Genomic DNA, 288,358 nt, shown 5'->3' with positions numbered 1-288,358 from the left:
AGTCAATCATAGATCTTAAGAGCTAAAATTATAAAACTTCTAGGAGAAAATATTTGTGATTTTAAGGCAGACAAAGACTTCCTACAACAATAAGAAAAAGTAATGAGAAGAAAAACAATGGGCTGGACTTCACCTAAGTTAAAAATCGTCGCTCTTCAAAACAAAAACAAAAAGTACTTTATGAAAAGAAATGGTGCACCACAAACTGGGAGAAAAATACAAATTTCTGGAATAGCTAAAGGACCCTTACAACTCAATGAGAAGACAAACAACTCTATTCTTTCTACCTAAGCAAAATATTGGAAAAGACATTTGGCAAAAGAAGATATATAAATGGCAAGAAAAACCCCACATGGCAAGATGTCTAATATCATTAATTAAGAAGGCAAATTAAACCACAAATGAGATACTAGTAGACACCTGTCAGAATAGCTAAAAAAAAATTTTTAACTGAAAATACCAGCTACTAAGAAGTACATGGAGCAAGTAGAACTCTCATACATTGCTCGTGGGAATGTAAAATGGTGCAAGTACTTTGGAAGACACTTTAGAGATCTCTCATAAAGTCAGTTATTATATGACCAGAAGAAGGAGCCAGGTTGAGGAGCGGGAAAACCCTATTCTGTGAGGAGTGCTTAGAGAGACTGGGATGGTTCAGCTTAAACCCAAAGCCTCAAGGAGTCTCAGTCACTGTCCCCATCTCTGCAGGGCTATCCCAGGGCTTGAGACTGTAAAAGAGAAGTTATAGACAGGTGTCAGCATCTTTTCATTATAAGAAGAAGTTTCTTATGCTGAAACCCCAAAACCATAGTAAGAAATCTCCACAGGGTTCTCCTGGGTGGCTCAGTTGGTTAAGCATCTGACTTTGGCTCAGGTTGTGATCTCGTGATTTATGGGATCGAGCCCCACATTGGTCCTCTTCTCTCTCCCTCCTCCACTCGTGCGCACACACACGCATTCTCTCTTTCTCTCAAAAATAAATAAACATAAAAAAAAAAGAAACTTCACATGGACTACTTTGTTTAAAGGCCAGTGTGGGGGCGCCTGGGTGGCGCAGTCGGTTAAGCGTCCGACTTCGGCCAGGTCACGATCTCGCGGTCCGTGAGTTCGAGCCCCGCGTCGGGCTCTGGGCTGATGGCTCAGAGCCTGGAGCCTGTTTCCGATTCTGTGTCTCCCTCTCTCTCTGCCCCTTGCCCGTTCATGCTCTGTCTCTCTCTGTCCCAAAAATAAATAAACGTTGAAAAAAAAAAAAGGCCAGTGTGGCCAGAGCTAGCACCAGCAAGGTATCTGCTCCATAAGATGGAAACACCCATTGAGAGTAATTCTGGTTTCTGCCAACATGGCAGACTGGCATGGACTACTGGACTACTGGCTACTTCCCTGTAAATCAACCCTGGAGAATTAGTAGCTGACATGATCAAGAAAATATGAGCTCAGAGGCCACAATAACTAAATATAGGAAGAATCATTTACTGAAAAAACAAGAGAACCTGAAGAAGAAGCAGTACCATTGGTAAGATCAGAAAAAACAAGCGCAATCAATATACTTAAGGAGACAAGAAATAGTTAAAATAAAAAACGCCACACATGAGATAAAACCTGAAGAACCATTTAATGGATTGGAAGATCAGAGTGTGGAGCTCTCCAAGAAAATATCAGAAAAGACTGACAGTACATAAAATAGATAAGAAACAGTGAAAGATGTGGAGGAAGGAAAGAAATACAACAACACCCAGACTGTAAGAGTCCCAGGAAGGACAGGAAATAAAAGTGGAGAGGGGGAACTACCTGAAGAAATAATAAAGATGAATGTGCCATAATTAAGAAAGATGAAAAACTTTAAGAATGAAATAAATCAGAGTGCCAAACAGGAGAGATAAGGAAAAACCCACACACAGAGTGAAATTTGAAAAAATCAAACAGAAAATTCTAAGAGACCAGATAGAGCAGACCACCTACAGAGGAGTAAGGATTAGAATAACATCAGATTTTTCACAGCAACACCAGATGCAAGAAGAATGAAGTAATCTTTAAAAAAAATTTTTTTAATGTTTATTTTATTATTGAGAGACAAAGAGAGACAGAGCATGAGCACGGAAGGAGCAGAGAGAGGAGGAGACACAGAATCCGAAGCAGGCTCCAGGCTCCGAGCTGTTAGTACAGAGCCCGACGCGGGGCTCAAACTCACAAACCGCGAGATCATGACCTGAGCCAAAGTTGGACACTTAACCAACTAAGCCACCCGGGCACCCCTGAAGTAATCTTTTTTAAGAATTGAAGGTAAAGTACTGTCAGTGTGGGGGTAGAGAAACTAAAGGGACATGACATTGTGGTAAGATATTTAGCTTCTAACAAGCTAGAGTAGATATTGATAAGGATAAGAATCAAGACAACAGGAAGAAGGCAGAGTAGGAAGCACCATTAATCTGTCTCCCCACCCGGACCTGATGGCTTCAGTGGTGAATTCTATCATTTAAATAACTAATGCCAATCTTTCTCAAACCTTCTAACTCATTCTATAAGGCCAGCATGACCCTAAGACCAAAGCCAGAGGAAAATACTACAAGAAAACTGCAGACTTATATTCCTTATGAACATTGACACCTGTCATCAACAAAATACTAGAAAACAGAATTCAGCAGCATATATAAACATTATATATCTTGACATCAAGTGGGATTTATTCCTGGAAAGCAAGATGGCTCAAAATACAAAACTCAATGTAATACACCACAGAATGAAGAGGGGGGAAAAAAAAAACCTATGATCATCTCAACTAGGGCAGAAAAATCAAGGAACAAGGAAAGGATGTCTGCTCTCACCACTTCTATTCAACATAGTACTGGAAGTTGTAGCCAGAGTAATTAGGCAAGAAAAAAAAAAGCATCTAAATTGGAAAGGAGGAGGTAAAATTGTCTCTCTTCGCAGATGATATGATCTTATATGTAGAAAACCCTAAAGATTCCACACGAAGCTTTTAGAATTAATAAATGATTTCATCAAAGTATCAGGATACAGTCAACACACAAAAATCAGTTGCTTTTCCATACACAATGAGCAATCTGAAAAGGAAATTATAAAAACAATTGCATTTACAATAGCAGCAAAAAGAGCAAAATACTTAGGAATTAACCAAGGGGGTGAAAGACTTGTACAAGGAAAACTACAAAACATTGCTGAAAGAAATTAAAGATATAGATACATGAAAATACATTTCACATTTATGGACTGGAAGATTTAATATTGCTAAGTTGTCAATACTACCCAAAGTGATCTAAGATTCAAATGTAATCCCTATCAAAATCCCAATCACTTTTTTTTTTTCAAAAATAGAAAAGTCCATCCCAAAATTCATATGGAATCTCAAGGGACCGCTGAATAGCCAAAACAATCTTGAAAAAGAACAGCATTGGAGGACTCACACATCTTGATTTCAAAACTTACTACACATCCACAGTAATCAAAGCAATGTGCTCTTGGCATAAGGACAGATATACAGATCAATGGAATAGAATAGAGATCCCAGAAATAAATGTTTGCATACATGATCAAGTGAGCTTTGACAAGGGTTGCCAAGACCATTCCATGGAGAAAGACAGTGTTTTCAACAAATCGTGCTGAAAACTGGATATCCACATGGAAAAGAATGGACTTGGATACCTAATACCTTATACAAAAATTAACACAAAATGGATGAAGGACCTAAACGTAAGACCTACAACAATAAAATCTTAGAAGAAAACATAGGAGAAAATCATGACAACATTTGATTTGGCAATGATTTCTTGGATGTGACACCAAAGGCACAGCAACAAAAGAAAAAGCAGACAGACTGGACTTCAAAAATTTTTAAAATTTGTGCATCAAAAGACGAGTAAAAAGGCAACCCACAGAATGGGAGAAAAATACTTGAAGATCATATATCTGATAAGGGGTTAATATCCAGAATATATAGAAAGCATCTAAACTTGATTCAGAGTTGGACAAAAGATTTAAATAGTCATTTTTCAAAAGAAGATATACAAATGGACCACACACACATGAAAAGATACTCAACATCACTTGTCATCAGGGAAATGCAAATCAAGACTATAATTAGATACCACCTCGCTCCCATTAGGATGGCTACTATCAACAAAACAAAACAACCTAGAAAGCAGCAAGTGTGGTGAGGATGTGGAAAAATTCAGACCCCCTGTATACTCATGGTGGGAATGTAAAATGGTACAGCTACTATGGAAAGCAGTATGGTGGGTCCTCAAAAAATTAAAAATTGAATTGCTCTATGACCCAGCAATTTCACTTCTAGGAATCTACCCAAAAGGATTGAAAGCAGGGTCTCTGAAAACACTTGTACACCCATGTTCATAGCAGTGTTATTAGCAATAGCTAACATATGAGAGCAGTCCCAAGTATCCATCGACAGATGAATGGACCATCAAAATCTGGTCTATGCATACCCTGGAACATTATTCAGCCTTAAAAAGGAAGAAAATTCTGCAATACACTGCAGCATGGGTAAACCTTGAGGACATCAAGCTGAGTGAAATAAGCCAGTCACAAAAAGACAAATACTGTACGATTCCAGTTTTGTGTGAGATCCCTAGAGAAGTTAAAATCTTAGAGACAGAAAGTAGAGTGATGGTTGCCAGAGGCTGGAAGGAATGGAGAACGGGAGTTACTGTTTAATGGGTAAGAGTTTTAATCTTACAAGATGAAAAGAGTTACAGGAATGGGTGGTGGTGGTGGTCGCACAGCAGTGTGAGTAGATTTAATACCACTGAACTGGACACTTGAAAATGCTTAAGAGAGCATATCTTATTTGTATTTTAGCTTTAAGAAATGTTTTAAAACCCTGCAGCAAACATTTTTCTTTCTTCTTTTTATTAAAAAAATTTTTAAGTGTATTTATTTATTTTGAGAGAGAGAGAGAGGAGGAGGAGCAAAGAGAGGAGAGAGAGAGAGAGAATGAATCACTAGCAGGCTGCACACTGGCAGCACAGAACCCGATGCGGAGCTGGAACTCACGAACAGCGAGATCAAGGCCTGAGCTGAAACCAAGAGTCGGACGCTTAACCAACTGAGCCACCCAGGCACCCCAGCAAATAGTTTTCTTAATGGAGACACTTCAAATGCATTCTCTGTAAAATTAGAAACAAGACAAGGGTACTACTGTCAACACCACTGTCTAAAAAATATTGGAAATTCTGAACACCATATGGAAAGAAATAGAAGTAGTTCCAGCTGCTCTTACAAAATACCAGAGCCTGGGTGGCTTAAGCAGCAAGCATTCATTTCTCACCGTCTGGAGCCTGGAAACAGAAGGCCAGGGGCCAGGATGGCCAGGTTCTTGGTGAGGGCCCTCTTCCCGGGCCTGGCCTTTCTTGGAGTGTGCTCACAGAGAGTGATCTCCTGTCTTTGCCTCTTCTTATAAGGACACCAGTCCCATCATGGGTGCCCCACACTCAGGACCCCACCTAAACCTGATTGCCTCCCAAAGGCCCCACCTCTAAGTACCATTCCACTGGGGCTTAAGATTTTGACTATAAGTTTAGTGGGGGACGGGGGGGTGCAGGGAGCAAACGCACAAATGTTCAGTCCACAGCAAAGAGCTAGAAGGATGTGAAAGGAAATTATAACGTTGTCACTATTTGCAGGTGGATTAATCATTTACATTGAGAAGCCACCCAAGAATCAATAGACAAACTGTTAAAACTAATACGGGTTCACTGAGGCGCTGGACACAAGACTAACGCATGCAGTCAGTTTCTCACGGTGAGAAGCAGTTGGCCAGCAGCTTGAGGGTCTTAAACACACAGCACAAGTGGATGAGAAACAGAATGAAATCTGTGCAAGTGACATTAGTGCCAGGGGTGAGCTGAGGCAGGAGAAAGCAAGAGTGCCTGCCCCAGAGAGGATGGTAATCCTCTGCTGATAGCCCGGAGCTCTGTAAGGCCAGGAAGATGACAGAATAAACTTGAGGCCTGTGGTTGCTGACCCGCTACGCCCCTCACCCAGAACCCTCAAGTATCTTCCCCTTCAAAAATCAAAGCTTGCGGGGCGCCTGGGTGGCGCAGTCGGTTAAGCGTCCGACTTCAGCCAGGTCACGATCTCGCGGTCCGTGAGTTCGAGCCCCGCGTCGGGCTCTGGGCTGATGGCTCAGAGCCTGGAGCCTGTTTCCGATTCTGTGTCTCCCTCTCTCTCTGCCCCCCCCCGTTCATGCTCTGTCTCTCTCTGTCCCAAAAATAAATAAACGTTGAAAAAGAAAAAAAAATTTTAAAAAAAAAAAAATCAAAGCTTGCTTCTCCGGTGTTCCCCTCTGGCTCATGCCTTGAGACTGTGGGCAAGCAACTTCGGTTTCTGGGTCTCTACTTCCTCATCTGTAAAGTGGGAATGATCACAGTAAGAACCTCCGGGATATGGGTGGATTAAATGTGATAATGCAGAAGAAGGACTTAGCTGGTACTTGGTAAACATGAGTGAGAATAAGTAATTATTAATAAAGCAATTAAAGAGCCCCCCCCCACCTCCAAACCCCCCAGCAAGGCCAGCGTGCTGGCTGCCTCCCAGCCCCCAGTTCCATTAAGGGTTAAGGAGTTTGGCTGCTTGCCTAGAAACAGGAATGAAGCACCAGCCCCAGCAGCTTCTCCCTATCTGAGAGCAATCTCCTCCCCGCCCCCTCCTCCAGCTCAGCCCTTCGGAAATGAAAGCCCCTCTAGGCTGAAACTCCTCCGCTGGCTGCATCATAATGACTTTCCCCTGGGCAGAGATGGGGGTGGGCTCTTCCCCCTCCAAGCTCTGCCTTGCTCCCCTGGATCTTGGGGCTACAGGGACCCCGGAGCTGTCAGCTCATATGTAGGAGAGAGATTGTCACTCCAGCTCCTGGCCCTGTGGGGTGCAGGAAAGAGAAATGGGGGCGGGGGTGTGTTGGAACAGGGTCCTGGAGCTGGGGGGGTGCCGAGAGTTTGGGGAGTACCCAGCTGCTGTGGCCAGGCACCCTGGGTCTCAGAGAACCAATCCATCCTGCCGTGGGTCTGCAGATTATGACCCATTAGTGAGCTGTGGAATCCATTTAGTGGGTTGTGATCTGCATTTTAAAAAAGAGAACTGGAATAGAAAATAGAGTGCATTGCATATAATAAATTTACAAGCTTTGTTTCCCTACCGTGAGGATAGTGGCTAAAAAACACAGACCCTGGAGCCCACCTGCCCAGCATGTGACCTCAGACATATTATTTAACCTTCCGGGCCTCAGTTTCCTTATCTGTCCCTGGGGAAAAGATCAGCACCCACCTGATGGGTTATTGTGAGGACCGAAGGAGTGATACAGGGAATGTCTGTGAGTGCTGGCTTTTTTCTTGTCCTCACCGGGAAACAGGGATTTCCTCCCTGGGAGTGTAGTCACAAAAGCCTCAGGGAAAGCCGCTGGATTTGAGGACTGGGTACAGGACCTGCTTACAGTGGGAATTCGAGGTGCAGTCTTGACGAGGGTGTTGCTGCTCTTAGCAAAACAGGAAAGAGAAGCCTGAGTTAAAAAAGGAAAAACCAGCCTCAGAGGCCAGTCTGTGTGTACTCAGCCCTCCACAGTTTATACCACCTGCTGGCCTCCCTTGCCCCACAGTGGACAAGTTGCTATGGCCGATGGGATCATTATGCCCATTTTGCAGATGAGAGTAGAGGCTCAGGGTGGAGAGCATTCTTCGCGTGGAGACTGGTGGCTGCAGGCCTCACTGCAGATACTGGACAGCACTGACCACTCAAGCCCAACCCATAACAGGGGTTATGGAAATGATAGAAATTCCCCTAATTTCCCGGCACATTCCATTCTCCAGCAGCAAGTCTGCCAGCACACCAGGGGTCCTACATTTCAGCTAGCACTGGCCTTTACCAGGAGCAGTGACATCTCAGAAATTGCACTAACCAGGCCTCTGGTGTGGTCAGGATGACAGGGTAGGGAGGAGGGGACCCTCATGGGGCTGAGCTTGTCCCAGGATCCCAGCGATGACACTCTTGAGTGGCTGTGATGGGCCCTGTGCTTGATCTGCATCTGTGCATCTAATCCTGCACACAGCTCTGTCATGTCCGTTTTTCAGGTGGGTAAGCGGAGGCTCAGAGGCCAAGGCGGCACCAGAACTCAGGCTCCAGATCCCGTGGGTGTAAGCACCGGGCTCCATGGCCTCATGTACACAGTGGATCTTCACAGGAATCTTGGACGGTAAGTGTTAAGAACCCCCTCCTGGTCAGCCATTCAACTGATTTTTAATGAGCAGCTACTATGTGCTGCACCTTGGCAATTTAATGGTGACAGGACAGGCAGGACTGACGGTCACTGAACTTACAAAGGAGGAAGTCATCTGTTCTTGTCTGTCCTGCTGCATGTCAGGTGCTGCACTTACCTGCGTTAGCTCATTTGATGCCCACCTCAGTGCCTCCCACACTCATCTCCCCATTTCCAATTGGGAGGTTGAAAGCTGGGAGTGGGATAGGGCCTGGCCGGTGACCCCACAGCCAGTCTGTGGTGGAGCAGGATCGGATCCAGGACTGCATGCCCTGGCGACTGTCCCACTGCCCTCAGAAATCCTCCCTGAGCTGGCAAAGCCCAGGCTGCTCTCTGTCCAGCTGAGCATATGAGAGCCCACCTTGCTCCCTCCTCCACTCCACACCCTCGCTCTTCTCTCGCCACTGTGGTTCCCCTCTTCTCTGTCCCTCAAGCACGCCACTACCTGTCTCACCTCAGGGCTTTTGCACGGCCATTCCCTCTTCCTGGAAGGCTCATCATTCCCTGGATCTTCAGGTGCTCGGCAACTTACTAAGGTCAGTCTCAACTGAGAGCCTCAGGAGAGGCTCCTGCCCTCCCAGCCCACTTTGTCCTCCGTCCCCACCGCCCAGGGCCTTGCCAGCACATCATCTGTTTTATTTCCCTTGTGGTGCCCATTACTACCTGGTTTGTATTCAGCTGTGTATTATCTATCTCCCTGATGGGGATGCCCGTTCATGGATGCGGGGTTCAGGTTCTAGTTCTATTCCTACAATGCAGGTCACTTCGGGTAAGTCACTTCTTTTCTTTCACTCTCTGTTTCCTCCTCTGTCAAATGGGATACCAGCACCTACCTCTCAGCATATTGGCAAGGGTGCAGTGTGACAATGGCGTGATGTTGGACACATTGTAGGTGCATATTGCGTGGTTGGTGGTGTAATAAAAGGGCACACCACAGGGGCGCCTGGGTGGCTCAGTCAGTGAAGCGTCTGACTTCGGCTCAGGTCATGCGTGAGTTCAGGCCCTGCCTTGGGCTCTGTGCTGACAGCTCAGAGCCTGGAGCCTGCTTCAGATTCTGTGTCTCCCTTTCTCTCTGCTCCTCCCTTGCCCGCATTATGTCTCTTTCTCTCTCCCTCAAAAAATAAACATTAAAAAAATAATAAAAATAAAAGTGCACACCACAAATAACTCAAATGGGCAAAGAGGCTGAATATACATCTCTGCAAAGAAGATATATGAGTGGCCACTAACCACATGAAAAGTTGCTCAATATCATTAGCCATAGGGAAACACAAATCAAAACCACAATGAGATACCACTCCACACCCACTAGGATGGCTCTAATAAAAAAGCAGACAATAACGAGTGTTGGTGGGGATGTGGAGAAATCTGAGTGGCTGGGGGGAGCGTAAAACAGTGCTGCCGACTCTGGAAAACTGCCTAGTGGTTCCTCAAACGGTGACACAGGGAGTTACCATGTGACCCAGCCACTCCCCTCCTAGGGAAATGAAAGCATCTCTCCACATGAAAAGCTGAAGACGAATGTTCAGAGCAGCTCTGTTCCTAAGAGTGGAAAATAGTCAAAAAGCGTAAGTCAAATGCACACCGACTGATGAATGGGTAAACAAAACGCGATGTATTCATATGGTGGACTAATACTCAGCCACGAAAAGGAGGGAAGTGTTGATAACACACGACAACATGGGCGAACCTTGAGAACATGTGTAGTAAAAGAAGCCAGACACAAAAGGCCACACACTGTACGATTCCATCTATATGAAACGGCCAGATAAGCAAACCCATAGGGACAGAGGGTAGCTGAGTGGTTGCCAGGGGCTGGGGGGTGGGGAGGGCATGGAGCATGACTGCTCATGAGTACAGGGTTTCTTTTGGGGGTGATGAAAACGTTCCGAAATCGATTCTGTGGATACACTGATAACCACCGACCCATACACTTTTCTCTTGTTTCTTTTTAACAAGTCTTGTTTCCTGGGGTGGGGAGGATATTGTGGGTGGATATTGTGTGCCGTGTTAAAATAACCCCACGAGGTACATTCTTTCTTTAGTAGCGTTTTACAGACAACTGAATTGGGCACAGAGAGGTAAATCAAGCTGCCCAAAATCATACAGTGGCAAGGCTGAGATTCGAAGACAGGCAGTCGGCCCCAGAGCCCAGGCTCTTGTGGCCACTGTTTTATTTGAATATAGTTGACCCACGCTGTTACATTGGCTTCAGGTGACAGAGCCATGTTCTTAGCTACTTTTATGTCTGCTACGTGGACAAATATTAGAACCCCTAGAATATATACCCTTGCAATCTGTAACGACCCAATATGAAGAACCACTATTTATTAGACAGACACCTGCCTCATCAGGCGCCGAGCAAAGTTCTTCCTCTGAGATTAGCCCATTTGATCACCCCCATCTGTCAGATGGGGGAACAGGGTCAGGGAGGCTCCAGCAACTTCCCCGAGGCCAGCTGACAGCGAGGCTTGGATGCGAATCCTCCCAGCTGACAGACAAACCATTGCTGTTCCTACGCCTTCCATCCACCTCCTGCCAAGTGCATGAAGGGGCCATGGAAACTGGCACTTCCTTTCCATGTGGGGAAATGGAGGCTCAGAGCTGGCAAGCACCCATCCACAGCCTGCCAGCCCTTGGGCTTTGGCTTTACTCCAAGAATGGAGGTAAGCTGGGATGGGGGATCGATCCCCAATTCCTTCTCTCCAAGATGTAGTGGTTCTGAATTGGGCGGGTTCTGATTCTTTCGTTCTAAATGCTCCCCTCCCCACCCCAGGAAACAAGACTTGTTAAAAAGAAACAGGAGAAAAGAAATAAAGCCGTGCCTTGGTTTTCAGTCTGTGGGTGTCACGGGAATGGCCAGTTACACTAACGAAGCAGGAGGCAACAGGACACAGGGCAGAGGTAAAATAAGAGGTGCCCCGGGCAGTGGGCAAAGCCTCTAAGTGAATTCTCAGACCAGATGGGCCAAATAGCTTTTCTTAGAGTGGGAAGGAGGAAGGAAGGAGAAGCAGTCTCAGCATCCCTGGGCCAACCCATCCTGAACACACCTATGAAGCTCTGGGACCCAGAGCAGACATATTTACAGCCACTTCCTTCTTTTAAATTAAAAAAAAAAAAGTAACATTTTTAATTTATTTTTGAGAGGCAGAGAGAGACCGAGCACGAGCAGGGGAGGGGCAGACAGAGAGGGAGACCCAGAATCCCTAGCAGGTTCCAGGCTCTGAGCTGTCAGCACAGAGCCCAAAGCGGGGCTCAAACTCACGGACCGTGAGATCATGACCTGAGATGGACACTTAACCGACTGAGGCACCTAGGTGCCCCCTTCTTTAATCCTTATAATAAATGATATTAGCTCTTCCTTCCACAGCTGGGGAAACTGAGGCTGGGGCCTCAAAGGCAAAAGGCAGAGACAAATACCCAGCTTGGCAGGAACCATGTCCCAGGTATGGCTGGGGAGCTGGTGAGGGGCCAACATGGGGGAGGATGAAGCCTTCAGGGGCTCCTTCCAGGGGCATCCCCCATTCACTGGGGGGTGGTGCTTACTCACCGGCAGTGGGGGGTGGGGCTCTGAGCTGAGAGGGAGGGAGGGGTTGAAGAACATGGACATCTCTCAGTCCTCTCTATCTCTGTCTCTCGCTTTCTCTGCATTTCCTTTTTAGCTCCCTCCCTCTTGTCTCTTCTAGGACAGAAATTCCTTGTAGACAAGCTACCCCCATCCCACCCCAAGTCCCTCCACTTCCAAAAGCAGGAAGGTCTCCATGGCTGGGGAGAGCAGTCAGCTTGCTAGGGACCTGGGAAGATCCCACAGATCTCCTCACCTCCTGGGACCAAAAGTGAGCTGGGTGATGTCCATAAGCCACATAGTCAGCACAGGCAGGAGACCGTGGCAACTATTATGTTTCTCTTTCCAGCAAGTTTTCCCATTCTCTTTCTCTTGGTAACAAACTCTGATTCCCCCACATGGTGGTGGACATGTGGCCCAGCCTGGCCAATCACAATTCTTTATCTCTGTAGCAACAGTGATAGGGCTAAGGAATAGCCAATCAGAATCCTTCCCTGAGATTGATGCTGGCAGCAATCCCCCCTTTCACTGCAGAAGCAAGCTGGGGTGGCTTCCTCATCTATTTAAAAAAGATATCAGAGGCAAAGGGAAGGGAAGAATCTCTAATGACTCCTCCTTCTTAAACCTGCAGAGTAGGCAAATGTGCCATATTGTTAGGATGACTTTGACCTGTCAGAAGGCCCTGCCCTGTGTTACCTTTGGTTTCCAAATTAATGAACTCTTCTTCCAGACTCTTCCCTAAGAGCTGTCTTCGTATGCTCTTGTTCGGCCCTGATATTAGCCCCAGGAGGAGGAGACTTTCCTTCTCTCCAATTTTTTGAAAATAGACTTTATTTTTTAGAGCAGTTTTAGGTTTATAGCAAAACTGAGCAGAAAGTGTAGAAGGTTTCCATATACTGCCTGCCCCCTACCCCAGACACCCAGGCAAGCATAGCCTTCCTCACTGTCTACGTCTCCCACCAGAGTGAGATATTTGTTATCATTCATGAACCTCCACTGACACATCATTGTCACCCAAATCCAAAGTTCACATTAGGGTTCACTCTTGGTGATGTACATTCTGTGGGTTTGGACAAATGTATAACGCCGTGTATCCACCATTATAGTGTTATACGGAGTAGTCTCACTGCCCTAAAAATCCTCTGTGCTCCTTCTACTCATCCTTCTCTCCCCAATACCCCTTTGGACCTACTGAAGGACATCTTGGTTGCTTCCAAGTTTTGGCAGTTATGAATAAAGCTGCTCTAAATATCCATGTGCAGATTTAGTATAGACATAAGTTTTCAATTCCTTTGTGTAAATACCAAGGAGCTTGCTTGCGGGATCATATGGTAAAAGTATGTTTATTTTTGCAAGAAGCCACCAAGCTGTCTCACAAAGCGACTGTATCATTTTGCATTCCTACCTGCAATGAGTGGAACTTCCTGTTGCTCCATATCCTTGCCAGCATTTGGCATTGTCAGTGTTTTAGATTTTGGTCATTCTGCTCTGTGTGCGGTGTTACCTCATTGTTGTTTCAATTTACACTTTCATAATGGCATGTGATTTTGAGCATCTTTTTTCACATGCATATTTGCCATCTGTATATCCTCTTGCTCAGGTATCTGTTCACGTCTTTCGCCCAATTTTTAACGGGCTTGTTCATTTCATTGCTGCATTTTATCAGATGTGTCTTTTACAAATGTTGTTTCCCACTCTGTGGCTTCTCGTTCTCTTGACTGTGCCTTTCACGGAGCAGAAGTTTTTAATCAAATTATTTCTCTCATTTATTTCTTTGGTGACACTGGCTATGAGCAACTTCTTTTAGGTGGAAGCAGACAGAACACAGAGTAAGAAAGGTAGTTCCCTCCCAGTCTCCTGTCATCCTCCCTCTACCTCAAGGAGAGTCTCAGGTGGGTGCTACCCCATACCGAACCCCTCTTTGACCCTCACTAATCTCCCTTAACCCACAGAGGAGCGAGCGGTTCTCAAGCTCAGGGCCCCTGCAAACAACCGTGTTTGGCTTGAATTTAACAAAGTAGCTTTATGTCCCATCTAGCTGTTTCCCAGTAAACGTTCATATAAGAGCAAATCATGACAGCGGTAGAAATTTCTTTTAAATATATCTAAGTTGAAGATGTGATTTCGTGAAATCACATTTAATGAAAGGTATTCCATAAATGAAAATGGCAAACATCATGGAGGTGATGCATAAACACCCACATACCAGCATTTGGGAAGCACTCCCTTAAGAAACATTTTTGTAGGATTGCAGTGAGGTTGGGCTTGCGTCTGCTGTGTTTGTCCCCCCTCTTTGATACTTGCTCCCCTCTTCTTTCTTGTCCCCTGGCCTTTTCCTCTAGGAAACAGGACCGGGTGGGGTGGGATCCAACCTTTGCCCCACCCACCCTGCCCGGGCTCTGGAATGTCTGAGAACCTCTTCCAGGTCAGCGTCCCTGTGGGTCCCCAGTCCACTGGGGGGCGTCCCCACACTGGCCAGATCTGCCCACACTTGCGCTGTTTGGATGCGCTGACCTCACACCTTCCACCCTGAGTCCTCAGGGCCCAGGACCAGCACCAAGTTTCGCTTTCTGTCTGCCAGGGCTTCCCACATCACGTCCTGTTCTCTGCGCACCATCTCCCCTACTCCCGACCTCCCAGCAGCCCTGTGACACGAGTACCAACCCCAAGAGGTGGTGAGGCTGGTGAGACCACCTGCAGGACAAGCCGCTGATCCAGGATGACGGCATGGTAGTGGCTGTTGGGCTATCCCCCTCCCACTGTGCTCCCTGAAGGAGCTGCCCAGGAATGAATGGGGGAGGGGCCTTAGCACAGCACCTCTTCCTTACACATGAGCTCAGCCAGAGGCCAGTGGCTGTCCTGCCACTCATCCAGCCTGCTAGCGACCAAGCCAGGTCCCCCAGACACTGGGAATTTATGACTCCCTTAGAGAGGCTGAAATCTGACCACCAGCGAGAGCAGTGCTTACCCCCAAAGGCTCCCATTTCTGACATATGAAAGGTGACATTCGGAGTCCCTCAATAATAATAGTAATCATAATAACATTTATCTTATTTATTCTCTCAGAACGCTTTACAGGCATTAACTTGCTTCCTTCCCTGAAAAGCCCTATAATGCCGGTGCTTTTATGATTCCTGTTGTGCACATGGGGACACTGAGGCACAGAGCCATGAAGAAGGCCCGTGGAAGTTCACACAGCAGGTCAGTGGCAGAGCCGGAAGTCCGGCCCGGAGAATTTGGTCCCACACTTGTCAAAAGTGAGCAGAGGGGGCGAGGCTGTGGTGTCTGTTCGTACTGAGCCTCCAAGCCTGCCTGCTGGTGCAGTGGGCCCAGCCCCTCCTCGCTGGCCTGGGTAGCGGCCAGAGCCACAGAAGGCTGGAAGGGCCCTTGGAACCTACCTCCCACTCAACAGGTCAGCCCTCGACAGCTTCCCTAGTATGTGGCCATGCCATCTCTGCTTGTACACCCCCGGTCACGAGGGGCTCACTCCTTCCCAGCCGCCTGTGTCCTTCCTGTTCCGTTCTGCCTGAGAGAAACCTGCTCTTCCTCACCCTGTGAATCCAGCACTCGGTGGGGTCTGATACTGCCCTGTGGATCCCCAGACCTGCCTCTTCCCCCTGCTTTGGGACAGCCCCAGGGCCTCTCTGACCCCTACGGACCCAGTAGGCTTTTCTGAACTTCAGAGTCTGTGACTGTGGGCCCAAGGGGCTTTAAGGGGGGGGTTGGGAAATTAAAGTGAAGACAGAACTACAGCCACCTGTGTGTGTGTGTGTGTGTGTGTGTGTGTGTCAGGGCTGGTGGGAAGGGGTGGTTTCAGGGCTCTGCTAACACCCAGCCTCCCCACCTTTGCCCTCATGGTGAGGCCAGCCCAGTGCACGGTTTCCAGGGTCTGGCCCTTTTAAATTTAGCTGCAGGAAAAAGCAGTTTGTGCAGGCCTGGAACGCAGAGACAATCAGCAACAGGAAAAAGTCATCCGAGGGGAGTTTTCAATGAATTATGGAGGCATTGTTCCTGCACCCAAGGAGCCAGGGCTGCTGCTGGTCCAGGCCTCACTGACCCAGCCCAGGCCTTTGGGGCCAAACATTGCCTGGAGCTGCGTCAGGACAACACAATGCGGGTGTCTGAAGGCCAAAAAAAAAAAAAAAAAAAAAGCAGAGGAAGAAAAATACTGGAAATTCCCTGTGTCCCAGCAATGGAAGAGCCCTTCTTGAAAATCAACAGCAAGAAAAAGGTTGCTGCCCGCCCAGGCAGGGGGCCTCAGGGAGCGGGAGGAAGTTGCAAGTGATATTTTGAGATATTTTCAGTCTGGTGTGATGCTGGCCGATTTTCCAAAACATGAGGACCTCATGCTGGGGGGAGACCTGAGGTTGGACAGGGCTGACCGGGGGGTGGGGCTGGGGCTCAGGATGGGCCAGGACAGGACATAAACAGAAACTGACCCAGTTGGAGCACTCTCGTGTCCCAGCTGGCTGACTCACAGGCCCCTTGAAGCCCAGGGGGTCTCCTGTTGATTCAAAGGCCCTTCCGGACCTCACCTTGATGAGAGGACTGCAAATGAACATTGGGATTCACCGCACAGAAAGTCTGCTTGGTGGCCAGGCAGATTCTGCTTCCTCACCTCTCCCAATGGGGACCTCACTACCTATTGCTCAGCCCATCCCCTTTCTGTACAGCTCGGACTGGGAAAAACAATAACAATGCCTCTGAGAGGGACAAATTAGTGACCAAAACAAAATCTCCTGTGCTCACGGAGCTGACATTCTGGTAGGGAGACCCAGACGGTGCACAAAATTAGTAACATTTATAGCATGTTAGAAGTTGTAAGCACTATTGAGAAGATAAAGCAGGGAAAAGAGTAGGAGGTGGTTGGGATACAATTCTAAAAATAAGGAGTTAAGGGAAAAACTTCTCTTCACTCTCAGCCAGGACCCAGCTTCCTGGGATCTCTCAGAGGCCCCTGCTCTGTCTACAGGGCCCATAGCCAGTCTGCTCCCTCTGTCCTGGAATAGCCCTGCTCTGTTCCAGGCTGAGTGGGGCAAGCTACTCATGGGAAAGGGGCCCCAGCCCCATCCTCACACATCTCCAGCAGCTCAGAGCTGAATGCCTTTCCCAGAAGCAGACAGAACATCTTAAACCCTCTGTCTCTATGAGAGCACCAAGGGTCCCAAATTAGCTGTTTTAGCAGCTGTGGCCCAGTCACCTCCTGCTGGGCTCACTGACCTCCACACCCTCGGTGGTCACCAGCCCTGCCTCTCCCCCCATCTAAGAGTAGTGTGGGCTCGCAGACCCAGGAACAAGAATTCTTATTTATTTATTTATTCCCAGTGTTGCATCTTATGGAATTCTGTCCAGGCAGCTTGCAGAGATCCTCCTGACACAGCAATGGACCACATAGGAGACAGACAAAGCGTTAATATCATCATACAAAAAGTGCCTAAGAGTCTCTAAGGAAAACACACAACAAAAATAAAGAAACACAGACAAAGAATGTGATCAGGCAATTCACGACAGAAATGCAAACAGCCAGTAAACAAATGAAAAGATGTACAGCCTCTCAGGCAGTTATGGAAATACAAGTTACAAGAACAAGGAGATGCTATTTTTCTCTCATCAGATTGGAAGAAAAAAATTAAATATTGATGACATCCAGTGCCAGCAAGGAGGAGGGCAGTCACGTAGTTTTGACACTGCTGATGGGAGCGTGCACTGCCACAGTCTTTTGGGACAATGATCTGCAGTGCCTATTAAAGTTTAAAATGTGTATGCCCTTTGATCCAGCAAATCCACTGTGGAGAATTTATCCTGCAAAGCCGTATAGACACATAAGGCAATACATACAAGGGTGTTTGTTGCAGTAAGAGAAAAAAAGAAAAAAAAGTGTTGATCACTTAGGACAATGATTGAATGAATTCTGGGACAGTCATTCTATAAAATATTAGGCAGCTGATAAAAATAATCAGATCTGTATGTATGTACATAGATGTGGATGGACCAGAAGTGCGTTTAGGATAGATTATTCGGCAAAAACCACAAGGTGCCTGGGTGGCTCAGTCGGCTGGTAAGCGTCAGACTCTTGATTTTGGTTCAGGTCATAATTTCACGGTTCATGGGATCGAGCCCTGTGTCAGGCTCTGCACTGACAGCATAAAGAAAAAAAAAATTTGCTGGGGCACCTGGGTGGCTTGGTCGGTTAAGCGTCCAACTTTGGCTCAGGTCGTGATCTCACGGTCCGTGAGTTCGAGCCCCGCGTTGGGCTCTGTGCTGACAGCTCGGAGCCTGGAGCCTGCTTCGGATTCTGTGTCTCCCTCTCTCTCTGACCCTCCCCCGTTCATGCTGTCTCTCCCTGTCTCAAAAATAAATAAACGTTAAAAAAAAAAAAGAAAAAGAAATTTGCAAAATCAGGTATATGTCTGAAGAAGTATGCCAGAAAGAAATATTCACCAAACTGCTAATATCAGTTACCATAAGGCAAGAGGATCGCTAGGGGCAAGATTATTATATTTTTTATGTCACTCCTGTATTGTTTGACTTTAACAGTAAGTTTTCATGGCTCTAATAATTTAAGCAGCAAATACTTTTTCTTCTTTTAAAGTTTATTTATATTGAGAGAGAGAGAGAGGGTGTGTGCAAGTGGAGGAGGGGCAGAGAGAGAGAGAGAGAGGGAGAGAGAGAGAGAATCCGAAGCAGGCTCCACACCGTCAGCACAAAGCCCAGAGTGGGGCTTCAACTCATGGACCTCAAGATCATGACCCGAGTCAAAATCGAGAGTTGGACACTTAACCAACTGAGCCGTCCAGGCGCCCCAGCAAACATGTTTTCTCAAAAGTCATTTCTAAGTGGTCCTTAATGGAGGACCTGTCATGTCATTGTCATGAACAAAGGGCAGTAGGGTGTCGTCTCCCTGCTGAGCTTGGGGACGTGGTTCTGGCTCACTGTGGGCCCCCTTCTCAGGCCTTCCAAAGGGTATTCAAGCACCTACTTCCCCTCTCACCCTCGGACCAGCAGCAACCCCATTGCTTACTGAGCCTCACGGTCTCCCCAGCCTCAGTTTCCCTTATCTGCTTCTCTTGTACCTCATCTTACCTTCCCTGTCCTGTGAGTGGCACTGATTCCAGAGACTGTGCAGAAGGGACTGAGCTGTTTCTCAACCTTGGTCAATGATTTGAGGGATACAGAGTCTAGGCCCAAGGCATAGTCTCCATCTTACATGCCAGCTCTGACCAGTGGCAGAGGCTGCTATGCAGAAAGGGAATCGGGGGCCATTTCTAGGCTCTATGGGTGAGAGTGTAATGATTGGTTAGGGACGTCTGCTCTCAGTGAGGGGCTGCGGACTGGGAGCCACCACAGTTACTGAACAGCCATGCTTGGTCTGGGCCAGTGATTCCCAGTCTGAAATATGCTCCCAAATTACCGGGTATCTGATTAACAGGCAAATTCAGGTCCCAGAAGTCTGGGGCAGGGATGAAAATTCTGCATTTCCAGCAGGCTGCCAGGGGATGTCCATGCTGTGGGTCTGAAGACCACCCTTTGAGAAGCATGGGGCAGAGATATTTGAGGTCTCCATTCATCTCTATCCCTGTTCTCCATCCATGTGTCACATACTTGCAGACAGAACTGATCAGCCCCTCCCCACCATCCAGCACTTTCTATACCCATCACAGCATTTGGTTCTTGGAGCAGCCTAAGTTCTCATTCTCTTCCTTGACAGATGAGGACCTGGAGGTCCGAGGGGAAAAGACTGGCCCTCAGACCCCCAGCTGCTGGTGGCAGAGGTCTACCTGGATGACAGATCCATCACCAACCTTCCTCATCCCCAACCATCTCTTCTCTGGAGCCAGAAAACAGCCAGAAAAACCCTGCTGTTCCAAGGCGCTGTGTTCACTGCCATAAATAAGGCCTCGGCCAGCCAGGCTCCTCCTCCTCCCTGGGCCACATCTCGCAGCAGGCCAGGTCTAGGGCGGCCGTGGAGGGAAGGGAGGCTCTCCGACAGTGTGAGTTATGGGCTCTGGGAAGCCCATTAGTCACCCAAGCGAGAGAAGTTAACTCCAGCTTATTAACTCTAAACGTTTATTATTCACATTGATCACTTCGCAGACAGCACCCACCACCCCACCCCCTTGGAGCCAGCCAGTGCATTCAGATCGCAGGATGGCGAGTGGGCTGAAGGCACTCACACATCGAGAATCCCCAGGGAATGCAGGCAGGGCACAGATGGCCCCAGCTGCCCCTTCCAAGAGGGCAAGGAGGGTCTCTCATCCGTGGCCCTGTCACTCATCCACTTCCCACTTATCTGTCAGCCTCTGTTCTGGGCCAACACTTGAACCAAGAGCAGGGGACCCCCAGGTGCACAGACACCGTCTCCATCGTCCAGGGGGTGGCCACGAGGTGAGGGACGTGGGGCAGATCGGTGGGGAGGAGCATAGCTTCAGGGTCTGCCTGGTTTGATTTCAGGTTCTGCCACTCAGTGGGTGCCCTTGTGTATAAACCCTGTGACTCTCAGAGACTCCATTTTGTCATCTATAAAATGGGGACACATTCATTCATTTGACAAATATATACTGAGCACCTACAGTAAAGAACAGAAAAGCTCCCTGCCCTCATGGAATTCTGGAAATAGAGACAGACATAAGGCAACTGAAAAAAATAGTGTAATTTCAGATGGCGGTGAGTGCAATGAAGAAAATAATCCTGAGTCGCGTGGAAGAGAGGGACTAGGGGCATTGGGGGGTATTACTGGGGGTGCTCAGGGATGGCCTCTCCAAGGATGTGGCTTTTGAACTGAGACCTGAATTATGGGGAGGGGCCAACAGGAGGAGACCTGGGCCAAGGGGAGTCCAGGCAGAGGGAGCAAATACCAAGGACAAAGGAAGATCGTGATTCCCGGCAAAGCTTGGCTGCAGGGCAACCAGAGAGGAGCCAGGGCGGCTGAGTTAAGTGAGATGAGGGAAGAGAGAAACGGGGGGTCAGCCATCTTTTTAAGAACTTCAGCTTTTGTTCTTGGTGCAGTCGGGAGCTGCTGGGTGGTTTTAGGTTGAAACGGTCATTAGGAACATAACCATACTTGACCTCCCTCCATAGTTATTATGAACTGTAGTGGACACTGGGGTCCCCGCTCTGCTCTGCATTACGGGACAGTGCTTCCTGTCCCCCAGGTGCAGTGAAGTTGGCTGCTAACGGCCAACAGCTGTCCCCTTCTCCTGAGCATTGCCCTTGGCTACCACTCTTCTCCAGCGTGGGCCCCCTGGCCTCTGACGGGGGCCAAATCTGTGGTGTGCTTTGCAAGCCAGGGCTCTCTGGTGTCGTGGTGGGGTCGGGTGAAGGCCAGTCTCCAGCAGGGACCATAGTTTCTGGCCTTGCCTGGTGCTTTGCTCCTGTGCTTCTTGCATCCCTCACTTCCTGCTGAGAGTGTGTCTTTGATATAATCCACGTGCACCTGGACCCCTGACTCAGGCTCTGCTGCGAGGGGTCCTCAACTTGAGACAAGGATTAGATCAAACAGTCACCATAAAGGCTGAACCCCGTGCCTGCCACACACAGCAGTGACTTAAGGCTGCCAACTTGTCCTGATTTGCCCAAGACATTTGTGGCTATAGCACTGAAGGTCCTGCATCCCAGGAAACCCCTCACTCCTGGGCAAAGCAGGACAGTTGGTCATTGGAGGTAACTGCTGACAGGCTTCATTCATTCATTCATTCATTCATCAAATACCTCCCGGGGTCTCTCAGTGCCAGGCTCTGTCAGTGGAGCCATGAGAGGGTCCCATCCTCACAGAGTTCACAGGAGGCAGGCAGTATCATCAGATGTTTGCTTGGGCCTGCAAGAAGTCAGGAGAGCTGTCCTGGGTGGTGAGGTGGAGGCTGTCCCTGAGGGCAAAGTTGCTGTCCAGTGAATGGGGGCGGGAGCTGGGGAGGTTGGGCAGAGCTCCCACCCTGGTGAGCCGATCAGGAAAGAAGCCCTGACCTTCAGATCTACAAATGCAGAGAGAGGCCATGAGCAGCAGGTTCTGGGGTCCCATCACCCCTGCCCTCAACTGCTCCAGGCCTCAGTTTCCCCATGTGAGAAGTTCCCTCCAGCCTCAGCAGGAAGCTGAGAATGTTTGCAAAGCAATGACTCCTTTGGGAGGAGTGCTCTGAGGCCACCGAGGCCCCTGGGCCATCAGTTCAGATGGTTAAGCCAGGACAGGGAGCCTCCCGAGCCAGCAGGCACTGTACTGGTCTCTGAAGCCCCGCAACAACCCTGTCAAACAGGCCTGTTCTTTCCATTTTACAGACAAGGAAACCGAGGCTTAAAGTGGAGCACTGACTTGCGCAGAGTCCTGCAGCCAGCGAGTGGTGGAGCCGGGGCAGGGTCCCGGGGCTCTCAGGCTCCACGGCCGCTGAGCCACTTGGGTAATTCAAGAAGATAAGGAAGGCATCATCAGCTCCACCTGATTCATTGCTTTACACACTCCCCTCTTCTCCACGCTTACAGAGGAGAGTGAATGAGAGCGCAGGTCCTGGTGCCACCCTGCCTGGGTCCGGGCCCCAGCTCCACCAACGCAGAAGCTGGGGGACCAAAGGTAAGCGACTTACCCCTTCTGTGCCCTGAGTTCCTCATCTCTCAAAGAGGAGAGATCTCAACAGCACCTCCTCCAGGGGTTGTTATGAAGATCAAAAGAGTTAATATATGGAAAGCACTCACAGCAGAGCCTGGCATATCGTCTCAGCTATTATTGCTTGTTTTATTACTATGACTCAGTACAATGCAAGTCATAATAATAAAACATTGGAAACAAACCGAATGTTCAGCAGTAGGGGAGTTATTAAACGACCATGATTTATCGATTTCAGTGGACACAACAGTAATTAAGACAGGTGGTCTTGGGGCGCCTGGGTGGCTCAGTCGGTTAAGCATCCGACTTCGCTCGGGTCATGATCTCACGGTTCATGGGTTTGAGCCCCGTGTCGGGCTCTGTGCTGAGAGCTCAGAGCCTGGAGCCTGCTTTGGATTCTGTGTCTCCCTCTCTCTCTGCCCCTCCCCTGCTTGCGCTCTGTCTCTCTCTCTCAAAAAATAAATAAACATTAAAAAAAAAAAAAAAAGACAGGTGGTCTTGGCACAAAGATGGACAGACAGACAAAGGGAACAGGATAGAAAGTCCAGAACTAGACCAACACGTGTAGAATCACCAGATTAATGACAACGGAGATGTTGCAGCACAGTAGAGAAAGATGATGCTTTAGGTCAGGGCCGCTGGATCGGTGGATATGCACGTGGGGGAGGAAAGAGTCTTGACCCCCACCTCACATATCTGACCCCCACCACACACCCATATCTGTTTCAGTGAACTCTAGGTAGCCATTCGCCTTGAGCAAAACATTGGCTATGTGTCTGTTTACCTCGTCCTGTGCTTTGAAAAAGGCGAACTTGTGTTAAGTCCACTTCGAACACAGGCACGGACTCTGGCGAGGAAGCCGAGGTGAATTTCAGTGGTGTCGAAGCCTTCGCGTGAATGGAAGTTTTGGTTTGGTGATTGTCCTTTCAGTGAAATGAAAGACATTCCTTTATTTTGGAGTGCAGTCACACAATGCACACAATCCAAGATAATCACAGGAGAAGGAAGATGACTTTTAGGCAACAAGTAGTCAATAAGAAAGTTCCGATTTCCTCTGGAGAAAAAGGAAAACATGTTTTGTTGTCCCCTGACAGCGAGGTGGAAAAAAAGAAAATAACCAAGGGAAAAGTCACCCCACGCTTTCCTCGTGGCCGTGGGCCCCCACCACTGTGGCGCCATGAGGAAGTGGAAGGTTGAGTGAGCAAAACATGTTTTCCTTCGGCAGGACGTCTGTAGGAACCGTTGGAATCAATTATTGGAAAACACAAAAATAAAGTAAACTTCAGCCGGTGGTAAACATTGCCCCTTCTTTCTGGAAGCAGGAAAACAAAGGCCAGGATTGGGGTCAGCGGGAACAGAGGGCAAGCATGCCAGGCCAAAGGCAGGGACCTGGGCTTTGGGTGAGACTGGGTGAGGCAAAGCCTTCCTGAGGCTCAGTTTACCCACCTGCAAATTCACAATCCTGTGCCCATCTCACAGACCTGGGGGTGAATGTGCCATTTCACTTAATAAATGTGTATTTAGCCCCTATTCTGTGCCAGGCTATGACCTGGGGGCTAGGCACCCCAAGATGCTTGCTGCTTTCCTAGCACTGGTGTGCACAGGGCCAGCTTCACAGCTATGCCAACAGTGTGGTCACCCAGGGACACACACACTAGGGAGGGTCCAGTGCTTGGGTTAAACCTCCATGTTCTGCTGTCACCGTCTTGAAATGCCCCATTTTTGAACAACAGGCACTGCATTCTCATTTTGCACTGGGCCCCACAAATTATGTAGCTGGTCCTGGGTATGAGGCAAGAATCAGTGATGCTTTTTGATTGCTCATGGAGTCTGTGTGACCCCTCTGGGTTCACTCCAAGACTTGGCACAAAGAAGGGGGCCAATAGTGGGGTTGAAATGGACGTGAGAGCAGAAGCCAGCAGTTACGGATACTGTGCTACTGTCTGCCCCCCGTGTGCCCTTGACACAGGAGCCCCCTCGAGTCCTCGTAGGTGCTATAACTGCCACTGTTTCAGAGAGAATTACCTCTGTTTTGGTTGAGTGCAGTAGGAAGGGTACTAGCTGTGTGGTTACGGCAGCCCTGGGGTCACAACCTTCCCCATCCTTGCTGGCTCTGGATCTCTGGGCAAGTCTCTGCGCCTCAGTGTCATCATCTGTAAGATGGGTATGATCACACATGACATACAGAGTGCTTGTGGAGGTTAAACGGATAATGCTTAAAGCACCATAGCTCTACTCGGAGGAGGTGCAAAGCCCACATCTACAGAGGTGGCAGGATCCCGAAGCGGGTATTTACATTGAGAGGCAAACCGTTCTCAGGCTTTAAAATGAAGAGTTTGGCTAGACCAGGGGACACTGTCCCTGGAGAGCAAAAGCCAGGTGCTGCAGCCTGTGCATAAGTAAAAGGCAAGCAAACTGTATTTATGAATAGTTAAAAATTAGGTAACCAAACTATCAAGTCAGTGAGAAATAACATGTGGATTAGACCTTCACAAAACCCTAGCAAATGTCTACCCGCTAAAAGGCATCAGATCTATTTGATTGCCTACTATGAACCAGCTACTTCGTTAATACTTAATAATGACGTCTAACATTTACTGGGCAGTTACTAGGTGTCAGGCACCCAGCAAAGCACTACTGTCTTCCTAACGGGCATGTGCAGTCAGTGCTAGAAATACCCCATTTTTCAGATGAGGAGAGCTACCCCCAAAAGAGACAGGGACTTGCCGGGGGCTCAGGGCTCGGAAGCGGTGGGGCTGGGGCTCAAACCACAGCGTGATGTCCACACCCTCATTCCAAACTCTGAGCTGTCAAAGCTCCGTCCCCAGCTCGCTGTGAGATCATCAGAAGGATTCACGCATGGCTCCCGCAGGCAGCTCTTAGGAGGTGCTGTCCTTCTTCCTTCTCATGCCGTTCTGTCCCCTCACTAGGGACTCCCCCCAAGCTGGAGAGGGTCAAACTCCAGCCTGCAGCCCCGCGGCTGGAAGGCAGCCTGGGAGCAGCTCCTGCAGGAACCCTGCACTTTAATGGTGTTCCTGGACTGGGTCTGATTAATTTCTCCTAAGTGTCTGGGTTTCAGGTGGGGGGAGGCTCATCCCAGCAATTGATGGTGTCCATGACAGGGGGTCACATTGCCTCCCAGGGCCCTCTCTGAGCACAATCACACGGGTGCACACATGCTTATTAAGCTAATTAATGTGGTCTTTCCAGAGCCGCTATCTCCCTCACCCTCTGCCAGAGCTGGCAGAGAAATGCAGTCTCCACTCTAGAGCTCCATGGGGAAAATAAATCAGGAGTCGGGCCTTGCAGCTCATCAAAATGCCTCTTTGTAAATCGCCACCATTCCTGGTACATCAGGGAAACTGACACGGCCACGCCCATTCCGCAAAGTATCCCACAAGGGAACGATGGCCTTGTGAGGGTATGAGCTCCCTGTCCCTGGAGGAACTCAAGCACAGGTGGCTGTCAAAGGTAGGAAGTTGGACTCAATTGCTTGGCAGGGGCTTCCTGGGACTGCCCTACTTCCCACCTCTGCACAACGGGATGAACATGTTCTTGCCCCTTTGGACATTAGTACACACTTGGTCAGGTTCTTGTCTGATGATCCATTTAAAACTTCAGGAGCTTTAGTAGAAAGTTGTCCTTGTGCTCTTCCCACAGGCCGTCGAACGGGGCCTATGGGGCACCTGGGTGGCTCAGTCGGTTGAGCTTCCGACTTCGGCTCAGGTCACGATCTCACCGTCTGTGAGTTCAAGCCTCGCGTAGGGCTCTGTGCTGACAGCTCAGAGCCTGGAGCCTGCTTCGGATTCTGTGTCTTCCTCTCTCCCTGCCCCTCCCCCACTAGCACTCTGTCTCTCTCTCAAAAATAAACATTTAAAAGCTATCTAAAGAAATAATAATAATAATAATAATTAATAATAATAAAAATGGGGCCTCCAAAGCCGTAAGCTCATGTTAGCCAAAATGAGGAATCTCAATCCAACCCCTGGGAGTCTTAACTCATGGGGCCTGTGATGGGACTTCAGAGTTCATATTTTAACCAGACCAGAAGATTCTTCAGATCAAGAGGCTAGGGTTCCCCTGTGTCAATCCAAAAACGTGGCTGGTGCCACTGGCCTTGACAAACCTTTGGAGGAGTTTTTTTTGTTTGTTTGTATGTTTTTCAGAAAGCCAATCACCTTTTCTCATTGTCTGTGTACAAGGCCCCTTTGGGCTTGGTGGGAGGGTAAGGAGAGAGCACAGGCTCTGAGAAGTCATTCCTGTTTCCCCTCAACCCCACCACTTCCCAGCTGTGTGGTCCTGGGCACCAGGCTTTCCTTCTCCAAGCCCTAGTGTCCTCATCTGAAAAATGGGGATAATGATGCATACCTGCCAGTGCTAATGCCCAACACAGTTCCTGGTGAACAAATGTTAGTTCCTCCATAGGGCAAGCATTTCATCCTTGCTCCTCTCATCTCCTGCTGACTCCTCTTGAGCGCCATCTTCCTGGAAGAAAGACTGCCAGTCCCTTCAGACTGTGCAGGTGAATGGAAGTTTGTTGCTACGCCCAGGAATGGGGGTCCCTGTTGCTATGCGTGCATTCGGTGTGTAACAGATACTACAGTGAGCGCTCACTGCATGCCAGGCTCTGTTCCAGGTGCCGGGGAGAGAGCAGCCAGCAGGAGAGACTCAGCCATGCCCTCCAAGAGCTGGCCTTCTAGGCGGGGAGACAGACACCACCCAGGTACACAGACAAATGGGAGGATCTCAGATATGGGTAAGTGCAAGTGAAGAAGACATGCTGAGTGTTGGGATGGTGAGGGACGGGGGTGGGCAGTGGTCAGGGCACCCCTGAGAAGAGGTGACACTTGCAGCCCAACTGATGAGGGAAGCAAGTCCTGCCATGTGAAAATTTGGGAAGGAGACAGAAATCCAACATGGCGGAGAAGTCGGGGACCCGAAGTTCCCTCGTCCCTCAAACACAGCAGCCTTGAGGCCAGAGGACTTTGAATTCCAAGAGTCCAGGCTGCAGAATGACAGAGATGTCTCTAGGGGCCCACGGGCCAACCTGGCAGGCCATAGGGCTACTTCAGTGAACAAATCAAAGCACACCTGGTGGAGGGTCCCAAACATCCCTGCAAGTAGAGAGATAAAGCAACCAGAGTCACAACAAGAGAGAGTACGTAACACTCTCCAAAAAACACCTCCTGAAGGGCCAGGCCCTGGGCAGTGTATGACCCCTCTTTAATACAGTAGTGCTCGCAGGTGCAGAACGCATACCAAGCTTTTAAAACACATAAGGGACAGAAAACTAGCCAAAATGACAAAAGAAATCCCAGGAAGAAACGACAGCTAAAGAATTGCTCAAAACAGATATAAACAATATATCTGATCAAGAATTTAGAATAATAGTCATAAGATTAATTGCTGGGCTTGAAAAAAGCATAGAAGACAGCAGAGAATCTATTGCTGCAGAGATCAAGGAACTAAAAAATAGACATGACGAATTGAGAAATGTTGTAAATGAGGTGCAAAATAAACTAGATGCTGTGACAGCTAGGGTTGAAGAGGCAGAGGGGAGAATAAGTGACATAGAAGATAAAATTATGGAAAAAGATGAAACTGAGAAAACGAGAGTTAAAAAAGTTCTAGACCATGAGGGGAGAATTAGAGAACTAAGTGATTCAATGAAACGTAATAATATCCGTATCATAGGAGTTCCAGAAGAAGAGAGAGAGAAAGGGGCTGAAGGTGTACTTGAACAAATCATAGCTGAGAACTTCCCCGATCTGGGGAAGGAAACGGACATTGAAATCCAGGTGGCACAGAGAACTCCCTTCAGACATAACTTGAATCAATCTTCTGCGTGACATATCATAGTCAAACTGGCAAAATAAACAAAGATAAAGAGAGAATTCTGAAAATTTGGGAAGGAGTTTTCTAGTGAGCAGAAATGGCAGGTGCAAAGTCCCTGGGGCTGCGGGGCACTTGCAGGGTCAGGGATGGAGAGGAAGGCCAGCTTGACTGGAGCTGAGGGTAAAGGGGAGGGTGGTGGGAGATGAGGCAGCATGCTGAGCTGGGGAAGTGTTAGGTATTGGAGGCCATGGTAAAGACAGCCTATATTACTCACTCCCAGAGCAGCTGCTGCATGAGCCACTATGCTGGGGGCTACTTCCATGGCCTCCTCACAGTGGCCCTTGGGCATCCAGAGAGAGCGGGGGAGGGATGTGTCTTGGTGCGCGGTCAAGGAAAAGGCCAGGTTCCTGGACACAGGCCACGGGGTCCCCGCCCTGCCCCGGCCCCGCAAACAACAACGGACTACTGCCTCTCCCCAGGACTCAGGGTTCCCAAGGGTCACAGCACAAGGTCCCCTAGAAAATATGCCTTTCAGAGTCCCAAGTCCCTGTCTCTCAGCTGCATCCCATGGGCGCCAAGAATCAGAGGGAATTGTACAAATGCAACTCAGAGCATGCTCCTGCCTGCCTTGCCCCTCAGCCACGCTGCCTTGCTCTGAGAACACAGCCCAAGGGCCGTGATGGCCAGCATCTCCTCCCTTCTCCCTTCCCTCCAACTCACTATTCCTCGGATGGCACAGGCCTTCCCTCCTCTGGGCCTTCCCTCTGTCTGAATGCTGTCCCCCCAAGTGCTGGGACAACAGGCGTGTCTCCCTCTCCCCGCGTCCCGGCCTTTCCTGGACCAGCAAGAGACCTCTCCACACTCCACTCCCCTCTCATTGCTTAGAGCACTGGTCACTCTCTGAAAGTCTCCCATTTGCACTGGCTTGTGGGCTTCCTTACTGCATCCCTAACTATGATACTCACCCCATGAGGCAGGATACTCACGCTCCATGAGTGTTGTCACTGCCGTATCCCAGGGGCCTGTGGCAGCTGGCACACCACGAGTGAATATGTGTTGGATGAATGAATGACCTCAGGGGATGCCTACAACAGTCCCATGGGGCAGGTGCTCTAATTGTTACATTTCACAGGTAGGGAAAATGAGGCTGGAGAAGGTTAAGCCGCTTACTCAAGGGACACAGCTAGCAAGGAGCCATGACGGAGGCAGATTGACTTCAGACCCCACACCTGTGCCCTACTGCACCTGACTTACTGTATGGCCAGGCCTTCATCCTGTGAGCCTCGACATTGTCATCCATCTAATGGGTATAGAATCCCAGCCCTGCTGTTTCTTCGGGCTAGTGCTGAGACTTTGAGGGTGTCACCAAAGCAGACCCTCCCTGTACCCTGTATGGTGCCACACCCACAAGGGATTGGTTAAGAAGGGGCTTTCAGCCAGGCCTGCCCTCGGAAGGGTTAACATAGCCTCTTTGTCCCATGGTTGCCATGGGGACAGTTCCTGTCCTTCAGGAAGCAGGGAGAGCAGTTTCCTGTTTTGAAGAAGGCTTGAGGGCTGTTTTCCTCCAATCAGCCTGCCCAAAGAGGGGCAGGAAGCCTAGGGCCGGGCCGCCCCTGCTGATGGGTGTGTGGTCGAGCCATACCCACGCCCAGCCAGCCAGGAGGGGCCCTTGTGGAAATGCAGCCTCGGGGAAAAAGCCAAACTGGCCAGCAGAAGGAAAAAAAAAATGGTTGGCCGGAAGAGGGTGGTCACTTCCTCCACAGACCTTGGATCCCACCCAGTGGTGATAAAAACTGCAAGCTGGCCCTGCCCAGCCCCAGACTCCCCTCCCCCAGAGCTCTGCCTTTCCTTGGGGAGCTGAAGGTCTTCTGGACAATGGCCTTTGGGGCCCCTACCTGTCCCTGTCACCTAAAGGCACTCCCTACCCTATATGCTACACGCTTCAGCCTAACTGAGCTACTGGCCCCCACTTCTCACCTCCAGCTTCTGCCTGCCACGTTCTGCCCTGCCTTGCTCCCTTTTGCTTGTATGACTCCTTCAGGGTGCAGAGCAAAGCTGTCCTCCTTCTGGAAGTCTTGCCAGCATGCATTTGAGCCCTCACAACTGTGGGTCAGGAACATTCATGACTTCAGGCCTAATCTCTCTTGGGGCCCCTGTCCCAGCTTCCTTGGGTCATCCCACCTCCAGGCTTGACCCTCTGACTCCTTTAGCACTCTGGCTACCAGCTTTTCTACCACCCAAGTCTGACCATGTCCCTCCCTCCCCTAGAAACACTTTGTGGCTCTCTATCCCCTACAGAGGGGAAAGTCCAATCTCTTTGGCCTGCCATCGGAGAGCTTCCCCGCCCCCACCCCAGCACCATCCTATGCTGTGACCACTTCCTACCTTGCCCCAACCTCTCCTTCCTCTTCCGTCCCCACAGACATTTGCTCAGGCTGTTTCCCTACCTGGAATGGAACCCTATTTTTCAACCTGGAAAATGCAACTTGACCTTTAAAGTTCAGCCCCATGTCGCCTCCTCTCCTCTAGCCCCTCAGCTGGACTCAATCCCCTGCTCTCACCCCCAGTTCCTTCCACTGTGTCACAGTTAGCTGACTCCCACACCCTTCCCTTGAACTGAATTCTGAGCTCATCAAGGACAGTAAAGTGGAGAGAGGGGGGAACCAACATTCCTTTAATCCTCACCCTGGCTCAAGAGAAAAGTCTCATTCCCCTTTTTAGAGGAGAAGATTGAGGTGCAGAGAGGTGAGATGTCTTGCCTGAGGCCACAAAGCCAGTAACTGGTAGAGCAAGGGGTCTTCAGGCCCCCAGGCTCCTCTCTCTCCTCATGCCTGGCCTGGGTGTGTGCAGTGGGGGCAGGGGTGGGAGATGCCTGAACCAAATTTATCTGCCGTATTCCCACCCACCCCCACCAATCTTTGGGGCACGGGAAGGGAAGGGAAGGGAAGGGTGGTCTTGCTAAAACCCATCCACCCCGGCAGGTGTCTGGCTCAGATTTGCCGCCCCTGGAGCCAGGAAGGCAACTCAATGCCTTTCCAGGGGAAGATAAGCCATAGAAGCTGATGATGTTGCAGCTGTGGCAGTGGGGGAGCAGTCCAAGGCTGCAGGGACCTGGGGGCCAACACCTGGGGAGGCTGCAGGGCTAGGGTCATTTCCATTTGAATAGCGCGCACTTTGTCCCTGTAGACAAAGGCATACCTGCTGCTGGTAGAAAATGGGAAACCCAGGCGGGACCTCCATAGAAGGGGGAGGAGAAGGTGTCCAGCATGGGTCCCAGCTTTATGGGAACAAAACCCTGGTTGTCACCCTCTCTGGCCTGGTGCAGGAAGCAGAACCCAGGCTGCCTCCACATGCCTCCATTGCCCCCTCTCACCAATCCCAATATAGCGGCTGTTCAATAAACGCCCTCACCTGTCTCTTCTGTTCTGATTGTGGGTTTTTCATGCCCACTTCCTGGTATACTTTATAAACATGGATTAAACATCAACTATGTACTAGACATTTATTTTTTTAAGTTTATTTATTTCGAGAGAGAGAGAACGTGTGCATATGCACGCATGAGCGAGAAAGGGGCAGAAGAAGAGGGAGAGAGAAGAGGGAGAGAGAGGGAGAGACAGAATCCCAAGCAGGCTCCACATTGTCATCACAGAGCCAGACGTGGGGCTGGAACTCATGAACTGAACAGTGAGATCATGAGCTGAAATCAAATCGAGAGTCAGCGCTTAACCAACTAACCAAGGGAATCACCAAGGCGCCCCGTTTACTAGACATTTAAATGATAATGACCATTTATTTAGATGAACTGTCTCATTTAATGAGCAGACAGTATTATCACATCCACTGGGGGTGGGAGGGGGGTGCTGTGTGCTGAAGAGGGTCATAAAGCCAGCTCCAGAGCCAGGGTAGGATCCCTATCACTTACTAGCTGAGCATCCCTGAGCAAGTGCCTCAGCCTCTCTGTGCCATGGTAGCCTCATCTGTGACACAGGACTAATTATACTGCCTACTTTATAGGTTTGTTGAGAGGATTAAATGAGTTAATAATATGTGCAGAACATTTACAGAGTACACGCGATAAGCACTCAGCAAATACTAATTATTATGATTTACCAATGGGGAAACGGAGGCCCGGACTTGCCCGCAGGTCAGTATGGTTACTGCCTGTCTGGGAGGCTGGGCCATGGCCGTCTCAGCATAAGCTCACAGGGTCGGGGCACTCTGTGTCTGAGAATGAGGCCACATCTAGTTTTGGTGCTGGCTGTGCACTTTGCAGGGGCTCTGGGCAGGCGGGAACAGGGACCCAGATTTCAGTGGTTTTGATCTGAAATTACCTAAGCTGTGCACAGGTAGGTTATTCACCCTGGATGGTTCAAGGATTTAAAAAAAAAGACAGGAGGCATTTGCTTACTTGGAGGATCCTGATCTTTCATGCTGTGTCGTGTGTGTGTGTGTGTGTGTGTGTGTGTGTGTGTGTGTGTGTGTGTGACATGTGAAGGAGGAAGCTTCAGTGGGGAGGGACCCAGGGGCCTTAAAAGGTCCATTGAGGGGTGACTTTAATTTCAGAAGCCCTGGGTAACTGGTCAGCCCCCACCAGGGTCTAAAGGCATCTGAGGGGACTCAGGAGGTCACTGTCTTCCCCATCAGTGCTCCTATCAAACTGGCAGATAATTTGCCACTGGTGCCCTGCTTCCTTGGCTGGTCTGGGGGCTCCAAAAGGCATAAAGGGAGTCTGGCCTGTTTATCCAGTACCCTGCTCAGTGCCTGGCACAGAGTAGGTACTCAGTGCACTTTTGTGGAGGGAAGGAAGGAAGAAAGGAAGGAAGGAAGGCCGGCTGGCCACCAGTCATTCTGTTTCTGATTCTGCCACCATGGTGTTAGACAAACATGATGTAATGTGACAGCCCCGGCCTTGAGGACAGAAAGACCTAGGTCTAGTCCCAACTCGACCACTAGCTCTGAGACTTGAGTAAGCCTCTTACCTCCCTGACCCTCAGTTTTCTTAACTGTAATTTGGAGATAATGATAGAATCACTCCACATGATCACAAGAAGCACGTAAAGAGAAAGTGCTCCGTAGACGTTAGCCATTCGCCCTCATTGTTAGTATTGCTTGTTCTCATTGCCACAGCCTCCTCGTCTGGCAACAGCCGGCCACGTCCCTTTCACCCTCAGGTGCTCAGGCTCTGAGGCTCCCACCTAGCTGTTCCTTGGACGTATCAGAACCACAGTGTTGGTTCCCTGGAACACCCCTCCCAACACTCCTGCAGATATGGGCTGGGCCATCGATGTGGAGCTGGGAGCTGCTGGCCATTCGGACCATCCACAACAGACAGAAAGACAGGAGGAGGAGAATAAAGGACAGAGAAGGCAGGCCTGGTCAGGGAGGCCTGACTGCTGCCATGGGTCAAGCATGTGACGCCCCTGTCCTGTCTGGCTCCTGTCCTCAAAAGGCAAAGGCAGCGACTGCAGCAGCACTGGAGGAAGAGGTGTGTGGTTTCAGGCTTCATGTGGTTCTGGCCTGGGCCTGGATGATGGGACGTGTGGATTCCAGCCCTGGCTGCTCCCCCCCTGCTTGCTGTATGATCCAAGGCCAACAATTTCCCCCTCTGGGCCTCAGTTGCCCAGTCTGTCGTGTGGGTATAATACCTACCCTGGGTGGCTCACGGTCTGCTGAGGGGGATTGAGACAGTAGTCATGATTTGGAAAACGTGGAAATCTAGGCAAACTTCCTGCCCATCAGAGAGAGAACAGTGTAGGCTGGTGGTTAAGTGCTCAGACATGTTCTTGGAGTGAACGGTTGAGCCTTGCCTGGGCTATAGGACAGGGCACTTCCATCTGGGCCTCAGTTTTCCCTTTGTGAAATGGGGATATAATAATCCCTTTATAGGATTCTTGGGAAGAATCCATGAGTGAAGGGCTCATTACCCCATACGGCCATGCCCTTTGTGGGTGTTTGCAGCCAGCCCCCGAGCTCAGTGTGTGGTTATGGCTCAGCTCCATTAGGACTAAGCAAGTCCAACCACCAGTATGAGCGCCGGATGTTTGTAAAGCCTTATGGTCTTTCACATCCATCTTCTCTTATTAGGAAAAGCAAACACAGGAACAAGCATTTCCACTTCATAGTCCATCACTCCACACCAACAAGTGGCTTCAGCTAAACGAGTTTAGACCTGTGCTTTTTCCCAACTGTCACTGGTGCTATGATCTTTTTAAGTAGACTTGGCTTAGCCTCAAATCCTAAATTCAACAGTCGTGGAAAGGGCTTAGCAAAGCATGAGGTCTCTTCCTGCCTTCCCTTCTTTTCACAGGCCCTACAGCGAGGGGTGAGGTTGGCTGTTGACTGAATTCTCTGAGCCTCCCTCTCCTGCTCCTACCCTGAGGTCTTAGGTTATTTGGGCTGTACTGCTAAGTCCAAGAAACAACCTCAACTTTTAAACACATCTCTTTATCTGCTCCATCATGTCCGTCACCTTGACCAACTCCACCACTACCCCCATCACCTCCTCCAAGTCTTCACCTCCGCATCTGTCAGTTTCACTCCATCTCCTCCGCCATCGCCAACTGCACCACATCTTCTGTTTTCACCATCACTTTCACAGCTACTTCTGTCACCTCACCACCTTCACCTCCTTTGCCTCCAATATCACCTCTCCCACCTCCACCATCACCATCTCCATCACCTTCTCCTCCCCTTCCTTGCAGGGATCCATAAAGTTTATTAAGAGCTTGTCCAGAGAACACAAATTCCGCGGTAGATTTTCTACTCCAGAGGCACAAGTGCTTCTCTACAAAAGGCTGGAGGCTTGAGGACTCTGGTGGCAGTTCAGAGAAGAAAAGGTCCTCTAAAGGATCAAATTCCATTCCCAATTTAGAAAAACTGAGGTACACCTTGCGCCCTTGCCTAAATGTGTGGATAATCGAATTCTATATTGTGGCGTTTAGACGATACAAATAAACTGAAACAAAATCAGCAAACCTGGTTAAGTGTATGAAAGTTCTTGGTGAGTGAGAAGACACTACATAAGATTTTTCATAATGATAGGAAAAAAAAGAATTTAACCTCTTCAGAGCCTTTCCACATTACCTCACTGAAATTCATTCATTCCTGTCTTTGGTCTGTGTGCACCAAACACCTTCTGTGTGCCAGGCACCATCTGGGTCAGGTAACAATTTAAATCAGACCTTCACTCATATAGTTTTAATATATTTTGAGTGAGCACTGGGAGTTCTACTGGGTGCAGACCCCTAGATATCCGGAAGCCTACCAACTTTCCAATAACGTATTAATAAGGAGACAGAGGTCAGGGGATTAAGTTCTCATCCCAGTGAGAACCTGGGAAAACCGTGATGTCTTTTCTCTACTCCTGTGGGCCCCGGAAGCACATCTGGCCAAAAAGAAATGGGGTGGGTTATCTATGGCAACGTTTCTCCAACTGTACTGTGTGTATGGATCATCTGGAGATCTTGTTAAAATGTAGATTCTGGTTCAGGAGGTCTGGGGTGGAACCTGAGGCTCTGCCTTTTTACAAAGCACCCGAGTGCTGCTCCATGGACCACGCTTATAGCAGTAAGGTGTTTCATCTATGCAATAAAAAGATCCAGTTACCTGGGACTGCTGGACCAAAGGCTGGACCGCAGGTATCCAGGTTCAGGAAGACAGAGCCAAAGTTGTAAAATGCCTTGTGTCCATTTGGAATTCTGCCTCCTTGCAAGGTCCCAACACAGCTGGCCAAAATCACAAAAATTCTAGCCTCCGCCATCTTTGATCCCAGAAAACCAAACTGATCCTGAACAACAGTAGGAACCTCTGTCTTGGGCCCTATTCTTGTGGACAGTAGATATTTTTTTGAAGACCTACTAAGTGGTGGGCTCTATGTTAGATGTCAGGGTTGCAGTGGTGAGCAGGTGAGCACATCCCTGCCCTGGAGCCATCATCCTGGCAAGGGGTCATGTCTGGGCCTTTCTCTCCTATTTGATGGACAGGAAGGAATGATGGTACTAATGGGAAAGGGGTACGTTCCATGTTCCTCCTCCAATTTCCACATAGTAGATACTTTGGCTCAATTGCCGAAATGAATTGAGACACACACTCCCCCCTCCCCCAGCACATACGCCTCCTGCTGCCCTTCCCAAAGGACACTGGAATTGCTGGGGGCCCACACCCTGGGCTTAGTAGACTCACATAGTAGTAGATTCACAACCAAACTATTAAATGACCAAGACACACTTTGAGGCGGGGGTTCTGGAGATGCAGATGAGGAACAGCAAGGGCAAGAACAGAGGCAGGAAATCTCATTTTAGCAATTTACTCAGTTTCTTCAAACGTAAAATGGGAAGAATTTTGAATTTTTTTAATGTTTATTTTTGAGGAGGGGGGAGGGACAGGGACGGAGGGAGACACAGAATCTGAAGCAGGTTCCAGGCTCTGAGCTGTCAGCACAGAGCCCAACGCGAGGCTCAAACTCACAGTGAGATCATGACCTGAGCCAAAGTTGGACACTTAACCAACTGAGCCAGCCAGGTGCCCCATGGGAAGAATTTTGATACCAGCTTCACAAGGTTGCAATGAAGCTTAAATGAGTAAACATGCATGTACAGAGCTTAGCACTATGCCAGGCACACAGTAGGTGCTCCATAAATGTAAACAGCCAGTTATATATGGAAGCCATGTTCCTTGCCCTCAGCTTTCAATGGCTGATGTAATGAAGCCCTTAGTATGGTTTTCAAGCACTTCTGGGGCACCTGGCTGGCTCAGTCAGTGGAGTATGTGACTCCTGATCTCAGGGACATGAGTTCCAGCCCCATGTTGTGCATAGAGATTACCTTAAAAAAAAAAAAAAAAAAAAGGAGGCACCTCTTACTTTGGCCTTTCTGTACCTCCTATTGGGACACTTTTTTTTTTTCCTTTTTTAAAAGAGAGAGAATTTTTTTTAAGTTTATTTATTTATTTTGAGAGAAAGAGAGAAAACCAGTAGGGGAGAGGCAGAAGGGAGAGGGGGACAGAAGATCGGAAGGGGGCTCTGTGTTGGGCTCAAACCCATGAACAGGGAGATCATGACCTGAGCCACCCAGGCGCCCCTGGGACACATCTACACCATCTATTTTCCTGCCAAGCCGACCCCTGTTGGCTCCTCCAACAGGGCATGCCTTTTCACACCTCTAAGTCTTTGCTCAAGCCATTTCCTCTACCTGAAAGGCCTTTCCTCTGCTTGAATCCTCTCCACTCCCAGGGATACCTCTGAGTTCCCACAAGCCCTTGTGCGCTCCTGTCATATCCTAGCAGTTGTGCTGGGAAGCAGAGCTATCTGCTTATGTTTGCATGACCAGTCAGACCAGGACCTCAAGGGCGAAGGCTTGGTACAAGTCATCCATCGGTGCCAGGGAGGTGCTGGCAGGTGTGCGCTAAGTGAACACAGAAAGGCTCATCGCAACCAGGTCTTTCTTTCAATGTCAGCAACTCAGGGAGGCTTCTCTTCATCACCCGTACTCTACACAAGTGGTTCTCAAACTTCAGGTTGCATCAGAAAAACCTGAAGCGTTTATTAAACACAGGATTTCTGATTCAGTAAGCTCCGGGAGCAGAGGTGGGGGGGCGGTCCTGAGAATTTGCCTTTCTAACAATTCCGAAGCTGACCCACACACTTTTGAGAGTCAGTGCTCTGCCCCATTACCCTGGTTTATCTCCCTCTAGGCAGTTATCACTCTCTGAAACGATATTTATTGCTCATTTGTCTTGTGTCTCCACTGTCCTCCCATCTAAGCTCCACGAGGGTAAGAACTGGGAGCTGTCTTGTGTGATCTCAGCATAGCACTTGACACAGGACTGAATGCATACCCGAGGTTGAAAAGAAAGACATGGATGGTCCGTTGGACGAGAGGACTAGGAGATCCCAAGAACCGCACTCGCCGGCTCCCCCACCCCACCGCAACTGATCCTTGTCCCTTGAACCTCGCGCAGCTCCCCGAGTCGCCACTGCCCCTTTAAATGTGCGCGGGGACGCCTCGCCCCTCGTCTCCTTCGATCCCTGACCGTGCAGAAAGGGGAGGAAAAAAAAAAAAAAAGCCTTCCTCTTGGAGAGCGGGAGGAAACGTCTAGGAGGGGGCGGAGGCGCGGCGGCAGCAGAGGCGCGGCGGCCAGAGCGCAGCGCGTCGGGTGCGGAGCCGGACCCGGAGCGGACGCGACGCCGCGCGCTGCCCCGGCCGCCGCCCCATGCGCGGCGCACTCGCGCCCCCTCCTCTCTCCCACCCCCGGCCAGCGCGGCCCCGCCCCCGGAGGCTCGCGCCCCGCGCCCCCTCTTGCCCTGCGCTCCGCGCGGAATCTCGAGTGAACGCGACGCCGCGCGCCGTCCCGGCCGCCGCCCCGCGCGCCCCGTGCTCGTGCCCCCTCTCCTCCCCACTCCGCCCCTGTCCGCCCCGCCCAGCCCGGAGGCTCGCGCCCCGCGCCCCCACTTGCCCTGCGCGCCGCGCGGAGTCCGGCGCGCGCCGGGGGGGAAGGGGGGGCGGGGCGGGCGCCTGGGAGTGCGGGCCCCGCGGGGCGGCCATGGAGTGAGGCGGCGCGCGGACTCGCGCTGGGACTGACCGACTGACTGACCGACGGGCGGCCCCGGGCTGCGCGTGCTGGAAGATGAACAGAGCAGGTAGGAGGCCCGCTCGACCTCGGGCGCCGAGGGACGCGCGCGAGGGGACCGCGCCAGGCGCTCCAAGTTGGAGCCCACGGGGCGCCGGGAGCGAGCCGCCGAAAATCCCCCGACCTTCCCGCCCTGCTCGGCCGCCGCTGAGATATGGGCGGGTCCGGAGTCCCCTCGCCGAGGAGGCTGAGGATCATCGGGGGCCCCCGTCCGAGACGCCCCGCCTCAGGGACGCTCCCTCCGTCTCCGCGAGGCCGCACCCTGGCGGTGTACTCCGTCATCCCGCTCCCACGGCCACCCCGGCGTGGGGGACCGCTTGGCAAGCGAGGAAGGCTCCCTTCGCGAAGGCGACTTGATCGCGCCCCTGAATCCTCGCTCCGACCCCTCTGGGTCCCTGCCAGATCCTCGCTGGCCCCTCGGAGGTCCCTCCAGGGCCCCGGGATCCTCCCGCAGCTCTTCGCCACCCCGGGGTCTATTCCTGGTCCGTCAGTACCTGGCGGCGCACTCTTAAGATGATTCCTGCTCCCTCCTCTCTCTTAGACCCCGAGACTTAGAGCTCACTCTGAGGATCAGACTAGAAAGCTCTAAATTATTGTCCCCCACAGCGTACCCTTCCCTCGCCGCGCCCTGGCCCGGGGCCTTCTTTGTGCCTCCCCCAGGGGACCACATGCCAAGGGGACGCTCCTCGCCGCTGAGGCTGAGCCCCACTCCAGACGTTTCCCTCCGTCCCTCGAGTCCGACTCTGCCAGTTCAGGGATTCCGGGAAATCCAGAATGCGTTTGATAGTAAATATTAGCAATCCCTTCCGAGGAGTGCCATTTAACAGATTTAGTAACTGAGACTCCCATGGGCGATGCCTGGAACCGGTCTCAGGATTTCTGACTCCATCCACCCGGAGGGCAGAAAGTTCCCTGAAGAGGCGAGCTTGCAAGCCAGCAATCTCAGCTAACTTCATTTCCCTGCCAAGGAGGGATAGTCACTCTTTTTTTTCTTTTTCTCTTAAAATTTAGCAGAAGGCAGCCCTCTCTCTGACCAACACCCTCGTCCGAAGCCATACTCCAAAACACACATCCCTAAAGAAACAGGAAGCCACCATTTTGGCTGTCTTAGAACCATATCCTGCTGCCTTGTATGTGTGTGTTGTGGCTTTTTCTTTTTAAAGACTTTTTAATGAAAAAAGTCATTGTCTTAGGAGGTGCAGAAGGGAGACATTTGGCTGGACTGATTTGACAAAGGAGACACTCGGGGACTTGGGAGTGTGGTAGCTGCCTTCATGTGGCCAGGCACTGTTGTTGCTGGGCATGTGGATGCATGGACAGTGAGGGAGTGGGTCAGAATGGGGGTGGGGTGGGAGTAGGGGTGCCACTTTGGGAGTGGAAGAGGCTGGAGTGGGGTCCCAGTGTTTAGTTAGCCACTCCTTGGAGGAAGAAGGTGGCCTCCAGCCTGTTTCTGGCACAGCCTGAACAGAGCCGGACAGGCTAGCTTTTTCCTACACTCCTAATAAAACCCACTTTAAAACAATGGTGAGAGCAGTTCCAGTTTTCCCACGTTTCCCTGCTTGAGGCTTGGTCAAGCCCTCCCCTCCCTGAGAATATGGGGGATGAAGTGAGCAGGAATAAACTTGGAGGCAGGCTTGGACCCAGGAAATCTTAGCAGTTGCTGCTCTTGGGTTTAGTGGTCCTAGAACTTGCCTCTAGCATAAACCTGGTTACTTTTTCAGTGTGATAGCAATGATGGAAACCTCACATAATGATTTCTTTGTGCCATGCTCTGAATTTCCTGATCATGTAACATAGTGGTCCACAGACTCCGTGGGAATGAATTTCAGAACCACCATATACTTAGTTAGGTGACCTTGAGGAGGTTACTTAACCTCGGTGCCTCAGTTTCCTCATCTGAAAAATGGAGATGGTATGATCTTTGTCATCGAGTTCGATTACATAAAGCTCATAAGGTATCTGGAACAGTGTCTGTCATAAGCCACTAATGAATACTGGTTAACATTTATTGGTCACTTATTATGAACTAGGTGTGGCTTTTAAGTGTTTTACTTGTATCAGTTCAGTTTTCACAGTAACCTTATGAGGTGAGTACTCTTGCTATCCCCATTTTATAGGTTGGAAAACTGAGCTGCAGGGATTTTATGGTCACTGAGCCGAGATAGGATTGAAATACAGACTGTCCAGCTTGAGAGCCTACTTTTTTATGCAGTGCTGAACACATAGTAGATGCACAAGAAATGATGGCCAATTGAGTTTCTGTTGGCCTCTAATTGAGGTGTCTTCTATTATTTCTTTCGAACTTCTCAACAGCCTTATAGAAAAAGGAGGTATTTATTTCATTTTGCCAAGAAAGAAACTCAGGTTCAGAGAGGCAAAGTGACATGCCCGAGATGGCACAGTTGATATGTACCAGTGCTGGGATTGGAGCCCAGGTCTGTCTGAGCCTGGGGCCCATGCTTTTTCAACTTCGTCCCATGCAGTCTGCCCAGTATGTGCCCTGTTGTGGATCACTGGACTAGCTTAACAGCAGCCTAATTAGAAATCGTCAAGCTTGGCTTGGACATTCCAGCAGGCACCCAGGAATGAAAGTTAAATTAAGATGCGATTGGGAGGTGAAATTGGAAGATAATTACTCTTGGAACATATGGCTATGAGAGTTCCAGGGGGAATATAGTGAACTGCTGTTGAAACAGACTCAGGGATTGAAGAAGGGGATATCAGGAGACATCAGAAGAAGAGCCATGCATTTAATACTCTGTAGTTGGCCAGAGCAGAAGGCACTTTCCTAACTGGTGCAGTGCTCTTACTCTACAGATGGAGAAACTGAGGCCCAGCGAGGGGAAGGGACTTACCCAAGGTCACACCTCCAGTTAATGGCAGAGCCAGGAGTGGAGATCAGAGCTCCTGACTCCTAGTCCAGTGCTCCTCCCAATACCCCCTCTCATTTAACCTCTTTATAGCTGACATGGGAGCAGCAGCATGAATGTGTGAGTGACAGATTTAATTAAAATAGAGAGAGAAAATACAAACTAGTAATGGGGGCTGGCTAGGGATGATTTCTATCACCAGAAACTGTTAAAAATCTCCTCTTCCTGTCACTGTGGTTCCCCACCGTCAGTTTAACTCTTGGCATCTTGGCTCAAAGGCTATTCTGCATTTGAGTTATGCTCATGCATAGCAAATTGCCAAGAGGTCCTGGGCAGAGAGGGTATTACCCTGGGCTTTGTGATACTGAGAAAGGGAAGGTTCACACAGCAGCCACAGGGACTCATGAGGCAGCAGAGGGTCCACACCAGCTGCACCCATGCTGGGTTCTAGTTAGAAAGAGAAACTTAACCCGGAGGAGGAACCCCCAGGTCTGATTTATCCTGTAATTCTGCATCCCTGCCAGACTGGACTCTTGACCATACTCCCAAAGGGCTTGCGTCTAACCACCTCTGGGCCTCTGCATATTCTGTTCCCTCTGCCTGGCATACCCAGCGTCTCCTTTGATTAAGAAAATCCTGCCTGTCCTTCCACATGTGCCCCAATGCTGCCTCTTCTGCGGGTCTTCTCTAGGCAGGATTGGTCTAGGACCCAGATAACCTTGTACAGAGGGCAGGCACTCTATCAGGTTCCTTTCTGTGAGGAAGGAGGGAAGGGAGCCGAGCTAAAGCTCTCACACAGCCTTCATTTTCTTTCCTTCCTCCCCAGTGTCTTTCCCAGGCTCCTCCTCATGCCAGGGCTCCCTCCTTGGCCCTGCTCTTTTCTTTGTTCACACTCATTCTCTTGGTGATCTCACCAGGCCCATGCCTTAAATCCCATCCCTGTGATGGATACCTCCAGCCAGACCTCTCCCTGGAACCCAGACTGGTCTACCTAGGAGTCCACTTGATGTCTGTCTCCACCTAGGTGTGTGTGCTAGGTAACTCAGATTTAACACGTGCAAACTAAAATTCTGGCTTTCCCTCCCTAGCACGTACAGCCTCCCCCAATTCAGTTGGTGGCAACTTCATTTTTCCAGTCCTCTGACTCAAAACCTCGGTGTTGTCCTTGACCTTGCTCCTTCCCTTACACCCCGTATCCAACCTGTCAGCAAATCCTGCCAGCTCTACCTTCATATTTGGAATCTGACTCTTTACTACTCCCACTGCTGCCAACCTGGTCCAAGCCTCCACCGTCTCATCTCCTGCCTGGATGTCCCTGGATCCGTCATCACCACTTCTGCTTATTTCAGCACATTAACCAGAGTATGTGCGTCCCTCTTCTGCTTGGGGGGCCTGCATAATCTGTCCCCTTCCTGTGACCCCTCTGACCTCATCTCCTGCTTCTCCCCGTTGCTTGCTCGCTCGTCCCTCCCTTCTGGCCACTCTGGCCCTCCTTGAACATACCAACTGAGTCCTGGCTTCCCTCACATCTCTCTAATCTTTGCTCTAGCGTCCTTTCCATAAGGCCTACCCCAGTAACTCTTTAAAATTGAAAAAACAAACAAAACTCCACCTAACTCCTAATCTTTGTCTGTAGGGTTTATGATCATCTAATATACAATAAGGTCATATACATCTCCTTTTTATTCCTTATCTCCTCCACTAGAATATAAAGGTTCATGAGGGACAGGGTCTTTGTTTTGTTTATTGATGTGTCCAAAGATTCTAGATGGGTGCCCAGCACATAGTAGGTGGTCAATAAATGTCTGTTCAATGGAATTGGATTAATGGAAATTGGATGAGAACAAACCTTATGACCAGTCAGTACTTCTGAGTTCTGAACTCAGCCTTTTGTAAAGTTCATACCTGGTTAGTTGTCTCTGGTCTCTCTGGCCTCAGGTTTTCTGAATTTTACCTTTCTCTGCCTCACTAGAAGCTGGGAGCCCTGAGTCTCCACTGTAGAAGAAAGCTCAGTAGCAAAAGGGTGAAGTCAGAGGTTCTAGCGACTGGACCAGGAGGCAGGAAACCCACATTCTCCCTGGGCCCTGCTCCGGGCTTGCTGAGAACAGTATGCGTCACCTCTGTGTGCCTCAGTTACCCTATCTTTTACTGAGGGGTCAGACGAAGCCTTTCTGATTCTGGCATCCTTTGATTTCAGAGGGGGTTCAGGTGAAACACCTTGAACCTCAGAACTGGAAGCAGAACATGAACACTAGATACTTGTCATTCCTAGGGGATCCTGTGGGGAAGGCATTTTCTTGCAGGATCACGCCTCAGACACCCACTGTGACCTTTCTCGAGGAGACGGCGCCCACAGATCAATAGCTTGATTGGATGAAGGATGGCGTGGGGGTGGGGGCGATGCAACCAAGGTGATGGTCGTTTTTCATGGCCCATCTGTCCCTCTGTCAAGTCTCACGGTGCTCATGTGAAATACCACCTGTTAAGGATGAGGAATGAGAGTCCCCACCCCCAAAGAGTAATTTCATGCCAATGCCTGACACCTGATGTTGGGAACTTGAAGCTAGTATTATACATCAGTGTAGAGCAAGGCTTATACCAGGGGAAGATGTGTGGTAGACAAAGACTGACATTGTTAGAATAACAATTGCTACTATTTATTGGCTAGTCCTACTTGAAGGCCCACTGCTGGGCACTTTTAATAAATTATATATATTTTAATATTCATAACCTCTTGAGAGTAGGTGTTACTGTTGAACCCATTTTACAGATGAGGAAACTGGAGCTCACTTTTATAGGTTGTAAGTGGCAAAGCCAGGATTTGAATCCAGATGAGCCAGGCTCCAAAGGCTATTACTTCACAGTTACAGGTTAGCTAAAGCTTAGCTGTTTATTTTTTTTTTTAATTTTTTTTTCAACGTTTATTTATTTTTTGGACAGAGAGAGACAGAGCATGAACGGGGGAGGGGCAGAGAGAGAGGGAGACACAGAATCAGAAACAGGCTCCGAGCCATCAGCCCAGAGCCTGACGCGGGGCTCGAACTCACGGAGTGCGAGATCGTGACCTGGCTGAAGTCGGACACTTAACCGACTGTGCCACCCAGGCGCCCCCTTTTTTTTTTTAAGCTTAGCTGTTTAAAATCCACATAGTTGGGTGGGTTTTGTGGGTGCTTGTGGTGGTGGTGGTGGTGGCAGTGGTGGTGTGTGTGTGTGTGTGTGTGTGTGTGTGTGTGTGTTTTAACTAATTTGGACAGATAATTTTCTAAATTAGGACGTATTTGCTTATGGCAACAAGGAGTTGGAGGGCCACTTATGTCTTGAACACTCTGGGTTGTTATCTGGATGCCCGTGTCTAGCCTCGGTGTTGATGTGGATGAATATAGGTGTGGGTTAGGGCGTTGGTGTAGTGGGTGCTTTAGCCTTTAGGGTCTCGACAGCTGAGTCTCTTCTCTCCCTTTCTTGCTCGCAGCTGCCACATCTTACACCTGGCAGGGTTCCTGTTCTAACTGCCAGTCCCTTCCCCTCCTAATTAGCTGTACACTGGGAAACCAGACCACTGAGTTCCTTAGATTTATGTGCAAAGTACAACTAAAGAGACTGAAATCAGGCCCTTTCAGGAGCACGGTTCCTGGGCACCTATATTCTTGCTGCCCCAGGCCTTTTTAATTTCCTTTGGGGCCTCCTCAGTTAAATTTTACATGGTTCTGTGAGTTTAGGGGAGATACTGACTTTGGCTTGAGGTGCCAATGGAACAGTCCCACGGAGATGGGTTACAACGAGCTAGTGCTGTGCTGGCCAGCACCATAGCCACCACCCACATGTTGCTACTGAGCAGTTGAAATGTGGCTAATGTGAATTGTGATGTGCTGAAAAGTGTAAAATACACATTTGATTTCAAGGACTTAGTACAAAAAAGAATGTCAAATATTTCCTTAATAAATTTTGTATATTGATGACATGATCCAAATATGACTTATTGGTGATATCCAAAATGATAATATATCAAATATATTGAGTTGAAAAAGTATTGTTAAAATTAATTTCACCATTTCTTTTTTACTTTTTTAAGGATATATATGTATATCCTTAAAGTATACATATATATATATATATATATATATATATACACACACACTTTGATCTATCAAATCTATCAAAGTGTGCATGCACGCAAGACAGAGGGAGAGGGAGAGAGAAAATCTTAACCAGGCTCCACACCCAATGCAGAGCTAACGTGGGGCTCCATCCCACAACCGTGAGATTGTAACCTGACCCCAAATTGAGTAAGACACTAAACTGACTGAGCCACCCAGGTGTCCCAGATCTCTCTCTCTCTCTCTTTTTTTTTTTAAGTAGGCTTCATGTCCAGCACAGAGCCCACTGTGCTCTCACTACCCTGAGATCAAGACCTGAGCTGAAATCAAGACTTGGAAGTTGGGGCGACTGGATGGCTCAGTCTGTTAAGCATCCAACTCTTGGTCTCAGTTCAGGTCATGATCTCATGGTTCATGAGTATGAGCCCCACATGGGGCTCTGTGCTGACAGTGTGGAGCCTGTATGGGATTCTCTGTCTTCCTTTCTCTCTCTCTCTCTCTCTCTCTCTCTCCCTCCTTCTTCCCCTTTCCTGCTTGCTTTCTCTTTCTCAAAAAAATAAAATAAAATAAACTGAAAAAAAAAGAGTTGGATGCTTAACTGAGCCACCCAGGTGCCCCCTCGTTTTTACTTTTTAATGTGGCTGTGAGAAAAATAAAAATTACATATGTGATGATAAACGTGGCTCATGTTGCATCTCTGCCAGCTACCCCTGGACTACAGATGACAGGGTAACGGTGCTGCAAGGGTTTAACTGGAAGTCAAATGCATGGGGAGAAGAGTTTGCTGACAGACCTTTAGGAGCTCTGCTTCATCTCCCTTCTGTCATGAGCCAGGCTGGCATTCTGAAGTTGCTCTGCATCAAACCCAGGCCTTAGTGGGGATGGCACTGGGCGGCGGGGCGAGGCTTGAGGGGAGACTTGTGTGTCTTCATCTATGGGCAGTGGGGAGCCAGGCAGTGTGTTTGAAGCTGAGATGTCAGGATGGAGTTGCCTTCCTGGAAATCTTCATTGCTCACTCTGCCCACAGTGCGGCCAGGGGCTTGGAGGCATTGAAGCAGTCTTGTGGCAGGACGGATGAACTTGGAAGTGGGCAGCTACACCCTTGACCTTTGCATTTGTCCAGGCCTCTCTCATTCTGCAAAATACAGCTTAAATTTCACTTACCGCAGGAGGGTCTTCCTTCATCATGGTAACTCTTGCTTCTCTGACTCCTGTTGGATGTACAGTTTGTACCCACATCCTTTATTCTGACATGGTCAGATAGATCCCCCAAATCCACAAGGGAAGAGAGTTTTTGCAGATATACATGTTGGAAAATATCATGTAGCTTCTCCCATGAAGTTTGGATGCCCATGAAATTTAGACACAGGGCAGTTAGCTAGACACCAGTCTTGAAGCATGTAGAATTCAGAGGTGACCCTTAGAGGAGGAATCATGCATCACTGTCACAGACCTTTGGTGTATCATTCTTGAAGGAATGAGATAATGGCTATTCAGTCATAATATTCCAAAGGTCTGCAGCTCTGTCCTCCAGTTGTTCTGTTCGTTTTATCTCCCTGACTCAATGGCAAGTACTCAGCAGAGGTATTCTTTTCGTCTTGATTCTAGAAGACCTTCCTATGTATGGTGCTATGCGTATAGATAGTAGGTATCCAATGAATTAAGTGTAGGGTGAATGTAGGCTCCGTGTGGGTGGCAGAGATGATGACCGTCAAGTTCAGCATTGTCTCATGAGTGCCTGGCACCTAGAAAGAATTTTTTTTAATGTTTGTTTATTTTTGAGAGAGAGAGAGAGAGTGCGAGTAAGGGAGGGGCAGAGACAGGGACAGAGGATCCAAAGTGGGCTCTGTGCTGACAGCAGAGAGCCCAATGCAGGGCTCACAGTCACAAACTCTGAGATCCTGACCTGAGCTGAAGTTGGATGCTCAAATGACTGAGCCACCCAGGCGCCCCTAGAAAGCTTGTAATACGTAGTTGTTGGATGAATGATTACAATGATCTGGATACCTGTATTTGAGGAGTATTTCATTGAGTTCATTGAGTAGCTGGACTATATATAGAAGAAAGATCTATTTACTTTGTTTACAGGATGAATTATCAGTGGAGGTCAAGGGGTCTGAAAGATGATGGTGGAGGGCATAAACCTAACACAGAATATAGCAGATTGGGTTCACATAGGTTGGGAAACTATCTTCAGTGTTCTCTTCAAAATGGTAAGTTGGAGACTCTGAATGGAAATAAGGGTTAACTGTACTTTTTCTCCTTCTTTTTCTCTATTTTTATCCTTTAGATTCACCAAAACCACCAGTTGCTCCCAAGCCAAAGACTGCCAGTCCCCTCACACCAGTGACAGCACCCAAATTTCCTTCATCACCCCGGCCCGATAGCCTTCCCAGTCCCAACTCCATGTCTAGGGGGCCGAAACCCCCCATTGCCCCTAAGCCCAGGCTGGCGACCCCCAGTGAGTGGAGAGCCAGCGTGTACGTGATCAACAGCTTGAACAAATGCAGCAACGGGAAGGTGCTCTGTGTTGACAGGGGGCCTTACGAAGAGCGCCAGTCCAACTTGGAGTGCTCGGAGTCTGAGGCTGACGAGGATTACATTGTGGTCCCCAGGGCTCCACCGAAAGAGGACGAACCCAGGGACAGCAGCTGCTCTGCAGAGAGTGCTGCCATGGCCCCTCCAGATGCCACGGGGGAAGAGGAGTGCAGGGAGGAAGGCGAGGAGAGTGACCCAGAGGGGCTGGGAGCTGCTCCAGCTGAAGTGGTGCTGAGTAGAGAGGCTGACGGAGGCGGGGCCCCCACTCCTGAGAACGTGGAGGCAGAGGATGGTGCCTGTGACCCTGGGGCAGAGGAGCAGACATTGACAAGTGAGGAGGAAGAGAAGCGAGTGGAAGAGCACAACGTATACAACCTGGAGGACAGGGGACCTTGGGATGGAGAGGCAGTCCTCCCAAGCAATGACGTCATTCTCACTCACGTTGATTTAGAGGGTCCGGAAACTCCCAGCGAGGAGCCTGGGTCCCCTGGGACACCCAGGGAGGCAGAGGAGGGTGGTGGGGAAGGCTCCACCAACACAGAACCAGGGGCTCCAGAAGAATGTGTGGATTCCGACAGGCCCTCTGACGGGGACGCTGACGATGCCAGCAAGGAACCCACAGAGAATGAGGACTTGGCCGTGGGTGTCCAGGAGGCGGAGACAACCACTGATAGCCCTGAAATCTCTGAGGAGTGTGAGTGTGAAGATGACCATGATGACCAGGATGAACCACAGGACCAAAATGAGAAAACTGGCCAAGAAGAAATGGCAGCCGTCACCCAGGAGGTGGGAGAAGACCCCCGAGAAGGCAGAGACCTGGTGCAGGACGAACCTGCCGAGGAGAGCTGCCAGATCATTCCTTTCGAGAGTGACAGTGTGGATGACTTTGTGACGTCACTCTCGGGAAGTCCCTACGAGTTCTTTCCGACCGAGAGCACCTCTTTCTGTAGCGAGAGCTGCTCTTCTTTTTCCAACTCAGCAAAAGGCTTAGAGTCCGAGCAGGAACCACAGTCAGAAGAATGTGCAGAGCAGGGCCCCGTTGTTGGAGCTTCCTGTGTCTCTGGGGAGGGCCCCTCTGTCCCTGAGGTAGTGGTTATGCCAGAGGATGAGGACGCCGGGGACGATGCACTCACCAACCCCTATGAGATGGGAGTTGACCTGGAGCATGAGGCTGACCCTGGGGAAGGAGAGAAGCCGGAGACACAGGCTGCATGTGACACGCTGAGTGGTTATGGCATGAAAGAAGAAATGAACTCCGATGCTGAGGGAGGCCTGGTCCCCCTCGACAGGAAGAACATCATCACGAGGGCCAGGCCCCACTCTGGGAAGGTGGCCGGCTATGTCCCAGAAACCGTCCCAGAAGAAACCGGACCAGAAGCTGGCTCATCAGCCATTGGCATTAGAGGTGCCACCAAGGAGGCGAGAAAGACAGTTCTGTCGTTGGAGGGGAAACCACTGGAAGCCAGCAGGGCCTTGCCAGCAAAGCCCAGAGCCTTCACTTTGTACCCCCGATCGTTCTCCGTGGAAGGCCGAGAGATTCCGGTCTCCTTGTACCGGGAGTCGGAGGCATCTGGCTTGGACGACCATAGGATCAAAAGGAAAGATGACAACCTTTCTCTGCCCTGTGTGATCGGCTCCTCTGGGAGCTTCTCCCAGAGGAACCATCTCCCATCCAGTGGCACCTCAACACCCTCTTCTGTGGTTGACATCCCGCCCCCTTTCGACCTGGCCTGCATCACCAAAAAGCCCATCACAAAGAGCTCTCCCTCCCTGCTGATCGAGAGTGAGCCCCCGGACAAGTATACCAAGAAGAAGAAGTCATCCTTCAAGCGGTTCCTGGCGCTTACGTTTAAAAAGAAGTCCGAGAACAAAGTGCACGTGGATGTCAATGTGTCGTCTTCCAGGTCCTCTTCAGAATCCAGCTACCATGGGCCTGCCAGGCTTCTGGAAATCGACCGCAGGAGCCTCAGCAACTCCCCGCAGCTTAAGGCTCGGACTGGCAAGCTCCGGGCTTCCGAATCGCCCTCCTCCCTCATCTTCTACAGGGATGGCAAGAGGAAAGGTGTCCCCTTCAGCAGGACCGTGTCGAGAGTGGAGTCCTTCGAAGACCGCTCTCGGCCCCCCTTTCTGCCCTTGCCCCTGACCAAGCCGCGGTCCATCTCGTTCCCTAACGCCGACACTTCAGACTATGAGAACATTCCAGCCATGAACTCGGACTATGAAAATATCCAGATTCCGCCCCGGAGGCCTGCGAGGGCTGGGACATTTACGAAGCTGTTTGAAGATCAGAGCAGAGCCCTGTCCACAGCAAACGAAAACGACGGCTACGTGGACATGAGCAGCTTCAACGCCTTTGAGAGCAAACAGCAGAGTGCAGACCAAGATGCAGAAAGGTACTGTGAAGTTACATTTTCTTTGTTGTTGGGTGAGCCAGGAGGCAGGCGCTTAGGTTTAGGGGACGGGATGGACTTGCTTTTTAGCCTCAGGCTCTATTTATTTCTAGCCGTGTGAATTGGGGTGAGTGGCTTTACCTCTCTGAGCCTCAGTTAACTGGCTGCGAAATGGGGTTCATGCTACCTTGCGGCAGAGTGTTTGAGAGGATCAGAGTTGATCATCTGTGTGAAAGTATTGTCTAAAATGCCAAATACAGTGTAAATGTCAGCATTTGTGTTTCCATTATTTGAGAGACATTTCTCATGTAGATGGGAATGATGGGTTTGCTGGTCCCCTCCAGGAAAGTCACCAAGAGAGAAGGTTCTGGAATCTTGCCAAACTAAATATCTTTCACCATCAGGAAAATACCCTGAATTGAGATTGATACCCTTTTACTGTGTAAATATACACTCTATTCAAGGGAACTAGAAAAGACAATCTATTTAAATTGTTTAAAGAGCTAAGGGCGCCCTGAGCTAAATTTCTGAATAGAAGCCTTTTAAGAGGTATATCCAAGCTGATTTTTTTTTTTTTTTTGGACTCATTCACCTTGGAAGTAAAAGTGAAACACTGAAATTATTGACAACAGTGGGCATTTTCTGACCCCACCTTTCCAAGACTGACTGAATGCCCTTATTGAACATCCCACGTGGATAACTGCCAAATCTTGCTGTTCCGTGTACCTTGTGGACGCAACTTAAAGGCAATGCAATTCAGCTTCAACCATTTACTCTCTTTGGAAGTGCCTGATCGGAATTAATAAAAGCGAAAATGGCGGTGATTTTAAAGGACATCCTGATTCTGACCCCTCGTGTGCAGTGACTTCACCCAGTCCCACACAGCTGCTGCTGCTGCTGCTAGGAGTTCCCAGGGCGCCTGCAGTAATGAATAGATAAGATGATTTGCAATTAGCCTGAGCTGTCGCTGGAGTGTAGATGCTAGCAGTGTTTGTATGGTTTATTCTCCTGAGTTTTTTACATGGTTCCCCCACCCTGGCTCCATCTTCTCTCTCCCCCAAGTCTGGGTGAGGCTGTTAATTAGTTCTTTCCAGAATGAAAAGGTTTGTTTGCTGGGGCAAGGGTAAACACTAAGACTGCTGGAGGGACTGAGTTTAATTTGGAGAGTGTGGACGTGTGCAAACTCTAAGAGGGTGAGAGCTACACAGCCGACCAGTTCATTGCATTAATAGTTATCAGCAGGGTTTGAGAAGATCCAGACCTAGCTGAGTGCCTCCTAGCGTTAATGAAAATAGAACCAAGCTCTGAAACCAAAATCTCCCTGCTAGAAAGGACCTCAAAGGGCAGATGGTCAAGGCTCCCACTCTAGCAGGCCTTGCTCTGACCCAGTCTGTACTTGAATTCCTCAAGCCACAGGAAACTCACCACCTCACAGGGTTGCCTCATCTGTTGCTAGGTATCCTGATTAAATTTTCCTTTCTGACTGAGGCAAAAGCTGTCTCCTAATATCCCTACCCCACTCATGCTGGCTTTCCCCTCTCAAACTAGGCAAGTGAGTTCATTTCCTCTTTTGTATGACATCCCTTCAGAAATCGAAATCTGCTTCTGTAGAATCACTGAATTTTACAGCTGGGAGGGAACTTCAGACAACATTTGGTCCTGTTAACAGAGGAAGAAACTGAGGCACAGAGAGGGAAAGGGATTTACCTAAGATAAGATAGCTCAGCAATTTAGTGGAAAAATCAGTGCTAGGACTCAGATGTCCTGACACCTGGTTCGGACATTCTTAGTGAATTACAACTAAGGGATGCCAGATCTGATTGTGCAGGCTGTGCACTGCACCGCTCCAGGGCCACATTCACATCCTACTCCCCCAGGGTTGCCCAGTGCACAGTTTGCTTGGCCATATGCAGAGTCCCTGTTGCCTTGATCTGTACTTTGTCCAGAAACCAAAAAAGGTCCCTTCACCCAAGTTAACACGACAATAAGGGAAAAATACCCAAGAAAATGTCAGTGCTACCTTATCTTCTGATGCTATTTCACTGAAGGCCAAACTGACCAGGATAAATCTCCCATGCAGGAACCACATCCTCTTGGACATCAATCAGTGAGCAAAGCTTTCTTCTATTTTCCTTCATGAAACATATAGAAGCAAGGGGGAGAAAAATCCTCGCTTTGAGCTGGTACAGGTCTGGGCAAGGGATGTTTCAGACACCTCAAGTCGAGAGGCACGGGGGACTGCCATGGGGGTGGGGTCCTAGTGCGTCTTTGCCTGAACAGGGGCTTTGAGAATTGAGTGGCTGGAGTGTTGCTATCTGAGAAGCATGCCCAGGGGTGTGCTTCAGGTTGAGCAGGACAGGAAGGGGTGAGAAGGTGGGGAGGCAGTTCCTCCTCCTTCCGCTCCTTGTCTTGCCCCACACCTTGCTTCAGTGCGAGGATCAGGGGGAGAAGCCAAAATAAATATCAACAGCCCTGAAAGGGTGCAGGGCAGTCCGTTGGGAGATGTGAGTTCAAAGCCTGCTCGGTCACTGACTTGCTGTGGGGTCTTGGAGAAGGCTAGGCCACAGTTTGCTCATCTGTAAAATGGTAAGATTGGAGCAGGTCTGTGTTTCTCAACTGTTTGCCTTTCCTGTGCCACTTCTACTATTTCTGTTACACCACCTATGCTATCACTTACTGTTTTTCTTTCAATCAGTCTTTTTTACTTTAAAATATTTAGAAAGGAAATTTTATGTCACGGTTGGGAAATGGAAAAACACTATTGGCTGCCATAAATAGAAGGCAATTGTACAAATAAGATACTAAGGAAAGGAAATTAACGGGTAAATTGTAGCTTGAGGTTGTTACTTGCCAAGGCTGGAGCTGGAAGCCTGGTCCCTTTGTTAAACAGGGAGAGGTGTTAAAGACATCCTGGCACCACACAGAGACTTTCTCCTTGGCATAGTCAGAAGGATTCAGAAGGACTGAAAAGGGAATAACTCTGTCTCTCTCATGGTGTGATTCACTGTTATTTAAATCCAAGTCCTTTTTCCGCTAAAAGTACCTCCCTTCAAGAAACATGTAGAGTATATAATAGAATTCAGAAGGCCCTTAGAGAACCCTAAACCAGAGTAGCAGCTCAGGGTCTAATGGATGATTGTAAAGTTTCTTCTATGTGGTAACTTCCACTGAGATTTATATACCCAGATAATAACGTTTTAGGAGCCACAATAATCTTATTAGCAGTTTTCTGTCTTGTAAAATAAAACTGTATACATTGTTACTTATGTACATTTTCCCCATGGTGTACAACATTTCCATCATCTTTTAGTTTAAAGTGTATCCCCAGAACATTCTTTTTTTTGTCCCCCCCCCCAAATTGACCCTTGTGAAAAAGAAAAAATGGACCAGAGATCTAGTCCAGAAAAGTCCTACTTTCCAAATAGGCTGTTCTATGTCTTCAGTCAGTGCTCTTTGATGGGGGAGCCTCGTCTTTACTTCTGAGTATTCCATGGCCCCTCAGTACGTTGGTTCTGTGCTAGGAGCTTAATAAATGCATGTTTAAAAAAACCAAACAAACAAAATAAGTAAATGTATGTTGATGATGAGGGGTTTTATAATTCCATGCGAGTTGGTGATTTTGAGCTTCACAAGGATCAAAGAATTATCATTTATTAAGCACCTATCTTCAGCAACACAGTGCTAAGTGCTTTGTATACACTTAATAAATACCCATTTGGTGCAAAATACTACATAGACTGGTTTGTCTTAAGTGCCTCACTTTTATTTTATTTTATTTTATTTTATTTTATTTTATTTTATTTTATTTTATTTTAGAGAGTGCAAGTGTGAGCTGAGGGAGAGGGGCAGAGGGAGAGAGAGATAGAATCTTAAGCAGGCTCCATGCCCAAGGCAGAGCTTGACGCAGGGCTCAATCCCACAGCTCTGGAATCATGACCTGAGCTGAAATCAAGAGTCGGACGTGTCACCTCTGAGCCACTCAGGCACCCCCTAAGTGTCTCATTTATTTTTTTTTTAATTTTTTAATGTTTACTTATTTTTGAGAAAGAGAGAGAGAGAGAGAGAGAGAGAGAGAGAGAGAAACATGAGTGGGGAAGGGGCAGAGAGAGAGGGAAACACAGAATCTGAAGCAGGCTCCAGGCTCTGAGCTGTCAGCACAGAGCCGGAAGCGGGGCTCGAACTCACAGACCGTGAGATCATGACCTGAGCCGAAGTCGGATGCTCAGCCAACTGAGCCACCCAGGCGCCCCCTTAGTGTCTCATTTAAATTCCCATAATTGTACATTTGTTTTTTGCATGATGATGAATCTATTTTAATCATTCAGCACTGTACGTCAGCATGGATCCCTGATGCTCCTTTTCCCCATTTCATTATTAACATTTTCAAACTTACAGAAGAATTGAAAGAGTTTCTACAGTGAATGTTTGTTTTCCCACCACCTAGATTTACCATTAATGTGTTGCCACACTGGCTTTTTTTCATCTTTTTCTTTCTCTGTTCTCTCTAGCTGTTGTGATCAGTCCACATATTGTTCTTGATGCATTTATGGTGGCTTTTTATGTTTACAGATGACGACCCTGGACCCCAGGGAGAGCACAGTGGCTAAGCATGTGGACTTTAGGCAGGCTGCCTGGAGTTTCAGTCAGTACTCCACCCCTTACTGTCTGTGTGACCTGGGACAAGGTACTCACCTCTCTGCACCTTGGTTTGTCTGTAATAGGCAATGAGAATAGTCCCTGCCTTATAACATTGTTAAGCCTGAATGAGTTAATGTTGTACATAGTGAAATGATAAGTAAATATTAGTTGTTATTCAGTGACATGGTCAGGGTCACATAGTGGTCGATGCAGGATTTGAATTTGATTCTAGAGGTGTGGGTAGCGAATCCGGTCCCTTTCACTGTGGGGATGTCTCTGTCCCTGTCTCCCATATGGAGGTTCTTCTGCATGAGTTTGACTCAGTGTTCAGGACACCACTTGCGAGCTTCAGCTGTGGGGTGTGGTGTCAGCATTACCTCTGACTTCCTCTTGGGCTGGGGTCAGGGCTACAGACAACAGCCCAAGCGATAATGGTTTGGAGTCATTAGCAGCCTCTTACACCAAGGACGGCAGGACCAGAATTTTTATAATTCCGTGCTCATAGTAGAAATGCCTATCTCTGTGACTCTGACTTAGCTGTTATTTCACTTATAATTCACAATTAGTTAGGTACATTCATCTCCAGGTGAGAAAACTGAGGCCCACTGAAGTGCTATAAACTATCCCCTGTTGCACAGGTAGTAAGTGGCCAAACTAAAATCTGAACCCAAGTCTCTCTTTTTTTTTTTTTTTTAATTTAATGTTTATTTATTATTGAGAGACAGAGAGAGACAGAGCATGAGCATGGGAGGGGCAGAGAGACAGGGAGACACAGAATCCGAAGCAGGCTCCAGGCTCTGAGCTGTCAGCACAGAGCCCGATGCGGGGCTTGAACTCACAAACCGTGAGATCATGACCTGAGCCGAAGTCGGATGCTCAACCGACTGAGCCACCCAGGTGCCCCCCAAGTCTCTTTTTTTTATTTTTTTGATGTATATTTATTTTTGAGAAACAGAGAGACAGAGGGGCAGAGAGAGAGGGAGACACAGAATCCCAAGCAGATTCCAGGCTCTGAGTTGTCAGCACAGAGCATGACACAGGGCTCAAACCCACAAACTGCGAGATCATGACCTAAGTCGGACGTTTAACCAACTGAGCCACCCAGGCGCCACATGTCTTTCTGAATCCAGTACTCTTTCCACTACCTCTTGTTTCCTGTAGTGAAAAAATGCCACGTTTTCTAGTTGTCTTTATCCGACAGCTGTAGTGTCTCCTTTGCAGAAGACAAGCTAGCACAGCCACCACCAAAATGTTGGCTTTGTTTATTGGTCTAAAGGGCTCGAGGAAAAGTGGAATGACACGTTCCTTTATTTTCTGATGGGTGGTGAGTTTGCTGCTCTGTTGGGAGCTCATCAAGAAGGCTTACAAGCTTTCCTGGAACTTGCTAATGAGCTATTCAGACATCTTGCCCTCCCTCAGGGCCATAGTGGGAGACGCTTGCCCTTGTGTAGCTCACTGTGCCCCTAGAGCAACCAGGAACTCTGGGTGTGGAGCAGGCCATCTGTTTGGGTTGTACGGGTTGTTAGGGGGGCTTCGGATGATTCGGCCCACCTGGGAGCAGCAGCTCATGAGTGCTCATGCCTTCTAGGGAGAGTTCTGGAAGGTCTAAGGTCCAGCCTTTCAGGGCTCTCTTCTCCCAGCCTGGGGGTCCTTACAGAGCTGTTCATTGTTGGAATGCAGCTTGAATTGCATGTTCAAGGGTTTGTGGGTTAGCCATATTATACAACATTTGTGTGAGGACAAGGAGTGGGAGCATCCAGGTAATTCAGTATTTTGGCTGATGATGACCATTTGAGAAATGAGTGATTCTTGAGGAACTGTGCCAAGTGAAATATGGACAGAGATGGACCAGGTACCATCACTGGCCTCAGTGGACTTACAGTGAAGGGTAGCAAGAGGACTTACACCCAAGTCCCTGGAGTGCAAGGTAGAAAATGCTCAGGATCCAAAGGGTAGAAGTCCAGGGGAGGGCAGGATGGCTTCATGGACACTGATGGAAAGGTAGGGTCTTGACACATGGAGATAGGAGAGAGATGTGAGGACATGTGGAGAAACACAGGCCTGTGGTTTTAGCAGGTAAAGCTGCAATGAACATGGTTGAATCTTGGTTTAGGAGTGCTTTGATCTCTTTATTCTGGAAAACAGCTCACATCATCTGTAGGCATGGGGAATAATATATGGAGGAGATTGGGTTGAAAGACTAAGGATGAAGCTCGAACACTGTGTTTTTCTGATTTCTGGTTCTTGTAGTAGAATGTTGCCCCCAGCTTGGCCTGTTGATCAGTCCCTCTGCTAACATTCGTTCAGCATCTACTAAATGTCCGCTACTGTCTTAGGTACTAGAGGTTCCCACCACCACCTGGAGAGAGAGACTGATAGAGGCCATTAGAAACCATGTGATAAAGGTTTTGCTGGAAGCCCATCCTGTTCTGGAGGAGGGGTGTAGGAAGCCTGTACCATTTGGGAGAAACTTGAAGTGGGTATTGGCAGAGGAATAGGAGTTTGTGATGGAGACAAATAGTCCAGGAGGAACACAAGCATGTGCATGAGTCTGGGGGTTAGAAAGGACCATGAAGTGCTCAGATGGACCTCAGTGTACACATCTTTGTGATACAGTTGGGGAGGCAGTTGTGACCTAGTGAAAAAGTCCTTTGAATATCCACTTGATGAGTGAGTGCATTACCCATGAGCAGTAGGGCAACCGTGGCAGGTTTTCGGCAGGGCAGGGCCACAGTGGAGATGCCGCATTGGCACAGACGCTCTGTTGGCACGGTGAAGTGGAGGAGATGAAGAAAACGGAAACAGGGAGACTAGTCAAGAGGCCATTGCAGTGGTGCCCTCCAGAGAACATGAAGACCAGGCCAGAGCCGTAGCATCAGAAAAGCAGGGGGTGGGGTTCCACAGTGAACACAGCCACCCGCTTGTCCGGTGCTGACCAACTCCAGGGCTAGCTTGGGGCTGCCTTGGCTTTCCTCGTCCTTTTATTTGATTGTTACAGCCTGTCTGGGCCCAAATAAATTAAATATTTCCGGCAAAAGGCAAGCAAGAAGCAATAAGAATTCAGTCCTTAAAAGTTAAAGGATACAAGCTGAGTAATAAAGCTGGGAGAGGTAATTGTACAGGCAGTCCAGACCAAGGACAGCGACTGCAGCCAGAACGCTGAAACCCAGCACAAAATCTAGCATGAGAGCCCTCCCTCTCTCCTCCCCGGCTCCCAGTGCCTGTTCACCATCCTTAGAATGCAGTAAATATTTTGCAGAAGTGATTCCCTGAGAGAGTGAAACCTGACTTTTTATTTTTCACAACCATAGACAGTGCTGCAGCAGCAAATACACGCGTCATTGTGATACAAAGGTGATTTACAGACTCAACTGTAAATCCTCGGGTGGGTGCACTGCAGAACTGCATCTAAACCTCCCGCTGACTAATTCCATTGGTGCTGAGGGCTGCATGCCTGGGTTTTTGGCACATCCCAGCCGTGGTTCATGGGTATCTTTATATCTGCCTGTAAGCTGGGAGCCTTCCTATTATTATTATGTTTTTGACAAATGAACTCATGCAGAGCTTTCATTAAGTTTCATTGAAAGGACCTGGAAATGCCATAAAAATTATTATAATCTCAAAACCATCACATTCCGAATGCATGCGGCTGTGCTTCTTGTTGAAATTGACTGATGAGAATATTCAGTTTTTAATTTTCTGACTTAAAATAAGACCATCTGCAGCTGTTTCTTTTAGCAATAATTTTTAATTAAATGCAATAAAATTTACGGGTAAGGACCCTAATAAGAAAATCGTGTCAGAAACACACTTATTGTAACATTTACTAGCATGATATTAAGGCCCCCAACCATTTTTTTTCCCTAGCAGAGCTATAATACAGACGAAATCTTGATTAAGTGTTAATCACAATGTGGTTTTACCTTCATAAAATCAGGGTTTCCCCCCGTGGGAGGCGTGAAAATAATTCTCACTAATAGAAGACAGTCTCGTTGCACAAGTTCTTTGGTGACATGTCAGCAGCTGGTCTTCTTGACCAGCTGAGCCCCAGAAGAGGAGGGGAGTCTTTGTTCCAGCCTGAGTTTGGGTGGTGCTTGAGATGTTAGACCTTATTCTCCCCACCCCACCCCACCCCCACCGTGGTTGGGGGATGAGCTTATCACGCATTGGATGCAGCGGAAGAAGAAAATTATCTATGTATTTCATGCAGCTCCTCAGTAAGTGAAGAAATCAAGTGCCTACTACGTGCTAGGCTGTGCTCTATTTAGATAGAGTAGGGAGCAGACAGATAAGGTCCCTGCTCTGGCAGACTTGGTCTTCTATTAGGGAGAGGCAGACAGTGAACAGACTGAGAAGTAAACAAGATAATCATAGATAACTACATCATTCTTTCCTGATGAGATTTTGTGTGTGGTGGTGGTGGTGGGGGGGGGGGACAGTAATGTGACAGAAAGTGACTGGTGGAAGGGATGTTTTAGGATGGTCAAAGAAGGCCTCTCTGAGGAGGTGATATTTGAGTGAAACCTGAAATGATGGTCAAACCACCATGGGGGAAGGGCATTCCAGGCAGAGGAAACAGAAGAGACAATGGCCTTGAGGCTGGAGGACCCTTGTAGGGTTTGTGGTGAGGCCAGCATGTCTGGATTGCATAACAAAACAGGGGGAGTGTTGGGGGTGGGGTAGGCTGGGGCCTTTGTAAAAGACTTAGATTTTACTTTAATGAGACACCAGTGGAGAGAAATGTCAAGATCTAAAAATGTTTGAATTATCTGAACTCTTCAGACCATTTCATAGGATTTGGACATTTAGGGTCAGATCACTAAATAATTTGAAAATTATAGCAAAGAGTATTTGCTGTTCAGGATGGTTCTGAAAGTATAACACAGGTTTGAATTTAGGTCCCGGCTCTGCCCCCGGCTATGTGAATTTTGAGCATCTGTGTCTCAGATGTCTCTCCCACCTGTGACTGCTCTGAAACTACTCAGAACTAGCAGTTCTGAGTTCCCCATCTGAGTGTTCTTTACAGAAGACTGTGGTGGCCCAGGGAGCTGAGAGGGGGCTGGCCCAGCCACACGAGAGGAAGGGTACAGGTGATAAGGCTGGGGGAGGCGGTTCTTAAAAATGAATGTGCTGCATTTGGACTTGTCCTTCCTACGTGAAGATATAATGTGTGAGCCATACAGAGCTATTGAAGGTTTTAGAGCAAGAGAGTGACTTGATTAACTGTTGCTCTAGCACAGTGATTGTCAGATGTGTGGGGTAGAACAGAGAAAAAGAAGCCACCACAGTAAAGTATCTCAGGGTCAAGAGATTGAGGCATGGCAGAGGGACCTAGCTTCTTCAGCCTCTGTAGTGTGATGGCCTCTAAGTACAAATACTGCAGTCACTGAGAGAAAGATAAACCAGCGCTTCCACTGCTCTGCAACTCCCCAGCACAGGGTTTCTCAGGGTGGTTGATGGCAGTTAGGCAGCACAGATGACAGAACCACAAAGGCAGCGTGGCTTGTCAGGAAGACAGAATGAGTTCCGGTCTGCCTCTGTCCCTTACCTTGTCATCTGATCTGAGCCTCAGTTTCTTCACCTGTTCATGTGGTATGATGGTCCCTTCCTCTCTGAGTTATCCTGTGGCGTTAGGGCTGGTGCATGTACAAGGGCGTTGTCAGGTACTAAAAAAGGACGCTGTCAGTCTTGTGCTTTGCTGCTGGGAGCTGGAGTGGACATACGCTGCTGTGCCCACAGCACATGGGACTTTCCTGCATGTTCACTCTATGCCAGGCACTGTCTTAGACCCTTATGTACATCAACTCAGTTAATCCCAAACACCACCCTGCCACACAGGTACTTTAAAAAATATATATTCAGCAGATGAGACATCTAAGGTATAGTAAGTCAAGTGCCCAAGGTCACAGCAGAGCCAGAATTTTAACCTAGGCAGTTTGCAACCCCCACACTGTCACGTCTTCTGTGAGGTGCTTTCTCACTTTATGTGCATCACTTCATTTAATTTGCTGAATGTCCCTTTGTCAGGAGTTACCCAGGTTTACTTTTTTTAGTAGAAAAGGAAACTGAGGTTCAGGGTGGTGACATGATGAGTAAGCCAATTAAGTGACAGAGCTAGGACGGGAAGGAAGGTAGCTCTAGGTATGGCTTCTTCCCTCTTTCTGGTTCACCCCCATTGAGAATTTCCCAATTGGAGTTGGCCCTCCATCTGTCAAAGGTGAGGACACACAATGGAATATGAATCTTCAGAACGGAAATGTCCTTATTATAGGCATTCAAACTGGGCAGCTTATGATGACTGTCCACTTTCTTAGAGACACATGGCCAGGGGATGATGTAAAAACTATATATAGAGAGAACAGCACACACTAATATAGTAATAATCAAAGGGATGATATTATGCAGGAGGTTAACGCTTCCTTAGATCGCCTGGCAGAGCTCAGGAGGGCCCTTGGGGCATTTATCATCTGTGCTCACGGTACTCCAGGTCAACAGGACAAAAATCTCATAATAATTTCTGAGTGATGAATTAATGCATTTCATCTGGCTCCTTGAGACTGCCCCAAGATTGTCCAGCCTCCAAGAGGTGAAGGCAGCTGCTGAGCTGTGTGCTGGAGAATTCTGAACTTGCCCCTGAGAATTGTAGTGTTTCCCTGTCTTGGAGAAGCCTGTGTCTTTGGCTGTTTTCCTGCAAGATGAATGTCTCAGTGTTGAGATTGTTTTTGGGGATGATGTGGCTGGTCTCTATGTAAACAGACCCATTCTCTTTGTGCTTGAGTTTGGTCTGGAGTCCAAGAGAAGTTTCTCCAGGTCAAGGCATGACCCAAGAACTTGAAATTTCAGGCTCGCTTGCATGATTTTAATTAAGAAAATAAGACACACACACACACACACACACACACACACACACAGAGATACAAATCCTGCCTTACAGAGATCTTAAGTTCTGTTCTCTTGTATGATGACACTTTCTTACACTGAGAGATATGTGCAGTGGGGGTTTCTGTGAGGTAGTGAGTTCTCCATCATCATCTGTAATTAGCACAAGTGGAAAGGATAACAGAATCTGTCATGAGGTGGTTGTAATTCGTACAGGCCAGGAAATCTGAACTCTTGGGATTGTTTTTGGTTGGGCAGATTAGAGTTCTAAGGAAGCAGGTGGGCTGCTATAGGGACTGTCTAAGTAGCCTCTGAAAAGTATCCAGGTCCCCAGTTTGGAGAGGCCCCAGAATACTATAGAAGACTCAATATCAGCTCTGGAACCAATTCCAGAAGCGGTCTCCTGGTACAAGGAAACATGCTTTTCATGCCCCTTTCCCACCACATTTGAATCCTCTGAGGTACTGAAAGGCTCACCTGCCGAAAGGTGGCACGGGGAGATGCAGTAGCGCCTGGGCTCTGGCCTGCCTCGGGAGAGGGCAGAAGTCCTTCTCCCTGGAGCCAAGGGCCCAGCTGTAGTGAAGCGGATGGGAAGGTTGGTTATTCGGTGCTTCTTGGGGGTTCCCTGACACATTTAATCTCAGTGGTTTTCAAACTCTGTGTTGTAGCAGGATCCTTTTTCAGATGAAATCTTACTTGGAACTCCAACAAAGAAGGCAAGAGTTTGTTATTATAATTCTCTTTCATAAGTTCAAATTTTCAATACTTCATATGAAGCTAGTTAACGAGATCATCATGATAAAGAAACGTATTCGTGGACATCATGATGGAAGGGACATCTTCCAACTTGGAAGTTGGGAGTTATGGATTGCAGTGTTGCTCTTACAGACTAATGAGGGGTGATGATTATACAAAGGCGTGTATCATAGGGGTTGAGAGCCTGTGTTCTAGAGCAGATGGTTGGGTTCAGATCTCAGCTCTGCCAGTTTCTAACTGTGTGTCCTTAGACTAATTACTTAATCATTCTGTGCTTTACCCACCTTATCTGTGAAAACAGGGAAGATGACACTACCTACTATAAGAAATTGTTGTGGGGTTTGAATGAGTTAATACTTGCAAGGAATGTAGTCGGGGCCTGGGTGTCTTTTAGGTGCTCAAAACACTTTTAGCTGTTGTTGTTAACACTATCTGTATCAATATCTGTATCCATGAAATGGGAAGCAAACTTTTGTGAATCCTTGCCCACAGGAGTCCAGGATTTCTAAGGAATGCTTTGAAACCCCACCTCATCTCATATGATCTGGGCAGTCTTCTTTTAATAAGTGTGATCTGTTGGGTATACATATTTATAAGTCTTTTTCACCAATAATGTAGTCAGTGGTTTACAGAACCCTGTGCCAGACATATTAGGGGAGGTGGAAAAATGGTTTCTGCCCATCTTTCAAAAACAGGCCTTTTGTTTGGTTGAGGGGGAGAAGGTGTGGCAGGTTAAGAAGTAGTTTAGGGTAGGGCACCTGGGTGGCTCAGTCAGTGTTAAGCATCCAACTCTTGATTTCGGTTCAGGTCATGATCTCCTGGTTCTTGAGATGTGAGCCCTGAGCCCCACATCTGGCTCTGTGCTGACAGTGTGGAGCCTGCTTGGGATCTCTCACTTTCTCTCTCTCTCTCTCTCTCTCTCTCTCTCTCTCTCAGTCTCTCTCTCTTTCTCTCTGCCCCTCCCCTGCACATACACGTGCTCTCTCTTGCACTCTCTCAAAATACATAAAATAAATATTTTAAAAAAGCAGTAGTTTAGAGATACATAACTAGTGGATCTTAAATTCTTGGATTATAGTAACCTCACATTCTGTGTATAAGAATGGAAGTGAAATTAAAGATATGAATGGGGAAAAGAAGCAACACTCTGCAGATTCCACGGTCTACAAATATTTCATATGCATATGTGCACCCCACTACTTTATATGTGTTAGCTCGTTGATTATCAGCCCTATTTTACAGGTGAGAAAATTGAGGCTCCAAGACATCATGTGGCAGAGGACACAGACAGGGTCCGAGAACTTAGAGCACAGAGTCAGGACCCACGGTGGGGCACAAGGAGGCAGGTCCCAACCCCACTGAGCAGTGCCTGGTCTTGGCAGGAGTTGCCCCACCTTTGGAGGCAGGGAGTCACCCTGTCATGCGAAGGTGCAAAGGGGCTGGCCGAGCCCCCGTCAGAGAAGCTGTCCTGGAGATTCCTTTTGTGGGCCAGAAGCTGGGATAGAAAACCCAGGCAAGTTATGAAACCTTGATGTGGCCACCGCATAGCTGTTCACTGCACTTTACAGTTTACAAAGCTTTTCCATGCCTGTTAGCTCCATTGATTCTCCCAACAACCACCATGTGGAGTAGGCAAGCAAAGACCTGTAGGTAGCCAGGCAGAGTTACTTTCTTTGTGATGCCCTGGGTAAGCTGTTCTCCTTGGGTGTGTCTCAGTGTCCTTAACTGTAAAATGGGCATAAGATTGTGACGGGTGTCTAATGGGTAAGAGTAACCCATGCCAAGTTCTTGGTGCGGGGCTTGGCATGAAGGAGGTTCTTAATGGATGTAATTGTAGATATTATTATGATTGTACCTGCTATGAAGAGGGGATCTGAAGAAGGACAGGAGGACAGGCTCCCTCTAAGACTGAGGGTTTGGAAAATACCAAGGAAGGGGTGATAAAGAGCAAAACAGGAACTGGAGGCTCCAGGTTTTGTCCAAGCTCACATAGCCAGCTAGCAGGGTATCCACTACAGAGCTATGTGTTCCGTGAGGAATTGAGGTGAGCAAACCTGGGTCCCAGGAGTGACCTGGAGTCAGGATGTGGCAGGTTCCAGTCCACACCTGGAGCTGCTCTTGGGGTGATGTCATGCAGCTAGGGATTGTTCTGTGCCCTTGCTCCCCTTCCAGGATGCCCCTTGTAGATGCTGCATCTGGTTTTCAGGGAGGTCCCTGGTTCAAACCCAAGTTGCCTTCCTGGCCTGAGGTCAGAGGTCAAGGTGAGGTTCAGAGCCATGGAGTGAGTCTGTGGCTTAGAAGGGTCCACGGTTTAGGGTGCTGCTCAACCTCTGGGATGAGGAGGCCCTTCCCCTTTCACCTTCCTACTCCCTTCGCACCTTCCCTCTTCCCAAACCCAGTCTCAAACTCTGGGAGGCCCTGAGGTCTCCATCCAAGGCCAGCTAGCAGCACTGTAGTGAAGACATGTTTGTATGCTATAGCCTTTGTCCCAACTTCTGGTCTTTCTTTGACCCCGCCCTGTACCAGTGTTGAGGAGGGAGGTTCAAGACACCCCTGAGCCTATCATCTTTCAGAGGAGAAAACTGGACCCAGACAGGGGACTTGGTTCCTCATTTCCTCTTTCCACTACCTAAGCTGCCACCCTCATAAATGCATAGGGAAATGGTGAATAGGGAGGACATTGAGGGCAAAGGAGGAAGGGCATGCCATTGATGGAAGTTTAGATACTGTGTTAAATGTTTGGAAAAGTATTCTGGAAGAGAAAGTCTCCTTTGTGTTCTTCAGACCCCAGCAGGTAATTACCTTGCTGACCTCCTCACCCCACGATTGACTACTTTCTCCTTTGTACCTCTGTGTAGAATCTGCTCACCTGTGTTATTTGTGTAACTGTCTCCCTTACCCCACTGTGAACCCCTCCAGGGCTGCACACCTACAGCTCATCCGTGTGTCCCTGGCACTTGGCACAGGGCCTGATGCCCGGGTGATGCTAAACAGAAGTTTGTTTGTTTTTTTTTTTTAAATTTATGTTTATTTTTGAGAGACAGAGATAGAGCACAAGTGGGGGGAGGGTCAGAGAGAGAGGGAGACACAGAATCCGAAGCAGGCTCCAGCTCTGAGCTGACAGCACAGAGCCCAACTTGCAGACTCTGGGGACTCGTGGGGACTCAGGAACTGTGAGATCTTGACCTGAGCCAAAGTCAGACGCTTAACCGACTGAGCCACCCAGGTGCCCCTTAACAAAAGTTTGTTAAACAAGTGGATGTATTCTGGAGACTGAAAGACAATGTGTTATCTCAGGGGCACACCCCAACCAAATAGGACTTTGCACAGATTCTCCCCAAGCCCCATCAGTGCTCTGGGTCCTGGGACAACAGGACAGACAAGGCAGGTTGACATGAAATGCCTAATTGCATGGTCAGTTATTTAAATTCAACTGTGTGAGTGCTCTAAAGAAGTGCAGAGCTTCTAACAGGTGCTCTGACCTATCTGTGGCTGGAAAAGACCTCTAAGAAAATGGGACTCCCACTCAGTCCTGAAATACGATGAGGAGTCAACTGGATAGATGGGGAGGGTCAGGAAGGACCCTGTGGGAAAAGCACAGTCATCTTTCCAGATGCGGAAACCAGGGCTCAGAGCAGGTATTTGACTTGTCTGAGGCCACACAAGTATCAAGAGGAGAAGCTGGGATTTGCACTCAAGTCTCCAGAGCCCATACCTCTTCTACTGGCCCTGCCCTGGATGAGGCAGGAAGCCCAAGCTGGCCGTGGTGACCTCACAGTGTATTGGGCCAAAGCCCTTACTTCCCACTGGGAAGGCTGGACTCCACACACTCACTGCTTGACTCCCTCCACATACCTGGGGGCTCCCCCATTCCCAGTTCCTTCCTTCCCTCACTCACTCTGCATTTCATCTGTTTTGGTATCACATGTTACCCAGGCCTCTCTGTCCTTGGCTCTACAATGAGGGGGTCAGGCAACAGACTTTCTCAGGCTCCTGACAGTCTGGAATTTTACTGCATTCAGTTCTGACCTTGGGAAACATTTATGAGCCTCACATCAAGAAGGAAATATGCTAATCAATTTAAGGATCGTTCAGTGGGCATCTCCCAATGCCAGCCCCTATAGATCAGAAGCCAGGGACCACAAATGCAGCTCAGACTTCAGGTTTTGGGGGAAGGCAGATCCATAAGCAGCTGAATGGGTACAGTTACAAGTACAATAGGAAAATTAACAATATTCTGGTAGCAGAGAAGAAGTGGCCAAATCCATTGAAGAGAAGGCTTTCCTGAGAAGTTTGCAGGGCTCATATTGGACATTTGAACTGAAGGGTGGGTAAAAGTTTGCAAAGTGAACACGTGTGAGGAGGGCATTCAAACAGAAGGGATGGCATACACAAAGCCGCACAGTGTACAAAGACTGTGGACAGGTGCACGGTGGCCAGACTACATGTGGCAGGGAGTGACCAAAGGTGAGAGTTTTGAGCCACCAGCTTGAGATTCTGAAATATAGTGGCTAAGAGTGCAGGTCTGCGGTGGGATGGAGACTCCCAGGCTGGGGCTCTGCCTGTCCTTGCTGCCTTCAGTGGACCCTTCTCCCTGTCTTTTTCAGCCTCCATCAAAATTGTCTGGGATTATATGAGACTCCCCTCCCCCAGCTGGAGAAGGGGGAAGTGTGAATGTAACAATGTCTTTGAGGCCGGGGACTGGTCTGAGTCCCAATTATCCCTGGAGAGGCAACTACTCAGCTCACAGGGGCTTCATTCTCAAGTTGCTTCTAATCGATGGTGCCCTGGTGACAGGCATAAATTAATTTCCTTTGAATAGGCCAATTAGAGCTAATCACTGGGGGAAATGTATTTAGGTGGCCTTAGCTCTAGGCCTAGGCTTCTCTAGATGTGGCTTTTCAGAATCCTGGTCTTTGAGTTGTCATCCGCCCCATCCCATCCCTGTCTCTTTGGCCCAAGGAGTAGCTGGGTTTTATATAAATAAAGTCCACGCTGGGTAGACTGTCCACCCACAGAGGCAGAAGCAGGCTGAAAACTACTGAGGAGCATTCTATAACTCACCGTGTCTAAAGTGATTGGTTGTGGTCGTTCACAAAGGTGTTCATTGTGTTCCACAGTTTGGTTTTGGGCTTAGAGCTCTGAGTCTCCCTCTGAGAGCAAGGTCTGGCCCAGAACATCTGGGCTCTTTGGCTCTGTGTCTCTTGATTTGTGATCTTTTTGTGGTGTTCTACTTTCTGAGCCTTGCTTTCCCCATTTGCAAAATGCAGGGTCCAGGGAAGTGATTTCTGAGATGACATATTAGTTTTCTATTGCTGCCATAGCAGTATACCACGCACTTAATAAAACAACATCCTTTTTTTCCTATCTGACAGTTCCGTAGGTCACAAGTCCAGTGGGCTGTACTCTGCTTAGGGTCACACAAGGCCAAAGCCAGGGTATCCTCTGGCCTGGGCTTTTATTTGGAGGCTGAGGGGGAGGATACACTTCCAAATGCATTCAGGTTGTTGGCTGAGTTCAGTTCCATGTAGGACTCATATAATAGGATAGGGGATGTATCTCTGTTTCCCTGCTGGGGGACTGGTTTTTGCATCTCGAGGCTGCCTGCATTCTTTCTCATGCTTTCCATGGACCCCCCTGCAGCAATAAAGAAAAAGAAAGAATCTTTCTCACACTTTGCATTTCTGACTCCAGGCAGAGAAAGCTTTCTTTTTTAAGGACCAGTGTGATTAGATTGACTCACCCAGATAATCCTGATAATCTCTGGATTATAACATCTGTTAATTTTAAATACATCTGCAGTCTCTTTTGCCATATAAGGCAAAATATCCATAGGTCTCAGGATTAGGGTATGGACATTTTTTAAATTTTCTTTCAACATATATTCATTTTTTGAGAGACAGAGACAGTATGAGCAGAGGAAGGACAGAGAGAGAGGGAGACACAGAATCCGAAGCAGGCTTCAGGCTCTGAGCTATCAGCACAGAGCCTGACACGGGGCTTGATCTCACAAACCTCAAGATCATGACCTGAAGTCAGATGCTTAACCGACTGAGCCACCTAGGCACCCCTGAAGTATTTCTTTAAAAAAAATTTTTTTTTGTTTTAATATTTTTATTTATTTTTGAGAGAGACACAGAGTGTGAGTGGGGGGGAGGAGTGTGAGTGGGGGAGGAGCAGAGAGAGAGGGAGACACAGAATCCGAAGCAGGCTCCAGGCTCTGAGCTGTCAGCCCAGAGCCCGACGCGGGGCTTGAACCCACGAACAGTGAGATCATGACCTGAGACGAAGTCAGACGCCTAACCGACTGAGCCACCTAGGCAACCCAAGGTATGGACATTTTTGAGGGCCATTATTCTGCCCCCTCTTTGACACCCAAAGATTCATGTTCATCCCAAATGAGAATTCACTGCATCCCAAGGTCCCCAAAGATCTCATTTTGTGATAGCATCAGCTCAACAAGTTTCATGGGGATCTCATCAGCTCAGGAGTCCCAGGTCCCAGCATCTGAATTATCTAAGCAGCTCCATCCTAGGGTATAGTTCATCTCCATCTGTGAACCTGCGAAGCTAAAGAAACAAGTTATCTGCCCCCAAAATACAATGATGGAACTGGTTACAGGTGTTCGGGTTCAAACAGGGAGAAAAAGGAAAACAGAACCAGATGACATTTGGGCGCCCTCATACCCGTCTCCCAAAACCGTGGGGAAAAACAGACCAAACCCAGCCCCTCAGTCCCCTCCTCACCTTTGCAGGCAGTGACTGACTGTGTCTGTGATCTGAGCTCTGCTGTGCCCACCTGGGGAGGTCCCAGGAGGTTTGACTGCCATGGTACCTTCCCCTCCTCCTTTGGGATAACCCCCCTCCCCCCGCATGCTAATCTGATTAGCTGACAAGTGTTTAGAGGACAAGAGACACAGGATCACAGAGGTCACTACAATGGCCAGAATTCTGGCCACAGAGGAGGAAATCATGCTGTTGGGAGGAAATGATGTCTAGTAGGTAAGAATTAACCAGTCCATTTTGGTTCAAAACCCCTTTTTTAAACGTTTTGTAAAACGTAACATGCACTCCAGAAATTCATATCTGCAGTGAAAAATCAAATCTTACGCCCTGAATTTCTGTTCTCCAGCCCCCCACCAGATGTTTTATATGTGTGCGAATGTGCAAGGACATGCACACACACACACACACACACACACACACACACACACACTCCTCCCCTGACCCTTGACTTTTTCTAAACAGAAATGGAAGCATATTGAATACACTCTTCTGGACCTTGCTCTTGTCACTTCAGACATTGTTCCCTATCAAGGCATATAGATCTGCACCACTCTCTTTAATGACTGCAAGGAACTCCAATATCTAGTCACCTATTGATGGTATCTAGGTTGTTTCCAGTGTTATGCTCCTCTGAAAATGCTACAGTGAACAACTTGTGTACACATTTGCAGACATTTATGAACGTATCCGAAGGTGAAAAAAAGACAATCCCGCCATGTTAACATAATCACTGTTAGTTATATTTGTTCTTGTCTTGTGTGAATGTACCCAGGGTGTGTTAAATGTGGATATAATCATATTGTGCATAACATCTCTTATTTTGCTTATTTTATTTAACGGCATGTTGCATTTGTCTATATTATTAAATAACTTACTAAAGTAATAAAAATTACTATGAGACAGTCTGCCAGACTCTACAGATACAGCAGTACCAAGTGATTGCATATTCCATTTGAGTGGTTGTGCCCCAAATTAATGTACCCATTCCCTTGCCTTATGTAGTAAGGGTGTTTCTAACATTGTGCTGCATTGTAAAGAATGCTCAGGTGAACGTACTTGCAATTAAAGCATTTTCAGCATTTGGGTTTACTTCCATAAGAGAGTGGCATGGGAAAAGGGGGTGCTGTGTTGCCAACGGGCTCTCCAGAGGGTTGTGCCTGCTCGGTGGGTCCCATTAAGATGGGAGCTGTGGTATGGCGAAGGGACAGTGAGGAATAATTGTGGAGGTTGCTGGTAAGAGCACAGACAGTGGGAGTCACCGTGGCAAAGCACCGCCGTATGCAGAGTGCACGCTGCCTCTCTTCGGGCGAGGGTGTGCATACACTTGCAGAGCCCCGGAGCCCCCTGAGTTAAACACTGCTCTGTCCTGGTTGGTATCAAATTATGGAGGACTGACTAGCGGAGATGGGTCGGTGTGAATAATTCAGGAATCTCAGGCACAAAAAGGATTACTGGAGGCAGGAAGGAGATGAATAGGCTTAGTTAAGGAGAAGAGTTTTTTTTAAGGATAAGATTTCAGAAAAGATACAGGAAAAGTCAGACACCAGAGGGCACGGGTATAACTGACAATTGTCCTTTCTTCCTTATCTAGAGGGGACACAGGTGGGGGGGGGCGGGGTCCCAAGCCATCTCCCATGGATCTGGGGACAGAAGAAGGCACAGTCACCAGGCAGTGCTGACCTTACTGGTATGGTTGAAGGGTAGCTGCCCCCCAAACCTGCCTGCCTCCCACAGTTCCCAGTCACTTGAGAGTGCCTGTTCTGGGGCTTTAGAGGCACTCCCCCCACGAACATACCCCTACAGTGTGTCAGCGTTCCAGACCCTGGCTTTCTGCAGTGATTTTCCCCCAAAGAGGACTCAGGCAGTTGCTAAAATCAGGCGTTTGGCTTTCATTTCTGCCTGGCACAGTGCTCAGCCTGACAGTTAAGTTGGGTGTGCTTTTTTCCTGGAAAGGCATCCCGGCTTGGGCAACTGCAGTTTTCTGGGACTCGGAGAAATAGAACTACACGTCCCCATGTTGAAAATGCCAAGTTGTCCTCAAACCAACTAGCGGTGTTCCCAGCCAGGCCCCTCCACCATTTCCCTACAAGGAGTGTGAGGGGAGCTTCTCCATCAACCTCAGACCTCAGGACCACAGCCACCCCTTTCCCAGTCAGTCAGCGCTTGGGACCGGCTGCTGCCTGGGGGCTGGAAATAGCACCTCTAGGAGTGGACTCCTCCCTGATTACCAGAGCAGGTACGCAGGTCACAGAGGCCAGCCCACAGCACACCCACGTGGCTGGGAGGCTTGTGAAGCCCTCCTTCCCTTTCCTGCACCCTGGCTCTCCCTCACAGGGCCCCAGAGCCCCCTTCTAGCCTCACACACTTGTTGGGACCCTAGCATCTCTCTTGCCCCCCTCTCCATCGCTCGAGTGGAATTCTGTCTTGTCCTCTTACACATCCTGAGTGGTCTGACTTCCAAGCCTTTGCCCATGTGGTGCTTTCTGCCCAGCTGCTCTCTCACTCTCTGCAGGTTCAGATCCTTCCAGAGGTACAGGTTGGCCCCTTTTAAGTACCACCTTCTCCGTGAAGCCTCTGTTGTATCTTTCGGTAATTAATGGTATCTCTGTTGTCATCTGAACTTCCCTCACAGTTGATCCCTACGGTTCCTGGGTCTTCTGCCTTCCCTGTTTTGTGGCTGTGTGTGTGTCACTGTGTTGTTATTACTCACAAGACCACAAATCCCAAGTGAGCAGACACTTCTGAACCCTTCTCCTTCAGTGTCTAGCCAGAGTCTTGCATTTTCAGTACTGTGTGTGGATTTGAAGATGGATGGCTGGTGGGTGGGCAGACAGATGGGTAGGTAGTCGGACAGGAGGGTGGGTGTCAGACGCTGGTCCTGTTTTCTGTGGTGTCATCTTGCCCAAGACAGACTGCCCCGGTGACACCTCGGTGCTGCGCTTCCTCCCTACTGTCCTCTTCCCCGATATTAAAATAGAAAACAGAATTGTATGTTTAAGTGTTTGTTACATTTCTCGAGTGAAGTCATACGTTTCTTGTTCTTACGTTAAAAATCCTGAGAGTTGAATACTTGATATTTCTTCAAGAAAAAGAGAATCTAAATTGAGTTCCTTCTCTTTGTGTGTGACATTTTGCTTGATTTATTTTTTTCCTTTTTAGACTCTGGCTCTCCATGAAAGGAAGGGTCCTCATCCTGAACTTAGCATAGTACCTGGCACACCACAGGGTCTCTGTAAATGCTGAGCTGAACTGCACTATGCTCAACAGCCTGGGAACCCTTGGGGTCTCTGTATGCTTGGGGACTGTTCGCTATGTGTGCTAAAAGTGAGTCTTTAGCTTGGATGCAGACTGGGGCTGATGCGCTGTGCCAGATGTCCTCCCTGCTGTGGTCTTTTCCTTCTAGCCTTGAAATCTGGGATGGGGCTCCCCCTTCCCTCTATAGACACTCTCTTGGGGGCCGACACTGAGTCAGACCTGGTTGCAGACAGTCCTCCGCCCCAGGGCTCTGTACTAAGTCTCGTGCAGAGCGCCATCTGGATGCCATGCAGCTCACCCTGTCTTGAGGAGGGCTGTGGGGAGTCCCCCCTGCCCCCCTCCCCATCCCACTCCCTGTTGTTGAAGAAGTCATAGCCAGCCACTCCCTATCAGGGAGCCGTTTCCATGGACAAAGTACCAGTCTCATGGCTGGAAGGAACTTAGAACATTTGGAGTCTGGGGTCTACACCTGTGCATGCCCAGGGAGATTTTCTAACTTCCTAAAAAAAAATGTTTTAAGTATAGTTGACACACAGTGTTACCTTAGTTTCAGGTATACAGCATAATGATTCAATGTTTCTATATTATTATGCTATGCTCACCACAAACGTAGCTGCCATCTGTCACCACGCAACAGTATCACAATATTGTTGACTATATTTTCTATGCTGTGCCTTTTATTGCTGTGACTTATTCATTCCATAACTGGAAGCTTGTACTTCCCACTCCCCTTCACCCAGTTTGCCCATCCCCTATCCCTTTCCCCATGGTAGCCATCGTTTGTTCTCTGTATCAATAGGTCTGATTCTGCTTTTTGTTTGTTTATTCATTTGTTTTATTTTTTAGATTCCACATGTGAGTGAAATCATATGGTATTTATCTTTCTCAGTCTGACTTATTTCACTTAGCGTGAAATAAGGTTCATCTATGTTGCCACGAATAACAGCATCTCATCCTTTTTATGCCTGTGTAATATTCCATTGTGTGTGTATACACCACATTTGCTTTATCTATTCATCTGTTAATGGACACTTACGTTGCTTCCGTATCTTGACTAAATAGGTATGGTCACTGTGGAAAACAACATGGAGACTCCTCAAAAAATTAAAACTAGAAATACCATGTGGTTCAGTAATTCCACTACTGGGTATTTACCCAAAGAAAATAAAAACATTAATTTGAAAAGATATTTTCTAACTTCATTTGATCCTCATAGCAACTCTGACAGTTGGAGGGAAAGAATTTTCACCTGACAGATGGAGAAACTGAGGCTTGGGAAAAAGAAGTAGCTTGCTCAGAGTTGCACAGCTAGGGGAGCTGGGATTTGGATCCGGATCTTCTGACTCTCAGCTACTGTGTTTCTCAAATCTTAATATGCCTTAAAAAAAAAAAACTGTTAAAGATGCAGGTTTCCAGGCCCTGCACCCAGAGATTCTGATCCACAGGGTCTGGGATATGGCCCAGAAATGTGCATTTGTAACAGACTTCCCCAGGAATTAGAGAGGAACAATCCTTAGAGGAACAATCCCCTAACCATGTGGCTTCTTCGTAACTAGCTGCATGGGGAACCACCTCCCTCTGGATCCGGTCCATTGCAGAGGGGAGGCAGTCTTGGGACCTTGCAGATGCTCCTGTATTTGTGTAGAGGAAGAGATGTGGAAAGGGTCCCTTTAGACAGGTAGATATAAAAGCATTTTGCTTTTCAGTCAGACAGGCTCATTTTTAAACCCTGGTTTAACAGCTATGTGGTTTGGGCTTAGTTGTGTCATATCTCTGTGCCTCGATTTTGTCATCTGTGAAATGCAGCTAGTGAATCCTATCCTAGTGCATATAAAGAGCTGACATAGTGTCATGCTTGAATAAAAAAGAAACCCCAGTTTCTCTGCAATAGGCCACACACATACCTGTCTTCATGGCTTTGTTCATACTGTTCTTCCTTCCTGGAAAGTCTTTCCCTTATCTCCCCTCTTAACTAAATACTTCTGGTATTTAGTTATAGCAATAGCCCATGACTGGTGCCTCATTACCTTCTAAGGTGCTCAAGGAAGTCGCTACCCTGGGTTTCGGACAGGTGTCTATGTCATCTCAGGTGCCTCCTGGCATCTCAGGTGCCAACTTCTGTGCCTCCTGGAATTTGAGAGTTTTGAGAAGTTCTGCCTTAGCTTACTCAGAAATTCTGCCTAGCTTACTCTAGGGAGAGCTTCTAGATTTTGTTGTTTGGTTAGTTGGTTGGTCTTGGTTTTTCTCTTTTCTGTAAGCCCTGTCAAAAAATCCTTTGTGCCACCCCACCCCAGGTGATCTCCTTTGCAGGGTTTCTAAAGGCAGGTGGGGACTCTCTTGCTGTATCTTGTGGGTTGAGGTTTCCCAGGTATACAGCATAATATATATGGGAAAACCAGGAAATATTTCCATAATATATATGGAAACCAGGAAAGGTTTCCCCTAGCTGCACTCTGAAGTCATCCTCAACTTGCTGGCCTCATCAACTCATAACTTATTTTACTCTGGGAAGTTTGAATTACAGCTAATGAGGGTAGTCAGTTTGGGTTTGGAAAGGACTTTTGAGATGGGGACACCCAGTCCCCCACTGGACACTTCAGTTCTCAACAAGCCGGAGCTTGAGCACCTCTAGGGATGAGGGTCTCATCTCCCCCGGGAAAGCTATGACATTATCTCAGTCTTATCTGTTAGTTTTTCTTTCTGCTCTGGGAGGTTTGGGAAGTTTCTCTGATGAGCAGGTGATACAGGTAGGATAAATGTAGCTGGATGTGAGAGAGTTTATCAGGATAGGAACCCAGCCCTGGAGCAGGGTTACAAGGTGGCTTTATATCAGAAACAGCATCGTCCAGGTGAGCTCTGGAGCTGTGAGCACCCCAGCATGCTTTGTCTTGTTAGACTTTACAGTTGGAGAACTGCCTTAATACACTTTATGCTCGGATCCTGCATAACTGAGCAAAGTTCCCCCACCCTCCAACTAGTGGCATTCCCAGAATGTGGAGAGGGGCTAAGACTGAAGTTGGGGTCCTAGTGGTCCAGGGGTAAGAGGGGAAGGCTGAAGGGATGAGGAGCTGGGCGGCTCGGAGGCTGGATTTGGAGCTGGGTGTCAGTACAGAGGCAAGAGCTTGACCCAGCTGGCCCTGTGGTTTATTTCTGTAAAGATGATGTGCTCTTAGGAAATGCTTACCTAGTTGATATCCTTCCTTCCAGCTTGCTTCCCGTAAGACTCTTCTCCTGAATCACTAACTGGGGACAGACTCATTTAAATTGAACCTGGGTATACAGTCTGATCTTCAGGTGGAGGAAAATGCCCCGACCAGTTTAAGGGCTCAGGGGCTCCTCCCTGAAGGCACAGGGCCGGGGAGTTGAAGGATGGGATTTGTGAGGGCGGAGTTGAGGAGGGTGCCACACTGTCCTCAAGGGTTCTGTTTCCAGTTCACTGCCTCTTTTCCAGCACTTTCTTTCAGAAATGGAATTGGAAATGCTTACAGAATGGTGTGCAGTTTTCCAGGCTTCCATTGTTGTAGTCTCTGTCCTGGGCGTGTGGAAAGAAGGCTGTGCCAGCTGGCGCTGCAGCCCGGCCCTCTGAACCCATATTTCAAAGCAATTACTGGCCAAAAAAAAAAAAAAAAATTTCAGGCTTTCCTGCACAGCTCCTAAACACTTCCAGATACCCGACCCCCCCAAATGCTCATAGCGCCCGGGTCCTGACATGCCCCCATGCCAGCTCTGGAGTCAGGAACCACCATCCAGCATGCTCTGAGGTCCGTGCAGGAAACAAAGAGGTGTTGTCCTGCAAAGGGGAGAGTTCTAAGCATGGGGCTGGACACCCAGGTTCTGGCCCTCTATTTCTGCTCTCTCACTGTGGGCCCCTGGGCAGGCTGCTCTGCCTCTCCAGGTACTAGTGCCTGCCTTACAGGTTTGTGGGCAAAATCAACTGAGATGGAATATGCAGGTATATTTGTAGACTGTAGAGTGTGGTGCAGATCTTAGCCAAGGGGTGAGGGGATGGGGGAGTGGGTAAGAAAAGCCTGTACAGCCCACTCTTAGAGCCTAGGGTATTGCACTGAAGGAACCACTCCCCTAGAGGCAGCATACGTAGTCTCTTTGGAGGCAGAGAGATCTGTTCCAATTCATACTGCGGCCTGTTTCATCATCTGTGACATGGGATGATAATATGCCACTGTGTACCTGTCTCAAGGAGTAAATGAGACATCGCAGATAGGTGCTTACCTAGGGGCAAGTACACAGGAAGCACTCAGTGTAGCCATGAAATTAACACTATACCAAGAAAGACTTTCAGAGTTTATTGTTAGAGACTTAGGTTTGTGATGATTTATTTGGGAATGTTGGCTCCAACCTTAAATACTCATATGATCTCCCAACAACCCATGAGGTAGGCAGAGCAGGGATTTTGAACCCTGTTTAATAGCTGAGGACACTGAGGCACAGACAGAGGAGGGAAGTGATTTTGCTCAAGGTCACAGGGTGAGTCACTGGCAGAACAAAAGTCTCCTGACTCCCAGTACAGCCCTTCTAACTCTGAACTATTTTGAGGTTGGAAATCCAACCCCCAGATGCATCCCTGGTGGGCTGTAGCCTGGAGACCTGGGTCTGTACTGGATAGAGTTTTCAGTGGACATTTAAAAAGTGCGATAGGGGCGCCTGGGTGGCTCATTCAGTAGAGCATCTGACTCTTGATTTTGGCTTAGGTCATGATCCAGGGGTCATGGGATTGAGCCCCACATTGTGCTCTGTGTTCAATGTGGACCTGCTTGAGATTCTCTGTCTGTCTGTCTCTCTCTCTCCCTCTCTCTCTGCCCCTCTCCCCCTGCTTGTGCTTTCTCAATCTCTCTAAAAAATTAAATAAATAAATAAATAAATAAATAAATAAATAAATAAATATTAAAGATTAAAAACTGCAACAGTAACATGGTAACAGTGTTACAGCCATTACCCTAGATACTTTCTATGTATGGCAACTGACACAAAAACCCAGTGAGATTGGTATTATTATTTTCCCCATTTTACAGATGAGGAAAACGAGGCACAGAAAACTTGCCTAAGGTTACATAGCTGGTGAGCAGCAGAGAACCAGGTTTTGGAAAGCCAGGTGGCTGGCTCCAGAGTCTGCTCCTAAGTAGCATCTTCACTTCCTAGACTCTACATGTGGCAGGGGTATAGAGATGAGTGAGGTGTGACCTCACATTGTGCGGCAGACTTGCTGTGCAGCCTGGGTCAAACTTCTTCTCCCCACCCCACCCAGGCCTTACTTTGCCCACTTTTGCCATGGGAGCATTGGATTGGGGCAGCTCGAGCAAAGGGTGGCATTTCTCTGGGTCTTGGGGACGGCCTGGGGTGCAGAGTGGCCCAGCCATTGTGTGCTGGGCTAGCAGGCCAGCCGGGTGTGGCCCCAGCACTGCCAGGCCCTCCCGGGGGAGGAAGTGTCGGTATTTACAGGAAATGCAGGACAAGGCCTGGGAGGTGGGTGGAGGAGGGGCACAGCCTTTGGGAGCCCAGAAGATGTGTCTGGGCGCTGGTGGGAGGGCTGAGGGCGGGTGCCCCTCTTCCCACCCCAAGGACAGACTTTTTGTTGTTGTCAAGGGAAAGGTCCTGCTTCCCAGGCAGCCCTGCCCCTCCCCTTGCCTCTTCCCTCCAAGACTGCCACACCCAGCCTGCCTCCAAAACGCCAAGGCAGCTGACCCCTGCTCCCGAGGGAGGCTCCTGGGAGCAGTGGAAAGAGCATGGAGCTGGGTAACAGGAGATCTGCCTTTACTCCTTCCCACCCTGAAACTTGATTTCTCCACCTGTTAGATGGGCACTTGCTGCAGCCCTAACATACATACAGCAAGCTCACTGCCCCCATGTAGCCCACAGCCCAGCTGTGAGAAGCAAAACGGGGACAGAACATGCCAACTGCCTTCGGCCCTGTCACACAGGGAACATAGATTCCTTATGCCACAGTTTCACTTATGCCACAGAAGTGTTCCTTGAGAAGTGTGTGTAAATTGAAATTTTGTAAAAACAGGCCCTGTACTGATTATTCTGGGATGCAGGCTAATTTTTAAGGCCTGGATAAGAACTGGAAAGGAGGGGAAAGAATAGGAAAGGGAACTAATGTTCATTGAGTCCATGCAGGTGTCCAGGCACTGTCTTTACTGCTTTTATGCACCTGATTTCACACTTTAAGAAACAAAGGTTATATTTGGGGATGGGAGACCTGAATTTAATCTTGGAACTGCCACTTTCTGGCTGGGTCTCCCTGAGCAAATCTCCCAATACCTTGGAGTCTCCGTTTTCTCATCTGTGAAATGAGGATACTTGTGTGTTGTGTCCCATAGGCTTCCTTGAGCCCGTGCCTCACCAGCCCCCTCCCAGGCCCTTCCCAGCCTTCTCTGGGTTCCCAGCCTTTAGCATGTCTCCCACTGCTGTTCACAAGTGGCCGGAGGGAAAAACTCTCCAGGGAGCACAACTAGGCAGGTTCTTCCCCTGGCTAAAAGCCTTCCTCTGGCTACCCATTACCCCTGGGATACACAGTTCAGGTGCCTTAGCCCTGCATTTGAGACGCCAGGTGCCTTGCCAACCTCTTCTCCCAGCCCTCCTTGTGGAGCAGTATATGTTTCTGGTTCCCTGCACATGGGCCCCAACATTTCTCTCCGCAGTGCCTTTGCATGAACTTCCCTGGAATGTTCTCCCCTACTATTGTCTTTTCTTTGTCTCCTGCTCAACCTTCAGACTCAGCTCAGTCAGGCCTTACCCTGGGCTGGAACCCTTCTGTGATTCCCTCCTCACCACACACACCCACACAGGTTTAGGGGTACTTTACTGTGCTGCTTCCTCATAGCACACACTACCTCCTCTCCTGTCGGTCTGTTGGTTTTCCCACTAGGCTATGAGTGTGCCAAGGGCATATAAGGGGGATCCTTTTCACCTCTGTGTCCCCAGTGCCAGGCATGGGTTAGACCGTCAATATATGCAGATTGAGTGGGTGCTCCATCCATATGCATGGCTGTGCCTGTGCTGGGTAGGGCAGCTCTGATCTTGAAGTGTTCCAAGTCCACACCAGTTCAGGGATGCCAGGAGGGACCTGGCTGGAGGTGCTCTCTCCCATCCCCATGAACCAATTAAAGACAGTAGGTGTTAGTTGAGCACCTGTTATATGCAGCATTGAATACTCTTGGCTGGCAGGAAGGAGCTTACAGTTTGGTGAGGGAGAGAAAACATGTAAAAAGCAAGACCATTGGGGCGCCTGGGCGCAGTCGGTTAAGCGTCCGACTTCAGCCAGGTCACGTTCTCGTGGTCCGGGAGTTCGAGCCCCGCGTCAGGCTCTGGGCTGATGGCTCAGAGCCTGGAGCCTGTTTCTGATTCTGTGTCTCCCTCTTTCTCTGCCCCTCCCCCGTTCATGCTCTGTCTCTCTCTGTCCCAAAAATAAATAAACATTGAAAAAAAAAATTTTAAAAAAAGCAAGACCATAGCCAGGTGAGGGTACAGGGTATCCTCTGTGGGTACAAGGGCACATAGAGGGGATCAGGGCCTCTTCTGTAAGTAGGTGTGGCCACACAGGGGCAGGTTGTTAAGCTTATGCAATCTGTGGTGTCTCTTTAAGAAAAAAGAATATACAATGAAGAATACTAAATAACCTACAGAGACTTGAAAGGAACCCATGCAGGTGTGGGGGCCAAAAGCATAAGCCTCATTAGCTTCTCTGTAGCCCTGCCTCCTTGGTTGGGGAAGGCTTCCTGGAGTAGGAGGTGACGTTGGACCTGGGTCCAGAGAGGAGAATCTATCAGCCATGTACCCTAGGTCCTGACCAGTATGAGGGAGTCAGGTCAGCAGATGCTTCCCAGGCATCTGTTCTTGGCAGGCAGTCCCTGCCCTCGAGAAACAAGGTGGATTTATGGGATCTTAAAGGCTTTTGGCAAAGGGTAGCATTTCTCTGAAAATGCTTCGTCCCTATTGGGAACAAAAGAGGCAGATGTAGTTCAGCAAGACCACAAGATGGGTCATGTGACAAGAATGTGTGTGTGTGTGTGTGTGTGTGTGTGTGTGTGTGTGTGTGTGTCTGGGTCCAGGGGTGTTTCCCTTGCCTTTGTCACCTTCCCTGCTGGGTCTGAGCCTTAGTGTGTTTATTTCTGTCTGCCTCTGTATGATTGATTCCCTCTGTGTCCCCCATCCAGATGTCCCACTCTGGCCACACATGACTCGTGTGTTGATGTGTGTCTGGAAGGCCCTCGCCCTCTGCCCTTCTCGTGTGGTTGCACTGTGGACCCTGCCCTGTGTCCCGGCACCTCTTGTACATTCTCATGCCCATCTCCCAGCACAGACGAGGCAGCAGTGAACCAGAGGAATGAATGTGTCTCATGAGTGGGCCCAGCTGAGGGTCGTCTGTTTGTGGTTCTATCCAGGAGAAGTTGGTGGAAGAGGAATAGCACAGTAGGCCTTGGGAAAGTCGTTTAGCCCCACAGAGCCTCAGTTTCCCCAGGTGAAAAGCGAGGATGATAATGGTGCTTGCCTCACCAAGTAGTTGAAAGGATCTAGTGGAGTAATGGATGAGACGTGTTCAGCTCACCACTCACAGCAGTTAGCTGCTACTGCCGCTGCTGTATAGAAGCAGTATAGATTAGTTGCCCAAAGAACAGACTCTGAAGCCAGATTCCCTGTGTTCCTTTCCCAGCTCTGCACTTACCCTGTCAGCACTTGTTTCCCCATCTGTGAAATGGGCATGGTAACACCTACAGGATACAGTGGCTGGGAAACATTCGTAAAGTACCTGGCACGTAGTAAGCACCCCAGATCACTGGCTCTACTTCTACTATTGCGGCTGCTCCTGTGTCCTTTTGGAAGGGAGGGGTGGGAAAAGGGGACTGTTTTTCAGACCACCACACAAAGAAACCACAAATGACCCTTCTCCCGGCTCCTGGCAGCTTCAGATGTGTGCAGTTATAAAATTACAGTGTTCTTCATGAATCTCCAGCCACCACATCCTCTCCCGCTGCCTGAGGTGGCATCAACGGCCCCCCTCCCTTCCACCTCCCCTGTGGTCTTGCTTACTCTGAATCTCAGAGCAGTCAGGACAGGAGAAAGATGGGTCCAAGTTTCCTCCTGCTCTGGGCTGGGTACTTAGGACTGACAGCTGTGGAGCTTATCTCACAGATGAGGAAGCTGAGGCAATCCCAGTCACCAGTCTTTCAGCATCCACTGAGCCTATGGCTGAACCAGATGCACCCCACAGGGTGCCTCTCCCAACCCCCACCCACAGCCATTTTTGAAGTAATATCAAATAATGGTCTAATTAGTAAAAAGGAAGAAAGGAAGGAAGGAAGGAGGGAGGGAGGAAGGAAGAAAAGCCCATTTATCCATTAAGACTCAGCTAGCCACAGCATTCTCATGGCAGCACCTGCTGGTACCATTTTTACTAAAGGTGTTGAGCACCTGCTGTGGGCCAAGTACATACAGGAATAGGGAGGCCTTCACTGGTAGGCTAAGGGGAAGTCAGATAAATTAGCTGGGGTAGGACAGTCGTTCAGTGCATGTTTGTTGTGCACCTACTGTGCACCATTCATGAAACACACAGAAGTGCATAGCAAGCAAATGATCCCCTCCCTCGAAGAACTTGTGTCTAATAGGGGACCTAATACAGGAACAGAAATAACTGCAGTCACAAAATGTAAACTGTGGTGGGAGCCCCTTCCAGCAGGAGAGATGCAGAAGGCTTCCTACAAGAGCTGGCACGTGTGTAGCCCTTGGGGGGCAAGTGGAGGAAGGGGGTGGGCAGGAATTCTGGAATAGCCTTGGAGGAGGCACAGTGATGGGAAAGTGCAGAAGTGTGCGTGGGCCAGTGAGTCAGTGCTTTGGCTGCATGCGAAGGCCGATGAGGGCCGAGATGTGCAGGAATCACGAGGACAGAGTTCCTCGGCTTCATGGGGTGGCCCCTTTGGACGTAGAGTCACAGAGCTCCAAGTTGGGAAGGGCCTTCAGAGGTTCTCTGACTCCCTTATTCTACAGATGAGGAAGCTGAGGCCCAGAGAGAGGAAAGGGCCCACCCAGGGTCACACAGCAAGCTGGTGGCAGAGGTGGGGCTGGAACTCAGGTCTGTACTACATTGAGGAGCTCTGCCTGATTAATTCAGCCCTGGCCTTTAGCTCAGACTGATTGTAGCAAAGGCACTGCGCTGAGCAGTTCACCCACCTCATTCACAGACATCATCTTCTAGACTCTGGGAAGGTGAGGGCTGTTACCATCTTCATTTTACAAAGGAGGGAGCTGGCCAGGTTAAGTGACTGGCCTGGGGTCATTGGGCTGACAAGTGGCAGAACTGCCCTCAGGAGGTGAAATGTGTCCTTTAACATTGTCCTTTGCTGGGGCCCCAAAGGTGGCTGACGTGCGAGGGTCAGTGGTCAGAGCGAGGCCCGGCCTGTGGCCCAGCCGTGTGGCTGCTGCTATGGGCCAGGACTCTTCCTCTGCTGTCTTGACTGGCACCCCAAGTTGCAGGAGGGTTAGTGATTGTTTCCCAACACCAGAACCTGAGAGACAATTGCTCTGGTGAGTTTGGGGCTCTGGCTTATGATTTTTCTCTCATATGTTACCTCTTTATATTAGTCTATCATTTTATGAGGCTTCTGCTTGTCTTCCACAAGTATTAATGTTGCTCCCCTGGACTTCTGAACCCCGTGGGTTATCTAAAAAGAGCGCCTTCATAGGTATGGCTATGTTCCCCTTTGCCTAGGGGGAAAAAGAGATGTTTGTTTGGAGCAGGAGGAGGTGAACTAGAATCAAGAACAAAATTTTTTGAAAATCCCTATAAAACTGCTTCAAACCCAATTAAAAAGACAGACAATAACAAATATTGATGAGGATGTTGAGAAATTGGAACCCTCATCATTGCAGTGGAAATGTGAAATGGTGCGGCCAAAAACAGTCCAGCAGTTCCTCAAAATCTTAAACACAGAGTTACCATATGACCTAGCCGTTCTACACACACACACACACACACACACACACACACACACACATATATTTCTTTTTTCAAGAGAAATGAAAACATATGTCCACGCAAAAAACTTTTACCAGAGTGTTCACAGAGGCACTATTCATAATAGCCCAAAAGTGGAAGCAATCTAAATGTGTATCTACAGGTGAGGGGATAAACAGAATGTGGTATAGACTTACAGTGGAATATTACTTGGCCATAAAAAGGAATGAAATACTGATACATGCTAAAGCACGGATGAACCTTGAAAACATTGTACTAAAGGAGCCATAAACAAAAGGACAAATATTGTAGGATTCCATTTATATGAAATGTCCAGAAAAAGGTAAATCCATAGAAACAAAAAGTAAATTTAGTGGTTGCCTAGAATTAGGGGGCAGTCCTAGTGGTACAAGGTTTCTTTTGAGGTTGATGAAAATGTTCTAAAATTAAGTAGTGATGATGGTTGCAAGACTCTGTGGATACACTAAAAAGCACTGAATTATATACTTACTTAAAAGGGTAAATTTTATGATATGTGAATTATATCTCAATAAAGTTATTATAACAAGAAAACAAATTCCTATAAAACCATTGATGCTGTGTTTCAAGAAGAGGGGTGGGGATGTCATAGGACAGAGAGCAAGGATGTACTTCTGTTTTTACTTAGTGAAAAATGGAAATTGAATTTTTTAAAAAGCCTCTCCTTCAATCATGTTTCTGGGAACCATTACAAGCGCTATCCCTTGGCTGACCCTGGGTGTAAGATGCATTCCCTCCAAGAGGGAACAAAGCAGAGATTCACTCCAGGAGTGAGGAGACAGGCAGGCAGCTGCTTTCAGGCTGTGGGGTGCACACGGTCTGGTCTCAGCACACTTCACATGCCTGGGTGTTTTGTTCTCCACCTCCATTTTACAGGTGTGAAAACTGAGGCCCACCTTGACAGTCGTGTAGCCCAGATCATGCATTGGGTTAGTGGTGAATCCAGGACCCCTGGGGCTCTGACCCCCATCTTAAGCCATTTCCACCATATTCAGTCGAAGGTTCCCAGTTATAGTGCAGATGATGCCTGTGTCTGTGGAAGTCTCAGTGTCCCTTTGAGGAAGGGGGACATGGGAGGGGTCAGTTCTGAGTGACAAGGAAGTCTCAGAGCAGAAAGTAGCACCTGGGGAAGGTCTAGAGGGATTGTTTGAATGAACTGTGAAGGTGCCTGGGGGTGAGAGGGTGTAGAGAGTAGGCAGGGGGCAGGATTGAATGTCTGAGGGTTTGGAAATCCCTGGTTGTGCAGCCAGCCCTCCTCTCCCTCCACTTCCAAGCTATTCCAGCTGCTCTGCTAATTAGGGTAGTCATCCTGTCTCCTCTGTCTCCAACTTTCCAGCTCCCAGAGAGCAACCCTGAAGCCCCCTGCCCCTCCTGGCTGAGCTGGCGAACTTCAGAAAGGTCCCAGCCTATGTCACAGGAGCCAAAGGCTGTTACGTCTGCAGTCTGGCCTCCTTCACACATATCATTGCACCAACAAAGATGGAGTTTGGGGCCAGAGTGCCCACTGACCGATTCCCAGTGAGGCCAGCGTTCCTTTTTTATGAGTTATTAGGCCATTTTGGCTGTGCTTAGGGTTATGGTTCCCGGCGACTGTCACATAGAATGGGATTTAATGGGCAGCCCTGGGCTGGGTTACAAACTGTTCGTCCCCCCACGTGGATGCACATGTCCTTTTACGACTCTAGGCTGCTGGAAAGGACTGTGCTCATTTGGAGGGTCATTTAAGGTAATGAGCTCTGGGCAGCTTTAATTTATGTTCCCTTTAAAACACAAGTCGACTCAGAGGGAGGACACAGCTCTGTGGAGACTAGTCTGGGGGTTTAGAACTTGGCCCTTTTGCAGGCTGGCCAGAAAGGACCTACTGCGTGCCAGGCAGTGACCACTTTCTCCATTATGTTCTCATTTCATCCCACATGAACCTACATACTCATCCCCACATCACAGATGGGAAACAGAGAGATTGGGTGACTTGCCTAAAGTCACACAGTGACTCTCCTCTTATCTGATGCCAAAGTTCCAGGCCACTTGGTCTCTAAACTTACAGTCCTGACTGCCTGGCCCTTTTGCTGATTTTTCCGGGCATGTGTCATCTCCCTTGATTTACAGATTTAAAAACAAACACGCGAAAAGCTGAGGCATGGAAAGGTTAAGTAGCTTGTTTGAAGTGATAGAGCTGGGATTTAAACCAAGCAGCCTGACTTCTGAGCTCACCCTCTTAACTAGATATAGGCCAGAGATAGTACTTTAGTCATCTTTGAGTCCTCCCTGTGTTAGCTCCTTGAAGTACATGCTAATCCCTGTATGTTGAGTAAGTGAGTAAGGGATGATTGGATAGCTGGATAGAAGGATGGCCAGATGGGCGGGTGGAAAAATGGACACATGGATGGATGGCTAAGTGGGTAGGTAGTTGGATAGACGGATGGGTGGGTGGAGGGATGGATAGGTGAATGGGTGAGTAGATGAAAAAGTATATAGATGAGTGGGTGGTGGGTTAGAAGGCCTTCTCATATGTAATATATTGTTATGGTCAAATAAGCTATCTGGAGACAACATCTCAGTTATAATGGACATTTTCCATAGAACAAAGGCAATGTCTGTTCACCACTGTCCTACCAGTACCTACAGTTCAGAATCTGAAACACAGAGGATTCTTAATAGATTTTTTTTGAATGACTGAAAAACCAAAAAGACAGGAACCATGCAACTAAAAATACAGAGCCTTGCAGTGTTCCCTTCTATGCATAGGACCCATCTCTCGAGTTTATGTTGACAGACCGGGGAAATGAATGAGATGTGTCAGGGTTCCCAATCTGTTTCCCCAAGGAAAGAAGTGGTTACTCACACAGGACACAAGTTCTCCTAGAGCCTGGTGGAGCATTTGAGTGTAAGTTGTCGAAACATTTCTCAGAGCTGTTTTCTTCCCTGTATTTGAAGATCAGCCTGGTAGCAAATATGAAGGGTCTGTAGGGGCAGCTGTGTTGACACTTGTGGTCTTAGAATATTTTTATTTGCTTATTAAATGAATGACTTCTGTCCAAGATCAGGTCTGTCACTACAACTTTCATTAAATCTGCAAAGGCATTGGATTATACTTGTTCTTTTATGTTGTGAAAGTATATTTTTAATGGCAGTTCATCTCCATTCATTGCGCTCACAATCCCTAAATGAGACAGTGAAATAAACAAGCCAGAAATACCATTATAGAACCCAAACCTTTGTCTCCTGACTTCTGTTCTAGATCTTTCTTGAAAACAGAAGTCAGAAGAAGAAGTAGAATAAAAGATCATGGGCCACATTTCCAGCCAAAGCTTGAGGTTGGTTGCAGTTGGATGGTTGATGGGTCAAAGGTAACTGTGTTTATCAATGTGAGGCCTGTGGGTCTCTGATGGTGAGCAACATAATGTTAATCAAACTGTTATAGATTAATAATTGTATGGTTTATTTTAAAGTTAGAGGTGGCTCAGTCAGCTGAGTGTCCTACTCTTGATTTCAGTTCATTTCAGCTCAGGTCATGATCCCGGGATCATGGGATGGAACCCCCTGTGTCAGGCTCCGCCCTGGGCTTGGAGCCTGCTGGGATTTTCTCTCCCTCTGCCCCTACCCATGTGCGTGCTCTCTCTCTTTAAAATTTTTTTTTTTTTTTTTTTTTTTTTTTTTTTTTAGGAAAAAGAGGAGGGGTGCATGGGTGGCTCAGTCAGTTAAGTTAAGCATTCAGCTTCAGCTCAGGTCATGATCTCACAGTTCGTGGGTTCGAGCCCTACATCAGGCTCTGTGTTGACACCTCAGACCCTGGAGTCTGCTTCGGATTCTGTGTCTCCCTCTCTCTCTGTCCCTCTCCCACTTATACTCTGTCTCTCTTTCTCTCTCTCTCTCAAAAGTAAATCAACAGGGGCGCCTGGGTGGCGCAGTCGGTTAAGCGTCCGACTTCAGCCAGGTCACGATCTCGCGGTCCGGGAGTTCGAGCCCCGCGTCGGGCTCTGGGCTGATGGCTCAGAGCCTGGAGCCTGTTTCCGATTCTGTGTCTCCCTCTCTCTCTGCCCCTCCCCCGTTCATGCTCTGTCTCTCTCTGTCCCAAAAATAAATAAACGTTGAAAAAAAAATTAAAAAAAAAAAAGTAAATCAACATTAAAAAAAGAAGAAAAGAAAAGATTAGAGGAATGCACACTGTCATTTCATGGGTGTTATCACTTGAGATGAGGTCAGAGTGTTAGTAAATGTTAAAAATGAGTTGACTTAAAGACAACAGTAGGTAAATCATAGAATAACTGTATGCAGCTAGAGCTGAGCTGGTAATGGAGAGAGCTCCCGTTTAGTAAGTTATTATGTGTTGGGCATGGTTCTGATTGTTTTACATTATGTAACTCATTGAATCCTCCAGGCAGCTCAGTGAATTAGGCAACCCTGAGGCTTGGTGAAGTTATACAACAGCCGCTACGGGGCCAAGATGGAATTTGAACACAGGCAGTCTGACTCAAGAGTATGAGTTCTAATCTCTGCATGCTACCACCTCTCAAACAGAAAATAAAAGAATAGCACAGACAACAAAAACAAAGCCCCCTTTCACCCTGATAATCTGAGGCCCAGCTCCGTACATCAGTGCACTATGGAAACCCAACTAGGCCTCTGTTGTCACATCTCTAAAATGGGATCAAGCATAGGGACAGGCATCCTCGGAGGCAATGTGTATTGGCCTAGATTTGCCATGTGACCTTGAGTCAGTCTCTCCCTCTCTCTGGGGGTTTGACTTGCATGGCTGTCTCCCCAGCGTCACTCATGGCTCTGTCCTGTGGAATCCAACCCTCTGCTTGGCCTGAGGTAGTATCCAATGTTGGGAAGACTTCATGGCAGCATTAAGCCCCAAGGACACCCACTTTTTTTACATCCCAAATTGAGCAGAGCCTTGCCCGACAGCCTGAACAATTCGAGCGAGAGGGTGACATGATCAGATTGGGTTTTGAGGAGGCCCCTCTGGCTGCTGGGTAGGGAAGATTGAAGCCAGCCAGGGTGTAATGGGAGAGGGTAGGAAAGCAGTGGTCACTGGCGTCCAGGCAGGAGATGCTTGGTCCACAGAGCTATGACAGAGATGCCAGTGGAGTTGGGGAAGACTAACGGTAAATTCCAGGAGAGGTGTCGTGTTCAAATAGTGGCTGGCTATGTGATGAGATGCTGAGATTTCCAACTTGCTGCCTGGGACCATGATGGCACCCTTCATCCGTGGGAGGCGTGGCTGAGAATCCTTTCCTCCTTCACAGTGCATGAGGAAGTACGGTTCAGGGACACATTTAACTGGGTAACTGCTCCATCCCTCATCACTACTGGTTATCCTCCACAGAACATAATGGGCTCCTGCTGGGGCCTAATGTGGCTATCCTCTTATAGGGGTGCAAGGCTCCATTCCTTGTCTGAGGGTGCAAATTGACACAGGAGGCTCTGGGGTCAGGGAAAGGGAGCCAGGGCTCTAGGAGACTGGCCCATGCAGTCACTTTCCTGAAGGAGGTTCTGTGGTCTCTAAAGCAAGTGTGGTGTTCCTCTGACTCCTGGTGGCCTCTGGTGGTGTGGGAAGGGGCAGTGAAGAAGGTGTAGGGTGGTCTTAGGAAGGGAGGTGCTCACGTGCCTTTTTACACCTTGGCAGACTAGGACTTGTTGCAAAATCCATTGTTTGCTCCATTAGTTTGAAAGAAGAGGACAACAAAGTCAATTCTGAAAAAAGAAGAAAGAGGTCTGACCATAAGGGTAGCCAGTGGGACAGTAAGTAGAGTAAGTTATGACTCAGCCCCAGTCAGGACTTAGTTTGTGCATCTGTACACAAGGACACAGCTACAGATGGTGCCACACACACATTATGTCAGCAAAAGCCCAGGCAGGAACAGGCCACCTTGTCTCTGATCTCTCTGGCTTCATGGCTCCAGTGTGGACCAAGGGATGCCTATCTTGCTCTTGACAGAGCCCCTTGTTGCTTAGGCTCCAGGTATCCCTGGTTCTGGTTCCTGCAGTAGTGGAGAAAGAGCTCCAAAGATGGCCCCTAGTTGTACCATAGCCTAAGGCTCAGTTTCTCTTGTCCTGGCGTCCCCTACCCTGGCCATGCTTCTCCCTGCCTGGACGAGAGGTAGGAACAGTGTCCCTGACCACATGAAGCATGGGCTAGCCTTGGCCCAGCCACTCCAGCAAGTGGATACTTCCTCTTCTCTCCCAATTCATTCATCCATCCATCCATTGATCATTCTAGCACCTCATTGTGGCATTCCCAGAGAGCGGAAATAAAGATTTGATAAGAATTTAACAAGACCAAATAACCTGGATTTTGAGTATGAGGAGAAAATTCTTGAGAAGTTTTCTGGGACCTCATTGCCAGTGGCAGGAAAGAGCCATTGAAAGTTTTCAAGTAGGAGATGGACATGGCCCAATGTTGTACAGCAATCACTCTGCTGGGTGGAGAGGGAGGCCCAGAGCAGGGAGCAGAGCAAGGAGGTGGTTGTAATGGGGTTAGAGCCTCCTCTGTGGAGATAGTTTCAAAGTCAGAGAAAGGAAGGTTCTTCTACTCCAGGTTGGTTTGTGACAGGCCAAGCTCTTTGCTGCCTCAGTGCCTTTACACATGCTGCTTCTCCTGGAAACTTCCCTGTGCTCTCACAGAGCTCCTTTTTCTCTTACAGACTCAGAGCAGCCCTCCCTGACATATCTAAACAGTTCCTCCTTGTTACTCCCTATGAAAGCACCTCCTTCTTCTCCCTTCACTTACAATTTATGATTGTATATTCATTGTTCCTTTTTTGAGACAGAGACCATATCTGCTTTATTTACCACTGTTTTACTCACTGCCTAGCTCTGTGCCTGGCATAAAGCAGGCAGTCAAAAACATTTATTGAATAAATGTATTTAATCAATGGCAATGCCTATGTAATAGTCATAGTTACGTATATATGAGATTGTTAATCTCACTGGTGTAAGTTTACTAAGCATTGATCCTCATAGCATCAGCCAAGAAAATGAAATAGGAATCATTATCCCCCTAGGTGGAAACTGACTTGTGTGCTGTTCATGATCTAGCTGATGGCAACACAGGGACCAGAGTCCACAATACACATCCCAAACTGTATTGCATCACTTATTCAGGCCCAGAGGACATGACCACCTTGGGAATGGCCCCTGCTGCCTGACCATGCCTGTCCAGACTGCCGGTCCAATCAGATTAACATCTCTTGACATCATAGTAATTATTTGTACCCTCCTTCAGCCTGCCTTGTATCTAACAGAGAGACAAGTCTATCTTAGACATCATGTGTAGAGGCACTTAGGTAGCAAAAGAGTGTGGCATATTCAGGGAACTCCAAGGAGGCCAGGATGGCTGGAGTGGGAGCAGGTAGAGAGGTTTGTGCCTGTGTCTTATTCAGTTCTGGGTCCCCATGGAGGGCAGGCATGGAGCTTTGCACCCAGAGCACTTGTTAATGGCTTGTGGCATTACTAGGGCCTCGGGTGTGTTCACTTTGCCTGTGCTGGACAGGGAACTCTAACCCTCTCTCTCCTGTGCTCTGACCCCAGCGCCTACACAGAGCCCTATAAGGTCTGTCCCATCTCGGCAGCGGCCCCCAAAGAGGACCTCTCATCGGATGAAGAGCAGGGAAGCTCAGAGGAGGAGGACAGTGCTCCAAGAGACCCCAGCCTCACCCACAAGGTAGGGCGCCCTGCCCTGGACGAGGGGCAGATGGGTTGTGGGGGATCAGAGATGTGAAGGCTGAGAAAGTACGGTGAAGCATACACTGCACCCCCTCTTGGTGAGAAGGGAGCTGTTTGCAAGTCGCTGGCCCCAAGTTGGATACAGAGGAAGAGTCACTGCGCAGCTGGGGCTGCAGCTTTAAGACATGTGGCAGACATGGGGTTCTGCATTGGTGATGCCAGGGTGACAGCTCCCACGGGCTTCTTGGGTCTGAGGAATTTTGGGGTTCCAAGAGCCCTTGTGAATGAAGTGAAATAGAGCTGCATGATTGGAATCAAGACAGACCTGGATTCTAATGACCTCAGGCCTCTGGGCCTCAGTTTCCTCGCTGTGAAGTGGGAATCTTGAGGATGAGTTAAGGGAAGTGTGTGAGTTTCCTTAACTGAAGACAGTTTGGGACTGAAAGCTGGTTTCCCGTACTCTGCAGTGGTGCTTTGAGGGGATGGGGCTGAGAGAAGGGCTCTTGCTTGTCTGGACACAGACGGTGAGTTGAGGCCCTGCCTGGGACAAGAACCAAGTCAGAGTGGAGGTCCAGACCTCTTAGTGGGCATTGGGCATTGGTGGCTGGTGGTAATTATATGTGCTCGCCACAGGGTGCTCGGGTCCTGTGCTTCACTTCCATTCGCTGGCATGATGTCAGTCCTTCCACACAGCGCTTCTGGGAGCTAGGGTTTGCTTCCCGTGTTTTTTATTTGCAGAAACAGAGACGTGAAGAACTTGTCCGGGGTCACACGGCTGTTATTCCATGCCATCCAGGAAGTACCACACGGTGCTGGGGGCTGGGAATTCAGACCAAGAGAGACACCCACCCAGCTGCAGGGAGACAGGCGAGGAAGGTTGAGGCCAGCTTGACATTTCCCCCACTGCATCCCCCGGGCCCCGCTTGTCTGCAGAGGCGTAGCTGGGGAGGCTGAGGAGCACCACCTCCTGCCTCACAAGCCTCCTTCAGACACCTTGCCCCGTGCCTGTGTCCCTGTCTTTGTCAACCTCTCCTCCCACAGCCAGGGTAGGTGTATCACGTTGACTAAAGACTGCTCCCGTGGAAGTGCCCCCCAGAGTGCCTGGCGCTTACCAAGCCTTGTGTATAAATGGTCATGACTTCATTTTGTTTTCATCTCGTTGATTTCTTCTAACACCTCATTTATCTCTCTGCTCAGGGTTTTCATCAAGTTACCTTCCCAGGGCTGTGGGAGTGTTGAAGGGGGTTTTCCCACCTGGCTCTTCCTCAGTCCTTCCTGCTTTGGCTTCTGACCCTTCCTCCCCCTCTCTGGGTAGAGTGCACTGTCTGCTGCACTCCAGGCTTCTTTCACTCCTTTCTACAAATTCACCGTCAGTGCCATCACCCCCCCTGTGAAACAGAGGACACAAAGATTAAGTAACTTGCCCAAGGCTACTCTGCCAGCGATTGAAGGGGTTGGATTTAAAAGTTACAAGCCCAGTGTTTGTTTGTTTGTTTGTTTCCCCTACAGCCCTGAAAGCCTTCTCTTACCTCTCCACTTCTTCCCTTCTCCCCAGAAGGAACTGTTGGCTCCTTGAGGGCAAGGGAGGGAGCTTTAAGTTAGTGGAGCTATCTATCTATCTATCTATCTATCTATCTATCTATCTATCTATCTAAATATCTAGATATCTAGATATCTATCTATCTATTTATGCGAGAGAGTGAGTGAAGGGCAGAGAGAGAGAATCCCAGGAGGGGTGGGGAGCAGGGGGTGCAGAGAGAAAGAGAAAGAGAGAAGCAGGGCTCACCTGAAGCAGGACTTGACTGGAACTCATGAACAGTGAGATCATGACCTGAGCCAAAGTCAGATGCCTAATGACTAAGCCATCCAGGTGCCCCAGTAGTGCTATTTAAAGATGATTATGGCTTTTCTGCACTTTTCTGAGCATCCGGATCAGGGATTGTGGAACCTGGAAGCAGAAAAACGGTTGCTCTTTGGGATTTGGTCCCCACTCTGACACTGGGATTTGGGTCTGGGTACCAGGCCAGGAAGAGTTGAAGGGCTGACAAAGCAGTAGGGCACCCCCTGTGCAACTTTCTGTACCTCAGGGGGCCCCCCACCTAGTGATGGTTCCCCCCACAGTCCCCCAATTCTCTGTTAAATGTTCCTCTGGGACTACCTGCATCTCCTCCTCCAGCTGTGGTGCACACTTTGGTGTGTGTCTTTCCAGAACCTCTCCCTTGTATTCCCTTACATACGTTGTTTGTTATGAGTGGAAAGTGGATGGTATTGTTTGTGGAGTTGTTCTGATAGGTTGAGTCATGTCAAACTGTAAGAAACCTGGCCTAACTTGGTTGCATTCACACACACCTATCTTATAAGATTTTCACACATTGCTACAGCATTTTATTTATTTATTTATTTATTTATTTATTTATTTATTTATTTATTTATTTTACTGCTGCATGGTATTCCCATTTATGGATATGCTATCCTTTATTTGGCCATCCCACTGCTGAGGGACGTTTATAGTGTTTCTAATTTTTATGCTCTACTAACAGCTTTGCAGTACACTTGTTCACACACCTCCTTGTGTACGTGCTTTTCTCTAGCATAGATCCCAGAAAGAGATTGGTAGGTCACAGAGGGGCATTTTCAATCTTTGTACCTGCAGCCATAGTGACCCCTAGGAGGCTGTTGCAGTGCTCACCCTCCCGGCAGCCCTCAGTGGATGTGAAGGGGCATTTCTAGAGGGTGCAATCTTTCCTGGTTTTGGTGGGGGGGGGGGGGTGGAGAGAGGCAGCATTTGCTGTCATCTTTTTGTCTTCCACTGAAAGTTCTACTTCCCCAAAAGGCAAAGGCCTCCATCACATCAAGGGGGGAAAAAGAGCCAGATTTGCCATCTCCAGCCACCTCAGAGGAGCAGACCTAGGGAAGGTGTGAGTGAACCACCCCCCCCCCCCCGCCCCGGGAATTGCTTCCCTGGGGCCACAGGAGGTATGTTTGGGGTGAGCCCCACCCTTCCTAGAGTTTGATATGGGTTATGTAAAAATAAACAAAAGGGGGTGAGCTCCACTCTTCCAGATGCTTTGAGGTGGCCACATCAGGAGTGGAGAGCCTTCTGGAGCAGGACAGGAGGCCGAGCCCAGCCGTCCACCCACCTGTCTGACTTTGCCCTCTCTCCCACTCACGGACATTCAAGGGGTATGGGTTGAAGGGAAGAGGGGGCAGAAAAGGGAAAGCAAGAAAGACATAAAAATAAATCTAATGTGAGAGGAGACAAAGGCAACCTGGCATATCACTCCTCCCTGACAGCAAGCCTGATTTTCAGACTAACTGAGACTTTTCAAGCGAAATACCAGCTCCCCAGAGGTGAGCCCAGGAGTTGGTGGCCTCTCTGAGCCACCTCCTCCCTCCACCTCCTCCTCCCTCACCTGAGTCCTGTCGTCCCTGTGTTTCCCTGACAGGTCCACCCCTGAGCCCAGGCAGAAGTTTGCCCTGTCCTCTGGAACAGGCCTGCCCTGCTGTGACACCCTCCCTGGCTGTGCCCACGGTCCATGTGGCCTGGCCTGGGCCTCCTTGCTGGCCTCGTGCCCCCAGGCCTCTCACCTGTCACCTCTATCTGATCATCTCCTTGAACTCTAGTTATTTCCACTGGGCCAGTCCCCACCTGGGTTAAATTCTGCCATGTGGTTTCTCCGTGCCAGAGTCTTGTCAACCCATTGTGCAGCCCCACACCTTGGCTCCATGGCCTGTTCTCACTCCTTCTAGTCCCCAGGAAGCCCTCCTAATCCTGCAGCAGCTTCCTCAGGCTGCAGCCTGCTCCCCTTCCCAGAAAACATCCTCATCTCATCACAAGCATGAACTACCTCCCGTCTGCATCTCTTGTCTCTGTATCCTCACTCCATTTCTCCCCGTCCCTCCTCTTCAGCAGAAATGTATTTACTAAGTACTTACTGAGCACCTGCTATGTGCCAGGCATCCTTCCAACGGCTAAAGATACAGCAGCCACAAGACAGACTGGGTGCCTCCCTGCCTGGCTTCTAGAATAGAAGCTCCCCTAGAGAAGGAGATGAACAATCAGAAGGCCCCTGCGGTGGGTTTAGGCAGTGAAAGCGCTGTGCCATCAAAGAAACACAACAAACCTGGCAGGTGGGAGCTGGGTGCCAAGGGCGGGGTGAGGGGGGAAATTGAGGCAGTGAGGCTAGAGAAAGCTTTTTTTTTCCAATTAAAAAAATTGTGTTAAAATACACATAACATAAAATTCACCATCTTAACCATTTTACATGTACAGTCTGGTGGCATTAAGTACGTTCACACTATTGTACAACCATCCCCACCATCAATCCACAGAACTCTTCATCTCCCCAAACTGGAACTTTGTCCCCATTAAATGCTAACTCCCCAGCCCCTTCCCCAACCCCTGGCACCTCCCATGCTGCTCTCTGCTTCTCTGATTTTGACTATTCCGGGGACCTCATGTAAGTGGGATCATACAGTATTTGTCCTTTTGTGACTAATTTCACTGAGCACCGTGTCCTCAAGGTACATCCATGTTGTAGCCTGTGTTCCAGTCTCCTTCCTTTTTTAAGGCCGAATAATATTCCACTTGTATGTACATATCACAGCTTGTCAGTTTATCCATCAGTGGGTGTTTGGGCTGCTTCCACTTTTTGACTATTGTGAATAATACTACTATGAACATGATGTACAGATGTCTCTTTGAGACGTTGCTTCCAGTTCTTTCCCACGTGTCCCCAGAAGGAGAGTTGTTAGATCATACGAGAATCATGTCTCTAATTTTTTGAGGAATTGCCATCCCATTTTCCACGATGGCTGTCCCATTTTACATTCCCACCAGCAGTGCAGGAGAGTTCTGGTTTCTTAGAGGTCTTTAGGATGAGGAAGAAACCAGGGAGCTGAATAGAGTGAGCCAGCAAGAAATGGGAGGGTCCAGGGACAGAGCGTTCTGAGTGGAAGACAGCAGTGCAGAGGCAGAAAAGCGGGACTGAGCCTCGAGGGCTAGAAGACTAGGTCAGTAGACAGGAGCATAGGAGAGGGAGATGGGCTGCAGACATTCTTAAGGATTTCCCTCAGCCCACAGACGTATTCAGTCTTCCCCACTCCCCTACCTCCCTTACTGCTGTCATCCGCCCTGCACTGCCCTCCCCGCCTCCATGAGCCAGGCCTCCACGCTGTCCACTCAGACCCTGAGCCTCAGCTCTGGTGGTCTCTCACCTTGGGAGCTCCCTCTTCCCTTGCTTTCCACTGTCCAACTCTGTCTCTGCCTCCACACGAGACCTTTCTTTCCCAAGGCCCGAGCTCCTCCACCCCTGTCTCTCATCTGTGTTCTGCCCAGGCAGCCCATTCCAGGCCAGCGGCCAGCCCTCCTCAGCTGGCGTTCCCAGAGCTGAGCTGCTGGTCTGACCTCTCTCCGTGGCCCACACTCCAGCCTCCGAAAGCCCCACAGATACTGTCGTCCTCCCTTATTTGGGGTTTTGCTCCCTATAGTTCCAGTTACCCGTGATCAACTGTGATCTGGAAGCAAGGGGTCCTCCTCCTGACATATATGCAGAAGGCCAGTAGTAGCCTAACACGTCGCAGTGTCGACATCATTTATGTCACTTCATGTCACCACATGTGCGTTTTATCATCTCGCATCATCACAGGAACCAGGCTGAGTAGAGTACTCTAAGGTATTTTGAGAGAAAGACCACATTCACATAACTTTTCTTTCTTTTTTTAAAATTTTTTTAACATTTGTTTATTTTTGAGAGAAAGAGAGTGTGAGCAGGAGAGGGGCAGAGAGAGGGAGGGAGACATAGAATCAGAAGCAGGCAGGCTCTGAGCTGTCAGCACAGAGCCCGACCTGGGGCTCGAACTCACAAGCGGTGAGATCATGACCTGAGCCGAAGTCGGACGCCCAACTGACTGAGCCACCCAGGAGCCCCTCACAGAATTTTTCTTGCAATGTATTGTTGTAATTGTCCTATTTTATTACTAGTTATTGTTAATCCCTTACTGTGCCCAATTTATAAATTAAACTTTATCATAGGTATGTATGTCTAGGAGAAAACAGTGCATACAGGCATACCTTGTTTCATTGTGCACTTGGTTGCACTTCGCAGATACTACATTCTTTACAAATTGAAGGTTTGTGGCAACGCTGCCTGGATCAAGTCTGTCGACACCACGTTTCCAACAGCATTTACTCCCTTCAGTGTCTCTGTGTCACATTTTGGTCATTCTCACAGTGTTTCGATGTCGAACTTTTCATCATTATTATATTATGGTGATCCATGATCAGTGGTTATGGCTCAGCATTTTGTAGCAATAAAGTATTTTTTAAACATTTATTTATTTTTTGAGAGACAAAGAGAGAGTATGAGTGGGGGAGGGGCAGAGAGAGAGAGGGAGTGACAGAATCGGAAGCAGGCTCCAGGCTCCGTGTTGTCAGCACAGAGCCAGATGTGGGGCTCTACCTCTCCAACTGTGAGATCATGACCTGAGCCAAAGTCGGAGGCTCAACTGACTGAGCCACCCAGGTGCCCCAACAATAAAGTATTTTTAATTAAGGTATGTACATTGTTTTCTAGGTGTAATGCTGTTGCACACTTAATAGAAATACAGTGTAATGGAAACGTAACTTTTATGCACTGGGAAAGCAAATAATTTATTTGACTCGCTTTACTGCGGTATGTGCTTTATTATAATGGTCTGGAAAAACCCACAGTGTCTCCAAGATGTGCCTGTGTGGGGTTCAGCACTATCTGTGGTGTCAGGCATCCACTAGGAATCTTGAGACATATCCCCCAAAGATAAGGAGGGTCTACCATACCTCGAACTCAGCGCATCCCAAACTGAACCCGGCATCTTCCCATCCCCTCAGCCAGCTTCTCCTCTTGTGTTTGCCATTCTGGTTGTTGGCACCAGATTTGAAAATTTGGAAATCTCCGGCGTTTCATCTTCTATTGTCATGTGTTAATCACAGATCAGATGAAATTCAACAAACTCCAAGGTCTTTGGACAGGCATCGTAAAGGATTCCAAAACAGGTTCTGTCCGTTCTTCACCCACCTCAGGGCCTTTGTGCTTGCAGTTTCCTCCTCCTGAAGCACTCTTCCTGCCCTTTGCACAGTTGGCTCAGGGTTTCAGATTAAATGTCACCTCCTCAAAGAGGCCTCCTCTGCTCATCCTTAAGCGCTCCATTGCAGCATTCCTATCTACTTCCTTCCTTATACTTACTTCAAGCTGTGATTGTCTTTCTTTTTCTGTTTACATGCATGCCATATGCCTTTCCCTGTAAGAATAGCTCCAGAAGTGCAGGACCACACTTCTCCTATTCACATTTGTGTCCTTACTGCCTGGGATGTAAAATAGTACTCAGTAAATATTCTCAAGTGAAACTAATAAATATTTTTTTTTTAATTTTTTTTTTCAACGTTTATTTATTTTTGGGACAGAGAGAGACAGAGAATGAACGGGGGAGGGGCAGAGAGAGAGGGAGACACAGAATCGGAAACAGGCTCCAGGCTCTGAGCCATCAGCCCAGAGCCCGACGCGGGGCTCTAACTCACGGACCGCGAGATCGTGACCTGGCTGAAGTCGGACGCTTAACCGACTGCGCCACCCAGGCGCCCCGAAACTAATAAATAAATAATAGATTTGACTCCGTTTCTGCAGTCAAGTAAGGAAAACAAACTTAGATGCATGACAGTAAAATGAAGACACTTGGGGCGCCTGGGTGGCTCAGTCGGTTGAGTGTCCAACTCTTGGTTGGTTTTGGCTGAGGTCATGATCTCATCATGGTCTGTGAGTTCGAGCCCCTCACTGGGCTCTGAGAGTGTGGAGCGTGCTTGGAATTCTCTCTCCTCCTCTGCCCTTCCTCCTGCTTATCACTGTCACTCTCAAAATGGCGCTCTCACTCTCTGTATCAAAATAAATAAGCTTTTAAGAACTTTAAAAAAATGAAAACACTTGTTTGGTCCTGTAAAATTTACTTCGCACAGTGAGGGGCAAAGCTGGGAGCCAACCCGGCTTCTCACCAGCTCCCTGGTAACCATGCAGAGGGTGCAGCGGTTCAGCAGAGTAACACAAGAGACATCTGGAGGCAGTGTGAGCAGAGGAGGATGAAGGACAGACTCTCAGAATAGGGGCTAAGAGGTCTGGAGGTGGCCAGGGCAGCCCTGTGTCCCACGCCCCTTGTTCAGAGAGTCCTGGAGGCCTTGAGGGCTGTGAGGAGCCAGCAGGCTGGGTATGAGGCATTAGGGTGCCCCGGCCCTAACAGAGCTTGTTCTGTGGCTGATTTTCCTCTCTGCCATGTCCTACATACACCCCTGGCCCCAGCGTGGGATTGGGGCCACCATCACACTCACCCTCGCTTTCTCCTTCCTGGCTTCATGGCAGCTGCTCCATATACCTAGTCTGCAGCCCTGCTGCCCAGAGGTGGACATACAGACCTGCAGCACCCAGGCACCACCCCCCACACCTGCCGGACTGACCGCATCTGGATCTGCATGTTTACCAGATCCCCAGCGGTATGTCTGCTCACTGAAGTTTGAGCTCTGGCCTGTGTACATCAGCCACCCATTCTGTATGGAGCCCCCGCAGGGCCCTCAGCCCTCGAGGTGCCAGGAAAGAAGACAGCGGGGTGTCTGACCATGGGACACACACAGCCAAGTTGGGGAATGAGAAAGCTATTGACATAAAAAACCTTACATTTATGTTTTATGCTCTTTTGTGAATGTTATATCTCGTGATATAAAAACAACGGCTGGCTGTGAGATAGCACAGTTGTGGGGCAGCCCCAGTGTCCTCAGCTGTGTGCACTAAACTCTAAACAGCATAAGTGTCCCAGGTCTTCAGAGTCAGGGCAATCAAGGAGGTTTCCAAGAAGAGGTGAGGCCTTAGTGCTTCACAAAGGAGAGTAGGACATAATTAAGTAGAAAGGAGAAGGAGGGTGCATAGGAGGCACAAACAGTATGGGATCCAGCCATTGACTGGCTTCTTGAGGTCATGGCAGGTCCTTTCTTGAACTGAAGTGAGGTGGTTAGGACAGGACCAAATCTCATATGAGCCATGTACTGGCCTCTTCAGACAATGAGAACTTGCCAATCATAGTTATGGCCACTCTCTTTAGAGTCTAGAAGGTAAGAGAGCTGACAGGGACATTTAGATACCACTTTGTTTTGTTTTGTTTTTTATTGTGGTAAGAACACTCAACATGAAATCAACCCTCTTAATGTCCATTGATGAATGAATGGATAAACAAAGTGAAGCCTGTTCATACAATGGAATATTATTTGGCCTTAAAAAGGAAGGAAATCCCGTCACATGATACAGCACAGATGACCCTGGAGGACATCGTGCCAAGTGAAGTGAGCCAGTCACAGAAGGACAAATGCTGTGTGGTTCCATTTACGTGAGGAATCTGATACAGTCAAAGCAGAGAGTAGAATGATGCTTGCCAGAGGCTGGGGGAGAGGGAATCGAGAGTTCTAACTCAGTGGGTATAGCAGCTCAGTTATGCAAGAGATTGCTTTGTCTTACAGGAGGGAAAACTAAAGCTCCTAGAGAGGCCCTCAGTTGCTGGAGGTTATTCCGCAGATTAGAGGCAAAGTTAGGAATAAAAATCAGGTTTCCTGATCTCTCATTCGACACCTTCCAAGATAACATGCTGCTTGTATGAATGTATTACAGACTGCATCCAGAACCAGAGTCCTTCCAAAATTAAAAGTTTTTTAAAGCATGTAGGCCAGACCCAGACTCACACCAGCCTGACTTCAAGAACTAGAATAAGCCAGGCGTCATCATGAACTGGAGGCAGCCACTCAGTGCTGGGGGAGCCAGAAGACCTCTGGTCCCACCTTTTCCCCGCCCTCCTCCTGGCAGGTATTGCCTCTCTTTCGCCATCTTTATGCCTCCTCTGCCTCCTGTGGGAGCACAGGTGACAGCTGGGATAAAAATGAGCCATGTCTCCCCAAGCTCCTGTCTGAATTTCCCAGTGGCCGTCGAAGGCTGTGCTGGAAACTCCGACCTGAGTTCCAAGGAGAAGGACAATGTCTGAGATAGTAGTGCCTGGAGGAACTTCCGGAGACAGCACTCTCCAGGAATCTGGTGCCACCTGCGAGTTCTGAGCACTCTTCTTTCTCCAGATGTGGCCTCAGAACACGCCAGCAAGCCCTTTCACTGGGACCCTCAACAGTATTTCCCCAGGGCTTGAAACAGCCATAGAAGGCAGCCTCTGCTCCCTTCTGCGTGGGTTTTTCTTTCAGCGGGCTGTGTGGCCAAGGAGGCTGGCAAATATGGAGCAGCGGGATGCCTGCCGTGGTGACCGGGCCCACCTCAGGTTTAGTGTGTGACTTAGAGACATTTGCTGAGATTATAGGGAAGTTCTGGCACAGGGACCTGCATGAGCCCAAAAGGCCCAGAGGTAGGGAAAAACAAGGTGTGAAACTGAGTTCCCTGGGGGCATGGAGGAACAGAGGAGAGGTTTCTGAAAAGGGTCTCTAGGCTGAGTCACAGGCAAAGGGTAGGACTTATTTGTGCCTCAGTTTCCTTCTCTGTACAATGGAGGTGATAATAATAGTACCTTGCTCATAGGTTGTTGGGAGGATTCAGTGAGAATACACATAAAAAGTTTACAGCCATACTTAGCGCATACTAAATGTTCAGTAGCGGTAGCTGTCTGTTAATAAGTAGGTATTATTATTATCATTGCTGTTTCACACGATGAAGAGAAATCACTTGTCCAAGGGCATAGGTGTATGAAGGGACGGAGCCTGGCATGTGAACCCAGGTCTTGTGACCCCAGAGCCCGTGCTTTCAGCATCATTCTGGATGACAAGTTTTCCTGCAAGTGCTAGGGAACCACGAGAGCCACTCGAGGCTTCACGTGACAGCAGAAGGTGGCCACCGTGACCTGGAATGGATGGGAGTAGGTGAAAGGCTAGAGATCCCAATCAGCTAAGAGACAATTTCAGTTGAGGGTGGAGGGACGCTAGAAACTCTGGTCCAAGATGGGGACCAGAAAGTTCACTTCAGAGGTGGGGCAGTTTTGAGTGTGGAGAAGGCCCAGGCTAGGTGAAGCTGATGTAAATATGGGCAAAAGTTACCTGAGAAGAAAGTCAAGGAGCTGAGAGGCCAAGGGCTGTGGTGCAGAGAGAATGGAATGCTGTCCCACAGATGGGGAGGACTGAGCCAGGCGTTAAGACCCAGCACATGGGGCTTGGCCAGGGACTGGCAAAGACAAACTTGGAAAGAAGGAGGCAGCTGTTTAAAGGCAGAACAGGTATGGGGGCACCTGGGTGGCTCAGTCGGTTGAGCCTCCAGCTTCAGCTCAGGTCATGATCTCACAGTTTGTGAGTTCGAGCCCCATATCAGGCTCGTTATTGTCAGTGCAGAGCCTGCTTTGGATCTTCTGTCCCCCTCACTTTTTGCCCCTCCCCTGCTCACACTCTCTCAAAAATTAATAAACATTTTAAATTTTTTTAAATAAATAAATAATTTTTTTAAAAGGCAGAGCATGTATGAGCCCAGGAGGCCTGCAAGCAGGGAAGGTAGTTAGAAACCAGGAGTTTTGGGGGTGGTTTCTTCCTCTTCTGCAAAGTAGAACATTGTGGAGAAGGACTATGTGGCCTCTGGGCCTACTTGGGGCCATCCTGAGGGCCAGGCCATAAAGCTGGAGGTTCACTGGCCTGCTTCTCACAATAATAATAATTGTTACTATCACTATTACACAGTAATAACGATGCCTCCCTCCTCCGTAATTTTTCACTGAGAATGAGGAGCTTTTCCATCTACAATCCTATATGAGCTTTGTAACAACCTCTAGGACAGTAGTTCTCAAAACCTTTTGGTCTCCCACCTCTCTTTCCTCTTAAAAATGATTGAGGACCCCAAAGAGTTTTTGTTTCTATGGGTTTTATCAGTCAGTATTTACCACATGAAAAGATAACACTGAGAAAAATTTTTAAACATCTTTTTTTTTTAATTTTTTTTTTTAACATTTATTTATTTTTTTTTTTTTAAATTTTTTTTTTTCAACGTTTATTTATTTTTGGGACAGAGAGAGACAGAGCATGAACGGGGGAGGGGCAGAGAGAGAGGGAGACACAGAATCGGAAACAGGCTCCAGGCTCTGAGCCATCAGCCCAGAGCCCGACGCGGGGCTCGAACTCACGGACCGCGAGATCGTGACCTGAGCCGAAGTCGGATGCTCAACCGACTGAGCCACCCAGGAGCCCCTAAACATCTTTTAATTCACTTAAAAAATGACAATAATAAGTGGTGCCTGGGTGGCTCAGTCGGTTAAGCGTCTGACTTTGGCTCAGGTCATGATCTCACAGTTTGTGAGTCCAAGCCCTGAGCCCCACATCAGGCTCTGTGCTGACAGCTCAGAGCCTGGACCCTGCTTCGGATTCTGTGTCTCCTTCTGTCTCTGCCCCTCCCCTGCTCTCTCTTGCTCTCTCTCTCTCTCTCTCTCTCAAAAATAAACATTAAAAAAAATTGTTTTAGATGACAATAATAAGTCCACTGCATGTTAACATAAATGGCTTTTTTTATGAAGAGTAACTTTTCAGGAAGACTTAATGAGGAGTGTGACATGAGTTTTCCATTTTTGAAAATACTCATAATGTCTGGCTTCCTAGAAGACAGCTGGGCCCTGCTGCCTCTGTGCTCAGTCTGTCAGAACTGTTGTTTGGGCCAGCTTCACAGATAAGTAGTCGGAAAAGGGAGACAGAACCCCAGAGGTTCTCAGACCACACTTGGGGAACTGCTCTTCTAGAAGGAGGCTAAGCCCTCCCCCCCACCATTTCATAGCTGGAGAAACTGAGGCATGGAGACAGAGGACTAGGACTCCCAGCTCTTTCTGGGACTGCAAACAGGAGGGTCCCTAACGGAGGACTAGCGCTCCCAACCTGGTCTCAGAATAGCCAACACTGACCGGCTGGTTCGCCTAGGGCCTGGGGAGGAAGTGCAGGACTGGGCGGCCCTGGGGAACGGGGAAGATAAGCTGCTTCGGCCTTGGGCAGAGGGGCCAGTGGCCGCCTGATATTAACACCCACAGCCTGAGAAACGCGATAGCGTGGGCCCTGGCGCCCCCATCCCCCACGTTCCTGGGAGGAACCCTGTTCCCAGAAGTCTGTCCCTGGACACTGCCGTCAACCTCAGAGTTCATTTCCTGGTTAAACAAACATCTATATTAAATGGCCCGGTTGGGCAACGCCCAGTAGCAGCTTCTGAGGAGAGCTTCGGGCACATGGCCTGCCAGGCCCCCTTCTTGTCGGGCTGGTGAAGACACATCCATCATCAGCAGAGGCACTAAAGCTGGACGGCCCCGTACGTCCCACCCAGAGTCTGCCCGTCTGGCAGGAGGGGTTGGGAAGGACGTGCAGAATGGCCCGTGCCCCAGCCCTACCAGAAGTCTGGGGGAATGACAGCTTCAAGAATGTAACAATGGTAATGACAACAACTCCAAATGTTGGGGTGGGCCTGATGACTCCTATCCATCATCTCATCATCTCATCCTTGCAGGTGAGAATGCTGACCCAATCTTCCAGATGAGGACACTGAGGCATCCAAGAGGGTCTTGTCCTGAGTCACACAGCCTGCCTGGGATGTGGGTCCAGGCATCCTGACTTCCAGCATAGTTCTCTTTCCTATGTACCATGGCAGGCACTGCTCCTAGGGTTGGAAATCAGAGAGAACTGAGTTCAGAGGACTAGCCTGGGCTCCCCCAGGAGTGCTAGACTCCTGCTACTACCTTTAGAGGACAGGTAAAGGATAGGTGTTTCCCAGTTTGGAAAACCTGCCATCTATAATGAACAGAGATGCCATTTACAGAGTGCTTACTATGTGCCAGACACACTGCTAAGTGCTTGGTTGTTGAAGCCAGACTACCTGATCTTGAATCTTGGCTCTGCCACTTACTAGCAGTGACTTAGGGCAAATCTTAGAACTTACTTGTGCCTCAGTTTCCTCATCTGTAAAATGGAGGTGCTAATAATTGTACCTTGCCCCCCTAGGTTGTTGAGAGGATGCAGTGAGAATACATGTAAAAAGCTTAGAGCCATACTTAGCACATGCTAAGTGTTCAATAAATGCTAACACTTCTATTATTAAGTGTGTATTATTATCATCACTGTTTTACAGTTTGGGCTCATAGAAGAGGAATCAGCTGTCCAGGGATATATGCATAGGAAGGGATGGAGCCTGGGATTTGAACCAAGGCCTTCTGACACAGCACCAGGGGCTCTCAGCATCATGCTGGATAACAAGTGAAAATTGAATCACAGGCCCCTAGAAGATTAGAGGTCATCTTGTCTTCATTTTATAGGGGAAGAACCTGGCTTGACTTCTGACCCCTGTCCTTTGTCTATAAACTAATTCTCTTGATGGAAGCTTGACCACAGGGTTTCTTAGCTATTAAGGCTTGTCCTGGCAGGGTATATTTTCCATTACGAGGGTTTTGTTTGCAAAGACTTTTCACATGTGGGACTCTGCAGGAGCCCCTGCTTGGGAGGGGTGAGCTGCTTTTGTCCACAGAACCCCACACTAGCCCTGCAGATGCAAAAGGCAGACAGTGAGTCACAATTCGGCGCCTGTGGGAAGGGCGGGAGGCCAGGTGAGGCTGGAGGCCTCTGGAGGCCTCACTGTTTCCCCTCCTGCTCCATGGATGCTGTGACAGCCCGCCAAGAGACAGCAGTGAGATGCGGGAGGGAGACTGACCGTGGGCCCAAGTTCTGCCCTGTTTAGGTGGCCTTGGAGAGAATGAAATCTCTAAAAACACTATGCTTCTTAGTCAAGAAACTGTCAGGGATGGAGTAGCTGGAGAAGGGAACTCATTTATCGAATGCCTACTGTGTGCTAAGCACTGTATCTCATTTCATGTATTTATTCAGATGTTGATTGAACATATCCTCTGTGCAAGGGTAACATCAGGTAATGTGGCTGCTGTAAAGAAGAACACACCCAGATAAAAAGTTATAACAAGTGGCTCTTACCCAGGGGTGAGATTTTTCCCCCAGAGGACTTTGACAATGTCTAGAGACATTTTTGGTTGTCACAACTTGGGGTGGGAGCTGCTACTGTCGGCCAGTGGGTAGAAGCCATGGATGCTGTTAATGAGCCTACAGTACATAGGACAGCCTTTGCAACCAGAGCTTCCCGGCCTAAAATGTCAGTAGTGCCAAGGCTGAGGAACCCTGGGGTAGAGAATGACTTTGGGTGATCTTTAGGTCGGGTGGTCATGGTTGGCCACAGTGAGGATGTGATTTTTGACCTGAAAAAGTCGGAAAGTAAGAATGAAAAAAACTGGAGAAGAGCATCGCGTGCAGAAGGAGCAGCAAGTACAGCGGCCTTGAGTCAGGAATGCCTCATCAAAAAGGCCAGTGCACGAGATCGGGTTGATTATTCTCCACCATATTTCAGATGAAGAAACTAAGGCTCAGAGGAAATGGTTTGCCAGCCGTCATACGATTACACAATATGCTGGAACCAGGATTTGAACTTGATGCTTGTTCATCCCAGCGTCCCTTTGCTTTCACTGTTTCAACTGCCGCTCTCAGAGGAGTGGTTCAGCCTTCATTCTGCAGTTGACACCTCTCCCCTACATGACCCTGTAAATTGTTTTTTCTTATTCCATCCCTGAGCACTTGGTTCTGTCCCTGGTTTCTGCCTCAACAACAAAAACCGCAAAGATGACGATAGCCATTATTTCTGTGGTTTTTACTGTGCACCAGTCACTGTTCCAAATGAGAGATGTGTGTATAGATACATAGATAGAGATAGACAGATATCTTTCTGTATATACACTCACTCATTTAATCTTCACAGTATGCAGGTGTTAGGCATCCTTATCCTGTTGTGCCCATTTTGCAGATAGGAAAATTGAGGTATAGAGAGGCTGCATGACTAGCAAAAGGCAGAAAGATTTGAGCTCAGATTGCCTAGTTCCAGAGTCTGTGTTCTTAACCATAACACTGTAGTTGCTCTCTTAATAGGTAGTGAGTTTCTAGTCATTAGAGTAGACCACTGGCTTGACCAGTGGCTCCTTGAGTTTAGTAACACACAGGTTCAGCACAAAAGGGAATTTAGAGGTCACTTTATCACACATCCACACATTTAGCGGCCCCAGAAGGCCGTGATAGACCTGGAACCAAAAGCCAGGTGTCCCATCCAAGTGCCCTCTGCTCCACTGTGGGCCACTCTGACCTCAGCCTTGCCTGCACATTCCTGGCGTCTGCCATCTGTTCTGTCAGGCTGAGCCACAGAGTCTTTGCTCTTCTGGATCCCAGCCAGCAGCTGTGTCTGATATCTGGCAGGTTTGGGGCCACAGAGGAGGGGCCTGCTTGTGGCAGAAGGCCCAGGCATCTGCCTCAGTCCCCGCCCATCCTTCCTGTTCATAGACATAATCTCACTTATTCCCAAATCTTACAGGTGCAGAAGTTGGGCCTCAGATGGTTTAAATGGCTCATCTCCTGAGGTCAGCTGGGAGAGTTGGTGCTTCCAAAACAGAATGGACATTCATTCATCCATTCATTTACTCATTTGTCTTTCAGTCAACAAAAGCTAGCCTGCTGTATGTGAGGTACCGGTCATGCAGGGGTGATAGTGAACCATTATGGTTCCTTCCCTCTAGGAGAGACATAATTGGTGTCCTGAGAGGAGGATGTTCAGAAAGGATACCAAACCCAGCTGGTTCACGAAGGGGTTCAAAAAAGACTCCTTGGAGGAGGTGATAGATACCATGGCTGAGTCTTAAAGTATAACTGGGAATTAGCCAGGCAGAGAAGGGGAAGGGGACAGCATGTGCAAAAGCAAGACGTAAGAGAGCTCCCTATGCGCAGAGAACCACAGGTTGTTCAAGGTTACTGGGCCTATGGGTAGAGGCCCAGGTCATGCAGTCATGATAGTGGCCACTTGCTGAGCACTTTCTGTGTGTTGGACAGTGTGCTGGGCATTAGCTCAACAGCCTCCTGAGTTAGATGCTACCAATATCCACATTTACAGATGAGGAAACTGAGGTACAGTAAGGTCTCACAGAGAGTAAGTGGCAGGAATGGGCTGAGAAGTATGTGGAATTTGTCTCCGGCAGCTTGGAGGTCCTTCTGTAAACCCAGTGCTTGGGGTCTCCCTTCCCCCATCTGAATTGGTGCTGTCCCTCCTGATCACTCTGTTCTCTCTTGCAGGTAGAAGGACAGTCCAGAGCCCATGTCATCGCACAGGAACTGCTGTCTTCAGAGAAAGCGTGAGTCCCCAAGCAGCTGCCTGTGGCCTTGAGCTTGTTAACAGAACATCACCCCTCCCTGGCTTAAACAGGATGGGAATTAATGCAAACTCAACCCTCTTTCCCTCTGCAGATACGTGGAGATGCTTCAGCACTTACATCTGGTGAGTTAATCATTTTAATTGTCCAAAACTAATTGCCCTTTTACAAGGCTATGATATAAGAGGCAGAAAAGCAGTGAGGAGACAGAGGTGATTTCGATGAACAGAGGCTTGGCAGCAGACAAATGTTCACCAAGGCTTTTTGTGGACGTCTGTCCCCTGATTCATGTGCTTCGGGGGGTGAATAGCAGCATGCTTTCCATGAGTATGCCTCTCTGACCAGAAGGGGGTGTATGGGGGATGTGCTGAGGGTTCTGGAAGGGTGTTTGCAGTTTCCTCAGCCCTCTTATTGAGGACGGCAGAAGGAGGACAGATGTAGTTCTGGATCATTGCTGTGTGTGCATGTGAGTATGCATGTGTGGGTGCGTGTGTACACGTGTGCATGTATGTGTGTGCATGTATGCATGTGTGTGCCTACGTGTGCGTGTGTGGGTGCATGCATATGTTTAGGTCCATATGGAGAAGGTGATTGCTTGCACAATGACAGAGCAGCTGGGGTGTAGAGAGGCTTTCTCAGTCATCCCAGCCCTGGGGCAATAACACTTGAGCCAGTGGTGAGGAAATCATCTGGACTTTCAGAAGAAAGGAGGCCAGACTTGGGGACTGCCTGGGTATTAGGCACTGCCACCCTTTACAACCCACAAGACTGCCTGGAAGGTCTCCCTGTGCAGTCAGTTCATTTCAGTTCAACAAATATTTTTTGAACACTTGCTGTGTGACAAGAGCTGGTGAATAGAAAGATCCTTCAGGCCTTTCCCCAGGAGCTCTCTGGCCAGTGAAGGAGACAGATTAGTAAATGAGTAATCATCTGGAGCATGGGGGAAGAACTGACAACCTGGGGGAATCTAGGCAGGCTTCCCTGAGGATGTGACTTTTGGGCTGAGTCATAAGGAGGGTTGAGGGAAGAAGGTACAGCAGAGACATGGGAAGTGAGTGAACATCGGGGCACCTGCTCCCTGAGGTCTCTAAGCCATATCCAGTCCCCTAGTAGTTCAGCATCTGATTCCACGCTGTTTTGTATTGTTCACCATGTCTATCCAAGAACATCAGAACTGGGAATGTCCACTTGATATTTTGTTCCTGGTGATATGGAAGCCCAGAGAAAGTGACTGAGCCAGGATAAACACCCAGGTCCCTGTATTTCTAGTGCACTATTGTGTGTTAATCCCACGTTTCTGACTGCCTTTGGAGTTCTTTGTGGCAAAGACCACTCTGGTTGTAGCAGAGCACCCAGCACCAAGCCAGGCCTCCTGCTGAAGCCAGCTGAGGCCCCTGTCAGTGGCATCACCCTAGTGTCCTGTTGCCATGTGAGCAGGGCACCCAGGTTCCTGGAAGCAGGACAGAGCACTACTCTGGTCTGTGCGCCCAGCCCCTCATTTTTGCCCTTCAGGATGAGAGCTTTGTGTGCATTATAAAACCCAAAAGTCCTCAGGTACATAATGTACCACCCTCTTATACCTAAAAGATCTCCTTAGGAAGGGCAGGAAGACTCACTCTCCTGTTTTCTTCTCTCTCACTTGCTTCTGAGCTGGCAGCATGACAGAAAGGCTGGGCTTTTTGTTTTATGACTTTGTTAAGAGGGTTTTAACTGGGAAACTTCCATCTGTGTTTGCGCTGCTTCCTGCCAGTTGGAAAGATGTTGAAACCTCTGGTAATCCATAATAATATCCTGAGGAGAGAGAAAGAAAAAAAAAAACGAGCCCATAAAAGTCACAACTCAAAAGCTAGTTGCGGGAAATTGTGATCCGGAGCTATACTGATGATGTCAGTGCTTGTGGGGATGGCAGTGGCAGAAAAGCCCCAATGTGACTACAAGTCCTAGCCGGGTACATGAGCCTCAGGGAGGCCCGTAAACTTCGAGACATTGTCCACCACTCCCCACTCTGGATCCATCTCTAATTGCTAAGATTGGCAGGTTCTCTCTCAGAATTCCTCCTTACAGTTCGATGCTATTGAAATCCCAAGGCTGTGCAGGGGCGCCTGGGTGGCGCAGTCGGTTAAGCGTCCGACTTCAGCCAGGTCACGATCTCGCGGTCCGGGAGTTCGAGCCCCGCGTCGGGCTCTGGGCTGATGGCTCAGAGCCTGGAGCCTGTTTCCGATTCTGTGTCTCCCTCTCTCTCTGCCCCTCCCCCGTTCATGCTCTGTCTCTCTCTGTCACAAAAAATAAATAAACGTTGAAAAAAAAAATTAAAAAAAAAAAAAAAAAAGAAATCCCAAGGCTGTGCAGTGAGGGGAAGGGCTGAGCGTGCATTCTGAACCTCCCCAACTAGAAAAGTCTCTGGCTCCATTATGCTCTTTTGGGGCAGTGGGGGGTGGAGGGGGTGTCCTCTGGCCTTCTGTGTTTGGGATTCAACCCTGAGCTTGTCAAATGGTAGACAGAGCTAACTAAAAATTCTCGTCACCCAAACCTGAGTCGTAATGACCAAGATCCTGTTTTTTTTGTAGCCAATTAACTAAGAATGGATTTTATAGGTTTTAAATGTTTGCAAAAGGGGTGCCTGGGTGGCTCAGTTGGTTAAGTGTCTGACTCTTGGTTTCAGTTCAGGTCACAATCTCCCAATTTGTGAGTTCGAGCCCTATGTCAGGAGCCTGCTTAAGATTCATTCTCTCTCTCTCTCTCTCTCTCTCTCTCTCTCTCTCTCTCTCCCCCTCCCTCTCTCTCTCTCAAAATAAATAAATAAACTTAAAAAAATAAATGTTTGTGAGAAAAGGCAATGAAGATGCATCAACTGTACTTCAAAAAAAAGATGTAAGAGTTTTCCATATAGTCTTGATACTAGGCTCTTGTCAAATATACAATTTGGGGGCAAAAAAGGTAAAGAAAAATACATGGCCAGGACTGTATGTGCCCCGCAAAGCCTAAAATATTTATTATGTGGTCCTTTACAGAAAAGGCTTGCTGACTTCTGGTTTAAATACTCCCTTCCATCCCTCCAGGAACCCAGTCATAAATACATTCATCCCCCTGCCCATCTATCTGTATAATCAAACTCTCACCCGCTCATGTAGCCAGCTTTTCACCCACTCATCTGTCCTTTAATCTTTGTATGCCTCTTATGGCACATTTATGCACTCATTGATATCCCCCCTCAGTTTATCCACTGTTCAGAGGTCCACCTATCCTTCCAACCATCCACCCATCCTCCCATCCAGTCATTTGTCAAACTCCTCATCCATCCATCCACCCATCAACCCATTAACCCATTCATCTAACCATCCATCCATCCACCCACCCACCTATCCTGCCATCCACCCTTCCATCCAACCATCTAACCATCCATCCATCCAGCTTATTCCTTTTGGATGGGACATCACAGGATTTTTACAGTGCTATAGGCACTAGGATGGGCCTTGGAGCCCCAAAGATAAATAAGGCCCAGAACCTGCCCTTGAATAGGTATCCCTTTTTCGTGGGGGGCGGGGGAAGGGTGGAATGGGGAAGAGTAACAGGTAAACAGTCAGTTATGCTACTCTGCTAAGTATAATTTGCACAATTACAGTTTTGTGCAAAATCTGCAGGGGGATGGGGGAGAGAGAGACTTATTCCCCCTTGGGGTATCTAAGAAGATTGTCAGAAGAGGTGCCCCTAAGATGGAATTTGAAGGAGCCCACGAGGCCAGGATGTTGATGGAGGGTACATAAGGCAAGTGGTCAGCACGGAAATGCTCCTAGGCCTAAAGGTGCATGATATATCTGGAGAATGGTGCATCATCACACATGGTTAGAACATGGATAAATTTCTAAAGGCAGGTTGGAGGTGGGATTGGGGGGTCAAGTGATTGGTCTGGAAACCAGGTACCTAAAATGCCAGGCTATGGGGTTTATGCTTTTTCTTATACATAGTGATTCGCTTTAGATGTTGAACAGTTATATCCCCTAACACCTTCAATCCTCTATTTCCTCTTCTAAAAAAAAAAACCCCTCACCACCAAAAGCTGAAGATTCCTACCATGGGTTCTTCCTTTGGGTTAAGGCATTGAAGGCCTTTTCAGAAGCCATTCTTCCTACTGGGAGAGGTACCCTGGAAGTTATCACCATGCCTAGGAGACGCTCCCTATGACTGATTCCCTTGGAGAAGCTCCATCCCCTAAGAGACCCTTAGGGGTCTCTGATCCCCGCCCACCTCTGTGGCACTGCCTCCTACCACTTACGTTGTTGTTCACTCCAGACGTTGTTGTTCACTCCAGACGCTGTGGCCTTTTTGCTGCTCTTCAGATACTACAGATGCATTTCCTTTGCATGACTTTTCCTCTTGCTTTTCCCACCACCACAATGTCCTACCCCCGATCTTCTCATAGTCAGTTTCTCCTTCTCATTCTGGTGTCAGCTCAAGTATCAATACTCAAAGAAGTGGTGCCCAAAACTTAGTGGCATAGAACAACCATGTTATTATGCTTGCAGATTCCCTGGGCCAGCAGTTTGGACAGGGCAAAGTGGGGAGAGTGTGTCTCTACTCCCCGATATCTGGAGAGAACTTCAAGACAAAGGGCAACTTGATGGCCAGGGGTTAGAATCACCCTAAGAGTCATCATTCACAACTGGTGGTTAGTGCTGGCTCTTGTCCGGGACCTCATTTGGGCTGTTGGCCAGAACACTTACTTGTGGCCTCTCCATGTGATCCCTCTGCCTGGGCAAGTTTTGGGCTTCCTCACAGCATGGTGGCTGCATTCCAAGAGTGAGTGTCCCAAGAGAGAGCCAGGAGGAAGTGCCTGGCATTTTTATGATCTAGCCTTAAGTCACGTAGCACCACTTCCACCATACTGTTAGTGGAGACAGTCACAAAGGTCTACCCAAGTTCAAGGGGAGGAGGTACGGTTTCCACCATCAATGGGAGAAATATCCAGCTCACATTGTGCAATGATCCTGTGAGATAGGAGATATTGTTATGGGCCACTTGGGAAAAATACAATCTACTACAGAAGCCTTTCCTAATAATTCTATTTTGGTTAAAAATTGTCTTCAGCTGCTAGTAATGAAAACCCAGTTATGATAGCTTAATTAATGTAAAGGTGATTCTCTCATGTGAAATAAGTTCAGAAGTAAGAGATTGAGGTTAAGTTTGGCAGCTCCACAAAGTACCAGGGACCAAGGTTTCGTTTATCTTTCTGCCGCATCCATTTCCAAGGTTCTTCATGAACAGAGGATGGTTGATGCAGTTCTCACCATCACATCCATGTCCCAGGCAAGAAGGAAAAAAGGGGAAAATTAAAAGGTCATGTTCCCAGCCCCTTGAAAAAAAATTTTTTTTCTGAAAAGTTTACTTGTCCACTTTTGCCTCAGTCTCACTGGGCACTATTAGTTGCAAGGGAAGTTGGGTCAACTGAATCGGTCAAAGCTGGGTTCACTTCAGTGGCTGTGCTTCTTGTGTATTCATTCTGGGACCCAGGCTGAAGAGACAGCAGGCACCCAGGGAAGGCTCTCCCTGTGGTGATTGCAGGGAGCAAGCAGAAATACCAGAGGAGGGGCGCCTGGGTGGCTCAGTCAGTTAAGCATCCAACTCTTGATGTCAGCTCAGGTCATGATCTTATAATTTGTGGGACTGAGCCCCGCCTGGCTTCTGCACTGACATCATGCAGCCTGCTTGGGCTTCTCTCTTTCTCCCCTTCTCCCTGCCCCACCCTCTCTCTCAAAATAAATAAGTAAACTTTAAGGAAAAAAAGAAAGAAACACCAGAGAGCTTCTGAGATTCAGCCTTACAACTGGTGCATGATCACTTCTGCCCATGACCCATTGGCCAGAGCAAGTGCTGTGGCCTGGACTAAAGACAAGGGGCAGGGATCTTCTCTCCCCATGATGAGGCCATGGCAAGGGTGTGGATGCCAAGGGAAGTTCAGGAACCACAGCTGTACCTCCTCTTTTTTATCAGCTAGCTCATACTTCATTTTATTTTCTTTACAGAATGTTTCATATTTAAAAATCATCTAATTCATGTATTTGTTTACTTATGTTGTATTTTCATTTTCATGCAGTTCCAAATACTTTCTAATTCCCTTTGTGATTTCTTCTTTGACCCATGAGTTATTTAAAATTAAGTTGTTCTATTTCCAACTATTTGTGAATTTCCCAAATTTCCTTCCGCTGCTCGCTTTTAATGCTGTCGTGGTTGGAGAATGTACACTGTGTGGTTTTAAATTTATGGAGATTTGTTTTGTGGCCTGGTGTATAGTGTATCCTGGAGAATGTTCCATGTGTGCTTGAAAAGAATGTGTTTTCTGCTCTAGCTGGTGGGTATCCTATAGATGTCACTTAGGTCAGGCTGATCGACAGTGCTTTGAATCTCCTCCATCCTTGCTGGCTTTCTGTCTCATCCTTCTGTCCCTTACTGAGAGTGGGGTTACTGATTGTTGACTTATCTTTCCCTCCCTTTTCATTCCATCCACTTTGCTTCATTTATTTTGGGGCTGTTTTAGAGGCTTGTTTACTGTGTCTCTCCCTCACTAAACTCAGAGCTCCTGGAGGGCAGAGAGCTTGACCAGTCCCATTCCCAATGGCTTGTGAGACCCAGTACACCATCAGGGCTCAGTAAATATCTGATGAATGAGTGATGGCGGGGTCAGCCCTTATAGCAGTCCTACCACTTCTTCCATCAGAAATATTTCCTGAGCACCTCTTATGTGCTGGGTACGGGGTCCCTGCGCTTCAGGGACTGACAGTCTAGGAAGGAGACAGGCGCAAAAAGGGGCAATATTAGTACAATGGTAGGGGCGTACTGAGCCTGAGAGGTTCAGACAAGGAATATGTCCCAGGCTTCTAGGTGTGGGAGAAGGACTCCCAGAGGAAATGTGTCTAAGCTGAGACCTACAGGATGGGGAGCAATTAGCCAGGTGAGGAAGGCTTGTACCCGGCAAGGGGATCCACATGTACAAAGATGCAGAGGCCAGTTAGAGATTGGAGTGTTTGGAAACTTGAAGAAATTCTAGGTGGCTGGAGCATGTGTGTGAGAGAGTGGTGATAGGTGAGGGGCAGAGCAACACAGAAGTGGGGCTTTGGGTTTGATCCCCTAGAGTTCTGTGGGGAGGCCATTGAGTGATTCCAGCAGGAGGTGACACTGGACTGGAGAGCTGCAGGCAGATTGGAGGACAGCATGCTTGGTGAGTGGCTGTGGGGTACAGGAGAGGTAGCAGATTTCTGGCTTGCTGACTCACCATAGCAGCAAGTGCTGGAGGGGGTCAGGCTAGGCATGGGGGTGATGAGGAGTTTAGTGTGAGTTTTGTGAACCATGAGGGGCGGGTGAAGGACATCCCAGTGATGGGCTGGGCACAGGATGTCTACCAGAAGTGATCAAGTGTGGAGATGTCAACCGAAGCCCCAGCAGTGACCCGGATTTCCCCAAGGAAGTGAGTGTGTAGAGTGGGGAGAGGGCTCTCAGGGGCCTATCGGGCTTTTGTGAAAGGGTCAGGGGACTTAGGGAGGAGTATTAGGAGGCCATAGGGCAGAAAGGCTTCTCAGATCCTCCCTGCATCCAGCCCACTCATCACCTCCCACACCCGCCTTGCTCAATGGTGGTAGCCACCTGAAAGTGCATCAGGAGTGTCCAGGACAAGCCAGATTTCTCAGACTTCTCGGAGGAAAAGGCCACTTACTCAGAAGCCCTCCCTTATCACTGCATACGTGTTTAACTCAACTGTGGCCATGGTGCTGACATGACTGCGGCAAGTACAGAATCTAGAGGGACTCACTAGCAAATTTATGAGTTTATGTAAGCTGGGTGCTATCAGTTTACTCCCCACCCAGGTCCCCTCTTTCCTCACCCAACCAGCTCTGGCTTCTCATTACAGCCAATGTCCAGTGTAGCTGATGCTGAGGAGGGGTGGCAGGAGTGGCAGTGAGCATTTGTTGACCTCCTATTGTGTGGTTGACAATTTACATACATTATGTCATTTAATTGCACATAGTCTGTGCTCAATAAATATTTCTCACATGGTTGAATGAGTCCAATTACCCAAGGTCACACAGCCAGTAAGAAGTAGGACCAGGACCATCTGACCCCAGAGCCCTGAGAAGGGGAGGAAACAAACAGAAGTGGAACAGTGCATTTAGGTGGCAGGGAACCTAAGGAGGGGAGAATGAGTGTACACAGGAGGAATGAAATCAGGGAAGGCTTCCTAGAAGAGAGGATGTTGAACTGGCATTGACGGACAGGCTTTCCAGGGGATAGGAGCAGCAGGAATGAGTCCACAGAGTGGAGGGCTTGGGGGTGTGTGGTGTACAGGAAGGGGCTTGAAGAGCTGGTCTTGAGGGAGAGCCTGAATGCCATGCCCCAAGGCCTTTCAAAAGGGAGGCATAGGAACTTGGGAGCCCTGAGCAGAGCAGATGCCCTGAAGGAGGGGGAGGAGGGGAAGGGTGGTCTGGTGGGTTGGGTGGGAGGGCATGATGCTAGGGCACCCACAGGTTAACCCAGACCAAGCTCCCAGGTAGCCTCATGCTGGGGAAGTTGTGTGGAGATAGGAAGATTTTGTGTCTGTCTCTTACTTTTATTTATTTATTTGTATTAACTAAATTCCATAATTTATTCAGATACCCTTCATTTTTACTGAAGTCTTTTTTCTGTTCTGGATCCCACCCACCATAGCATTTTGCATTTATTTTTTTTTTATATTTAAATTTTAGTTAACATACAGTGTCTTACTTTAACTTTTGTAGCTCCAGTCCGTAGATAACAGTAAAAAGTAAGTTTTAATTCAGTGGGGAGGGCCCTGTTTCTAAGTCTTTGCTGGGCTCTCTTCCAGGACAAAGTGAACTTATTGATCTTTGGTGGACTCAGAGACAAATTTTGGTTCAGTGTGAGAAAATGTGCTTTTCTTTCTACCTGAACTGTTGGAGAAGGGATAAGCTGTCCTTATTGGGAAGTATGAATGTAGTAGCTGTTGGGGAGTTCTCAGTAAAGTGGTTCCTATCCCAGATGTGTGGCTCTTCCCTGTATATTTTCATTCAGTTCAGGAAGAAACTTGCTGTGTGACCCTGGAATGTCCCTTCCTCCTTAATCCCTCACCCTGAGATGGCTGGTGGGACTCAGACATTTTTAGCCACGAAAACTCTCTTCAAATGGAATTTCACTCAGACCCTCAGTATGAAGAGTAGCTAAAAGCAGAGGTGCTTTGTTTCAAAGGTGGGAGGGGCCAAAGTTTGGGCTCTGCCTCCACCTCTCTAATCCCTGGGTCTCCATGGAGCACAGTGTGAGAAATAGTCATCTATTTCAGTGGTTCTCAGAATGTGGTCCCTGAACCAGCGGCACCTGAGAACTTACAGGAAATGCATATTCTTGGGCCCCAGCCCACAACTGCTAAATCAGAAACTCTAGGGGTAGGGTCTGGGCATCTGCATTTTAACAAAACTTCCAGGTGATGCTGATGGACAGTAACATTTGAGACCCACAGGTACATGATCCTGTAAAATCCACTCGGCATGAGTTCTCTGTGATTCCCTGCCCCCTCGAGAGAAGCATCCTCTGGAACACTGTTCCCCAATCCTGGCTGTGCACAGATCCCCAGGGGCTTTAGAAAATATGGTTTAAAAACATCCACTCAGCACAGTTACGAACAAAGCTGGGTCAGTCTAAGGGTGAAAGTGAATGAGACACAGTCTGCTCCCTGCATAATTGGAGGGAAGATGACAGAAACATACAGAGTAAGTAAATAGCCTGACAATGCAAAATTCTGTGAAGCCATTGTTTTTCAGGCTGGGATGCATACATTCCTCCCTGAGGTATGCAGTAGGTGTCCAGGAGCACTTGAGGCCACAGCATAAAGAGAGCACATTTTCTAAGCACTCCTGCTTTGCTTTAGATACATATATTTTTTTAATTAAAAAAATTTTAATGTCTATTTAAAGAACACAAGCAAGGGAGAGGCAGAGACAGAGGGGGTCAGAGAATCTGAAGCAGGCGCTGTGCCGACAGCAGAGAGCCCGATGGGGACTCAAACCCACGAACTGTGAGATCATGACCTGAGCTGAAGTCGGAGCTTAACTGACTGAGCCACCTAGCTGCCCCTAGATATGTATTGAGTAAATTAAATCACACATGGATATATTTTGGAGAATAATGTTAAATACACCTTAATTCTTAAGCTAAAACATGAGACTTCAGAGACGTTCTGAGACCAAGGTGGCTCCCTTCAGGTTGTAACCCCAGAGTTCCAGAGGCTGTAGGATACTTGAAAGGCCACTAGACTGACCCAGGAGGCCTTCCTGATGGAGGTAGGGTTTGAAGCAGCTTTAAAAGATGAGCAAGACATGGACCAGATGTCAGAAGCACAGAACAAAGACACAGCAGCTGGAAAGAGGACTCCTATAAAGCAGTAGTGCTCCAAGTGTGGTCCCAAGACCCAGCAGCACCTGGGAACATGGGAGAAATGAAAATTACCCAGCCCCATTCACAGCCTACTGGATGGAAACTCTGGAGGTGAGCCCAGCGATCTGGGTTTTCAATAAGTCCCACAGACGATTGTGAAGCAGGCTTATCTTGGAGAAGCAGGGGTATACAGAAATGAGCAGTCCGCTGCAAAGGTAGGCTGGATCAGCTCTGGATCATGAAGGACCATGAACTCCAGGCCCTGGAGTTTAACTTTAATTAAAGGGCTTGGAGGAGACATGAAAGCAGTGGAGAAAAGCAGTGCTTGCTTGTCTTTCCTCACCCAGGGACCTCAGAGAACCGCTTTCCTTTTTAAAAAATGTTTTATAACTTACAGATAGGTGCACAAAGGTAGAGCCTAAATATTTAATATATGTGTGTGCGTACGCTTGTAACTGCCACTCGTAGAGCATTTTCATCATCCCAGGAGGCGTCCTGTGCCCCTTCCCAGTCCGTATCACCCTCCAGAGGTTGCCACTGTTTTGCTTTCCATCACATTGGATTGGTTTAGCCTGTTGTTGGATTTCATATGAATGGAGTCATGAATTATGTATTCTTTTGTGTCTGGCTTCTTTAGCTCAACATAATCTGTGAGATTCATCCAAGTTTTCATGCCTATTAGTATTCTTTTGTGTGGATATACCACAGTTGGTGTATCTATCCTGTTAATGATGATTTGGGCTGTTTCCAGCTTGGGCTATTATAAAGCTGCTATGAATGTTCATACACGTATCATTAGGGAACATAAACACTCATTTCTCCTCAGTATCTACCTAGAGTGGAATTGTTGGTCATAGAGTAAGCATAGGTTCAGCTTTATTAGGAACTGCCGAATAGGTTTTCAGAGTGGTTGAATATATATACTCCCACCCCCAACATTTGGGAATAACGTTCCTCATGCTGCCCAGCGTTTTGGTATTGCCCATCTTTCTACTCATGGCCATTCTGGTGATTGTGTAGTGGTTTCTCATTGTTGTTTTAGCAGCAACCACCAACTGATGGTTGATGAAATTGAGTATCTTTCTGTTTATTAGCCGTTTGGAAATCCTCATTTGAAGTTCTTTTGCCTACTTTTTTTTTTTTTTTTTTAATTTTTTTTCAGCGTTTATTTATTTTTGGGACAGAGAGAGACAGAGCATGAACGGGGGAGGGGCAGAGAGAGAGGGAGACACAGAATCGGAAACAGGCTCCAGGCTCTGAGCCATCAGCCCAGAGCCCGACGCGGGGCTCGAACTCACAGACCGCGAGATCGTGACCTGGCTGAAGTCGGACGCTTAACCGACTGCGCCACCCAGGCGCCCCATCTTTTGCCTACTTTTTAATTAGGTTGTCTTCTTTTCCTTATGGATCTATAGGAATTCTTTAAATATCCTGGACACAAGTCTATTTTCAGATATATGTATTGTAAATATTCTCCCAATCTGTGGCTTCCGTATTCAATTTTTAATAGCTTAATTGAGATATAAATCTTATACCATACAATTCAGCCATTTAAAGTGTAAAATACGATAGTTTTTAGCACATTCAGAGTTGTGTAATCATCACAACAATCCATTTTGGCACATTCTCATGATCCCAAAAAGAAACCCCAAACCCCAAAGCTGTCACTCGCCATCACCCTGCCTCAGCCCTAGGCACCCACTGTCTAGTTCTGTCTCTTGTAGGTTTTCCTGTTTTTGAAATTTCACGTAAATTGCAGCAAGGTTCATCCATATTGTAGCACGTGTCAGTACTTCACCCCTTTCGTGGCTAATATTCCATTGTGTGGATAGACCACGTTTTGTTTTCCATTCATCAGTTTATGGACATTTGAGTTCTTTCCACTTTTTGATTATTTTGAAAATGCTGCCATGAACATTCATGGGCAAATTCTTGTATGAACATACATTTTCCATTCTCTTGGGAATATACCTAACAGTACAATTTCTGGACCATATGGTAACTTTTTAACCTTTTGAGGAACTACCAGCTGTTTTCCAAAGTGGCTGCACCATTTTAGATTCTCCTTGCAGAACTTGTTATTATCTGTCTTTTTTATTATAGCCATCCTGGTGGATATAAAGTGGGATCTCACTGTGGTTTTGATTTTGCATCTCCCTAATGACTAACGATGCCAGGCATCTATCTTTTCATGTACTTCTTGGTCATTTGTATATTTTCTTTGGAGAACTATCTTTTCAAATCCTTTACCCATTTTTTAAAGGGCCATCTTTTCATTGTGGTTCTATATACATGCAAGTCCCTTATCAGATATGTGATTTGCAAATAATCCCTCCTGTTCTGTGGCTTGTCTTTTCATTGTCTCCATGGTGTCCTTTGAAGCATATAAGTTTTTAATTTTAATGTAATCTAATTTTTTCTTTTGTTGGTTGCATTTTTGATGTTATATCTAAGAAAGCTTTGTCTAGCTCCAGATCACAAAGATTTACTCCCGTATTTTCTTTCTTTATTATTTTTTTAATGTTCATTTATTTTTGAGAGAGAGAGAGACAGAGCGTGAGCAGGGAGGCACAGAGAGAGAGGGGGAGGCTCAGAATCTGAGGCAGGCTCCAGGCTCTGAGCCGTGAGCACAGAGCTCTATGTGGGGCTCTAACCCATAAACTGCGAGATCATGACCTGAGCTGAAGTTGGATGCTTAACTGACTGAGCCACCCAGGCGGCCCTCCCATATTTTCTTTAAAGAGTTTTATAGTTTTAGCTTTCACATTTAAGTATTTGATTCTGGGTTAATTTTTGTATAGGATATAAAGAAGGAGTCCAAATTCATTCTTTTGAATGTGGATATCCAAATATCTCAGCACCACTTGTTGAAAAGGCTTTTTTTCCCCACTGAATTTTCTTGGCACCCTTGCTAAAAATCACTTAACCATAAACATTTATTTCTGAGTTTATCTCTGGACTCTGAATTCTATTTCATTGATCTTTATGTCTGTCCTATACCAATACCACACAATCTTGATTCCTTTAGGCCTATAGTAAGTTTTGAAACCAGGAACCGTGAGTCTTTCACCTTTGTTCTTCTTTTTCAAGATTGTTTTTTGTTTTTTCTTTTTTCAAATTTTTATACAATGTTTATTTATTTTTGAAAGAGCATGAGCAGGGAAGGGGCAGAGAGAGAGAGAGACACAGAATCCGAAGCAGGTTCCAGGCTCTGAGCTGTCAGCACAGAGCCCGATGCAGGACTTGAACTCACAAACTGTGAGATCATGACCTGAGCCAGTCAGACCCTGACTGAGCCACCCAGGTGCCCCTCAAGATAGTTTTGACTATTCTGGGTCCTTGTATCTTCATGTGAATTTTAGAATCAGCTTGTCAAGTTTCTCTACAAACAGGTGACTGGGATTTTGATGAGGGTTAAGATGAATCTCTATATCAACTTGGGGAATGTTACCCTTGTAACAATATTAAGTTGTGTATACAAGACCTCTTTCCATTTACCTAGGTCTTCTTTAATTTCTTTTGATGAAGTTTTGTTGTTTTCAGAGTGTAGGTTCTATGCTTCTTTTGTTAAATTTATTTCCAACCATTTTTTCCCCTTTTCATCTTACTTTTTCAATGATTTTTTAAACTTCTATTTAAAAAAATTCAGTTTTACAGAAAAGTAACAAGGATAGGAGTAGTACATAGCACAACCAGATTCCCTTTTCCATAGTCATCTGTTAACATGAAGTCCAATGTATTTATTTTTCTGTGTGGTTCATACATTTTGTATACAGCTGAAGGAGTCTTTGCCCCTCTGAAAACAGAATTGTTTTCAGGGTTCCACAGTACCCTCCAGTGGCTGACCATGCCAGGTGAAGTCATGTCTGCTGGACAGCTCATGGCCTGCCAATGCATGTTTGTGACACAGGTGGGTCGTGGTTGAGGTTGGTGTGCGTTTGGCCAGATGGGATCCCAGTGAGTCCACTTGACTTTTGGCGACAACATCAGTGGTTTGACTACTTGCAAAGAGGACCTTGGCCACCCACCAACTGTTTAGCTCAGAGAATAGAGGTGCTGTGTTGCCTAGAAAACTCAGTAGCAGGTTTGGAGAAGAGAAAAAGGGGCCAAGGGCCCAGGCCTCTCTATGTGAAGTCCCAGCTTCCACTTTAACAAGCCCAGGACAGGGTCCTGAGAATGCTGTGAGCTCCAGGAAACTTGTCTGAGCCCCAGAGGCAGAGAGGCAGTCCTCACACTCGGGCCTCTCCACCAAGCTGCCCCAGGGTCTCTGAGATTGGGCCAGAAGCCCTGGCTAGCACTCAGGAACCGCGTTCTAGTCCCCCTCCTTGACCTGCATCTGTCACTCCCCCGTCTGGGCCATCTGAAAGAGAGCTACAACTTTGGAGTCAGGCTGACTTGAGCCCAGATCTTGCCATCTTGATGACGTTGGGCAATTTACTTAATCCTTCTGGACCTGATTATTTTATTGGAAATAAAATGGAAATAATAATAGTGCCAAACTATAGTTGTCATGCGTTGATCACCTTCCCTGTGCAGGGTGCCAGGGAGAGAGATAAGTGAAACAGAGTCTAGGGGAGAAGGGAAGCACAGGAAACAAAGAATCCTTAAACAGAGCAGAAGGCAATATGCACAAACACTGTGAAGAAGGTATTTGTATTCCCATTTAGCAGAGGGGGAAATTGAGGTCCATACAGATGAAGTGACTTGCTCAAGGTCACACATTTGCAACTCTCCAGGTTGACAAGGACTTATTTGTGTTCTCTAGGCCTTGGCTTGGGGTCTAGAGGCTCTAAGGCTGGAGCAGAGGCTCCACAGAGAGCTGGTAAGTGGGCATGGTGAGAAGGGGAACCAGATCAAGAAGACCTCTGGTGCCCAAATGCGTTTGGATTGGATCCTGTAGGCATTGTGGCCACTCAGTTCTTCTTCCTTATTATCTCCAGTCCATTCCCTCTCTCGGTCCCCATGGCCACCATTGGGTCTGGGCCTTTCTCCTGGATGACTGCGACGGCCTTCTCACTGGTCTTGCTCTCGTTCTGGCCACCTCCAGTTTGTTCTCCCAACAACGTGAATTTTGTAAGATAGATATTTGGTCCAGTGGTTCCCTGTCACCCCAGGATGAAACCCAATTGCCTTTAAAACCGTGCAGAGCCCTGTGGGATGGGTCGTCTGTCTGACCGTCCATTGCCATCATATTCCAGTCCTGTGCACTTGCACAGTGCGCACACTCACATGTACATGCATACTGCACCCAAGACACATTTAACTTAGTGCCTCCTCCACCTCAGGGCCTTTGCACATGTTGCCTCCTCTGCCTGAAACACTCCCTTCCTATCTCAGAGGAGATAGGATGCTTTCCCAGAGCTAAGTCAGGTCTCCCTCTTATGGCCTGCCACAGCCCCTGTGCCTTGCCCACTCACAGTACTTCTACTTCTGTGTTGAAATTGTGTTTTTACTCCTTTCTTTTCCTCAAGATTGCAAACTCTTTGAGGGCAGAACAGCATTTCCTGCTCCTACTCCCTCCTTGGGACTTGGTGCAAAGCAGGCACTCACTTTGAACGAATAAGGGGATGAGAGCTGGGTATCTCCTACCTCCTTCCTCCGTCTGAGAGCCCCCAGGTGCAATGATGGCCAGAACTATTAAGACAGCAGAAACCTTTCAGGGAGTGATGGATGGTGCGACAGGCACTTGGTGCTTCCAGCCGATGCATGAGTTTTAAGAACGGATGTTTGTGGCGAGTCCAATTATGCTCTGGTTTTTGAAATGAGTCGTGTCGATGATGGCCATCCTGCCCATTGGGACTTAGTCAATTTAGTGAGAATTAATTACAGATGAGAAACTAGCTTGCAGAGCAGTTAATATTTTAGCTCCCTGGGGTACAATGCACATGCAACCATCAGTCTTGTTTTTGCTTGTCCTTCCTTCTCTCCCTCTTCCTCTTTCTGTGGTGGTCTGGGCTGCAGGGTGACCAGATTGCAGTCTTGGCTCCCCTGTGGCTCACTCTCCTGTTAAATAAATAAGGTCTTTCTGTCAGTCAGCAAGTATAATAAAACTCCTCTGTGTCACATGCTCTGTTGGGCTTTAGAAACACAGCAGGAAACAAAACAGATGTAACCCTACTCTGAAGATGTCATAGTTGAAATATAATCACAACTGCAATGGGGATAGCACTTTACAGTTTATAAAGCAGTTTTAAGCATCAGGATGAGCCTCTCAACAGCCTCATGCTGTACTTAGTGGTGCCATTATTTCCATTTTACAGATAAGGAAAATGAGGCTCAGATAAGTGACAGCTTGCCCACAGTCATCAGCTTCTTCTGGTGTAGCTGGGCTTGAACCTGGCACAGAGCCGATAACAATGTGTTGAAAGTCTGTCAATCAGCTGCCCAAGCACAAGCAAAAGGAATTATCCTTCTTCATCAGGACGTTTTCTTTCTTTCTCTGGGATTCCAGGGCTGAGAAGACCCTGTAGGGCTGGAGCCTGGGTCCTAAACATGGAGACCCATAAGGAAGAATGGGAGGGTCCTCCTGCCCTTGGGTCAGCAGAGAAACCCCCACTCCAGGTTCAGAATGACCCCAGTGTCCCAGAGCCAGCTGTGGGCAGAAATAAGAATTAAACATTACCTCCCTTTCCCTCTCACTTGTAGTTCATACTTTCTTCACCCTCTGAAACATGCTTTCAGGAAAGGTTCTGATAGCTTAGGTACAATGGGATTTGATTTTTTTTTTAACATTTATTTATTTTTGAGAGACAGAGCATGAGTGGGGGAGGGGCAGAGAGATGGGGAGACACAGAATCCAAAGCAGGCCCCAGGCTCTGAGCTGTCAGCGCAGAGCCCAACGCGGGGTTCAAACTCATGAGCTGTGAGATCATGACCTGAGCCGAAGTCAGACACCCAACCGCCTGAACCACCCAGCCACTCTTGATTTCTAATTATAGCTCAAGCATGTGGTCTCCACTTAAGGACACACACGCCTTCAGCCAGAGAATCCATTCATTAGTTGAAGACTCAGCCCCAAGTTTCTGACCTTGGTGATGGGGCTAGAGGTGTCCTGAAACCTTCAAACTGCACCAGACTGGGACTGATGAGGGCTGGCCTCAGGAGGAACCAGCTCATTCTCCCTCCGTGGGACCACAAGCCAGGGTGGGTGCCCTCTCCTTGTCCTCCCCGCCATCTCTGCCCAGATTCCTGGAAGGGCACGTTACAGCAGCAGGAAGTCAGCTCCGGACTGGAGGAGGTGTTCAGGAAGCAGGGACCTTTGTCACCTCCACACCTGCTGTCCTCTGTCTGACAGCACAGCAGCCTCTTTACAGATACTGGAGGGTTCTGTGTCCTGCTCTCCATCAGTCCCTCCTTCCTTCCTACCCTCCATCTTTTCTCCTCTTTCTCCCTCTCTCCTTCTCTCTGCTTTCTCATTTTTATCTCTCCCTTTGTCTTTCTCTCTAGCCCTGTCCCACTTCCCTGCCTTTTTTTCCCAGTCCTCCCCTTCTCCTGCACTCCTTTTCTGGAGAAGACCAGAAAGACTTCCTGGAGGAGGGACTGCCCATCCTCTCAGGCACTTTCCCCTTTCAGATCTCAATGTAAAGAGACAATTCTAGCAATAAAAACTGTTCAGCAGTGGAATTAACTGTCTAGCTCAGTAATGAGTTCTCTGTCAGAGAGGCAATCAAACAAGGCAGTGTGGGCATCCTTCCTGAAAGTTATAAAGGTGATTTGACCTTGATTGGGGCTGGACCACATGTCCTCTGATACTGAGGTTTTCCTGGTGTTTATTATTCCACAATTCAAGGTGGTTTCAGTATATTCCATATAATTAAAACTTCAGGCCTGGGGCTCATGCAAGAGCAGGTAGATTTGAAGATAGTTTTTTGTTGTGAGAAAGATGTCTTGCATTCTTTACAATTTTAATGTTCATTAAATTTAGTTGAATTTTTAAAGTAAATGAATCACAATACAGAAATTTTAGAAAACAGAGAAGATGGGGCACCTGGGTGGCTCAGTCGGTTAAGCGTCCGACTTCGGCTCAGGTCATGATCTCACAGTTCGTGGGTTCCAGCCCCACGTCAGGCTCTGTGCTGACAGCTCAGAGCCTGGAGCCTGCGTCTGATTCTGTGTCTCCCTCTCTGCCCCTCCCCACTTGTACTCTGTCTCTCTCTGTCTCTTAAAAATAAATAAATATAAAAAAATTTTTTTTAAAAGAGAAGAAAACAGAGAAGAAAAAAACCATTCCTGATCTTATACCTCTGACACAGCCACTGTTTACATTTCACTCCATTTCTTTTCAGCTTTTTCCTTTGTCCTGTTTTAGACAGCCATGTCAGGGTGGAAAGACAACTGTGTATCCCTTCTTGATGTCCTAACTCTAGGACACGAATATGTTTACATAGACACCATCTGCATCGTTTTCAGTGACTGCTTAACACCCCATGGAGTGGTTGCCTATGACTTCTTTAGACTTTGCTTTAAAACAACACAGTGCATGAACCTTTTCAAAGATGGATAACGGTAGAGCAAAGCTTTGTACTTCTTCAGAGAGGGAATTACCCAACTTTTCAGAAGAAGAGCAAAACCTAAGTTCAGGAGTGAACATGCTTGAAAGCCTCCCGCTGCACCAGGAGTTGTGGTGGGTGTTCTTTGGGCATCAGTTACCTGTGAACAGCAGGTGTGTGTTACCACCCCTGTTTTACAGGTGAGAACGCTGGGGTCTGAGATGCTGGCCTAAGGTCTTGTGCTATCTGTATGTAGGCCAGGGCTTCAAAGCTGCAGGGGACTTGTGCTCAGGCCTATCAACTGTGGGATGACGGGCCTTTGGGGTTTCAGGATTTCCACGGAGCTGTCATGAGGGCCTTGGATGAAATAGACCACGAGAGCAAGGACACATTGGCCAGGGAGGAGCTGAGGCGCGGCCTGAGTGAACTCCCAGCCATCCGAGACCTTCACCAGGGGATCCTGGAGGAGCTGAGGGAGAGGCTATTGCACTGGTGAGCTGTCCATGGTCTGCTGCCCCTACTTCTGTTGCACTGGGGGATGGGGTGGTTAACACCCCACCAAGTGAAACTGTGTCTCTGTTTGACCAATGCAGAAGCCGAGGTGCAGATGTTGGGTCCTTTGCCCAAAGTAAAATGAGTGTGGTAGGGTCAAGTTGGGACCACTACCCAGTGACATGATCAACGCTCACCAACTAACACCGTGCTGGTCACGAGGCTGAGTTCTCACTGTCCAATCTCCCTACCCGGCTGCAGGGAGGACCAGCAGAAGGTGGCCGATGTCTTCCTGGCCCGGGAGCAGGAGTTTGATCACCACGCTGCTCACATCCTGCAGTTTGACAGGTGTCTGAGTCTACTCAGTGAGAACTGCCTGCATTCCCCCCGGCTGGCAGCTGCTGTCCGTGAGTTTGAGGTGGGTCCCTTGGTCCTCTGAGAACCTGCTCTAAGGATCCAGGGGTGGGGTGGGCATGGAAGGGCTTACTGAAAATCAGTGGGGCTTCTTGGTAGGTCTGAGGCTGAGGGTCAGAGGGGAAGCCCTAGCTGGGAGAGGAGAGGGTGACCCAGAAGGAGGAACACTTAGGGCCTAGGACATACCCTGTTGGGCATTTGATGACAACTCCATGAGCCCCCACCTTGGTGGGAGTTTTAGTGGCCATTCTCCTGTCCCAGTAGAAAAGCACAATGCAAGCTGGGGCCACACCCATTGGAATGACCAACAGATGGTCACTAACTGGGGATACAGTTACTGAACAGGAAAAATGAGGTTTTTTTTCTTTTACTAATACTAGATGCAAAGCAGGGACTAGGAGTTGCTAGGGACTACTGAATATAGCACTGACTGTGAGCCTGAAGGAATGAACTGTCACAGAAGGAATGAACTGATGCTAATCTGGGAGGCCTTCCTGGAGGAAGGGAACCTGGTTTTAGAGCTGGGGGAGAAGTTCAGTGTGGCCAGGAAGAGGTGTGGATGGGACAGTGTATGAGGGATGCCGTGAGCTTGGTGCCCTGAGACAGGGGTCTCTGACGGAGTTTTGTCCTCTCTGTCTCTTGGGAGCAGCAGAGTCAGCAAGGAGGTGGCCAGAACGTGAAGCACCGGCTGCTACGGGTGGTTCAGCGCCTCTTCCAGTACCACGTGCTCCTCACAGGTGGGCCCCACAGGAGGTCAGGGTGCACTGAGGTGATGCGGGAGGGAAGGCACCTGAGGAGGGGTACAGGTAATGGTGGCAAGCTATGTGATCACAGCCTCCCCTCCCACTGTGCCGGGAATGGGCAGGGGTGGTGATTGTTCTCAGTTCCTGGCTCCTGACCCTCCAGACCAGCTAGACTCTGCCACCATCTTCCCTTCAGTGAAGCTTTGGACCCTCTGCTGCCACCTTGGAAACCCTGTTTCAGTGGCCACCTTCTGTGTCTTCCTTCAGTCTCTCCCATCCTAAAACACATGAAGTCATACCTTCCCCTGTTCTGCATTTCCTCAGTGGGTGTCTCATTTCCCTAAATCTGTTCTTACCACCAAAGCCCTTCTTGGGGCCAAATCAGTGGACATTTTCCACCTTGGACCTACTGTGGCTATCTCTGTGGCTTTGCCACTGGTCACTTCCTGCTTCTCGAAAACCCTCCCATCCTGAGGCTTCTGTGATATACTCTCTCTGTGCCTCCCTCAGACCTCTCTGCTTACCCTTCTCCATCTGTGTTGACAATCTCCCTTCCTCTACTGTTTCATAATAAATGTCAGTGTTTCTCAGGGCTCAGTCCTAGGTCCTGTTCCCTTCATTCCCTCTTTCCAATTACAAACTCTCCTCGGGGAATATCATCCCCTCCCTTACCTCTACCTGCCAGGAAGCACCACACCTCTGTCCAGACTCACTTACCCAGCTGCCTCCCAAATGGACAAAGTCCCTGGGCCTGGAGGACTGCTATTCCAGTAGGGGAGACAGATACCCACATGTAGAGATATGCATGTAATTCCAGGTAGGGACCAGGGTTGTAAGGAAAGTACATTAGGGCCAAGGGGCAGAGCATTTGTTCATCTGATTCAACAAATGTTTATTGAGCATCTACTGTGTCCCAGGCCCTGTGCTAGATGCTAGAGGTATAGTAGTGCATTAGACAGCCAAAACTCTGTGACACTGTGGAGTTTTTACTCTAACAAGGAAATAAAAATATGATATGTCAGTGATAAGAGCTCTGAAGAAGATAAAGGGGTTTAAGGGGATGGAGGTAAAAGTGCTCTGAATTAGATACAGCACTCAGAAAGGACCTGTCTGAGGAGGTAACACTGCACAGAGATCTCAGCAAAGTGAGGACATGAACCCTCTGAAGATCTGGAAAAAGAGACTACCAAGTAGAGGGAATAATGAGTGCAAAGGCCCTGGGGCTATTAACAGGTTTAACATGTTCCAGAAAAGAGTAAGAATGCCAGCATTGCCAGAATAAGTGAGTGACATTGGTAGGTAGCTGTAGAGAGGCCAGCCCACATAGAGCCTGTGGGTATAAATGTGTTAAAGGTTTAACACGTCACACACCGCTGTGTTGATGGTCACATGTGTTCCCCCAATAGACAGCGTGCTTCTCAGAGGCAGGGTTTCACCTTGTCTGTGTCTATATGCTGAGGGCATAGCACACAGTACCAGGCACACAGCAAGTGCTCAATAGTTGTTGAATGAGTGAATGGCTAGCGGTGGTAGCAGTGATGCTGATAATGGTCCAGGGGCCTGATTTTGTCCTAGTGTGGTGTTGTAGTAGGCTAGCAAGGGTGAGGGGATGCGTACCCCATTCTTCCGGCCCTTTTCTTCCAAGTCTGGAAAGCGGCGGGTGGGGGGGGGTGCTCCTGCTGCAGACAGAGGGCCTGGTCTCCCTAGGGCAGACTGACCCCTGGCTCTTGTTCTACCTGCAGACTATTTAAACAACCTTTGTCCGGACTCAGCTGAGTACGATAACACACAGGGTAAGTGCAGCATGAACCTGGAGGATGGGGACACATTTCTCTTTGGCCCCTGTCCCCTAGCTCTGGACTCTCCACCAGTTCAGGCCCGGGACATATTCTCTTCCCTGGTAGCTAGATGTGCAGTGGACATGAGACCTCTGGGGCTTCTGAGGTTATTCCCTGCTCACCTCAACCACAGGGCTCCCTGGGATGGGCTGTCATCCAGTCAAAGAAGAGGGTAATCAGCATTGGTGATAGGAGGTAGTGCCAGGTATAAAAAAGTCACCACAGTGTCCCTGTTTCCTCCCAATTCTATGTGACTGTCCCTGCATATGACCTGCCAGGACAGTCCCTATTTTAACATATTCAATTTATAGCCAAGGGAACTAAGGCACAAAGTGGTCAAATCACTGTAAAGGTCACTTAGGCAGTGGTAGCAAAGCTAGGGTTGGACCTATGACCTGACCCAGGTGTGAGAAAAATTGGTGCCATCCACATACAAGGCCCTGCAACTGTAGTGATCTTGGGGGGCAGTGGGGAGAGAGGGGAAGAAAGGAGGTGAGGATAGTGCTACTGAACTGGCCCTCCCCAGATGGCCCGGCTACCTTCTCTGCTTCCCTCCACAGGTGCACTGACCCTCATCTCCAAAGTCACAGACCGCGCCAATGACAGCATGGAGCAAGGGGTAAGTCTGTTTCCTGGGGTTCAGGTCTAGGACCTCCTCCAACCTGCCCCGGTCTGCCTTATGATACTCCACTTTTGGAGGTGCTGCAGGCAACCATCTGTGTCGTGGGACCTTGCAAAGAGTTCTTGGCCCCTGAGTTCTGGCCCTGACACTTACTATGTGACCTCAAGTACTGTGTGTTCCTGTCCGGGTCCGTGGTTCACCATTAGGGTAGTGAGGGGAGGCTACAGACTTGTCTGAATGTGATAAGTAATGTCCAGACTGTGGCCTGAGACCACCTGCATCAGCACCTGGAGTGCCTGGTAAGCTACAGATTCTTGATAGACCTTAGCTCTTCTCAGTCAGAACATCTGGGGGTAATGTCCAGGGATGTGCATTTTTAACAAGCATTCTAGGTAAACGTTTTGCTCACAAAAGTTTGAAAACCACTCGTCCTCAAGAATATGTGAGCTCTAAGTGCACGCTTGTTTCTGCCAACAAGTGACTGTTTGTTGGACACTGATCCTGTATTTACTAGTTTTCTGCCAAGGAAGGCCAACTTTATCCTACATCCCAACTCTGTTCAAGTGGCTACCTTGGTCACTTGTGTCCACATATTTTCTGTTCCACTAAGCTTTAAGTAGGCCTGAGCTTTGTGTTGAGAAGGATTCTGAGGCTGAGTCCTAGCTCGGGGGGAGAGAGTTCGGTGATCAAGTGCTGGGTTCCATGGGCAGAGGTGGGAGTGATGGTGGTACGTGCACCAAGCAGTTGCCCAGCTCTGCTGGGACAGGTACACGGAGCGTCCGCATAGTGAGTCGTCCACAGGGAGAAGAAGGGGAGGGGAGTCGCAGCTATTGGACACCTACTCTGTGCCAGACTTGTGTTGGGGGTTGGAAATACAGAGGTGAGACGTGAATCCCAGGAGGAAATCACAGCTAGTGGAGCAGTAAATATGTGGACATGATAAGCATCGTGAGGGAAAGAGAAAATGCCACATGGTTTGCGAAGGGAGCCATCCCTCCCAACCAGGGCTGTGACAAAAGATGATACAGGAGGTGCCCCCATGGGGAGGACACACACACCTCAAAGGCAGAGGGAGGAAAGATGTGCCAGGAAGGGGCATGGAGATGGAGAAGTGTAGGTCACAGTAGAGTTCAGAGATCCACCCAGCATGGCTGGAAGATGGGAACAGGGTAGGTGAGATTGGATGAGGGTCTGGGCAAAGAGTGCGCTGAGTGTGGAGGCTGAAGCCAGCTGGCTGTGAAAATTGGTACGTCAGACATGTTGTTATCATCGGGTCCTCTGCCTTCCCGCTCCAGGGTCCATGAGCAACTTGCTCATGTGTGTTTTGGCATCCTGTATGTACAGTGAGATCTCCTTCAGTGTAGCCAAAGACAGAGGTGCTTTGGGGTCCCATGCCTGTCATGATATAGCAGCAGATGGGCTGGCTTCTCCGTGCTTCACTTTAGCCAGGGATGTCTCTGCTTCCAAAAAGGAAAAACTAGGTCAGGAAGGGCTGGCTGTGTCTTCCCTCCTGCGGGCAAGCTCACTGCAGCACCCTCCTGTAGGAGGGAGAGCTAGCGGTAGCAGCAGCCAGATGCCCTCCTGGCTTTCTCTAAGACTGGGGTTGGGTGCTGTGCCTGGCACAGGCTGGCCCTTGTCTCTCCAGCTGCCTGTGGACACCACACTGGGCCTGCTCTGGACTAGCAGCCCCTACTGCACACTTGCTGGGATCGGGCTAGGACCCTGCCTGGGTGGTGGACAAGCAGGTCCAGATGAACCCTATCCCAAGGCAGAGCTCAGTGGCTTGAGTGGCTAAAGGGTGGGCTGGGGCTCTGCCTCTCTTTCCCCATGGTCACTCCCCGGCTCAGGCCTCAACACCTCCCAACCCTGCCATTCCATTCTTCATCTGGAAGCCAGAGTAATCCTATTAAAATATATCTGATGGTGCCATTCCCCCATTTTACAAAGCCTTCTATGTTTTCACATTGCCTCTGGTCGAATCTGGGAAGTACTTACTGGTTATGAGAACCAGGGAAGGCTTCCTGGAGGCAGGCAGCAACATTCACATGGGTTTATGCTCCCATCAAACCATTGCCCCAACTCCCCACAAAGGTAGCTAAGCTAGAGGTATGATTTCTTGAAAGAACCAGATCCCACCACCCCAAAATGGGGCCCATCTATCTACCTGACACCTGGTCTGAAATGCCACCAATAAGCTCACTAGGATACTGTACTGACAGCCAAGTGTAACTGTAAATCCATTGAGCAGCCTGTTTACAGAAAACTGTTAGGTGATGGGAGAAGCATCAGGAAACATGACTCTAAGAGCTGAGCCCCAGGTAGTCCGTCCCCTGCTGTGATCACTTTTCGATGGAGGACAAGGAATAAATGTGAAAGGATGGGAAAGTCTTGGAAGTAGGAAAAGTCGTCCTCACCAGCTTTTCAGGAAAGGCTGTGGCAGATTCCCACATAGTGTCCTACTCACGGTGATCACAACTGCCTCTATTAGCCCAAGATTGTGCCCGACATTCTCCTCTAATCCTCAGGAGAGCTATTACCAGCCCAGTGTCACAAGCAAGGAAGCTGAGGCCTGGAGAGACAAGTGGCTTCACCCCGGATCACTCAGCTCTCAGCATGGGATTCGTGTTTGAACTTGAGCCTTTCTTGGCTACCAGGCCAGACATGCCTGCACACATCACTCACAGGTTCAGACTTGCAACTTCACACACATCTGTGCATGAAAACGCATCCAGGTGCCCATGCACACAGCACCTGCTTCTCTCTCGTGACACACATAAATGTACACATGGACCGTTTTTCTCTCTTTCCCACATTTGGATTTTTCTTTTTTTGTTTGTATCAACTCAGCCATGGGAATGTCATGAAATGTAGGGGTGGAGGTTTGGAGTTGGCTCCCAGGTTTGTGAGCACAGGGAACTCCTTCAAGGATTGGTCACAGGTAACCTCAGAGAGTACATGCACCTTGGTTCTAATTTCAGTTACTCAGACCAAGTCTCAGGGGATCCCTAGAAGAAAATCCCACATCTGCTTGCAGGGTCCGTCTTTCGAGGCTTTTGATCAGATTTGCCATTGAGTGTCCTCTTCCCCACAGCATGAAAGTAAACTGTCTCCCCCCAGAAGAGAGTGAGGGGACATGTGCGAGTCTGGGGTCTCCAATTTGCACCATCTGGTTTTTTTTTAATGAACTTTAAAAAATTTCTTATTGAGGTACAGTATAACCATTACTATTATTGTTTAATTATTTATTTTTTAAATGTTTATTTATTTTGAGAGAGAGACAGAGAGAGTGTGAACGGGGGAGGGACAGAGAGAAAGGGAGACACAGAATCTGAAGCAAACTCCAGGCTCTGAGCTGTCAGCACAGAGCCCAACGTGGGGTTTGAACCCACAAACCGTGAGATCATGACCTGAGCCAAAGTCAAACACTTAACCGACTGCACCACCCAGGAGCCCCCATCTTAACCATTATTAACACAGTCCCTCGGCATTAAGTACATTGACGTTGTTTTGTGACCATCACCACCATCCACCTTCAGAACTCTTTCTCTCTCTCCAGTTGAAACTGTTCCCATTAAACGCTAAGCCCTCATTTCCCCTCCTCCCAGCCCCTGGTGACCAACCTTCCTACTTTCTGGACAGAGTTTATTGTTGAGAACATTTTAAACTTACAGAAAAAAAATTAAGAAAGATAATACGAAGAGCTCCCATGTATCCCACACACAGTTTCTCCTATTACTAGCATCTTTATGTTAGTCAAGTACATTAAAGACCCAGTATTGATACAGTATTATTAACTAAAGTTCATTCAGGTTTCCTTCATCTTTGCCTAATGTTTGTTCCAAGTTCCCATCCAGGATATCATATCACCTTTAGTCTTCGTGTTCCCTTAGGCTCCTCTTGACTGTGATGGTTGCTCAGATTTCCCTTGTTTTTGATGACCTTGACTAATTTGAAGAATACTGGTCCAGGTATATTGTAGAATGCCCCCTATTGGAATTTGTCTGATACTTTTCTCATAAACAGACTGGGTTCATAGATTTTGGGGAGAAAGATCATGGAAGCAAAGTACCACTTTCATGACATCGTACCAAAGGTGCATACTAGCACCATGGTTTATGAGTGTTGTTGTAGACCTTGCCCACCTGGCTGCAGGTGCGTTTATCAGGTTTCTCCATTTCTTTATTTAAACTCCATAAAGTTATCCTCTTCTCCCCTCCTAGTCCATGCTCTTTAGAAGAACGTCACTATGCACGGCCCACATTTAAGGAATGAGGAGTTACGCTTCCTCTCGTTGAGGGCAGAGCACCTACCTAAATTATGTGGAATTCTGCGTGGGAGATTTGTCTCTTCTCCCTTGTTTATTAATGTATTTACTCATTATAAATAAATAATTTATGTTATTAAGGACTCACAGATATTTATTTTATGTTAAGGTTATAGTCTCATACCGTTTTATTTCTTTTATTTCTCAAATTGTTCCAGTTTTGGCCATTGGGAGCCCTGTCAGTTGGTTTCTCCGTACTCTCCACATATCCCCATCAATATGGATTTGGGTGGGATATTTTGGTTTGCCTATTTTTTTTTAGCACTTTCATTATTTTTTTTTTTTTAGCACTTTCCTACTTTCTGTCACTATAAAAATCTCCAGACTCATCTTGTGTATTTCCTGCCTTAGCCTTAGAATCAGCCATTTCTGCAAGGAGTCTTGGTTCCTTCAGTTGGATTAATGGTATTAGAAACCAAGGTCTGGTCACCAAGTAGGCTATCATTTCTTTCAGGTCCTCTTACTTACAGAGCAAAGAATTATATGTGTATATAGTAACCTGTGTGTATACTCATGTCTATAGATATTTCTGTACACGACCATCTGTATCTATATTAAGGTAAATATGTATCCCTACTGATAGCTCCAATTCTTTTTTTTTTTTTAATGTTTATTTATTTTTGAGAGAGTGCAAGTGGGGGAGGGGAAGAAAGAAGGGGACAGAAGATCCAAAGTGGGCTCTTTACTGACAGGCTGACAGCAGCAAGCCTGATGTTGGAGCTCAAACTCACTAACTGCAAAGATCATGACCTGAGCTGAAGTCAGACAGTCAACCGACTGAGCCACCCAAGTGCCCCTGATAGCTCCAATTCTGATCACTTCTATGTGGATCATTCCAGTCTCCTCCCTTGGCTTATCTATAAATTTCCACTCTAGCAGTGAGATACCTGGGTCCCACCATCCATCACCCATTTACTTAATTGGTCAGTTTACCTTCATTCTTGAAAGTTATTTTCCTGGGAAAAATATCTGGATTGACCAGTTTTTTTTTCCTTTTTACTATTTTAAAGATATCAGTCTTATAGCCTATATAATTTCTGATAATGAATCCACCGTAATGTTTATATTTATCCGTTTTACATAGTGTGTCCCTTTTTTCTGGCTGCCTTCAAGATCTTCTCTTTACAACTGACTTTTAGAAGTTTGACTATGATGTCTTAGTATGTGTGTTTTTAAGGGGCTGTGGATGGTATTTGTCTTGTGATTCTCAGGCTTCCTGGATCTGTTGTCATTGATTAATTTTGGAAAATTGTGTTAGATGCTCTGTTCTTTCCCCCCACCCCCTGCATTCTTTTTTCTCTTTGTGTTTCAGTTTGGTTAATCTCAACCTTCATACCTCCAAGTTCAGTCTTTCCTCAGCTCTGATCAGTTTGCTGCAAAGCCTGTCAAGGGAATTCTTCATTTCTGATATCACGTTTTTTGTTTTTAACATTTCCATTTGATTCTCTTGTATAGTCTCCATCCCTGCTGAAATTCTCCATCTGTTCATGCATGCTGCCTACCTTTCCCACTAGCTCCTTTAATATATTGATCGTAATTACTCTGAAGTCCCTGTCTGATGGTTCTAACATTTGTGTCACCTCTAATAAGAGGTGGTTTTGTTGAATGCTTTATTTCCTGAAAATGAGTTGGGGTACTTCCTTGCATTTTGTGTTTCTTATAATGTTCGATTGGATGCCAGGTATTATGTGTTGGAAGAATTGTAGAGACTGAGGGAAATAGTATCTACCCCAGAAGTGGGAGTGCCTCTTTTCTGATCTTGCCATTCATGTAGGGGGTGGGAGCTGAGTCAGTCCAGTCAACTAGGTGAGTTGGGTTTGGGTTTTGTTGTTGCTTGTGTCACCTTCAGAGCCCCACAGACTTCACACTCCTCCGGAAGAGGGCTGCTATTACCTGATACTGTTTGTGGGGCCCGAGATACTGGAGAGTTTTTCTTATTGTCCTTGTCTCCACCCTCAGCTTTTAGCAATCCCTGCACCACAGAAGAGGCCTCTCTCCATGCTCTTGTCCCTTCTCAGAGGTAGACCGCTGTTTCCTGTTACTCAGTGCTTGGCTTATAAGTGTCTGCTCTCCTGGACAAGCCTCAGTCCCAAGCAGGGCCTGCAAGCCAGGCCTCCTCTGCTTTCCGGCACCTCTGCACGGTAGCCACACACGCTGCCTTGTAGCCATGGCAGGTCTTGGGCAGGTTTCTGCCTAGTATTACTGCACAATCCTGGGCCCAGTGGGTACTTTCCCTCTTCTTGGGGAAGACAGCTCTTGCTTCTGCCCTTTCCCCAGAAGCGGTGAGTGGCATTTTGCTTGTCCTCTGGGAGTGGGTTACTCGGCCTCTCCCAGGGACTGAGGGTTTTGCACCAGAGAGGGGCCTGGGGAAGTTGGCAGGGTTTTATGCCAGCCCGCCCCCCCCAGTGGCAACCTGCATGCCTTCACCACCAAGGCTCCCTGCCCTGCCCCTAGTGTTCCTTGTGAGCACCTGGTGGGAGCTTTGAGAGAAGAGCTTGCAAGTGACTGCATTTTTCCTGTGTCTGGGGCTCTGTTATTCTAAACTATCCCATCAGCCCCCACCCAACCTTTCAGAATCCATTAACATTTTAGCTGCTTTCTTCTCATCCTCCTTTATGCTGGCCACCTCCTCCTCCTGTGTGTTGCAGCAATTCATGTGTCTCATGTCTCTGAAGGGGCTTCTCAGTCTTTGGGATTCGGTTCAGTTGGTTGCCTTTTACTTCAGCCTCCAATAGGTGTGAGAAGAGTTGTGATTCTGTACGTTATCTTTTTCTATTAGAGAAAAGGTGGGGGCACTGTTGCCTTGCAATTTGCCTACACACAGTTGTCACCTTATTAGTTGACTTAAGACCCTGACCCCGCATAAGGTTCAGGGGACACCTACCTCATGGGTTAAGTACTTGTTATTTCTAGCATAATTGGGTACTGTGCAGAGGGAGGGTAGGTATGTCACTGCATACTGTGGATAGCCCAGTGAGGGACCAACAAGGAGTTCCCAGGCACACATATTTTTCTTCAAAGAACACAGATCTGTTTCTTCCCCAGGTGGAAGATTTTCTTGATTACTTTCCCTCAGAGGCCCCCCCTGGGCTGCAATCCCAGAGAGAGTCTGGCCTTGGGCATCTGACCCCTCTGGATTAGTGATGGCTAGATGCTCCAGGCCTTTCAGGGGACACAGATCGAGAGGAGGAGCCATGGCCTAGCGATAAATATGGGTATCAGCACAACAAGGGCAAGTGACTGTCCCCATGGCACACAGAAGATGGTGGTGTCAGATCGCAGGCCCAGAGGGACTAGCCTGAGTATGGGCAGTCCACATGTCTGGTACCCTGCAGGGCCAGGCTCAGATCCCAGTCCTGCCACTGACAGGAGGTCAGATTTAGGGCAAGGCCCTCCAGAACTCTGTTTTCCTCCTTTGAGGTAGAAGCAATGCCACTTCTAATAGAGGGGATAAGACTCCTTAAAGGGGTCCTGACCATCTCCCCATTGCCCTGCTTCCTCCCACAGGAAAACCTGCAGAAGCTGGTCCACATTGAGCACAGTGTTCGAGGCCAAGGGGATCTCCTCCAGCCAGGAAGGGTGAGTGCCACTGCCGCCATGGGCAGGGACAGAGGGCGGCCTGGTAGGCAGGCGGGTGAGGCTCTGATAAGACCCATTGTTCAGCTGGGCTGGTCCCAGACAGGCCTGGCTGCAGGTGCTGTTTACCCGAGGAGGGGGAGGGGGAAGGGCAGGGGGAGGGTTCTGCTGGGCTCACAAGGCCCAGGGGCTGCCTCCCCTGGGGTTTTCCACTTTCCGGACCTTTAAAGAAACAGTACCATTTGGGTTCATGTCCCTGTGGTTCTTTTCACCTCTAAGAAGAAGAGACACCAAGTATTTTTAGTTTAGCCCAGCATTGCTAGAAAATCAGGAAAACCATCTCCCAAAAACCATGCTCCTACAAAGCATCTTAAAAATAACATTTTTCCAGAGACAAATTTACCCACTTTTAAGCTTCCAAATGGAAAACACAAAACTCAGCTCAAAAATAGTCAAAGATGTGTTTGTTACCTGTTATGGTCAATGAAGGACAAGAGACATAGACATGAGAGGTGTTATGTTCAGGATATTTTATTCAAAATTAACAGGGATCTCATTGGTCTGAGAGTCTATAAAATCACACCTAATGGCCTTGGCTCACCAGTTCAGTAAATATTTATTAAATATTTTCTTTATGTTAAGTAACTTTAGATATCTATTTTAATCATCCTCCGGAATTAATGAGCCTGTAGCAACCGTTCACGGGTCTTCAGCTGTTTAGCAAACCTTCATAGGCTTTGTTCTGAAGGGCTCCCCATGGCAGCAAACAAGGGAAAGAGTCACTGTCTCGACCCCTCAGAGACCAGAACAGCATCTAGGGCTTGCTAGAAGTCAAGGCAGACTGACTGCTCCTAAGAAGCAAACATGGGCATCTCGCTAAAGCCAGGAATTCACCCATTAGTTGTTCTCTGGTACTTTGGGAGGCACCAAGATTTAAGTTTCCTGCTCGGGGCCTCCCCCCACTCTTCTTGGGCATCAGCCTGACTTCTCAGGTCTGCTTCTGTCCCCACAGGAGTTTCTGAAGGAAGGGACACTGATGAAAGTAACAGGGAAAAGCAGACGGCCCCGGCACCTGTTCCTGGTAAGTACCTGGTGCCCAGCCAAGCCCCAGGGCTGTCAAATTTTGTGAAATTTTCTTGGGTCATTATTCAAAGGCAACTGGAGTGGGGGGTGGGGGGCCTAGAACAGAGCTGAATATTTAGGCTGAAGTTCATTCTACAGAGCTGAGCTTTCCAGAGGTCTGAGGGCTTAACCATTGCCAACCACAGTCCTTCCCTCATTTATTATTTGAGCGATTTTAAATGGAATGTTGCCAAAATTTAATTGCCTGTGTCCCCATTTCAAACATCCTAACACTGGGAAATTCTTACACTGGAGATAGCTGTTCAACCGCCTTATCTAACACGTGCAAAAGCTGAGATCTAGAAGGGGGAGTTTCCTGGGCCAGATCTCTCAGCAGGTTGGTGGCAGAGGCCCAGAAGGGAACAAAGGTTGTGACCCCAGTCTAGCACTTTCTCCACTGTGCACAAGACAGAGTACAGTGTAACATTTCTGATGATTTGCAGCCACAGTCTGGAATACCAGGGAATGTCCAGGCCTGTTGCATGGTAACATCAACCTCTGTGGCTGTTGAGCTACAAGCAATAATTTTCCCCAATCCTATGGCCCAAAATTGTTTTGCTTTTTAAGTTCTTCTACCTGCTGGGTGTAATTTTCTCTGTTCTTCATGATTTTAACTTTCACTTTTTGTTACTGTCAGTCAAGGCTGCCCTTAAGAGCCTCTTATACTTTGTTAGGATTGTGTGAGAAGTAATAATAAACAGGCTGTAAGTGTCTAAGAACTCTGTTTCAGATATTTACTGAGCACCTCCTATGTGCTGGGCACTGGAAACAGAGATAAAGTCTCATGCTGTGCCGTCAACCTTCGGTGTCTAGTGTAACTACTGAGTTAAGAGCATGACATGGACAGAACCTCAGGTCTATGGGAGCAAAGAGGGAGGTCAACGAGAGTCAGGGAATAAAAAGATGGACAATAGCGTCAGCAGCACTGATGTTTGTTATATGTTCACTGGTGCTACACACTGTGCTAAGCATATGTTTCCTGGAGAAATGGTACCTAGTTAAGCCCAGAAGGAAGGGTAAGAAGTCTGTCCTTCCCCCCTCCCTTTCTCCCCATTTTTCTGTCTCTCTTCCCTCCCTCGTGTTCCCTCCAGCATCTAGTTGGCTTCATCGTGGCCTTTCCCTCACTCATCTCCGTGCTGGGCCTGGGTCTCTCATATCCCCTCATTATAATTAGGCCATAGCTCCTGCTGAATCTGGGTCCCCTTCTTTGCTCTGTCTTAGCATAGGACCTTCATAAATATCACCTAGAGAGAGAGATGGGAGGAGGATACACAGGTTCCTGAACCAGGAAGAGCCGTGATAAACACACTTAAGAATTTTTCTTCCTCATCGGTACCAGTTTCATAAAGTAATTGTAACTGTAGAACAAAGTCAGGGCCTCTGCCCACCAATGCAATGCACAGGGGTTTCAGTAATGCTACAGAGTGGTTCCCACCATGACCCCAAGCGATAGGTGGGGTTCCCCACTGGTGGCTCATTATTGTGAGAGATTCCCCTTTACTCCTCCATGAAGGATTCCTCTCCCTTCCTCCAAATCGAGCTATAAAATACCTGCTTTGAAGAAGAGAACTGTGGGCAATCAGGAGGCAGCCTGGTTCTGACCACACATAAAACCCCAGGGTGCTAATGGCAGTTGCCATGGCAGCAGGTGCCTGAGGGGCAGCCGCAAAAAGGCAGGGACTGTTCTGATGAGTGACACAAGCCAGTTCCCCAGGGTGGGCAGGCTTGTGAGCAAGGCTCTGTGCCCAGGTTTGGTCACTGTCCCCAGATGGGGCAAGAACTCAACTGCGTGGCCACCCCCCACACACCACACCTGAACACACTGGAGGCACATTCATTTGCTGATGACCCTGACTCTGCCACTTACAAGCTTTGTGCCTGTGAGCAGGTTGTCTAAGCTGTCTGTGAAATGAGGATGGTAATAATGGTGCCTGCCTGATAGGATTGTTGGAGGCATGAATTGAGATCAGGGTGCTTGGCCCAGGAGCTGGCACAGAGTGAGTGTCCAGTAGGACAGTAGCTCTTGTCATTATTAGAAGGGCAGAGCTGAAAGGGTCTTTGAAGGTTCCTCTGATCTGGGGGTCAGCCTGACACCTGTTTTTGTTAATAAAGGTCTATGGGAACACAGTCTCATGCATCTGTTAGTGGATTGTCTGTGAATGCTTTTGGGCACAATGACTGAGTTGAATAGTTGTGACAGAAACTGTATGACCTGCAAAGACTTAAATATTTACTATCTAGCCCTTTATTAAAAGTTTTCTGGCTCCTGGTCTACTCCAACTCTGGTTAGAGACAGTGAGGTCCAGAGAGAGGAAGGGTTTGCCTGAGTCCACCCAGCGGCTCTGTGTCCAAGCCAGGTGTCCCACACTGCTCTTGTTGGCATATTGGGATGTTGGGATCCTAAGAGCTGGAGGCAGGAAGCCTCATCTATTCTTTTCCCTCCCTCAGCAGACTCTCTACAGGGAGAGGAAGTGCTAATCCTGAGTTCTTGCTCTGTTTCAGCCCCTTAGATGCCTTGTCCTGTTCAGTCCTTGCAACACCCCTAGTTTACACTGGCTCCTACATACAGTGGGCTCACTGGGGCCATTCTCTGTCTCGGCATCTGTAATATGGTAGGGGCAGCAATGACCCCTTCTTTGCAGGGAGGAAGCTGGGGCTCAGAGAGAGAGAAATGGCCTGTCCACAGTCACACAGCTGCTACAGAGCAGAGTGAAGATTGACGTGTCTTTTCAAACTGTAAACCTTGTAGCTAAACAGATACGCTTTCCCCTAAGGAGGTGAGGGGACTTGCACTATGTTCCTTCTGGTCTGCCTTGCATGGGGGCAAGGAGCTTCAATTGTTCAGTTAGCAAATATTAATTGAGTACCTACTGTGGTCACTGGAGGTACACCAGTGACCAGGACCCACCAGCTTTCTATGCTCAAGGAGCTTCCTCCCTCCCTCTTTCTCTTCCTTCCTTGACTATACTTTATGGAGTCTTCATTTACAGAGTAAAAATGCATCAATCTTAAGTGTATATATCTGCCTATTGACTAATGTGTATCATTGTGTAACCACCCTCTAGATCAAGATACAGAATACTTCTTTTTTTTTTTAATGTTTATTTATTTTTGAAGGAGAGAGAAACAGAGTGTGAGCTGGGGAGGGGCAGAGAGAGAGGGAGACACAGAATCCCAACCAGGCTCCAGGCTCTGAGCTGTCAGCACAGAGCCCAATGTGGGGCTTGAACCCACGAACCGTGAGATCACAACCCAAGCCAAAGTCGGCACTTAACCGACTGAGCCATCCAGGCGCCCCAAAATACAGAATATTTCTTGAATGTTCCCCTGTGCCTCTTAGCACTCACTTCCTCCACCCCCTGTTCAGGCAACCACTGGCCTAATTTCCATCACTACAGGTTAGCTTTTCCTGATCTGGCACTTCATATAAATGTTATGAAGCAGTGTATCCTCCTCTGTGTCTGGCTTCTTTCACTTGGCATGTCTTCGAAATTCATCCATGCTGTCATGTGTACCATCAGTTCCTTTTGGTTGCTACGTAGTACTCCACAGTGCCACCTGGTTCTTTGATGCAGTCACCTGTTGAGTAGACATTTGGGTCGTTTCCACTATTTTGCTCTTATGAATAAAGCCTCTGTGAACATTCCTGCATTTGACTTTTTGTGGACATCTACATTTATTTCCTCTTTAAGTTTCTACCTAGGAGTGGAATTTCAGGGAAAGGGCTCACATTTTAGCTCAGAGTGGTTCTGCTCTCCTGTGGGGGGGGTCACTGGGGAATGCAGGATGCCTCTGCTCCCCAGAGGTCAGTTATCCTCCAGGACACACCCTACGTTGCCTTCTGGGGTCAAGACACATCTGATGGGATTTCCTTCTCCCCAGATGAGCGATGTGCTCCTATACACGTATCCCCAGAAAGATGGGAAGTACCGGCTGAAGAACACGTTGTCAATGGCCAGCATGAAGGTAAATGCTTGGTGTTGGGTGGGTGGAGGGAGACCCCAGGGGAGGAGAGATAGCATCCCCGCTTCTAGGAGCCCACATACCAGTGGGACCAGTGGGAAGAGGCAGCCCCGAGGAAACAGCGTTATATTGTGGGTTACAGCAGGAGAGGGGAGAGGGTAGGAGGACTACCTGGAGGAGGGGCGCTGAGTCCCTTATGGTAGATAATATTTGGACAGATGGGGAAGAGGAAAAGGCATCCTAAAAAAAGGGCAATTCATAAGGAAACCCTTGGAGGGAGGAAACAAAGTGGGGGTATGGCAAAGTTTTTTAAATTGTGATAAAATATACATAACATAAAATGTACCTGTTAACCATTTTTAAGCATACAGTTTAGCGGCATTACGCACATTCACACTGTTGTGCAACTGTCACTACCATTCATTTCTAGAACTTTTTTATCATCCCTAGATGAAACTCTCCCCATTGAACACTAACTCCCTATTCCTCCAGCCCCCTACCCCTGGCACCCACCATCCTACTTTCTGTCTCTAGGAATTTGCTCTAGATAATTCACATGAGTAGAATCCTACAGTATTTGTCTTTTTGTGACTGGCCCATTTCAGCACAGTGTCCTCAAGGTGAGTTCATGTTGCAGCCTGTGTCAGAATTTCCTTACTTTTTTATGGTTTAATGATATTCCGTTGTACATATAGACCATTTTTGTTTCTCCATTCATCCATAGATGGACACTTGAGTTGCTTCCACCTTTTGGCTATTGTGAATAATGCTGCTATGAACATGGTATACAGGGATCTCTTTGAGACCCCGCTTTCAATCCTTTTAGGTGCATACCCACTTTCTTAGGGGTGGATGGGTGCCTACAGACCACACAGTTGGAGCCGGCACTCCCCTCTCCACAGACACACACACACACACACACACACACACACACACACACAGCCTGTACCATCAAACAAAAGTTTACCCTTTGCAGATGAGGAAACTCAGGCTCAGAGAGGGACAGTGGTAGGACCAAGAGAAGAATCCAGTCTATGGTTGCCCCTCCCTGCCCCTGCCCTGAGGGGCTGCTTTGGTTTTCCAGGTCAGCCGCCCTGTGATGGAGAAAGTGCCCTATGCCCTAAAGATTGAGACTTCCCAGTCCTGCCTGACTCTATCTGCCAGGTATGGGGAAGTGGGTAGAGGGAGGGTCTGGGGGATAGGGACACAGGATTTTATAGGTGTTAAAGTTTGGAATAACAAGCTGAATGAGTCATTTCTATTTTGGTATTATTTTGGGTCTAAGGACTTATTTTCTAGAGCCTCTTCTTTTAAATACAATAATAACAATATCTCATGTTTGTAAAAGTCTATGGATTATTGATTGGGTCTTTACAGTAATACAAGTAAAGAAGTTAAGGTGAACAAAAAATGCATTGTGCACCTTAGTTCATAAAGTGGTCAGCTTTTAGGCTTTCATGCCCGGAGATTGAGAGAAAAACATAATGAGTGAGCATTCATCATTTGCCTTTCCCTGGTTTGGGGGTGTGGCCTTTTTCTCAGAAGGGTCTGTGTTTTCTCCAGGCCTTCAGGCTGCCCAGGGACCCTGCCTCACTCACTATGGGCAGCAAAAGAGCTTCCCCCTCCCTCTTTCAGGGCAAGGCCAGCTCCAGCTCTCTGGGCTCAGAAACCAGGGAGGTGTGGCTTCTGCTGGGGCCACTGTGGGCACTGTGGGGGCTGAGACAGGGTCACCAAGGCATGGGTGTCTCCCCTCACAGCTGATATGTGACCCTGGCAGGAGGCAGCAATGCCCTCTGTGTGGGGTAGTGCACATCCGTTCTCATGCAGATGCATTTGCTCATTTAGCATTTATTAGCCACTCCTCAGTGCCAGGCCCTGTGCTGAGGACACAAGATTTAAACCTTGATGTGCTCAGGGAGAAGCTCACATTAAGGGCAGGAGAGTTGTGTACCAGTTACAACGTAGAGCATAACTGCAGTAATAGTTAAGTGTTGATGACACGAGTAGCATGCACTGGGCACCTGCCCGGTCTCAGGCACCTCCTCTGACCCCATCGCCACCCTACCCACCCCCCTATCCCCTGTCCCTCCCTCCCAGGCCAAAGGGATGCCTTATCCTGGCTTTCCTGGGGCAGACCACACACTTACGCAAGGTGGGAGCGACACCTAGTGGGTCCTGGGAGAATTTCCACCACTCTGCCTCGGGGCAGAGCTCAAAGCTCAGGCAACCCTGAAGGGCAGGGTGTGGAGTGGGAATTTGGGAAGTCATCTTGTTGGGGAGGGGGTGTCTGGGAAGCTATGTGGGAAAATGAGGAGGAAGATGGAGAGATGAGGATGTTGATATTTTCCAACTTCACCTAGCCATCCCCTCCCCATGTACACAGCCCTCTGCACCCTGTCCCCTGTCCCTCCTCAAGTGTGGGACTCTACATCTCCCTAGTGCCCCTTGCTTTTGCATGGTGCTTTGCCATTAACAAAGTCCACCCATGTCCCACATGTCATTTCTTTACACAACAGTACTGGGAGTTAGAGGGATAGTGTTGACAGTGCCATTTACAGGTAAAGAAGCAGGCCCAGAGGACAGCTAGCATGCCCTGGCCACCCTTCTAGTAGATGGAGGTGCTGATTTACGATCCTAGGCTGATCTGGCAGGTGGCCAGTGCTCGGTGGGATTTCAGACACTGACAGGCACAGCCAGGGGAAATGTGGGGGGACTTGATCTACACTGAGAAGCAGAGGCAGAGCCGCCGTGCACACCTGCATGCCTTGTTCACGCCAGCTTGTGTCCACAGCTCCTGTGCTGAGCGAGATGAATGGCACAGCTGTCTGAGTAGAGCCCTCCCTGAGGATTACAAGGCCCAGGCTCTGGCTGCCTTTCACCACAGCGTGGAGGTGAGTGGAGGGCCCTGAGACCCACCTGATGCCAGTCTCCCAGCCCTGGGTTTCCCTGGGCACCCATACACCCAGGAGGACTCTCAGCTCCTTCCATCATACCCCTTCTCCTTCCCTTCCCACCACACTCCCCCACAGCCAGGCAGTCACTGTGCAGCCCAAATACAGCACTTCCCATTGGCTCTGTTTCTGACCCAAGGTTAGGATCCTGGAAGCCACCGTGCGGTGGAGGGGGTTGTAGAATTAGGATCTACCCTACACGTACACATCCTGCACAGGAAAGAGGGCACCCATCTAGCTATCTCCTGACCACAATGCTCACCCGATTCCTTTGTTCCAGATACGGGAGAGGCTGGGGGTCAGCTTGGGGGAGAGGCCCCCCACCCTGGTGCCTGTCACACATGTTATGATGTGCATGAACTGTGGCTGTGACTTCTCCCTCACCCTGAGGCGTCATCACTGCCACGCCTGTGGCAAGGTGAGTCACCTCACCTGGGTGAGTGTGTACATAGAGTCGTGTGGGGTTGGCTGTCAGGGATATCCAGCAGCTACTGAGTGTCAGGCCCAGGGAAGGGTGTTTTCACACCAACCCTGCGAGGTAGAGATTGTTAATACCCATTTTACTGATAGTCTCAAACCAGGGCTCCAAATCCCATTTCACTATACCACCGTACTCCCAAAAGACAACCATAGCACACGTGGTTATTGTCCCAGGAGAAAACGTATCACGTCCTGGTTAAGGACTCATCAGAAAAACTGATAAAAACACTTGCACAGAAACTCTGTACCTTCACAATGGAAAAGCAGGGGGATCCGACACAGTTCTGTGCTCAGAACACGGGGTCCCTGGAGAGGTGGGGTGGGGGGGGGTTGGCAGAGGGGAGGGGATGCTGGCCCTCTGCACATGCAGAGGGTGAGAACCATTCCAATGTGTGTCCCCAACTGGGCCTGCAGATCGTGTGCCGGAATTGTTCGAGAAACAAGTACCCCCTGAAGTACCTCAAGGACCGGATGGCCAAGGTCTGTGATGGCTGCTATGGGGAGCTGAAGAAGAGGGGCGGGGATGTCCCAGGCATGATGAGAGGTAACCTGGGGACACCATCTCCATTCTTCCAGGTGGCCCACGTGGCTTCTCGCCAGCCCGTGGTTGGTGCCTGAAACCACTTTTCTGGGGAGGCTCAGAACAAAAGCAGTCCTGAAGGAAGAAAAAGGGGTTTAAACCATACCTGGGGGACCATTTCCCAAAATAGTGGTTCCACAATAAATCAATAGGTACTGCCAGAGGAAGCGTTCTGCAGGCAGCTAAGCTTGGGAAACGCTGGGTCAGTGCATCTCTGTGAAGGGGACGGTAGGCGTGGTGACTCATGGTTACTTTGCCATAGCGGCCCTCTTTTTGAAAATGTTCTGTAGGCCTGTGTTCTATGGGACTTTTTCAGGATAAGGATTGTAAGATGGATAGCAGAGGAGTTGTGGATCAGGGAAGGGCTGAGGGCTCTTTGATTGAGAAAGGAACCTGGGGAAGCTGTGCTAGCCCTTGAGAGACTGTGCTCAGGGTCCAGGCTTTGTCCAAGCAGGGTCAGGCCAGAGGGACAGCAAGTGTATGCTGGACCTAAAACCAAAGATTTCTCCTCTCTGGAGCCCCCCGAGGCCATCACAGAGGACAGCCCAGGTGAAGAAGGGATAGCCAGCACCCAGAAAAAGCCTTCCTTCTTGGCTCCCATGGCCTTTGTGTCAGTAGATAGAGTGTGCCTGTTCTTCTGGTCACACCTAACCCCCATCATGAAGCTGATTTCCATCGCAGGAGGGACCAGGAGCTCTAATTTTACAGGAATTGGCATTCCAAAGCAAGATGCATGCCTGTCTGCATGGACACTCACCTCCATTCCTCTATGGCTTGTCTTGGTTACAGAGCGGCCCGTGAGCATGAGCTTTCCCCTGTCCTCCCCACGCTTCTCGAGCAGTGCCTTCTCATCCGTCTTCCACAGCATCAACCCCTCAACCTTCAAGAAGCAGAAGAAAGTTCCTTCAGCCCTGACTGAGGTAAGGCAGGTAGACTGCCTGTGTGGGAGGCAAGGGATTTAGAAGGTTCATGGCCTTCCTCGGACAGGGTCAGAACCTGCCCCAGGCTGACTGAACTTTACAGGACAAAGAGAATTCCTAACATGAGACATTCTAGCTACAAGGAGTAACTCACCACTAACAGGGCCTGTCTTCTGGGCGTGACTGAGAACATGTCTGATTGGTGGCAGAAGTCAGGACCCCAAATGGTTGTGGATGGTGCTAGAAGCCTTTCCCATTCCTCTCTCCCCTTCTCCCCTCCAAGTGTTTCTTTTTTTCTCCTTACTTTCTTTCCTGTCGCATAGCCTGGACCAGGTCAGGTCCCCAGCAGTGGTGCACAGATCACTGGGGCTCTTGCACAGATCACTGGTACTCTTCTGACTAAAACAGCTACAATCCTGACTTCGCCCTCCCCGGCAGGCCCTTGGAACTGTGCCATCCACTCAGCCTGTGGGTCCCAAATTGCCTCAGGTGCTGAGCCTCCTGGAGGGTGTGGGACTCTGTGCAGGAAACCTCAGCATTGGTTAAACTCAAGTCCGCTCTGTAAGGAGGGCCAGATTCTATGTTTATATTCTGATCACAACCACAAACAAATGTGTGCCCGTGGAATATACAAGCTGTCAAAAGAGCATGATCAGCTGTTTCCAAGTTTTTGCATTAATATTCATTATTGAGTAGCTGGTGGCAAGGGTTTTAAGAAGTGTTAGGGTTTGAAATATTTAAAGAGGTACTGTTCTATTCATTAACTTAATACCTTTGCATATTAAAAATCTTGGGAATAACACATACGTGGTAAAAAAATTTTTTTTCAGAACACAAAGGAGTACCTGATGAAACGTACGTTTTTCTCTCCCTCCCTGAACTCCTCCAGTCCCACCACCCCCAGAAGTAACCATGAAGTTTCTTATGGATCCTTCCAGAAATTTTAATGCATATACATAATAAAGATGCACATTCATAGATCCTCTTTTTTTTTTTTACCCGAAATACAACAAATTGTACTAAATCTTCTGTACATTTTCACACTTCATTTCTCTTAACTATCATTCCACATTTGCTGACACATACAGATCTCACACGTTTTACATCGTGTGGTTGTAAGTCATCCCTTTCCAGTAATTAGAAAAGAGCACCTCTCACTCCTTCTGTGGTGGCTCATAGAACCCGAGTGTTCCACGGGCACAGAGTTTGAGAACCACTGCTCTTAGCCTTCCAGAGTCGAGCAGCTCTGATGCTGGTGCCCCAGCCAGCCCTTTGGTAATTTTTGCTTGAAGTGACAACCTTTTTATTATCCAGCAAAGATTACACTTAGTGGGATTTGCAGCAGCCCCAGGAGAAATGTGCCCCACCCTACCCCCCCACTGCCCTGTCCCCTTCCCCCAGGAGCACCATCTCCACAGCAAGCCCTACTCCCCATGAGAAAGTCTGCAGAAATGCTGCCTCCTGAGCATCTGCCAGAAAGGGAGGTTGCAGAATTGGTTTCTTCCAATGTGTTCTGTCCACTCTGCCTTTCCTCACTCTATGAGCTGCCCCAGCAGGGCAAGTGCCGGGAGAGAAAGCTCGTGTCTGGTTCTAGGAGTCCTGGAACCTGTGGCGGAGACAGGCTCCTTTCCTGGTACTTCTCAAAACAGCCCAGGCTGGTGGTGGCCTCCTTTCCCTTCAGTAAAGTTCATCGACCTTCAGAGTACTTGCCAAGAGATCCAAGTTCTTATCTTCTCTTCAGCTAAGTAGGGATTTGACCTTTGGTAGATACCTCCATGCCTCCAGGCCCATCTGTAAAATGGGAAAGTCAGATTAAATTATTTCCAAACCTGGCCTTCTTCTCCAATAGTAAGATTGGTATTTATGAGCAGTTCCTGTAGGCCAGGCACTATACCTGTCAGGCACCTGTCTTGTGTCATTTAATCCCAGTTTTAATAACAGGGAAACTGAGACTTCAAAGAAGTAATTGCCCACATTGCCCATCAAATAACTGGGAGAACCTGGACTGGAGCCCCAGACTGGTATTACTCTACACCTGTGTTCTGAACCTCCACATAAAGACTGTGCAACAGACAAGTACTGCTTCTAATAACAACAGGAGTTAACATTCCCCATTAGGCAGACCTTTTAAGTAAACATTGAAAAGAGGATCCATCTTTAAGATCCATCCTCTTATCCTTTTAGTATAAGAGATAAGCTTAAAAGTATAAGAATCAATGTTTTGAACATGTATGTGTGGAGTTTTTTAAAGTTTTTCTTTAAATTCCAGTTTACAGCGTAATATTAGTTTCAGGTATACAATAATAGTGATTCAGTACTTACATACAACACCTGGGGCTCCTCATGACCAGTGCCCTCCTAATCTCCATCACCTATCTCCCCTATTCCTCTACCCACCTCCCCTCCAGTAACCATCAGTTTGTTCTATGTAGTTAAGAGTCTGTTTCTTGGTTTGTCTCGTTTCCCCCTTTGCTCATTTGTTTTGTTTCTTAAATTCCACATATGAATGAAATCGTACGGTATTTGTCTTTCTCTGACTTATTTCACTTAGGATGATACTCTCTAGCTCCATCTGTGTTGTTGCAAATGGCAAGATTTCGTTCTTTTTCATGGCTAATATTCCATTGTATGTGTATACCACTTCTTTATCCACTCCTCTAGTGTGATTGATAGATGGTAGGATAGTTCTATTTTTAACTTTTTGAGGAACCTCCATTCTGTTTTCCAGAGTGGCTGTACCAGTTTTCATTCCCACCAACAGTACACAAGGGTTCCCCCTTTCTTCACATCCTTGCCAACACCTGTTGTTTCTTGTGTTGTTGATTTTAGCCATTCTGACAGGTGTGTGATGTTATCTCATTGTGGTTTTGTTTTGAATTTCCCTGATGGTAAGTGATAATGAACATCTTTTCACATGTTCGTTGGCCACATGTATGTCTTCTTTGGAGAAATGTCTGTTCAAGTTTTCTGCCCATTTTTTAATTGGGTTATTTGTTTTCTGGGTGTTGATTTGTATACATTCTTTATATATTTTGAATACTAACCCTTTATTGGATATGTCATTTACAATATCTTCTCCCATTCAGTAGGTTGTATTTTAGTTTTATTGATTGTTTCCTTTGCTGTGCAGAAGCTTCTTATTTTGAAATAACTCCAATAGTTTATTTTTGCTGTTGTTTCCCTTGCCTCAGGAGACATACCTAGAAAGAAGTTGCTATGGCCAATGTCCAAGAAATTACTGCCTATGTTCTCCTCTAGGATTTTGATGGTTTCCTGTCTCACATTTAGGTCTTTTATCCATTTTGAATTTATTTTTGTGTGTGGTGTAAGAAAGTGATCCAGTTTCAGTCTTTTGCATGTTGCCATCCAGTTTTCCCAACACTATTTGCTGACAGAAACAGTCTTTGTCCTGTTGGATATTCTTTCCTGCTTTGTCAAAGATTAATTGACCATATAGTTGTGGGCTCATTTCTGGGGTTTCTATTCTGTTACATTGATCTATGTTGTCTGTTTTTGTGCCGGTACCATACTTTTTTGATGACTACAGCTTTGTAATATAACTCAAAGTCTGGAATTGCAATGCCTCCAGCTTTGCTTTTCCTTTTCAAGATTGGTTTGGCTATTTGGGGACTTTTGTGGTTCCATACAAATTTTAGGATTGTTTGTTCTAAGTCTGTGATATTTTGATAGGGATTGCATGAAATGTGTAGATTGCTTTGGGTAGTATAGACATTTTAGCAATATTTATTCTTCCAATCCATGAGTATGGAATGTCTTTCCATTTCTTTGTGTCTTCTTCAATTTTTTTATCATTATTCTATAGTTTTCAGAGTACAGGTCTTTAATCCCTTTTGTTAGGTTTATTCCTAGGTATCTTATTATTTTTGATGCAATAGTAAACTGTAAATGAGATTCTTTAATTTCTCATGCAACAGATTTCTATACAATGATTTTGTGTCCTGCAATTTTACTGAATTTATTTTATCACTTCTAGCAGGTATTTGGTGGAGTCTTTTGGGTTTTCTATGTATAGTATCATGTCATCTGCAAATAGTGTAAGTTTTATTTCTTCCTTGCCAATTTGGATACCTTTTTTTTTGTAAGTAATCTCTACACCCAACATGGATCTTGAACTCATGACCCTGAGATTGAGTCACATGGTCCACTGACTGAACCAGCCAGGCACCCCAGTTGGGATCCCTTTTATTTCTTTTTGTTATCTGATTGCTATGGCTAGGACTTCTAGTACTATGTTGCATAGAAGTAGTGAGAGTGGACATCCCTGTCTTGTTCCTGACCACAAAGGAAAAGCTCTCAGTTTACCCTATTTAGGATGACACTAGATGTGTGTTTTTCATGTGGCCTTTGTCAAGGCATGTTTCCTCTAAACCTACTGTGTTGAGGGTTTTTATCATGAAAAGATGTACTTTGTCAAATGCTTTTTCCACATCTATTGAACTAATCATATGGTTCTTGTTCTTTTATTTTGTTAATGTGATGTATTGTGTTGATTGATTTGCAAATGTTGAACTACCCTTAAAACATAGGAATAAATCCCACTTGATTGTGGTGAATGATTTTTTTAATATATTGTTGGATTCGGTTTGCTAGTATTTTGTTGAGGATTTTTGCATCTATATTCACCAGAGATATTTGGCCTGTAGTTTTCTCTTTTGGTGGTGTCTTTATCTGGTTTTGATGTCAGGGTAATGCTGGCCTCATAAAATGAATTTGGGAATTTTCCTTCCTTTTCTGTTTTTTGGACTAGTTTGACAAGAATAGGTATTAACTCTTATAAGAATCAGTTTTAGAGGGAAGAACCTTTCCCTCAAATATCTGCAGTTTCATGTTTTGGGGGCTTGGGAACTGGGGAGAGGGAGCCAAGAATCTGCAACACCACTCGGGACAGCACTCCCGAAGGCTGTTTTTGACTCTTGTGTTTCCTGGGTGCATTCAGTAAATCCTGTCTTAATCCCTGGTACTGTTTTGCTGCTTTTGAGGTACTGGATGTATCCTGAGACCTCATCCAAGTCTCAGATTTCAAAGCAGTATAAACACTCTCTGCCAACTGGTTTGCAGTGTCACTTTAGCTCTGTCTGAACTATGCCTACCACCTGCTGTCCTGACCACTCTGCTTCCCTTCTGTCAGGTGGCCGCCTCCGGAGAGGGCTCTGCCATCAGTGGCTATCTCAGCCGGTGCAAGAAAGGCAAGAGGCACTGGAAGAAGCTCTGGTTCGTCATCAAAGGCAAAGTGCTCTACACCTATATGGCCAGTGAGGTAGTGGCGATTCTTGCTTTCTCTCCTCTCATCTGTGATGGCCCTCAGGTTAAGCTCACGCCTCAGAATGTCCATCTGGGCATGCACAACACCCCGTCACCTGCAGGGCCATGTGAGGCCGGGATTCTGTTCCCATGTCATTCAAGTCTGTATCGAGCAATACCATGTGCTGAGTGCTGCTGTGGATACCCAACCACGTGTTGGTTCCAGATCTAAAGAATTGACCATTCCTCCATGGAGATAAGGCAGTACAGTGTGCAGACCTGTGTGTGCACCCAGGTGGTTTGAATGTCACAGACCCAGCATCCAGCACAAGCCAAGCACTCTATAAGAGCAGGCCGCTTTCTGCTCTCCACCCGGTTGTTTGGGACAGAACTCAACAGCTTAGAGAAAGCTACCACACTTTTGCTCCGTGCATTTCTTTTATCAGGGAGCTACATTGCTTCATGGTAACACTTGTACCAAATAAAACTTAAGTTTCTGTTTTTATATATCATCTTACCTTTATGTCTTATAAAATGTAGGAGAGAGGGCCTTGGGAGTGAAGCTTGCTTCCAGAGTAGACAGGTGTGGGCTATGGTTATACAGCAGGGAGCTGTCTGGTCTCGACCCAGGCTGATTCTGTAGGATAGTTTGGAAGATTTCCATGTCCAGGCCTCACCATCTGGTGGCTTCCATGGGCTAAACCCACTCTGAAAATTGGTCTTAGGGGCACCTGGGTGGCTCAGTCTGTTAAGCATCTGGCTCTTGATTTCTGCACTGACAGCACAGAGCCTGCTTGGGATTCTCTCTCTCCCCCTTTCTCTCTGCTCCTCCTCTGCTCTCTTTCTCTTTCTCTCAAAAATAAATGAATAATAATTTTAAAAAAAAAGCAAGAAAGAAAATGGGACTTGAATGTGCTTTGCTGCAGAGGGTGTGTGCTTTACCCCAGGAGGATGTTCACATCAGCACAAGGCTGGCCTTTCTACCCTGACCCCGCCACCCCCTCCTCCCCGATGCTGGCCAGTGTGCAAAGGGCACTTCCTTTTTCAGGGCATAAAGTTTCTCTCACAAAAGACCTGCAACTGTGATGGTTGCAGCCTGCCTTCCTCAGGGAATCCCAGAGGCTAGGAGGGACACAGACAGGCTCGGAGGGGGTACCCACTGTAGCTTGAGTGACTCAGGTGCTGTGTGAGCCAAGCCCTCACTGACATGTCCATAGAGGAGCAGAGGATTTTTGAGCTAGGGAGAATTTTGATCTTTCCAGAACAAACTGAAATGTGATACAATGTCCACCTGCAGCCCAGAGCATCTTCCAAAGTAGGTATTGTGCAGGACGCTCACAGGAGTTCTCTAAAAACTGGGTTCTGAGGGAACCTTGAGTAGGCAGTTCGTGGGACTGCCTCACAGAAATACTTCTCAGAATCTCTAATGTACCAAGGAGAGCTGTGGGTCTCTGAAATAAGGAGATTTCCCAAGCTGGCCTGACCACGGGCCCTTCGTCATGGAGCGTCTTGTGGAACCATTCCATCCCGTGGAACACTCTTTGGGAAGAAATGCAGGCTTAGACAGGTGAACAAAGGCCAGTGATGATTAAATAACCACCAAATAGAGGTGAGTCCTGTGTGAGAATGGAAAAGCCAGAGTCTCTAGGTCATGAGCAACAGTTGTCATGGAAGTGACACCCTAAATTTGTTTTTTTAAATTTTTTTCATGTTTATTGATTTTGAGAGTGGGGGGAGTGGGAGAGGGGCAGCAAGAGAAGGAGAGAGAGAACCCCAAGTAGGCTCTGCACTGACAGCACAGAGCCTGATGCAGGGCTTGATCTCACAAACCTCGAGATCATGACATGAGCTGAAATCAAGAGTCAGATGCTTAACCAACTGAGCCACCCAGGCGCCCCCCCTCCCCCTGCTAAGTTGATAGATGGATTTTAAGTATGCTTCCAAAGTAGTTTTTTCTATAGAGAGGAACTTGTACAATTTCTTAGTAAGGTCATATCACTGATAGCACTAAGCTCTCAAATTCCATCAAAGAAAAAAAGTTTGATAAAACGGATAGCCAGTTTTCACTGTCTATACTACCGTGAACCCGTCATGTACCTGTGTATCCCCACCTCATTCCCTTCCACCAGAGATTAGTTTTATCTCTTTCAGATCTTCATATAAATGGAATCTCATACAAATGTGATTTCTTCCATTCAGCATGATGTGTTTGAGATTCACCTGTGTTTTTGAATACAGCAATAGGTCATTACATTTTATACTGAGTAGTATTCCATGTTGTGAACACATCACCATTTGTTTTCCCACTCATCAGTTGAAGGACATTTGGGTTGTTTCCAGTTTTGGGTTGTAATGAATAAAGCCACTTTAAACTTTTATATACAGGTTTTTATGTGAAAATAGGTTTTTTTATTTCACTTGGGTAGACACCTACAATTGGAATTCTGGATCATAGGAAGGTATATGTTTGGTTTATCAGAAATTACAGACCTTTTGCAAAATTATCTACCATTTTACACCCCCCTCACATTTACATGTGAGATTTATGGTTGTTCCACATCTTTGTCAACACTTGGTATTGTCAGTCTTTAATTTACTAGTATCTCAGTGTGGTTTTAGTTTAAATTTCCATAATGACTAATGATATTGTTAATGTGCTTATTGGCTATTTATGGATTTCCCTTTGAGAAGTGTCTGTTCAGATGTCTTAGACAATTTTTTAAGTAGGTTGTCTTCTTCTTATTGAGTTATAGGAGTTCTTTACATATCTTGGATACCAGTCTTTTGTCAGATAAATGTTTTGTGAACATTCTCTCCCTGTTTTTGGCCTGCCTGTGCATTTTCTTAATGAATGAATTTGTTCTGTTGTTTTGATGAACAGAAGTTTTAAACTTAACCAAATTTATCAGTATTTTCCTTTATGGCCATTGCTTTTCATATCATAAGAAACTTTTGTCTGCAGGTCACAAGTTGTTCCCCATATTTGCTTCTGACAACTTTAATGTTTCAGTTTTTACACTGAGGTCTATCTGAAATTAATTATTGAGTGTGGTGTGAGATAGGAGTTGAGGTTCATTTTTTCCCCAAATGGATATCCAGTTATTTGAGCACAACTCATTAAAAAAGATTTTCCTTTCCTTATAGGATTATTTGGTCCCTTTGTTAAATATCAAATGGCTAAATACATTTGGACCTATCTCTGGGTTTTCTATTCTGTTTCACTGATAATATTTACCAATTCTTATGCCACTGCCTTACTACCTTAATCACTAGAACTTTATAGTAAGTCTTGAAGTCAGGTTGCATAAGCCTCCAACATTTTTCTTTTTAAAGATTGTTTGGAGCATTCTAAGTATTTTGTGTTTCCATGTAAACTTGTCAATTCTACCAAAAGCCTAAGATTATGACGGGGATTGTTGAAGCAACTTGGGGAGAATTGGCATCTTAACAATATTAAATCTTCAAATCTATGAACATGGTATAAATCTTCATGTATGTAGTTCTTTAATTTTTCCTTTTATGTTTTGGAGCATATGGGGAATGAGCACAGGGTATGTTATCGAAAGTACTAACGGAAAACAGAGTCACTGACTATTCAAGTCAGCCTGAAGAACACAGTGTTAGAAGGTGGTCATGAGTCCAAGTTCTGGCTCAGCCCCTTACTAAACTGTGTAATTAATCTTGGGGAGTTATTTACCTTCTCTGAGCCTCAGTTTCCTCTTGGAACAGGAGTGACACCTTCTATGATTGTTGTGAAAGATTCGGCATGATAATGTAAAGATGAAAATGCCTGGGCCCTAATAGGCTGTCACAGAATGTTAAGTTTCTTTCCCTCCTCGTGATTGGTCCTGGCGGGATCAGGGGTAAAGAGTATATGTGTGGCTGGTCTAGAGTTGCCAAAGCATGCCCTACACAGAAGAGCGCATCGTGCATCTTAAATCAGAGGTAACGGTAAATGCTAAGCAGTTGACTGTGTGTTGTGTGGTGTTTACTATCAGTTTTCCCTTTTGCCCTCTGCAGGACACAGTGGCCATGGAGAGTATGCCCCTGCTCGGTTTCACCATTGCCCCAGAAAAGGAAGAGGGCAGCAGTGAAGTAGGACCTATTTTTCACCTCTACCACAAGAAAACCCTATTTTATAGCTTCAAAGCAGAGGATACCAATTCAGCTCAGAGGTACCCAAATAACTATCCTTGCCTCTCCCTCTGGAAGGAAACAAGTTGCTACCCAGGGCTTTGGATGCTCTCTGCTTCAGACATCCTGTTCCATCAAATCCCTTTGGGCCACAGCTATGGAACTATCTGTTCCTGATCATGAGATTTTTTTTAAGATTATCATGATTCGTTCACACAGGCATGCATTGATTCAGCAAGCCTTTACAGTGTGTTCCAGACCTTTTGCTAAGTGCTAGGCAACAAATATGAATATGACCTCAGGTAATAGTCACCTAGTCCACCTAGTCACATAAAGGTTCTGTGACCAGAGTCACAGAGCCATGATACCTAAATGTTCCCTCTCCTCTGTTTTACAGGTGGATCGAGGCCATGGAAGATGCAAGTGTGTTATAGCAGTTATCAAGCATGTGGACTCAGAATAAACTCTTAGGTTGATATGTGGACCCTTCTAGAAGTCGATCTGTGTCTCCACTCATTGGGGCTCACATCTGGATTCAGCATGGAGCCTAATCCTTTTTTGCTGTAACCCCCTCTCTCACCTTCACAAGTGGAACCCTTAAGGAATATTTATGAACCGCTCCTTTTCTGTTCTCGTGTCTTCCACCCATCCGACTCCACCCCAACCCAGCAGAAACTATTTCCCTACCCAGTAGTGAGTTCAAGTTTAGTAACATGAAGACATGGAAACAATAGAAAAAGTACGATGCAGTACTTAGAAATGCAGGCTTTTTAGTGGAAACAAGCTTTTACAATTTTTACTGGTGGTAAACATGATCACTTGTCATAGCATTGACATCAGTGCCTCAGGTGAAACGAGAAACAACTGGTGAATAACAGCTACCCTCGTCGAAAGCACTTTATTGTTTTATTGAGCTACAACCTTCAGTTTTATGTTTTCCAAGTGATTTACTTAAGTAAGTAGCAGATGGAGCCCTGTGGACTAATTTGCCACCAGTTCTCAACAAGAGTATGTACAAGTGATTTGTGCAAACCTGGCTGGACCTTGCCAAGTGGGCTGGTGAGCGACACTTGGCCTGGGGGGGGGAGGGGCGGCGCGGGTGGCCGGGCAGGGGGTCCTCCTCGCTGCGGAGGCCACACTGGACTGAATAAGATGGCAAGGATTTTCTCCTCCATTTGATCATGCAACCTGTATACTGACATGACTTAATAAAGGAAGGACCCCCTCCTTCCCGGGGTGGTCCTCACACTACACCAGTGCTGGAAGCTCGGCTGCTGGCAGACCCAGCCCCCACCCTGTAGGTCGCTGCAAGCCTCTGAAGAGATAGGGTCTGCTTTAATTTATTGTGTGCCTTCCTGTGTCTACCCAACATGAGCTGACAGCGTTGTGTCTTTAAGAACTTGTGCTTGTTTTCACCACGGCTATCCTCCAGCTATCCTTCGGCTGTACTACCGAAGAGAAAGAGATAGGAAGAGAAAAAAGATACAGTCACAAGGTGAATTAGTGGACTTGACCGGTGGCTCTGGGACACAGTGAGGGAGCACGGAAGTAGTGGCTTGAAGAGACTCTCTGGGCACCTGGGGTTCAGCCACCTCCTGCTGATGACCGCTGCTCATTTTGCTGGACAAATTTCTACATAAAGCAGAATGGGGGCAGGGCAGGTGGGATTCCTTGTTACTCTCATCGAAATAGAAAACAATCATATCATTTTCTGATGTCCTGTCCCCATCCTCCTGCTGCCCTGTTCCCTAAACAAAAAGGCATTTGCTGACAAACCTTTTGTAAAAAGTACCATCTCAAGGAATTATTTACATTAAATATTTTCAGGGGAATTTTTTTCCTAGTTTGCAACTTCTCTTTTAAAATGTTTGCATTAAACATCCAATTAATGATTCAAACTAAGTGATTAGACAGATCTTTTTATTAATTTTTGAGGGATCAATTCCAATGCAACCATTTTCATCGTCATATTTCAGTGGGCCTTCTAGAGCCTCTGAGCCTTTGAAAAGTACAGCAAGACTTTGGCACCAGGTAGTGGGAGCTTCCACAGTCTGCTGTGTGTCACTGGCCATTGTCAGTGTCTGAGCTCCGGGCAGAATTATGCATCTGGAAGTCATCCGAAGGCCTCTTGTACCATATGACATCCTATTTCTGATGCTCTATAAACAAGAGGTAATAGGGCTTTTATTTCTCAGTGAGTAGTTACCCTAATAAAAACCACCTGGGTTATACAGAAAACCTACTGAATTGGTTTTATGAAAGAAAGTGTCAGGGGCCACCAAGCTCCTCTACAGCTCAGTGTGACTGGGCAAGGACCCACTTGGTTTGCCTGCCACTTGCTTTTACCTGTCTTTCCCATGGTTCTTTGATTTCAGCTGATTTCTACTGGCCTATTTTGCTTGTCGTTCCTTCCCTGACTTTTTCTTTGTCCAGCCCATTTTACAGGTTCATGGGGCCTCCTCCTTTCCACTGGGCCCAGAGGCTGGAGAAATGGCCAGCTCTGATGCCATGGCCACACTGCCTGAGGCCCCCATGGTATGTGCTTTGCCCCCTGCTCCCTGCTCCCAGAACAGCCCCTCTGCTGTGTGCCTCCTGCAGAGGCTGTGTTTCTAGGGAGGAAGCCATTCTGCGCCAGGCTATAGGCCAGAAATAAGAGCGTGCAGGCCTTGGGCAACTCACTCGCTTCAGTAGCTCCGAGCCTCGGTGTCTTCACCAGTCACACGGACACTATTACAGTTTTCCAAAGAGTTCAGGGACAAAGCACAAATCAAATGCTCAAGAAAGCAGACTGGAAACCATAAACCTGTGGGGGAAGGGCATGCATTGTACAAAGTGAAATAAGTCATGGGCCCTGCTCTGTGACACTACAAGATGAAGACAATATGCAAAAAAAGACCTTCCTTATCCATGAAAATGGCAAGAAAGAGAAACCAGGACTGAGGAGGGCCTGACACAGGCAGGCTGGGCCCCTTTGGTCACCACCCCCCCCCATTTGTTTTGAATGACCTCTCCCTGAATTCTTCATACATGGGTCAGAAAAACACACAGACCTTTACAGGGTTGGCCTCTGCCTGCTTCTGGGAATCAAATTTTATGAAACTGGAGTTGCACTGAAAGCAGGCACTTACTTTCTAGCAGCTTCCCACCTTCCCTGCAATGTTTTTCCAGCCTGGATTTGTCTTAGTAAGTAGGTAGAATTCTTGTTCATGATTACTAATACAAAGCCCACTAGAAACAAAGTGTCCAGGGACATTGGTTGAGTTCCTGGCTCCTGGTAATAATTCTTTCACATATCAGAAGTAGGCTTTGAATTGTGGTCAGGCTGACAGATCAGCTGACCACTCATTCTCCCTTGGATGCAGCCTGGACCCATGTGTGGGTGTGGACCGAGGGCAGCCTTTGGGTGTATGCCACGGGGCCAGTGCCAAGGACACCGACAGCCCTGCTACCACCACTGCAGGGTAACAAGGTCAGAGTTTTTTCCTCATCCAGCCCAGCCTTCTGTTCAACTGTGTAAATGTCATCACTAAACACTGAAGCCCTAAATGGGGACTGAGGCCACCTGGGCTAGGAGTGGTAGGACCAAGCTGGAGCCCGAGTTTGTTCGGCTACAAGACGGTCAACAACATGCTTGTACATTCTGTTAGTTCATTCAGCCTGTGCTTTGTGACTTCTATAATTGTGGCAGTTTTTGTGCTTGCACACATTGACAGTCAGTTGAGAGGACAGAGGTATCCACACTAAGAAGAAGAAGTCTGTTTTCAACAGCAGGTGAGAAGAAACCAACATCAAATTGGTTTAAACATCTAGGAAATTAACTCTACAAGAGGAAGTCCAAAAGCAGGGCACTTTGAGGATTAGTGTCCCTAAGAACCAAGCTCTTTGGGTTTCTCTAATCTGTTGTCCAGTATCAGCCCGATTCCAGGGCTGGTTCTCCAGAGACTGATCAGTGACTGCCACTGATGGCTGGGTAACAGGTTTCCCTGTTCATGGGCACCAGGGAGGCGGGGCTCATCTTCCTGCACTAGCTTTTTCTTAGAAGAACCCAGCAGGCCTTCCATGCCTTTCAAGGTCCACACTTACGCCTGCCCTTTCCTGAGCTACTTACAGGGACAGACCTGTCAGCTGGGGGCTGAGGGGAGGATGGCTCCTGAGGATCCACCCATAAAGTCCACCCTTTGGATGACATCTTTTGGAAAGAAGAGTGTAGTTTGGATTAGTGTAATGCAAAGGCTGTGCAGGGCCATGGAGCAAGTTCTCTTCCTTACACAGAGAATCTGGTGGTGGTTGTATAGGAAAGGGCATCCTGTGTTGACACAACAGAATGACAACAGGCCTCATTCTCTTGATGGTCTTTCATGGGTACCGTTACAATAGAGCAGGAGTAGAAATGCAGCATTTCCACAAAAGTGAAAGAGAGGCTCATAGAAAATAAAATCCGTGTTAAGAAAGAATGAGAAAAAAAAAAAAAGTACCATGAACAAGTTTTTTGACCTTGTTTTTTTTAACTGTAGGAGTGGGTTATGAAATCGATGGCATTGGGTCACACCCAGCTCCCTTCTCCCAGCTCCCCCCCACCCCCCGGCACACTGAAGGCAGCACAGGAGAACACAGCAGGGCATACCTATCATCCTTAAGACTATTTTATGACATTGTGGTTTCAGTCGTGTATGTGCATACACATCATATTACTGATTGCTGATGTAAAATGTATTTATACTTACAGATTACAGTCAACAATTTTTTTAAACCACTAGCCTAAAAGTGTCAGGAGCACAAAGTTGCAGTTAGACATATAAGGAACCAAAAGACACATATTCAAATGTAAGGTCGTTGCCAGTTTTAGTTTTTGAATGCTTCAAAAATATTACAAGAAGGGGGAAGGTATAAAATTCATGGTAAACCTACAGAAATAGTTTTGATCAGGAAATGGATATGGTAGCAATTAAGGTACTATATACCTGTAAGTAAAGTAACATGCCTGTTATTGGTATATGTAAATTATAATAATTATCCAGCAGCTAAGAGTTGCAAATATTATATAACTTTAGAATAGCAATATGTTTTATGTCAGGGGCTCCCAAAGCTTATTTTCAACAGTGACTACTTTGGTTTATTATGTAAAGATTACCCACTCAAGTGAGAACTGCCCTAAATGACCTCAAGTTCTCTTCAAAATTAGGACCTCACCTTCAAAAGTGCAATTCACATTCTCTCCAAAGGTGGACTCAGGGAAAGTAAGGAAGGATTTGGCTATATTTCTAATGTGTTCACCAACAGCTGTATCCAACAGCTGTATCCAAAAACTGGTCTTGTGGTAAAGCATAACACAATAAGCCTATATGTTCCTAAGAACTCCTTTTAAGTAACAGATATGAGAAGGAGATGAGAATTTAAAAGAATTGCCATCTCCAGTAAATCTGTGGCCCTTCAAATCCAGTGGCCTGTACTTGACAACCCCTAACAATACCACACTAGAATTCATGAATGTGTAATGGAACTGCCCTGCTGTGAGGAACATACATGAAAAAATAAATTACCTCTTGATAGCTACAGTAATTGGCTATACCCCAAAGCATGAGACTTGATTATTCCAACATGTATAATTATGGAAGTTATTACAGGCATAAAATTAGACAGCTCTTTTTAAAATACAGCTATAATACCACTCAGTGTGACCCTTTATCTTTTTTTATGGGACAAGGTGGAAAATGACCATTAGTTTTCACAGTAGCAATTTGACTAATTTCTCTTAAATCTCAACCTTTCACCTACTCAATAAAGATTTTCCATTTTTATAATTATCAAGATACCACTGTCATCCTGTGAGTCCATCCTTTGCTACCTAGGACCAGAAACATCCCCTCTGGACAAAAATACATGAAGAAGATGGCCTTTTAAACAACATTTCTTAAAAAGCTTTCCTTTTTCCAGATACGTCCCTTGACATTATTAAGCTTTCTTTGTGAAAAATCTTTAAGAGAATAATCTTTTTCCTATTTAGGGAAGCTATGGGGATAAAACTTCTAATAGAGAATACAACATAGTGTTTCTTGACAAGTTCTCTCTTTGGGGGGAAAAATCACGATAGAACATTTGCTAAATACCATATCTCAAAATTTTAAATACATTTAACATACTGCATTAAACATCTCAAGTTTCTTGTGGTTAGTTCAGGGCTTCACACAAGAGTTTTGAGCTTTGAGGTTCAGCAGGCTTCGTGAATGCCTCAGTTTACCACTTGTAACAGCGCTTCCATATTCTTCCTTCCACACTTACCCACCCTGGCAGATAGGGTGGCCTCAACTGACCTAGGAGCCAACAGACTCATGAACTGGATCTCATCTAAAGTGCCACAATCAGTTAATGGCAAGTCTGGAACATGCCAAGACATCCAGGGTACTCTGTACTCTGCCAGCACCTCTCCTCCTCAGCTGAAAGATGATTGATGGTCAGTTATCCTGGAAACTGACTCCGCTGATTGAAACTCTGATATGCAGTTGACTGATAAATATTGACTTTCCTAATACAGAGAAATGCTGATTACCTGTCATAACCAAAACATCTATGAACAAATCAAATTTGTTCAACAAACCTGGAGCCTCAAGAATACATTATGATATTTACTTCCAGGATTAATTAGCTGGAAAGAAAGGTTAGTATAATTGGGGTTGTGTTTCCTGGTACTAGATATTTTTGGTTGACTGCTGGAAGAGGAAGAGCAAGGGCTGAATGTTGTGCATATAGGAGAATGCTAAGGGACTTTGGAACCCTGTAATATTCAGGTGCTATTTTAACAGTGACACCAGACTGGGCACAGTATTAAGCACTAGAGACATGGTTATTTACTTTCAGGAGCTAACCACCTGAGAAGTCAGGTACAAAAACTCTAATTCTCTGTCCTGGAAGCATGAGAAGGATAACACTGTGGTGGAATGGATAACAGAGAATGGATTGTGCCTGAGGCAGATTAGGAAATAGTTGGGAGGTGGGGGGAGGTGAATGGACAAAGGAGGACTTGCCTCACAGAGATGGGCGTCAGAGAGGCCCCTGGAGGCAGGGAGCAGAATGAGTAAGGTGTGTGAGAATGAGTAGGATACCATGTGGCATATTCAGGAAATGGGAGAGTGCAGAACTATACAGTGAATTATACAGGGAGGAAATCACAAAAACAGATGAAACAAGAAGGGCTGTTTGTGACCAGTTCATTCAGAGCCATTGCACCTATCCTATAGTTTCTAGATGGGGTAGAGGGGTCTTTCAGATGCTTTAAAATGGAGGATGAAACAGCTGTGTTAGAAAGACCACTCTGGTCTTCCCACATTAGATGGAGTCTATTCTGTCAAAGATGGCCACCGTAATAGATGCCCTCCTGCGTGTTCTTACAATGGGATTTGATACTCCTCCCATCAAGGAGTGGAGTGCACATCCCTTCTCCTTGAACCTGGGCAGACCTGTGTGATGGCTCAAGGAGTAGCAGAGGAAGTGACTTCTATAAAAAGCTACTTTGTTCTCTTGTGTACTCCTGGAATGCATCCACCATGCTATGAGGAAGCCCAGGACACATAGAGAGGTCACATGTCAGGGTTCACACTGCCAACCAGCATCAATCTCTAGACAGACTAGGAAGCCTTTCAGATGACTTTAGCTCCAGCCACTTTCTGACTGCAACTATAAGAGGCCTCAGGAGAGAACCTCCTATCTGAGCCCCCCAGAACTGCAAGATAGTAATTTAAGAAAGTGGTTTTTAAGCCCTTGAGTTTGGATGTGACTAGTTAGTTATGCAGTGATAACCAGGAAACATGCATTTCTTGGCTCCTTTCTAAAACCTACTAGGACAGTAAATGAGTAAAAAGATGTAACCTAAAGGACAAAGAAAATGCAAGAAAAGGCAGAGAGTATCAAAATAGTCAACTCATTTTTGGAAGTCACATGCATGGATAGTGGCAGCTGACTTAGCAGAGGAGAAAACAAATACCAAAGTGCCTGCAGGAAGGGACCCCAGTGAGACATAAGGGCTGGCCCTCTGGAGAGGCTTGGGAATTTGAAGGCACAGGTGTCTGGGAAGGCTAGAGTGGGAGTAACAAGAGCATCAGCTGAAAGTCTCTGTAAGCAGTCATGAGACCCTCAAATACCCTAATACCACTGAATAGAGACAAATGACTCTGCTTCCCCACCCTGGCAGGAGACAGTAAATTTATGCTCTGGAAAAATGAGAACTACAAAAGGAACATGCCTCCACCTGCAACACACACACACACACACACACACACACACACACACAACCACACTGCATTCGATCTGTAGACATGGGCTTCTGTCTCCTGCCTGCCAAATTCCCTTTCCATGACAGATTAAAATGTATTCCTTCTATTGAACAAATAGAAGGAATCAAAATTCTGAGTTCAGGTGTTTTTATTGGAAGACTACCCTTGAATGATGCTCTAATCTGTAAGGGGCTGAAAAGACTCACTGTGAAGGACTTTCAGTGGCCCTGGCTCAGCTTAGATTTTTATCTGATTGGTCAAAGGTCCCAAACTAGTTCTGAGACCCAGAACCATGTTTAAAAGAGGATGCTTGGCTTGCATAGTTTAAAAACAATTTGCAAATTGCCAGTATTGGAAAGTCAAGAGATTTCATTTACAAATCTGGATTTCTGGCTTCTCTCAAAAAACCCATCTTTGGCTGCATTGCAGGTGCTGATAAGGGGCCACCCCTTCAAGTCCAGTGAGCTCTCCGGGTGTCACTATGACCATTTACTGTACTAATGGAGGTGTACCTCAGCTTACTGACCTCCTTTAGAATACCTGCCAGACCCAACCCCCACTGTCCCCACTTTAGGCATCGAAGTTTTCACTTCAGCCCTAAGCAATGCAGAGCCATTAAAGAACTTTATTAATAGAAGAGCACTAGAAATGGCTGTTACAGAACAGGCAGTGGAAGAAAAGGAGGGAGTAAGAGAGGGAGGCTGGGTGGGAGGGGGCAGCTGGAGACTGGTTTGGAAGGTTAAGAAACTCTGACACTGGGACAGAAATAATACCTAAACTAGAGAACAGTGGAGGAGGGGCCAAATGTGAGGACAGAACCAAAAGGATTTATGCATACCGTCTTGACAGTGTACCCAGAGCCTCCCCAAGGCCAGAAACCTCATAGCAGCATCCTATCTCTCCCCAAGGTGAAGGGCAGGATCCAAAGCAAAGCACAGAAGGGAACGGCTTTTCCAAGACTTTTGGCTTTGAGTTGCATTTTCTGGCCTGTAGTGAAGAGGCTGTAGGGGTGAAATAATCTCTCTCCTTTTTCTAAGTTTATTTATTTCGGGGGGGGGGGGGGCGGTGACGGAGAGAGAGAATCCCAAGCAGGCTCTGCACTGTCATGGTGGAGCACGATACATGACTCGCACCCATGAATTGTTGAGATCGTGACCTGAGCCAAAATCAACTCAGTTGCTTAACTGACTGAGCCACCTAGGTGCCCCTAAAATAATCTCTTCTTTAAGAAACTCAAGGAATGCCACTGTTTAGACTTAGACCCAAGTGATTAATTCTTGTGGTGGTGCTGGGCTTGTAAAGAACTCCCAAGCCTCAAGATTGAGAGTTTCTAGGGGCGCCTGGGTGGCGCAGTCGGTTAAGCGTCCGACTTCAGCCAGGTCACGATCTCGCGGTCCGTGAGTTCGAGCCCCGCGTCGGGCTCTGGGCTGATGGCTCAGAGCCTGGAGCCTGTTTCCGATTCTGTGTCTCCCTCTCTCTCTGCCCCTCCCCCGTTCATGCTCTGTCTCTGTCTATCCCAAAAATAAATAAATGTTGAAAAAAAAATTAAAAAAAAAAAAAAAAAAGATTGAGAGTTTCTAATCAGGCAAACTTAAAAAACATTCTTCCAAGCAATCCACATTCTAAATAAAACAGGGGACCAAGGGCAAGTGCACTTTCCTAAGATAATCTAATTTTCTGTCATGGTCCAAGATATTTGAGCCAAACACAACTTTGAAATAACACCTCTTCAAGGCCCAGGAAGCCTCAGGATAGAAACTAAAGGGGCAAAACTCCCAGTGAAAGCTGTTCTGGAGAGGCTCAGGAACTCACTTGCAGTGTCCCTGTTTTCCAGTCTCCCCAGTCCACCACAGGATCACTCACTTTTCTCTTTCTGGGAAAAAACAAGAGCCCTGTATACAGAATCTGAGACCTCTCCAAGTAGCCTTCTATAGTGACAGAGCTTGACTTTGACAGATCATGGTGGTGGGGTGAAGACGGTTTTCTTCTCAAAGTCCTCAAGGACAGAAGAGAAGAAATAAGCAGAAATAACTTATGAATAAATGTTCCACCACTTGCTCATCATGTGACTTTGGGGAAGTCATGCTCCCCTTTAAGGCCTCAGCCTCTTCAGCTATAAAAACAAGACAATACCATTCACTTCACAAAGTTATTCTGAAGATTAAACAGGATAATGTGTGAGTATAAGGAACATGCAATCTGGTATTCATTGATTACATCTGTTTAGATTCCATATTCTTAAAAAAGACCAATAAGAATTATGAGGTTTAAAAGTTTATTTTATAAACATGTCATAATTATATAAATAACAAACAGAAGTTTCATAAATTAGTACACACAGTAACAGAGAATAAGCTTTAACAGAAAAGTTGGCACAAAGATGTAAGTACTTATGAAGGTGATTATTAAGCCTTCTCAGTCTAAAATAAAAAGGAAAATCATCATTTACACTACCACAATAGCAGTATCCTTACAAGTTAAAAAAAAATCTTTGCTTAATAGTAACTTGAAGGGATGAGCACTGGGTGTTGTATGGAAACCAATTTGACAATAAACTTCATATATTGAAAAAAAAATAGTAACTTGAAAAATTAAGCACATCTACAACGAATGTTTAACCAAAATTTCGTTTTCTTTGACATTTACCATTTAAATGCAAATCTCAAATAACCCTGCTTAGCAAAAAAATGTTTACTCTGGGCTACGTACAAAACGAAACTGCACAGTATAGTTCCTGCTCTCAAGAAGCTCACGGACAAGTTACGTAATGATTGACTAAAGAACATACTAGTTAGTTAAGTGGTGTGAAAAAAACGACCTGCTCAGAGGTACAGAGAGGGCAGTGGAAGGAATACCTGGGTCTTACAGCACTGTGTAAGGAGCCAACAGTCCCAGGTCCACATCCCAGCTCAGGTAAGTCACCAAACTTTGTTTTCACTGAGTTCATCTTAAAAGCAAGATGATAACAGGGACACCTGGGTAGCTCAGTCAGTTAAGCATCTGACTTTGCCACAGGCAACGATCTCATGGTTCATGGGTTCAGGCGTGGGGCTCTGTGCTGACAGCTCAGAGCCTGGAGCCTGCTTCAGATTCTGTCTCCTTCTCTCTCTGCCCCTCCCCTGCTCGTGCTCTGCCTCTCAAAAATAAATAAGCATTAAAAAAATTTTAAACAAACAAAAAGCAAGATGACAATATGAATACTGTTCACTATATACTGTTGCTGGGAAAAGCACTGATTTAGTAAATGCCAACTTCATACAAACTCTTTACTAGGTACTGTGTTAAGGGCTGAGATAAGAGGGATAAGACACATTTTGGTACAGGGCTTACAGTCTGGGTAGTTGCCAAGATGCTATACACACAACAGCTAGGTACTGCCAGACAGATCATCACTCCTGTCAAGACCCCTTCAGTCGTGATCAATCGGTTTTTTAAAAAGCTGCATGTCAAAAAGTGAAACAAAAAGTTTTGTCTTGTTATTTTTGCCACACATTTTTGGAATTAGATCAGTGGTTCAGGCTGGTAGGTACAGAATTCTATGTGATGCAAAAAAAAAAAAAAAAAAAAAATTCTATGATGCTCAGAAGTGCTGATGCCAGGCCCCACCCAAAGCTTACTGCTTCACAATCACTAAGGGCTTGGCAGTTCTGAAGTACACCCCCAGCCAAGAACCCTTGAAAGGCATATAAAACAATATAAAATCACTGTTAATGCAAATGTGGACACTTATTAATAGACAGTCAAAAAAACATATAGTATAACATATAAGTAATATAGTACAACTTGAATATTTTTTGTGATTAAAGCCACTTAAAACACTAAAAGGCGTTCTAGTGAAAACACAATGGAGCAAAAAAAATGCACTATGGTAGCACTGACCTCAGCTTGCAGAGGCCTGTTACCTGCATATATTGTTTGCAATCCGTGCACGTGTACATCTGTTTTAAGGGGAAGAAAAAGTGCTCGAGATTATGAACCCTTTCTATACACTTTTAATATTAAACAACTAGCTTTTAATTTTTTTTAATGTTTATTTATTTTTGAGAGAGAGAGAGACAGAGCATGAACAGGGGAGGGGCAGAGAAAGAGGAAGACACAGGCTGTGAGATCATGACCTGAGCTGAAGTCGGATGCTTAACGGACTGAGCCACCCAGGCGCCCCTAAACAACTAGCTTTTAAGTGAACATTTACTGAATGCTATTACCAACAGGCCAAACTGATGCAGCATGGTTTTATAGCATAAGCCTTAAGGTCAAAGGACGAGGTAAGAGTCCTAGCTTCCCTTATTGCACCCGTAACATCTGGCAGGTTGCTTACCTTACCTGGGCCTCAGTTCCTTCACCTCAGTAAAATAACTGTGCTTGTTCACAGTACTGCTGGGTATTAAGTGAAGAAAATTAGAAAATTATAGGCCATTATAGAAACAGTAATGATTGTTTAGTATTTACCTCAAAACTAGTGCAACTGTAATATGCTTGCAAAAACAAACAAAAAACCCCAAAACTCACTGATGTGTGAATTTTTACACAGTATCTAAAAGCATTATTCAACATTAAAAAATCAATTTTTGGGACGCCTGGGTGGCGCAGTCGGTTAAGCGTCCGACTTCAGCCAGGTCACGATCTCGCGGTCCGTGAGTTCGAGCCCCGCGTCGGGCTCTGGGCTGATGGCTCAGAGCCTGGAGCCTGTTTCCGATTCTGTGTCTCCCTCTCTCTCTGCCCCTCCCCCGTTCGTGCTCTGTCTCTCTCTGTCCCAAAAATAAATAAATGTTGAAAAAAAAATTTTTTTTTAAAAATAAAAAATCAATTTTTGCAAGTACACAATTATAAAAGCAGTTCATGTTTATAAGGATTTACCATCAAAATAGCATGTTACCATACCCACATCACTTGACCCGCCTCTCCTGTAAAATCTTCCTGCCAGAGGACTGGCAGTTCCTGAGTTCCTGAGGCCCCTTCCAGTTTCAGGGTCTGTGTGATTCACCAGGACATTACAAACTTAACTCCCTTCCCCACTTACTTCTTTTTGAGTTGAGAACATGGGAGAAGAAAAAAATAAGTGCATTTAAAGCATTTCTTATAAAACAGAAATTACGGACAAAATACTCAAAAGTTGGGGTCAGCCTGATCAAAGCGCAAATGTTTAAGAAAAAAGGTTAATCCTTCCATCTTGGGATCAGTACCTATTCGGAACAAACAAGAAAAGTGAAAAAAAGAAAAATCAATTACCAGAGGATCTTCCTCCTACAAAGCATGATCATCAAGGAGAGTCTAGCCAAAAAATTTCAGGGCATCTAGGATACCTTCTCAAGCAAGTCAAAAACCACAACTTAAAAAGAGAGAAACATCTAAAGAAAACCCACAACCCTAAGTTCCCAAGGTCAAGAGAAGCACTTTTCTTTATATATTTAAGCAATTTCGCAAAGCGTTGTTTTATATACACTTACGTATCACTGTTTACTAGTTCCAAATCACGGGAAGACAGGAAAAGACTTAACAAGCTTTGGGTCACATGTTCGCTAAAAGACCATTAATAACAGGTTTTGGACGATTTCAATACCTAATACTGCCAGAAGCTGGCGACCTTTAAAACCTAAATAAAAACCATCAGTAACGTGTAGGGCACAAACAATCCAATACCCACCAATAAACCAGCCACTTTTAACCTACAGGCTCTCTGCTGTGACTGCTTCTTCAATCAACAAACACAGAAACTTCAGCTCGGCGGGAGGCCAGGATGGAGAATGTCACAGGGAGAAAACGGTCCCCACCTAGCCTCGCGAAGCTCTCGGTCCCCCAGGAGGGGAGGGCCTGCACCCGAATAACGGTGCCCGGCACTCCTAGGTTTTAACAAGCCCAACCGGCCCTTTGCCCTGGAAACAGAAGCGGCCGCGCCATTTAAATTTCGTCTGGCGGCTACGCCGGCCGAGTCCGGGGCTGCGGCCCCAGGCCGACCGCCCTGACCCCAGCGCCCGCCCGCCGCCGGGCCCGCGGGCCACCGAGGGGCCGGATGGACCAGCGCCGGCCGCGGCGTTCCGGTGCGCGCGCGCGTCTCAGCCAATCGCGTGCTCGCCCGCCCCCCGCGGCCGCGGCGAGGCTGGCGCTGGGAAGAGGAAGAAGAACATTCGCCCTCCTCCTACCAGCGCGCGGGCGGCGGCGGCGGCGGCACCGGGGTCACGAACTCTGACCTTTCACTGACAAAAACAATAACAAACCCCCCCTTCCCCGCGACCCCGGCGGCGCCCCCGGGCCCGCCCCCGCCGCCCCCGCTCCCACCTCGGCGTCTCTTCTCTCGCCTGCTGCCCCGCGAGCCCGCGGCCCCCGGGCTCCCGCCATCCGCCAACGCCGGGAGCCCGGCCTCCCCGCGCCCTGCCCTCCGCGTCGGGGGCCGTCCGCCGCAGACACGGGACCTGCTTCGAGGCCGCTTTGGCGCCAAATCCTGAGGTAAAATTGAAAAGGGGCCGGGGCGGGCTCGGGCCAGCGGCAGAGGGGGCGGGCCTGGCGCGCGGACATGGAGCCGCCGCGACGGCGGCTGAACCCGACCCTTTTACCTTTGCCACGGGGCGGCGGCGGCGGCGGCGCCGGACGCTTTGCATAGTGGGCCGGGCCGCTCCCCTCCCCTCCCCGCCCGCGGCCGGGCGAAGCGAGCGGGCTCCCCCTGACCGGCCCGGCCGGCGCGAGGGTGGGGGCGGAGGGGGAATGGCCGCGGCCCCGCCTCACAGCTGGCCCTCCGCCAGCGCCGCCATTTTGTTCTCGATGGAGATGGCTCCGGCTGGGCCGGGCTCCCCTCCTCCTCCCTTTCATCCTCCTCCTCCCTGCAGTCCCTCCTTCCCTAGTTCCCCGGCTCCTCGCCCCTCCGCTTCCCGCCCGCCGTTGGAGACCGCCGCGGCCCAACCGCCGTTTTTTCTGAAGGGAGGGTGGAGGAAAAGGAGGGAGGCGGGTGCGGGGCGCGACTTCATGAGCGATGGCTGGCCCGACCAACTGGTGCCCAGATAGGAGGGATGGGTCCTGTGGCCCCGCCCCCCGAGCTCTGCTGATTGGCTAGGACGGGAGGGGCGGTCCCCGCGGGGCGCGGGAGCCCTGGCGGGGCGGGAGCAGAGGCCGCGACGCGGCGTGAGGCTGGGGCGGTGGGGGCGGGGCCGGGGGCGGGGCGCGCGGGGGCGCGGCCTAGGTTAAGAGTCTGGGGCGCGCGGGGACGCGGCGAAGGGTTTGGCGCACGTTCCCTAGCCGTGGAATGCGTCCAGAATGAGTACCGTAGAACAATAGTAATAAAGGTGATGAAGTATCTAGAATCCACGGCGCTGGCTTGCGGGAAAGCCTTTTCGGAACCTGTACATCTTTCAGGGCTCCTTCCCGTGTTTTCGGCATGGCTGCGGTTGAATCCCTTCTGAGGCTCAATTTCCTGGACTGTAAAATGGGGAGAATGGTGGTTTTTGCCAGGCTATACCTCCCTTCTCAAGATCGGTTGAGGGTCTCTGCTCAGAAAATGGAGTCCAGACTACTTTGTGAACGGCAGAGTAATGTAAAAATGGTGTTCCTGTTGAAAGTAGGATGTAGAGCCATTGGGAAATGAAAAGCTTAAGGGCATTGAGGGCTTGACAGAACAGAGGTAAATCTGAGGTAATTCTAATTCGTGAATTAAATACTTATTTGCCTAGTTTGGTTCACTGGAGGATACATCCAGAGAACCAGCTAGACAAAGCTCTTGCCTTGCTAGATTGGGGAGTGGGGTGAGTGGACATTAAAGAGATGATTAAAGAGTGGTCAGTTTCATGAAAGAAATGAAATTAAACTGAGTGATGTATTAAAGGTCTGATGAGACTAATTTAAGTTAGATTAGATTAGGGAAGGTCTTTTATGAGGTGGTGATGTTTGAGCAGAGGAACCCAAGGGAGAAATAGTGTTCTAGAGAGAGTGAACAGCAAGCGTAAAGGCCCGGGAGGGCAAGTGTCCCTGGTGTGATTGAATAGGCCAGTTGTGGCTGGAGAGTGGTTCGAACTAGTTCATTGTCCTTCCCATTATCCCACTGACCTCCAGGCTAAAGTCTGTGAACTATAACAAAGGTAACGTAGATAAATCTTCAATTTAACAGGGCCTGGGTCGCTCGGTTAAGCGTCCGACTGTTGGTTTCGGCTGGGGTCATGATCCCGCGGTTTGTGGGTTCTAGCCCCGCGTTGGGCTCCCGGCTGACAGTGTGGAGCCTGCTTCGGATTCTCTACCTCACGCCCCTCCCCCTGCTCACTCCGTCTCTCTCAAAAAAAAAAAAAAAAATACAGCCATCAAATGAATTACTAATGAATACGTGACTGGGGTGTGGGGGGAAGGCTTCAAAATCACTTCTAGATTCACATCTTTTGTTGGTGTCTCATACCCATCTTCAGTTCATAAAGTATTTGCCACGTGCCACTAATACCTCAGGCACTAGGTGACTAAGACGCTGATCTGGGTCAATTATGTGAATGTGTTTCTATACATGTGAGTTCTGTTCTCTCCTCTGCGTGTATATATGCACACACATATACACACACACATAAAATGTTTTAAACGGAAACTAAATACTGTTGTAGTTAACTGTCAACATTTACCAGCTGTCTGACTTTGGATAACTTCCTTAACTTTTTGAGCCTCAGTGTTTTCATCTGGACAGCAATACAGCCTTCTTTTTAGAATTGAGGATTAAATGAGTTAATCTAAATAAAGAACTTAGAAAATTGCCTAGCACATAGTAAATACTGATAATTGGAGTTGTCATTATGAAGCACTAGCTGTTGGGTAAAGACCTTAGACTGGTTAAGTGATATAAACAGTGAAATTTTTATGCAGTGTGGTATAGGGGCAAAACACTGGGTTAGAATTAGTTTCGGCTCTTTTCCTTTTGGCTGTCACCTGGCATCCAGACCAAAAGTTTATTTAGAAAACAAAGTAGAGGAACTAAATAGTACGAATGAAAGTATGGGGTGCTTTACAATTTACAAATCTCTTTTACAGGCTTTACATTGTTCAAGCCCCACTAGAACCCATGTTATGGTACACCATTTTCCTGCTTCCTATTTTAAGAACTTTCTAAGACTTATTTCTTATCTCTGTATCCCTAGCTCCCTGTGCACTAAACGCGGTGGCCTGCTTTCAACTTCCTTAACCGTGTGGCTTACCTTTACCCCAGGTCGTTTCACATGCTCTTCCCTTCACTTCAGACTTTCACATGCCTGCCCTTTCCTCCACATATCCCCCATCCTCCAGTCCCCTGCAGATCTCAGCTCAAGCATCACTTCCTCAGGGAAGCCCTCTCTGTTGCCCACTATTTGTCTAGATCAGATTCTATTACTTTACACTGTGTTCTTTTTCCTTGTATCTCACTTTTTAATTACACACTGTTATGATTGATTGATGTCTGTTCCCCTTACCATACTGTTAACTTTGTGACAACAGGAATCATTTTACTCACCTTTATATTCCCAGCACTTAGCAGAGTATCTGGTACTATTTGTTGAGTGAATGAATTGTTGATAACTTTTGATATCACAGATAACTAAGTTGCTGCTCTTAAATGGTGCCTTTTTATATGGGCTTGCTTGGCAATTCAGATAGCAGTGCCAGCAATAAAATGTCTGTTGTGGTATGGATGAATTTAGGAATTGGTCCCTCACAGATACGGCACTGCCTAGAGATGTAAATATGGGTAAAATAACCCAGATTAATCCCTTTTTACCCACTTAGGTGTTGATTTGTGTTTATCTTTTTAAAACAAGAAGTAGATAATTTAATAGTTACAAGTTAAATCTCATGAACATTAATGAGCTCATATGAAACTCATTAATAAGTAAATAGCCCAAATAGAATGTCATTTCTCTATCACAGGGGATCAGAGAACAGAAAAGAAGACTTTAGTGGGTTTGCAGGGAGTTGAGAGTTGAAGTCTCTGTGGCCATTAATTTTAAATATTTATCTTTCCAAAGAGAAATTGATTCATGCAATGGAATTACTGAAAATCACCCTTTAATTGCTTTACCAAGGTTAAAAGCAGATTTTTATGCAGTATGTGTCAAGCTTCTACTGAAAGGTCTGGTTAATAGAACATTTTGTTTATATAATACAGATTTTTAAAATAAAATGTTACAGTAGTTTGAAAACAACAGTAACATTTTTATTTAATACTTTGTTTACTTTTGGATGTTTCTTTTCTAACCTGTTCAAGGATTTTTTTGGTATCACTTGTTCAGTTCAGCACTCTTGATTCCTTGAACTAATTACTCAGGGTGAGCAAAAAACTGATAGTTTCCTTGTTATTTTATATCATTAAATTATTTATTTCCTCAATAGTTGTATTGATGGTGATCTTGAAATTTTGTTTGAACATGCCTTTATAGAAGAAAGAAAAACCCTGTGTTAATAACTTATTAGGTTTGAGAATTGTCTCCAAGGAGTCAAGTGACAGTGTAGCACCTGTCTCTGGAACCTTGAGTGGGTAGCCTCTTAGAGGCTTATACATTCCTCACTTGAAATATGGGGAGGGAGGAGCCAACACTGAGATTGGGGTCCGGAGTAGGGAGGGGCCAGTTACTATCTAAATGACTTATAGAACGAGGCAGGTGGGCCTTTGTAGAGCAGCCCTCTTTCAAACCATAGCATTGAACCACTGGCCTCATGTATCTAGCTGCCTGAGTGTGACATATTGAGGGCTTTCATTTGGGATTTTATCTTTGAGTTCTCTTACCTATGTGTCAAATTCTTCTTTCGTCCCAAAGCACCTCACAAAGCAGATATTGGTCAGCCCCCTTTAATCAATGCCACTTAGGGAAATCGGTGAAGGAATCCATATTAGAGTTTATCAAGCCCAATCTCACACCTTGATGCAAAACTCCCCAGCCAGAGTTAGTTCATCCCTTTTTACTTCGTTGCTGGTTATGAGGAGCTTAAATAATGTTGACTTTTCCCCTCCCTGTATGAATACCATCTCTAACCCGATAGACACATTCATGCTATCACTCATTGTAAAAAATGTGTTCTTTATTTGTTATAGTTTGACCTGCCTTCAACATAACATGCCTAGAGGCCAAGATTCATTTTGTAATTCCCTCCTATCCTGCCATTCCTTCTCCACGTCCCTTGTCACAGTGCTGCCACCTGCTTCCCATGCTCTCTTCAGTGCCCTGCGTGCTAGAGATTTTTAAGCAGCAGGAGCTCTGTTGCCAAAAGGCAGGCCTGCCTGGGACCAGCTCAGCTAGTATAGCTACAATGATGAGGGAGAGTGTATGCATACAGAGGGTGAAAGCCCAGATCAAGGCACTGGCATGGGGGCATTGTTAGGGGGACAATATGAACAGATTCATGTCCCTGGCATCTGGGAGTCTTAGAGTAGAAGGGTGGGAGGGGAGTTGTTTAAGATGTGAAAGGAATAGAGTAGCTCAGACACTCAACTGCCCTTTCTGATTTTAACTGCTACACTCCATCCAGGTAGTTAGTCTATAATGATGAAAGCAAACCTCAGGGACAAAGTGTGATTTTTAGGGACAATAAAAATTACTTCCTCCACTATAATAAGAAGCCTTCATGAGAAGTCTTTATAGGTAAAACCTTTCATTTCTTAATTATCACCAGTAACCAAAGATTCTAATTCCTGGAAATGTTAATATTGTTGTAGAGAGATTTCATTCCAAGTGTTAAAAAAGATAGCTTTCTCTCCTGTTTGGACTAGTAGTCAGAGGTATGAGAGGGTTGAAAATGAAAAATCGCCTCAAACTTGAAGCCTTCATGGTTTTACTGGCTGCCCACACATGCAGCCTCAAGAAACTCCAATAACTGCCTGCCTCTAGGCGGCTGAGAAAGATACACAACAGAGATTGGATGGCTTTTGGGAAGTTACACAATGCCAGCAGGCTTCATGGTACATTTGCCCAGTAGTATTTATTGAACAGTGAATCTGATTATTATTTGCAAAACATTTCAGAAATGCCATTTGTACTATCTTCGTTCTTTTTCTCTCCCCCTTCTCCATTGCTTCTGCAGTAATGCATCTTTTTACTAGGTTGGTTAAGTGAATGGCCTGGAATTACTCTTTTTTTTTACTTTTTTTTTTTTTTTAACATTTATTCATTTTTGAGAGTGAGAGAGACAGAGCATGAGTGGGGGAGAGGGAGACACAGAATCTGAAGCAGGCTCCAGGCTCTGAGCTGTCAGCACAGGGCCCGACGCGGGGCTTGAACTCACAGACTGTGAGACCATGACCTGAGCTGAAGCCAGACGCTTAACCAAGTGAGCCACCCAGGCACCCCAATAGCCTGGAATTATTTAAAAAATCACCTTTCACCATGGTTAAAAGCACATGTTCTTTTTTAAATTTTTTTTTCAACGTTTTTTATTTATTTTGGGACAGAGAGAGACAGAGCATGAACGGGGGAGGGGCAGAGAGAGAGGGAGACACAGAATCGGAAACAGGCTCCAGGCTCCGAGCCATCAGCCCAGAGCCTGACGCGGGGCTCGAACTCACGGACCGCGAGATCGTGACCTGGCTGAAGTCGGACGCTTAACCGACTGCGCCACTCAGGCGCCCCTAAAAGCACATATTCTAAAGTATGTCAGCCCCTGGCTGAGAAGACTGGCAATTAGAATATATTTGTTGACTTATTCAATACAATACAGATTTTTAAAACTTTAAATTTATAATACATGTTTCTTTTCTGAGGAGGGAAAAGAGTCAATTTTTAAAAATAAGTATCAGGTTACTAATTGGGTGGGACTAGATCAGAAATTTCTGTGAGCAATACTGAACATAAATTATATATTTTGGAATTAGTGGTTGTGTAAATGAGTTGTTAAGTGGTCTAGCTTATGTTCCCTTAGATAATAAACTAGTCTTCTGTCACTTTTTAAAATTCCTTTCTCTCGACTTCTGTTTTCTGGGAAACTATTTTGAAGGGCACTGTGGTATAGAGAGAATGTTGTGATTTTAGAGACAGACAGGCCTGAGTTAGAATCCTAGGTCTGTCTCTTACTAACCAGATGACTTGAAACAAGTTGATTAAAATTCTGAGTCTTTTTTTGTCAGTATTGGTGGAACTCATACTTAGAAGGTGTGTTAAAGATTAAATGATGCCTAGTTTGATGTAAGACACAGTGGATGCTCAGGAAATCTATCCTGCTTTCCTTCCATTCATCCATCCATCCATATTTCATGCTAATAGAAATGAAGAGAGTCTGTGTCACTCTTACACTTGGGCCCTGGGTAAGGGAGGCAATCACCCATTAGGGTACATGTTTTTTAGGGGAAGTCTCCATATAGAAGATTGTAGTGCTGCTCCCATAGAATAGGAACTGCATGTAGGTTAGAGTCACTACTCTTCCCCACTATTCGTTCACTCCTCTCCTCATCTCCCCAGGCCCATCACACACACACACTATTGCTGCCCCTTTGTTATAGTCCACACCGGTAATATGGAAGAAATAGGTTTCCTGTGGAGGGTGGGAAATCATCTGACCCCAAAGCTAAATAATCTTTGAGTCTAAATAATGTCAGGGTTTCTGATAAAAAGATGTATATCTGAACCCGAGACATCTCTGTGAGCATCTTTTCTGTTGATGAACATTTATATTATGCTCAATTTGCCACTTGATTTCTATTTCCTGAATGTAAGGCTTGATCTAGGATTTCAGGTCTTCAGATACGTATTTCTTATTTTTTAGTTCTCAGGCAATCCAGATTCTTCAATTTTTATTTTCCCATGAGTATAAAAAGACTTCTGACAATCACAGCATAATAAACTGAGTACCTTGTACCTATCAAGAAGTTCTAGGGGCACCTGGGTTGCTCAGTTGGTTAAGCGTCTGACTCTTGATTTCTGCTCAGGTCATGATCTCATGGTTCATGAGTTCTAGGCCCATATCAGACTCTGCGCTGACAGCATGGAGCCTGCTTGGGATTCTCTCTTTCTGTTCCTCCTCCACGTGTGTGTGCACACTCTTGCTCTCTTTCTCAAAATAAATAAACTTAAAAAAAAAGTTCTATACCCAGAAGTATTTTGCAAATAGTTATTAGCTTGTTTTTAAAAAAATTTTTTTTCAACGTTTATTTATTTTTGGGACAGAGAGAGACAGAGCATGAACGGGGGAGGGGCAGAGAGAGAGGGAGACACAGAATCGGAAACAGGCTCCAGGCTCCGAGCCATCAGCCCAGAGCCCGACGCGGGGCTCGAACTCACAGACTGCGAGATCGTGACCTGGCTGAAGTCGGACGCTTAACCGACTGCGCCACCCAGGCGCCCCTTAGCTTGTTTTTAAATATTTGTGAGATTTATCCTAATTCAAGCCTTTCATTTTGCCCAGTTGTATAATTTAACAGAATAAATTACAAATGCTATGTGAGCATATTTTATTTGTGTGTGTATACATTACATATTTATACACATTTCATGTGGATCTTATGTCAAAATGAAAGACCTGTTCCTAGTTATATATTGCATTATACAATTTGAATTTTTGCTTTCAAATTTCTTTGAGAAAGTAAAAGCATCACCATCTCCTTAGAGCAATGATAGCCACCATGTATTGCATGTTTACTGTATGCCAGCCTCAGTGTTAGGCTCTTGACATACATGTGTAAGATCTAATCTTCAATCTTCCCAATAACCTCATGCAGTATGGTATCAGAGAGATCAGCTTAGTGTCAGAGCCTCAAAAACCTGATATATTTGCTTCAGTGGGAAAATACCAAGACTAGATATTTTGAATGTTATATAATTATGGGCCATACAGTACATAAATATGGATGATATAAATCAGTTGATTGTAATGGGGAAGGCAATTCACTCATTCCTGTCAGTGAGGACAATTTCCTTGTCCCAGGACTTGTTTATTGTTATTTGAGACACTCCTAAGGCTTCCCCTGTGGGGAGCATAGCTGGTCTATCCTGGTGACTGGCTGACTTGGGGATTCAGGTGTTCCCAGTCAGAGACCAGCTTTCACTACTCTGGGGTCTGTAGCCCTGCTTGACTAAAGAAATCCTGGTTGCAAAATTTGGTCAGCTGTACATTTTTGTGAGCCTAGAATAGTTGATTCAAAGTCACTGTTGTGTTCTTTGCTTTTTTATTGTTAAAAGTTATATTGATCTACTTATATTTGAAAGGATTTATGTTGTAAAACCTAACATCACATAAGACCAACCAATAATAGTTTTACTTCATCATTCTGGGGTCTGTATCAATTTTTATATATTGTGTCCTGTTGTCATTTATGTGCTATACAAGAAAAACTCTGTAGTTCAAGTTAAGTTTAAGAGGCTCTACCTTCATCCCTGGCCTTGCTGCCACCACTTTCTAACTTCCCTTCCATGTACAGCCTCTCCTTTTCCATCATCTCTCCACACTGTTGCTCAAAGGTTTTTCAGGTTTTTTTGTTTGTTTTTGTTCTTTCAAAAATCCAGATGTGATCACTTCATTTCTCTGACAAACCTCTGGTAGTTCTCTGTTGTCTGCAGTGTCAGCCTTTCGCCTCCCCTGATCTGTCCAGCAGTTTCCCACCAGATTGCCTGCTGTTCCTTGAATATGCCATTCTCCTTCATACCTGCCAGTTTGTATGAGCCGTCCCTTCTGCTTAGAACTCTCCCCCTGTCACCCCATTCTTTTCTTACTAAATTTCCATTCTTCACTCAAGACCCAGTTTAACTAGCTCCTTCTCCTTTAAAACTGTCATTGGCTCCCATAGGCAGAGGGAGATGCTTTTTCCTTTGGACATTCATTGTAGCATTTAAATTGCAGAGCTATTACAGTTTCCTGCTTAAGTTCTTCAGGGGCAAGGACTGCTCCTCCTCCTCCTCCTCTTCCTCTTTTTCTTCTTATTCTTCTTATTGTTCTTATTATTAATCTTCAGCAGTTAGTCCATTGCCACTTCAGAGCAGTTGCTTTCAAAGGTTGATGGTCTTGCATTTGATTAATTTAAAACCAACATAGAAAAATTTACTGTAGCAGCTTTTTTTTTTTTTTTTTTTTACTAGAGATACTTGCTCTTATAGCTCTTTTGGCAACTAATCAGATTCTTTTTTCAGAAGCATTATTGTGCATGTGGGCAATCTTCAAGGGTTAGGGACTTGAGTGGGTTGGGCTCCACCCTTTTTAGACCTCAGGTTCCTGTACAAAGAGCTACTTTAGTGTTTTGTCTGCAGTGGTTATTGCAGTGCCTGGAGTATAGTAACCACTCAATAAGTGTTACTTACTATGAGTATTACCATGTTTACTGTGCGCTCCACCAGCCAAGAAGGTTGTTGATACTTTGTCTGATTTGTGGTATCAAAACAATAAATTGTTCTTTTTTTTTTTCCAGATCAAATGCAAATTTATATTGTGCTAGTGAGTATGGTTTTTCAAACTACATGTAGACACAACTGACTGTTTTCCTGGAGCTTCTCATTCTAGGGAGACACCCCTAATTGATGACCCTTGCCCAGTACCCTTTCCCAAACTCTCTACCCTTCCTTCTCACTGTGATCTTTCTGTCTGTAGGACTGCCTATGGCTGAGGTAGCAGTGAGAAAAGCTCTCAGGTGAGAGTCTTACCCTGATATTATCTGGGGTACACCTGATTTAATGTTTTCTCTCACTGCTTGACATTGCCTGAGGATTTTGTTTTACTTCTTAACATTGTGATATCCTGGAGAAAGAAGCCTCTGTATCTTTCTTATATGTGAGGATAGGCTATGGTTTGTTACAACATATTTTCAAAAATGATGAAATGGAAAATATTTTCCTGAAATAACCTTTTCACTTACCTGTTCTTAGTGAATTTAAATCTTTATTGAAAGCCCTTGCGGGGCGCCTGGGTGGCTCAGTCGGTTAAAGCGGCCGACTTCGGCTCAGGTCATGATCTTGCAGTCCGTGAGTTCGAGCCCCGCGTCGGCTCTGTGCTGACAGCTCAGAGCCTGGAGCCTGTTTCAGATTCGGTGTCTCCCTCTCTCTCACCCTCCCCCGTTCATGCTCTGTCTCTCTCTGTCTCAAAAATAAATAAACGTTAAAAAAAAATTTTTTTTTAAAGAAAGCCCTTGATTTTCATAGTTTCTGTTTCATTTTCTCTCTCCCACTCTTTGTCTCTGCTTGTTTTTCCAGAAGGTGCACTTTCGTCCTTGTTCATTTTTAAGCAGCTTGGAAAGCTGCTGTTTGATGATGCCTGACATTGTTTTGGAGGAAGAAAACCAACAGTGAGATCAAGAATTGTAAGAATTCCAAATGTGTAAAGAAAGGTTGCTGCTCTGGTTTTGAGTGCTTGAGATGATCTAGGAAGTTGATGTGTAGGAGAAGACGGCAAGGTCGGGGACACTTGCCCTAACAGAGAGCAAGACTTCTCAGAAAGCTGCAGTAATAAGATAATGGTAGTGGCATGTGGAGAAAGATAGTAGAACAGTAGTGGAACAGAATGGAGAACTTAGAATTATAGCCACATGTATAGGGTAGCCTGAGATATGGCAGAGGTGGCATTACAGATTAGTAGGGAAAAAGATTGTTCAAAAATGGTGCTGGAAAATTGACTATCCGCACAGGAAGAAAATTAATTGGATCCTTCTCACCAAGCTCAAGAATCCATTTCACGTAGATTGAGGACTTATATGTGAGGGACAGAGACAAAACTCCTAAACATTTATAAGAAATACATAAAGTTATACTTATGACCCTAGGGTAGGACAGGAATTTCATAAATAAAACATAAAAGTACAACCTGTAAAATAAATATTGATAAATTCAACCTTATTAAATTTAGGAACTTCCATTCATCAAAAGACAGCATAAAGAAAGTAAACAAACATGCCACAGGGTAGGAGATGTTTAGTTTAATATTTAGAATATCCAGAATATTTACTTTTTCTAAGCTAAACAGGTTAACTACTACTTCTCTCTGACCTAATATCTATAATCACTGGTCATTAGCAGTATCTTGGGACAGCTCCCTCTCCCCCTTCCTTATCTGAGACTAATTGGTCCTGCAAATTTAATGTTAAAGTTGAGTCATTACAGAAAGTTTTCTGAGTTACAAAGTCTCCATCAGGCAGTCATCTATAAAATCCACTTGAGCTCAAAACTTAAAGGATCAAGCTACCTCTTTTAGGGAAACCCAATAGAAAGTTACACCTTTCTAGTATTTTTTATTTCTATACTACTCAATAATATTTCCCTAACAATATTTCTATAATATTCAAATTCATATATTTCTTGTATCAAACTGCATCAATAACAGCAACAGAAATTCTAACAATCCTAAAAGTGATTAAATTAATAGTTACATCTGCATGTTTGGATTTTATTTCTTAATATAAAATACCTATTGGTTATTTATCCATTTGATTCCTTAGAGAGTTCTTATTTACTGTTTTGAGAAGAAAGATTAGAACTCTAGACTTTTCACATGCAATAATTGTGGGGTTTTGTTTGTTTTTGTTTTTGTTTTTGTTTTTGAGAAGGAGAGAGAGCCCGCAAGCAGGGCAGGGGCAAAGAGAGAGGAGGGGGACAGAGGATCTAAAGCAGGCTCTAGGATCTACACTGACAGGAAACAGCCCGATGAAGGGCTCAACTTAGGAACCTGAGATCATGACCTGAGCAGAAGTCAAAAGCTTAAACCTCTTGAGCCACCCAGGTGCCCCAATAATTGTGTTTTTAATAATAGTCAGTAGATTTTCTGGTACCCGTGAAGTGATGCATTTTTCTTCCTTTCCTGTTAGTTGGAACCAAACAATAACTGGGAAAAAAGACCAGAGTGTTCTTCTGAATCACTGACACTGGTGACCTGGTATCATTGTAGCAGGTGGTACAGTATGTGCTCTCACAGGATTTTGACTCTTTGGAGGCAGGGGCCAGTTCTTTTATGTTTGTCAGTCACAGTTTCATGCCTCCATTTCTTTCTCATTGCCATTTTGGCAATAAAATAATCTGAAAGAGAATTAATGATAATAGATGTGGATATTTAATAGTAGATAGAATAATATGGAAAGTTACCAGAGAGTAAAAAAGTTTCAAAGAGATCAGTGCTTGAAATACTTTAGTTAAGAACTACTGGAAAGTGTTTTATAAAATTGCATTGTCCAGTTTATGATTGAGGGAGGGCCAAGCAAATGGACTGTGTATGCATTTGTGTATATAACACACTTCATGTGGTTCTATATAGTTTTTATATGTATTGCTGGAAATAAATTATATAAAAATTACACAAGAGCTTTTTTTCTCCTATTCACCATGAGACCTGTGCATTCAATAATAAAGTCTTTCTGATTTGTCCAGGAATTAGATCCAAAGTGGATCTCTTTATCTTGAATTCTTGTGGAAGACTTATTGGAATGGGGTTTAGGGACTATTTAGGGGAGCTGTGTCTTTAGACCTGAAGACACCAGGCGGGGGGAGTGGGTGGGGGCTGTTTCATTAATAGTGCTTTGCATTCAATTGATCCTGACCCAGGAGACCAGCACACTTTTTGGTCTATAGATGCTTTTCCTCAATTTTTACAAATGAGGGCACTATTTTTTCTATTAATAAAAAGCTGAAATATCTCATTTTCTAAATTAATGAGGACTTTAAAACATACATTGATGTATTTATGGGTACCATGTTCTTAGCCCACTTTAGTAATGTAGTCTCCTTACTTCTTTGCTAGTGCTGGTGTTTGCCTTTCAACCTGTGAGGTGTGTTAGCACCTGGGCAGGGTTTTGCTCCTCACATTGCCGCTGGTAACAGAAGTATAGTTGATGATAGCAATCTAGTGCTCTGTATCTAAGGTTGATCTCACACCTTTCTCAGATAGCCACCTTCTTTTTCAGCATAATGTGACTGGGAGCTATCCAAAAAGGTGTGATTCCCACCTCCCTGAGAGGTGAACCAAGCTGTTACAACCCAAGGGTCTTGATAATTCCAGGGGAAGTCTTGTTTCCAAATTGAAATGTTTCTGCTAATTGATTTTGGTACCTGTAATTGAAGAAGCTGGTGCAGCATATCCAGATATGCTTAGCCTAGTAACTGTGTCTTCTATAGAGGGTAGAATCTGCACAAGACACTACCAAAGATGAGTTTTGATTTCTGATATTTTTCAAGTAGCCTGGTTTCTCCCCACCTGATAGAAGTTGCTGCATCTTTCCAAACAGGTTCTCTAATGATCTTGCTTCACCATGGCTACAAATATGGAGGGGCTGGTTCAGCACAGAGTGGGGACCCAGCAGGTGGCTGAGGTGAGTGACAGGGGCTAGCACAATAGCTGGCACCCTTGCTTTTGAAAGGAAAAGTACATCCGTGTCCTCTGTTGTTTGAAAACAGTCCCAATGAAGTCAGCATGAAGTCCAAATCCAAAGCAGGATGCTGCCATGGAAGAAAAAAAAGACGACAAGAACATTTACTCCTAACATTTCTTTACATGAGGAGGGTGGCCTAGCTGCATACAATAAGGTGACTTCTAAAAAGTTTACCTTAAGGGGCGCCTGGGTGACTCAGTTAAGTGTCCATCTCTTGATTGTGGCTTAGATCATGATCTCGCGGTTTGTGAATTCAAGCCCTGTGTCAGGCTCTGCACTGTCAGTGCAGAGCCTGCTTGGGATTCTTTCTCTCTGCCCTTCCCCTGCTTGTGCTGTCTCTCTCTTTCTCTCTCAAAATAAATGAATACACTTAAAAAAAAAAAAAAAAAAGCTTACCTTAAACCAGAAACAAAAAGAATCCAGTAGTTAATCAAATTTGTGATTATAGTTTTAACTCCAAGCCTCTGTCTTAGTTTCTTGCATACTTGATACTTTGTTAATACTGTGATATGGTAGAAAACCCAGTTCAGTGCAATTTGCAGTCATTATTGACCAACTACCATGTGCTAGGGATTTGGGGAAGTGCTGAGAAATCTGGAGGTAAATGAGCCATTGGTCCTCCTATAGCGGTCTCAGAGCCTAGTGAAGGAGTAATTGAAAATCAGGGTGAGAAGTGTAACTCCATGTGAGGAAGGTGATCCTGGAGGGGGTGTTGAATAACATGTAAACATTTATCAGACCCAAAGAAGTGGGATGAAGAACTCTGCAGCTGATACTGGGGAGGGCATCCTAAGTCAGAAACCTGTATCACATCAGGACAGTGACATGAAATAGCTGGTATGTTCGGGCAACTTGAGTTGTAAAGGAGAAAAGTTGGGCCAAATCTTTTCACTCTGGACCAGGCCTATGCAAGGGCTTTAGTCCATGCAACAACCGTTTAAAGTTGGTATGATCATTATTCCCATTTCATAGGTGAGGAAACCAAGGCTCAATGACAGAAGTGATTGGCCAAGGCTACACTGATCTAGTTCTATTTCACTTCTTCCAGAGTTCCTTCAGTAAATCATGCATCATACTGTAACCAGGAACTATTAGAAGGATTCAGATTTGTACTTTTGAACCAATATTCATATCTCTAAGGCAAAAATACAAATTTACCAAAAAATGAGCATTTAAAGAAAGAATTTAAAAAGATAAAAAGTAAGTACACACGTTCCAGTTTAAACCAATAAAAATTGTGAACAGATTTTCTAAATTTTGGATCAACCATTAACTTTAAGGGCCATATTCCCCCAGTAAATAATGATTAATATTCACTGAAGATGAAAGCAGATAGATTTCATAAATTTTTTAATATTATATTTTTGAAAGGGTTATTAGAGCTGTGGAAGTATTAGGTTTAAAATGCCTGTGTTTATTTGTTGCTTTAGTTTATAGTAGGAATAATTAGCCTGGAAATCATTATGTTGGTTTTTCAAATAGTTAGGGTTATTTTGCATTTGATACAGTTTCCAGCTGTTTTGGAGACTGATGTATGGATTACTAGGAGAATCATTAATTCTTTAGGGGAAGAGATTAGTATAGGAATTTACAGTAGTAATCTATAGTAACCAATAGTGTATGTGATCAGAAACTTTGCTAGCTAAAATTTTCTGTCAGATACCTTATTTCCTTAAGGAAATGGAATTTCATATATTAGTGCAACTATTATTTCCCATGGCAAAAAATGTGCATTTTTAGGACACTTCCAAAATAATAGAAGGCATTCTTCCTTTGGAGCACAAAAGCAATCTTATTTAAAATATTCCCTAGATTTCTTTGCAGTTAGTTTAGTGGATAAGTATGTGTATTGTGTTCTTTGAAATTTTGAGCTTAATAACTTTAAACTAGATATAATAACTATAATATTAGATGTTCTAAAACAGTAAGAGAGCCTACAGTTCCATCATTTCAGTACTAAGTAGTAATTGAGTGGGAGTGAAGTATCTAAATTGAGTTATTAACAGTCACTTTTGGATAGTTGTTCATACGATCAGTAGACAATGAGGGAGCACACCCCTTCTCTGCCTGTGGGCCAGAGAGGGCACACAGGTGAGTAAATAAGTGTGGGTTGTCTACTTACAAGGGCCCTGTGTCATGGGGGTCAGGCATGAGACAGGCCATGCTAGAGGAGTACATAGGAAAGGACAGGCTTTCCATAGTAGAAAAGAGGATCTACAGGGACCAGACAGACTGGGATTTAAATTCAGGCCTTTCCATATGCTCTCTGGGTGACTGCCTTGTTCCTCAGTTTCCTCAAATAGAAAATGGGAATAATAATAACCTATCTCATGGGATTGTTGTGAGAAGTCATTGAAATAAAAACGTATAAAGAGCTTTAGTAGGTGCCATGCTTTTGCTCCGTAAATGCAATACAGCAACATTGTCAGTCATGTAATTGATTCTGTCAAGTCCATAGATCACCTTTTTCTCTATAGACCAGATAAGTCACAAATACCAAGGTTAACTACGAAAGTTGGAGAATACAAAGTAACAACTTGATGGCTTATAATGTCCTCAAATTTACTCAGTTATTCAGAGAGACAGTTTAATATAGTTGTCAAGACTGTAGACTCTAGAGTCAGATGGCTAGATTTGAATCCTGACCCTGCCACGTGCAGACTGTGTGACTTCTCTGTCTTTTGGAATTGTCTATGAAGAATTAGTTTTAATTCTTTTTTAAATGTCTGGTAGAACTCAGCAATGAAGCCATCTGGACTTGGGCTTTTCTTTGCAGGTAGTTTTTTGGTTACTAGTTCAGTCTTTTTCACTTATTATAGGTCTATTCATACTGTCTATTTCTACTCAAGTCCATTTCAATAGTTTGTCTTTTTGAGAATTTGTTCATTTCATCTAAGTTATCTAATATGTTGGCATACAGTTGTTTACAGTATTCCTTTATAATCATTTTTATTTCTGTAAGTTCAGTAGCAATTCCTCTTCATTTCTGATTGTAGTAATTTTAATCTTTTTCTTGGTCAGTCTAGCTAAAGATTCATTTGTTGATCTTTTCAAAGAATCACCTTTTGGTTTCATTGATTTTTCTCAATTGTTTATGTATTCTCTGTTTCACTAATTTCCACTCTAAGTAAAACCCTAAAGAGATAACATTTTGCATCCACTAGAATGGATAAGTCAGATAACAAGTGTTGGTGAGGATATGGAATAATTGGAAACCTCCTATATTGCTGGTGGGAATGTAAAATGGTGTAGCCACTTTGGAAAACAGTCTGGCAGTTCCTCAAAAAGTTAAACACACTTACCATATAACTCAGCAATTCCATTCCTAGGTATATAGTTGAACCCCTTGAACAGGGGTTGGGGTGCCAACCACCATACAACTAAAAATCTGTTTATAACTTTGACTCCCCAGAATTTAAACTATAGCCTACTGTTGGCCAGAAGCCTTACCAACAACATGAAAAATTGATTAATATATTTTTTATGTTGTATGCGTTATATACTATATTCTTACAGTAGTAGCTGGCTTTTTCTTTTTCTCAGTATTTCTAGGCTATGCATTTCATGTGCAAGTTTTTGTGGTTTTTTTTTCAAGTTTATTTTTTAAGAGAGAGAGGGTGTGAGCAGGGAAGGGGCAGAGAGGGAGGAGAGAGAGAGAATCCCAAGCAGGTTATGCACTGTCAGTGCAAAGCCTGATGCAGGGCTCGAACTCCTGAACTGTGAGGTCATGACCTGAGCCGAGATCAAGAGTCAGATGCTTAACCAACTGAGTGAGCCACCCAGGTGCCTCATGTATGAGTTTTTTAAAATTGTCACAAATCTATAAAAAATTTCCCAAAGAATTTATGGGAAAAAAAATCTGTGCATCAGTGAACCATGTAGTTCAAACCTGTGTTGTTCAAGGGTCAAGTATATACCCAAAAGAAACAAAAACGTATGTCCACACAAAAACTTGTACACAAGCATCTATAGCAGCATTATTAAAAATAGCCAAAAGGTAGAAACAGCCAATGTCCATCAACTGACAAATGGTTAACAAAATGTGGTATATACATATAGTAGAATATTAGTCAACCATAAAAAGGAATGAGATACTGACATATGCTAACAACATGAGTGACCCTTGACAACATTATACTAAGTGAAGAAGCCAGTCACAAAAGACCACATATTGCATTATTCCATTAATATGTCCAGAAACGGGAAGTCTACAGAGATGGAAAGTAGACTTGTGGTTGGTTAGGGCTGCGTTATGGGGGTGATACCTAAAGAGGTTTCTTTCTGAGGTAATAAAATGTTCTAAAATTGTGGTGATAGTTGCATATATCTGCGAATATACTAAAAACCGCTTAATTGTATACTTCACCTGTGTAGATTATTTGGTAGGTGAATTATATCTCAGTAAAACTGTTTTTAAAAAACAGTACATAAGCAACCAGATGCCACTGCCAAAATTAGGAAGTATTTTGCAAGATAAAACCAAAGGGCACCTACCTGGGTGGCTCAGTCAGTTAAGCATCTGACATCGGCTCAGGTCATGATCTCAGGACTCAAGACTTCGAGCTCCACATCGGCCTCTGTGCTGACAGCCCAGAGTCTGGAACCTGCTTCAGATTCTGTGTTCCCCTCTCTTTCTGCCCCTCCCCTTCTCATGCTCTGTCTCTCTCTCTCTCTTCCTCTCAAAAATAAATAAATGCTAAAAAAAAAAAAAAAAAAAAAAAAAAACTAAAGGAATTTGTGATCGTTTTCACTTATTAATTAGAATTACATACTTTCCAAAATACTAAAGCATGATTTACATGTATAGTAAACTATGTTTTAAAAAAATTGTGTATATAGTTTGATTCCAGTTTGTAAAGTATTTATACTAAATGTTTATAGCTATATAGCATGTACTATGTAATACCATGTGCCAGGTATTATGCTCAGTTTATCATTTCATTTAATATTTCCATTAACACTACCAGGAAAGTATTATTTTCCCCAATTTAAATAAGAGGAAACTGAGAAATAGACGGATTTCTTTGTCAGGTTTCAAACTCATATGTGAGTGACATCAGAATCCAGGCCTTTAATCACTATCCATTAAGTTCCTTTTTTAAAATACCTTAAATGTTGGGGCACCTGGGTGGCTCAGTCGGTTGAGTGACTGACTTCAGCTCAGGTCATGATCTTGCAGTTTGTGAGTTCGAGCCCCACGTCGGGCTCTGTGCTGATGGCTCAGAGCCTGGAGCCTGCCTTGGATTTTGTGTCTCCCTCTCTCTGCCCCTTCCCCGCTCATGCTCTGTCTCTCTCTGTCTCTCAAAAACGAATAAACATTAAAAAAAAAAATTTTTTTTAAATACCTTAAATGTTAATAGTATTTTTAGTTTTCTAGGTTATGGAAAATTGTCTCTATACCCCCATTTTCCAAGTTTTAATTGTAATGCTCTTATTTAAACAATTCAACAAAATTTATGATTTTTTTTCCCCATGGTCAGTGAAGCATGGCAAAATTCAACCTCCTGCAAAATCTGTGTTGACTATGAAACTTGATAAAGAACAGTGTGGTTAATTTTTTAAAAAAGGGATAGTTAACAGTTGAGAATTGTAACTATAGCAGTGGAAGATTGAATCATATCTAATAGTAGCATTAGTTTTGCTTTTCATATATGAAATAAATGAATTTTTTTTAAAGATTTCCCTCTATAGCTGGAAATATAAAACACACAGACTCAGTGTTTCTTCATATTGCCTAAATGAAAGAAAGACAGTTTTAAACTCTATGTTTTGAGTCAGAGAAATTTAGGAGTTAACTTGTTGAAGCACTTTGAGTTACTTACTGGTAGAAAGAGACCATTCATGCACCCAAACTGTAAGTTGAGTGTATGTTTACACAGCGGAAGTGAGGTGGCTTCACAGATCTTGGCAAGGCCTTTTCCTGGGCCCTGGGCTGTCTAAGGGCCTCTCAATCATCAGATGCTCTTCGAATAGGAAGGTCCTGTCACCACTGAGAAAATAGCTAAAAATCTTATGATCCCATTACTCTTTTTATCATCATGGCTTGCATCACCATTGGAGAAAACAGCACATCCGTGCAAGGGGATGTTTAAAAACATAGGGCTCTCCCAGTTCTTGAACAAAGCTCTCTGTATTGGCAGAGCTACATACTCAAGTGGGAAAAAGCAAAGTCATTGCTCAGGTTTCAGGTTTCCAGTGTCCTGAAAAGACCAACTCATTACATTAAATTCTGTTATTCTGCCCTCTTAAAAACTGGACAGTTAAGTTTTAATTTTCTTGTCAAAGTGTAGTACATATACATAGATTTAAAAGTTGACCAGTACTGTGTTTGGTTTGAAATAGGAAACCGCAAGCTCCTGAACCACCCCTACCCCCTCCTTATCCCCAAGTCTCCCTCTCTAAATTCATTTTTTTCTGTTATTTAACTCCTTATTTCTAAAAATATCCTTACCCTGTTTTTTTGTTGTTGTTGTTTTTTGTTTTTTTGTTTTTGAACTCAGTGTTAGACATCGTCCTTTTTTGGGGAAGGAGGGTTTTTTGTTTTTTGGGTTTTTTTGTAGTAAAATATGAAATTTACCATTATAACCATTTTTAAGTGTCCAGTTCTGTGACACTAAATTCACATTCACATTATTCTGCAGCTATCACCATCATCCATCTCCAGAACTTTTTCGTCTTCCCAAACTGAAGCTATACCCCTTAAACACTAACTGCCATTCCCTCCTCCCCTCTCCCCCAGCAACCACCATATTCTCTATGAATTTGACTACTCTAGGTACCTCATATAAGTGGAATCATATAATATCTGTAAGTTTTAATAGGCTTATTTCATTTAGCATAATCTCCTCAAGGCTCATCCATGTTGTGGTATGTATCAGAATTTTCTTCCTTTTGGGGGGTGCCTGACTGAGTCAGTAGAGTATGCAACTCTTAATCTTAGGGTCGTGAGTTCAAGCCCCACCTTGGGTGTGGAGCTTACTTTAAAAAAAAAAAAAAAAAAAAAGAATTATCTTCCTTTTTTTGTTGTTTGTTTGATTTTTTGAGAGCTTGACATGCACCCTACCAGGGGAGGGGCAGAGAGAGAATCTTAAGCAGGCTCCATACACAGGGCAGATCTCATCACAGGGCTCAATCTCACAGCCATTAGATTGTGACCTGAGCTGAAATCAAGGGTCAGACATTTAACCAACTGAGCCACCCCAGCGTTCCTGTTTTCACTCTCTTGATAGTGTCCTTTGATGCAAAAAGGTTTTTAGTTTTGACAAAGTTCAGTTTATCCATTTTTTTCTTTTGTTACCTGTGCTTTCAGTGTCATATCCATGAAATAATTGCCAAATCCAATGTCATGCTTTTCTCCTATATTTTCTTCTAAGAGTTTTATAGTTTTGGCTCTTATGTTTAGGTTTGTAACCCATTTGTCTATGGAATAACAAAAGGGGCCAACTTCATTCTTTTGCATGTGGATATTCAGTTTTCTTGGCACCGTTTGTTGAAAAAACTGTCCTTGCCCCATTGAGTGGTCTTAGCATCCGGCATCCTTTTTGAAAATCATTTGACATATATGCATGGATTTATTTCTGGGCTTTTTTTTTTTTTTTTTTTTTACCATCTTAACCATCTTTAAATATACACAGTAATGTTAAGTTTATTCACATTGTTGTGCAGTGGATCTCCACAGCTTTTTTGTTTTGTAAAACTAAAGCTCTGTATCCACTAAGCAGCAACTCCCCTTCTTCCCCCTCTTCCCAGCCCCTGGCAGCCACCATTCTATGAATTTGACTACTTTTTCTATTTTGTGTAAATGGAATTTTATAGAACTTGTATTTTTGTGTCTGGCTTAGTTTTAGCATAATATCTTCAAGGTTCTGAGCTCTCTGTTCTGTTCCACTGGTCTGTATGTTTGTTTTTATCCCACTACCACACAGATTTGATTACTGTAGCTTTGTAGTAACTTTTGAAATTAACAAGTGTGAAACATTGAACATTGTTCTAATTTTTCAAGATTGGTTTAGCTATTTGGGTCCCTTGACATTCCATATAAAAGTTACAGTGTATTTTTCCATTTCTATAAAAAACATTGTTGGGATTTGAATCCCTAGGGATTACATTGAATCTAGATGGCTTTGGGTAATATTGGCATCTTAAAAATTTGAAATCTTCCAATACATAAACATAATATGTCTCCCATTTATTTATGTATTTAATTTCTTTCAGCTCTGTTCTGTAGTTTTCAGGAAGTCTTTTACTTCCTTTGGGTGAGTTTATTTTTAAGCATTTTGTTATTTTTGGAATTGTTTTCTTAATTTCCTTTTATCATTGTTCTTAGTGTATAGAAATGCAACTGATTATTATGTGTTCTTTTTGTATCCTGCAACTTTGATGAATTGTTCATTAGTTATGAGAGTTTGTGAGAGAGAGAGAAAGGGATATTCAGTTTTCTCTCTCTCTGTGTGTGTGTGTGTGTGTGTGTGTGTGTGTGTGTGTGTGTAATCTTGTATTTATCTTTCTAGCCTAACTGCTCTGGCCAGAATTTCCGATACAGTGTTTAGTAGAAGTGGCAAAAGAGGGCATCCTTATCTTCCTGATCTTAGAGGAAAAGTTTTCAGTGTTTCGTCATAGAATAGGATACTAGTTGTGGGTTTTTTCATATATGACCTTTATTATGTTAAGATAGTTGGTTGTTTTTTTTTTAATGTTTATTCCTTCATTTTGAGAGAGCGAGAGAGAGCGAGAGCGCATGAGCAGGGAAGGGGCAGAGAGAAGGAAAGAGAATCCCAAGCAGGCTCCTCATTGTCAGTGCAGAGCCTGGTGCAGAGCTCGATCTCAAGAACCATGAGATCATGACCTGAGCCGGAATTAAGAGTTGGGGATGTTTAACCAACTGAGCAACCCAGGTGCCCCAAGTTAGTTTCTTTCTATTCCTGCTTTGCTAAATGTTTTTATCATGGAGTGTTGAGTTTTGGGAAATAATTTTTCTGTATTAATTGAAATGATCTTGGGGTTTTTTTTTCCCCCTTTCATTCTGTTAATGTGGTGTATTTAACTGATTAATTTTTATGTGTCAAACTATCCTTGCATTCCAGGAATAAATCCCATTTGGTCATGGTATATAATATTTTTAACAAGCTGCTGATATCAATTTGCTAGTATTTTGTTGAGGAATTTTGCACTGATATTCATAAGGGATACTGGGCTGTAGTAATGTGTGTCTGACTCAGATGTCAGGCAATGCTAACCTCATAGAATAAATTGGGGAGTGTTCCTTCCTCTTCATTTTTTTTGGAAGAATTTGAGAAGAATTGTCGTTAATTCTCCTTTAAATGTTTGCTAGAATTCACCTGGACTGGTCCAGGGCCTTTTTTTTTTTTTTTTTTTTTAATTTTTTTTTTTGAGAGAGGTGTTGATTAATGTTTCATTCTTATTATAGATCTATTCAGATTTTCTCTTCTTCATGAGTCATTGTTGATAGGGTTGTATGGCTCTAGAAATTTGCCCATTTCATTCGGGTTGCCCAGTTTGTTGGCATGCACTTATTCATAGTACTCACTTAGAATCCATTTTATTTCTGCAAAATCAGTAGTAATGTTTCCAGCTTTCATTTCTGGTATTAGATATTTTTGACTTACCATTATGGATGAAGAAATTTTAGTTTTCATTTGGCACCTCACATTCCCATCTTTCTTCCCCCCTTAATCTTCTCATTAAATTGTATTCTCTTTGCATTAATTAATGTTCTATTACCCAATTAGGACACTGGTACACATACTTTTCTTAGTATCTCCAATAAATTCTAAAACCCTGTTTTCTGTACAGTTACATCAGAGGAATTTTCAGTTTCCTTTTTTTTTTTTTTTTCATGGAAACATTCCTTGTAAAGCCCTCTGACCTCTTGCTGTAGTACTTACTGATTGCTTTTTGAACCTGCTACACAGCTGTTGTCCTTGACTTCTCTCTTATTTTGGATTGTTTCCTTTAATTCATGTTTTTTCCTTTAAAAAAAAAAGGGGGGGGGGAAGGAAAAATTCTCCAATAGCTTCCTAGGGTGCATCAGAGATGAATTCTTTTTTACATCTTACACGATTGACTCTTGAATAACATGGATTTGAACTGCTCAGTTCTACTTATCTGTGCATTTTTTTTTTTTTTAGTAAACACAGTACTGTAAATGTATTTTCTCTTCCTTGTGATTTTTTTTTTTTACTTTTAAAATTTTTATTTTAAGATTTTAAGTAATCTCTACACCCAGTGTGGGGATCAAACTCATAACCCTGAGATTAAAAGTAACATGCTCTTTGAACTGAGCCAGCTGGGTGCCCCCTGCCTTATGATTTTGTTGTTGTTGTTGCACATATAGCATACGAAGTATGTACTGATCAACTGTTTATGTTATCAGGGTGGTTTTGGGTCAGCTGTAGGCTTTTAGTAGTTAAGTTTCAGGGAAGTCAAAATTATATGTGGATTTCCAACTGCGTGGGGAGTTGACACCCCTAACTCCTACATTGTTCAAGGGCCAACTGTATATCTAAACATGTCTTTATTTACCCCCACATGCTTGATGGATAGTTTGACTAGGAATAGAAATCAGAGTTTTTAGAAATAACTTTACCTCAGATTTTGAGGCATCACTTTATTGTCTTCCAGCTTTCAGTGTTGGTTTTAAGAAGGCTATATGTATTTTTGATCCTTACTGGTGACCTTCTGTCTATTTCCCCCTCCTTTTCTCTCTTCACTATTTCTTTCTTTTTCATTCTCTCTTGATTTTACACTCCCCTCCACCCCTGTTAAGATTTTTTTCATCCCTGTCATTCTGAAATTTCACATTACCTCTTAATGTACTTATTCTTTCATATCTTATACTGGTACTCAGAAAGTCCTTTCAGTCTAGGAAATTATTTTATACCAGTTCTCTTTTGTTCTTTGTTATTTTTTTTTAATGTTTATTTATTTTTCAACGTTTTTTTTTTTTGTTTTGTTTTTTGTTTTTTTTTTTTTGTTTTTTGGGACATAGACAGAGCATGAACGGGGGAGGAGCAGAGAGAGAGGGAGACACAGAATCGGAAACAGGCTCCAGGCTCCGAGCCATCAGCCCAGAGCCTGACGCGGGGCTCGAACTCACGGACCGCGAGATCGTGACCTGGCTGAAGTCGGACGCTTAACCGACTGCGCCACCCAGGCGCCCCTTATTTATTTTTGAGAGAGAGAGTGAGAGAGAGAATGAGCAGGGGAGGGGCTGAGAGAGAGGGAGACACAGAATCCGAAACAGGCTCCAGGCTCCGATCTGTCAGCACAGAGCCCGACACGGGGCTCGAATTCGCGGACCGCGAGATCGTGACCTGAGCTGAATGAAGTCAGATGCTTAACCAACTGAGCCACCCAGGCACCCCATCCTTTGTTATTTTTCTAGTCTCTTTCCAGAACTAATTAATTGGAATTTGGATCTCTTAAACTAACCTTTTCATTTACTCATCTTTTCTCCTATTTCCAACTCTGTCTACTTTGTCTGTTTTCAGGGATATTTCCTGATTTAGATCTGTCTTCACAGGGGCACCTGGGTGGCTCAGTCGGTTAAGTGTTTGACTTCAGCTCAGGTCATGATCTCACAGTTTGTGTGTTTGAGTCCTACGTGGGGGTCTATGCTGACAGCTCAGAGCCTGGAGCCTGCTTCGGATTCTGTGTCTCCCTCTCTCTCTGCTGTTCCCCCACTCATGCTCTGTCTCTCCGAAATGGATAAATGGTAAAAAAAACTTTTTAGATCTGTCTTCAGCCCTTACCAGTTGCTTGAGCATATCATTTAATCTTGCTATGCCAGTTTTTCCACTTGTCAGATGGGGGTTAATGTTTATACTTTAGAGGATTACTGGGAGAATTAAATGTGTTAATGCATATAAAGCATGGCCCAGAGCAAGTAGTACAGTTGTGGCAAATAGTAAATACCCCAGCTCCTGCTGCTGTTGTGTTGTTTCTTCAACTCTTTTTTTCATTTTTGCTGTCTTATTTTTACTTTTAGGAACTTCTCCCCTCTTTTATAGCAACTTGTTCTTTCATAATTGAAATTATGGTGTTTGTTTTGAGGATCAGTACTCAGACATTTCAATTTGTACACAGTTCTTAAGATCTGAATCTTGGTACTGAATATCTAAAGAGCCAGGTAGTTGTGATTATTTTCTAAGCTTAAAATTTGAAGGTAAATTTTCCTTAAAAGAATATCAATTGCCAGTATCTTCAAATGTTGATGTTATTACATCATAAGACCCACTCCATACATTTTCAGTCTTTCACAGCACCGTAATAAAGTTACTAGGAAAACTGGACCAGCACTACTCAAAGATGTTTCATAGTGCAAGCAGTTCTGACAGGAAGAGAGCCAAGATCAAGGAGTATTCTATAGAAAACAATTCTACTAAAAACAACATGGGAAGAGAGTTAAAATGGCCAAGGCATAGTAGGGGCAGCTAGGTGGCTTAGTCGGTTAAACGTCCAACTCCAGCTCAGGTCATGATCTCACAGTCTGAGTTCGAGTCCCAGTTTGGGACTCTGTGCTAACAGCTCAGAGCCTGGAGCCTGCTTCAGATTCTGTTTTCCCTCTCTCTGCCTCTCCCCCATTTGCACTCTGTCTCTCTCTCAAAAATAAATAAACATTAAAAAAAAAATTTTTTTTAATGATCAAGGCATAGTAAATGTACAAGTGTGACTCCAAATTGCCATCTAATGTGCTTTGTATAAAGAATATAAAAACTACCATCTGTGGAATGTTAAGCAGACACTTAAAATAATCAAAGCATTGTACATTTAATATCTCACTGTTTTCTGGTTGTACCAAGAAATAAGCAAGCAAATGATTTTACCTTAAGGTCATTTACGCTTTAAAAATGGGATGAGGTGGGGGATTCCTTTCCTAAAGACATTTCCAGAGCTATTAAAAACACTTACGTTTACAAAATAGTTGATAAAAATATTCCTCTGGATTGTATAAGAAGGGAGACAGAGACCCCTGATAAGACTGGTTATCTGATATTAATCAGACTTGGCCTCTTTCTCTCCTGCTTCATCAGAGGCCAGACTTTCTTCATTCTTAGTTTCTCTGTTTAGTAGAAAACTGTCTTTAGTTTCTTGGTTAACCATTTTCCCTTTTCCTCACCCTTTCCCTTTGTGCACTTTGTTGTGTGAAGATTTATGCATTCCTGCCCTTTCAGCTTCATTTCCACTGCAGGTTTAGCTGACAGTCTCCTGGATCTCCTGGGCTCACCTGACTCCAGCCCTTCAGCAGAGCTGGCCTTCTTTTGGGATTGGTGCCAGGGCCTGGGTGAGCCAGACAGAGCCTTTGCGATGCTGCACCGACAGAGCGGCAGTGGGAGAACTGGATGGAACTGTATGGCAACTTTATATTGTCTCATGGATGCAGTAGCTTGTCCTATTTCTGTGAGGGCGTTAATTGCAGGGTTTTTTGTTTGGTTTTGTTTTTGGTTTTGTTTTTGGAGGGTTTTTTGCTCTTTTTATTTTCCTTTGCTTCTTACATTTGCTGTTTTATTCAAGTTCCTTTTTCTTTTAGTTCCTTTCATGGAAGCTTTCTTCAAATGGTTAGTGAACCTTATTTTTGGTTCACATTTAAGAATGAATCACTTACAACTAAAAGCAAAAACAAAAGTGTGTATGAGTAAGGCTTGTCAACTAGTTTGGTTTGACTTTACTTTGGAGTGATTAGATAGACACCCACACATTTTGTTTGGAGGGGACCCCAGATGTCACTATTGGTAGGTTTCTTTTCTGAAGCCATTCACTTTTCTTGTCAAGAATTCTTCAGTTTTCTGTCTGAGGGGTATATGCCTTGTTGCCAGTACTTTTGTTTTTGTTGTTTTAAAGCTATCGCACAAGAAAAGGGAGTTGGAAGTTTACCTTTCAATCCTTTCACTTATTAATCTACCTCTTTGAAAATGGAAGACAGGACTCCTTCCTTTGCCATGAAGATATTTTTTTCTTTTTTTTTTAATTTTTTTTTTAATTTTTAATGTTTTTATTTATCTTTGAGACAGAGAGAGACAGAGCATGAGCAGGGGAGGGGCAGAGATAGAGGGAGACACAGAATCTGAAGCAGGCTCCAGGCTCTGAGCTGTCAGTGCAGAGCCCGACACGGGGTTTGAACTCATGGAGTGTGAGATCACGACCTGAGCTCAAGTCGGACTCACAGCCGACTGAGCCACCCAGGTGCCCCGTGAAGATATTTTTGATGTCTCTGGGTCTGGGACCTCTTTGTTTCAACTTATCCACAAACTACACTTCCTTTTTTTTTTTTTTTTTTTTTTTTGTAGTGAGTGAGGAGGTGGTTTGTTATGGTGGTGAGTTCCTGGCTGCACCACAGATAGTCAACTAGTCCCCTGGTTTTCAGCCTGTTTCTCAGCCCAGCTTTTTGTGGGACCTAGGCTTCTAGTAGTGAGCCTTTCCAGGGTTCTGGGGTGGGAATTAGTTTGTTTCTAGCCCTTTTGTAGGCCCTGAAATTCAGCTTTGTTCATTCTGTGTTGGTTTCGTTTCTTTCCTTTCCTTTTTTCTTTTTTTTAAAGCTGGGTTATAAAGATTTAATTGTATCCATATTTAAGTAGTCGTTACATGGTGAAGAGTGTAAAGATACACCCTATCACATAAACTGAGAGGAAAAAAAGTTTTTTAAGGTTCTAGCAAATCAGTAGTTTAACATTAGGGATACATAGGAAATCTAATGTTATGGTGAGGACTAATTTAGGCAGCTGTTTTGTTCCATGAAGGGATGTAGAACCACCCAGAGCAATTTTTTAAGAATCCATAAATAGAGACTTCCTTGTGGCTATTCTAGTTTTTAAATATTGGTTTAAAAACTATAGCACCCCAATCACCCAAAAGTCTAGAGCTCAGACAGACCACCAGTTTATAGCCTCTGCCCTGCAGCGTTCTAACACCAGTGGAATTCCAAAAGTGATCAAACTAGTATTAAAACATTCAGCAACTACCTTTTTCCTGCCCCAATACAAAGCCCTAGGAACTAAGTCATTACCTTTTAAGTAGCTAGTAGCATTTCGCTGTCCATAATATAAATTTGTTTCACTGATACAGTTACTAATCAGAACCATCTTTTAGTCCATTTCTACTAAAGTTCCAGAATGAACTTGGAATATTTCTATATTCTGTTTTACGTGCTGTTGCATTTCATCCCAAATATTCCATATTCAGTCTAAACAAGACTGGTATTGGGCAATAGCAAATCTATCGAGGCAGATATTTTAGTTTTAGATCACAGGTCTGGAAGGGAAACAAAAGCTCTCGGACTTCACTCCGTATTGGTTTTCCTCATGATTACTTATCACTCATGAAGAAAAACAATTTTACTGCTTCCAAGTGAAGAAGACTAAAAGTATACTTCTTCCTCTTTTTCATGTGGGACAACAAAGTCAAGTTTGCATTTTTTTAAATAAACATAAATTACTAACAAGGTTCTGAGGTGGGAATTAGTTTGTTTCTAGCCCTTCTGTTGGCCTTGAAATTAATCAAATTTTCGAAATCAAATTAATCAAAAATTAAAATCTCAAAGTTTAAAACCAAGAAACAGGAGTGCTTGGGTGGCTTAGTCAGTTAAGTATCAGACTCTTGATTTTGGCTCAGGTCATGATGTCGCGCGGTTCATGAATTTGAGCCCTGCATTGGGCTCTGCGCTGACAGTGGGCAGCCTGCTTGAGATTCTCTCTCTCTTTCTCTCTCTGCCCCTCCCCTGCTCGTGCACTCTTTCTCTTTCAGAAATAAATAAACATTTAAAAAAGTTAAAAAATAAAACCAGGAAAGAAGCTAAATCCACACACCTATTTCGACCAAACAAACTAATACTGGAATATTTCCCAAATAAAAAAGTAAGCACAATTATTACATCCCATGTTTCAGAAAAGAGGCATTAAGGATCCATGTCCTAGGTTTATTTACAAATAGAACGAGTATGTTGAATTCAGGAGTTCGATCTGTTTTTCAAAGAGATTGCACCTCTTAATTAAAACGCTTCTTTTCACATCTATGTAATGGATTAATTAAAGCATATCTATTTCTTAAGCAGCTGGTGTCTTACTATTAAAAAAAAAAAAAAAGGTGCAGGGTCACCTGGGTGGTTCAGTCAGTTAAGCGTTTGATTCTCGGTTTCAGCTCAGGTCATGATCTCATGTTTTCCTGAATTCGAGCCCCATGTCAGGCTCTGTGCTGATGGTGCAGAGTCTGCTTGGGATTCTCTCTCTCTCCCCCTCTATTTCTGCCCTTCTCCTGTTCACACTGTCTCTGTCTCTTTCAAAATAAATAAACTTAAAAAAAATTTTTTTAAAGGTGCAGCAATGGGGCACCTGGGTGGCTCAGTCAGTTAAGCATCTGACTTCGGCTCAGGTCATGATCCCACAGCTCATAAGTTCGAGCCCTGTGTCAGGCTCTATGCTGACAGCTCAGACTTGGAGTCTGCTTCTGATTCTGTGTCCCTCTCTCACTCTGCCCCTCCCTGGCTCATGCTCTGTCTCTCTGTGTGTGTGTCTCTCTCTCTCTCTCTCTCTCTCTCAAGAATAAATAAACGTTAAAAAAAAATAACAAAAAGGTGCAGCAAATCCAGATCCAAAGTACAAAATCATCATAGTTAGCAACTGCCACTGGTTTTCCACCGAAAATAGCAAGTTCTTTTCCTGAGTCCCCCTCATAGTGGTTCCTATGGACCACAGAGGTCATGAACCTCTGAATGCTCTGTCTCTACATAGCGCTGTTGGAAGTTCTGTGAAAGGCACAGAAAGACAGAAGAAATGGCAGCACCACACCAAGTTCTCCTCTCACTGAGTTGGTTTCCATTCCATCTTCTGTTTTCTGTCTTCCTGAAGTTTGTTAGTATTTGTGATCCACTGCCCTCTTCTTGACTATCCTTTTTGTCCTTGTGGGTCTGTACATTTTTTTATCCTTTATTCATACTTAGATTTGGTAAAGGAATAGAGATGATAAATGCATGTGAAATGTATTTGCTGTATTTAATTGGAAGTCAAGAAAAGTACTTGGAATTGAAATTCTTCATTGATGGACTTATAGGTGCTCCAAAAATACTCGTTCATTTATCCATTCAACAAGTAGTTAAGGGGTGCTTACAGTGTGCTGTGTACTAGGCATTGTTCTGATTTTCAAGATGAACATTCTGCTCACGTGAAGTTTCTATTCTGTTGGGAAGGAAACAAACATCTAAAGTAAAATGTCAAGAGAGCGATAAGTGCTATAAAGAAAAGGGAAGAGATAGAAAGTGACAATATCTAAGCACATTCAGGGAAGACTCTTAGAAGGTTAGAAGGTGACATTTAAATGGAGACCTGAATGAAGTAAGAGTGATCCTGGTGAGTATCTGGGTGTGGGGTATATTCCAGGCAGGGAAGAGGGGGAGCATGCTTTGTACAAGTGACACTCAAACTTGCTTAAGTGAAAAAAGATTTGTTGGAAGGATATTCACAGAACTGAATCTCAGGATGTACGATCAGGCTGCATGGAACTGGAAAGCTGTCCAGTAACATCTCTTTCAAACTCCTTCTGGGGACACATGATCACTCCTCTTTGCTTTGTTCTGAGAGTCAAATTTATATCCTCTCTCCAAGGACTAGCTTTTTCTGCTTCTGTGTTCTCCAACAATTTGGGCTTATATGTGGCATCAAATCAAGCTGTTACCCTATATGATCTTATAACTTTACTTCATATCACTCTCTTACTTCTATAAACATGGCAGATCTTTCCATTTACTTGTTTTCTTTATTTTTTTCATAAAGATATAACATTTTTTTATTTGCTTCCTAATACATACTTTATGTTCTGTGATGCTGTTTACAAGTATATTAAACTTTTTATTTTCCAACTTTGCTGGTATATAGAAATGCAAGTTTATAATTTTTTTAATTGAGCAGCCTTTCTCTTATTCTGATAATTTCACTATATGTTCATTTGGATTTTTTTTTTCTTTCTAATCCTTATGTTTTTGTCTTGCCTTACAATCCTAGCTAGATCTCCAATACAATGTTGAATAGAAGGAACAGGTGGCATTGCCTTGTTCCTCATCTTGAAAGGAATGCTTTCAACAATTAATTAGATATGATGTTTGTATGAACCTTTTCTCTTTATCAGTCCAGGGCATTCTCTTCTGTTCCCAGTTGGAGGAAAAGTTGTTATACTCAGCAAATGTTGGATTTTATCACCTTTTTTTTTTTCCCCCCTCTGGCACCTTAATTATCATATGATTTCTCTCTTGGCTGGCTACTGTAGTGAATTAGATTGATTTGTAATTTTAAACCCATCTTGATTCTGGGGTTAATCTCAAACATGATTTACACACACACACACACACACACACACACACACACACACACACACACACACATTTTGGATTCAGTTTGCTCACACTCTGTTTAGGAATTGTCTATCATGTTCATGAGTAGGATTGACTTTTAATTTTTCTTATGTTTTGGGGGGCACCTGGGTGGCTCATTTGGTTAAGTGTCCAACTTTGGCTCAGGTCATGATCTTGCGGTTCGCGGGTTCGAGCCCCACATCAGGTGCTGTGCTGATAGTTCAGAGCCTGGAGCCTCCTTTGGATTCTGTGTCTCCCTCTCCCTGCCCCTCCCCTGCTCACACTCTCTCAACAATAAATAAATGTTAAAAATTTTTTTTTATGTTTCGGTATCAAGGTTAGCATAGCCTCATAAAGAGAATTGGGAGTAAGTCCCTTCCTTTTCTACTTTTTGTAATAATTTATGTAAAATTGGAAATTTTTTGGTTCTTGAATGCTTACAGAATGCACCAGTAAAACTACTAGGGCATGGAAAGATTTTTAATTATTGATTCAGTTTCTTTAATGGTTAAAGGACTATTCAAATTTTTTATTTGTACTTCACTCAGTTTTAATAAGTTACACCTTTTTTCTAAGAATTTGTTTTGTCAAATTTTCAAGTTTATTGGCATTCTGTTCAGAATATATTTGTTTTATATTTTAACATTTGAGGCAACTCTAGTTACAGCCCTCTTTTATTCCTAGTATTACATTATTTGTGTATCTCTTATTTTCCCTTTGATTGGTTTCACCAGAGAGTTATTTTATCTCTGATAAGTTTCTGTTTTTATTATTTTCTTCTGCTTTTTGGCCCTTATTTTGGTATTCTTTTTGTAAGTTCTTAGGATGGATCTTAGCTTATTGATTTCTTAGCCTTTCTTCTTTTCTAATACAACAATTCAGCTATCTATTATCTTTTAGGTAGAGCTCTAGCCATATCACTTCCACGCAGCCAATGGTTATCTTCCTATCATTTAGATTGATTTGCAGTTTGTAGAATTTTCTATGAAAGAAATCATACAGTATATACCCTTTCTTATCTGGCTTCTTTCATTCAGCATCATTATTTTCAGACTCATCCATGTTTTATATGTATCAGTACTTCGTTCATTTTTTATAAAAGTGTATCCATTGTATTGCAAATTTTTTTTAGCCTGAATGGATAAATACTTTTATCCTAAATGGATAGACATTTAAGCTGTTTCCCTTTTTTTTTTTTTTTTTTTTTGCCTATTACAACTAAAGATGTTACGAACATTTTTTTAAATGTTTATTTTTGAAAGCAAGAGAGACAGAGCTCAAGCAGGGGAGGGGCAGAGAGAGAGGGAGACAGAATCTGAAGCAGGTTCCAGGCTCCACACAGCCAGCACAGAACCTGATGTGGGGCTTGAACTCACAAACAACGAGATCATGACCTGAGCCGAAGTCAGACGCTTAACCGACCGAGCTACCCAGGTGCCCCTGTTATGAACATTTCTGTACAAGTGTTCATGAGAACATAGGCTTTCATTTCTCTTGTGTAAAAACTGCCCAGTTGATTTCCAAAGTAGTTGTACCATTTTGTATTCCTTCCAGCAGTATACAAAAGTGCTAGTTGCTCTACAACCCTGCCAATACTTGGTGTGGTCAGTCTGTTTAATGTCAGGCATTCTCGTAGATGTGTACTGATTCCTCATGGTAGTTTTAATTTCCATTTCTCTAATGACTAATGTTGAGTATCCTTTATGTGTTTATTTGCCATGCATATATCATCTTTCATCTGTTGAAATCTTATGCCCATTTTTTTAAATTGTTTGCTTTCTTATCATTCAATTTTGAGAGTTCTTTGTGTATTCTGGATTACATGTCCTTAACACGTACATGGTTTCCAAATACTTTCTCCTAGTCTGTGGTTTATCTTTCATTCTCTTAACCATGTCTTTTGAAGACCACAAATTTTTTACTTTGATGAAGTCTAATTTATCAGTTTTTTTTTTTTTTATGAATCATACTTTGGATGTCCTACTAAAAATCTTTACTTAACACAAGATCACAAAGATTTTCCCCCTTGTTTTCTCTAGCAGTTTTATAGTTCTAAGTTTTACATTTATAATTATCTTTTTTGTAACTTTTTAAACTTAATCTCAATATAATCAGAAAATCTGGTCTGTATAATAACAGTTCTTGAAATTTGTTTTACTTTGGTGTGTTACCTTCCAGGGTTTTTTCCTGAGTATTTATATTCATGTATATGTAACTATAGAAGTACATTTGATCCTTAAAGAACATGGGGGCTAGGATGGTATGCCAAACCCCGCATAGTTGAATATCCATGTATAATTTTTGACTCCCCCAAAACTTAACTTCTAATAGCCTCCTATTGACTGGAAGCCTTATCAGTAACATAAAACGATTGATTAACACATGTTTTGTATGTTGTATGTATTATAGTCTTACAACAAAGTAAACTAGAGAAAGAGAATGCTATTAAGAAAGTCATAAGGAAGGGAAAACACATACACAGTATCACACTGCATTTATTGTAAAAAATCCTCATGTAAGGGTACTCATGCACTTCAAACCCATGTTTTTCAAGGGTTAAGTGTTTATAGATTTTTAAATTTAGCATAAATGGAATCACACTAGATAAGATGTTCTATAAGTTGCCTTTTTTTACTTTGTCTCAAATATAATGATTGATTTTCAAAATAGTAGCATTTTATATTCCTACCAGTAGTGTACAAGAGTTCCAATTAATCAAATCTGTATAATTCCTTTTACTATCATGTAGAATTACATAAATTAGAGCTCTATTTATGTAGCCACTCCACTATAGAAGCACATTTTTGAGTTGTTTCCAGATTTTCTCAAACATAAATAGTGCTACAACGAACATCTTTGTATATGATGCCTTGTTGGGCTCACATGTTGGGTGTATTTCTCTAGACCAGAAGTAGAATCACTGATTCAAAAGCTATCTGGGCAGAATGTTATCTTCCAAGTTTTTGTGGGGTTTTGGTTTTTTTGTGTTTTTTTTTTTTTTGACAGTTAACAATCATATAGCTTTATATACAAGAAGTAGCTGGGCCACTGATAAACTCTGTTGTTAATTCAGCAAGTATTCATTGAGTACATACCATGTGACCCTTCCTTCAAGGAGTTGTCTGTTCCTTCAGACCCAGCACCCCCTTTTTATTGCAGTGTTTCTTAATGACTCTTTTACTATACCAAAGTGATACTCATAGTAAATATATCCATTAATACAGAAATAATTTCCAAAAATCAGTATAGTACAATAACTAAATTCAAGAGAAGTAAAAGAAGCAAGTTATTAAAAAGTAGTATGTATTTCATGTAAATACTTGGGCATAGCTATCATAGAAGATGTAATGGAAAATTCAGATAGTTGCACACACGTAAGCTGTGAGTTAAGAGTAGTAAGGTGAAGCTGTTTTGTAAATGAAATATACACAGTGGACTTAGAATAAAACTAGTGTTATAAGTAAGACAACTTACTGGTAGTATGGAGAGGGAAAAAGAGTTGATAAGTGGAATTGTCAAAAAGGAGAAAATGTTGAAGCATGATGCCCTTGTAGATATGACATACCTTATGTAGAAGGATTGTGCCAAAATAATTTCCTATGATAAGTATGTCTTGGGGAGAATAGTAACGTTCTATTGTAGAAAACATCTCCTTTCTTGAAATCTCACTGCATTTGAGGTATATGTATACCTTTAGTGCCTCATACTTTTAAAAAGATTTTGGAGACTGTAGCCTTTTATTGGTCACAGAAAATGGAGGATTAGAAATGAAACCATCTTGTCTATAAACAAACAAATGAACATTTGCATAGGAGATAACATCTTATTCAGGGTGATAGGTTTAGCATTGTGCATTGGATTTCGTCAGGGAAATTTTAGTAGGAATGCTCTGTATTTATATAATGCATTGTACTTCATTGCCTCATTTTAATCCTCCCATTATTCTGTGAAGAGGTATCCACCTCAGTTTTACAAATGAGTAAACAGAGGCTTAGAACAATTAAGGGACTTGTCCAAAGCCACCCAGACAGGAGCTGGTGTTCTAAGTGTAATGAGTTTCCCTGTAACTAGCTGCCTACCAGGATGGTTCAGTTTAGATTTGTAGTTGCAGAAATATAGCATGGTTTTAAAATATCTTCAGTAGCAGTCCTTCAAAGGACAAGGAGACCGAGAATTCTTTTTCACAGTAGAATCTCATCTTACAAAAAAATACATATATTTTCCTGAATGCGTAGAAAAGTTTTTCTTTTTAAAATGAAGAAAAGTATGAAGAACACTCATTATATCAGACTTGGGGTAGAAAATAAGATCATTCATAATACCAAAGTCTAGCAATATTTGCTGGTTTTAAAAGGTAACTTTTTTGGAAATTATTTTTTTTTAATTGATTATGAAAGTGGTAGAACATGCTGGAAAATTTGCAGAGGAGAAAAGAAAGCCATATTTCTATATTTGAACACATCTTAACATTATCATTTTATTACTTTATCACTTCTTGTATAAAATAACCATTTCCACCTCGGTCACACTTTTCTCCAAAATGCTTATCATTATCTAAAAAACATAGGGGCACCTGGGTGGATCGGTTGGTTAAGCTTCCGACTTCAGCCCAGGTCGTGATCTCACAGTTCGTGAGTTCAAGCCCTGCATCAGGCTCTGTGCTGACAGCTCTCAGAGCCTGGAGCTTGCTTCAGAGTCTGTGTCTCCCTCTCTCTGCCTCTTCCCCGCTCCCACTATGTCTCTCTCAAAAATAAATAAACATTAAAAAAATAATACAAATAATAAAATAAAAAACATATATACTTTTTTATTTATCACAATAGAATGTAAGTTGCAGAAAGGCAGGAACTTTGTTTCACTTGCTGTTTGTCTTCCCAGTGTCTAAAACACTTTCGAGTGCCTGGAACATAGTAAGCACTCAATATTAAGATTTCTTTATTGAATGAATAAGCATATTCTTTTTTGGTCTTCTTTTCACATGCACGTCATCCAGCTGTAATCAGTGTGCACACATAGATTGTTGTTTGACAGAATAAATGTAAATATCCTTTCCACAGGTTGCTACATAGCCTGCATAACCAACATTTTTCATAGCTACATAATATTGTATCAAGGGAGTGTAGAATAATTTACTAGCCTATCTCCTAGTTTGGGACATTTAAGTTGATTCTGACCTTTAGGTTAAATACATCCATTCTTTACCAGTTGAGGGTGCCCAAAACAAACAAGAAAAACCAGCTGTTGCTGATTTTAAAAAAAATAGGATTCTTAAAAAACATGGAGTTAAACTATGTGTGGGAAAGGATTGGATTAACTTGACAGAGTTACAGGAGGACTAGAAATGTAGCTTTGCAGCTATGAAAACAAATCTCACCAAAGAGCCAGTTTGGTGAAGCTATGGCTATACACCACAACACTGCCTAGGCTGGCCACGGGGTTCCTGCTGCCAGTAGTCTCAGCACGAACATCTGATCAACCCCGCTGCCCACTAAGGTAAGCTAGACCTGCAAGTATCTGTCACTTTCTGCTTCTACAGTTGAAGGTGGGCTCTACTTTATCCAGACCCCTGAGAGAGGGAATTCCTGTATTCCCTAGAAAAATAATTTAGGAGCACACACTGATAAAGCCATTTCTGTATTTAGGATAGTTTATGTAAGGTGGATTCCCAGAAGTAGAATCACCAGATCAGAGGGCGTGAACAGATTTTTATGATGAGAAGAACAGACCTATTGACCTGAACAGTTGGGCCTTGGAGCTTTTTGCTTCTTTGTATTAATCTTTCATTTTACACATCACTTATTAGCTTCACTGAATGTTACGTTTCTTAGAACTTTAAATAGTTGTTGAGGTAGGGGGACTTTTAGTTTCCTTTTTAAAAAAGGAGAATCCTTAGGGCGCCGGAGTAGCTCAGTTGGTTGAACGTCCGACTCTAGATTTCAGCTCAGGTCATGATCCCAGGGTCGTGGGATCAAGCCCTGCATCTCAGGCTCCATGCTCTCTGCTTTAGATTCTCTCTCACTGTCCCCCACTTGAGCACACACGCTGTCTCTCTAATGTAAAAAAAAATAGGTAAAAAGGAGAATCCTCTCTTTTTTTACTCCTGAATTAATTTTTCCCTTTTAGGTTGGGATGCCTAGGTTTGTGCCAGAACCTAAAAAATAGGTGGCATATTCCTTTAACTTAGATTGTATTAAGTTAGTACGTATACAAACTTCTGTGGAGTAGAAATTCATTGTTTATAACACAGTGAACTTACTATTAAAAATTTCCTTACTCTATCAGTTCCCTCCTCTTATCCTATATAAAAGTAAATATCCCTAAAACCTCTTTCTTCCTACTCCCCCCCCCCCCCCCGGCTTTCATTTGTTTTGTCTGTTTTTGGTGATTGGCCAGCATTCACTTTATATTAGTTCTTTGCCCAGGTATTGAAACAGGTAGTTAAGTTACATGTCAAACAGAAGGCTACAGCTTGGCTTAGAGACAGGTGCTCTTGTCTAGCAGCCAGAGGATCTGAGTATTAGTTACAGCCCCACCTCTAACAGTGACCTCAGAAGCTCTTTCCTCTGTGGCCTGCGGGGGAGGGCTGACACTGAGACTTGAGCCATTCCGTGGCCAGTTACTACATACAGCATCCTCATTTGCACTGACTACATGTGCTCGCCTTCCTGCGAGTATAGGAGGCTACAGGGGCTAGAACTCTGACCTGTACTCATAAGCCTGGCACATATTGGGTGGGTGTAGTAAAATATTTGTTAAATGTGCCCAGTGCTATTATTCTTGTGATTGTTATGTTGCCTTCCCTTTGAATGGTGTAGTAATTTGCAAAGACCCCATGTCTTTAAAAATGTTGGCTTGATGTACTGTGAAGTTGAAAATGCTATATGCAGAATGTGGTATTTCTGAGTTCTCCAAATCTTACCTCCACTCTTTATAGTTTTAGGACTGTTTTGAGTTGGTTAGATTCCATGGTAACATGCTCTCAGGAGCTCTCAGTTCAGGAAAGATGGTCTTTAAGGGGAAGTTGGTGGAGCGGGGGGTGGGTGGGGGGAACATTTAGTAAAGGCAGCAACCTAGGTGAAGGGAGAACTTTGTAAAGCAAAGTACATCTTCCCTAGAAGCAATTAATCATATTATTAGACAAACTGCTTTAGCAGCTGGTGAAACGGCAGGAACATGTCAATTTTGCTTCCTTGGTTACAGGGAGTGATAGTGTACTTGACCTTCAGCAAGCAGGGTCGTAGAGAGGGCATCTTTAAACAGCTCTGTCTGGTTTTGGTGAATGGAATCTGCACTGGCGGTTTGAAAGCAAATGCCTGCGCTTCCCCAACCAACCCTTTTGGTGGGGCTCTCTGGCCTGGGAGGTTGCTGAGGAAAAATGTAAATAAAGCTGGAGGGAGCCATTGGCATGGTAAGTTTTAAGGGTCCTAAGAACAACAAGACTGCAATTTTGAAGCCTGTTCTCATTCTCTGTGTTTCTGGGGGAAGCCTCCTTGAAAAGCAGTATGTTTCATAGGTACTTGTTTTTAGAGCAGTTGGCAAAAGAACAGTGGATTTAAATGCCTGGTATGTATATGAAGGAATTCCATTTAGTGTCTGTTGCTGTGCTTATTAGCACCCAGCAAGTTATGTCTTCGTAGGAACTTGTATTTGATTATGCTGGTTAAATTAAATAGGGCAAAAGCTGCTTCCTTGTTTATTTTCAACAGACTGACCTGCTTATGAACAGAGAGTTGCTCTTAACACCTCATTGTTTTTATATAATGTGGGTGGGTAGTGGTTGTTGACTGTGTGGATCTTTGTTTTTGTGCCAAGAAATTTAGGGTTATAGTTCTATCTTTTTAAACATTATCAACTGGAAAATTTAAAAACTGGTTAATCAACTCTGATATGAATCAGTGAGGCTGATTTGTAATGTTCAGTTTTGAATCCTTAATTGACTTTAGTTTAAAGAAGAGCCTGGGAGTTACCAGTCATCAAGATAATTTATTTTTTAGGAACACAGCACACTGGCATTGTAAGGTCCTAATCCTTTGTATGAGGTGAGCAATGAGCACTTTGAAGATCAACACTCCTGTGCACTCTGGTGCAAGTTGCAGCACAAAGAGGACTTAACTCTTTGCCCATTGACCCTTCACTACACTTACTATAATGGCCCTTTGAAATAAAAGGAGGGTGTGGTATACATTTCAATTCAGGCTGGAGGTGTCAGTGCCTGAAACCCTTTACCCTACTTAGGCATTTACTTTGTTCATAATTTCACTGGGAATGTTGAGAAGTCAGAAGTTTGTGGTTGAGATTCGTAACATATTGGGTCTGCATGATCTGTTTTTTTCACAGGGTGTGAACTTGGTTGCCCTATTAATAACCCATGGGAATGTTGCAGCCAAAACTCAGAATAAATTATAGATTTAGAAACTCTTAATATTTGCTCCTTAGCTCAATGCTGTGGGCATTCTTTTCAACCTAAATGTCTATCTTTTAGCATGTAATCACCATAGAAATTTTTCCTAAGAATTTATTCCTTTAAAAAGTGCTGCTACAGCAATACCGTCTTACAATGGAATAGAGAAGGTTCTCACTCCAGGGTGAAAATGTATGAACTTTCCCATCAGCCTCATAAACCCAGGTGTGTCAGTGAAAGCCTGTACGCCTTGCTTTATGTAATAAACTGCCAGGGCAGGTGTTGTGCAGTACCTGCAGGATGTCTGATTAGCAGACAGGCATAAGAGTGGAGTAAGAGAAAAAGGTCTTGGCACAGTTTAGGACCAAGGACTATAAAACAGATTTCTTACTCATTCCTAAAGTTAGTAATTGTTCATTCATTAAGCAAGCATTGTGGCCCTAAAATGAACCTAGCCTTGGGAAAAAAGGAAAAGTAGGAAGTGTTTCCTACTGCCCTCTGAGGTAGACTTAAGCAGTTACAGTAGGTGCCTTGTGGAGAGTGCTGAGATGCAGGAACTCTCGGCACCTAGAACAGAACATGTATACCAACCTGAGGGATCAGAAAAGGCTGGCCTGAGGAGCAGGGCTTTTATTAAACTCATTAGACTGTAAATATTTGTATGTTGGGGAAGCACAATTCACTTTACAAAGGATGCAAAATAGAAGAGCTGATTTTTACCCTTTTAAATGTGAGTCAAGAGACCATGCCCTGGAACACCTATGTCCAAACATACTTTCACACCCTGCTTGCTTGTGGTTTAATTGAGTCCTTTGGACTGGCAATTTTTCCTGTCAAAATGCAGGTGCTCTGGCCAGGGTACACACACCTGGGTATTGCCAGGCATTTATATTTTTCATTCAGTATGAACTAATGATCCTGTCCTTTGCAACTTGAGCAGATCGAGGGAGTTGAAAGTAGGCTAAGGCAGAGGGCCAAGACTGACATCGGGCACTGAAAAGATAAGCAGGAAAGGATGGAAAGGAGATGCTTCCACTCGTCAGAAATACATCTAATATTTTTATGTCCTGTTACCAAATTGACTTCCTACAACTGTGCTAAATGATACTCAACAATATGCTTCTGGAAAAAAAAAAAATATATTCCCCACCTTGATGTGTGTTTATAATGTCAGTCTCTAAATTCACACAGCTGCAAGAATTTCTGAGCAGTCCCATCATGGCAGGACTTTGCCTTCAAGCCAGATCATATCTAAACTGCCCCTGCTGCCACTAGAACACACCTTCTCTCTAAAGGCCACGGGAGTGGGGGACCCCAAGTATTTTCCCATTAACCTGTCACTTTCAGAGTTAATCATCCCTCTAATAAATATGAGGGATATTTTGGGTTGTTCATCCAATCTGAATTTATTACTGAACTACCAGGCAACATTGCCAACATGATCTGTACCGCATCTCAGACAAATTTTAGAGGCCTTTGGGCATCTCATACAAAAGGAATCATAAATTTGCAAGCATGTCCTTCAACAGGTGAGGTAAACTCACTTGAATCAACTGCAGCTCATACCAAAGTTGGCAAAAAGCAGACTTAGCACCCAACCTGTGCTTCTTCCACTATAGCTGTCCATCTTGCCCAACAGATGCTAGAGGGGAGAACTGCTTTTGATTGTACAACAGCATGCAGCAAGCTCTAGGGTGGCACAGGGTTAACACATAGCAGGTTCAAGTGAAGCACAGACAAGAGCTTCTCTGGCTTACTAACACAGAAACCTTCTTTGAGACCCGATGAAATACTTTTTGAATGCTGTTACTCTTTTTTTTTTTTTTTGAGTTTATTTATTTTGAGAGAGAGAGGATGCAAGCAGGGGAGGGGCAGAGAGAGAGAGAGAGAGAGAGAGAGAGAGAGAGAATCCCAAGCAGGCTCTGCACTACCAGCGCAGAACCTGATGCGGGATTCAAACCCACAAATCGTGAATGACCTGAGCCAAAACCAAGAGTTGAATGTTTAACCAACTGAGCCACCCAGGCATCCCTCTTTTTGATTATAACCATCCTAATGCATGGGAAATGATATCTTAATGTGGTTTTGATTTACATTTCCCTAATGATTAATGATGTTGAGCAATTTTCTTCGCCGTATTGGCCATTTGAATATTTTCTTTGGAGAAATGTCTGTTCAACTCTTTTGCCCATTAAATTTGGGGGGGGGGTGCCTGGGTGGCTCAGTTGGTTGAGCATCCGACTTTGGCTCAGGTCATGATCTCGCTGTCCGTGGGTTCAAGCCCCGCATCGGGCTCTGTGCCGACAGCTCAGAGCCTGGGGTTCTGTTTCGGATTCTGTGTGTCTCTCTCTCTCTCTGCCCCTCCCCCACTCATGCTCTGTCTGTCTCTGTCTCTCAAAAATGAATAAACATTAAAAAAATTTTTTTTTCTGTAGATGATATGAGGTAGGATTTAATACTTTTTACTAAGAACAAAAATAATTTTCTGGTCAAGGAGAGCCTCACTAGTACACTTTATCACATGTGACATTAATATTTGTACACTATAACTCAGATTTTAGAGAAATTTTCAGGAAGTTTGTGATAGTGTTAATAGCTACTAAGTGTTGAATGGAATTAATACTTAACATTCATTGTCCCTCTCATCAGTCTCATAAAGTAGTAACAATATATCCATGTTAAATTTCAGGAAACTGAAGTTTAGAGGGTTTAGGTGGCTTGCTTAGGGTGATAGTACATGTTTCAGAGCCCAGCTCTATCTGATTCCATAGTCTGTGGTACTCATATTATGTTGATTGCTTTACAATGTTTTACAGGTAAAGTGAGTATCTAAACCAGAAAATTAGCATATTATTCAATCAGTTAAGAATTCCATATATCTGAAATTGGTAGAATTAACTCACAGGGTAACAATAGATTCAACCAAAACTCTAACAGACTTTTTCTAACAGACTTTTTCTTGATGGGGAATGCTTGATCATATCATTTGCAAACAGATTATTTTTTACTTCTTATTTACGATTTGGATGCCTTTTCTTTCCTTTTCTTGCCTAATTGCTCTGGCTAGAACTTCTAGTACTAGATTGAGTAGAAGTGGTAAAAGCAGGCATCCTTGCTTTGTTCCTTATCTTAAGGAAAAACTTTCATATCTTTCACCATTGAGTATGATATTCACTGTGAGTTTTTCATATAGTTTTATTATGTGGAGATAGTTTTCTTGTGTTCCTAGTTTGTTGAGTGTTTTTATCATGAAATGCTTTTTCTCCAGCCATTGAGGTGATTGTGTGATTCTCCCCCACCCCCGCTTTAATTCTGCTAACATGGTATGTCACATTGATTTTGTATTTTGAACCTTGTGTTACAGGAATAAATCCCATTTCATGTCAAGGTGTTTAATCATTTTAGTATGCTGCTGAGTTCTGTTTGCTAGTATTTTGTTGAGGATTTTTGTATCAGTTCATAAGAGATACTGGTCTGTAGTTTTCTTGTAGTGTCTTTGTCTGGCTTTGGTATCAGGGTAATGCTAGCCTCATAGAAGGAGTTAGGAAGTGTTCCTGTTCAGTATTTGGGGAAAGTTTGAGAAGGCTTAATACTAGTTTTTCTTTAAAGGTTTGGTTGAAATCACAAGTGAGCCATCAGGTCCAGGGATTTTCTTTGTGGGGAAATTTTTGATAATTGGTTCAGTCTCCTTCATAGTTATAGATCTATTCATATTTTATATTTCTTCATGATTTAGTCATGGTAGGTTTTGTGTTTCTAGGCCTTTGTCCATCTGATGCCAACAATTTTGTTGGCATAGAGCTGTTCTTAATATTCTCTTATAATCCTTATGGTTCTATAGAATTGATAGTAATGTCTTCACTTTCATTTCTGATTTTAGTAATCGCAGTCTTTTCTCTTTTTTTTTTTTCCTTTAGTCCATCTAGCTACAGATTAGTCAATTTTGTTGATCTTTTCAAAGAACCAACTTTTGTTTTAGTTGATTTTTCTCTATTTTTCTGTATTTCTTTTATCTCTGTGATAATCTTTATTATTTCCTGTCTCCGGCTAGCTTTGGTTCAGTTTATTCTTTTTCTAGTTCTGTAAGTTATAAAGTTACATTGTTCACTTGAAATCTTTCTGGTTTTTTAATCAAAACATTTATAGTTCATAAATTTACCCCTTAACACTGCTTTCACATTGTCCTATAAATGTTTTGTTTGTTTTCATCCATCTGTAACCTTTTTCTAATTTCCCTTATAATTTCCTCTTTGATCCAACACCAAGAAAGTATTGTTTAATTTCCACATGTTTGGGACATTTCTTGGTTCACTCTGTTGATGATTTCTAACTTTATTCCCTTATGGTCAGAGAAGATACCTTGTATGTTACCTGTCTTTTAAAATCTGTTGAAGTTTAACTTGTGACCTCACCTGGTCCGTCCTAGAGAATGTCCCATGTGTACCTGAGAAATTTTTCTGAGTATTTGTTGTTTCTGGGTAAAGTGTTCTGTATAGTGTGTGGTTGGTTTGTTGTATTAAGTTCTCTATTTCTTTGCATATACTATGTCTGTCTGTTCTGTCCATTATTCAGATTGGGGTATTGAAGTCTCCAACTATTTTTTTTTATAAAGTTTATTTATTATTTTAAGAGAGAAAGAGTACAAGTGGGGTAGGGGCAAGGAGAGGAGGAGAGAGAGAGAGAATCCTAAGCCGACTCTGCACTGTCAACATGAAGCCTAATGCTGGACTCAAACTCACAAACCACGAGATTGTGACCTGAGCCGAAGTCAGATGCTTAACTGGCCATGACCTGAGCTGAAGTCAGATACTTGACTGACCAAGCCCAAGGTACCTCAAAGTCTCCAGCCATTATTGCAGAACTATTTCTCCCTTAAATTCTGTCAGTTTTTTCTTCACATATTTTTGTGGTCTGTTATTAGATGTGTAAATGTAATTGTTACATCTTCTTGCTACATTGAAACCTTTTGTTAATGTATAGTGTCCTTCTTTGTCTCTTGTAACCTTTTAAAATTTAGTTTATTTTGTTTGATATTAGTACAGCCACCTGTGGTTCTTTTGGTTACTATTTGTATGGAATATCTTTCTCCTTCCTTTTATTTTCTAGGTATTTGTGTCATTTGGTTCTATTTCTGTCTTGGTTCTAAAATGAGTTTCTTGTAGATAGCATATAGTTGGAACATGAGTTTCTATACATTCTGCCAATCTCTCTTTCGAATGGAAAGTTTAATGTATTTGCATTTAGAGAATTACGATAAGGAGGGACTTATATGTCATTTTGTTATTTGTTTTTTTGTATGCCTTATAAAGCTTTTTTTGTTCCCCATTTCTTACATTCCTATCTTTTGTATTCAGTTGATTTTTTGTGTGTGTAGTAAGATGTTTAAAATCCTTTTTCATTTCCTTTTGTATATTTTATAGCTATTTTCTTTGTGGTTACCATGGTAATTATATTTAACATCCATTCACTCTAGTTTGAATTTATACCAGCTTAACTTCAGTGATACACAAAAACTTTCCTCCTTTGAGCTCTGTTCTTATCCCTTTTGGTTCATGTCACAAAATTACATCTTTGTATATTATGTGTTCCAAAACATAAACTAATAATTATTTTAAATGCATTATGTAGAAAGCAAGATTTGGAGTTCCTAACCAAACTTACAATAATACAAGCTTTTACACTAATAGTTTTTTTTCTTTCTTTTTTTTTTTTAATTTTTTTAACGTTTATTTATTTTTGAGACAGAGAGAGACAGAGCATGAACAAGGGAGGATCAGAGAGAGAGGGAGACACAGAATCTGAGACAGGCTCCAGGCTCTGAGCGGTCAGCACAGAGCCCGACGCGGGGCTCGAACTCACGGACCGTGAGATCATGACCTGAGCCTAAGTCGGACACTTAACCGACTGAGCCACCCAGGCGCCCCAGTTTTTTTTCTTTAAACATGTTAGTCTTTTAAATCATGTAGGAAACAAAAAATACATTATAAGCCATTGTTACAATAATACTAGCTTTTATAATTACCCGTGTATTTACCTTTCTTGAGATCTTTATTTCTCCAGGTAGCTTCAGATTAGTGTCTAATGACCTTTCATTTCACTGTGCAGGACTCCCTTGAGCATTTCTTGCAGGGTGGGTCTACTGATCATGAACTCTCTCAGCTTTTGTTTATCTGGAAATGTCTTAATTTTTCCCTCACTTTTGAAGGGCAGTTTTTCCAGGTATAAGATTCTTGGTTGCTAGTTCTTTTCTTTGAACACTTGGAATATATCAGCCCACTATCTTCTGACCTCTACAGTTTTTTTTTTTTAATGTTTATTTCTGAGAGAGAGAGAGAGAGAGAGAGTGAGAGCGAGTATGAGTGGGGGAGGGGCAGAGAGAGAGGGAGACACAGAATCCAAAGCAGGCTCCAGGCTCAGAGCTGTCAGCACAGAGCCCAACGCGGGGCTCGAACTCACAAACCGTGAGATCATGACCTGAGCCAAAGTTGGACGCTCAACCGATTGAGCCACCTAGGCGCCCCAACCTCCACAGTTTTCAGTGAGAAATCTGCAAGTAACATAATTGTTCCCTTGTATGTGAGTTACTTCTCTCTCGCTGCTTTTAGCATTCTTTGTCTTTGTTTTTTGAAAGTTTGATTATAATGTGTCTTTGAGGTCCTCTTATATAGAATTCATTGAACTGCTTAGGTATTTATGTTGTTCATGTCTTTCTTCAGATTTGGGGAGTTTTCTGGCATTATTTCTTCAAATATTCTCTCTGCCCCTTTCTCTCTCTCTCTCCTCCTCATGGACTCCCACAGTGCATATGTTGGTCTACTTGATGGCCTGTAGGCTCCGTAACACTGGTCAGCTTTCTTCAATGTTTTTGTTGTTTTGTTTTGCTTTTCAGACTCTAATTTCCATTGTTCTGTCTTCAAGGTTTTTAATTATTCTGCTTGATCAAATCTGATTTTGAATCCCACTAGTGAATTTTTCACTTCAGTTATTTTACTTTTCAGCTCCAGAGTTTATTTTTGGTTTCTCTTTAGGATTTTTGTTTTTGTTTTTGTTTTTTTAATCCCTTTTGGGTTCTGGCTACTGCCCATCTTCCTTTAGCTTTTTGAGTAACTTTCAGATAGTTGTTTTTAAAGTCTTTGTCTAGTAGACCTGACATCAGAGATTTTTCAGCAATCATTTCTGTTGATTTATTTTTTTCTTTTAGATAGCCCATACTTTCCAGTTTGTTTTTATGCCTTGTGATTTTTTTGTTGTTGAAAACTTGATATTTGAATCTATTAATGTGGTAACTCTGGGAATCTGATTCTACCCCCTTCCTAGAATTTGCTGTTTTTTGTTACTGTTTTTATTTTTGTTTTTTAATATTTAGGCTGTCTCTGTGCTAAGGATCATCCTGACGTATAAACTTAAGGACTTCTGAGGTCTTTTCTCAGACCTGTGCCTTCCCCTAGGCATGTACAGTCACTGTCTATTTTTTCCTGTATATGCATTTGCTCTGGAATGTCCTTGTCTTTAATGTTTGGATCCCAAAAGAGGAAAAACAGAAAAATAGAGGAGTGGGGAGAAATAATCCAGGACTTTAAGGCCCCTGGAAGTCACTCAAGCTAGAAACAGAGGGGCTTGCAACAATAGGGGGAAGTACAGCAACAATGGCTGTCCCTTCTTTTTCTGCACTTCTGTGATTAGAAGTAGCAATCAGCGACTGGAGCACACATCCCGCGTATTTGTGGAGGACAAGGATCCTTTTGTCCACCTGGGCTCCCACAAGCTGTATGCAAGCTGTTTCTGGAACATGTGCCCATGGCTTCAGAGTAGACATGGAAGATGGGCAGCTGCTACCAGCTGCTAAGAGAAGCCAAAATTGAGAAACTAACTACAACTTATTGTCCAAGCCTTCCCCTGAAAGTTGCAAGCCTTCAATATCCAATAGACTCCAGAGTTCCAAAATAGTTACATGAGTCAGATTCTACCTGTGCAGTTAAGGTTTGGTGGGGAGACAAATTCCTGGTGCTTCCCACTCTGCCATCTTTTTCCAGAGTCCTTCCTCTCTCGAGTTAATATTTGCTTGGATGGTATGAGGGAGGGGTCCAGTTTCATTCATATGGTATGTTGTGTCCAGTTGCTTCATCACCTTTTGTTGAAAAGACTCTCTTTTCCCCATTGAGCTGTCATGGCACTTTTGTGGAAAATCATTTGACCATATATGTGAGGGTTTATTTATGAGCTTTTTATTCATTTTTATTGGTCTAAATATCTGTTCTTATACCAGTACCATACTGTTTTGATTATTGTAGCTTTGTGATAAGTTTTGATATCAAGAAGTGTGAGTCCTCCCAACTCAGAACAATTAATGATTGTTTTGTTGGTTTTTTTTTTTCAACAGATTTTATCTTTAAGTAATCTCTACACCCCATGTGGGGTTCAGATTTACAACCCCAAGACCGAAAGTTGCATGCTCTACTGATTGAGCCAGCCAGGCACCCCAAAACATTCAAGATTGTTTGAGCTATTCTGATTGCCTTGGATTTTCATAAAAATTTTAGGATCAGCTTGTCAATTTATGCAATAAAGGCAGCTAGAGTTTTGATAGCAATTATGCTGAATCTGTAGATTGGTTTGAGTAGTATTAAGAGCTTAACAGTATTAATCTTCTGACCCATGAACACAGATGCCTTTACATTTATTTAGGCCTTCTTAAATTTCTTTCAATGATGTGTACAGTTTTCAGTGTATAAGTGTTACGTTTCTTTTGATGTATTTATTCCTGTTTTTAATGCTCTGGAGGTGGGAATACTTCCTTAATTTCATTTTCTGGTTGTTCCTTGCTCTTGTATAGAAATACAGTTGATTTTTATATATTGATCTTGTATCTTCCAACCTTGGGACTCATTTACTAGTTCTAATAGTTTTTTGTTTTTTGTTTTTTTTTTTTAGGACTTTCTCTATGATCATGTCATGTCATGATCATATTCTCTGTAAATAGAAATAGTATTCCTTCTTTATTTCCAAGTCTGGATGCTTTTCTTTCTTTTTCTTCCCTAATTGCTCTGGCTAGAACCTGCAGTACAGTGTTGAGTTCACGTGGCAAAAGCAGACATGTTTGTCTAGTTCCTGATCTTAGGAAGAAAGCTGTCAGTCTTTCACCATTAAGTGTTCTGTTAAGCTGTGAGTATTTTATAGATACTCTATCAGATTGAGAACTTACTAGTTTCTAGTTTGTTGAATGTTTTTATCATGAAATGGCATTGGATTTGGATTTTGTTGGATGGTTTTTCTGTGTGAGATGATGAGGCTTTTGTTCTCTGTTAATATAGTGTATTACATTGTTTAATTAATATGGTGAACCGATCATGCATTTTTGGGGTAAATCCCACTTAGTTATGGTATATGATTTTTTTATATGCCTCTGGATTCAGTTTGCTAGTGTTTTGTTCAGGATTGTTACATCTATACTCATAAGGAATATTGGCCTGTAGTTTTCTTTTCTTGTGATGTCTTTGCCTAGTTTTGGTCATAGAATGAATTTGAGGAGTGTTCCGTCTTCTGTTTTTTGGAAGAGTTTGTAAAGCATTGGTTCATGATGTGCTTTTATTCAAGGAAAAGTATCTGCCCACCTCAGGTGCCCAGGTGACCACTCAGAACCTTGAACCTTGCCTTTTGGTAGGTATTGACGAAATTCCAGACCTTTGTATAACTGATGGGCTTTTCCCAGCCCCATCCCAGGGGGGCTGGGATATTGCCAGGACTCTTTCACAAGTACTGATCCCAGAAGTTTTCAGCGTACTGCTGGGTTTTTTTTGCCATCCTCTATGGTGTTTGTGAGAGCCTTTCTTCTGGAAACTGTCATCTTAAAGGAGTGTTTTACAGCTGGTTTTGGGGACAGTGAAAACATTCAAATACCATTTCTAAAAAGGTACTTTGGTACTTTCTTTTATGAAAGTTATATGAGCAGATTTGAAAATTCCTGTGTTTTTGTGGGGGGGGTTATTTGGGGAGGGGTTGGTTGGTTGGTTTTTGCATTTTCAACATTAGAAGTAACTCTTTTAAGATTGTATTTTCTTATGGCCATCCTGTGGCAGTATCTCATTGGTTTCTTTGTCATTCTGGGTCCAAATACCAAAACTACTCAAGTGTATTACTCAAAGCCACAGTGAAAGCAAGAGGCATGGTCCTCAGCTACCACCGGACATTTTTGTAAGCCCCCTTGTGATCCAGCCCATTTCTTGCCCACAGGTACCACGGACACAGACCTCTCGGCCGGAATCTCCAGGGATGACCAGCCCCTCCCCGCGCATCCAGATAATCTCCACCGACTCTGCGGTAGCCTCACCTCAGCGCATTCAGGTACTTGCACCAGTCCCACTTGGTTCCAGCCACCTGCCCAAAGGCAGACCTGCCTTCTGAATCCTTTCTAGAACAAACCTGCCTTTGAATTTCACTAAGGAGTTGTGCTTCTTGGGCCTCAAGTATAGTACAACCTCATTTATTCTTAAAAAAGAAAAAAGAAAAGTTTACATTGATTGAACTAACTTACTACTTTTAATGCAAAAGTCTAAACTGTCTCAAATTCTTGGGATGTAGTGCCATTTTATTACTTATGTGCATCCACATTGAGAGGCAGTATATCCTAGTAGTTAAGTGTATGGGCCCCCACTTGGAGTCAAGTTCAGTGCCCCACTTTCTAGCTATTTTGACCTTGAAAGTTAACTTTTCAGTGCCTTGCTTTTTTCGTTTAGAAAATGTATGTGATAGTAGTACTTACCTCATAAGGTTATTGTGAGGAATCAATCAATGGGATATTGCTCGTAAAGTGCTTAGAACAGTGATTAGCACATACTGATGTTCAGTATGTACTAATTATCTATTACAGTAACCATTATTACTAGTGTTATTGTTACTAATTGATACTCACTTATGGGAAGTTTAGTCTTCCCCAAGGCTCTGAAGCTGCCTCTGGCCCATTGAACAAAGGGAAGATATGTGTATTGAAATCTTAATCAACAAGCCAAGAAGAAAAGATAATATATTGATGACACAGATTAAAGACTCATAGTTACCTCAGCAAGCTGAATCACAAGGCCAAACCAAAAAACATGAACAAAGATGAATGGCAGAAAAAACATTAGTTACATAACACAAATTTGAAAGACTATCAGGGCATACAGGTAATTTGAGTGAATGAGTAAAAGGATTGCTTTCAATTTACAGTTTATTCCAAAGTTGGTATAAGTGAACAATATGATACCATAACTACATAATTTCTATAATGTTTACCCATTCTAAAAAGTGATTTTGTGGACTATCTATTATAAAGTAAGCATAGAAGAGTTCTAATAAGTAAATGAAAGAAGTTAAAGATTATATTCCCATTATGTCTGTATTGTATAATATTTTATCATAAACACTGAAGCTCATATAAGTCATTTTAACCTCACACCAGTAAGGAACACGTATCTGAGTGTTTGGAAATTCAGAAGTAATGGGCCCAACATTAGAGGTTTTACTGTTCCTCAGAATTAGGAACTTCATAGCCAAATTATTTTTTCTCTTTTGTTTTGCTCACTATGACTTGAAAATGGGTCTTGTATAGTTTTATGTAGTAGATATTAGGATTCTGCCTATGTAACTGCCCCAACTGGGAAAGGAGCTAATTGCATTCAACCATGGCCTGTACATAATGGGCTCACAACCACCTTAGGGCAGATGAGAACACAGAAAGTTCCCCAAGAGACTGTCAGTAGCTAGTGTATATACTGAGAGAGTGCACATTTCCGCCCATATTGGTATGAGAAGAATCTCTTCCCAAGGGCTATCCTACCATCCCATTCCATACAGAGGGGCTAAGCCCATGCCCTGGTCGTCGGCCTGTGGTGACACTGCTGTCCTGTCTGGATTGTAGCAAGGTCCCTTGAACAGAAGTCCTATAGAATAGATGCTTAGTGTTGAGCTTTTAGTCTCTCTGGGGAGGATAACTCTTAGGCATGAGTTCTACGTATGGTAAATATACTTGAAAATCTTTTCATCATGAACTGTCAATAAAATGGACAAGTGCAACTGAACTATTTCAAGGTTTAGGGTTTTGTTGTTGTTGTTTTTTGTTTGTTTTGTGTTTTAAGGAAAACTAAGGTTATAGAATGATTTCTGGGTTCTTGATGTTGGTGGTAATGGTTTCGATAAAGTTTTCATTTCTAGCCCTGACTTCAGTCATGAATTTCCAATGCCCTGAGGCCTGGGAAGAGAATAAGTGCTATGATGTTTTCATGAATAACAATGCTTGGAACCCAAATGGTGGCTTCTGTGATAAGGTTAAGAGGAAAAAATTATACAGTAAGGGTGATAGACCTAGGTCACATTTAGGATCTTTGGCTCTGAATGGAACAGACTTAGGATCAAATTTTATCTCCTCTCAGCTGTGTGACTCTGAAGAAAGTTTCTGTAACCTCTATAGCTAGAAAATGACAACAATAATAGTACCTGTTTAATGGGATTTTAAAAGGATTAGGTGAGATAATGCTTGTAAACTTATAGGAAGCAAATATCAATGTTAGCAAATGACTTATAATTTTTCTTAAGGTTTATTTTTATATAATTCCAAACACAGAAAATAGTACATGGAAATCCTGTATATATATCCCCAATTTAACCAATTGTTTGCTATAACATTCTGAGTAAATGTACGTATATTTTTTTGAATCATTTGAGAATAGAAATAACACACCTCTTTGCCCTGAATATGTATGTATTTCCTAAGAACAATGACATTTTCTTACATAATCACAATACAGCTATCAAAATCAGGGAATTAATTATTGAAACATACCATTATCTAATCCATAGTTTATATTCTAAAATGTCATTCAGTTGTCTTAGTTAAGTCCTTTATAACTGTTTTCTTCCATTCCAGGATTTATGTTACTGTTTTTATTTTATTTTATTTTTTTTTTAATTTTTAATTTTTTTTTTTCAACGTTTATTTTTGGGACAGAGCATGAACGGGCAAGGGGCAGAGAGAGAGGGAGACACAGAATCGGAAACAGGCTCCAGGCTCTGAGCCATCAACCCAGAGCCTGACGCGGGGCTCGAACTCCCGGACCGCGAGATCGTGACCTGGCTGAAGTCGGATGCTTAACCGACTGCACCACCCAGGCGCCCCTATGTTACTGTTTTTAATAATGATAATGTGGCCAACATACCTAGTTATGCAGTCCAGTAGAGGGTGATCTGGAACATAGACTTGTGTCTGTCAGTATCCTGTCATCCTAATGGCTGCAACGGGGCTTTGGGGCCGAGTGAGAAGAGTGGCAGTCCTCAGAGTGGGGGCAGTAGCCTTGTGGCTAGAGTTAAAAGCTATTGTTTTGAGGATACAGAGGTCTAGGGTGGGGACTGTGGAAGGAGAGAAGGAGGTAAGAGCCATAGGAGGGCACCCACTTCTCTGAGAATGAGGCATAATCGAACCCATCCAATTGCAAGGTGACTTCTCAGTAAATCTCACAGGTTTTCATCATGATGCAGTCTTTCCAGGCCAGTGGTTTGCAAATTTCCTTATGATTTTTTTTAATGTTTATTTAATTTTTGAGAGAGAGAGAGACAGAGCACGAGCAGGTGAGGGACAGAGAGAGAGGGAGACAGAGTATCTGAAGCAGGCTCTAGGTTCTGAGCTGTCAGCACAGAGCCCGACACGAGGCTAGAACTCACGGACCTCAAGATCATGACCTGAGCCAAAGTCGGATGCTTAACTGACTGAGCCACCCAGGCGCCTCTGCAAATTTCCTTATAAACAGGTGCACCTGTTCATGTATATTTTTTAGAGTGTGAAATCTTTACTTGGGCCCTTATAGCACCCGCTTCCCTACTTCTCTCTTCTACCACCTCTTTATTCCTACACATCCCTTCTGGAACGCCAGTACTTGTTCTCTGCCCTTTCTTTGTCCACAGCCATCAGACATCTCCTTTCTCACTGTGATGTTCTCCTGGCCCCTCTCAGGTACTCATTGCTGTAACAAAATCACACCACACCAAGCAGAGTATAGAGTAAACCATACACCTCCCTTCTTCCTCTTCCACAAGTCACCCAGGTCTCTCCCATGAGGTAACCACTGTTACATATTGCTATTTGTTCTTTCACAGACACACTCTACCAAAAGCACATGTGTAAATAATGTACAGCATATTTTTCATTCATGTAGACATTCTGTCCAGACTGTCCTATATTCTTTTTTCTTAACATCTTTTGGAGGTAGTTCCATGTAGAAACCGCTCCTTCTTTCTCTTGATGTCTATGGATGCTGCAATGAATAACTTTTTACCTGTTCAATTTAACACTTGCGAGAATACTTCCGTCAGATCAGTTTCTCAGTGTAGGATTGTTGGGACAAAGGATATGTCCGTGTGTAATTTTTTTTTGGCCTATAGTATCATATTAGCTTCAGGTATACAACATAATGATTTGATATTTGTGTAGATTGTGAAATGATCACCATACATGGTTAGAAATTTTTTTCTTATGTTGAAAACTTTTAGCAACTTTCTAGTGTGCAATTCAGTAAACTATAGTCACCATTATGTGTATTACATCTTCATGATTTACTTTGTAACTGGAAATCTGTACCTTTTGACCTCTGTTGCCCACCCCTGCCCCCTTTGGGCAACTACCAGTCTGTGCTTTGTATCCATTGAGCGTGTGTATGTGTGTGTGTGTGTGTGTGTGTATTTTGTTTTGCTTTGTTTTTTAAGATTCCATAAGTGAGATCATACAGTATTTGTCTTTCTTTGCCTGAGTTATTTCACTTAGCATACTACTTTCAGGGTCTATGTTGTCACAAATGGCAAAATTACATCCTTTTTTATGGCTGAATAGGTATTCATTTGTATATAAATAAATACACATACATATATACATGCACACATATTTACCACATTTTCTTTACCCGTTCATCCATCAGCAGACGCTTAGGTTGTTTCCATATGTTGGCTATTGTAAATAATGCTGCAGTGAACTTTGGGGTGCATTTTTTAATGTTGTTTCTTCTTTTTTTGAGAGAGAGAGAGCGAGAGACAGAGTGTGAGCAGGGGAGGGGCAGAGAGAGAGGGAGACACAGAATCTGAAACAGTCTCCAGGCTCTGAACTGTCAGCACAGAGCCCAACACGGGGCTCAAACTCACGAACTGCAAGATCATGACCTGAGCCAAAATCAGTCACTTAACCGACGGAGCCACCAAGGTGCCCCTGGGGTGCATATATCTTTTTTTGAGTGAGTATTTTTGTTTTCCTTGGATAAATACCCAGAAGTGGAATTGCTGGATTATTGATACTTCCATTTTTATTTTATTTTATTTATTTATTTTTTTTTTAATTTTTTTTTTTTCAACATTTATTTATTTTTGGGACAGAGAGAGACAGAGCATGAACGGGGAAGGGGCAGAGAGAGAGGGAGACAGAATCAGAAACAGGCTCCAGGCTCTGAGCCATCAGCCCAGAGCCTGACGCGGGGCTCGAACTCACGGACCGCGAGATCGTGACCTGGCTGAAGTCGGACGCTCAACCGACTGCGCCACCCAGGCGCCCCCCATTTTTATTTTTTTGAGGAACCTCCTTACAGTTTTCCACAGTGGCTGCACTAGTTTATATTCTCACCAACAGTGCATGAGGGTTCCTTTACTCCACATTCTTGCCAACAATTGTTACTGCTTTTTTTTTTTTTTTTTTTTTTTTTGATACTGGCTATTCTGACTGGTGTGAGGGGTTATCTCATTGTGGTTTGATTTTCTTGATGATGAGTGATGTTGAGCATTGTTTCAATACCTATTGGCCAACTTTCTGTCGTCTTTGGGAAAATAAGTATTCAGATCCTCTGCCCATTTTTTAAAGTTTGCTTTTGCTGTTGAGGTGTTTGAGTTCTTTTTTTTTTTTTTAAGTTTATTTATTTTGAGAAAGAGAATGTGGGGAAGAGGCATGGAGAGAGGGAGAGAGACAGAATCCCAAGCAGGTTCCACACTGATAGCGCAGAGCCCAACACAGGGCTTTAACCCACGAACTGCTAGATCATGACCCGAGCCAAGATCAAGAGTCAGATACCTAATCGACTGAGCCACCTAAGCGCCCCCTAGTTCTTTATGTATTTTGAATATTAACCCCTTAACAGATACATAATTTACGGATATTTTCTCCCATTCAGTAGTTTGTCTTTTCATTTTGTTGATGGTTTCTTTTGCTGTGCAGAAGCTTTTCAGTTCCATGTGGTTTGATTTGTTTATTTTTGTTTTTGGTGTCAAATCCAAAAAATGATCACCAGAACTGATGTTGAGTTTACTATTTTTTTAATGTGTTCTTCTAGGAATTTTATGGTTACAGGTCTTACATTCAAGCCTTCAGTTGATTTTGAGTTGACCTTTGTGTATTGTAAAATAATGGTCCCATTTCATTTCTGCATGTGCCTATCCAGCTTTCTCAATATCATTTATTGAAGAGGCTGTCCTTTCTTTCCCCATGGTATATTCCTGGCTCCTTTGTCATAAATTAATTGACCATATATGTGTGGGTTTATTTCTGGGCTGTCTTCTATTCCATGCATCTGCATTTCTGTTTTTATGCCAGTACCATACTGTTTTGATTATTATAGCTTTATAATATAGTTTGAAATCAGAGAACATGATGTCTCCAATCTTTTCTCAAGATTGCTTTGGCTATTGGTCTTCTGTTATTGTGTAAAAATTTCAGGATTGCTTTGTACTGTTTCTGTGAAAAATGTCATTGGAATTTTGAAAAGAATTGTATTGAATCCATAGATTGCTTTGGGTAGTGTAGACATTTTAACAATATTAACTCTTCCAATTTATGAGTGCCAAGTATCTTTCTATTTATTTGTGTTTTCTTTAGTTTTTTTCATTAATGTCATAACAGTTTTCATTGTGCAGATCTTTTACCTTCTTGGTTGAATTTATTTCTAGGTTATTTTATTCTTTTTGATGTAATTGTAAATGATTGTTTTCTTAATTTCTCTTTTAGATTGCTTGTTATTAGTGTATAGAAACACAACAGGGGCACCTAGGTGAGTCAGTTGGTTAAGCGTTCAAGTTCAGCTCAGGTCATGATCTCACAGTTTGTGGGCTCAAGCCCCACATTGGGCTCTGAGCTGACAGTGCAGAGCCTGCTTGGGATTCTCTCTTTCTCCCACTCTCTCTCTGCCCCTCCCCCACTTGCACATGCACATGCATTCTGTCTCTCTCAAAATAAACTTAAAAAAAAAAAAAACACGACAGGGGTACCTGGGTGGCTCAGTTGGTTAAGCGTCCCACTTCAGCTCAGGTCATGATCTCACAGTTTGTGGGTCTGAGCCCCGAGTAGGGCTCTGTGCTGACAGCTCGGAGCCTGGAGTCTGCTTCAGATTCTGTGTCTGTCTCTCTCTGCCAGTCCACCACTCACACACACGCTATGTCTCTTCATCTCTCTCTCTCTCTCTCAAATATAGATAAACATTAAAAAGTTTTTAAAAAAACAGATTTTTATATGTTGATTTTGTATCTTGCAACTCTGCCAAATTTGTTTATTAGTTCTAACAATTTTTTGGTGGAGTCTTTAGGATTTTCTGTGCATAATGCCATGGCATCTGCAAGTAGTGATGACAGTTTTATCTCTTCCTTTTCAATTTGAATGCCTTTTACTTATTTTTCTTGGCTAATTGCACTGGCTAGGACTTCCAGTACTGTGTTGAATAAAAGCAGCAAGAGTAGGCATCCTAGTCTTATTCCTGATATTGGAAAAGCTTTCAGCTTTTTGCCTTTGAGTATGATGTTAGCTGAGTATCCGTGTGTAATTTTGACAGTTGTTGCCAAACTGCCTTCGAAAGAGGTTGTGCCAACTTATACTCCCACCAGCCCAATATCAGAGTGCACATTTCCCCACACACTCAACTGTATATTATGCTATATATACTGTTTAATCTTTTTTAGTTTGCTAGGTGAAATACCACTACTATATAAGTTTTGTGTTTCTATTGCTTATTCATCTAAAAATATGTAATAAAAACTGTTGTGTTTTTTTATCACTGTTGTGATACTCAAATTTTATATAATCGTAAATAAGAAATTACTTTTTTACCCCTCTTTCTCCATATCTCTACTCCATTTACTTTTCAACCAATAGGTTTCTTGAAAATTATGTCTAATTTTATTATCATTATCCTTTACATTAAAGTATTTTACATTACATAAAAGTATAAAGTATAAAGATACATATGTTAAGATATTAGGCTTTTCTAGAACCACTTTTCTGAAATATCTAAGATCAATCAGCTAAGTATCTGTTTAATAGGATTAATATTCAGAAAACTTAGAGGAAGTAATTTATAAAAACCGAATATAATATGTAGCCAGACTGCTAAATGTTGGAGTTCCTCAGGATTGCATTCTGGTCCCACTTTCTCCCCTCTGTATTTTCTCTGAACCCATGGCTTAAATATCATTTTATGCTAGTGACTCCCAAATGGATGTCTATGGCCTAGACCTCTGCTATGACCTCCATTTAGTTCAAAATATTTTAAATTTTTATTGCTGCTACTTTGACCCATGTGTTATCCAGAAGTGTGTTAATTTCTAAATATTTGGGAATTCAAAAACTTTTTATTAATTTCTAGTTTAATCAGTCTAGTAGTGACCTAGAACATACTTTATGATTCCTATTTTTTCTTAAGGTATATTTTATGGCCCAGAATGTGATGTATATTATTGGATGTTCCTTGCAAGCTTGAGAAGAATGTGTATCCTGCTGTTGTTAGATGGATTATTTTATAAATGTCAGTTATATCAGGTTGATTGATAGTGCTGTCCAAGTCAACTATATCCTTATTGATTTTTCTGCCTGCTTAATCTACCAGGTGCTGACAGGGAAGCAGTGACATCTCTACAGCTATAATAGTTGATTTCTCTCTTTCTCCTTGGCAGTTTTACAAGTTTTTGTCTCCTGTCTTTTGATGCTCTCTTGTTAGGTGCATACACATTTAACATTGTTATGTATTTGTGGGGAACTGACCCATTTGTCAACATGTAATACCCCTCTTTATGCGTGATTTTTTTCCTTGTTCTGAGGTCTACTTTATCTTTAACTTAAATTCACTTACTCTAGCTGTCTTTTGATTAATGATAGCATGATGTCTTTTCTCCATCCCTTTACTTTTGATCTATCTGTGTCGAGGGTTTCCTATTGACAATGTATAGTTGGGTCTTCTTTTTCTATCGAAATGAGTCTTTGTCTTTTAGTGGTCTGTGTAGACCATTCACATTTAAAGTGGTTTTGGATATACTGTATTTACATTAATGTCAACCATGTTTAACTATTTTCTATTTGTTGCCAGAGTCGTCTTTTTCTGCCTCATCTGGGTTTTTATCATGTTTGTTTATTTTTTTTAACTTTTTTTTTTTAACGTTTATTTTTGAAAGACAGAGCACAAGCAGGGGAGGGGCAGAGAGAGAGAGAAAGAGAGAGAGAGAGAGAGAGAGAGAGAGAAACAGAATCTGAAGCAGGCTCCAGGCTCTGAGCTGTCAGCACAGATCCCTATGCAGGATTCGAACTGTGAGATCATGACTTGAGCTGAAGTCGGACACTTAACCAACTGTTAAGGGGCACCAACTCAGGTGCCCCTGTTTATTCATTTTTGAAAGAGAGAGAGAGAGAGCAAGGGAGGGGCAGAGAAAGAGAGGGAGACAGAATCCCAAGCAGGCTTCGCACTGTCAGCTCAGAGCCTAATGCAAGGCTTGAGCTCAACAACCCTTGAGATCATGACCTGAGCTAAAACCAAGAGTCAGAGGCTTAAGGGACTGAGCCATCCTGGTGCCCCTGCCTTATTTGGTCTTGATTGGGCAATTTAGTTGATCCCTTTTATCTCTTCTCTTAATATATCAAATGTACATCTCTACAGATGTTTTTAGTTGTTGCCCTAGAAGTTTACAGTAATTATTTTAAGCTGATATAAGCCTACCTTCAAATGCCATTATTCTGTTTCACATGTAATATAGGTTTCTTATAACCATGTTCCCAATTCCTCCTTCCTGTCCCTTGTGGCATTGCTGTCATTCATTTCACTTATCCACATGCTGTAATCACATAGGACATTGTTATTATTATTAATTTAGACAATTATTTTTTAGATCAATTAGGAATAATAAGATTTTATTTTACCTTCACTTATTCCTACAACAGTGCTCTTCCATTCTCTAAGTAGATCCAAGTTCTAACCTATATCATTTACTAACTAAAGAAAAGCTTTTAATATTTATTGGGCAGGTTTGCTGGTGATGAATTTTCTTAGTTTGTGTTTGAGAAAGTATTTCTCCTTGACTTGTTGGTTGTTGTTTTTTAAAAATTATTTTTAGTGAAATTCATAGGACGTAAAATTTAATCATTTTAATGTGAACAGGTCAGTGGCATTTAATACATTCTCAGTGTTGTACAACCACCACCTCTATCTAGTTTCCAAACATTCTCAGTGTTGTACAACCACCACCTCTATCTAGTTTCCAAACATTTTCATCAGTCCAGAGTAAAACCCCTTACCCATTGAGCAGTTTCTCCCTGTTCCTCTTTCCCTGTAGGCCCTTGCAACCACCAGTCTACATTCTATCTCTATGGACTTACCAATTTTGGATATTTCCTATAAATGGAATCACACAGTATGTGACCTTTTGTGTATAGTGTCTTTCACTTAGCATGATGTTCATTTATCTGTGATGTAGCATGAATCTGTACTTCATTACTTTTTATGGCTGAATAACATCCCAATTTATGGATAGACCACAATTTGTTTATCCATTGTTTCTCTATAGGTGAGGTGTTTCACCTCCCCACCCTACCCCACCACTCCAGACTTCTCTCAGTATTTTCTCTTTGTCTTTGGTTTTCTGTGGTTTGAATATGTTGAGGAAATATAGTGAAAAGAAACAAAATCTTCTCCCAATCCAGAAAACTCTCCATAAAGGTAGAAGAGAGAAACAGGAGTTTTTTTCCTTCTTTTTTTTTAAAAAGATGTTATTTTTAAGTAATCTCTGTACCCAGTGTGAGACCTGAATCCCCAACCCCAAGATCAAGAGTTGTGTGCTCCGCTGACTGAGCCAGCTAGGTGCCCCTTTCTCCTCCTCCTCCTCCTCCTCTTCCTCTTCCTCCTTCTGCTTCTCTTCCTCCTCCTCTTCCCGTTCTTCCTCTTCCTCAGTAAACATTAAATCAGAATGGAATGTGCGTTATAGGCAATCTTCTAAGAAATTGCAAAGATGGAAAGGAATTTTACTCATTTGTAAGCCAAGCGTGTACAACCCATTACATACATGTTTTTAAGATCCTAACTTTATCATGGAAATTGTGGAAACCACTTTATTGAGGAAGGAGAAGGGGGAAAGGTTGTTAAATCTTTATGATGGGAGGTAGTTTGCAAATAGCAAGGTGCCCACCAAGTTAGGTCCTTACTCTCCCAGAGGCCTAGGAGGTAAGGGAGTTGTCTTCAAGTTTGCATTTCGAAATGGTGGCTCCCAGATCCTTGAGAACACATTCCTGAGTTGTGAGACTGGCAAGAGGCTCCTCTAACCATTATAAAGATTTACATACATATGAAAAGGACAGAGAACGAGTTCTAAAAGGAAGGGGAAAGAAATTTCTTTCTTTATTTTTCACAGAATTAAGCCTCTTGTCTTTAATCTGTATTTGGCCTTACAAGTAGGATTTGTCTAGATATAGTATTTTAGTATTTATTCTGCTTGTCATTAATTTTAGAAAGTTCTCAGCAGCCACTATTACTTCCAGTATTTCTTCATTCTCCTTCTGGTATTCCAGTTATGTATATGCTGTATCTTGACATTGTCCCACAGTTCTTGGATACTCTGTTCTGTTTTTTGTTTGTACGTTTTGTTTTGTGTTCCTTCATTGCTTTTTGCCTTTGCATTTCAGTTAGGGATGTTTCTGTTGACCTATGTGATGCAGTTTTGGAGGGGGGTGAGGCAGGGGGTGTCCAAATTGACGGCCAAGAAAGAATTCTTGAGATGTCTTTGATGCAAAAAAAGTGATATTATTTTTTATTTTTTTTTAATGTTTATTTATTTCCCAGAGAGAGACAGAGCATGAGTGGGGGAGGGGCAGAGAGAGAGGGAGACACAGAATGAGAAGCAGGCTCCAGGCTCTGAGCTGTCAGCACAGAGCCTGATGCAGGGCTCGAACTCTCGAGCTCATGACCTGAGCCGAAGTCAGATGCTCAACCGACTGAGCCATCCAGGTGCCCCAAAAAAGGTGATATTATTAAAGCATGGAGACGGGACCCAAGGGCAGAAAGAGCTGCCCTGCGATTGTGAGGAGTGACTGATTATATACAGTGCTATGGAGTTGGGGGAGGTAAAGGCAAAAGGGAGGCCTTGCTATTGTCAAGGTTGTTTTCCCTCTAGTAAGACTGGACAGAGGGAGTTGATTGGAGGAATGTTTTACTCTGCCTGCCTCAAGTATTTGTCAATGAACTGCAAGTTATAAGGAAATTTAATTTTATCTACATTTCCTTCTGCCTTTGTTTCCCGTATCACTATCTTTAAGCTCACTGATTCTTTCCTTGGTTGTGTCCAGTCTGCAGATGATCCCATCAAGGCATTCTTCACTTTTTCAGTGTTTTTGAATTCTAGCATTTCCTCCTTTCTGAGAATTTCCATCTTCTCTCCTCTGTTCTTGCATGTTGTCCTTTTCGTCTAGAGACCTTAACATTAATCTTTGTATTTTAAATTCCTGTTTGGTCATTCCAATGTTTGTGCCCTGAATCTGATTCTGATGCTTGCTTTATCTCTGGATTGTTTTTCTTGCCTTTTGGCATGTCTTGTACATTTTCTTTTTAAAATCAGGTAATGTCTATGTTAGATAATAGGAGCTGAGATAAATGAGCCTATAGTATGGGGATTTATGTTGATCTGGCTACGTGTTGAGCTATGTATGATGTTCTCTGTGGCTATAGGTCCAAAGGCTTCAGATTCCTCTAGTGCCTTTGTCTTGGTCTCTCCTCTTGACTTTGGGCTTCCTTGGATACTCTTCTTTAGAGTGTCTATATCTTAAAGCTCTTCCAGCTGTAATCCCCTGTTACACTGGAGCCCTGTTGGTGTGGTGGTAAGGTGGGAGTGCAGAAGCATTCTACAATCTTATAATGAAATCTCAGTATTTTAGTGGGCCTTTGTCCTTGGACTACCTGTAAGAGTTCCTGGACCTAGTTCTAACTTGGGGGCAGGTTTGGGGGAGTCCCACATATACAACACCAAGCAGTTCTGACACTATCAATGTAAAGATAGCATAGATTCCACAGACTAACAATTCAACCTGATAGAACTGCCCCCTAGTCCCACCTCAGACATCACTCTCAAGTCCCAGGTTGTTACCTATACCTCTGACTAACCAGCTACAGATTAGAGTTCCAGTGACCTTCTTAGGTTCAATTAATTTGCTAGAGCATTTCACAGAATGGAGGGAAGCACTTATTCATGTGCAGTTTATTAAAGGATACAAATCACCAGCCAGATGAAGAGATACCTAGAGCAAGGTGCCAAACAAAGGAGTTTTTGTCCTTGTGAAACTTGGGGACAGACAGCTTAGTGACACACAAAAGTCTTCTGGTTCCCCAAGCATGGAAGCTCCCAAATGGGCCAAAAAGCTGTTTTCTTGGGTTTTTATGGAGGCTTCATTACATAGACATGATTGATTAAGTCACTGACTATTGACTGATTGAACCTCCAGCCCCTTCCCCAACCCGGAACCTCCAGGGGAGGGGGAAATGAAAGTTCTAACCCTTTCATCCCATGGTTGATCCTTCTGGCAACCAGTCCTTGCCCTGGGGAGGGGTTCCAAAAGTCATCTTCATTAATAACAAGACACTCATTTCACTTTTATGGCTCTAAAGTATTTTCAGGAACTGTGGATAAAGATCACATATATCTGAAAAATATACTTTTGTCATCTGAATGACCAAATATATACTTCTTATAAATCATATTGCAGGCTGTGACCTTGACAAGTGTGTATTAATTTCCTCTACTGCCTACCTCCTTAGATGAGATAAGGGAGCCTGAGGGGCCTGGAGTTGAAGAAATGCCCTCTCCCCAGGTGGGATAGACTCAGGTGTAAAGCCTTTTTCCCCTGCGGAATAGTCATTTGTTTACTTTACAGAAGAAACCCTTGAGTTCATTTTATAAAAATTCTTCCCCTTCCCTTCCAGAGCCACCAGGGAATCTTTCTCATCTTTTCACCTTGGGAACCAAGTGGGATTTCTGGAGCTAAAACCCATGAAAGTATGAGGGACCCTCCTAAGCCTGTGGTACTCAGGAGTTTCTTACTCGCATGCTAGTCTGTGCTGAGTCTTCAGCAACTCATTGCAGTTACGTTTTGAGTGTTCCTCCAGGTTGGCTTCTGCTCCAACTAAGCAGATCTCACACTTTGTGAATCCACCTCTCTCCAGATTTTGGAATAGAGTTTGCCCTGCATCCTCAACTTTTCTGATAAGTCCAAGGGAAGTCATTGATTTTCATTTTGTCTTGCTTTTTCTTGTTGTTAAGGTGGAATGATGACTTCTAAGCTGTTTATATTGAAGTTGAAACCAGAAATACACTGTGAGCTCCAAACTCATCTATCTGGTAGTTTACTTGACACATCTACTCGGCCATCTCCTAATTGGCAGGCTTCTGAACAGACTTCTGAATTCCTACCAGACTTCTGAATTCCTACCAGCCCTTGCCCTTCCATCATGCCATTGTTCAGGCTAGAAACCTAAGAGTCATTCCTGGCTGTTCATTCTCCAGTCCTTACATCTCCTCCCACCTACACATGCTGTTGCATCTCCCTCCAGCCTGCATCCCGCAGTGGTCCTCTGCTCTCCACAGTCCCACAGCCACTACCTTCTGCCCTCACCTGGGCTTCTCCAGGGACATCCTAATAGTTCCTCAGCTTCTACTTTTCTCCTATATTTTTTTCCATCCAATATCTAGGAAGATCTGTTTAAAATGCAAAGCCCATCATTCCCTCACTTAAAATCCTGAATGTGTTTAGAAAACACTGTTTTGTGTTACTCAGGGAGGAAAGCTTTGTGAAATGCTTTACCTGCCTAAACTTTCTAGAGATTGAATTAGGCTGAATGGAGAATATAGTTGTTTGATCCTTGCCTGTGAGCGGTAGGTACTAACTTCTCATATGTGTTAAAATTTATTTAATTTTTTTAAATTTTTATTTTTGAAAGAGAAAGCATGCATGTGGGGGAGAGGCAGAGAGAGAGGGAGACACAGAATCCGAAGCAGGCCTGGAGGCTCCAAGCTGTCAGCAGAGACCCTGACACGGGGCTTGAACTCATGAGCCGTGAGATCATGACCTGAGCCGAAGTCAGATGCTTAACCGACTGAGCCACCCAGAACGCCCCTTAAAATTTATTTTTAAGTGAAAGATTGATTTACCTTTTTGCATCGGTCAAAAAATTTTTAACAGGTTTTTGCCTTTACTTTTAATTTAATTATCTTTATTATTGTCCTGCTATGTTTAATATACCCTGACTTGTAACAATCTAACAAATTTTATATAGTTTATATATTTTTAAATGTATGTGTGTGTAAAAAATAGTGTAATGTAAGATAGATATAAAATAAGAAACCTAAAGACTTGGTTTGGGAGGACAGAACCCTTGAGTGGCTCCCATTGTATGTGGAATGAAATCCTGACTCCACGCAAGGCCAGCCCACCTCCCCCTGTAGGGGAGCCTTCATTGTCCATGGACCTGATGTCAGTTCTAAGAGCTCCTTCCTCTTAGGGCTTTCCATGTGCCAGAACATTTCCCAGTTCTTGGAACACACTTTTCCCTGAACCTTAATCCGACTCCCTTCTTAGCCTTGAATCTTGTTTTAAATGCCGCCTTAACACAGAAACCTTCCTTGACCTCTCTTTCTGAAAGGTTAAGTGCCTGTGTTTTCTCCTACTCCATCCAGCCAGATCTTTAACCTCATAACATTTATCATAAACTTAAACTGTTCACTGGTTGGTCTGTTTGCTTGTTTTTTGCCACTTTCCCACTAAACTAAAAGCTCAGCGAGAGCACGAGCCATCTCCGTAATGCCTATAATCTAGCAAAGCCCATGGCATAGAGTAGACACTCTTTGTAAGCATTTGAGGAATGAATGAAAGACTGTAGTCAGTGGGAGAGATTGGATGAAATGAAAGGGATAAGGCAAGGCTTCCCAATGAGGAGAGAAGTACGTGAGAGCTTAGAGCAGGAAATACTTTTATCAGGGTCCTCTTATGTTCTGGGCCGTGTACCAAGTGCTTTCACACACGTATTGCTTCACTTTCCTAGGAATCATATAACTGCTCCACAGTGACCCAGTTGGGAAGCAGTAGAGTGAGCATTCCATTCACAGCTCTATCTGCAAAGCCCTATTTCAGGATCACAAACTGGTGTTTACAGGACCAGGTGGCAGTGGAAAAGGTGGTCAAGTTGGAGATTAAGGCCAGTCAGAGAGCCCATGACCCATCTGAAGGGGCAGCCACACACAGCCAGCTGATAACCACAGGGAACTTAGGTCCAGGATGGCCTCAGCTTCCAGCTTGTCACAAGAACTATAAATCCAGTTTTTATGGTAAATACTCTATCTTCAGGTGTTGGCAACCAGTTTTTAAAAATTTTTAAACTCTGGGGAACGCCTGGGTGGCTCAGTCGGTTGAGCAGCTGACTTTGCCACAGGTCATGATCTCACAGCTCATGAGTTTGAGCCCCGCGTCAGGCTCTGTGCTGACAGCTCAGAGCCTGGAGCCTGCTTCGGATTCTGTGTCTCCTCCTCTCTCTGCCCCTAACCCACACGTATTCTATCTCTGTCTCTCTCAAAAATAAATTAAAAAAAAAAAACAGTAAAAAATTAAAAAAATTAATAAAAATTTTAAACTCTGGGAGATCAAGCAAAAGTTATCCATTGGCTGGTTTTACCTTTAGGCTATCCCATTTGCAGGTTTTTCTTTACAACATAAATCATGAGCCCAGCTCGGCTGGAACAGAGTGGGTAACATGGAGGAGAATGGCAGTAAGTCAGGTCACATTGAGGTCCTTTTAGGGTAGAAATAGAGAGGGCCTTGGGCCTGTAGAGTATGTAGTCTGCTCTAATAATGTGACATATGCGTTCCTAAAGATTCCCACACTGCCAAATTTTGCAGTAGAAACCATAGGGCTTGTGGGGGGAAATGGGCTTAGTGGCATAACATTTAAAAACTGTTGGTGACACACTAAAAAACAGGTATGAACTTAATTTAATGTAAATAGTAGTTTTATATATGTTAAATAGTTAAGAAACACATAATGACCACAATACAATATGGCACTTTGCCTTGAAAGATATTGAAGCTTACTTGTGGAGGGGGTGTGAGAGGATTATAGCTCTTGAATGATTGTGAGTGGGGTGGTCTGAAACTAGGGAAAGCAGCAATACCACATGCACAGAGGTGGCTGTTCCCACTTAGCTCACTTCACTTGGGTGTCATTTTCTGGGTGTACACTGTTTCTCAGAGAAACCATGCATAAACAGACAGAAGATTTACATTGTGCCTAGATTATTCCCTAGTATATCTGTCACATTGAAACAAGTACAGCTTTTCAAAACAAGCATCGTAGCAGTACTGCATAGCCAAGCTGTGGAGGGCCTAAGAGTCACACAGGAAACAAGACCTCCCTCATTACAGTCCTCCCTACCCTCCATTCGTTATTGTTTACAAGCAGAGAGTAGGAACATTTGTTCCAAGTGAAGAGATTAAATAAAGTTTGCTTCTCATATTCATTTCCTAGGGCTGCCATAACAAATTACCACAAACTTGGTGCCTTAAAACAACAGAAATTCATTTTCTCACAGTTCTGGAGCACAGAAGCCCAAAATCAAGGTGTTTGCCAGGGCCATGCTCTCTTTAAGATTCTAGAAAAGCTTCCCTCCATGCCTTCCTACCTAGCTTCTGGTCCTTCCCTGCAGTCCTTGGAGTTCCTTGCTCACAGCTGTACCACTCCAGTCTCTGCCTCCATGGGCACATGGCTTTGTAGTAAAGACACCAGTCATTGGATTTGGGGCCCACGCTAATCCAGTCTGGACTCATCTTCACTTGATCATACTTTCAAAGTCCTATTTCTAAATAAGATCACATTCATAGGTCCTGGGGGTTAGGACGTAACCATCTCTTTTTGAGGACACTGGTTCTACCAACAACGCTTCTTCTCCGCCCCTCCACAGGAGATTTAATAAGTCAGCATACATCCTCTCAATTTTTTTAAGTTTATGTATTTATTTTGAGAGGGAGAGTGCAAGTGGGGAAGGGCAGAGAGGAGGAGAGACAGAATCCCAAACAGGCTCTGCGCCGTGAGTCTGATGCAGGGCTTGAACTCACAAACCAGGAGATCATGACCTGAACCAAGATCAAGAGTCAGATGCTTAACCGACTGAGCCACATGGGTGCCCCTACATCCTCCCAATTCGGTGTTTCCTTGGTTTCATTAAACAGGAGTCTGCCTGCTTGTGTTTGTCAGCAAAGTTTGTGTAAGGGTCACCCTGGGGTTCTTCTGTGACCCTGAACCTTTGGGGGGGAAATAGAAAAGAATAGTTTGAGCTTTAGGATATGTTACATACAGCCACCCAGAGCAGCTGTCCCTGTCTAGACCCCATCACTCCTACGTCCCACCCCTGCCCTAGCTCCATACCTGCCATGCCTCAACCAAGAGGCCTGGGAATAGCAGCAAAGGTAGTAACATGCCCATTACTGTGTCTACTCAGATGTAGAGTGCATCACCTCTGAACATGTGAAGGACTTCTACTAGCCATGCCTTGGTTATAGCTGGTGATTAAAGATCCTTTCAATCACATGACTCTCTCATATCTTTTTATTTTATTCTAATTTTTTTAATGTTTTTATATTTGAGAGAGTGCGAGTGGGGGAGGGGCAGAGAGAGAGGGAGACACAGAATTTGAAGCGGGTTCTGAGCCATCAGCACAGAGCCCGACGCAGGGCTCGAACCCACGAATCTTAAGCTCATGATGCTTAACCGGCCGACATCCACCCAGGCGCCCTCATGACTATCTGACTTTGTAACAGGGAAAGTAGTTTAGGAAGGAGATAAGTTTTGATAGACATGAAAAGGAAGTCAAACACTTAACTCCTAGATCTCAAAGTTGTAAGGGCCTTCCAAAGGCCAGCTTGTTACCTTTTAACTAAGGTAAGAATCCCTTTTGTGGCAGCTGAGAGAAGTATGTGTCAACCAGTCTGTCTGTGGTCTTTCAGTTCCTCATTGGGTAGGAAAGGTTTTTGTTTTTTTTTTAAAGAATTCTTCTTACAAAGTTTTCTATCTCATGTTTTACTTTTCCAGGGGAGTCTCGGTATGTATGCCACAGGAATCTGCCTGTGTAACAGTGAAAGGTACTTCCTTTCATTCTTTGAAATCTTCCTTCTTGGGGCGCCTGGGTGGCGCAGTCGGCTAAGCGTCCGACTTCAGCCAGGTCACGATCTCGCGGTCCGTGAGTTCAAGCCCCGCGTCGGGCTCTGGGCTGATGGCTCAGAGCCTGGAGCCTGTTTCCGATTCTGTGTCTCCCTCTCTCTCTGCCCCTCCCCCGTTCATGCTCTGTCTTTCTCTGTCCCAAAAATAAATAAACGTTGAAAAAAAAAATTTAAAAAAAAGAAATCTTCCTTCTTTATCCTTAAAGATCTTTTGACACGTTAGTTGGAAATGATGATATGCCAGGATTCATGCCCAGCCATCAGCTAAGGATTTGTTCTTGTATCCTGTTCCCAGTCTGCTCTTCTTTCTGGTCTTGAACTTGCTGTGTGCCCTCAGCCTGTAACATACTTTGCCACATTTATGTATGGCTTCCTCTCTTGCTTCATCAGGTGTTTGCTCAACATCACTCCATCAGAGAGATCTTTCCTTCTAACATGGCTCCCCCACCTCCTTTCCCTTGACATGATTTGTCCACTTACTCTGCTTTTTAGTTTTCTTCAAGGCACCTACCAAGTCTGATGCTCCACAATATCAGTGTTCATAGTCTGTTTCCCTTCCAGAAGGTTAACCCCACGAGATAGGAGCTCTGTAGTATTCGTGTCCCTATCCCTAGTACCGAGAATAGTGCTTGCCACATAGTGAACACCTAGTAAACATATGTTAGGTAATTGAATCTTTTCTTACCTATGTCATTTGCTTTTGAACCAACCAACCTTATCTAATTTTTCATATTGGATAGTTGGTAAAGGTGTTGTGCTAGATTCTGTAGAAGTTTGCTGTCTGAACCTTGGAATGATGTGTCACAAGGCAACATCTATCAAGATGTGGATACCAGACCTGGCAATAAATACGGTATAGGGAACTGAGTTCTAGTCAGAGATGTAGTACATCTCGGCTTGTCCAAGGCCCAGCCACAACAGCCCCAAGAATCCTGTTTGCTGTGAGGCCCTCCTGCTGTCCCCAAGGAGAAGGTGGGCAGTGCTCCAAGCTGGGCACTCGGCCTAGAAGAAGGCAGGACAGGGAGTAGAACAGCTTCAGAAAATTTCATGAGCAGGAATGAGAAGTCACTCTTGCTGTAGCAACTATTTTTATCGTAACTGATGCAGTTAAGGCAGGGGCTCTGGGAAGAGGCAGGCTCTGACAGCTGGCCCCCTGAATGGTAGTAGCCTCTGGAGAAATCAGGATCAGGACTTCTCTGGAGTTTATTATGTCCAGGACAAGGATTTTTTTTTTAATGTTCATTTATTTTTGAGAGAGCAAGAGAGAGACAGAATGCGAGCAGGGAAGGGGCAGAGAAAGAGGGAAACACAGAATCTGAAGCAGTCTCCAGGCTCTGAGCTGTCAGCACAGAGCCTGACTTGGGGCTCAAACTCAGGAATCATGAGATCATGACCTGAACTGAAGTCGGATGCTTAACTGACTGAGCCACCCAGACGCCCCAAGGATTTTTTTTTTTCTTTTTTTTAGTTAAACCTATCATCTACTATTATTATCTCCATTTCATAAAAGAAAGGGCTTTTCTTTTTCCAGTTTTATTGAGATTATAATGGACACACAGTGCTGTGTAAGTTTACCGTATACATCATAATGCTTTGCCTTACATGTATTATGAACTGATGACCCCTGTAAGTTTAGTTAGCATCCATCGTCTCATACAGATACAGAAAAAGAAAGAAAATATGGTTTATTCCTTGTAATGGGAACTCATAGGATCCACCTTCTTAACAACTTTCAAATACATCATATGGCAGAGTTAGCTACAGTCACCATGCTGTACATCACATCCCCAGTACTTAGTTATCTTACAACTGGAAGTTTGTATCTTTTGACACTCTTCATCCAGTACCCACCCCACACACACCCTAAAGGGCATTTTAATGAAAAACAGGAAGGATATCATCCCAAAATAAAATTAGCTCTATGATCATTGGTTTCTGAAAAAACTCATGATTGTGTTTTGTTTTTCTCATTTCACCATGCACTGGTGAAACTGCATCTTGGACCAGCATTGACTCCAGGACGGCATTGGGCAGTCACCGCTTTGAGCACCACCTGCAAGTACACAAGTCGCATGATGCTCCGTGAGAGCAGCCTCCATGTTGTGTCTTGTAGATTGTGACAGACCAGCAGACAGGACAGAAGATCCAGATAGTCACCGCAGTGGACGCCTCCGGATCCCCCAAGCAGCAGTTCATCCTGACCAGCCCAGATGGAGCTGGAACTGGGAAGGTGATCCTGGCTTCCCCGGAGACCTCCAGTGCCAAGCAGCTCATATTCACCACCTCAGACAACCTCGTCCCTGGCAGGATCCAGGTGAGGCCTGTTGATAGGCATTTGTTTCTGCACTTATTTCTGACCCTTCCTCTGTCTTGGAAGCCAAATCCATCTCTAGAAGTTCCTTTGAGGACCTGCAGGCATGGCAGAGTTATGCTTTGGCTAAAGTAAAAAACCCGCAAGTGAGGGGCAAGGCCCAGAAGGCAGCCAGCTGCAGTGCTCAGATGGAATGGGAGTTGAGCGAGAAAAAGTCAGTGGCCCACAGGAGACTGGCATGGGCAAGCTGACACTGAGGCCACTAAAGAATCGTTCTAACTAAAGTAAGACTGCACGGTAGTAGTTCTTGGCCCCTGACATTTTAGGGGCACCATCTAGGGCTGACCACAGTCCGGAGAGGACTGACTTGTTCCTAACGCTCACTTCAGCCTCATCCAGGTCATCAGGACTAGTCCCAGCTCTTCATTCTGTCCTAACTTGCTCCTGTGAACTGCTCCTCTGGGTCCCTCAGTCACCATCTCCATCTCTGCCATGGTTCTCCCTTTGCTGGCAGGGTGAGATGGGGAGGGGGGCAGACAGAGAAACAAAAAGAGCAAGGGTTTGACGGAAAGCAGAGTTATTGAGAAGCGCTGAATATCCAAGCCTGACACTTAGAGAAGCAAACTCAAGGCCACTGTCTCATGGTGGCCAAGCGTGGAGCAGATTTAGTGAAAGTCAAGATGGGATCTATGTTTTTGTTTGTTTTTAATTTTTTAAAAATTATGGTAAAATATAACCGAAAATTATCATCTTAATGACTTTTAGGTGCCCGGTTCAGTTGCATTAAGTACATTTACATTGTGTAGCCATCCCCACCACCCATCTCCAGAACTCTTTTTATCTTCCCCAATTAAAACTCTGTCCCCATTAAACACTAACTGCCCATTCCTCCTCCCCCAGCCCTGACAACCACTATCCTACTTTCTGTCTTTATGACTTTGGTATTCTGGGGACCTCATGTAAGTGGTGGTATTCCTACAGTACTTTTTCTTCTGCAGTGGCTTATTTTATTTCACTGAGTATAATGTCTTCAAGGTTCATCCATGTTGTAGCCTGTGTCAGAATTGCCTTTCTTTTTAAGGCTAAATAATATTCCACTGTATGTATAGACCACTTTTTATATAGTCATCTGTTGTTGGATGTTTGGGGAGCTTCTACCTTTTGGCCCTTGTGAATTAATACTGCTAAGAATCCATGTTTTGAGTGGGGGGGGGGTCGGGGGGACTTTCTGCTGTAGAGAAAAATAAGGAAAGGGAATGATTTTTTTTTTCTTCTGATAGAGCTGGGTTCAGGACACAAATTATGTTCAGCTTTCAGAACTGTGCTTTTGAGACACCTCCTAATGCAGTTAGTAAATACTACCTCTTCCTTTCCCAGACTACATGCTGATCATCTGAAATCAAAATTCTTCGCTGCTTATTTAGACTACTCCTTGTTCATGGGAAGGTGGCTGTTGATTTTGTTGCATGTTTTTTAAGAAGTCATTCTATATAATTGCTATATATATTCCCACCATACAGAAATCATGTTAAGGGTTACGGTTGGTACGTTATTTAATAACAGGTATTTTTCACTTTCTCATATTGATGTCAGTTACAGTATTCTTCCAGATGAGTAACACTGTCACCTAGAAAGTCATGTACAAGTGAAGAAGAAATAACAGTGTTCAGAGGTCACCAGCTGCCTCAAGAAGAGACCTACTTATTTAATTAATAAAGCTTGATTATTTCACTGCCCAGTATGCCTCTCTGCATACTTCTAAGCTGTTTCATGGGAATGGAGAAGCAGCCAGAAAGACCTTAAGTATCTTCATGTTGAGGCATCTGCATGTGATTTCCCACGTGGGGCTCCCCATCCTGGGTGGTTGTGCTAGCCAGATAGGAGAATAGACCAGTGAAAATCAATGTCTGACCTTGGACAAACCACACACCCCCCCACCCCCTGCCACCACCGCCACAGCTGAAGGGGCATAGTCTAGGTGAGCAGCAGAGCCATTCTGGATATCCGGCTAAGTGTCAAGTGGGATTTTCCCAGTTCTGCCCAAGGTTCTCCTGCTTAGAAACCCAAGATTAGGAATTTCTAGTTAAACATTACTTTGCTTTAACGATCTGATTTTTAATCAGCACTTTGCTTGTTTCCCAATTCTTCTTAGATCGTCACGGACTCTGCTTGTGTGGAACGTTTGCTGGGGAAGGCTGACGTCCAGCGGCCCCAGGTGGTAGAGTACTGTGTAGTCTGTGGCGACAAAGCCTCTGGTAAGTAATCCTAGATTATAGGTGCACTTCATGGTCCAAAGTCATGAACCAATTGGGGGTGGGGGTGGGGAATTACCAGAGAGAGAATATTTTCTGTAGGGTTTGTAGGTTTCAAAACATGAACTCCACTTTTCTTAGTGGGGTAGTAATATAAATAAGCAAACCAACTTGTCAGATTATTTGAATCAAAAGAAAAAGTCAAGGTACTGTTTCTGTGAGTTGTAAATCTTAGTTATATATTTATATACTACTAAGAAAGCAGTTTCTTTAATCTAGGTAATATCAGCACAGTGCTTTGCTATTTCACAAGATGTGTTACTTGTCTATTTCTTCTTCATCATCTTCATCATCTTCTGTCATCCCCTCACTATAACCCAGTGTGGTAACTGCTGTAATGGAGGAGGGAGCATGCAATTCTGGCTGGAGCCCCAGGGTCAGGCAAGGTCCCCCAGCAGCAGTCACATTCTGTGAGACTTGGAGGTTGAGTGTGTATGCATTGGGTAAAAGAGAAGCATTTCAGCTGGTGGGGATGTAATTCCCCACCATTGGGAATTTACATCCCCACCAATGGATGTAATTTACTCCATTCCAGGGAGTAAACTCCTGAGCCAGGGCCCAGCGAGTTTACTGTCCATACCCATGGTGTCTTTGGGGAAGAACTCGGGCTTCTGTGGTTAGGATGTGAGTGCAAGGAGACTAGAGAAGATGTCTGGCCCTAAAGTTCAAAATTCAGCCTGCTAACACCAGTGAGCTGTAGAAGGTGAGGTGAGCAGGAAGGATGGAGAAGTATTTAGTGAATGTGCTGACAAAACCATCAAAGGATGGACAAATATTTAATAAGATACTCTTTCAGCTGTGTTAGGGCCATAGGCCTGAGTTTTATGATTGGCTCCACTTTAGTCTATGGTAACAGAATTCCTAGGAACTTTGGGCACTTTGTGATCCTGTTTAAAACTAAAAAAGGATGGACCAAACATCTTAGGAAGACAGCCCAGGCAAGCATCCACAGAGGTCAGAAGCTGCAGTTCCACTCCTAGCTCATGGCATCATTTGCTCTGCCAGGGTGCCTTGCCTCTGTTTCCACCCCTTGTCTTGAACAGGGCAAAGCCCAGCCCATCCCTCCCTTTCTCTGAAGCCAGTGCTGCTTCTGTCTTCATCATCCTTTTGTATAGACTACTATAGCCTGTCTCCTTGCTCAGCAGGAAGAGGCATTCTGCAAACTTTTGAACAAATGAATGAAGCATGAACATAATGAAGAGGCCCACAGAATCTGCTTGGCTTCCCCATTTGTCAGTCTCTTTCTGGGCTTAAAGGAATGGCCTAGTCACAGGCTTCCAGTGCCACAGTCTCCAGATACTAGAGGTCACTCTAAAGTCTAGAGAGGCTAAGGAAATACACTGCAAAGAAGGAAAAGTGATGTCTACACAGGAATTTTAGCACTGTTCTTTTTTTGTTATTGTTTATTTGAGAGAGACAGAGAGAGTGGGTGAGGGGCGGGGAGAGAGAATCCCAAGTAGGCTCTGTCCTGCCAGCACAGAGTCTGATGCAGGGCTTGAACCCACAAAACTGTGAGATCATGACCTGAGCTGAAACCAAGAGTCAGATGCTTAACCAACTGAGCCACCCAGGTGCCCCTAGCACTATTCTTAGAGACACAAAATTGAGACCCTCCAAATACACACTTGGAATGGCTCTGCATGTGAGAGCTTAGGACTGTGGGACACTCACTCAGTAGCTGCCATCAGTGATCATCCTTTCCAGCAATGTAGCTATGATACTGGGTTAGAGAAGACCCAACCAGGGGAGTTTCATGGTCAGTCCCAGCTAGGAACAAATGAGGTGTGATGTGTGTGGAAAAACGTGGAGAAATTGGAAGGGTAACTGAGATGGGGGGCTCTTTTTTTTTTTTTTTTTTTTTTAATTTTTTTTTTTCAACGTTTATTTATTTTTGGGACAGAGAGAGACAAAGCATGAACGGGGGAGGGGCAGAGAGAGAGGGAGACACAGAATCGGAAACAGGCTCCAGGCTCTGAGCCATCAGCCCAGAGCCTGACGCGGGGCTCGAACTTCACGGACCGCGAGATCGTGACCTGGTTGAAGTCGGACGCTTAACCGACTGCGCCACCCAGGCGCCCCGGGGGGGCTCTTTTTAATGTCATTAAAAAGTTCGTCATTAGAAGTTAGAAACCCCAAAGTAAATAAGATTAGAAAAAAAGAACCATGTGTAATAAACGCATTTCTAGAACTGTGTTTCCAAAAGGGTCTGAATACCTAACCCAAGTGAACCACATGACATGCACCCTTCCCTCACCTTGGGCCTACGCAGTCACGGCCCCTGTGCTTCCCCAGGACCCAGGACAAGACTCACAATAGAGGGAGTAAATGGAGGAGGAGTAGGACCCTATGTGCTAGAAAAGTCATGCAGGTGTTTGCTGTGTGCCACTGTCAGCAGGATAGGCGTACTGGGTAGTGTCACAAGCCCAGGTCTGCAGAGCCAGGACCAGGTGCATGCACCCAAGTGGACACTGTGGTTCAGCCGTTATCCATGGGCTCCTCCTGCATGTTAGGTCCTCTGTGTACTAAAAGCATTGAGGTCATGCCGTTTACCAGCTGTCACTTAACCTATCTGAGCTCCTGTTTTTCCATCATGACCTCACAGGGCTACTTTAAAGATTATAGGAAAATTATGGGAAGAACCTAAGTGCCATGCTTAATGCTCGGGCCTGTGGCTGTCCTGTGGCTGCCGGTATCTGACACTGTGCCAGTCACCTTGATAGAAGGTGACCTTAGAAACAGGGCCTGTGGCGGATCACCTCTTCTCTTGGTGAATTGCTTCACACACTCTTTCTCCTTTCAGGCCGTCACTATGGGGCTGTCAGTTGTGAAGGTTGCAAAGGTTTCTTCAAAAGGAGCGTAAGGAAAAACCTGACCTACAGCTGCCGGAGCAACCAAGACTGCATCATCAATAAACATCACCGGAACCGCTGTCAGTTTTGCCGGCTGAAAAAATGCTTAGAGATGGGCATGAAAATGGAATGTGAGTAACAATAATAAGAAGCCGCCTGAGTTAGCAAGTTGAGAGAAAGTGAAGTTTCTCTACCTGGCTTTAAAATACTCTAAGAGAAAAATATCCACCGAGGCTTCACTTTATTTCCCTTCTGGGTCAGCTAGGTGTTCCAGCACTGATTCTGCTGGGATTGGTCATTTCCCGTGGAGTATTTGGAAACCTCCAGATAAATCGGGATGCAGCACAGGGCAGTGGGGTAAACACAGGCTGTGGAGTATCAAACCCCAGCTCTGTCACTTAGGAGCTGTGGGGACTGGGGAAGACATGTCACTGCTTTCAGCCTCAGGGTCCTCATCTGTGAAATGGGACCCTCTTACTTACATATTGGATCTGGGGTTCATCCTTTCTTTCTGTTAAAAAGGTTTTTATTTTCTTCATTTCTTTCTGGCCTGTATACTCCTTTTAGGCCAGATTGCTAAAGGGAGAGACTGCTAGTGTTGTAGAAAACTAACACCCCATTAAACAGTTTGCAGAAGCTGTGCAGGCTTGAGTTGGACATTGGAATGCTTCCTCTCTGACACGTGCGTTAGACAGGATTTCTGTTAAGGACCAACTTGAAGATGGGTGTTTCTCTTCCAGAGAGTGCCTTTTGTTAGCAGCAGGCAGAGAAAAGCCAGAGTCCTCAGGGTGGGCCCCCCATAAGGCCATACAAACGCCATGCTCAACTGTCTTAGCAGGCAGTGCTTACCCTCTTTAGCCCTTTGGATTTAACATCGTATCGTTTGGCTTTGAGTTTTTCACCTCTTTGGCTGAAAAGTCCACTGTGAAAATGGAGTTAGATGTGTCTAGCACCAGAACCTATCATCCCTGTAGTAACAAACTTACTAAGGAAAACCCCTAAATTTACTTTGAAAGATGTAGTTCAAAGTGGGGGAGGGGCAAAGAGAGAGGGAGACAGAATCCGAAGCAGGCTCCAGGCTCTGGGCTGTGTCAGCACAGAGCCTAATATGGGGCTTGAACTCAAAAACCATGAGATCATGACCTGAGTCAAAGTCAGACACTCAACCGACTGAGCCACCCAGCTGCCTGGAAAGATGTAGTTTTTAATAACTTGACTCTTTCCTCTAAATGTGAATATTTATGTTGTGATTTAAGCTGTACAGAGTGAACGGAAGCCCTTTGATGTACAACGGGAGAAACCAAGCAATTGTGCTGCTTCAACTGAGAAAATCTATATCCGGAAGGACCTGAGAAGTCCTCTGATAGCCACTCCCACGTTTGTGGCAGATAAAGATGGAGCAAGGTCAGTCCCTGTTTTGGTAAAGGGTCACACTGCTATCAGCCTTTGAGCTGTCCCTTGGAGGGTGCTTACTTGGCTCCCTGCATGCTGCCACAGCCTTCAGCCTTGTCTTGCCCCACCCTCCCCTTTTTGGAGCTGTTCCAGTCATACCTGTGGATAGGCCTGAGGATGGCTAATTTAAGATGGGGTCAGAATTTCTCCTGCATCAGGGGCTCAGGTTATGTCCTGTAGTTATTCATACAGGAAAACAGTTGCTCTTCAATTCAAGATGGAGTTTTTCTGCAGTATAGACAAAAGGCCTAAGTCCTCAGGTAGTCTCAAATAGTGCCACAAGTTAACTTATATGTCTTTTTGCTTTCATGTAATCTGTTGAACTTAATTGAAAAAGAACAGAAAAGAAAAATAAGAAATCCAAACTCTATCCTAGCAAGAACTAGAGTTGAGAATTCCTTGGTGATATTCTGAAGATCAAGTTAACTTTATTTAAAAGAGCAGTCACCGTCTGTGGTCAGCATGGAAGCTTGGGGAAGCGGGGTGGGAGCGGGGAGACATGTGTCTGTGTGGCATCCTGTTTCAGGCTGTAGGCCCAGCTCTGTGTGCATCTTGTTGCAGAGAGAAGGGGGGTTGTTAGTCACTCAGTGGCTGAGTCCAGTTAGAGCTTTTGTGCTCTTCAGACAGCTTTGCAGATGTGGAAGGGACAGAGCAATGCAGCATGATCATACTGTGCATTAAATGTTGGAAGCTACTCTGGGTTTCTTTATGTCTTAAATAGACAAACAGGTCTTCTTGATCCAGGGATGCTTGTGAACATCCAACAGCCTTTGATACGCGAGGATGGTACGGTTCTCCTGGCCACGGATTCCAAGGTGATGTTCTCTACTTACTCCTTACTCTCCATCTTTCTGTTGCCGTGCAGACTGCTTCTCGGAATTGTGCACCCACCTTCTTGGCCTTCCGAGACAACCTCGAAAGCATGGCCTTCTGCATCTCACCTCACTTCTTATACAGCCATCTGTGATTTATTTTAGGGATGTTGAGGACTTTTTGGAAACTCAGGACTGGCTGGTTATAGTCATTGTAACATGTCAGGATCTAGAGTTCAGTTTGGTGAGAATTCAGTGGCTCTCAAATGAGTTAACCACCCCACCACCCCCCACCTCAGTACACACATTGGCAAACTACTGGTATGCTAGGGAAATGGCTGCTTATTCTAAGATGGCCTTTGGCAGAAGCTGCTAGTTCCTTTTTTTTTTTTTTTTTTGGTTGAAGTTGACACACTGTTAAATTATCCACACCCACCCCCTTCCTTTTTATTAGATGACCTGCAGGAGGAAGTTCAGGCAGGATTCTGACAATTGTAAAACTAAGAGCAAATCAGCCATATGGAATTTAACTTGTTGTGAACAGAGGTGTTTGTCATTCCAGGAGAGAGAGAGCTGGCTAACCCCTGTAAAGATAACTTAGGAGAAAGGTTTTATCCAGGCAAGGAAACTGATTACATCAGAAACTATGAGATGAGAAATATAACCCAGTGATGATGAAGTAGCAGCGCGCCATGGCTGAAGTCCGGTTTTTCTTCTCTAAAAGGAGCGACTTCGTAACAGTGCTGACATGGCTACTGCCCTGAGAGCCAGAGCCACGCTACCTGCAAGGCTTCCTTCTCATCTATTCACATGCACATCGCTGGGCCCACTCAGCACGTTAGGAACATCCTTTTTTGAGAAAGAAAAGGCAACAGTGAGAGCTGCTGGCTGGCACCAACAGCAGCTTTCCATCCTCTGGCCCTTATGCCAGGCTTTGAGCTTCCTGTCTTTGGGCACTGGTGATGTATGTGACATGGGAATCACACCCAGTTTGCTGCTGTCACCCAGTAGCCATTCAGGACAGTGATTGATGCATAGTGGGGTAGAGAGAAACCAGAAGCCTGAAAGTAAGGCCCAAATAACCTTAAAACCTGATTACCAAGGGATTTCACAGCAGCTGTTCCATGGTACCATCCATGCAGAGACTGAGAATAAGAACCAAGAGACTCCAGAGTCTGCTATCTTGGGAGCCCAGCACCGCTCTTGGGAGCCATGTGCCTTCTTTCCTACGTCTCTGCTTCCTTCAGTACCCCCGACACAGGGGTGCTGGGAAACTTGAGTTAGTTTTATAAAGCACACAGCATGCAGTGACACTCAGTAAATGAGGAGCTAGTCATGGTCATTGGATGGAAGAGAAAGGACATAAACTGTGGTATTTAAGTAGCAGTTAAGAGAAAGAGCTGCAGAGTCAGACGTGTGCTCCTACCTATTCCTTCCTCTGTGGTGTGGAAGTTTTTCATGAATAACGGAGTATATACAAAGCACCTAAAGGGAGCTATTTTCAGAATCTGTTTTTTAAACCTTCCACTTTGAAAGATTAAAATTCAAAATAACATACCTTGAGCAAGCACAAAGATACTGCAGAGCTCCCCTGTACCCTTTACTCAATTGCTCCCAGCAGTTTATCTGGCAAGACTGCAAGATGGTATCAGAACCAGGACGCAGCACCGGTACAGTGTGTGGGGAGTGATCTTTTTCTTTTTTCACTTAAGCTTTCTTTCTCTTCAACACATCTTTCTGTCATGACAACCTGCATCATTTAACAGCTGCACAACCTTCTGTTATATGGTTGTTCGGTGATTTGTTAGTCAGTTCTCTGCTTATGATCTTTTCTGCTGTTCTGGTTTTTCACTTTTCTAACCAGATACAACAAACATTTGTTTATACATCTTTTTTTTTTTTTTTAACATTTATTTATTATTGAGAGACAGAGACAGACAGAACATGAGCATGGGAGGGGCAGAGAGAGGGGGAGACACAGAATCTGAAGCAGGCTCCAGGCTCTGAGTTGTCAGCACAGAGCCCGACGCAGGGCTTGAACTCGCAAACCGCGAGATCATGACCTGAGCGGAAGTCGGATGCTTTACCAACTGAGGCACCCAGGCACCCCTGTTTATACATACCTTGATTTATTTGTTCAAATATGTCTGGTTTTCTTTTTTTGTTTATTCGAGATAAAATTCATATACCTGAAGATTTATCCTTTTAGTGTTAACAGTGCAGTGGTTCTAGTACTTTCACAAGGTTGTACAGCCATCACCACTACCCAATTCCAGAATATTTTCATCACCCCAAAAGAAACCCTGCACCCATTAAGCAGTCACTTCCTCCTCCCCTACCAACTGCTACTCTACTTTCTGACTATACTCTACTTTTCTGATATAAATGGAAACATACAATATTTTGTCTTCTGAGACTGGCTTCTTTCTCTTGGCGTAACGTTTTCAAGGTTCATCCATGTTGTGGCGTGTGTCAGCAAGCACTTCGTTCCTTTTTATTGCCAATTAATAAGCCCTTGAATGACTAAACCACATTTTACATATCCATTACATTCAGCTGACGAACATTTGAGTTGTTTCTACTTTTTGTCTATTATGAATAGACAAATATGCTACGAACATTTGGGTAATTTTGTGTGTGTGGACGATGTTTTAATTTCTCATGTATATAACTAGGGAGTGGAATTGCTGGTCATATGGTAACTCTGTATTTAAACTTTGTGAGGAAGTGCCAGACTTTTCTACAGTGGCTGTACCATTTTACATTCCCACCAGCAATGTATGAGGGTCCAGTTTCTCCACATCCTCCCCAGCACCTGTTATTACCTGTCTTTTTTATTATAAACATCCTGTTGGGTGTGAGGTGGTATCTCATTGTGGTTTTGATTTGCATTTCCAGTGATGTTGAGCATCTTTTCATGTGCTTATTGGCCATGTGTGTCCTCTTCTAAGAAATATCTAAATCCTTGGCTCATTTTTTTTTTTTTAACTGACTGCTTTATCTTTTTATTTTTGACTTGAAAGAGTTCTTTAGATATTCTGGTTACTAAACCATTTTAAGATGTGTGTTTTGCAAATATTTCCTCCCATTCTCTGGGTTGTCTTTTGTGTGTGGAAGGGCAGGGTTTCTTTTTACTTTCCTAATAACTTTTTTCTTTTTTTAAGCTTTTATTTTTAAGTAATCTGTACACCCACCGTTGGGCTCGAACTCACAACTCCAAGGTCAGGAGCCAATGCTTCACCAACTGAGCCAGCTAGGCACCCCATTTACTTTCTTAATATCTTTTGAAGCACAGAAGTTTAAATTTTGGCAGTGTCTAATTTGTCTGTTTTCTGTTACCTTATTATATGTATATTTGTGTAACCACCATCGCAGTCAAGACACCGAACTCTCCCCTCACCAAAAAGTTCTCCCTCCTGCTGCCATGCTGAGCTCACACCCCATAGATGCTGTTTTTAAACTACCATTATATCTTCATTGGCCTGAGAGTCTTTTATGTGTGTGTTTGTGTTCATCTTTAATGTTCTTGTTTTTTGTTTAATAGGCAGAAACAAGCCAGGGAGCTCTGGGCACACTGGCAAATGTAGTAACCTCCCTTGCCAACTTGAGTGAGTCCCTTAACAATGGTGACGCTTCGGAAATGCAGCCGGAGGACCAGTCCGCAAGTGAGATTACTCGGTATGATCCCATGAGGGTGGAGGCTCTGCCCAGTGTGCACACTTAGCTGCTGTTTTGTGAGGGCTGGCGGCAGCATTTTGACACCCACCCTGTATTTAATCAAGGATGGTAAAGTCACAGTGTCCCTGCACATCTGTCTTCCTTCACATTTTAACTATGGGAACCAGGATTCGTTTATATTACATGATATAAAACAATCAAAGTTGCTTTTCATTCCAAACAATGAAAAAGGAAATGGAGTGGCTGAGTGGAAGCAGGGAAAACCCTTCAATAGACAGGTGTTCCTTGCATTAGTTATTTTGAGTAAATATTAATAGTTCATCCCCTTTCCCACTTCTGTTTTAGCCTATTTTTCCAAATAGTCTAAAGCTTAAGTCCATCAGGGTGTTAGCTTACTAGCATTAGCTGGCCCTGGACATCCGTAACCAGCTGCAGAGAGTTTCTTCTCCATAGGCTCTCGTGTTTGCTCCTTTCCTGTGAGACTGGTCACCCCTGCCTGTCTTGCCAGGCTGGGCAGATGTACAGCTGGAGGCCACACAAGTGCCCCGGGCCTCATGATCTCTTGCAGTCTGATAGCAAAGAGGATGGGATTCGAGTTGGATAGAATTCTGTTTCCACCATTTACTGGGTGGTTGGTCTCAGAAGAGTTATGTAACATCTCCAGGCCTCAGCTTTCACATCTATAAAATGGGGAGGGTTCTACCTTAGAGAGTAGTGTGAAAAATAGAAATTATGTGTTAAAATAAATAATATATAGCTTAGTGCCCATGATGATGTATGGACTGTACACAGAAACTTTCATTGTCATCCCTTCCCCCAGCAGGTAGAATTTAATGATCTTTTCCCCATTGCATGGTTTTTCTAGATTATGTCTCAGCTAGAGTTCTGTTCCTCCTAAAAGCTGTGGATTCACACCACTGACTGCTTCATTTTTGCTCACAGGGCATTTGATACCTTAGCTAAAGCACTTAATACCACAGACAGCTCCTCACCTCCGAGCCTAGCAGACGGCATAGATGCCAGTGGAGGAGGCGGCATCCACGTCATCAGCAGAGACCAGTCCACACCCATCATCGAGGTCGAAGGGCCCCTCCTTTCAGATACTCATGTCACATTTAAGGTGAGTGCATTCAGCCTACCCACATGCCCCAGCCTCCCAGCCTGCAGTGTAAAACCAAAATCTTGTAGCAAGCTCATTTTCATGTTGTGGCTTTTGATCCAGACCTGGTGTTTCAGAACAGTATTCTCATTAAAAAGCATTTTCACTCCGTTTTGCTCATTTGGCTCTCAAGGTAACTTGCCCTGAAGCAGGTGTGGCCTGTCCTTGCCAAGAGGGGTTGACAAGGTGCTGACCCTCGAGGGTTTTTAATGGACTGCTCTGCCTTTTCTAGGATGGCCTAGCTCCAGCACAGGCTCAGTCAGGCACCTTTGTCTGCTTCAGCGTGCAGGCAGCCAGCCCTCATTCCTAGCCGCTGGTCCTGACCGCTTGCCATCGCTAGCCACAGAACTTTGAAGAGCTATTAGTCTTCCCCACAGGCTCCTCCATGGCCTTGCTTCCAAAAGACACTCCTCAGTTTCTAGGGCTACAGACCGTGTCTTCCTATCCCCGAGTGCTCTTGACTAGAGAGGCCTGACCAGTCACTTAGGAAGACTGGGTCCCTGCTCATAGTTGCCCACTGGTGCCAAGAATATAGGTCACCAGTGGGATTCCAGCATCAAAGGCATTAATGCCCCTTCTGGACAGTGGAGCTCTGGAGCCCAGGCCTGAGCATTCTGATGATGGGATCTCGTCCTCCCACCATATGGGTTTCTTTTCAGCTCTCACTCACTGTTACCCTGAGGCCACCTACCAAATGCCCACTAGCTATGAAGTTGACCCCTGTTCCCAGATTCAATTTAGATTTTAACCTCCAGCTCAAAATGGAATTGCTTTAGAACAAATAGCAATTTAGTTGAGGCAAAAGTTGAAAAGTATGTCTTTGTGTGATTGAGCTGGGAGGTCACCATCATTGACCACATTCTGAGGGCCATCAGGCCCGAGTTCATTGGGCAAGAGACCACAGGGTGTTGGTGCCAGCCCCCCGCTGCAGAGGACACAGGTTTCATAAGGATGGGTCTGCACAGGAGCTTCAGCATTAGAGATTATCACAACTCAAGTGTCACAGTTGTTGAAACGTGACAGAGATTCATGTTGACCTGTCTCTCTGTCACCTCCTGTGCTGTGTGCCTCTTCTTCTCCAGCTCACCATGCCCAGCCCAATGCCAGAGTACCTCAACGTGCACTACATCTGCGAGTCAGCGTCCCGCCTGCTTTTCCTCTCCATGCACTGGGCCAGGTCAATCCCAGCTTTTCAGGCACTTGGGTAAGTGGCCTTTTCTCTCTGTGCATATCTTTCAGCAAGAGCCCTCCCCTCATTAGGAGTGGCCCAGAAGATATCTGAGGGCCATTCTAGTTTGTTCCTGTGATCTCATTCAAGTGACCCTGATTTTCTTATTAAACACACTAAGTGGACTGGTAGCCGAGGTCCATGGTTGCCACTATTTCGGTGTTACTCAAACTTTTATCAGCCTTCTCCATATGCCAAGGACTTGGTGCTGGGAGCCAGGGATGGAGTGGAGCAAAAGGCAGGAGTCATCCTGAAATGTTGAGACAAGTAGCAGGAGCTCCTCAGATAGGGTCATACTGTTTGCAGCATGGTAGCCATGCTGTCCTGAGTATAAATCATCCAAGACAGGGCTGAAGGCTGGCATGGCTGGCCTCTTCCTGTCTCCAGTGCCAGCTTCTCCCCTGCAGGGTTTGCAGACCCTCTGTTCTCTGTCTGCAGGGTGTGTCTCCCATCCCCTTAGCTCTTAGCCCTTGGATCACTGCAGCCTCTTCTGACAGCCATGTCAGGGCCGCTGTGAGTTTAGAAGGCTGTAGGAGATGCCAGTTTAGTCATACCCATTCAGATTTCTCATTACTGAAGTCTAAAGAGTCTTTGTTAAGAGAATAGTTTATCCTCAGAGGGACTTTAGTTAAGAGATTCACACAGACAGTGGTGTTTTCAGAGAATGGTCCTGAACATACCATAGACCTTCAAGAAACACTTGCTGAATCGACTTGTTTGGGGCAAACTGGGCCCTGGAGAATGCCAGCATGTACCCACACCCACTCTGACCTCTGTCCCCAGGCAGGACTGCAACACCAGCCTGGTGCGGGCCTGCTGGAACGAGCTCTTCACCCTCGGCCTCGCCCAGTGTGCCCAGGTCATGAGTCTCTCCACTATCCTGGCGGCCATTGTCAACCACCTGCAGAACAGCATCCAGGAAGGTAGGGCTGGGCTGGGCTGTGGGGGGTGGCATCTCGGTTCAGGCTGACTCCTTGCAAACTGGCCAGCCTCAGTGTCCCACAGCATCCACAGGCTGAAGGTAGTTTAACATTTAAGTCCTAGGACCTTTACCAGTGAGAACATTTAAATTTCCACCCGTCTGTCATCTTATAAGGCATATGAAAGGCGAAAAAAAGATAATTGAAAAAATTGCCAACTTCCTGATACGTAGGCATTTGGTGATGTTTCCAGCATAATCTTACATTTCCATCTTGATTGGCAGGCATACATGGGAAAAAACTAGTTTTTCACCTGTGGGGTGAAAGAAAAACCCAGTTTTTCCCTACTGTGCTTCTCTTCCCTGCATGTCTCCTTTACTACTCACACAGAACACTTTTTTTTTTTTTTTTTTTTTTTTTTTTTTTGAGAGAGAGAGAAAGAGCACGAGAACACGGGGGAGAGGGGCAGAGGGGGAAAGAGAGTAAATCTCAAACAGGCTCCATGCTTAGCGAGAAGCCCGATGCAGGGCTCAATCTCACGACCATGAGATCATGACCTGCGCCAAAATCAGAAGTTGGACACTTTACCAACTGATCCACCCAGACTCCCCAAGCACTTCAGTTCTGGAACTTGTAGTCACCAATGTGTGGAGGTGTTTCCCCACAACAGGCAATTCCCTGTGACACCAGGTGGGTGTCTTACAATTTAATTCAATTCTGACACTGTCTACCCAGAGATAGTGTCAGATCCCACGGGTGTTAAGGGCTCAGTCCCATAAGACCCTGTCCCCAATACACACACACAAGTCCAGGCTATCACCTGTGCTTCTGACCAACCTGCTGTAGATCAGAGGTTGCAGCAGCCCTCAAGTTGGATTCATTCACTAGCGTCGCTCACAGAACTTGAGGAGACACTTAAGTTCACCACTTTTTAAAAGGATATGATAAAGGATACAGATGAACAGCCAGATGAAGAGATACATAGGGTGAGGTCTGAGAGAATCTCAAGTGCAGGAGTTTCTGTCCCCGTGGACTTGGGGTACTTCACCCTCTGGTGTGTGTGTGTTCACCAACTTGGAATCTCTCTGAACCCCATACTATTGGGATTTTATGATGGAGACTTCCTTCCTCATGTGGGCATGATCAATTATTAACTCCGTGTCTAGCTCCTCTCCCCACTCTGGAGGATGAGGGACGGGGCTGGAAATTCCAAGTTTCTCGGCATGCTTTAGTCTTTCCAGGGGCCAGGCCCCATAGATTCACCTCAAAAGATGAATCCTAGTGCTCTTAACACATAGGAGCTTACAAGGGTTTTAGGAGCTCTTTGTCAGGAACAGGGTCAAAGACAAATACTAGAATAAGATGTCGTGGTAGTGCTCTTATCACTTAGAAATTAACAAGGGTTTCAGGAGCTCTGTACCAGAAACTGGGGGCAGAGACCAACAGACAGATTTTTTATTATCTCGTAACAGGTTACCCTTCCCCATATAACAAATTCTCACAATCCTAGAGAGACTATTATCGCAGTAAGGTCCCTGGATTGCCCCAAGTGAAACAGCAAGCAGAAGAGCCAGGCACAGACAGGGGTCGTGCAGACCCCCTCGTCCAGGACACAGTTGCATACCCAGCTGCTGCTCACGAGCGAAGGTGACTCTCTTCCAGAAAGATTTGTGGCAACTACCTAACATTTGGTGGTCAGATCCCAGCCATGTCAGGACAGGAGATAGCCAGTGCAGATAGCCCTCTGCCTGCCGGAAGTCCATAGTACATCAAAGACATAGTCTTGAGGGAGCACACCTAGGATTCAGCACTGACACTAAAAATCTACACCTGATACTGAATTGCAGTTGAGCTGCACTTTTCATCAGGCATTCCAGATGTTTGATTATCTAGGAATTCGAGTTACCTAGTCACACCTTTGTTTTTCTAGTTACTCCTTTGGACTAGTAACGTAAAGCTGATTTTTTTTTTTTTTTTTAACCCTGTAACATTTTGTTGATTTTAAGTTAGATTTGTTCACAAATGAGGATTGGTTTCCTTTATTTTTAACTGAGTGTAATAATACTAATACCTTCAGCAAATACTACCATGAAGATTAAATCGGAAAACACACAAAATTGTTTCCACAACTAAAAAATGTCGACATTTAATGGTCATATCGTAAACATTTATTAAATGCCTGCAGAGACTTAGAAAATCTGACCGCTGTTAAGATTTGACTTATAGGTCTTAAGCACAGAATAAAAGGAGTTACCAGTTTGTGCCTATAGGCCAAAGTTGCTGCCCAATGTGGGGCCAGGGAGAATCGCTGGTGTGGGGGATTATTACTGAGACAGCATACATAGCAGAGTGGAATTTGGGTACCTATTGTCACTTCTCCTTCACCTGGAAACTGAGGCTGTTAACCATCTTAAGGTAAATGGTTTTCCATTAAAAAGTGAAATTATTTTCTCTTCTCTTTGAATCTGTGGCTCCTCAAAGAAGCTTGTGTTGTTATTCTTACCAGCCTTTCTCAGAGGATCTGTGATGTTGATTTGTAGATAAACTTTCTGGAGACCGGATAAAGCAAGTCATGGAGCACATCTGGAAGCTTCAGGAATTCTGTAACAGTATGGCGAAGCTGGATATAGACGGCTATGAGTATGCATACCTTAAAGCTATAGTTCTCTTTAGCCCCGGTAAGATATGTGGTGGTGACTCACAACAGTTTTCCGCCTATGTCTACTGATATTTCTAAACATGAACGTGTTGTCACGCTGTCAGCCATGTAGAGAGAGCCCTGCCAGATTTTATGTGACAGAATGTTCTCCTAAAAGGTGTGCTTTGCTAGCTAACATAAACACATAACGTTCTTTTAAATTGTTTTTATAGTCCCAAAGACATATGCCATAGTGCCTTCCAGATGTTTGACTTCATATGTTGAATAGATCTATTCTGTATCCTAATTTAAACCATTGGCCAAACAAGACTTCAGCATACAAAACAGAGTAGTATACTACTGTCCAATGTCCTTTTTTGTTCGTTTTGATTTGTTTTGCTTTCCTTTTTGCCAATTTTTAGTTTGTATTAGCATATGTCCTCCAGTACAGACTGAAACTGCACAAGTTTACCTGTTCCTGGAGGACAGTAGCAGCAGCTGAAGAAGAGGCAGCAGGACTGTCCGGCTGGCCTACTGCCCCCCTCTCGGCTGTTGTCTCGGAGCCTCCAGAGAGGTCACTCAGGCTGACTGCTGAACTCGATAGCAGGGTTGGACACCGCTAACTCCCTCCCTTCTTCCCCAGCCATCCACTCATGAACAACAAAGTAGCTAATAAAAATGGGAGAAATTATGTATTAAATACATAGAAAGTAAATGATAATTTCTAATCTCATGTGATAGTTCCAAGCCAGATGTCCAAACCAAGCCAGGTGGGGCTGGTGAGGCTGGTGTGACCACTCAGGAGCCCAGCCCTCTCCCAGGAACCCTCAGGCCTTGGCAGAGCATAGAGCAAAAACTAATGTTTTAACAGTAATATCCAAGCCAGATCCACCTTCAGAGTTCAATCTACATTGTACTTGAGAAATTTGCCAGAGGCTTAATTAAAAATACTAAGAAGTCTGCAAGCGAGGCTTTCAGAATACACAAGGCAATTCAGGGGTACTTTTCTCTTTTTAGACCATCCAGGTTTGACCAGCACAAGCCAGATTGAAAAATTCCAAGAAAAGGCACAGATGGAATTGCAGGACTACGTTCAGAAAACCTATTCGGAAGACACGTACCGGTGAGACGCAAAGATACACACTCTTTTTTTTTTTTTTTTTTTTTTTTTTTAATTTTTTTTTTTCAACGTTTATTTATTTTTGGGACAGAGAGAGAGCATGAACGGGGGAGGGGCAGAGAGAGAGGGAGACACAGAATCGGAAACAGGCTCCAGGCTCTGAGCCATCAGCCCAGAGCCCGACGCGGGGCTCGAACTCACGGACCGCGAGATCGTGACCTGGCTGAAGTCGGACGCTTAACCGACTGCGCCACCCAGGCGCCCCGATACACACTCTTGCTGTGGGGCAGGAGGGGGTGCAGCTGGATCTGTAGTCACAAATATAAATTGTCAGCCTTTCCACGTCTGGCAGCCCGGTGAAGCCTCCTTTTGATCACACTTTAGTTCTTGCATTTCATGGATGGTAACAGTGTGTGGAAAGTGCTAGGTGGGAGGGGCAGGAATACTGGACCATTCCAGTGTTTGCTGGGTAAACTGCAGGTGGAACCTTGGGTGGTTCTTCTGTAACATGAGGGTTTGGAATCGTTGCTGTGTAATTCCCTCCGAGGCTCACATCGTGCACAGACGGTAGTTCTCACGGAGATTCCCTTTGTCCAGAAGAGCAGCTGTGCCCCCGTGGTCTGCGTCCACTGAAGAGGCCAAGCTAGCGTACGTGATAGCAAAGTTTTTGTTGACAGAAACCGACCCCGACCTCTACAAAGGAGTGAGTGGGTTATAGAAAATAGTAATTTTGCCGTCAGATAAACTGATTTTTTTTGAACGCCCATTTTTTAGGTAAAAAAGTTAGTTTGTATTATTTGTAATGATTGGGCAGCAAATACATGTATATACACATATACTCATAGATATACATGTGAGCCTTTGTCATGCAAAACTGAACAGGAAAGTTCTGAAATAGGGCAGGATGCCTGGCAGGCTTTCCAGCCAAGGAGCGGAGGAGCTCTTTCCCCATGACCACTTCCAACCCACTGGAAACTCCATGAATTACTGAGGTCATGTCAGGCAAACTATTTAATATTCCCTTCCCCGCCCTGTCCTCTCAAACACTGGAGCAAAATTGACCCATAAGATACACGGCCCCACTTCTCTCCATGTGTGTCCCCTTCACAGACCTCAATCCAAAGATGCCCCACTAATGAGAATGCCAGGCCCCAGGGACCCATTTCTGTGGTGTGATTGGCAGACCTGTAGCTGGCCCTGCTGGGAGAGAACCTCCTCTGCTTTAGGCACACCTCCATGGCCCAAGCATAGCTTTTGCCAGAGCAGGATCCATTTTGACTGGAATCTATGAAAACCTCACCATGAGTCTCAAGTGATTACAGCCTCAATACATATAGAATGGGACTGCCAATGGGAGCTCTGCCACCCATACCCAGAGCTCATCCAACCCAGCCAGGTACGCGGGCAAGCTGTCCCCAGAGGTAGCCATGGGCCTACTCCCACACAGTGTCCGTGGTCAGAAGAGGCTGGAAATGTCCCTGTAGGGACTGCTAACAGAACCACACAGCACACTAGAGTCATCTTGACAACAGCAGCTCTCTGGCCTTTGAAAGTAGGTGTTTCTACAAAAATCTAGTGAGGGACCCAGGGATAGATAAAGGGCATGGTAAGAAAAGTGATTTGGAACCAAAAATGAGATAAGGGAGGCTTTCTCATAGGATAGGACTCAGAAACTCACTCAAAGACAGTTCCCCCAAAAGCCCTAGGACGGTTGACACCCGTTTCTGCATTGTTTTAGTCTTTCCCATTTTATGCCTTTTCTCATACTGTCTGCTCCTCCTGAAATAACCCTTCTATCCCTCCCCATTGTTTATATCTCTGCTGAGAGAAACCTCAGCCAGCCTCTAAGGCCCAGCTGACCTGTCCCCCCCCACCCCAAGAAGTCCTCCTTGATTGACCCTTGCTGAGTTTCCAAGATCCTTCATCCTGTCTGCCCCTTCTGGTCTGTGGTGGTGTCCCCTTACATCTTTGTGTGCCCTGCAAGACTCATGGTGGCTGGGCGAATGGACGATGATGCTGGAATGCCGCTTGCATAATCTGTATTTTTTCTTTTTAAAAATAACAGTGTTCACTGTAGGAAAGAAATTAGAACATTCTGGAAAGTAAAATGAAAGCTTTTCAGTTCCTGTAAATAGCACTATCCATAGTTAACATTTTATGCATTTCCTTCCAGAAATTTTTTATGTCTGTGTAACTGGAATCATAAAATCCAAAGTAAGGTTTTGTAACCCTTTCTTCATGTAATGTTCAACAAGCATACTTCTGCATTTTCTGTGGCTGAGGAGATGCTGTCATTTCTTTAGAACTTTCCTGCTAATGAAAATATAGGTTGTTTCCAGACTAGGCTGGCACACAGTGAGCATCCTTGCACACGTAGCTTTGTACAGTGTCTGTGGAATGGCCAATCATGTGGGATGCTTCAGATACAGTGTCCAGAGAGCCATCAGAACGGGGTCATGATGTGTCCTCCCACCCAGGGTGTTTAAAAAATGAAAACAATTTTATTGCTTCATTTTTTAATTAGGATGCTATGTGAACACTAGAGTAATACAGACAAAGGTTTAATAAGTAAAAGCATTCCAGATCCCCAAACCCAGAGATCAGGGTTTTGGTGAACATTTTGGTGAACATCCTTCCAAATACTTTTTTATACATGCCACACAAATAAATTTACACAAATGAGATTGTGTTACACTTGCTGCTTCCCGGTCTCCTTTTAGGTTTTTACTCGGCTGTACATCACAGACGTACCATCAGTGAATATATATCTTTTTTATACTTTTTGCTGAATATACAGTGTGCTCTTTTATATGGAGATACCATAATTTAACCCATCCTTTATTGATTTCCAAATTTTTCTCTTTTGGTGGAGGTGGGGAGAATTGTTATAAATGAAGGAAACATTTGTACATACATCTTTGTACTTGGTTTTGATTTTCTCTCATGATAAATCCCTACAAGAGGAACTGTTGAAATTTGAAATACAAGGGGTAGGTCATGGGTCTGTTTGTTTGTTTCAATTCCAATCAGTGCGGAGAGGGTCCCTGGGAGCCTGTCCAGGGAGAAGTCTGAAGGGCAGTGAACTCCCTTTCTCTAATGAGCCTCCCTTTTACAGATTGGCCCGGATTCTCGTTCGCCTGCCAGCACTCAGGCTGATGAGCTCAAACATAACAGAAGAACTTTTTTTTACTGGTCTCATTGGCAATGTTTCAATAGACAGCATAATCCCCTACATCCTCAAGATGGAGACAGCAGAGTATAACGGCCAGATCACCGGAGCCAGTCTATAGTGTGCACCGCACGCCTGCCGAGAAGCAGAAGGATCCTCCCAGGACCGCTCAGATAACAGAGAAAATAAAGTAGTGGTATTTTGGTATGTGCAAATATTTCCAGTATGTTAGCCATTTCCTACCTGGTTTCTTCTTACCTGTTAATCCCAAACAATAGCAACTAAAAGACTAGTAGGATCCTTTCCTGCCATAAGAAATGTTTTAATGCCTTTTGATGAAGCAGATTTTGGAACAATCTTTTAACCTAATTTGTATTTAGCGATTCTCAAAGGGCAAAAAACAAAGAGTTTTATAATGTCAGAGACTAGTATTAAACAAAACTAAACGAACCTAAGAAAACAGTATGTGTGTATATATATTAAAATTTCCCTTGGAATTAATAGCTACTAATTACCAGGGTAAATAATATTAGCACTTTCTAAGCACTTCTTATCAATGCGTATGTTAGCAACATCTTGCCTGTGGGCAGGACAAATGGAAAACTGTGTATGTCTTTTGCCGAAATGCTAATGATTTCTGTGAAAACGCAATAGGGTACAGGAGACAATCATTTATGTTTAAGAAAAGATGGCATCATTCCTAATTGTATGCACACATTAGTGGTGTTGAACTAAATTCCTATGAACGATTGAGAATGTGGCTCATGTGTATCATGCAGTAAGTGGGAGTGTGGTAGTGCAGTCGGTGGGGACCCCAACCGGAAGCTTCCTCAGCTGGTGAGTTGATGATGCTTGTCAGGTTCCCTGACCTCTGGTTCTGGTCTGTGACTGGCATCTACAGGCTCCTCCAAACCTAGGGCTCTCTTGATGACTGGTTCTCAGAATTGGATTGCAACCAGTCAGACATAAACTGCCAATTCCTGCAGCAAGTGAAAACATCCCCAAATCACCTCCACCACTCACGGCAGACAGAGCCTTCTGACCAAAAAGTGCAAGGTGGGCATTTTGAACCTGACAGTAATTCCTAAATGCAATCTGGGGCGGTTGCTCATTGTTCAGATGGAGGAAGAAGGTCCCCTTCTCAGGGGTTTCCATTCCAAACGCCCCCTTGAGAAGGGTCTGTATTCCTGCAGTTCACTCAGAACTGTGAGGTGATTCAGCGGGGAGGGGTGCAGGATTTTGCTCCCTGTCCCGGGGTAGTGGTGATGGTACGGCTGAATGGAAGGGTTTCTCTGTTGACCTTGAATATCAGGGTTTTTCAAAGTGTTTCCAGACTCTGCATTTCTGTTGGCAGATCTTTGAATGCTACTGGCACACCATGCACTTTGATCCCCCCAGGTGTGTACCAGCAAAGAACCCTGGAGCATTTTGGGTGATGTATGCAGAAGCAGCCTACCTGCTCCTTATAAAAAACCCATAACTCCCAAAGTTATCTTCTTTGTCCTAAGTTACAGCCACCATCATTTACAAGAGCAGAATGCAGTATAAGGAAGTTCTGTCTAGAGAAGAGCATAAATTCCCATGGATGTGAGTAAACGGTGGGCATTTCCTGCTTGGAAAAGTGGCATGTCCAAGACCAGATCAGGTACTCTCCGTTTCCTTTTTGTACAGCCCAGATTAAGAAAATACAGCATTAGGTTAAATTTGCATCTCCCAGGACCTTTTGACCAGATGGTATCCAGAAAGATCCCAGTGCACTTCCCCTGCCTCACAGGCACTCTCTGGTCTGGCTTGGGCCCTAGTCAGGGTGGGGCCTCATGTGCTATGCCACTGGCTCTTGACAAAATAGGATTCTCTGTTCTGAAGTGTTAGGAGCACTTGGTGAAAGTCATTAGTAGGAATTAAGTGGGGATGGTATCTCCAACTTCTAAATTCCTGTTTGGATTTAATTATATTATTTATAGTTCATGACTTGGAAACACATTTTGGAGATAATAGGGGTGCCTGTTATAAAATGATGGAAAGAATTTAATTTTGCCAGCTTAAATTTTTGGTTTCTAACTTTGAAGAGATTTAAATTTCAAAATTAAGAAAAAAACAGCCAAGACAATAGAGTTAGGGCAGGTCTGTTTCATTTCTACTCATGAAGGATTTTAGCAGAGGGTATTTTCAAGCACGTTTATGCATCTTTCACAGCAAGTTGCCTGTTTTCTGTTCGATTTTTTAATATAAGCACGTCTGTTGATCACATAGCCATTCGGTGGCAATACCGGTGTCACATCTCCCAGATCTGAGTTCTCCATGTTAGGGAAAAGGCCCACCCCTCATTCCCAGTGGTGGGCCCTGGAAGTCCTGTGTCCATTCGGCTTGTAGATACCTTTGCCTTTAGACAACAGCATGGCTTAGCCAAGACCTCGACCGAGGTCCCAGCGATGCACTGTTGAAAGTTTGGGGCAGAGAAGATGATAAACTAGCAGGAAGACAGGGAACATTTGGGTGAGTGCTGCACTCTGGCCAGGTAGCCCTGGACAAAAATCGGTTCAGCTTGGAGGGTTGTTGATTTTGACCTAGTCTTGCCCCTTGAGTCCCTTCACTGGTGATGGCTGATGGCAGTGGGCCATTTTGGGCTTTGAACACTCATTAGTTTCCCAGATCCTCTTGGCTTTACTTTGAAGTAGCCTTTTCCCTAAGGATCATGGTCACACAAGCTGATTTCTTGCTGCCCCAAATCATTTCACACCTTGGACAGCAAGTCCATCCCATCTCGTCAGATTGGTTAAGAGAAGCCCAAAGTCCAGACTTTTTTAAAGGGATCCCAAGCAAATACTGAGGCTCAACTTTCACAAGGCTTTTACCCCTCGTTGGTAGTTGGTGAAACTCTAGGTTTGGTTAAGTGATGCCAGCTCTCTGCCCAAGAGTAGGTTCTTAGTCACACAGCCTGTGCACATGTCCCTTCTGTTAACCTGGCCCTTCTTCCCTTGTGAGGAGAGGTCTATCAGCTAAAGGAGGTGGTGATATACACCATTGTTTCTTGATGAAATGGGCTCTTTTCCGGCAGTATCTCAGATAATGCTAGACTGTTATATGTTGAAATTCTGGAGGTCATTATGTATAATCATAAAACAGGACAGGCAGAGACTTAGAAAAATTACTCAAGCAAATGATACTTTCCAAGCTATTCCACCCTTCTGATTTGAAATTTGTATGTATGTCTATTGGGGGTTACCATTATTTATTGTCTAGCTTCTGCCATGAGGCTGTTCTTGGGGTTCTTTTGTTGTTTGGGTTTTTATATTTCATTGCAGGTATAGTCACTTGTAAGATGTTATGTAAATGCCCTCAAGAGGGATGGTTTCCTAGCTTCTCAGTATTAAATGTGAACTCTGTTTTGAGGCAGTTGCCACCAGCCATGGTGATCGCAATGGATGCACCTACTCTTGGGCTCCCTGACGTGGCAGCCACATATCGCTAGAGCGCATGGTTGCAGCCATAGTACATATTTACTTAGCTGTTTTGCTTGTTTGGGGGATGGCCGTGGCAGGAAGGCTAAGATTTAGAAGGGCTATATCTAGTGCTTTTATTCTGGGGGAAAAATGCATCCTAATCCTTTGGGGTGATTTCCAGTAGTCTTGCCCCCAGCCTGCTCTCTGCCTGACAAGCAGCCCTTGGCTATGAATCCAAGTTCTAGGACCTGATCAGATCAGAGTCCAGAAGTTTGTTGCCCACTTGCCGGTGGAAAGGGCCTCATGTGCAGTGGGGCTATCTAGATGACATTTCATCTCTAAGTGTAGGCCATGAAGTGTCATCTTCTGACATTTGCTTTTATCCCCGGGGGCGGGGGGGTGGGGGGAGGTAGGGAGGCAGTGCCCTTTAGACCCTGGAAGGTTGGAGAAGGCCAGGCAGATGCCCACATGCTTCCTTTATCCCACTTCCAGTCTCTAGATTGTACGGCTCTTTGAAAATGTCTTAACTTTGATGTAAATTTGTAAAGCCAAGCCCTAATCGAGGTAGCGGGTTTGGGTCTTTTGTACACAGGGTTCTGGACATCCCCACGTGTGCCTCTTGCCAGCGCACACTTGCGCATGTCCAGCCCTGGGGTCCCTTCAGCGGCATTGTGCGTGTACAGATTTATAGGCTTGTATGACTGAATGAATGTACATGTGTTTATATATGTACAGTGTATATAGTGTGTGTATGTGTACATAGATGTATATTATGTATACAGACATGTAGCCATGTATCCAAAATTTCCTTATGTTTTAAAGAGAGTCTATGATAGAGTTGCTAAAGTAAATGGATGTGGGTGTTCCAAGGTCCCTCAGCAGGATGGATTTGCTGATATTTTAACTCCATTTTCCTTTGGGTGAGCCTGGCTGGGAAAGGCCATGAAGACAGAATCTCCACTCTGTACCAGGGAAGATTCCAGACAGAAAAGGTCCTGACAGGAGGACACTGCCGTATATTCTCTAGGTTCAGGCAAGGGCCAGAAAGGTAGAAGACCGTTCATCCTTATGTCCAAAACTAGGTGGGGACCTTTAACTTGGCTGCCACACACCTGTTTATGGCCTGACTAGAAGGAACTTGATAGTAGGAGCTGTCGGCCTTCCCAGACACTCGGCTCTGTCATGTGGTCCAGAGACAGGCATCATAGTCAGAGATTCAGAGTGGTCCTTGTTCTGGGGCCTGACTCTTCGTGTGGTAGTGATTTCCTATGCTCACCCGAATTTAGCAAACGGTGGGCACTGCCCGGTGAGTAAACAGATTCCCATGTCTCTAGTGCCAGTTGAAAAAAACCTACCAAGCAGTCTTTTAAGATAAACATGAATATGATGACTAAATTATGGAATATTAAGTTACAAATCTTAAATTACTTCTCTAGCATGTGAATAAAATCCACTGACGTAAATCCTTCCTATAAATTGATTTAAACATGTCAGATAAAAATTGGATTTTAATATGGCTACATGTGCCCTTTAAGCTACAGATACCTAATTTTCCTCGCCCAGGTCTATTCTGATGAATTTTCCCCCTTAATCAGGCTTTAAACTGAGACACGGCACGCGGGAGCCAGGGCCCAGCCCGGCGTAGTTGCTTGCAGAGCTGGTGAATGGGGCCTGCCTGGCGGGAGGGCTGAAAGCTGGCCCGCTGAAGGGAACTGGAGAACGGCAAAAACTCACATAGCCCATAGGTTTTCTGTTGTTTTTTAAAATAAGCTACCGAAATGTTTGAAAACACTTCATTGAGACTATAGTACTCAGTGCCTTTTGTGAGACGGTGGGTCATTTAGCCTTCAGCTTCCCCTATATTTGATGTAAAAGAAGCTCCTACTTCGCTGGCCTCATCCAACAGTACTTCCTGACCTTCCCCTGTCCTTGCCTGTCGTGACAATCACACTCTTGAAGGTGGCTTTCCAGTTAAAATACAAGAGGAAGCTTGACAGTCTCTCAATCTTCAAAGTAAAAGTTTTCATTTGGGGCTATCTTAACAGCAATCTAAGAGTAATTAAAGTTTGAGCTTAAAAAGAGTATCTTAGGGGTGGGGAATGTCGGAGATACTTTTAAGGCCCAGCTATACTTCCAGTTCAGAAGCCAGTAATTCTGGTGTCTCAATATTTATACACACAGCATAGAAAAAATGCTATAAAAATCAATGTTCAGCAACATTTATCAACTGACAGACTGTGAGAAAGCTTAATATTTGGATAACATTTGGAAGTAGTAGACTTTATGTTAAAAACGACTTCTCTTTAGGAACGTGTACTCAATTACCATTTTAACGACCAGAGCGGCCACGGGCTCAGACGATGCCGCCACACAACTCAAGTGCTGGGATATTTTTCTACAGCCTCCGTTCTCCCAACTACCTTGTAATAAACCAGTGTTCAACTAGTTTTATAACTGAAAAGCTGCACATTTTTCATAGTACAAACCCTAGTTTTTACCTGTAGTTTGGACCTCTCCGTTAAAATGTAGCTGCATTACCGGCCCTTTTAAAAGACATCTGTTAAAGGAAAATTCGGGTGTTAGATTTTCTTGGGACCGTTTCTGTAACTTCTGCCCTTCACAATATAGAAAATACTGTTCATGCCATTACATTTTAATTCCAGGTTTAAAACCTGTCGAAAGCTGGAGCTTGAAATCAGCTTTATGTGATGGCATTTAAAAAATAGCATGTTCTTTTTAAACTGAATTTTATATCTAATCAGTGTCTTCAGTCTTGAAGAAGAATTTGCATTGTTGTGTTTGTATATAGAGTATTGCAGTGCATGAATTAGCTTTTATGCATTTTATTAAATGCTGTCTCAATGTGGCATTATTGTTGTGGCTTAATACTACTACCTAAATGAGGTTTATACTATTAAAAAAGTGAATTAAAGACTAATGTGCATCTGCCCATTTCTTCTAATAGTAACACCAGTAATGCCTGACCCCCAGGAGCACCCGCAGGAAGTACCCGCAGATCCTTCCCTGGCCGTCAGTCTACTTGATGGTCCACCTGACTTGCAAATACCTTTAGTGGGAAAGAAGGTGTGGAAGTCCAAAAGCCAGGTCGGTGGTTCTGGAGGGGAGCACAGCTGAGGTGCCAGGCTACACAAGCTGCAGTCACAGATGATACTCGAACCGGCCGGCCTCCAACCAGCCGGCTCCTCCTGTAAGGGTATTCACTATCCAGAACAAAAATGTGTTCTTAAAGTTGTAGAAGTTGGAAAGAACTTGCTCCGTGGGGGGACCATGTGACCTCTCATTTTACTGGTGAGGATTCGGAGGTCCAGAGTCAGATTCTTGGCAGAACCCACTGGCAGCCAAATAGCTTTAAATGGCTGTGCCAGGTAAGTATTCAAAATGAAAACCAGTCACTTCAGAAGAACAAGGTCTAAAATCTATGCAAATAGACACTATCACAGCAATCTTTTTTTCCTATTTCTGTACATTTTAAACCCATCTTTTATCACTACTAAACAAAGTAGGAAACAGGAGACAAAAGGGTCAAAGAGATAATGCCCCCTAGTGGTGCTTATTCCAAGTCTCTGTAAAGAGTAATAAGGGCGGCACTGGCTTGCCTTGCCTCCCGGTCAGCAACCTTTCTGGGCCCCCTGTGGGCCATGGAGGGAAGAGGTACTTACTTCCCCAGCCCTGGCTCACTTTCCGAAAAGCTCCAGCGGCCCCCGCAGCCCAATCACAGCCTCAGCAGCTGGCGTGAAGGCCAAGGCTAAGTCAGCTGGGCGGGGTTATTAAAAAACATGACAGAAAGGGTTAGAATGGAGGATAGAATTCTCTGCCCACCCTCAAATGGTAAAGGGAGAAGGTGCACTGCGGTGTGGACCTGTAGTTCAACACAACCCTGGTGAGCCTGCAGCGATCCCAGAATGCCTCCTCCGTGCCCAGCCCCACCAGCCGTCTCCCCGAACACAAGTCTGGTACAAAATCACCACCTGAACATCAGGTGGTGTAAATGTAAAAGGAGCCAAATCCCTCCCAATTTAATGGGCTGATCCCCCAGCATTTCTATAAAACATTCTGGTTCCACACGATTTCCCCAGCAAATTAGTTCCTGGCCTCCCCTTTCCTCTCAGCCCCACCGGCCAGGCATTTCCCACAGGGCAGCGTCTCAGCCAGGTAAGCCTTGAAGTAATCCTGGAGGGCTCAGGTGTCACCTGAGGGTTGAAACCGGCCCTCAGTGACAGCAGTATCCATGTCTTGTGAGGCAAGAACTAGGCGGACCTTCACCCCCTCTTGCAAACCTGAGAAAGAGGCAGGCTGAGAGGCACCCAGAGCAGGGCCTCGGAGTCTCGACCAGCCAGCACCTCACCCGTCCGCCCTCCTGGTCCACAAACCTACCTGTGAACAGGGCCGGGGAGTGGCAGCTGGCAGTGGCTGCCTCACCAGGGCACACACCTGAGGGAGGCTGCTCTGTGCCCGCCACAGGCGCCTCCTACACCACCTGCTCGCCTGCAGCCAAGCCTCTTGGGAGGAATGTCGGTTGGCTTTAGTTTGAAAGGGGGCTTCACGCTGCCAGCCAGACGGCTCCAGCCAGATCCTGCCAGATCCAACCACAGCAGCTCAGGGTCTGGAAGAAAAATCGAAGCCAAGAGAGACTAGGAAAAGCCAGCAGGACTGACACAGGGGTGTCAGCAGGTAGGCCTTAGACCTTCTCCATCCCTACGCAGGCCTTCCTGTGCCTATCAGACAGATACGCACCACGCCTCTGGAGATCTGGAAGCATTTTATTGACCTGATGGAGTGAAGATCTTCGTCTGGCAGTTCGACGGCAGATACTCCCCCGACCCTCCCATGTCCTTCCACACAGGTGTGTGAAGGGGACCCTCATGGCAAAGAGACCGTCAAAGTCCCTTCGAGGACAGCCAGGGGCTTCCCTGGGTGTGGCCTGGGGCCCTAGTCCTGGGCGCTGGCTTTCAGCATCGCTCTGTACTTCCCCGTCATCTCCTTTGGTAACGGCACCAGGCCCGGGCAGGGGACCTGCCCTTCCACCTCGCAGATGCACTCCCGTAGGCAGTACTTTCGGGGGCCAAAGTGAGCCGGGTGAGAAAGCTGCTTTTTCTCCTGCTCCTCTCTCTCCAGGGTTTCCCTGCCAAACAGCACAGACGGCGACGTGTGGGAGCGCTGCTGAGCCTCTAGGCATTGTGGGACTTCTTGGCCAAGTGCATCCCACCATCAGCCGGGGAAACCTGGCTCTCCTGTGCCTCTCGACCTGCTCCTCACCCCCAAAGCCTAACGTCCTCCCCCACAGGCCTCCCAGTCCCACACTGGCCACACACAGCACTGACCGCACAGCAATGGTCAGCTTTCCTGCGGCCTAGAGGCGGCCCCAGCTCTGACTCAGCACGTAGTCAGGATGAAGGGGCCTGTGAAGGCCTCAACGTGCTTCCTCCAAGACGTACTTTTCTTGGCTTCCCTCCCTTTGCTCCATCCATCCGTGTACAAAAGATGGATCCCAACACGTGCTGAGGCTAGATACCCACCAGCTCCAAAGGGAGACTCCCAAGGAGAGAACTGGCCACAACTGCCCAGGGCCAGTGCTCCCCCGGCACCTCAGCTTCCCGTCGAGCCCAGGAGACAGGGAGGTCTCTGTCCCCACCTCGCAGCAGAGGCACACACGTGGGGAGCAGCAAAGCCAGACCGAGCGAACTCTGCAGCCTGCGCTTGGGTTGGTGTGTGCCCTCCTGATGCCCCTTTCCTCCCTCGCTCTGCATTGAGGCTCCTGTTCCCCTCCAGGTCAGCCCCATCAACTCACTCGCTCTTCCCCAGGATTTTTTTGACGTGCTCCATGATCTCCTTATTGCTCTTGGTCTCCACATCCACGAGGACCTGCTCCCCGGAATCTGGAAATGGGAAGCAAAGGGGACAAGAAGCACTGAGGACTCAGCGGCACGCTTTGCAGCCTCAAGTGGTGGTGATGGATTTGCTTTTAGCAGAGCATTTTAACGATAAGATAAACGTGTGTCTACATAACCCATAATGCTACCCTTTTTCCATATTTCTTTAAACATGAGGAAACAAATTTGAGGTATGTGCAAAAGCATACTATTTTAATGGAAAGCAACTTTCCACGTTCATGGATAGAATATTCAGTATCATTAAGATGGAAATTCTCCCCACAATGGACCATGGATTCAGTGCAACCTCCATCAAAATCCTAGCAGGTGTTTTCATAGAAACAGACAAATCAAGCCTCAAATTCATGCAAAGGACCCAAAATAGCCAAAACAATTTTGAAAAACAAGAAAATGGAGGCGCCTGGGTGGTTCAGTTGATTAAGGGTCCAACTCAGGTCAGCTCAGGTCATGATCCCAGGGTCGTGGGATAGAGCCCCACGTCAGGCTCCATGCTCAGTATGGAGCCTGCTTAAGATTTCTCTCCCTTGGCCCCTCTCCGTGACTTGCACTCTCTAAAAAAAAGTTTAAAAAATCCAAGACAAACAAGACAATGGGAGGATGTTCGTGTTCCAATTTCAAATTTACTATAAGCTACAGTAACCAAGACAGTGTGGTATTAGCATAAGAACACACTACAGACTGATGGAAAAGAACTAGGTCCAGAAATAAACTCCTATTTTCAGCAAAGATGCCAATGCCAACATAATTCCTCACAGCATTTAAAAAAAAAAGAAAAACCTGAAAATGGATCAGAGGCCTAAATGTATGAACTAAAACCACTATTAAACTTTTAGAAGAGAACAAAGAAAATCTTCATAACCTTACCTACACAAAGATTTTTAGATATGACATCAAAAACATGGTCCCTTAAAGAAAAAATCTGATAAACTGAAATTCATGACAGTTTAAAACTTGCGTTTCAAAAGCTACCAAAAGCCACAGACTAGGACAAAATACTCATAATGTATACATCTGATAAAGCACTCATATCCCAACTATATAAAGAACTCTCACAACTCCTTAAAACAATCCAACTAAAAATACGAAATATGTAAAACATTTAACAACAAAAATACAACGGTCAATAAGCACATGAAAAGATACTCTTCATCATCAGTTATTAACAAAATGCAAATTAAAAGGACCATAGGACAAGATTGGAGTGGCTCAAATTTTTTTTAAATGGGTAATAAAAGCACCAAGGAGGATGCAGAGTAACTGGAACTTTCCTTTTTTTTTTTTTTAATGTTTATTTATTTTTGAGACAATGCGAGAGATAGAGTGCAGGCAGCAGAGGGGCAGACAGAGGGAGACACAGAATCTTAAGCTGGCTCCAGGCTCTGAGCTATTCACCCCAGAGCCCGACACGGGGCTCGAACTCACAAACCATGAGATCACGACCTGAGCCAAAGTCAGACACTTAACTGACTGAGCCACTCAGGCACCCCGGTAACTGGAACTTTCCTACACAGCTCATAAAAATGCAAAATATCACAGCCACTTTAGCCAGTGAATACACAGAAAAAGAAAAGGAAAAAAGATCGGAAAGGAAGTAAAACTGTCGTTATTTACAGATGAACTTAGGAATTTAGAAAATAAAACCTACTAGAAATACGAGGTCAATTTATTAGCAAGGATGCAAGACACAAGACCCACACACAAAAATCAATTGGACTTCTATAAAGGTGTAACCAAACAACTGGAAATGAATTAAAAAATAACACTTTCACAACAGTCACAAAACATATTCAACATTGTTAAAATGTCCATTCTCAAAATGGTATGTAATATGATTTCAATCAAAATCCCAGCAAGCTCTTTTCAAGAAACAGACAAGCAGATTTTAAAGTTAATATATAAATGCAAAGAACGTACATATAAAGTGATTTGGTGGGGTTGGGGGGTAGAACAAGTCTGAATTTAAAACTACGTGATCTTAGGGGCACCTTGGTGGCTCAGTTGGTTAAGTGTCTGACTTTGGCTCAGGTCATGATCTCACAGTTCACAAGTTTGAGCCCCACGATGGGCTCTGTGTTGACAGCTCAGAGCCTGGAGCCTGCTTCAGATTCTGTGTCTCCCTCTCTGCCCCTGCCCCTCCCCACTCGTTTTCTCTCTCTTAAAAACAAATAAAAACGTTAAAAAAATTTTTTTTAACTACCTGATATTAAAAGACTTACTAGAAAGCCACAAACCAAGACAGTGTGGTATGAGACTAAGAACAGACATATGATCAGTGAAAGAATGAAGAGGTCAGAAATATATGGTGAAATGATTTTTGTGTGTGGTAAAATACACATAACAAAAATTACCATTTAAAGCCTGTAATTCCGTGGTTTTTATTCTATTCACAGTGTTGTACAACTGTGACTATCACCACTATCTTGTTTTAGAACTTTTCTCATCACCCCAAAGAGAAACCCTGTACCTATTAAGCAGTCACTTCCTATTCATACGACACCAGCCTCAGCCCTGCACAACCATTTTCTGTCCCTATGAACTGGCCTGTTCGTTCGTACATTTTATATAAACGGAATTATATAATCTGTGGCCTTCTGCGTCTGCCTTCTCTCATTTGGCTTATGTTTTCAAGCTTTGCCTGTGTTGTAGCATCTGTCAGTACTTTGTACCTCTTTGTGGCTGAGTAATATTCCACTGAATGGATATACCAAGTTTTGTTTATCCATCTACGGTTGACTGTGTTTTGACAGAAATGCCAAGGAAACTAAATAAGGCAAAGGATGGTCGTTCATTTCTTGGTGCTCTAACACCTGAGTATCCCAACCCTGAAAAACAGGGGCGCCTGGGTGGCTCAGTTGGTTAAGCGTCTGACTTCAGCTCAGGTCATGATCTCACGGTTCGGGAGTTCAAACCCTGCATTGGGCTCGGTGCTGACAGCTCAGAGCCTTGAGCCTGCTTTGGATTCTGTGTCTCCCTCTCTCTCTCTCTGCCCCTACCCCTGCTCATGCTCTGTCTCTTTCTCTCTCAAAAATAAATAAATGTCAAAAAAAAAAAAAAAAAAAAAAAAAAGAACCTCAATCCCTATTCCACTTAATACACAAATAACTCAGATTATATATCAGAGAAACAAATATGCAATCTACAACTATAAAACTTTGAACAGAAATATAAGAGAAAACCTTTGTGACCTTACAATAGACAGATTTCTGGGACAGGACACAAAAAGCACTAGCCATAAAAAAGAACAACCGACAAGCTAGAGTTCATCCAAATTAAAACTTGTGCTCTTCCAAAGACACCATTATGAAAAGCAAGCCAAAGACTGAGAGACAACACTCACAATACACACACCTGAGGGAACAACTGCATCCAGAATATATAAAGAATTCAGTAAGAAAGCAAAGAGCCTGATTTTTTTTAATGGACAAAGACTCAGAGACACTCTTTACAAAGAAATCTTATGAGTGGCCAATAAGCACACGAAAAGATATGGGGAAATGTAAATTAAAATTTCAATGAAGCCTGGAAAGGCTAAAATTTAAAATATTTAATGTGGTAAGTAGAATGGCCTCAAAACCTATCCCTGTCCTACTCCTCCATAACATGTGAATAGGTCACCTTTCGCGACAAAAGGGGCTGTGCCTCAGAGCGTAAGTCGAGGACCTGGGGATGAAACCATTCTGGATAATGTGGGTGACCTAAGTTAATCATGCGGATCTTAAAATCAGAGAACCTATCTGGACTGTGTTCCAAGGGGCATGTGACTGTGGAAGAATGGCTAGATATGCCATGCTGCTGTACTTGAAGATGGAGGGTAGGGCCACAAGCCAGAGAATGGGGGTGGCCTCTAGGAGCTGGAAAAGCCACATAGATGAATTTGCCCTTAAACCTCCAGACAGGAAGGCTCTGCGGATACCTTGATTTTTGTCCATGTTGGACTTCTACAGAAATGGAAGAAATTTGTGTTAAGCCACCCAGCCTGCAGTCACTTGTTACAGCAACCACAGGAAACCAATGTAATTAACAGGGAAAAAAAAACCTAATGCAAATGACAGCAAGTAAGGATGGAGAGCCACCACGACTGCCACGCCCTGCTGACTGAAGGGTGAAATGCACTAGTTGGAGAAAGCAGTTCACAGCAGTATCTGGCATGGCCTATCCCATCGTCCAGCAACCCCATCCTGAGGCACATGCCCAGGAGAACAGGGCGCCTGTGTCCACAAAATCCACTCGTGCAGGAAGGTGCTGAGGCGCACCTTCTCTTAGTAGCCAGAAACTAGACACGGCCCTCAACAGCCACAGAGGCCCTCCTGTGACAGCGCAGGTGTCCAGGACCTGGCCAGTTCTGCCCAGCGCAGAGCTGGAACTTCCTGCTGGGCTGGCCCAGACTTGCTCAGGCCTGCACCACCTTCTGAGGCGCATCCAGACTCCTTCCTTCTCCCTTTCCTTCCAGAGATGTCCAACCTGCTCTGCCACCTGAAGACTTTCCCTGCCTTCCCCCTCCCTTTATCTCCAATAAACCTACTTCTAACTCTGTCTCGGCATCTAACAAAAACCCAAATGATGATCAACAGGTGAACGGATAAATAAACTGTGGTATGTTCCTTCAGTGGAACCCTACTCAGCACTAAAAACGAATAAACTACTGATACACGTAACTGAGGAGTCTCAAACACATAAGTAAAAGCCAGACACAAAAGAATATTTATACACAGAAAATCTGTGTGTTTTAGTCTGGGTAAATTATAACTCAATGAAATTATTTTTTAAAATGCAAACACAAAATATATACACAAAACTGCTCTAGCACCAGCATTCTCTTCACCCCCTTGACCTTGCTCTAGTTTTTCTTTCATAGCACTTATCCTCTGACATACTATCTGAAGTTTCTTGTCCATTCTGTCTCTTCCTGCTAGGATGCCATCCCTACAAAGGCAGAGACCTTTGTCTCTATGGCTCCCTAATACCTCAGGCACTGTGTGTGCCTGGGCCCAGCAGACACTCCATACATATTTGCTGAATGAATTTAAGAACAGGATCATATTGCTTCCTGAAGCATTTCCCAAACTGCACCTCAGTTGGTTCTTGTAACCATGTAAGCCAGTTGTTGGACCTTCACCTGAGAAATTAATCAATGGGAATATTACTCTCTCGTGGTCAGAATGACTGAGTAGAGAGCTGGATCAAAACATCTAGGTCTGACTTCAAAGTACTGAACCCAATATAACCAAACAAATATTCACTCGGTGCCTCATGCGAATAGGAGAGCATCATGAAAGTGTAAGCTCCAGAAGAGGACACACACAGATACACACACTGCTCAAGAGGACGTGGCCAGCACTGAGAGGGCAGCTAGGAGACAGGGGAGGACCAATGTAAAGGTGCAGGCAGAGCTTCCTGGAAGAAGTGGTGCCCAAGTGGAGTCTCTGAAGGATTTTAAAAATAAATCAATAAGCAAAGTAGAAAGGGGATTTCCAACAGAGGGTCCAGCATGAGCAAAGCATCGAGGTGGGGTGTGGCAAGGGAATTTGGAAGAATCTGCTGCATGGTGTGAGGCAGGTAGGAGACACGGGGGCAACAGGAGACAAGGCTGGAGAGATGGAGGAAGATCCAAACCTCAGTGGCCACTGTGTGCCACGGTCCAATGCCAGTAACAGAAAGTAAGGGATGTTTACAAGAGCCCTTGCTTCAGATCTCCCCTGAGTGCTAAGGTAGGAGGAAAGGACGGGAGGAAAGACTGTCCTGGCCTCAGTAGAGACCACACTCACCCAGATAAAACCTCAGGAAGGGGGACGGCGTCATATTCTTAAACATTATGATCTGTACCCAAGGGTTTTTGTACTGGATCTGAGGTATGTTGAAAAACACAAATTTCCTGCAAAAGGAAAGACATTAATTAAACATGTGAACAGAGTTTTCAACTTGAAATGCTGCACACTTCCATATTTTGAGGGAAAGTCCAGAATTTTCATCTGATTCACAGGGGACCCTGCCCCACAAAAAGGCTGAGAAAAGCAGCAGTCGGGAATTTATTAGTATATTCTCTCAACAGTGGGTGCTGGTTAGACAGGTGTACTCATTCATAGGTAGAAGTTCATCAAACTGTATACTAACAGGTGTGCACTTCATGTAAATTAACCCATAATGTAAAAATAAATAAAAGCATTGGGTCGCCTCGGTGGCTCAGTCAGTTGTGCATCCAGGTCTTTTTTTTTTTTTAATTTTTTAATGTTTATTTATTTTTAAGGAAGAGAGAGCGACAGAGTGTGAGTGGGGCAGGGGCAGAGAGAGAGGGAGACACAGAATCTGAAGCCGGCTCCAGGCTCTGAGCTGTTAGCACAGAGCCCAACACAGGGATTTGAACTTAAGAACCATGAGATTATGACCTGAGCCAAAGTCGGACACTTAACCGACTGAGCTACTCAGGTGCCCCGAGCATCCAACTGTTAGTATCGACTCAGGTAGTGATCTTGTGGTCGTGGGATCAACCCCCATGTCAAGCTCCACGCTGAGTGGAGCCTGCTTGGGATTCTTTCTCCCTCTCTCTCTGCCCCTCTCCCACTTGCACACACATACACACGCTCTCTTAAAATAAACTTTAAAAGAAGAAAATAAAAATAAATAAAAGCAAACATGGAAAATAGTTTTACAACCTAAGAGTGGAGAGACCTTTAAACTTAAGTTTAAAACACAGATAGAGGCACCTGGGTGGCTCAGTTGATTAAGCATCCGACTGTGGCTATTCATGGGTTCAAGCCCTGCACTGAGCTCTGTACTGACAGCTCAGAGCCTGGAGCCTGCTTTGGATTCTGTGTGTGTGTTTTTCTCTGTCCCTCCACTCACAGGCTCTCTCTCAAAATAAATAAACATTAAAAAAATAATAAAATAGAAAAAACACAGATAAATATGACCACCTTTAAACTTTGGCAAAATTTATCAAAAACATAATCAACATTTGCCAAAAGAAAAATGTTTGTAAGACATAAAACAAAAAGCTAATTCCTTTGATAAAGTTTTACACATCATAAGATTTACAGTTCAACAACAATGGCCACAAATAGGCAGAAACCCAAATAGCCTATCATCTTGAGATTCTCAATACCTTCCCAAGAGTCCTGTAAATTAAAATAGGATTGACACCTGTTAGATTGCTACAGATTAAAAAAAGAAGAAGTTATAGAAATCAGCAAATACCTCCTTAAGAACTGGTTTAACCTCTTTGGAGGTCACCTTGGAACTAGCAAAATTTTAAAAGCTTAGATCCTGACTCAGTGATTTCACTGCTTTTTATGTTCACACTTGAATGCAAAGACATTATTTGTTACAGCAAAGGAACAGAAACAACAAATGTTCCTTGAGAGAGGACTAATTAAGACGCTGCTACATGTCTGAATCCCTCTCCTCCTATTCTCCATCCTTGACGGCTAACCTACTTGGACTAGGAGGTGAGCTTCCTTGACCTCTGACTTCATGTTGGGTTTGGCCAACAGTGACCTTCGGCAAGACTGGAAGTAGGGGGCAGAGTCAAAGTATTCTTTCCCTGACTTGTCTCCTGGCTGAGTCCCAGGCTCATTAGGCAGTTCTCTCCCTCGCACTTCCGCCAACCTAGACCCGGGGTCCTGCACTGTTCCTTGTGGTTTCTTTTCCCCATCCTTGCCCATACCTCTGTAAACAGTTCCTTAATTAAAGGCTCCCCAAATGATCCTAATTTAAATGTGCCCTCTGGGGCGCCTGGGTGGCTCAGTCTGTTAAGCATTTGACTCTTGATTTTGGCTCAGGTCATGATCTCACGGTTGTGGGTTTGAGTCCCATATTGGGCTGTGCACTGATAGTGTGGAGCCTGCCTGGGATTCTCTCTCACCCTCTCTCTCTGCCCCTCCCCCATTTGCACTGTCTCTCTCTCTCTCTCTCTCAAAATAAATAAATAAACTTAATATATATATTAAAAAAATAATAAAATAAATGTGCCCTCTGCTTCCTGCTGCCACCCTGCCCCATACATCAGATGACAGACAGGTACAAGTAGTACACGGGAAAGAAACAGTTTCCCAGCTTTACCACTTCTCAGCTGTCTGAACCAGGGCAACGTATGGCTGTGTGCCTCAATATTTACAAGACGATGACAATGCAGGACAACCAGTCCATAGTAGAGCTTGTAATTTATTTTTAAGAAGATGGAATTGACAGAATCAACAGAAGGTGACTATGTGACCATTTACTTGGGGAGACTTCCATAACCAGAGCAGTCTACAATTAAAACAAAAGCAAGGACAATTATTAACTCCAGGGAAAACAAAAAGCTTTGCAAAAACAAAAAGGAAAAATAACCATAGTACTCTGGTTCAACTGTGTGGAGTGTTCACAAAGTCACATTAATTTAAACAATGAATACTATTCTATCCAAAATTCTGAAATGACTACACTGGGAGGATGAAGAGCTGAGTAATGTGTTGGGTTCGGTTGGGGAATGGCAATGTTGGGGAAAGAGAGCTAAATCCTCATCTTCCATAGTGGCAAGTCAGTAGATAATGCCTAAAGCTAGAAAAGTAAGAACTAGCTTTCTAAGTACGGTGTTCAACTATGAAGGGGAAACTAATTAAATGGTTAAAACTAAAAAGTTGCTGACTCTAGGGGAGGCAACAGAGATAAGGTCCTACTGTAGGCCTTGCAGATCATGACAAAGCTAAATTTACCTTCCTAGGCTTATGATGCCTCTGCTCAATTCCCACCCCACAGCAGAGGATCCCAACATCATACCAAGAAACCAGAGCATATTCATACAGGAATTGCTGACACCTAGAACTGCTGGGACAAAATCTCGACAGGAATGTTTAAATCGTTCTTGAAGCCTGGGAAGAAAGTTGACAATGGTAGGAAACCTTTAGTTGAGCACCTACTGTATACGTCAGACACTTTGTTGGGTATTTTATTTATTTTAATTTTTTTTTTTTTTAAGTAGGCTCCACACCCAAATGTGGGGCTCTAACTCACAACTGTAAGATCAAGAGTCAGATGCCCTACAGACTGAGCCACCCAGGCACTCACCTGTTAGGCAATTTAATACACTTGAATCCTCACAACGACCCCACAACGTAGGGTTTTATAACTAAGGAAATCAGGTCAGAAAAGTCAAGTAAACTGCCCTAGGTCACACAGCCAGGGGTCAAAGAACTAGGACTACAAGCAGCTGGACTTCAGCCACACTCTTCTGTCACTATCAAATTACCAAATTCACCTAGATCCTGAGGTTCAGCCTGGAAAGAAAACTCAATAAATGCTAGCAGCTGTTACTTTTCTTACTGCATCTGAATGGCAAGAACATCTGGCAGAGGTGAGCAGGGATTTAGCCCTCAGACACCTAAGGCAGCTCCCCACACACCCAGCAGACACCCAAGACTATGGCTCTCCCAGGGCTGTGTGTACACTGTGGCACTTGGAATGGAGGTGATCCAGGGAGGAGCAGCGAAATGCTACGGGTACATGAACACTCAAAGGCCTGCGGTGCGAGAAAGAGCCAAGTCAAGTAGATTCAAACCCAAGGGCACAAAATCCCCAAGGGCACACACAGGTGAGACAGGCAAGCCTTTGCCATGAGGAATAATGAGGCACAGAATGGCTGTTTGGTTTCTGTTGACCTAGAGGGTATTAAACTACTTGAACATGCAAGTATAAGACCTACAGGCCTATTTTTTATTGGCTGATGATTTAAAAACCAGATTCATATACAAATCTGAATTTCTGGCTTCTTGACAAGTCAGAAATTCTCCACGGGGCCCACAAAGTCAAGCTGTAGCCAAGTAGTAAATGGTCTCTTGTGACGGGGCATAGTTCCCAGTTCTAGTGGGCCCATCCAGACTGCCTCCCTCCTTACTGGTACTGCCTGGCCTCTGCCCTGACTGCCAGCATGGACACATTGGATGGGATGCACAGTGGGTTATAAAGAAGTATCTGGATACCCATTCCAGAAGCCCTCAGCACAGCTGATCCCATGCAAGCAAGTCCAAGTTATTCGCTTCACCTATGGACAGCAAACAGCTAGGAGGTAGCCTCTGGCTGTCCCAAACAGCTGTGCAGCAAAGCCACCTCACCATGGGAGACCATTCCACACTGGGAGCACTCCCCCTGTCCCGTTTTGATCCACCCCATATAGCCAGTCCCAAAGCTTCTGGAGGACAGAACTTTTTTCTTAGGCACTGTTGAACTCCCAGCTCAGAGCCAAGCATTCAGCAATCAGTACATTTATACTTAATACCTGAAAAGCCCAAAGCACCAATACTGCCTCGAGGTTCACTTCAAACCCTCCATTTGTAAACTTCCGTTTAAGGAGTTCCTACTCTGCTCCAGGATTAAAAAACCACCTTAAGGAGTCTATGGTGGGGGTCGAGGTATGGAGCCTGAGGCTACACAGCTGACATAATCAATTACAAGGGTGTTGAGTCCTGCATATGAGAAGCATGTGCACAGCCAGCCTGGTACCTTGAACAACCGACTTACTAACATCTCTGTGGCGTTTCTTCATCCCTAAAATGGGGATAACCATGGGGCTTCCGTAAACATCAAATAAGATAATGCATGACAAACATTCAAATAATGCATGACAAACATCCTTCTTATATGCTGCATGTGCATGCATAAGAAGGGCTCAGGAAGTGCTAGCAGCTATTACTTCTTTCAGTGCATCCCCACAGCGACCCTGGGCACAGGTATCAGCCCGGTTTGGGACAGTGAGAAGGAGCAACTCGCCCCAAGCCAGCAGTTGTTAAAGCTGGGACTTAAACAGGGTCTGTCGCCGCCGGACCAAGCTCCATCCAGAGCAGAACGTGTGCCGCCGCTCCCCACGGCTCGCCTGCCAGGCACAGGTAGTTAAAGGAGGCTGTGGCCTCCCCGGTTAGCCTAGTCCTCCACCGGGGAGGCAGGAGGGAGGAGGGGGCCCTAGTCCTCCGCTCCCCCACCTCCGTCATGACCGCAGCCTGCACAGCGTGGCCCTGCTGTCCTCTTCTCGCTGTGGAACCTGGAGCAAGCTGCTCCTCAGTCTCCTCGTCTGTAAAATGGGGCCGATGGCACCCAGCTCAGGAGGCCGGCCTCAGGATTAAGTGGCACTTAGAGCAGCTCCAGGTCTCAGCGTTACTAGCCCGTCATTACGGTACGGTCCGCGCGGCCTGAGGACGGCCTCGAAGAGTTCCAACTGACCTGGCGCCCTCGCCCAGCTCCCCGTGCGTGTTGTAGTTCACTGTCATGACCTTCACT

The 288,358-nt window shown here is 45.2% G+C and overlaps 3 protein-coding genes and 2 long non-coding RNA genes across 8 annotated transcripts in view; 2 read left to right on the top strand and 3 right to left on the bottom strand.

Moving 5' to 3' along the window:
- The first annotated feature begins 48,250 nt into the window (after positions 1–48,250).
- FGD5 (FYVE, RhoGEF and PH domain containing 5) lies at positions 48,251–160,201 on the top strand. Of its 2 annotated transcripts, XM_047097057.1 has the most exons (20): positions 48,251–50,790; positions 91,645–91,777; positions 108,950–109,008; positions 109,121–109,151; positions 128,260–128,420; positions 128,682–128,838; positions 129,484–129,571; positions 131,320–131,370; positions 131,976–132,034; positions 139,869–139,940; positions 140,950–141,018; positions 144,942–145,025; positions 146,107–146,186; positions 147,814–147,913; positions 148,254–148,391; positions 148,868–148,997; positions 149,823–149,953; positions 155,103–155,231; positions 159,236–159,390; positions 159,747–160,201. In XM_047097057.1, exons 1-20 carry the CDS (start codon positions 48,266–48,268, stop codon positions 159,781–159,783), a joined length of 4,389 nt encoding a protein of 1,462 aa, XP_046953013.1. In that variant the 5' UTR covers positions 48,251–48,265; the 3' UTR covers positions 159,784–160,201. The 2 variants fall into 2 exon arrangements, with proteins under 2 accessions (XP_046953013.1, XP_046953014.1); XM_047097058.1 differs by lacking the exon at positions 155,103–155,231 and having other exon boundaries at positions 48,266–50,790.
- LOC124524680 (uncharacterized) lies at positions 144,341–149,910 on the bottom strand. Its single transcript, XR_006965291.1, has 3 exons — positions 149,791–149,910; positions 148,913–149,108; positions 144,341–144,638 (listed from the first exon to the last, which is right to left on the bottom strand). It is a non-coding gene; the product is annotated as an uncharacterized LOC124524680 (long non-coding RNA).
- Positions 160,202–161,252: 1,051 nt separating the features above from the next.
- Positions 161,253–163,819, bottom strand: LOC124524679 (uncharacterized). The gene is made up of 2 exons (XR_006965290.1): positions 162,029–163,819; positions 161,253–161,508 (listed from the first exon to the last, which is right to left on the bottom strand). It is a non-coding gene; the product is annotated as an uncharacterized LOC124524679 (long non-coding RNA).
- A 10,163-nt stretch (positions 163,820–173,982) lies between these two features.
- NR2C2 (nuclear receptor subfamily 2 group C member 2) lies at positions 173,983–274,134 on the top strand. 3 transcript variants are annotated; one of them, XM_047097059.1, is made up of 15 exons: positions 173,985–174,060; positions 187,721–187,804; positions 224,851–224,961; positions 246,225–246,425; positions 248,575–248,677; positions 251,535–251,714; positions 252,840–252,987; positions 253,757–253,850; positions 257,392–257,525; positions 258,468–258,645; positions 259,767–259,888; positions 260,696–260,835; positions 263,373–263,510; positions 264,488–264,593; positions 267,706–274,134. In XM_047097059.1, exons 2-15 carry the CDS (start codon positions 187,745–187,747, stop codon positions 267,878–267,880), a joined length of 1,890 nt encoding a protein of 629 aa, XP_046953015.1. In that variant the 5' UTR covers positions 173,985–174,060; positions 187,721–187,744; the 3' UTR covers positions 267,881–274,134. The 3 variants fall into 3 exon arrangements, with proteins under 3 accessions (XP_046953016.1, XP_046953015.1, XP_046953017.1); XM_047097060.1 differs by lacking the exon at positions 187,721–187,804 and having other exon boundaries at positions 173,983–174,060; XM_047097061.1 differs by lacking the exons at positions 173,985–174,060; positions 187,721–187,804 and adding an exon at positions 224,238–224,277.
- A 1,831-nt stretch (positions 274,135–275,965) lies between these two features.
- The window catches only part of MRPS25 (mitochondrial ribosomal protein S25), a 12,573-nt gene continuing 180 nt past the window's right edge, over positions 275,966–288,358 (bottom strand). The window contains exons 1-4 of the mRNA XM_047097062.1: positions 288,302–288,358; positions 282,880–282,986; positions 277,012–277,099; positions 275,966–276,345 (exon numbers count right to left, since the gene is read on the bottom strand). The exon at positions 288,302–288,358 is cut by the window's right edge and continues 180 nt beyond it. Of these exons, the coding sequence (XP_046953018.1) occupies positions 276,153–276,345; positions 277,012–277,099; positions 282,880–282,986; positions 288,302–288,358 (445 nt within the window). The 3' untranslated portion in view covers positions 275,966–276,152. The remainder of the gene's footprint in view (positions 276,346–277,011; positions 277,100–282,879; positions 282,987–288,301) is intronic.

The sequence above is a fragment of the Lynx rufus genome, unplaced genomic scaffold (genome assembly GCF_022079265.1).
Source record: "Lynx rufus isolate CCGP_SWC_20201006 ecotype Redwood Valley unplaced genomic scaffold, mLynRuf1.p SCAF_4, whole genome shotgun sequence".
Classification (NCBI taxonomy): Eukaryota; Metazoa; Chordata; class Mammalia; order Carnivora; family Felidae; genus Lynx; species Lynx rufus.
The sequence above is the reverse complement of the archived record's forward strand: the minus strand, read 5'-3'. Positions and strand labels throughout refer to the sequence as shown.

Coding starts and splice junctions, on each gene's coding strand:
- FGD5 (XM_047097057.1), top strand. CDS start 48,266: ATGTCTAGGGGGCCGAAACCCCCCATTGCCCCTAAGCCCAGGCTGGCG. Junction 50,791..91,644: donor GCAGACCAAGATGCAGAAAG/GTACTGTGAAGT, acceptor CTCTGACCCCAG/CGCCTACACAGAGCCCTATA. Junction 155,232..159,235: donor ACACCTATATGGCCAGTGAG/GTAGTGGCGATT, acceptor TGCCCTCTGCAG/GACACAGTGGCCATGGAGAG.
- NR2C2 (XM_047097059.1), top strand. CDS start 187,745: ATGGCTACAAATATGGAGGGGCTGGTTCAGCACAGAGTGGGGACCCAG. Junction 248,678..251,534: donor CTGTGGCGACAAAGCCTCTG/GTAAGTAATCCT, acceptor TTCTCCTTTCAG/GCCGTCACTATGGGGCTGTC. Junction 260,836..263,372: donor GCAGAACAGCATCCAGGAAG/GTAGGGCTGGGC, acceptor GTTGATTTGTAG/ATAAACTTTCTGGAGACCGG.